The following is a 288,358-nucleotide window of genomic DNA, read 5'->3' as shown; positions in this document are numbered from 1 at the left end:
GAGTTCAAATACACATCAAGTCTACTTGCCCATGACTCTGAGCCTGATCCTGCACTCCATCAGCGTCTGAGTATTTCAGTCACTGAAGAAAGGAATAGAGTCTCTTTAAGAATTTAAATAGGTGAGTCAGATCATGCATGGAGATAATCTGTCACAATATTGTTTATATTTCACAGTACTTTCTTTTAAACTCCTTTATTTCCTCTTGTTTCCATTCTTTGTATCCTCTTATTAAGGAAAAGAGAGAGTAATTATTGCACAGAGGGGCTGTTCCAAAGCTTTCTACACATACCTATCTGACTGCTAGTTATAGAAAATCGTGATTAATTCTATTGGATTTTAAAATGTATTTATTCCCATGCCCTGTCCCTCGTTCTCAGATCGAAATATTGGATGCTTAAAAACAAAGGTGAGCGTATTCTTTTTGCAAACAAACAGAAAGAGCACAGTTTCTGCCCCGGCAGCAAAATCAAGCTAAATTGAGGTTTTGGTGATCCTGACATAGAGGGAGATTATCACCTCAGCTTCAGTGGAGTTGCACGGAGTGGGGCGTATCCTGTGCATTTATTAATTTTCCCTTTTTTCTGGCTCCCATCACGTTAAAGGGTCTCGACCACCTTCACACCTGAGAGGTACTTTGACTAATTTACATGATGATGGTTTCCTCTGTGAACACACAATAAAAACACTAACTACAGAGCAAACAAACCGCAAGGGAGGGGAAAGTCCTGTGTGCCGAGGATGCCGCGAAGCCGCGGAATCAAGATAATCTGGGCAGGTTATTGTTATGGTTATTTTTTTTTTCCCCTTCTCTTGGAGCTGGAGTTCCCTTAGCAAAGACCTGGAAGCAGCCTGAGTTTCCATGCAATAAAGCAGCAGTGAGAAAAGCTCAGAGTAATTAAGTGGCTGACGCACAGAAGAAGCCGTTACAAAGATTTGACTAAATTGCCCATTCATTAGTAGCACGGCATGGAAGGAGAATTACAAATAGACAATAGAGCCTGCAGTAATTCAATCTAACCTTGTACTTACAGAAAACAATGAGATAATGAACAGAAAAATTACCAGGCACATATTGCATTTTGTCGAAGGGAGGAAGAGGGAGGGGGATCGGATTGGGACTGGGGGGGATGGAGGGGTGGAAGTGGGGGGTGCCGGCGAGAGCGGCCTGGCACATGTAACACTAATGGCATCGCTCAAGCTGAGCAAACATTTCTCCAACACAATCATAGTTCTCAGTCTAAGGGCCTCTGGGGAGCTGAGATGAGGCTAGATCGTGAACAAAAAAATGTAATTTATAAGGCGTCTGTGGACTGGAATTTATCATCGGATCCGCTCGCCGCCGCTCAATTGATATGTAGTTGATTTCAAACAACACCCCCCAGGCGCCCACAGGGAACATTTTTTAGATTTTACGCTTGGATATATCTGTTTAACTCACCATTTACCAAAACAACGGCTGATGACAGCACAAACAAGTCACTCTGGAAAAAAAAAACCCACCACCGCAGACATACACAGACACGCGCACACCCCCCTGGATAGCACTAAACCACGAGGGTTAGGGCTTTGCAGGGGTTGTGGGGAGGGAGAAAGCAGAGGCAGAGGCTGAACTTGGGGTGTATTTTACAGGGAAGACATGGATGAATCTTCCACTCAATTTTTAAGCCCGTGTTGGAGCTCTCCACTGGTTCTTTTTTACATTTGCTTCGCCAGGCAAGTGTCACATTGGGCTCATCCCCTGGAGCAGGTGTTGGGGCTGGTAGCTCTGGAAGGGGGGTGTGGGGTCACCCTGGGGTTGGGGTTCAGTGTGTGTGGGAGTTTGCAAAGCACAGCAAAAGGTGTACACAGCATCCCTTGTCTTGATGGAAAGGTGTCCCAACATCTAAGTCCTGACCATTCCTGAGGTGTTCCTGGAGTCCTGGCACCAGTGAGACGAACTGGAGTGCACCAGTGGGAGCAGAGAGAAGAAAAGTCATCATCCCTGTATTTCAGTGCCACCAGAGACTCAAAAACAGCTTCCTCACTGTATAAGGGATCTCAGTGCCTGAGTTAATAAAGTGCTGATACTTCCCATCTTATGAGAGAACTTCTAAAATTCCCCTGGTTGAATTTTGCTATGAGTAACAAGAAATCTCCTCTGACCAAGCCAGTTCACATAATAAAATTCTGTTGCATTTACTCTCTAAAGAAGGAAAACCAGTGCTGACCTTAAACTATTTTTTGCAATTCCCTCCCAGCGCTGTGAGGAAGCCCTGGACTCAAGCTGTCCATTGTGTCAGGTATTGTATGGACACCAGCCTGGAGGTGAGCCTGAAATGTTCAAGGGCAAGTTGGACAGGGCTTGGAGCAACCTGGTCCACTGGAAGTTGTCCCTGCCCATGGAAGAGGGATGGAATGAAATGGTCTTAAATGACCTTTGCAGCCCAAAGCATTCTGTGATTCTGTGACACGCAGAGACCACAGGGAAACAAACAGACAAACAAAAAATAATTTTAAAAATAGTTTTATGGAGATGTCAGTGAAAGCTGTCTTGTGCCATAACACAAGCTGTCCCCAACAATATTTTACCTACTCCAGTATGTTCATTAATCAACTTTCAAAACAAGGGCCTCAGTAAGGTAAAGAACTAGTGTCAGCTGGAGATGGCATTTTGGCTGCTCTAGTGGGATAATTATTGAGGTTGGAAGAGCCTCTCCAGGGGCCACAGGCAACATGGGAATTAAACAGATGAGGTTACTGCTGTTATGGGGCTGGTCTTCCCACTGATGTCCAGTCTGCCTGTGGAGAGGTTTTGGAGGTGCTTTGGTGACAACTGGCAACTGCTGCCTGGTAAGGGACGGCGTAAGAGCTGGGATGTCCACCAGGAGAGAGGAGTGGCTGGGAGGAATCAGAGCTAATTCGGGGTGAGAAGGAGCTGAGATGGGAGAATGTGGGACCTACTGGAGGCAGATCCAGCAGCTGCCCAACATGGACTCCTCTACACAGGAACAGATCCACCGTGCAGCTCAACAATGTGCAGCCACTGGTCATTCTGACTTGTGGGCATCACCCCAGTGCAGTAAAAAAAGAAAACCAAACACCAAAAACCACCACTGCTGAACCCCCGGCCCGCCAAAAAAAAAAAAAAAGAACAAAAACCCCCCCCTAAACCGAACAAAAAACCCCTACAAAAAACCCAAACAAACAAAAATCCAAACACAAAACATACATAAACACAAAACCGACATAAAAACAAACAAACAAACAATAAAAATTGCTTTTTGAAAAGACCACAGGATAAACACTACAGCCTAAATCTACAAAGTCAGTGTCTTGTCTGGATGAATTTATTTCCAGCTTACTTCTTCTGGCTTCTTTCATGGCACCAGTTTGCTTCAAGAGGTCACACAAGCAGGGAAATTGGCCCCTCTTTGCTGGGTGGAAAATGGATCTTCCTGATCCATTTTGAAAAATGGTCTGTGTTGGATTAACCACAAAAATTCTTTCAAATAACCAAACCCAACGACTGCTACATGGTTCCTTACTACTGGTTGTAAATGATAGCAAGTTCACCTAAGCACTTTCTCACCTAAGACTCTTCCTCCACCCTCCTTGAAATTTATTTCACAAAATATTTTCTGACTTACATAAAATCTTTCCCTCCGCTCCAAAAAGCACGCAAAAGGGAAATGCCACAAATGGGGCACAAAAACCCTCTACAAGTGATGGCTGTGGGGGCAATCAGTATCATCTCACTACACAAACACTTTCTAAAACTACAGACAACAAATTGTTGCACAGGATTGGAAGGATTGTGGTTAGAGCTGCATAAAATGGTTTGGAATAAACATTACCCAGGGCAAATATCATGTACCATAATGAGTCAGACTTGAGCTTTTAGTAGGAAAAAAAACAAACCAAAACAACAAAAAAAGACAATGTCTCAAGCTTAGGAATTCTGTCTTGGGCTTGCTTTGGGGTTTTTCTCCCCTCAAAGTGATACATTTTCAAAAGATGTTCCTTACAGGTTTTTGTTGTGGTCTAAAAGAAAGGAGGTTTTTGGCTGGTTTTGTGGCAGCATGGTCTATCCTGGGTCTTAAGCTGAAGTTTGAGTCATCAGAAATCACTGGGTCTGGCACTGGGAAACTCTGGGTTGCTGTTCCCAGAGAAATGTACACAACACATGCAGCCTAAACTCCCTCCTCAAAGGCATGGCAGGATATGGTGTCAAACCTTCACTTCTGGGTCTGACTTTCTGAGATCGAGACGAGTGATAGCCCTCAGTTAATCCAATAGAAAGTACATGATTTCATGTAAAAATGGATGAATGCCCAGGGAATTTACCTGGTAAACTGATTAACCAGTAAAGAGATTTGTACTATACACAATTTTCAGAGAAACTGCATAGCAATACTACTTCTATGTTAATTTCTTAAAGGAGCCTCTATTACCTTACTATCCATGTGAGTCTATAAAAGTATCCCTGATACATTTTTTTCCTATTTCCTTGTTTCACCCAAAATTGATAGTAAAATAGAAATCTCCATGGTTGTGTCCAGTCTTTACAAGTTACACAAGCACAAGCAGGCTGGGGGCAGAGACCTTCTGAATATGGGAAGGCTGAAATTCTTGTCTTAGAGAACCTCAAGAGAGCCAACACAGCAGACCTTACAAATTCTTCCAAATACAGGAAACCTTTTAGCTAAGTTCATTCCCTCTCAGGTACTAAAGACTGTCAATCACAGGATGCAAATCCCCAAACCACCACATTTCATCAGTTCTGGTGCCAATGAGGTAGATGCTGTTAACCACCTCCAGAAGCCAAAGGGCAACAACTTGACTTCTAACCAGAGAGACTTCAGATCTAAAGATGAGGAAAGCCCAAACTTGCTGGTGATGAAGAATCAGTTGTTGGACTTTCAAATGTTCCCTTTTAGTGTGCTGAAAAGCTTTGTGCTAAAACTGTGGTCCCCAAACCCACAAACCCCACTTTGGTTAATGCAAGGCAACATTCTGCAGTTACACAGGGCTAGAGCTTGCAAGCTGACGTGGGGTGTTGGGGTATTGGGGTACCTCTGTTATGGCTTTTACTGGTGATGGCACAAAGGCAGATCTGGTAGATTGTGCACACTTTTGCTTTTGTTCTCTATAATGACTTGTATTATCTTTTTTTTTTTTGGTAGCAGGCCCAAAAAGAAACTTAAGCCCTTAAACAGGACAACCAAAGTCAGGTCTGAAGGTGGGTCATCACATTGGCCCAAGCCTACTCACCTTTACCAGAGAATTGCTGGGATGCCCTGTATGGGTTCCTGCCTGTGGTGCCCCATGTAGAACCAGACCCTTTAACCACCAGATTTCAACTGTGAGATCATGAGAGTGGACATTTGGTGGAGGAACTAGCAATGTCAGGTTAATGGTTGGAGCTAGAGGATGTTTGGGGTCGCTTAACACAAAATATTACACGGTTCTATGATCTTAAGGGTCTTTTCCAACCTGAATCATTCTATGATTCTGTGACTTCAGCAAATTTAGGAGTGTGCAGTATTAGCACCTTTGTTACCACCCGAGCTGGGGTTCAGATCACTTCTCTCTGCTGACCCTGATCTGGAGCTGGGAGGTAAAATGGCTTTTGTTATGACTTTCCCCTCTAAGTGAGGTAAATGGAAGCTCAGTGTTATGTCAGCCACGCCGTGCCAGCAGCGCAACTATTTTCACCACGGCAAAATGCCTTTTTTTTTTTCCTTTCCTCCTGGATTGCACAGTTCCTTTGACAGGGAAGGGTAAAGACCCTCAAGGGTTCTCAGAGAACATCAATATGTTTTGTATTTAATGTGCTGGCTCGGTTACAGCAAATTAAGGAGAGTGGGCCCGGTACAAGATAATGCAGCCTGCAGTTCCTCACTCCCTAGCCGAGTGGAATACACTGAAAATGATACTCCAGTGTGGAGAAATACTGCACATTACATCCCCCTGCAGTAACAGAAGAGACATTAGGCAAAGCCCTGACTCTTAATGGTACACATCAGGAAAACATCTGAGCTTGGGCCTTCAATCACAAACGCTGCAGGATTTAAAAATGAATAAACTTCACATTGTGATTCTCTTATTTATCCTTTATGCAAATTGTCCCTGGGAGGACACATTATGTTCGCTGCATGGCACGGCGCAGACCCACATTAAAGCGTGGAGGGCCACTCTTATGTAATGCACAACCCTCCCGGCCCCTCCGTGCGGTTTGTGGTGCAAAGAGAAACAAACACACAAAGGAAAAAAAAAAAAAAAGAAAAAGAAAAAGCCAGCCTCAACCCCCCAAACCTGGAAACGTGTTCTCCGTTGGTTGATGAAAATATCCCGATATTAAGGCAAAGAAGCAGTGCAGAAATATCCCGCTCTCTTTTCCTGGTTGTCAGCCTGTGACAGAAGGAGACGGCGAGACTGGGGTAAAAAAAAACCTCTTTGTAAACTAAAAAATACAGAAGCAAATATTTTAAAACCCTGAATCCCTCCAAGGTAGCTGAGAATTTTGCTTAGATTATTATAATGCATTAATCCACGTGGCCACAGCCCCAAGAAAGAAGCCAGCCTGTTAGCTAACCTTTCTGTTATCAGCTCCCCCTTCTCAATGGGACAGAGACACAACAGAGTTGATCGACATTATTTTTCCTGGGCAAAATCTCTTGCCCCCTTCAAGCTTTTCATTATTAGCACAAATCTTCCGCGGTGTCCTTGAGCAAGCATTCGCCAGATGACTGGATGGCAGAGAAGCAAACAGCCCTACACGTGAAAAAGGAATGGGAAGAGAGTTCAGGGACTTGGCCACAAAATTAACTGCTTGAAAAGACACAGGGAAGACCTGTTAAGTAGAGCTCCAAGGGCAGGCTACCAGGTGGGTCAAAACGCCATAATCACAAATCCATCCTCTTTAACATTATCTGAGCAATTTCCTAATATGCCTCCTGCCTACCCAGGAGACAGCAGAGCGGGCGAGGGGTCCTGTGTTTAAAGTCATCTCTGTGCTGTGTAATTGTGGCTGGCAAATAATCCAGGCTGAACAAACTCTTCATGTCAATGAAAATATACATCGACTGTGATCACCACCTCTGTAAGAACTGCTTCTGAATTCAGGGTTTGATTCAATCCTTTTTTTCTCCCTCCTAGTTGCACCCCAAGTGGGAAAGGTGCATGATGCAGATAGCAAAAAATGGGAGTGGGCATTGAGTCCCATCTCTGTCCATGACATGGTTTTGCTGCTGGTTGGACTCTTTTGTCACGTCTCCAGTACTGAAAACTGGTATCAAAGGCCAAATCACTGTGTCCTGTAAGAAAAACAGGAGTGAAAGCCAGAAGAGGTGGGAGTCTCCACCTTACCTGTCACTGTGAGGGTGGTGAGGCCCTGGCACAGGTTGCCCAGAGAAGCTGTGGCTGCCCCTGGATCCCTGGAAGTGTCCAAGGCCAAGTTGGATAGGGTTTGGAGCAACCTGTTGTAGTGGAAGGTGTCCCTGCCCATGGCAGGGGGTGGAACTGAATGAGATTTAAGATCTCTTACATCCAAAACCGTTCTATGATTCTATTATGGGGGTAGTTGCAGAGTTGCTAAACTCTCAGCCTGAGAGTTTAGCAAAATATTTGAGTTTTTCCATATAACACTGATTAACAATGAGTGCCAAAAAGCAGCCTGAAAACACATTTCTGAAATCCTACTTCCTGTAATTAGGATATTTCTAATTTTCCTCTTCTGCACAGTTTTTTTGGAACATTTTCAGCCCAGTCCAAGTATTTTAACAAAACTCACAGGAACCAGTGGTTGAAGGTGAGCTACAGACTCAAAAGCTACCACAGTAGGAGGAGTGGTTCTTTTGGAAAAGTGTCTCATTTCCTGAAGAAACCAGGCTAAAACCATCAGAGAATATTTAGATATACAATACTAGAATATTATTTCTGATGTGTCTCAGAACTACATCTGGTTGGAGACTGGATCCCCAGCCAGCTGGACCCTTGGTCTGAACCAGTATGGTTGCTCATGGAAAATAGTGTAAAAATCTGAATTTTGCAGATTGGAGCAAACTGGAAGACGTTGCAAGGATCAAACAAAAAGGGCTACCACATTCTGCTCTTGCCTGGTGTGACATTTGCTGTTACCTGTTGTGAGGAGAAAGGTGGTCAGAAATACAAATGGCAAAAAGAGAAAACAAAAGTAAGCATAAATTACCAGGAGGAATACAGAAGAGCAAAGACTAGACTATACCTTTGCTAATCCTAACCTGTTGTCAAATTAAAGAAAATAAGTATTTCATGCTTTCACAGTAATATTTTTAACTATGTTTCTTAAGGAAATGAGGCTGATCACTTTCGAAGCCGTTAACAAGTTTTAACTAAATATGACAAAAGGTTAGTGATCACAAATATATCAGATATATTGAATTACTTATTGTAATTTTTTTTTTTTTTGGAGAGGGAGAAGATAGCCAGTTAAAAAAAAACAAAAACAAAAACAAAACAAGAGGGCACCAAATCTTGGTCTTGTTCTTCTGAAATAAAGGCCCAAGATGAATTCAATGTTATTGTTAGACACAGAAGGGAAACATTAGGAAGGCAACTTCTGAGAAAATAGGTTTCAGAAGTCCTGCTGGCCAAGAACAAGGGTAAGTACAACCCAAGAAACTGCAAATAAAAATGGAAAATTTTGATCAGATGTAGTTTCTAACCATGTGGCACCTACACAGAACAGGCTGTACAGAGAGGTGATGGGTGCCTCATCCCTGGAATCATTAATGGGCTGGTTGCACAGGGCTTTTAGCGACTTAGTTGAATGTGTCACTGCTCATTGCAGGGGGAGTTGGACTAGATGACCTTTAAAGGTCCCTTCCTACCCCAAATATTTTATGATTCTATGATATATGATATAAACACCAACAACATTTGACAAGAGATGAGGGGCTGGTGTTCAAAATTCTCCAAAGGGAAAGAGACCTCAAAAAACATTTCACGGCATTTTTAATTTTTGGATGGTACTCAGATGCCTGAAGTGACTTAAATCAAGCTGGTGGGTTGATGCAGCAATTCCCCAGCAAGGGCAGGATTCCCTGAGCTTGGGCTGTGCCATGGAGCTGCCCAGCGTGGTGCAAATTTTGGAAGTACGAAGGAGCTGAGTGGTTCCTCAGGCATGACAAATTTTGTGCCTTTCTTCCCGCTTTCAAGGCGTTCCTAGGTTACAAGTTTCTCCAGTGTATTTGTGAATCAGAATTAGCTGCTGATGTGTTTTGCACTTCATAATTTAAAAAAAAAAAAAAAAAAAATTAGGAATCCAACTTGTCCTTATTTGTCACGCCTGGATTCCCTAAATCACACTGGATGCTCAAAGTCTGTCTGAGCTCAAGGGGAGACAGATAAGCTCATGGAAGGGAGTTAATTTACGCAGAGCAGTGGTTTGTAGCTCAGGTTGATCAAAAAATGGAAATTTTGGGGAGCCGGGAGAGGCAGCATCACATATACTGAATTAATATGTGTTGATATTTTAAAGATGAGAGATGCACTCAAACCCACTGGAAGTTGAGCTTCCACATCTCTCTGCTGTGGTGGGAAGTGGTGCAGGAGAAAGCTACATGCAGGAGACAACAACACCACCTGAATCTGAATCCAGTACACTTGGCCTTCCCTCTCTGGTGGATATTTCTGCTTCACCAAGTGTTCTTGTGCAAAAATAACTGCTGGTTTTCCTTCATGGGACTCCTCATAGTTTCTGTAGTAATTTTGTCCTGGTTTCAGCTGAGATAGAATTTGTTTTCCTCTTAGTAACTGATACAGTGCTGTGTTTTAGGTTCAGTGTGAGAATAATGATAACACACCGACGTTTTGGGTTTTGTCAAGTAGTGCTTACCTTAATCCAGGACTTTTCAGTGTCTCATGCTCTTCCAGTGAGGAGACATCCCAAAAGCTGGGAGAAAGGAGCCCCAGTGCCGATCTGTGGCCAGAAGAACTTTTACTGTACTCCTGAACAACTTCATTGGCAGTACAGTTGCTTACTCCCAAGCAGATAAGAGGAATAATTCAGCTTGCTGTTAATCCAGTAAAATTGTCATTAAAAATGTCTGGGGAGAAAAGGAGACCCATTCATTTATGAGTGAAACCTGAAAGAATTCAGGGTTTTCACCTTTTATTTTTTAATTACATAAAACAATGATTTTATTTTGGTTTTGCATCTACAGAATGGCACTTTCTGCTGTGCCCTTACAAGAATTAGTAAAATGATCTTCTTTCTCCTTCTGGTGACTTTGTCTGCTTGGATGACTCTGAGTTATCTGTAATTTAATTATATCCATGAGTGAAGCCTTAAGTGGTGGGGGAGAAAGTTCAAATATTACGTGGGTAATGCCAGACCTGAGCCTTGGTGTTTGCAGGGAGGATGACTGGACCTGTGGTGGGCTATACCTGTTCTAAAGGCAGTTCATTTCTATGAGTAGTAAACGTGATTTTGAAGGAATATTGTGCAATCAGCACTGATCCCTTCCTCAGCAACATCAGGTTCTTACCAAGCCACTGGGACCTCATCCCTTTGCCCTGCTTGTGTCCAGGAGTTTGTACAGCTGATAATGAAGAGGAAATCCTGGCCTGGCAATGCCAAGAAGAGAATCCATTCACTGGTCCCTGGGAGCCAGCACAGTACTGCATTTTTCAAGCAATGCTTTTAGTAGTCAAACATTACAGAGCTCTCTCTGGGTGGCTTTTGATTCCCATTTACGAACAAGCCACTCTGGCAAATTGGGTCCTATTGACCCATCTGAATGTTTCACTTACTCCATCCTGCTTAGACAAAGTCCCAGAAATGTTCTGTGAAATCATACTTGCGTGGTAAATATTTAACAAAGAGGATGCCTCCGGCCTTCCCCGCGCTCTCCATATATTCAAGATGACTGCGATGCTTTATTTTGGGAGTGGAAAGTCTGCTCTTCCACCCATCTCCTTTCCTCATTTCAGACTTCTGTTATGAACTAGCTCATCTTTCTTAAGGGGCCATTAATGATTTACTACTGGAGACTGCTGAGTCAAAGCTGGTACGTGGAGGGCTGCGGACGTGAAGGCTAGTGATGCAATTTAGCTTCCACCTCTTAGCTAAATGGAGCCTCCTTCTCTTAAGGAACTGATTCACAAATGGAGACGCTGATGCTGCTCCAGTAAAACCATTTCCCATCCTTCCTGCTTTTGTTTGTTTTATTTTGGTGGAGCAAGAGTGAGCCAGTGGTGCTGGATTCAAGTTTTCTTCAGGCGTGATTCTGGAGTGTGGTCGTGACTCACAGCTGCAGTGGAACCTGGGATGCAACCAGGAACTCTGAAGTGAAGCATGTGTGTGGACAAGACACTGAATGGGAGTTGCTTTAGCAAAGTTATCCCAGTGAAGATACAGTCTGAGAATAACTAGCTGGGCTGCAGTAAGTCAAGGTAAGAATATAACTCGTGTGCTGGTGAGATGCGCAAAGAATCATAGAATATCCTGAGTTGGAAGGGACCCACAAGGATCATCGAGTTCAACTCCTGGCACTGCACAGGACACCCCAACAATCCCATCCTGTCCCTCAGAGTGTTCTCCAAACACTCCTTGAGCTCTGGCAGCCTTGGGGCTGTGCCCACTGCCCTGGGGAGCCTGGTCAGTGCCCCACCACCCTCTGGGGGAAGAACCTTTTCCTAAAAGGCAAGTAGCAATTCTCTGTACCTTCGTGCAAAGGATGACAAAGAGTCTTCAAGCTCCAGAGCTGACCTAAGCTTATAACCTCCTAACTCTTCATTATTTAAAAATGTTTATTTGTTCCAGGTTTTAGCTGATAAATCAGTCAATTGGTAAAATCAGTGGGCCAAACCAGCAAGTAATTCAGGAATTGGGAGATTGTTATTTTGCTCTATTACTTATAGGCTGTCTCCAAGCAGCCTGAATTATGAGATAGATCCTGAGCAAGGGATGAGTGATGACTCTTACCCTAGAAAATGATCCCCTTTTGGTTTGGGTCTCTGCTAAGTAATTTCTCTGCTTCTGGATCAAAGCATCCTAGAATGGTTTGGGTCAGAAGAGACCTCAAAATCTCTTCTACTTCCAACTCCATGCCATGGGCTCCTGCCACCTTCCACTAGACTAGGTTGCTTCTAGCCCCATCCAGCTTGAACATGACCACTTCCAGGGATGGGGCATCCACAGCCTCCTTGGGCATCTTGTTCCAGGATATGCTGGATGTTAGAATGTGCTGCTAAGGACATTAAAGCAGCAGCAGCAGAAAGAAAGCAGGGAGCTGTGTAGCTGAGAAGCATTTGGGAGTTGAGCTTCCCCAGTCAGACACCCACTCTGACACTTGAACTGATTTGGAGAGAGCAACTGGACCACAATCAGGGCCCAAAAAGCCAGGAAGCTGTGCTACACAGAATGTCTCATTCTCTAAAATTGATTATCCCTCTACCACCATCAACTAGGCAAGACGGGCTCTATGAGACTGACTTGCTAGAGCACCCTCTGTGCCTAAACCTGCCAGTATCCACCACGGACAAGTATGCAGACAACTGGCAGAGAGACCTGGTCCTTGAAGCAACCAGCTGCTAAGTCAGGGCAGATGCAGCAGATCAAGGGGTGCTCCAGCCATGGCAGCAACAACAAAATGGGATTATTGCTTAATTCCATGATTAGCACGTGGCCCCAGCTATCATTGTCCAGCTGCATCCCAAGCCCTCATTTGTTTCAAGTTGTTTCAGGCAGGTTGTTGTCTCTGAATGCTTTTGATTTGATTCCTCTAGCCAGCCCTGTGCTCTTATGGGAAACAGTGGGAGATCATTCCATGCATGGGAAAGTGTCTTTGCTCAGGGCAAAATGTGCTGGTTGGTGAACCGAGCTGCATTGCCTTTGTGTCAGGATGATTTGAGGGCAATGTTGAAGCTTTAACAATGCAGAAAATAAATTCATATCTCTCTGTGCATCTTCCCATGCACATTTTTGTGAAAGGGGGAACTGCCAAACTCGAAACACAGAGGAGCAGGGGAGGTGTTATACAAAACTTCTGTCTGGGTGGAGAAGCATGATTGCTGTAACCCTCAGAGATGAGGCAGAGAGAACAGGGGTTCCCTGCACCAGAGGCCACCATGCACCAGTAGTTTTAACTGAAATGGAGGAGAAATAAATCATTTCTTTGTTGGCAGGGAGCAAAAATGCACAGCCTGAACCCCTGCTCAGCAGGAGCAGGGGAGGGAGGAGGGCAGCCCCCGGTAAAATGGCACAGGGATAAGGGCAGGACCAGCCTTCCCCCTCTGTGGTCCCTTGGCTTGGTAGTTTGGCAAGGACCTGCCTTGGGATGGTCAGTCAGGATCCCCCAAGTTCTCCCAGTGATTGCTTTCAGGAAACTGCTGTGACTTCTTCATCCATATCCTCAGCACCGTCAGGAAGCCATGGAGGACCACAGTGCAGCCTGCAACCATTTTAGGGTGACAGAAATGGGATCAAATGCTTATTGGTGACAAAAACAGGGCCAGGAAGTGGGGTACAGACCTCAGTGTCGTGTAAGAAGGCTGGAGAAGGAAAAGGGCACTGGTGTAGACACAAGCTGTATGACATCACTTGTCTTCCCTACTGGGAAGGGGGTCTGGCCCACTTTACTTACTGGCAAAAGCACAGTCATAAATCTCAGTGATGCTAAAATTATTTACACCCTCTGTTTACAGGGCCTTTAGACCTGGGCTATAAGAAGAAAGAAGAATCTCCCGAGATACATGGTCAAGTTTCTCTTCCTTTCTTTTTTTTTTTTTAACTTTTTTTTTTAAACACAAAGTGAATATACTCTGTAATGATTTTTTTTTTTTTAATATCCTAGTTGAATAGTAGGAGGAGAAACAGAGGGAGGTGTGCCTGTGTTTTTTTTTCAGCATGAGCTCCTAATTCCCCTCCATGGTAATGGGACTGGCACACATGCATCAAGGGGAGAAGAGACCCCTGAGGGTTCACAAAATATGCAGATGACTGGTTTTTAATGAATGCAAAATGTAAAACAAAAGAAGTATCACAGTCAAGCTGCTCATGCATAATAAAGTCACAGTGAAAAGGGAGCAAATAAATAGAGGAGTCTTCTTGGCTATAACCATCCTTAATATGCAATGGACAATTGGGAACAGCAGGCCTTCCGAAGCCCACATCATCAAATAGCAAGTACATTTTGGCAACATGAAACCATCTACAGCAGCATTTCTCAAGCTCCATCCCACCAAGTTATGGGAAAAATATTCAGGCCTCTCCCAATGTACATATTTCAGAGAAAGCAAGAAGGTGTCCCTGAGGAGGCTGGAGAGCTCTGGCAGGATATTACATTGAAGCAGTGGAGTCAAAGCTTGTGGTGAGGGCTGGATGCTCATTTCTGCTGGATCTGGGAGGGGTTTCACCAGGAATTCAGCAAGGCAGAGCCACAGACAGAGCAGCTGCACTGCGGGGCAGCACGAAATGAGGGAGTCGTCCCACCAAAGTCAATCCAATTTGTTCACTTGCTAATTTGATGGCATTCTGGGCAGCAGAATTAATTAGGCATAATTTGAGAAGTCCAGCATGGGAAGCTGCTTGGAAAGATGCTGCTCCCTCCTCCTTCTTCCCCTCAACAAGCACATCCCCTCCTTCGAGTGTCTGCACTGCACAAAGGGACTTCACTTTGCTGCTGCAGCTAAACACACACATGGTAGCAGCATCATTCATCCAGGTCCAGAAATCCAGGTCATGCCTCCCCCTCTTTTTGTGCCAGTCTCCAGATATCCCGTCCTTATTCCCCAGTTTGACCTGCTTTCTCCATTGGTACAACCTCAGATGCAGAGTCGAAGAATCACAGAATGGTTTGGTTTGGAGGGAACCTTGAAGATCACCCTGTTCAGCCTGGCCTCAGCTGGGAGAAATTCCCCTTCAGCCTGTGTATGGCACCTGTATCCAAGCACAGGGACATCCTAGTCCTTGGGCTGAGGTTTGGTTTGTTAGAGGAATGGGAATTTTTTACAATCCAGGTCCTAACTAGATGTGACTGTGAGAGGTAAGATATGTGTTCAAGTCTGCTCTACTCTTTGCCCTATCCCTAACTTGAGGAGTTGCAAGGCCACCTGAAAATCCTTTTAGCAAGACCTTCCTAGGGAGCATCAAAAGCTCAGATGAAGGGCAACATGACCAAGCTGCTCTACAATGCTTATCCTGTAAACAGGATCAGTGAAAACAGGAGTGAAGACACAAGGAAGGGTTACCACACTAAAATACAGCGCTGCAGAGCTGAACTCAGTAAACCTCGAAATAAAAAATTGAACCTCAAAGTAAAACCCCTAATAAAACAGTTTTCAGCACTTAGAAAAATCAGAGAAATTATAATATTTGTGCTCTGTACCAGGCAACTAGGGGAGAGATTAAAGAGAACACATGTATAAATGTCATTAGCATGCTAGCAGTGATATAAAAAAAACTCCCAACTTTTAAAATAAATGAGCTGCTACAAAATAAACTACCTTACAACAAAATGTACGTAGGGGATATACAAAGTAAATTAAAAAACAGATTAAAGCAACATCTGTATATTAACATCGTCATAAAACAACATAGTAGTAATAGCAGTGGCATGCAAAGGTATTATAAAATTATAATCTATCCAAGATGTTATGTCACCTTAATGAAACTGTACAGCCAATACATCTCAAGTATTATTCCTTTATGGTTCAAAAGCATCCTGTTCTGCAGTTCTGCAGTGCTGGGCCAGTAGACAACCAACCAACCAGCCAAGCAGACCAACCTCAGTCCTGGTGCAAGGGGCTCACCTGCTCACAGGCAAGTGACAGCCCACTATGCAGTCATTTGTCTCCAAGGCACTTTTTTGCCTTCACAAATTCAATCTTTCCCTTTTCTTAATGCTCCTAACTTGGGAGACACGGGAACATCTGTTTGTCTCTGAGTTTGCATCAGGCTTGCCCATGGCACATGCAGGATGCAGCAAAGTCCTGCTCCACAGGTAAGTTGTGGAGAGGAATTGTGCACAATTCCCATTCCTTCACAGAAATGCTTTTTCCACCATTTCGTGTTCTGACATACCCTCCCACCGATATATTGAGCTGAAGACTCATACCAATTGGTAAAAACTCACAACTTGCTGCCACTCCTGCCCCTTTCCTTGCCTTTCCCTGATGCCTTTGTTAGGAGGTGCAGAGTTATGGATTTTTGAATTAGAGAATTTTTCACCACCAGTGGCTGGTAAAGTCTGTTTCTCAGCACTTTTTGTTCAACTAAAAATGAGACACAATTATTTTAGAGGTCTTTTCCATCCTAAATGATTCTATGGCTCCATATTTTTGAGGGGAGTTCCCCATAGGAAGTGGAGGTAGAAAACATAGAGTGGGGTAAATAGGAATCTCTGACTTCCAGAGAGTAATGGGCAGACTTAGGCCAGATGCACATGACCCATTTGATCCCCATGATGGAAACATGCTTGCCTTGGCTCATTCCACCAAAAAGGAGGTGCTTACAGGAGACAGTTTGCTTTGTAGTGTGACCATCCAATCTCCATCTTTCCTTGACAGAGAGAGACCCTCAGGGCATGACATGGTCTCTCCAAGCTCAGTTCTCAGTCTCACACCAAGCCCTAACAATAACGGGGTTTACTGGCAGGGATTTATAAGGACACCTCAAAACCCCATCACTGCCATTTTGTTAACACTTACCATCAGCTAAATGCCATCTACAAGTTGCCACATGGGAGAGATTAGACTTACTCACTACCCATTTCTGTTATTTACCAGCTGAAGTACTGAAAAAGTTACATGAGTTCAAAAGAGCTCCCAAAATTTCACAGAAGAAAGATACACCGAGACCTATTACATATAAAAAAATACAACAATATATAAAAGCACACCAATACCTACTATTCTGAGTAACATTCTCTAGGGGACCCTGTTGGTGGCTGGATCTGTGGCAAGTGAGGACCCAGAGCTGAGGGGTTTTGGAGGCTGGAAGAGCATCCTCGGGTGGAGTCTCTGCGTTCACCCTGTTCCTATGTCCTCCCCAAGGCACCGAGTGTTGGTCACTGTTAGAGAGTGGTCTGGATTAATCTTTAGCTCTTTTGTTCTTGTGCTACAGCCTTACAAGCAGCACAGGGAGCCGGTAAGACAGAAAGAGATACTCATTCCTCACTTGCAACTTCCCATTAATTTTCCATTACACGGCGCTATGGCAGTAGAGGGCTGAAAACGTCTCGCTGGATTAGGACTAAAATCTCATAGATATTATTAGCATCACACAGCACAAGAATCTGCATTTGCTGCTATCACTAACTTAGCACATTAATGACTTATGTAGCAAGGCTAACGCTATAAGAATTATGCAATATGTATCATAATTGCTGAAGCAACTGTGTAAGGCTAATGAGAAAGCAAAGAGCCTGCCCATGTGATACGAGGATGGAAAATCCTGGTATCATGTGCCTACTGGTTTTATGAGCCTTGTTTCCTTTCCAGATGCTTACAGAGGATTTATAAAAAAAGAGGATGAGCAACTTTTACGCGGGCAGACAGTGATAGGACAAGGGGGAATGGTTTAAAACTAAAAGAGGAGAGATTTAGATTAGATATTAAGAGGAATTCTGTACTGTGAGGGTGGTGAGGCTTTGGCACAAGTTGCCCAGAGAAGCTATGCCAAGGCCAGGTTGGACAGGGAGTGGAGCAACCTGGTCTAGTGGAAGATGTCCCTGCCCATGGCAGAGGAGCAGAACAAGATGAGCTTTAAGGTCCCTTCCAACCCAAACCATTCCATGATACTATGCCTTCTCTTTCACTCACAGAAAAAATGGCTGGAGGAAGGAGAGGGAGCAAAAACAACTGCACAGTGGTAGGTGGGAGCAAGGGGTTGTATGTCTATTGAAAATATGCTTCTGCATGGGTCTCACAGCTCATTTTTCCTAAAATGTTCTCTACAAAAGTGGGTAGGTGTAAGAGAAATGTTCTGTCTTTGAGGATATGGGGTTTAATTTTAATTTCTTCTGTTGCCCTGTAGTCCTGTGTTTGCTTGGGGAACCTCCTCCTGAACCGCCTTTGGCTCAGCAACCAGCTGGAGTATCCAGGGTGGACATGGGAGAGCTGGGGGGGGACAAGAGTCCTTGAAGGCTTCCCAGAAGCAAGGAGAGCTCCTGTCCAGCTCATACATCGAGTTTAGCTGCCAAATTTGGAACGCTCTTACCACAAAATTTACTTCTGCTTCTGACGGTGCATTGAACTCACCTGGATGCCATGTCTGCAGACCTTGGTGAGGAGCGGAGTTGTGGCAATCCATACCCACAGTGGGAAGATCCTCACTGCAGCAGGATGCTCAGGCCTGGGAATATATTTGCCCCAGGCAGGCTGCTCTTTGCATTAGGCATGGAAAGTTGGAAAAGCAAAGCGCTACTGACTTACCAAGGGTTTTGAATCCAGGATGTCTCCTACTCAATAAGAAGTTGGTGGTGAGAAAACCTTGCAGTGGCTGTAACTTGGCTCACCCTCCTTCTGCTCTGCAGTGGTGCCTGCAAAAAAGAAAAAAGAATGCTTTTTTAAAGCCTCAGCAGTGTGACTGTTGTTAGTACCAGGCAAGAGAAATACAAAGAAACCACCTCTCACACTCACAAACCCATCAGTGATGGGTTCACCTCCTCCAGCCCCTCCTGCCTCTGCAAAGACATGCACAACCCTGAAGAACGTACCACTCTCACCCCAGCATCTCCCCCTTCATCCCAGAGATGTACAGCCACCTCTGTCATAAGACCTGCTCCACGTAAGACTCAGAGGTATGTTTTTGTGTAGTTCCCTGATAAAGGACAAACGGAGATCTCACCCAGCCCGGCTCCAGCTTTAACCACTTTCACCACACCCTGCTCATACTCCACCCACTGTGGGCTTTGTGACCATCCCTGAAGCAACTCTGCTGATTTTGTGGTTGTTTTGGTTGTTTGGTTTTTGGTTTGTGAGGGTTTTTTGTTTTGTTTTTTCTTTTTTTTTTTAAATGCAATACCTCCAGTGAAATGCAGAAGTTTTAATAAGAGAGACACGATCATTCAGCGGATTTTGCTGCAGTGGGAAGAAACCAAAAAGGAGGGGTAAAAAATGGGAACATTTGCAGCTCATGGCAAGGGAAATGAAATATTTAATAAGCAAAATACTGTATGTGCACGGAGGGCTCCCCCAGCCCCCCGCTTTCTTCCTTGGCAGAAATTAAACAACTTTTACACACCACGTAGTCTTCAGTACAGTATGATAATGATGTCCCTGATGCCCTCTTCATCTGATCAAACTTAATTGTCTGTGTCAGGCTGCCAATTAACAAAAGGATCTCCTAGAGTACCAACTTCCAGAGCTACCTTAAAGGTTAATTGAATCATGTAAGCCCAATGCTCTGGCGGACTCAACTTCAGGATCCTATTCTAACCAGGGGTCTGTAGGGGTAACAAATAAAGGAAAAGTTTAATTGCTAAACCAGCCAAATCTAACAGTCACATTAGGAAAGAAATGATCTTTCTCAGCTCTCCCTCCTTATCCTTTTTTTTTTTTTTTCCAGAGCTTTGAAATAATCTTGGGCTTTTTATATGTATCAGACACTTCCTAGATTTCGCTGTCAGGGGTAAATAGGAAGGACTAAATTTTGCTCTTCAACGTAGATGCAAACTGGGTCAAACCAGATACCCAGGTAGATCCAAAAGTGTGATTTATTCTTTTATTTACCCACTGTTTTCTGAAATGTTCCCCTACCAAATGCAAAGTGGCAGTGGGTGGAGGGTCACAGCACGAGGGCTGTGGGGATCCGGGAGCAACAAGCATTGCCATCGCTCAAAGCATCAAAACCAGCTAATGGGTATCCCTGTTTCCTCTCCATCTGTCTCCTTTTCCAAGGTATTTGTTATTACCCATTTCTTTTCGCTCCCCACTTTTTATAAACATGTTTTTAAAGTTGCCTGCCTTGCCACAAGAGACTAGTATGGCTGTCTCAAAGAAAGTGAACTGAAAATCAGTACCACAAGCAGGAAATATTCAATATAAAAAAACCCTTGTGCCGTGACTGGGTTGAGAACAGGGACCCCAAAGTCACAGACTGGAGACAGGGTCTCCCTTTCTTTTGGTGTAATTACCTTTTTTGGAATCCTGGTATGCTTGGGCCGAGTGTGGCATCATCTCTGTTTGCTTTGGTACCCCGGAGCTGGGGTTTTAGCCAGGCATCATGCCTTATTTGTCTAATCCCAAAACCATTATGGAGCCCTTTTGGACCTCAAAGCATGCAAAACCATGAAGTAAGTGGTGAGAAATAAAGGAGATTTTAAAGTAATTCCATGAGTAAGTGAACAGTCCGAGGACCAAGGTATCCGTCATTAAAGGGTTAAGAAATAATATGATAAAAAATGTCAAATAACAAACAAAAATACCTTGCTGGCGTGGAATGCATCCAATTACAGTGCTTGGTAGAGTTCACTTTCCTGGCACCCTGCTAAACCCCACTGGGTCTCCCCCAGAGAGGCAGGAGAGCGACTGCTACCCTTTTTTTCCATAGCCAAAATAAATGAGGTGAAGAAGGCAGCAGTGCCAGGGAAGGTCGAGGTGTTCTGGAACAGGGCTGGGGGGCCGTGCCTGTCCCTGCCTGCCATCCCTCTACTCACCTCACATGAGGGATTGGTTTCACCACTCCCTGTGTGGAGGAGTGACCTGTGAGGGGATTCAAGGATGCTCATGGACCACACTGCCCAACAGGCTCAGCGAAGAGGGGTTTCCTACAACTGCTCTGGGGCAATTCTCCCATTTCCCCCAAAACAGCTCAGCAGGATGACACACCTTGGCCACCCCCCTATGCCCCTTCATGTCCTGAACCACTGGCGAGCTAAGCCAAGTAAAACCTGCTGCATCCACTTGCAAATAAAAAAATGGGCTGCTCAGGAGGAGCAGACAAAATACTGCAGCCAAGAGCTCAGGTTGGAACTAGGTGATCTTTAAGGTCTCTCCCAACACAAACCATGCTATGATTCTGTGAATGCATTTTAAACTGCAAATTCTGGGAAACAGGGCTGTAAAGCTAACCAAGCTAACACACGTTATAACCACGTATGATAGGACCCTGTAGGTTTTTATGCAGAATTTATTCCCAAACTTCTTTTATTTGCAATTTGACCTCGCTATCCTTTCCTTCCCCCTCGCCCCCCCATTTAATTATATATCACTTTAATAGCCTGGGCTTGGCAAAAGTTTGCCCTTGCTTAGATATTATGGCACTCTTAACCTAACACTGCCTCTTCGCTCTTACAAAAAAAAACCCCAACAACAAAACTCAAAAATCGCTGTGTTCCTGTCATTTTATTCTGGTTTGCCTTTTCTGGGGGTACTCAGGCAGCCCCAGAGCTCGTCTCACAAGAGCTTTCTCTCTCTCCCCTCCCACGGCCACGGGCTGTGATGGTGGTTTGCACCGCACTGACATTGTCTTGCCTGTGAGCAAACAGCAGCAGACGCGGCCGCCCCTCTAACAAACTCCTGCAAACTGATCTATTATCAACGGCAGGGTCCTGCTGTAGCGCTGGCGGGCACAGTAATTAATTTCCATGCATATCATTGCCAGGATCGCTTACTGATCCGGGGAGCAAGATCAGAGATGTCACACCATAAATTGAGTCAGAGCCTTCACCTCTGTGTTCAGCGTGCAATTTTACATGCGCTTGACAAAGTAACAAACAGGGGGTAAAAAAGGCAGCAGTTCCCCAGGGTGATGGACGGGGGGAATTGGCCCAATAAATTGTTCCCTGTAAAAAGCAATGTTTTCCTCATTAAAAGGCAGTGAATTCTCTATTGCTTTTCATTAGTTGTGGCCTTGCTAGACGTGAGGTTTAATTGGCAGTGTGTTTACAGGACGCCGGCCCCAGAGGTGAAGGAGACAAAGAGGCTGAAAAGAGATTCTTATTTATTAAGGAGAGGTGACAGGCAGCCGCTTAATAAGTTTTTGTGTGGGTCCTGGAAGAAGTTGCACCATGAAGAATGGCTGTGCAGGTGTAACCCCTTCTGTGCCACTGCTTCGTCCCTTTTAACCACCAGAATTTAAATTTTGCACGCTTTCCCTTCTTGTGAGGGAAATAAGATAAACAGTACCTTTTAACAAACGATAAAATAGCAACGTAATAACAAAAATAAACTTGCTTTGGTTTCAAGGGCCCTGGTTGACTGCTCTGCTCTCACGTTCTTCTGAAATATTGAAGCATCCTTCCCCCTCTTGGTGTTTGTAAGAGAGGATGTACGGATATTACCATACTGCTTCTTATTTACAGGAGAGTACAGGTGCAGGGTCAGACCCTACACACCCCAGTAAAGTGGAAAAAAGCCTGTGGAACAGAAAAATATCCATATGCAGAAGGACAGAACATCTGTGCCTGTCCTCTGTGGGCAGCAGGGTCTGCAGAAAGACTGTCAGCACAAATCTAGGAATATTAAAAAAAAATAAAATTCACATATAGGAGAGGAAGGATTAAAGTAGCTCATACAGAGAATGCAAAAAGCCCAAGGTGCTCTGTATAAGCAGAATAGAGGCTCTTGACATTGATGTCCAGATTTTGCTGTAGCTCAGATCTGAATGGAAGAAAAAAGGGTCATACCTTGGCAAGCAATACTACCTGTGGCACTTTTCCCAGGAAAAATACGTGTTCTTCCTTCAAGGTTACATATACAGTGAAACAAACCCAACTTTTTGGCAAATTCCAGCTGTCTGCCTATCTTTAAAAATACAACACTGGAATACAAAACATGCAACATGGGAAACAAAAATTAATTTTAAAATGCCACAACTCCTTGAAAAAACATGTCAGAGTATCTTTCTGTCTGAAGGTGCTTGAATGTTCATCTCAGTTTAGCATTCAGAGAAACCCTCAGTTCCGCAGAGAGTGTGTTTTGATCCCAGCACCTGTCACCCCAAGGCGGTCTTGTCTTGCCTCCTAACAAACATATCACAGAATCACAGAAACATTTAGGTTGGAAAAGCCCCCTGAGATCATCAAGTCCAACCATTCCCCGGTGCTGCTAAACCTACCACTAACTCATGTCCCCAGGTGCCACATCCACATGGCTTTTAAATCCCTCCAGGGATAGGGACTCCACCACTGCCCTGGGCAGCCTGTGCCAAGGATGGACAACAATTTCCACGGAAAATTTTCCCTCATTTCCAGCCTGAACCTCCCCTGGCAAAACCTGGGGACATTTCCACTTATCATGTCCCTTGTTCCCTGGGAGCAGAGACCAATCCCCCCGTGCCCCAGCTCCCTCCTCCTTTCGGGGAGTTGCAGAGCCAGAAGGTCCCCCCCGAGCCTCCTTTTCCTCAGGATGAGCCCCCCCCGGCTCCCTCAGCTGCAAAACTGCAAAGTGAAAATAAGAGCTCCAGACAATATTGCAAATCAATGCTCCAACACTTATCTCCGTTTCATATTTTTCTCTAATCAACATGTTTAAGAGCAATACGGCCATCCTGGCACTCCACAGCTTGTTGTGATTACAAGAAATACTGGTGGAATGGGAGCTTTAAAATTAAGTAGCATGGAGTGTCCAGTAATTAATTTGATTTTTGCATCCATTCTTTATTTAATGCAACTTTAAAACTACGTTAGAAGCTGGAAATGGGCAGTGTAGCATGAAAATGAACTGGCCAGGTTCCAAGTGAGGCAGGGATTAGCATAACGTTAAATGTTGAGGATTGTCCTCATCGCTGAGCTTGGGAGGGCGGGGAGAAGGAAGAGACTTTCCGTGTGCTATCACAGCACAGTGGGAGATGAAAGCACGGTTCTGTGCCAGGTAAAAAGACCGTCTCAGCTCCAATCTCAAAAGAAGAGAAGGGAGAGAAGGAAGCAAATGCTGGGAGTTTGGGAGGAGACAGATGTCTGGATGGGAAGGCTGGAGCAACGAGTTTGAGTCCTGCTCTGGGGACCATCACTCCTGCACTTCGCTTCTCATGACTCATGTTGCGTTTGTGCCTCCACGAGTTGCTGGAATGGTCCCATTTCCCAGGATCAAACTGTTTAACCTGCATTTGGTGGAGATTCCTGCAGGAGCTGCAATGAATCTTTCCTGTTCTAATCCCTGTATTCACAGTCTTTCACGTCTCTCCATTTGCTTAATTCAGGTGAGTTGGCCCAACAGCAACGTCACTCCTGTGACTCCCATCATCTTGCATTTTTTTTGGCAGTACCACTTTTATATGCTGAAGCTGGAGTGTTGAGGAACTGGTTTTCCATGGAGCAATGCCAAAAACCAAACCAACAAACAAAAAACCCCACCAAATCCCCAAAACAACAACCACCAAACCAACCAGCCAAACAAAAAAGCAAAAAAAAAAAACCTCCACAAAAAAACAGCCAACCAAACCAAACCAAACCAAACCAAAAAAAAAACCAACAGAGAAAATCTGGCACAACCTGTTTCTCCAACCTTCTCCATTTCTCTTTCGAGGAAGTGGGGAGTAGAGCCTCCCTCACTGGAGATATTACAGAACAATCTGTACTCAACCCTGTGCAATGTGCTCTAGGATGACCCTGCTTGAGCAGGGAGTTTGGACCAGATGACCCTCTGTCATCCCTTCCAACCTGAACCATTCTGTGAAGTGCAGTGAGAGGAGACTAAATGATGGGAAAACCCAGTCTGGGTCTCAACAGAAAATGCATAAAAAATTAGAACTGCTTTAGTTGGGGTAAACATTTAGGTTGGAAAAGCCCTCTGAGATCATCAAGTCCAACCATTCCTCAGCACTGCTAAGCCCAACACTAACCCATGTCCCCAAGTGCCACATCCACACGGCTTTCAAAACCCTCCAGGAATGGAGACTCCACCACTGCCCTGAGCAGCTGTTCCAGGGATGGACAACAATTTACTTGGGGTAAAGGACAGCTGACAAAACTATGTAACTTCAGTAGCTACTGGCAGGTTGGGCAAAGCAAACCCCAGCATTGTTTGAGGAACACGTTTCTGCCACCTCTAGGAAAAAAAGTAAATCACAATGGATTTAAGTTTCTGAACAGAAGTTTGAGTCAGGAAGGAAATAATAAAAACTCACCTTGCACCATGAGAACAGAGCAAGGAACATAGAATCACCCAAATTCAAACCCAAGTAAGTTTTACTAAATCATAGAATCCTTTAGGTTGGAAAAGCCCCCTCAGATCATTGACTATAACCATTCCTCCAGCACTGCCAAGGTCACCACTAACCCTTGTCCCCAAGAGCCACATCCACAGGGCTTCTAAATCCCTCCAGGGATGGGGACTCCACCACTGCCCTGTACAGCCTGTTCCAATGCTTAACAAGCCCTTGGAGTAAAAAATCTTCCCTAATATCCAGTCTAAGCTTCCCCTGGCACAACCTGAGGCCATTTCCTCTTGTCCTACCCCTTGTTCCCTGGGAGAAGAGAACAAGCCCCACCTGGTTACAACTACCTTTCAGGTTGTCCTGATTTGGCAGCAATGAAAGGAACAGCTGGGGAACCAGGGCTGCAAAACTGTGCAAAACCAGCCTTGAGTGTTATCACCCACAGCCTTTCAGACCATCAGTCCTGGCCTTGATTCACTGACTGGGAATGGATGCTACTCCCCAGCTGCACCAGCAAAAATGTTTATTATTCACAGACTCCAGTCCCCAAGTAGGACATGAGGGCTCATACTCGCATGCAGAGTGAGAAGCTGGAGGGTTTAGGTGTACCCATGCTCAAAATTCACCAACAACAGTGCAGGAGACAAATATTTTTGCAAGAGAAACAAGAGTTACAACAATAAAACATCACTTTAGGAGTTTCTCCTAGAATTTGTGTTGGTTCTTTAAGGTAACCGTAGCTGGTCAGTTCCCAGTTCTCTGACACCTGTTCTCTGACACTCTGCATCTTTTTGGGGTATTGTCTTCTCCATTTCTTACCAGATGTGAAAGTCTTTTGGGCAGAGTCCAGCCTGGTCATTGCTGCAGCTGTTTCCTGATAAAGCACCCGTTCCTGGGAAGTTGGGTGCTGTCAGGTTTGGAGTGAAGGAAGTGCTCTTGCATGCTCTGTGCTATGATGGTTCGTGGGCAATCCCAGTTTCAGGCCCCAATCCCTCTGCCCTGGGGTTATTCACACACAGCAGTCACCATCACTGATGGACTGCCCCCTGCCTGCCTGGGCTAGCTGGCACTTGGGACTGTGCCTGTCCACCACAGATGCCTCTGCCACAGCCAAATCCATGGCTCAAGGATGAATGAACACCTTGCTAAGCCTTGTGGCCAAACATGGGGGCTACACAGCCCTGCAGTAACATCCCCTCCCTCTTGTCCCACCTTCCTTTACTAACGTTACCTCTTCACTCCTCGATTACATTAAATTCCTGGAGTCAAATTTCAGACTTACAGCTGATTTTTCTGTTTTAAAGCACAGCATTGTAGCACGAGCAGATTTAATGGCACAAGCCCTTGTGTACAGATTGCTGTGTCCTGCTCGGGGGTCCTGACCAACCTGGTTTAGTGAAAAGTGTCCCTGCCCAGGGCAGGGGTGTGGAATGAGATGTTCTTTAAGGTCCCCTCCAACTCAAACCCTTCTGTGATTCTATGTGTGGCTTTGCAAAGAGGCTGTTCATCAAATCCCAGATCAGCAAGAGATGACCTGTGGAGGGGAAGGCCACAAACAGGACCTAACCATGTGCAGTCCAGTTGTGTAGTGGTGAGCCCACACTGGCCATGTGCCTATGATGTCCACCACAAGCCCCACCTAACCCCATAATTACAGTCCCACTGCCAACCCTGCTCATGCTGAGGCCAGCAGCAGCTCACCTGAGCTGTTTGGGTTTCCTACTCCAATTTGTAAGAGTAAAACCTTAAAAGTACTGAGTACATAAAACAGGCCTCCCAACCCATTACTGCAACATGCCCAACTTTTATGCAGGCTTTTTCCGCAGCTCCCACACGACTGAACAGCCATTAATGTTAATGCTGATGTTTGTTAATGTTAATGTTAGTGGCTGTTACACTCCAAAAGCAGAAGCAAAGGCCCTGAGGAACAGCAACCCTTACAGCCACTTTTCTTTACAGAACATGCCCTGGCTTAAGGTCATCAAAACTCTTCAGGTCTTTCTAATTGCAGTGAGTGGGTTTCGAAACCAAGAGGAAAAGCCTGCGTTGCCAGATGGGGAACGTTCCTACTGTTGCACTGTCTCAAAGTCTGATGCACGTTGCAGTAGGTAGCAGGTGGTGAAGTGGAATCCTGGCAGAGGAAAATCTGTCAGCCTTTCAGCAGATTGTATCTTCTGAACACCTGGATGGAACCCCTGATAATTATCTTGTGGATTTTTCTTCTGGACACCTGGATGGAAGCCCTGATGAACATCTTGTGGACTTTTCTTCTGGATGCCTGGATGGACTCCTTATACACAGCTTGTGGATCTTTCATCTGGACAATTGGAGGCCTACTTAAAAGAAGAGACATTTGTGATCTTCTTGAATAATTAGGGTGTTTTGTCCCACTGTTTTTTCCCGGTGTCTCTTATGGACTTCTCGTGGACTTTTCTTCTGGACACCTGTGTGGAACTGCTGATTGACATCTTCTGGGCACCTGGATGGAACCTCTGATGGACAGCCTGTGGATCATCTAGTGGACACCAGGAGCCCTATTTAAAAAGGAGATATTCATGAGTTTTTTTGAATAACTAGTATTTTCTCCCAGCAGCAGGACAGTTGCTTGTTGGCTGATTTATGGGAGCCAAATTAAACACGTGACAACCCTGGTGCTGGATGCATGGGGCAGAGGTGCCAGCATATCAAATAGTTCTCTAAGTTATTTCTCCCAACATAAGGGGATCGTTATTTCTACTCTACTCTTGCCCAGTGATTTTTGCTCTGCTCTGCTTGGGTGATCTGTTCTCCAGATCTCACACTGCTTTCGGGTTTGACCAAATGGAGTGATAGAGGAAGGCAGGATTGCTCCTGGACCTGCAGCTGAGCCCCTTTGTCAGTGCCTTTGCAAAAATCTGACCCCAGGCAGAGCTTTGGAACAGCTTTCTAGCAAAACATGTCCCCAGAGCATTACTTTGCAAAGAATCCCATGGCTGCACCCAGTCTGACTGAAGGAAAGCAAAGCTCACCAGCACTACAGAGAATCTACCACTGCCCCTTTTATTCCTGTTTATTCATGGGATGTCCATTAATTAAATTAGGAGTAAAGCAAAGTTACTGCTGCCTGTGCACAGTCCCTCCTGCCCAGAGGTGGATACCAGTGCTTTCCTTGGGAGAGCTTAATAATCCAAGGGGAAGTCTATATTTACAGCTGGGGAAGAGGGAATTAGTGTCACCCCTCTCAACTTCCCAGCTCAGCCAGGACTGAGCTCATAAGAAGTCTCTGCTGCCTTCAAGCTCAGCTGTGCCTGTCGAGCACAGAAAGCCCCACCAAGGGTTTAAGAGGGAAATAAACAGATCCTCTTTATGGCGTTTACCAAACTGTCCCAACACTTACCAAAAACATCTCAAGTGTCAGCCAAAGGAGCTCCAGCAAGGATGGCTTGGATCTGGTGCCGTGGAACAGGAGCAGGATGTCAGGGTTTGGCTGCAGGCTCCACCCTGGGGCTTCGCCAAGAACATCTCCTCTGCATCTAGTCCTGGGTGAATGGAGCTAAAACTTTTCCATGTCTAAAGGAGAATATCCCATGCTTAACACTAAGATGCTGAGGGCTTCCTTGGCATTCGGGGAAATGCCTATTTTTTTTTTTCTTTTTTAATTTTTTTTTAAACTGATGGAGATCTTGGGACTTGGGGGCATGTCGTGGTGTCGATATGATTTTTTGGTTGTTTTTTTTGTTTGTTTGTTTTTTTGTTTTTGTTTTGGTTTTGGTTTTTTGGGTTTTTTTGTTTGTTTGTTGGTTGGTTTTTTGGTTTTGGTTTTTTTTTTTTTGGTTGGTTGTTTTTTTCCTCTACATACTTCCATTAACATTTAAGGAATTATTTTTTTTATTTTTTTTTTTTAACCAGAAGTTTTAACACAACAAGCAGTAGGATGGCTCTACACTGCCACCAGTAATGAAAGTTAGGCTTGCCAGCCAGGAAGGCAGTTTAACCCCTTGGTCACACCTTGCCTTTTAATTCCCTTTGAATAGGTCTGATACAGCTTTGATGGAAAATGCACCCGGTGCATGGTTCAGAAGGCTACAGAATTGAGAGCTATTAAATACTAAAAAGACAAGGTGAGAAACAATTTGCAAAATCTCCTCTTTTTATAGACTGCAGCTATTGAGAAAAATTGAGTAAATTCCCCAGCTACCAAGACTGCAGTCTGTTTCAAGATTCCATCAATTTTTTACGGTACAATCAATATTTATGAATCCCCAAAGAAATATTGCAAAGAGAAACATGGTGAAACATTTTCCATGCAGTTGCAAAGATGTAACGTGGGGACCTAAATAACTTTTAAAATAATCTCAATGACAATCAAAGTGCCTTACATAGCCAATATGGTTTAATGTCAGCGTTTATATTAGCTCTCTTCTAAAGAATAGATGGAAAAAGGGAAAAAAAAGTAAGGAAAATGTTTGCAGTTTAATCTCTCCTAAAGAAGACATTTTACTATAATAAGTATTCTGTAATTTGGTGCTTAAAAATTCAAAGGAAATGTCATATTGAAAGTTCTTTGATTTTTTTTTATGCATTAAAAATATTCACCATCATGCAAGCAATGGATTTTTCAGTCAGCTGGAAAAGAAAAAAAGATTTCTATAAAAACTAGGCAAACAAATCCACATTCCTTTAATGGCTACTTTAGGTTTAATATCTAAACTTATTTAAATAACTCTGAACCCTCCTGCTGAGAAATATTGAAAGTAATGGATTCCTTTGTGTGTAATCTCCATTTACATGTAGAGTTTAATTTCCCTCTGGGCAGAACCTGTGTAAAACTTGCCTTGAAATGTCCCTCTGTAAAAACACAATGTTTAGGGGAATGCCTTTTATTTTATTTAAAATTTATTTTGCACTTCAGAAAAGGCAAAAAGCCAACTCACCTCAGGGCTGCCAAAATGGAGACTACAGTATGAAGTTAAAAATCACTGATCACAGTAAAGGAGATCAATCTGCAACCTAGATGTCCCAAAATCCACCCAAAAGCAAGCTCATCCCTGCTGTGCTCATCACACCCATGACAGGGCTCTCCAGTGATGCTGGTACCTCCAGGAGGAACTTTTCTCCCAGGAATTCAGATGGAATTTGATTTTTAAGTGGAGCAATTCTAAATTTTAAGCTTCTCCCTTGGTGTTTCGATATCCTTTGGCTCACTCCGTCTTCTCAGTCCTGTCCCACCAGACATCATAAAAATTTTAGCTACAAATAGTCCACTGTGCACATTTTTATTTGGTTACCATCAGCTCTTTTTTTCTCTTTCTATTTTGTCCTTTTTTTCTGACTCAGAGGAGACAATACTGGGAGAGATCCCTCTTAATGAACCAGTAACTTAAAGTATTTAATTACCTAAACCAAAGCCTTAAAATTGATGTTAATATTTTATTTTTAAACATTAGCAAGGGTTAAAGTAAGGAAATCTGATGAATTTGCAAAAAGCTTTCAGTGAGGCTTATTTCCCCAAATTAATCAGGCAAGTTGCAGTCCCAGCTATTTATAAGTCTAGTTAAGTGTTGTTCCCTTGTGAGGTGCCTTTTTTTTATCTCCCTTCCATACTTACTGAGGTGTCTCAGTTATTCAGCCTCTTACCTAGATATCTCATCCAGGGGAATTTCAGTGGGAAGATCTGATATCTGATCTGTTTCTATATTTAATAGCATATTTCATCATGGGGGAATATTTTATTGAGCTATCTCCCCTGAAACTGTTTTTTTTTACAGTGAGCCACATTCAAAATAGCAATATTTTAAAACATGCTTTTGCTGGAAAATACATGAAAAAATATCTTTTATTCCTCGAGGAGGGTTAAGCAAGATCTACCATGGGGAAATGGTGAGGCAGCAGGAAAAAAAAGGCTTGTCCTCAGAAAACTTTGGAACATTATTTAATTAAAAAAAGTAGATTCTTCTGAAATTAAGGTACCTGAGGATGGGGATGATGATGAGAAACATCCACAGCAAGGAAGCTGCACCATGATGGAGATGGTGCTGTCTGCACCCACTTCTGAAAAACGCCATGAAGAGTTAAAAACTCCAATGTTCTTTGAAGCCACACAGCTCTCCAGTTTATAAAATACATATTTTTTAAAACACCACCCCTGCTGGGACAAAAAAAAAGAACCCCAACAATAAAGCTGCAGCCTGGTTTTGTGACAGAAGCCCCCCACTCCACCCAGGCAGCCAGGGATGACTTGGCCAATGTTTAATGAGTTTATGATGTTACATATCTCTTTATCTTTTAATCCATTTAATCAACAAAAATTTCCAACAACAACGACTGGGGGGAAAAAAAGAAAAAAAAGAGACGAAACAACAACAAAAAACAATGCCCCCAATTTGTGTTTTGTTCGACTGCGAGTAATATTCATGTCTGCATGAGGATGGCATGTAATTAACATGTCATAATCAAAATGACTAAGTTTGACACATTATAATCACTGCATGGAGATTATAGCATAGCCACAGGCGATCTGCACAGCCTATCTTAATATCATTTGCATAATGAAAGCATGGTGGCAGTAATAGCTTTTTTCTCTTGTTATCATAATTTCACCCAGGGCTGCAAAGGGCTTTGGTACTGTCAGATGTTGCCTGTTAAAAGTCATTGCGTGTTGAAGACTCCAGTCCAAGTGACCGAAGCATTTCCATGTGAGCCGTCTCCGAGTGGCTGCAGGAAAATACATTGAAATAGGTGGGGTTTTTTTTTGAAAATGTGTGTGCACTTTAATTTTGGGGTCCCGATGGAGGACCTATTTCTTACCTGTGAGGCTCCAGAAGAACTGGGCTGCATTTGCTGGGCAACCCCCAAATTTTCCATGTGTTGGGAATAACAGGGCACGCCAGCAGAGCACTTCCCTGAAATATCCATGGAGTCTACCCGGGTGGTGATGCTCCAGCCTGGCCACAGCACCTCCATGGAGGATGCTAGCAATGCTGTTCCACTCTGCCTGGATCAGAGGCAACCTGCCACAGCTCTCCAAAGTGATGCCAGGATGGAAGGTGATGGACAGGGAGTGGCTTGGTGACCTGGAAGATGAACTGGTGGTCACTGCTTCCACCTCCTTAGATGGTTCCTATGCAGGAATAAGAGATCAGCAGTGCAAAGAAATGTCTGCAAACCTGTGGGGAAAAAAGAGAAAAAACACCAGAAGGGAGGCTGAGAATTGACCCCAGGCCTGGCAGAGTTGCTCAGGTTGATGTCCCACTTCCCCACGGTGAAAGCAGAGGCATGTGGTGTGAGGGGCTGGCAAGGGACAACCTGGTGTCTCTTGGCTTGCAAAATGGCTGGCACAGCAAGAGGCATGTCAATTAAATTGCAGTCTCACTTTTGACTCAAGAAGGTCTCAGACCACATGCTGGCACCTCAAGGGAGAAGCAGTTCCTCGTGGGAAGCAGCTCGCAATCTTTACCTGTCCCCAAGTCATAGAATGGTTTGGGTTAGAAGGGATCTTTAAAGGCCATCTATTCCAGTCTCCCTGCAATGAGCAGAGACATCTTCCACTAGACCTGGTTGCTCAGAGCCCTGTCCACCTGACCCTGATGTTTCCAGGGATGCAGCATCCACCATATCTCAGGGGAACGAGACCCAGCTGATGGTCACAATTCCCCTTCTGCCTGTCCAAACCAAACTCCTAAGGACAAATACCCAACACAGGGAAGCTTTTGAGCTGGACCTTGGTCTGGATATGAACCTTGTGCTTCCAGTTTTACCTTTACTCTGAGTAAGGATGGTAGAGTTTGGTATTTTATCAGGGGCTCACTTGCACCAGTAATTCTGTATTTTGTAACTCACAGTATCAGGCTCTTCCATCATTTCTGTGTTGTTCCAGCCACTATACAGTTCAATCACATTAACACAAAATAATCCTCCTGCAGACGTTATAGCATTAGAAATTACAAATTTATCTTATAGCAAAGAGTGTTGGAGTAGTTTGCATAACATAACCAATGCAGTCCTCCTATACAGACCTCAGAAACATTCCTGCAGAATTTGGAAAGGACTAGAACAGACGAACTAAGTTATGTGTGCAGTCTCCAAGTGTCTGGGTAAAACAGTGTCATATATACAGAATTATCTGAAATTATTTTTGCATGGTGTGCTGGAATGATTATGTTAAGTCTTTTTGTGGTAACAGACTCAAGTTTCTTCCTTGTACCCTAGCAGAGATATTATGCTGGCTCTTTTTATTTACATGGGATTTTTACCATATCCACATACAAAGAATAAAACTGCTTTGTGAGGTAGTTTTTAAATTGTGATGGTTAAAGGACCAGCAGTTTTCCCTAATCTGAAATAACCCAACCAGATGTACAGATCTGTACATACTAAAGATACTTGTCCTTTCAAATACCAGCCTCGAGTATTTACCTGGGCGAAAAGACAGGACGTGCAATATTTCCTAAATACTAAGAGAAATTATCCCTTTATAGGTAGTAGATAAATAGATAGATAGTAGATAGATAGATAGATAGATAGATAATATATAATTTCAGAACCAAGCTGAATTGAAAAATAAAACATCCCTCATGGAAAAATCTGACAGCACGTTCTGTCCCGGCGTCCGCCCTATGAGATCAGCTCAGGCTGGTCACCACCTTCCGCCTCTTTTATCAGAGGCTGCAACCTTGCCTTGTGCTTTCTGGTGCCCATCCTGGTGTCTGAGTGCTCTGCAGACTCACGTGGAAGCAGCAGGATCCAGGATAAACCCCCTTTTTTCTGTGTCAGTCGTGCAGCTGCCTGCAGTGGCTGCCACGGGACGACAGTGGGAAGCACCGAGGGGTGCACAGGAGTTGCTGGCTGTGCCCCAAATGTGCTGTCCCCAAGTGTGCAGCCCCTTGATGCCTGCAAGAAATATGTGGGGTTTTTTTGTGGTCAGGTGTTCCCATAGCATCACCCCAGCTCATTAGGAGGGGACCCCAGGCCAGAGTTTTCCCAGCTGACAAACAGTGATCCTAAAGCAAGGATTGTCCTTGCAGAATAGGCTCAGTGAGCAGCTTGCTGATACACCTGTGGGTCTTCAGGATGCTGTAATCAAAAACTGCTTCTTCTCTGGTTGTGGACACCTGATTGAGACCACTGACTAGTTGATAAGAGTAAGAATTCTCAATATGATTTCCCATCTCATGGAACCCCATGACAAGCCTGCAGTGTCCTACAAAGACCAGTTCATCTCTACCTAGGCACCCCGGGTTTTTTTTCCAAATAAAAAAGTCTCTTGAATGAGAGAAATAGAAATTCTCACATTTCTCAGTAACATCTAATATAGAAGAGTGCCAGCTTATGTTCACCATATTGGTGGTTTCTATGCTACTTACAGAATATTTCTGTCCTGCTGATGTGTTGGACCTTTACAAATAGCTTATAAAATATTTATTTTCTCCCATAAAGGGGACAAGGAGCTTTTTCCAGCCTAATTTGAACAACCTGATCTAGTGGAAGGTGCACCTGCCCATGGCAGGAGGGTTGAAATGAGATGAGCTTTAAGGTCCCTTCTAACCCAAACCGTTTTGTGATTCTGTGGTTCTAATTCAAAATCTCTTCTGTCTCAGTGACTGTGCCCCAAAAAATACGCATTAGACAAAACCACCAAGAGACCCTGCTTGAATTGCATTCAGCTCCAATGCTCTGTCACCAGAAAACTGGTGTTTTAAACCAAAAACACCCTGGTCTGGAAAGCAGCTGGGTCAAGCTCATAGGCTGGTGTTCGAGTAAGTACCAGGACCTGGATGGGGCAGGATGGGACCAGGCAGACATCATCTTATAGGAAGGTTTGGTGAAGAGTGCCAGATTTGCCATCCATTAGGATCATCCTTGCCCTCTAATGAAAACACTGAGCTGTTTTCCCTTCCAGGTTGTCCCATTCCTGTGCCACATGAGCACCAGCAGGCAGCCAGAGGCCAGTGTCTCGCAATGCACATCCCGTGCTGACTGCACCAGTGATCAGAGAGGATGCCCTGGACTCTGAAAACCCCTCACAGGGCTGAGACACAGCGAATGAGGGTATTTTCCACCAGTTTGGCTTCTGGTGACAGAAATGGCAGCCTGGTGTGTTCCCTCCTGGGGCAGCCTCCTACTGGGCTGCTGCCACGCCTTCTTAAATTCCTGTTCTTAAGTCCAACTAAAGTCAAAGCCCATCTCACTGTCATAATTCCAGTAGTTCATGTGTCTTCTAATCACATGTTTTATGGTTAGTAAAAATGCCCCATGGGAGCTGATTAAAGGTTTATGAGAACCAAGAAAATCTGATAGGATTTGTTTTGAATCCGACCAGTTTTTAAGTTTCCTATCCATAAGCTTTTAAGTACTTACAAGCCATTATTTCTGTCTTTGATGCAGTAGCGTTGTTGTTTTTCCTCTCTTTTTTCCTTTTATTTTTTCCCTTTTTATTTTTTTTTTTTTAGTCAGCAGGAGGGGTAAAAAAAACCAACGACATAAATCTCAGAGCAGAGATTTTTGAAAATGATTATCAGATTTGGGTAAGACTTATCTTCCTCTTTAAAAAAAGCTTTTCACAATCACAATATAAATGCATTAACACAAAAGCAGTCTAAACTCACATTCAGAAAGACACAGCACTCTGATACAAGGCTTCTTTAGCTGGAAGTACCTGGAACATGAAAAGAGCTTAACTCTTTGCCTGCTGTGTCTTCACCCGGACCTTACCTTTCTTTATACCCAGAAATACAGAAAATTCAATATTTCAAGCCCTGTAAAGTTGCCTTGGTGGAAGGTCTTTGCTTGGCTATACAAAGGGTTTGCAATGCAGGAGTTACACTGGTTGCTGGTGCATTGAAGTTTGGGATGTCTTCCAAACTAGTTTCTTATTTCCCGTAATATTGAACAAGGCTTTTCTTGGCTTTTGACGGGAAACATGGAAACATCATCATTTCCTTCTGTCCCTGCAATTGGTCAGTGCAACCAGCTCTACGTTGTCCCTCCACCAAACCTATCTCAGGGCTGATGGTTGCCACAGCCTCAGAAGATGCTCTGATGCAGCTTATTTAGTTGCTCTTTAGTACTTCCACTTGCTGAATAACTGAGCCAAAACACATCACTACTGCAATCACACAGGGAGCACCTTTATGCTCCTTATTCTTTCCTTTTTCTTCTCCTCTCTCTGTAGACATTCAGGGTCTTGCTCTGTGTGATGCATTACTTATTTTTCTTGACAGCCTTGGATCCTTTCCTTCTGAGACCAAAGAAACACATTGAGTTCCTTCCAACCAAAGTTATTGTGTAATTTTAGGGTGGTGTGTAGGAGACAGACAGAATCAGACAGTTCATAGCAGCAACATGAGGGTCAGGATGTCTTAGTTATGCATCCAACCTCTTCTCTGAGCAGTTTGTGGTGAACCTCATTGCGTTTCACCTCATTTTTTTCACCTACAGAGAAAAATGAAAGAGTGCTTGATTAGAAATACTGGTGAATAAAAAGATTGCTGCTGCTGAAGTGACAGAATCTGAATCCACCTCTATTATACCTATATTCTGTGTTTCAATATGTGGTAAGTTAAAAGGCTTTTTGGCTAGTTCTGCTCTCACTAACATCAGTTGCAATTGACAGCACCCTCATGCTGCTCAGCACTGGAAGAAGCCACAAAAGAACAACAGGCAACAAAAGTATCCGTTGAAAAAAGTGTTTTGACAAAAAGAGAAGAAGATCTGCATAAATATTCAAAATCTTTTCTCGGGGTCTGCAGTACTCTTCCCCTCCACCCAGAGCTGTTAATTTGATGTCAGTTGTTAACAGCCAGATTTCTGGTGGGCATTGAGCAGGTCTTCAATCCCTGGTCCCATAAATTCTGTTTTGCCCCCATGAAATGTATGTACTCCCATCCTGCAGAACAGTCTGCAAAGTTCCACCACAGAGGAGGGCCATGACACTGCCTGTATGCTCTCCTTCCCCCTCCATCAGTCTTGGAGGGAAGGTTTAAAATGTATAGCAAAAAAACCCCAAACAAAACAACAAACAGAGAGGTAAAATATTTGATCACTTGACTGGCACTTATTTGGCAAATTAACGCCCCTCCCAAAAAGAAAAACCAAACCAAAACAAACCACCAAAATACTTAATCCAATAACATATAAAGTGCTTGAGAAAAAAACAAAAGGATGGTCTTACAGGTGGACCTGTGGAAATGTGATTTTCTGCAGAACACTGGGTAGAACACAGGCTCCTGTCGCTGTGTACAGATGTTTGGGGGGCTGGCAGCACCAGAGGAAGAGGCTGGGTTCAACCTGCGTCACTCCCAGCACTGAAGACACAGAAATATTTAAGCTGACGCACGTTCCACCCTGGCATTCAACAGAGAGCAATGCCAACTTCTGGAAAATAGAAGACCCCCAGGGCAGGCTAATAACAGCACTACTTAAGAATGTAAGACAATTATTACCTCCAACTGTGAGGGAGTCTGAGTAATTAAAAAGGGTTCTTTATTTTGATTAAAAAAGATTCCTTTTAGTCTGTTTGAATCTTCAGTAAAAGCCCCGAATGATATTATTAGATGCCAGAAAAGAGACTCTCCATTTGATGATAGATGCATAGCAAACTCATTTGAAAAATTCTCCTATTATCATGTTGTCCAAAATCAATTAATTTCTCTTTCTTCCACCCACATCACTTCCTGGAGAAAATGCAGGTCTAACCCAAAGCTTCCGAAACCTTCTTTGGATTAACAGAAATCCAAAATTAATTGGGTTTAATTACTATAAATTTCCTTCCCAATAAAATCTCAAGAATTTCCAATCATGCTGATTTATTTGAGTAATTAGAAAGCCATTCACAGATGTCACACTGTTAGGTAGTGTGGATAATGTGGGGTTTGCTTAACTGGATCCTGAGACCACAGCACTGTGAAGAATGACAAGCAAAAAAACTCCAGTAAAAAGCAGGAGATAAAGGGAAGGTGGATGGCACAACCTCAGGCAGTGCAGGGAATGCCAGTGGCTTCCCATGGGAAACTCCCTTCTGTCCATTGTGCCTCCTTGGAGCTGCTGCTCCAAAATAACTTGCCCTGGTCCTTACATTATGCACAAGTCAGTCCTGAGGGGCTTTGCAACCATCCTGATTTTGCAGAGGAGGAACCCAAAGGTCCTAAAGACGATGCAGCCAAACCAGGGTCACCCCAAAGGGGTGGTTTCAAAGGTAAAAGAAGAGCTGGAATGAGCTTTGGAAGAGGTTTGGGAAGGTGGTGCAGTCCCAGCAGACCCTGTGTCCCCATGGGCTCACTGCTTCCTGCAGAACCTGTAGAACAAATGGGATTGTGTTTTCTGGCAAAGTTATTTCGCAATGCAGGTGATCTGTACCTGTGTCAAGGTGAAAATTATCCCACCCACCTCCTGACATCGATGACTGGGCTGTTGGGAGCTGGACTGATCACCCTGTCCACTTGGTGGAGAAAAACAGACTAACAAGGGCAATTCTTCTGACCTCATGTGTGTCCTTACTCTGCCTGTGGAAAGGCTGAGTGATCAGGGTGAGTCTGGAAGAGACCCTTAATTTGGATTTTCTTCCCACTTCTTCACACTTTCAGCTAAGTGAACCCTCTTCTCATCTGTCAGACTGGCTCTTCCTCAGGAGAGAAAAGTCCGTAGATTTTCTTGACTGTCCTTTATGAGAGTCCTGAGAGTTCTGGGAATTTAAAAGTTTGTGGAGAGTAACACAGATTTCAGGTTCTCCTTCCCTTCAAGTGAAAACAGGGAGATTTGACACACTCTCCCACAAATGCAACACACTTGTTTCCATTAGAAAGGCAATTAGTGAATTTAAAAAAAGCATGTCAGGGTCACCAGACTTGAGGGAAATTATTTGATTTGATGCAGTAAATATAAATAGCAGTTTATAAGTGGAGGAAAACATATTTTTGAAGACTGATTTGTGAACTGAATCCAACAGCTTAAATCTGAACCTTGACAGTGAATTCCCCCCTTCCTCTATCCTCTCCCCCCAAATTATCTTGGGTTTATACATGCCAGTATTTGACTAATAACATAATATTTAAATACCACAGTAATCTTAGCATCGTAATCCTGACACTCACAGGTTGTCTTAAATAAGGGTCAGCTGAAGAACATGGTGTTGTCCAACCCCCCTGGGCTGTCAGACATCCTCAGCCACAAGAAAATCATCTTTACTTTTGGCTTGAGCCTTTAATGGCTCTGAAAGCTGCTGCTTTTGTCTAAATACATACATTGTGCAGCAGTTTAGGAAATAGGTGAAAAGGCTTTAATGGAGAGATTAGTGCTAGACATTGTGAAGCTGCAACTAGGTCATAAGAGATTTCAGAGGTCAGGAAATTTTTACAGGGCTTAAGTGTTTTGTAATGTAGTTTAGTTTGCCCCTGGACCAGGGCATAATGGATGGTTCAAAACTTGATTTGCATTGATTAAAAATAACCAGGCTGCTACTCTGGGCTGAGAGTCACTTGACAAACTCCAGCATGCACCAGCAACTGCTCTGGTTTCTGCAATCATTTTAATGGGCTGGGGTCAGGTGGGGCAGAAAAGGCATTTCTTGCAAAATGAAAGGCCACCAAAGTCAGTGAATCAGAAAGTCAGGCAGTTAACAAAACCAGAAGCTTTTTGTCCCTCTTGTGTAGTCATAGATTTCCTAGTCTTTGGTCAGATGGATTAGGGAACATCTCATTAAAAAATGATGTGACAACCATTTAAATAAGGTATTCATGGGGAAAGGAGGGGTTTAAGTGCAGAACGAGCCTTCCATGTAAAATCAATGCTGTTAAACTCCATTACTCTATCTTTCCTCCATGCCTAAATAACCACCTTTCCAGCCAGAGCATAAACAATGACCCAAACCAGCACCAGCAACAGGCAGGAAAAGAGCGAGTTCCTCTTTCAGAGGAAATATTCCGGGGGATTATTAAAAAAAATAACGTCTCAAAGATATCAGGTCTTTGTCCCTTTGTCCCTTCCACTGCTCTTTAACCTCCTCAGCCCAATTTTCCTATTTTCTACTCTCCTACATTTGTATAATTCAGCATAGACAATAAAAATAGCACATCTCAGGGTCTTGTTCGTTTCCAAAGGTAGGTCTCACTTTGGAGTGCTTTCTTAAAAAACTATCTATGAAGAACTGTGGATTGGATTTAAAAAAAAAAAAAAAAAAAGATAATCTTTTGCAACCAAAACTTGTAATGAGTCATGATTACTCTGAAGGAAGACTCAGTGCTGAGAAAACAGCTTTTATGCACCAAGGAGAGGCTGATCCTGGAGTATTGAGTACATCCTCCAGCCCTAAAACAGCAACTGATGGAGATCCAAAAATTGTTGTGAACAGTTTGAAACTGGAGAAAATTTCTGACAGAGACCAAGAGCTCCATGTGTTTAGCACATCCAGAGAAAGGGAGGAATTATTACCCTCCATCATGAGATGGAAAGCTTGCCCTTCCCAGGAGGGAAGTACAAGATACTAGACAAGATCTGTAAATCTGCCAGGAAAGGCACAACAAAAATCCATGTCTAGAAGCAAAAACCAGGAAAATCATAGCATGGCATTAAAAATCGTTGGTAATTCTAAAATTAATTAACAATGCATCAAGTAATAGCAGTGTACCAGGGGATATGGTGGATTTACCATTGATTGATGTCTTCCAGCCAAAAATGTGGTTGCTTCCCAGTAAAATATACTTCAGGCAGATGCAAGTTCTTGGCTCAACCAAGAAGGTCACTGGACCAAGGTACAGAGCAAACCAGACTGGCTGATCCAGTCTGGCCTTCATAAATCTCCAAAATCCTTCCACATGAAGATGCCCTGGAACGCAAAGGATACATAGACTAAGGTCAAAGTGTTGGGTCAGCCACGCTCATTTTTGTCCATGACTTTCCTCCCTCCTCCCAGCCGAGAGAAAGCAGTGGAAGCTGCAGCCATCAAGCTGAGGAGCAGTTTGGTTAAAAACACTGATAATGCACTTCCAGCTCTTTCTTCGGAAGATCATGCGGTTTTCTCGACGTGTGAGGCCAAAAAAGATGTGTGGCCCAGTGCACTCTTGACAAAAGCATAGATTCACTGAAGCTTACAATTAATATTTAATACCAACAAGTCTTCTGTGATGCTGTGCGGATGTAAATAAGTGGAGAGAATGTGATATTTACCCCACTATAAAACATTCATGAGAGCTAAGCTATTTACAAAAGCTAAATACGACACTGTATTTACTGTAGGTCACCTCCTAGGGTTAGAGATGAAAAGTTTTTGGTCTAATGGAAAGTAACATAATATGCCATAATAACACAACCACTGTCTCGTCTGCAAAGAAATATCTCCTGGCTCCCTCCTTCTATTGCAATTACAGGTGGGTAAAGCCACTACAGGGGGAAAGAAATAATAATAATAATAATGATAATACTAATAAAAAGAAAAACAGAAGGAAAAGGTGCCTTAAGGAGACTTGATACCTCAAGCCTTGAGGACACTTGATACCTTGGGCTTGTTACACTGTGTGCTCTCCGTGCTCGTTATCAAACATCGTCGTGTTCATGCAGGAACTCAGGTCAGCAGACAGGTATGTGGGACGACTTCACTTTAATTGAAGTTACACTATCCCAGGATTGCCAATTAGGTATCAAAGTGCTTTGACGTGATCTGGGGCTTTCCTTCTACTCCAGTGGAATTCAAATTCCCCCTGAAAAAGGTTCTTTTCTGGGTACCCAAACCTGCGATCGATGCGGATGGTTAAATGGGACTGTCAAAAATTTAAAATGCCAATACGCTGGGAGTGAATTCGCTGATGAAGGTCTCATGGCATTAGGCTCAGGATTTATAGGGCAGAATAGTTAGGAATTTGTTTTCACAAACTAACCCCCACAGCAGAGCCCTTCAGCAGTCAGCTGCATTATTCGCTCTGAGTCTCGGAAATCATCAAAGAATTGTCAAACCCAAAGCAGAGTCCTGATTTAGGAAGCATTTGGGTGAAGTTGTATTACAAAGACTCACAGTAAAACCCAAAACAAAACCTAAATTGACAGATTTATCTCAGAATCCTGGATTGTTGTATGGTTTGACATCCAAAAGCAAACTGAAAAATGATGTGAGTAATTTCTGAGGTGATAGTCATTTCTGGTGGAGCAGCAGTAAATGGAACAAGGTGGGGAAGGTTCAGCCTTTGGTGCATATGAGAAGAGAATGTGTATTATTGTGAGCCAGTTACAAATGGATCAACACCATCTACCTCAGTTTAGCTCAGGGCAGTGGTCACAACACAAAGGCTGCCAGAGCTCAAGGAGATTTTGGACAATGCTCACAGACACATGGTGGGATTCTTGAGGTTGTCCTGTTTAGGGCCAGGAGCTGTGGGTCCCTTTCAACTCGGGATGTTCTATGATTCTATGAGTATTTTCCAGCTGATGACTTAACAAGATACCAGTCTTCAGCCCTTTAAAGTTTTTCCAGGGAAGGAAAAATTAGGATGGCTGGATGGGTTGTTTGTTTAACATTAATTTAACAGATATTAAATGAGAGATAGGGTCAAATCTAAAAATAATAGAATCACAGATTCGTTTAGGTCGGAAAAAGCCTCCAAGATCATCAAGTCCAGTCTTTGACCAATCCCCACCTTGACAACCAGAGCAGAGCACTGAGTGCCATGTCCAGTCGTTCCTTGAACACCACCAGGGATGGGAACTTCATCATCATGACTCATGAATAACTCAGGTGGAAGGGACCTACGAGAACCATCTAGTCCAGCTGCCTACCAAACAAAGATAGAACTGTAAAGATGACTTCCTTGTGCATCAGAGAGGGTTTTGAGAAACCAGGCATTAAAAACGGAAGCAGTAGCTGACATCTCCCCTCCTTCTCACCTGCAGGACATCTCCAAGAAAAACGGGACTCCCCAGCACATACTTGCCAACAACCCTTTTAGTACAAATCCTATTCCCACATCTTCCCCAAGGCACACTGCTCTGATGGACAGAAGAACCCCAGTCTCACTACGGATACCACCAAGTGACACCTTCTCTCGCTGCTCCTGTGTGTGAACCTGCAGCCTTTCCACCTCCTCCACCTCCAGGAGACTGAAAAGGAAGTACACTCTGACTAATGTAACACAAGCAAAAAGTCAAAATCCTCACACCCTCGCCCCCTCCATCCCCAGTCTCCCATCTATGTCAACAAGTTTGAAGTGTCCATGTATTTTTGGTGATCCAGGAGCAAGTGACTTGCCCAAAGTAGCTGCACCCAGTTGGTGACAGAACCCCAAAGTGCTCTCCTCTTGCAGTCAGTAAGCTCTGCTCCCTACACAACCATCTGTAGATCAAACCAGTGCTGGAACCAGTGACAAGATAATGAATAGAAACTGTGGTCTTTAACTAAGGCCCGAGATCTATCTCTGGGGGATGCTCTTGGGAGTGAATCCTACTACTGGTATGCTCAGTGTGCATATTTGAGAATAGATGATCTATCGCTGTACCGTGCAACCCCTTTGTGATATCTACTTACTGAATTCCCACAGAGACTGACAAACTTTCTATGTGATTGATGAGACAGAATAAGTCAAAACAGGGAGGTCTGTGCAGTTTCAGAATTATTTGAGTTAAGATGGCTCACCCCATCACCTCAAAATTTTCCACAGAGGTTGGAAAATTACCCTTTGGTGTTCCTCAAGCCATGGGCAGAGGGGGATGCTGTGCAAGAGCAGGAGAGGTTCCACTCCTTTGCAGCCCAAAGGTGATGTGACTTTGGACTCAGCTACAGTCTTGGTGTTGTTTGGGGCCACTGGCAACATGCTCAGGCATCTCAATGCTCCATGGTGATGTAGGTCAGCTGGATGGAGTTCAGTGGGTCTCAGTGCATCTTCCAACCAAGAGAGGTTGTACAAATTGCAAAGGAGGTGGGAACAAAATTCTCAAACGCAGGTATCCACTGCCAGATGTGTTAAGACTACCCAAAACATCTCTAGTTGGGGTCCATCCAAGTGTGGTGACTGAGATAAGTTAGAGGGGAACTCCTAGGCCACGAAATCCATGAGAAACTATCTTTAAGAAGCCCAGTACCAGAGCAAATAAATCCCTAGTGCCAGGAGGGTCTGCGATTCCTACCTGAAAATCAGAGTGGTCTGTAAGTTTATCATTAAAAGGTATTTCCCGGAAGCAATGAACTTCAGGCAAACACATGCAGTTTCTCAAACCTATACTGATTGCAACAAGATTTTTAATAAAGAAATAAAAAGATTTTTAAACTAGTGAAGTGTCTCATTTCAATAATTTTTATTTCATCTCATGATATTATTTCATCTCTTCAGTAGAAAAGAAACCCCACCTATTTTAAATTTAGTTTGGTTTTTTTTTTTCAAATTAATAGTTGTCAGCTGACTTGTTCCCAACAGGTATCAAAATATTTGCCTTTATCCAATTTTTTATCCAAATTTGGTAAGACCTAAATATAGAAACCTTTCAGTTTTTAACGAAATGAAAAAACCCAAAACTTTTCTCTAACCTGCTTTACACACAAAGCAATTCCCCAAAACAGAGATGATCAAAACCACTGTCATTAAAAAGTTCTTGTCCCAAGGCCCTGATTTTGGATCTCATTCCTCCCAACTTGTTCTCTCAAAAACTGCTCTGAAGCACGTTTCTTTTGCATCGCTTCTTCCTACATTTCCAGCTGTAGTGTAGAGTACAGACAAGCACTGGTGCTGTCATCACTTACACGCTTTGTCTGGGGGCATTCAGAGTGCAAGTTGTTCACGAGGAAGGAGAAATGACCCCAAATGGAGTGGAAGAGGTGTTTGGCTGTAAGTGCTTTGAAATGCTTCTCCTAAGGCCAACCCAGAGAGTTTGTCTGATTGCAAATTCTCCGTCAGCTACAGAAAAATGACACCTCTCATTTATGAGAGGTGAGTAAATGGGATGCTGGCGAGGGTTTGCTCAGCATCTGCTCCAGTTGTAGACAGCCTTTACCTGGGAGTGGGTTCCTAACCTGGCATTTCTGCACATGAACCCCTGTCAAGACACCAAGACACATGAACACGGTGTTGTGGCGCCTCGTGCTTAAAAATAATTAGTGAAGAGGTGATGATAAATGCACAAAAACTGGCTGCAGAGTGTGGAGGGGGATTAAATGCTCTGCAGCCCAGAAAAACAGCCCATGAACTGGGGCTCTCCTGCCATGTGCAGTCTGCAGAGATGACGGGCAGGATTTACTCCCACCCTTTTCCTGTTCTGTGTCTTAACATGTCTCTGCAACATATGACCAAAGCTCTGCCACATGAGAGGGAATATTTCTCCATTGTCCCTGTCCATCAACACCATTAGTTCACAACTACCAAGTCATTCATGCAATGAAATGTCATGAGAGGAGACATGGATGGAGGAGAAGATGCCTCAAATTCTAGTCCCACCTCCAGGATATGGATAAACCTAATTTTTGTCTTCTCAACCCCACCTTCCTTGGTCTACTGCTGCATACAAGGCTAAAAAGGAAAGACACCCCCTTTAAAAGGCTGACAACTAGAACTATTGTTCTAGTTGTGAAATTGATAATGCAAAAAATGTTTAAATATCCTCCCTGCTGAGCTGTGCTGAGTAAGTCAGGTAATCACTAAGGGGTGCACAACCATTTTATGGGTCATCAAGTGATAAAGCTAATATGCTGCTTAAACTCCCTGGGAGAGAGGTCTCATTTGGTTGCATCAGGCCATTACGCAGGGTTGTAAAAAATGCAATTGTTTGATTTGCCTAAATACAGGTGAGATGTAATAAAACCCCTTATTTGCCATCCCTTGCTGTGTTATGGCAATCTCAAAGCAAGGACTGACCTTTTTATTTGCTTATGAAGCACTATTCTTTACCTATAGCACCGTAGAAATAAAACTGAAGTATTTGAATGCATGCACATAATCTATTAACAGTGTGACGGGGGGAATAAAAAGCAAGAGGCCTTTCCAGGATGAAGCAACACAGATCAGGAAACGTGATTTCCTCGAGTTCAGACCAGTATGTTCAGGCTCGGGGGAAGGGAGGAAGAGGAGAGGGGAGGATGGTGCTCTCTTGGTTAAAAGGAGAAGGGATCCGAGCATCCCAAACACCGGAGCAAAAAGGTCAAAGAGTGAGAAATAAAAGCGTTCGCTGGTGCGGTGGGGGAGAAAGAGAAAAAGAAAAGGACCCCGAGAGCATTACATCTTGATCAAGGAATGACTGATAATATTCCAGTGCACCATCTTTCAGGCCCCTCGTTTGATGACAAAGCACGGCCAACATCCCACATCCATTATCCGCTTCCCTCCCCGAGGCGAGCGCATCAATAACGCTCCCTGTGCCTATCGGAGCCGCGTCCCCCCGTCTGCGCCGCGGCCGCTGCCGAGGGCTGGTGGGCATTTCCATACAGCCCAAGCATCATTACAGCCCACCAATCCTTCACCACTCGTGCAGCAGATCCTGCTGCTACACAGGAGCTGCGGCTTTAACCAGTTCCTGTCCTCCAGGGATGCTCCGTCCATCCCAGTGGGGCAGCAGGGAGAGCAAAGGGGCTCTTGTGTCACCTAAGGTCTGTCTCTCTTCCCTGCCCACCTGATTACAGGTGATGAAAAAGCTCCTGGCATTTTGGCAAAATCACCCCTTTGTCTGGTTTTGTTTTGGTTTTGCTTATCCCCACCTTTTAGTTAATCAAACATGCTCATCCAAGAGTGGGAGCAGTTTGAATCTGAATGCAAATGCCTACAGACTTGTTGCCATAATTTGGTTGGATTAACAGCCTAGTTTGTTTGACCACCTGCTGCTATGCAGGAGCAGAGAAGGATCTTGGCACACCTGGTCCCACCAGCCTGATGGCCCACACCAAGGTGGGGGTTGCCTTGCCTGTGTTTTGATTTCCTCCCAAAAACCAGCAATGGGCTCCAAGACCCTCAAAAATCAGGACCAGGTCTGAGCTCCTCACCTACCAACTCTGGGTGAAGATGTAATGGTTTGGCTTGGGAAGGAGAAGAATTATACACTGCTCTGGGAGCCTGATGTGGATCTTGACAGCATTTCAGAGGGGTGCTCAAGCCTGCAAGAACAAAAAGTGGCAATTATTTTAAATAATTGACTATGGACTTTCCCCAAAGCTGCAGCTGAAGAAATCTGCAACCGAGGTGTTGTCAGTGTAATGGAGATGAGTAAGGTCCCAAGTGAGAGGAACAGATCCATGAGAGATATTAATCAAAGCTCTGACTAGTATGAGGCTGAAAAAAAGATACGAGTTACCTGCCTGGCTTTTCAGCAGCCTTGAGTGACTCCTGGCAGTTGCTTCTGCACCTCTGTTTTCCATTTCATAGAGTACTAAAATGGTTTGTGTTGGAAAAGACTTAAAACCTCATCTCATTCCAACACCTTCCACTAGACCAGGTATTTACTCTGTCCAAAAAAGTGCAGCTTAAGGTGTGGTGCATATCAGCAGGGAGAGAGGAGTCACCAGGCTGGAGCTGTAACAGAGGCAGCTCTTCCACATCTGCCATGCCCGCTCCAAAACTGATTATTCCCTGCCTACTGGAGCTGACAACAATCCCCATTCTACCCCTGCAGAAGCCAACTACCCCCTGCCCACTCTGCCTGTTCATCACAGGTGACCCAACATGACAGCTGATGGTGGAAAACAGAGCACACCTAAGAAAAGCAGCAGAAAGCTTTTCTTCAAATTACTGGTTCAAATCCCAGCAGGATCAGTGGTGGATTTGAAACTAGATCAGGTAACTTCCAGGCAGCTTCATGAGCTGCAGGAAAAGATTACTTAGTTCAAGTCCTTTAAAAATAAAAACTCAGCAAATCAGGAAAATTTCTGTCTCATATCAGAGTTCCTCATTCACTCCTAGGATAAATCGGAGAAATTCCAGGCAAATCAGCTGGTTACATCTGTAATGAACCTTTGACAGTGTTACAAAATATATAGGAATTTTTAAAGGTAGAGCATCCACTGTAATGAGAGAGAAATGAGAGGAAAAAAGTTCCTAAAAACACCCCACACCCACCAGGGTTTTGTTTTGCTCTTGGAGGAATGCTGGGGAGCTGGAGGCCGTTCCTCCTGCCTCCCTGACCACAGGTTTGCCCTGCCTACATGCTTCCATCAGAGCTAGGGCTCAACCTTCACACCATCAGCTCTACACACACCAAATCTTTCCCCTCTTGGCAGGAGAAGATAGAATATGTGGGACTGCCACCTGTGCTTAACATGGAGGGGTGAGGGCCAGGCACTCTCCAACCTGTCACCTGCACCAGGACAGGCTGGGAGGAGAAGGTCAGCTCCATCAAAGCATCCAGCAAAGTAAAGCCAGTTAATAGCAAACCTGTTTCTAATTGCCTGCTGCATTAGAGCTACACCTTTCACCACCTGAGACCACCGGGAACCCATTCAAAGCCTTGCTTCCCAGCTTATACATAAGCCCTTCATGTTTTATTATAACCCTGCCAATTTTTTACTTTCATTTATGTGCGGGAGAAAACAGCCCCTTCACCATCCTCAACGCACAAGGGGACTTTTTAAAGCCTTATTTCCACATACATTGCTTCCAGAAACCCCCCCTGGCAGACTCCCCCCCTCCTTGGATTCCTGCAGTCTGATGCTCGGTGCACAAATGGCTGTGTGTGATGTGCTGCCAGCACCCTCAGCAGCACGTTTTTCACCTTTTGTGCTCTGTGCTCAGGTGGGTGATGGAACCACCCCGGTGCTCTTCACATCCTGGTCGTGCTGCTGCTCAGTGCAGTCTGTTGTTTAAGTCCCCTACCTCCACGACTGCAGCAGCTGCCACAGCATGCAGGAGGTACTCCAAGGAGCTCCACGAGTGCTCCCTGTAAGAGCCAGCAGCTCTTACCTTGGCCTCCAGCTCATGCCTAAATCCACAGAACCACATGTGACACCGTGTGTGTGTGTGCTCCTTCCGTCCCATCCTGGCCAAATCCAATTTCCCTGCGATGTGACTCAAGCAACCAGTCAGAAAGGGGTTGGGATGCAAAGCACGGGGAGCAATTCAGCCCCACAACATTTCGACTCTTGACCATCCCAGAATCACAGAGACATTCAGGTTGGAAAAGCCCTCTGAGATCATCAAGTCCAACCATTCCCCAGTACTGTTAAACCTACCACTAACATGTGTCCCCAAGTGCCACATCTACACAGCTTTTAAACCCCTCCAGGGTGGAGACTCCACCAGTGCCCTGGGATGAACAACCCTTTCAGTGAAGAAGTTTTTCCCAACAGATAACCTAAACCTGCTCTGGCACAGCTTGAGGTCATTCCCTCAGAGTATGACCTTGGGGTTTTAAGTCTCGTGGGATGCACCATGAGCTGGCTGTGCTCTCCTCCAGTCCCCCAGTATCCCAACCTCTGGGCTACCCAAAAGCCCCATATTTCTCTTGTGGGATAGCAAGTCCTGGCCAGGCACGGGAGGGAATTGTATCCCCTCCCCAGACCAGGTCCCTGGCACTGAGCACCTCTCCCCTGCCTGATTCACCTTTCCCTTGACAGCCTACACCTCTGACAGTTAATTCCTCATCACTGAATTAATATTTCATGGCAGCAGTCAGCACCAGGACACCACCACGACAGCTGTTTCAGAAACACGGGTGGACCATCTAGGAAGCCTCATCACTAAATGGGTTAAGGTTATTTCCAGCATTGCAAGGCATTTTTTTTGGCATGGCTCAAGGTTATGGCAAGGCCACTCGCCAGCAGCGTCACCACCTTGCCCTTAGTTTTCAGGCAGACGTGGGAATTCACCAAATTACAGCCAACTCCAGCCATGCTCAGCGCTTAATCCTGGCTCAGCTGAGCCCCAGCCACCTTGTCTCTGCTTCTTTTTTTTTTTTTTCCTTTCTTTTTTTTTTTTTCTTTTCCCTGTTATTTAAATCATTTTGAGCAAGAAAGTAGGCCATGAAAAAAAGTGGTAGCATTGTTTTAATAATTAGCAATTACAATCTCTGCAATATTAATTGCATATTTCCATAGCAAACACCCCCCTGGAGGGGAAAAGTGAGCGGTGGTTAGAGACCGCCGAAGCCTAAAACTGGAATTCCTGGGAACAGGGAGGGGAAAAAAAGGGAGAGAGAATATGAACTTCTTACATTCAAGTAAATTACTACAGGGATTCCTCAGAAACCTTTAATTAGCCCTGCTCTGCTGTCGCATTGATTGGTCTGAAACTCATCAATTATTCAATGGCAGCAGCTCTTTCTCTCTCTTGCATTTTTTTTTTTTTTTTCCCCCCTTCTTTTCATCCTTTAGGTGGAAGAGCCTGTTCTTAACCTGCTGGGGCGTTTCTGTTTCCATGCCATTGAGCCACGGGCCAGGAAACTCGGCTGGATTTCCAGCCTCCAACCCAAACCCTTCAGGGACACGGTCTGATCTTCATGCTGGAGATTCTGTGCCCTTGCCTGGCTGGGCTTGTTTCTCCCCTGTGGGGCCAGCATAGTAAAAGGTGGCCCATGCTGGTTTTTAGGGATCACTCACAGTTTCCAGTTCAAGTTATTGCAGACAGGCCTCCAGAAGTGGGGTTTTGCAGAGGACAAGGTGCTCCTCACACCTGGCATCCCTGAGGTGTGGCTGCCACCAGAGGGATAGAAGGTGTCATGGCTCCTCCCAAGCGAGGGATGCACTTCCATGTGGGGAAAGCTGATTTAGGGAAATCAGAGAAATGAGATCCAGCAGACACTCCCTCTTCAGCTTCGAGGTGAAAACAGGGCTGACCTGGATTTGATTGCTGCCCAGTCAAACTTGGCCCGGGAAGATTAGAGTCCTGCATGCACAATTATTTGCAAGTCACTATTTTACTGGTTTGTGGCAGAATAACAGTGACATCTCTCCCAAATTGGCCACTTTCTCCAAAGAGCCACAGTTTCCACATGTTCATTTGCCTCACCCCTGGAAGTGGTCAAGGCCAGGCTGGACAGGGCTTTGGGCAACCTGATCTAATGAAGGCATCCTTATCCATGGCAGGGGGGTTGGAATTAAATGGTCTTTAAGGTCCCTTCCAACCCAAACCACTCTAGGATTCTGTGATTTTCCAAATGAGGCGCAGTCCCATCAGCACTCTGCCAGCACCACCTTGCTGGGCTCACTCATCCCATCAAGTAGCAGACCCCTGCTCAGCACCTTTTTGGGCACCACAGACCTCCCAGCATCACTGAGCCAGAGCAGCAGCTCTGCCACAGCACCAGGGCATCGCGGGTGAAGATGAACTTGCGACAATCACAGTCCATCCCTGGGCTGCCTTGCTCTATTTAAACTGCTGGGAGAACAGCCTTGCTCACCATGTGTGTACAGCTATCGGCCTGTGTGTTTATCAATCCTGTTTATCCAAGAGAATTCACTCTAAAATCTGGCTGCTGGAGACCCCTGCATATGATGCAGGTTCGCAGACTGCCCGGTGATGCTGATTCCTGCAGCCTGCTCACCTCACTGCTCAGGAAAGAGACAAACTCACTGGGAATACACCCACAGACCTAGGCAGGAGTTATGTTTTTAGAGGCTTCAGCCTAAACAAGAAGCCTTTCCTTCAGTTTGTAACTTTGAGAAATTCTGGTCAGCTATGCAAAATTTGGTTGATGCCAAATATTCTTTTTTTCCTTTAATAGATGATATTTTTAAGTTTAACCCATGCACACATTTTAAATGGGGTTGTGGGGTTTCTGCTGTTCCCAGGCTGAATGAATGTAGTTTTTTTGTCCCCTCTTCTTCCCACAGAACCATCTTTAGTCTCATGGGAAGATAAACTCATAGAATCCTAAACTGGTTGGGGTGGAAAGCATCTTAAAGATCATCCAGTTCCCACCTCTGTGCCGTGGGCAGGGACACCTTCCACTACACCAGGCTGCTCCAAGCTCCGTCCAACCCGGCCTTGAACATTCCAGGGATCCAGGGGCAGCCACAACTTCTCTGGGCAACAATTCAATTAGGTGAGTGACAATTTGAAAAGTCATTCTGGGCACTTCAGCTTGGAAATGGCTTCAGCTTTTCCACTGCTCTTGCAAATACAAGGAGCAGGGTCTGCTTGTCCAGAAGCAGCTGCCTGTTTTCCAGCCCACGGTGCTGCCCACCCTGCTTTGTCCGTGGGCAGCTTGTAGAGCTTGTAGAGCCACCCACAGAGTCAGTGCTTTGGATTTAGTGGTTTTCCCATTGATTTTCATTCCCCTGAAGTCCTTTACCTCGTCCTACAAGAAAGAAAGAGAGGGACTTTGTACAAGGGCATGTGGCGACGGGACAGGGGGGAATGTCAGAGGGCAGGGTTAGATGGGATATTGGGAAGGAATTCTTGGCTGACAGTGGTGAGACCCTGTCCAGGCTGCCCAGAGAAGCTGTGGCTGCCCCATCCCTATAAGTGTCCAAGGCCAGGTTGGATGCATGTGATATGAGAGAAAAAATTTAAATGCCAGACCTGGACAAACCCTCTGAGCTTGACAAACCTGTGCTTGTACCTCCCCAAAAAGCCGTATTTGAACTAACAGGGAGAGAAAATCGGGGAGAAAAAACCCTTTACCGTGGAGGCTGGTGGAGAGCTGAGCCACCCCAGTGTCCATCCTGCCCAGAGCACTCCATGTCCTCCACTGTCACATGGATCAAACTGAAAGGTACTCCTTTGTTTTTTAGCCCCTGCAAAATCTAGGACAAAAACACTCTGTTCAACCCACAGGAAAAGGGTTTTTATTTTTCTCCTAAAGATAAGAAAAATTAATTTAAAGGATTGTTTAATTTGACTGTGCTTGTTTTATTTTTTTTTTCCAAGACAGCCATAAGAACCAAGGGCTTCACATTTTCAAAGTAATTTTAGATCATTTCGAAATTCTATTCAGAAATTTAAATATCACATTTAGATTAACTTATAATGATGCCTTACTTCTAAATTTTCAAAGCATTTTGTTTCTAGACAAAACGTGTTTAATTTGATGTCATGTAGAAAATGCAATTTAGCAAATTTGTTCACCTTTTGACATGGGAATGATTTGTCTTCTCCTCCTCCAGCTTTCATTCACCTCTGATATGCTCCATAGGTTCTTTAGAGCTAATCTTGGTTTAGAATTTGCTGTTTAAAGTAGAGAAAGGAATTAGTAATTTAAGCTGACTACCAAAAAAAAAAAAAAAAACCAAAAAAATCGATTTATTACATTATCCAAAATCAGGACTTCTGGTGCCTCAGAGAAGTGTCATGGATGTGCCTGAAGACCCTGGGAACATTGGGATGGTCCCACCAGGTACCCCAAGGTCTCCCTGCTCACTGCTCTCCCGCTCAGGGTTAGCTGCAAAGAAGCCACTGATGAATACAGGCAAAAAAGAAATCCAAACCAAACAAAACCTGAACCCCTTGCCCCAAGAGGGGGATAAGAAATGATGTATTGACTATGAATTTCATTTATCTTCCCACCTTCCCCGGCTCGAGCAGCGGCAGCGGCGCCGCTCGCACTGCCTGTACACATATTAGCCTGTGTATTTCCCATCCTACTTATCCCCTGGAATTTATTCTAAAGCTCGCTTTTGGAAACCCATAAGTAGGACATAATTCGGAGGATTTGATATTCTGGTCGATGTTTTGTCGAGTAGTTATTCTGCAAGCCCTGGTGTTGCGGGGAAATGTGTCCTTAAGTACTTACAGAGAAAATGTAATGCGTATAAATATATGTAATTTTACTTTAAATTGTGTTACTTTGCAATGTGTAACTGTAATATGTAAAATCAGTCCTACAAATTAGTAACATTCAGAAACACAGAGGACATTTGGTTTGCCTACCTATGCTGGATAAGTATTTTAAACCTGTTTTACTCTAAAATAGGCGCAAATGTGTTCCCTTGTTTGAGGCAGCTTGAGCTCATGACAGACAGCCAGGCATGACAGTGACACACAGAACTGGCAGGAATGTTGCCAGTTAGAAACTTTTTTGCCGTGGATAATAGTTTCAATCCCCTTATCGAGATCACACACTCATCCCAGCACCTGCTGCAGCTGATGGGACATCAGAATTCCTCTGTATCCTGTGTTAAAATCCAATATATTACTGTTAAAAGTCATCAAAAAATATTCACACTGCAAGCGTTTTGAAAACCACTGGATTATTTTCTCTAGTTTTGAGGGTAGCAGAAGGAAAGAGGTGACAACTCTTTTCTGGCTGTCCATGTCCCATCACCCCCATCTGCCTTCTGAAAGCAAGGGAAGAAGAAGAAAAATTATAATTACACTTTTTCCTCATTTTCCAGTTTTTGTTTTGACACCACTTTAATTCAAAATATAGGTGGGAAGCATTATTGCTTTCTTAGCATAAAGAGGAATTTGCTCAAATTCCATTGAAGTCATGACACTGCTTGAGAATTTACCGAAGAGAATTGGTCAAAAAATTAACCAAACCCACACTTTACCCTTGACAGCGAATAAGTAATTAAAGAAAAGGAAAAAAAAAAAACAAAACACAAAAACGGCGCAACAAAAACAAAAAAACCCCAAACCTCTAAGGTGTCTTAAGAACAAGTATTATTTTAGGGGAAGTATTTGATTGGCTATTTATGGGATATGTACATATATTTTATATGGAATATTGAAAGACTTTGCCCCAAATCCAGTTTTGCCTTTGCTGTTGTAATTTTAATTTCCTATCTTAAAAAAAAAAAAAGAAAAAAAAAGCGAGAATTTTGCTCTTTAAATCCTTATCCCCTCATCAGAGAGGAAGGTGAAGATTTAATTGTTGCTAATTTTGTTAGTCCCCTGATCAAGCCACCACTGATCCCAACCCTTTCCACCCGCGTCACTACACTAAGATGTAACCCCATCCCAGGAGTGCGAGTTTACTCCCTGACTGCACGGAGGAAGGACTGTGTGGGCTACAGACCCACAAAACTTGGCCAAAGACACTTAGGAAAGTATAAAAAAGGGCTAAGAGTTAAAAAAAAATCAACCTTCTCTGACCCCAAGGAGACCCTTTTTCCCTGGGATCGGGCTTGGTGCTGCAACCTTTTACCGCAACGCCAAGAGGGACACCGAAACTCCACCTGCATCACAATTTTTTTCCCCTAAGCTGGTGGGTTTAAGGCTGGATCTGTACAGTACGTGAGAAAAGGCTTTCTGTGCTGTTTTTCCTCTTTTTAATTTTTTCTTTTTTTTCCCCCCAGTTCACTCCCTGTCACTAAAGTGAAAACACGTGTGCGCATCCCTGCCTTTAAGAGAACGTGGGTTACTTCTCCCCTCTCTCCTCCCTGCCCCCCCCAAAAAATTCAAGGAGAACATACAGTTCATGAAAATTTAATGCCATATGTAACAAAGCAAAATGAATATTTAATTGGGGCTTTTATGTGAAACCAGATAACAAAACCAGTTACACACAGAGGGAGGAAAAAAAATAAAATAAAATTAAGCCACTCTAATGTTTGATAAAAACTGGTACTGAAGCAGTTAAGCTATTGGCAACAAGCGGCTCCTAATAAACACTCAGCTAATTCTGTAGGAAAAGCACTAATTAGAAAAGCAATAATAATCGGTGTAATTGCTCTAAATTACCCTCCTCACAGAGAAGTGTGTTTGGATACTGCAACGCAGCTGCTCCTGCTCCATCCAGGCGCTCGCAGCCAAGGACGCTCTGCTTTTCTCTGCTGCCCTCTCCAGGACCAGGAAGGTGGAAGAGATGTCACCTCTCACATGCCGGGGAAAGACGGGGTTATCCCACACTCTGGGCATTCTTGAGTGTCCCAACCTGCTCTGGTGGCATCACCTGGATATCACTGGCTCCAAAAAATGCAATATGGGGCTCCAGAGCTGGGATTAAGGTGGATAAGGAGCTACAAGGAAGGGTGGTAGGTCCCTCTGGATGTCCAGTCTGCCCAAGTAGGGGAAAAAGACCCTAGTGGTTTGGGCACATTAGGTTGGTCAGGGTTTCATAGATGTTGCTTATAGCATTGTAGGGCTTGGAGCAAGAGCTGGACCCTCCTTGGGGATCACCTTCACCCCACATCATGTTGGCAAGGGGACCCACAAGCACGCAGAAGCACAGAAGGGATAGAATCCACAGCTCTTAAACACCAAAACACAGCAGAGAGCTCAGAGCTCAGACCTTGATGCAGAAACAGGGATATTAACTCTCCAGTGCAGGGGGTGCCTGGAGCAGAGGTCCATGGAGAGCTCATGTCCTCTTGGGGCACTCTGCAGGCACGTGAGGACTCTGTGAACACTGGTTGAATGGGGGGTCCTGAGCAACCTGATTTAGTGGGTGATATCCTTGCCCAAGGCAGGGGGGTTGGAACTAGATGACCTTTAAGGTCCCTTCCAACGCAAACCACTCTGTGATGATTCTGTGACGGAATCAGCACCTCCTCTGCCAGGGATTCCCACCTCACGGTCAGGAAGATGAGGGCGCCTGAAGATGCTGTGTTTGTCATTGTTCAGATTTGCAGTCAGATTTTTGGGCCTCAGGAGCCCCCAGACGCTCCCCCCATGCTGTACACAGAGCATGGAAATTGCTGGTGCAGCCATGCTCTCTTGTGTGATATTTTTGACTGTTGGGAAATTACTTTATGCTAACTTAAATAATAATGAACGGAATAACAAACTTCCTTTGATTGTATGTCTGCACCGGCTAGTAAGGCTGCACTAGGGTTGATAACTGGAGTTTTCAGGGCAGTAAATTAACTCCCTGTGCAGTAAAGCTCAGAGGGACTGGAGATGACCACTGTACAGCTGAGCCTTTGGCCCAACCACACCGGTTTCCTCCATCTGTGATGTTAAGATTCTTTTCCTCCAAAAGAACCAGATAAATTAATTGCAGACCAAGAAGCCCTGCAGTTAGTTACAAACCTACATACCTGCACAAGTCAAAACCATTCTTGACTTGGTGCTTTGATGACACAGGTGAAGACAAATAATCCCACAAGCGTCCCTCCTCCCCGGTCTCACCAGCTTTAATAACACAGATTAATTTAATCCAACAATACTTCAACTGTAACCCAGCAGCATGCAATTATTAGCTAATAAAATAGAAATGTTCACCTATTTGAGCGTTCTGTGACCTTCACCTGGGATCTTTGCCTTCCTTGGTGCCCGGTTGGAGACTGTGACCCCACCCCTGAGTGACCACAGCACAGCTTCCAGACAGGGCTGGCAAAAAAACATCCCAATGCAAAACTCTTGTTCACCAATCCCAGCCTGGCCAGCACCTGCAAAACAGCCCTGAAAACTTATTTTTGGCTGGTTTTGGCCTGAATGTGCATTTTGTGCTGCTAAAGGCCGCACATCCTGCTGCGCTCTCATAGACAGCTATGCTTATATTTCACAGGCCATCCTGGCAGCAGAATTTGGCTCTTACTATATAAAGTCAATTTTTTGACATTACATTGTTTAATGGTTAGAGTTTTCCCAAACACCTCTGCATCAGCTCTGTGTGATGGAACAGTTCACCCAGAGAAGCTGTGGCTGCCCCATCCCTGGAAACATCCAAGGCCAGGTTGGACAGGACTTGGAGCAACCTGGTCTGGTGGAAGGTGTCCCTGCACCCATGGCAGGGGCTGGAATGAGAGGATTTGAAGCTCCCCTCCAACCCAGACCATTTTGTGTTTACGTATGCAAAGTCCTTGATACATAAAAAGGTGGGTGGATGCCCTCAGGGCTGGGGTTTTCCAGGCTGGAGGCGGGGGTGGTGCAGCAAAGCCCTGGCAAGTCATCTAAAGTGGTCATGGAGTTCACCTTTGGACCTTGAATCTACAGATGTCAGACACACTAGGGGGACAACTGCAAAACCTTCTCCAAAACTGGAGTGGTATTTTGATTCATTTCACTTCCAACAACTCACACAGCTGTAGAAGTGATGATCTTTTTTTATTTTTTTTTTCCCTTTTAATTTAATTTCACTGATCTCGATGGAAGCATTACGGAGGAAATTATTCCAGGAACAAGGTAAAAAGGTCAGAGCCTGCGCTGAAATTTCCTCTTTAGCAGAAACCTAAACCATTGTTTTGGAGAGTCAAACCCCTCCTGATCTTGGTTTAATCCCCTCCCTTCCTTGGTGCTGCTCACAGTGCACTGCAGCCTCGGAGAGCGGACAGTCACGCTCCAAGTTTCCCTGTGTAATTACGTTCAAATCCTCGTTGCTTCCATGCATGCTTCAGTGTTATTTATATTGGTTTAACGATCCATTAAACAAATACTGTACTTTGGGAAGTGCTACTTTGCTTATGAACAATTACAGTTTCTCCAGCGTTCAGCGATGTTAACCGCAAGAAAGGGGATGATGGTGCAGAGCTGGCTTGGAGTAGGGGCTTGGAACTGCTTTTAGCAGCATCACCATAACCCTTTCTGGGTGTTTTTTTCTGTATTTAAAAAAAAAATATATTGAGGAATTTAAAAAACAAACAAACAAACAAACAAAACCAACCCAAACCTTTCTATAAGAGCACAGATTAATTGCAAAGTGATGGCACTCAAGAGGAGATTCCTACCTGGTAGGATTTACTCCGCTGGAGACCCATCCTACAAATACTTCCAGAATTTTGGTGCAGCAGACAGGTTCCAGGCCGTGAGGCACATCCCACGAGCTGACCTCACCTTCCTCATCACAGATACTTCATGTCCAGCTGTGCACATTGAAGCACATCCCACGGTGACCACGCATTTGGCTGAGAAGGGAAGATGTGATCCTGGACCCTGTGGCAAGCAGCCTGGCTCTCAGCTATGCTCAGCCCTGGAATTACCACAGGTTGGAGAGGAGCTCACAAATGCCCTCCCAGAAAACTGGAGCTGCCCTAGGACCTTGGGAATGGGGAGCATTGGGTTTGCCTAAAGAGGGGCTTTGAGGGCAAGAGGCACAATGGAGGAAATCCAAGTGCAAGGGAAGAGATGGGACTTAGGTCACTACCCTTCAGAGGAAGATTTCAGCTAGACCAGCTGAAACCAGCTAGACCTAGTGAGCTCTAACAGGAAGGGTGGTGCTTTGCAGGCCCATCATTCAGCCCATGATTAATTTAATTGATTTTTGAAAATTTTTCAATGGTCTTCAGTTGGGCAGCTGAGCTTATTTTATCCCTCCAGGCTGCTGCAGGCATTAGGTGAGCCCTGGCACAAGGGAGGAGGGTGGAAAGGAACCAGAAGGTATGGGTGGGGAGAGACCATCCCACGGCAAAGTAGTGCACGGGGAGGATTTGGGGACATCAGGGGGACCACAGGGACCTCCTGCTACCCTGGCAGCTTTCAGGGCTCTGAGGTCCCACGAGTGCTGGCAGCAGCTCACTCCTGCAGGAGCAGGAGGGTAGCTTTGTGTTCCAACTAATTAGGGTGGCTGGATCCACCTGAAACATGTGCCAGCTCTTTCATGTGCCCAGTCACCCTTTACTCCTTTCCAAAGTGGCCTGTTGTGTCTTATAAGTCAATAAGACTGGTCTTATTGTGCTTGGTCTGGCAGAGTGGAAAATTTAATTTTAAACTAATTAGTTCCTGAGTTGCCGAATATCCTCAAATTACCGGGCATCACCTTTCCCAAAGGGGAAGAACAACATAACTCACCTGTATCCAACATTTGACACTGCTGGAGTCAAGAGCATGGAAACAAAGGATCCCCAATTGCTCATTGTCTTGGCTCAAAGGTCAAGAGTCGTTTATGACAAAGCTCTAATTAATAGTTTATTACCCACAATTACCATAGTCTCTTTTGTTAGCATTTAATATTATTAGCTAAAGGTTTGCTTTGAATGCAGAATGAGATTATCTTTGAAATCAACTTGTTCAGCTTTCCTTGGTCTTCAAACAAGGCTGCCCTCTGGCTCGTCACTCCGTGTTCTTGGTCTTCACCTGACACCAAATCATTGACGTGCTGTTGCTCTGATTACTTGGTCACTGAAAGGTCACAGGGATATAAATACTCTTTTCCAATTATTCTCATAAATGGGCCAGTAACCACACAAAGACCATCCAGCTCTTCAGAGCTAACGGCAGCAGCAATTACCTTCCACATTTATGTTTTCAAGTTCATACAACACCTGTGCTACTCTGCTGGCATAGAATAATGGAATTGTTTGGGTTGGAAAAGGCCTCTAAGATCACCAGGTCCAACTGTTCCTTCTTGCACTGCCAAGGCCACCACTCATCCCTGTCTCCAGGTGCCACATCCACACAGCTTTTAAATCCCTCCAGGGGTGGGGACTCCACTCCTGCCCTGGGCAGCTGTGCCAGGGCTGGACAACCCTTTCCACAGAGAAATTTTTTTCCTGATAGTTTTCTATAAATGCAATAGTTTTCAAAAAATTAGGTTGGGTTTTGTTCCTTCTTGGGCTTTGTTTGTTTAGTTGGTTTGTTTGTTTGGGTTTTTTGTTTGTTTAGTTGGTTGGTTTTTTGTTTGGTTTGGGTTTTTTTTTTGGGGGGGGAGTGGGGTTTTTTTGTTCTTGTTGATTTGGGGTTTTTGTTTTGTTTGTTTGTTTGTTTTTGTTTTGTGGTGTTGTTGTTGTTGTTGGTTTGTGTTTCAGTTTTTGTTTGGGTTTTTTTGTTTGTTTTCTTTGAAAGGCACCAAGAGGAGAGCCCAGGCACCAGGGCGTGGACACGGGATTTGCTTTTGGGATGACAACAAGCTTCCACTCCCTGGTTGGTTTTGGAAGGGGCTTTGGGTTGAAGCAGCCCAACGTTTTCGTGGCACCAAAGCATCCTCTCTCCTGGCTGGTGACCTGAGCTGAAGGCAATGGTGGGGACATCCTGATGGGGATTTCTTGCTCCACCATCATCTTTTCTCATGTAACTCACGTAACTTCGTTTCACTTCTTGAAACAATATCTATTTGCATAGCACTGAACACGTCACAAGGTCCCAGTGACAACACTAATCTCTGCAGATGTACAGAAGATTTTTCCATTCTGTTGCAATTAAAAAAAGATAATATAACAAGGGGTATAATAGTTTAAGAGTTGAAATGGAAGTAAATTTTTTTTTTTTTCATTCAAGGGGAGCACTTAAAAGCATATTTTCCCCAAAAAGAATCAGATTCAAAATAGGAAAATATTTTAAATATAAAGAGTTATTTTGCTTTGAGTGTGTTCCTTTGAGACATTCCCTGAGGCCTTTGTTAAATTCTTCTCCTGTGACCCAAACAGTTTGGCAGAACAGATGCTAAAAATCACAGAATCGAGTTGTTCTTCAACAAGGGTTTCAGTTTAGGAAGCTACCCCAGGTTTCCTTCAATGCAATATGCCACAGATGGCCATGACCCTGGGACACATAGGAAAACCCACGTCCCTGCCTGTCCAGCAAACCCTAGAAAGACACTGGTATGGCCATAAAATGCCATTTGCACTCTACAGAGAGGTGCTTGCTCCAAATCATGGTCACTGGTCTCACCCCTTTCCCCAAGACATGCTTTGATACTAACCCTTCTCCTGCTTTTGAGTTCTTCTGTCCCTTGTAAAACAGCAGGGACAACCACAGGCACCCAGCCCTCTCCACCTGGATTTTGGGGACGCTGGTGCTTGGCAGAAGCCACTCTCCAAACTCACCAGGCACTTCATGCTGCTCACTGGGTGTTGGCATCCCCAAAAGTGGTACCTGAACCCTGTGTCACCTCTTCCTCTCCAGGAGGGCACAGAGATGATGTGAGTGAGCTCTCCCCAGGACAGAGGACATCAGCTGTCGCCTTATCAGAAAGGCCACATCACCAAACCAGCTCTGCATTTGGGAATTCCCTTGAGCCAGCTCACCCAGCCCGAGCTCTCCCATTCCCTGTTCTCTGCTGCCATCAGGTGGATATTTCGTTTTATTCAGCTAAAAGCTGCAGAATCCCAGTGTGTTTTCCCTGGGTTTAACTATCTTGGCCACGGGCAGTTGGTTTCCCCGACCTTTGGTCACACAGGCAAAGCCATGGGAGCAGGAAGACACAGAAAGATCCCTGATATTTTCCCCCTTCTCAGGAACAAGCTGATTTTGGACACCACAGAGAGCTGCCAATACCCGTCAGGCAGCATTGTTATGTCTTGTTCTGGTCTCTTAAGTCAGTGCTCTGGATCCAAAGCCCCCTGGGACATTGGATGGTTTGGGTTGGAAAAGACCTTAAAGATCATCCAGTTCCAGCCCCCTTGTTCCAATGGGATATCTCCCACTAGACCAGGTTGCTCCAAGCCCCATCCAACCTGGCCTTGGACACTTCCAGGGGTGGGGCAGCCACAGCTTCTCTGGGCAACCTGTGCCAGGGCCTCAGCATCCTTAACATTAAAAACTTATTCCCTATATCTACTCTGACACTCCTTCAGTTTAAAGCCATCACCCCTCATTCTGTCACAACAGACCCTGAAAAAAGGTCTCTGTCCATGATTCTTCTAAAACCCCTCCAGGTGAACACTCCCAGCTCTCCCAGACTGTATCCAGAGCAGAGGGGCTCCAGCCTTTGGAACATCTTTGTGGCTCCTCCAGACTTGTTCCAGCAGCTCCACATCCTTCTTGTGCTGAGGATCCCAGAGCTGGACAGAAGATTCCAGGTGGGATCTCACCAGAGTAGAGCAGAATTCCAGGAGTTGCTTGAAACTGCAGTGTTGGTAAAGGCTTTTGGAATGGTTTTTCACCTTTGTGGAAAATCACTATTTTTTGTGCCACAGCAGCAGCAACAAAAGCCCAGAGTATGATCTCAGCACTGAAATTTGGACAGAGCATTCTCATGCAGAAAAACTGGGGTAGGTTGATGCAGGAGCAAACCAACCTGATCCTGCTGAGACCCAGGACACTGCCAAGGTGTGGGGTGCTGCTGCAGTAGGATCCGAAGGGTCACCTGTAACCCAGGCCAGTGTGTTATTATGCCTCTGACCACCCACCTCTGGTGCTTTATTCCCAGATCTTCCATTGCATTTCAACCCCTTCCACCACTGAGAAAACCACCAAGAAGAGTTTGCCCTCTGATCCCATCTCTTGACAGGCTGAACCCCTGCTCCCTGGCTGGCCAGTAGATAGTGTTTTAACAGCTGCAGACCAAACAGAAGAGAAATATCAAGCTCACGTTGCAGCAGGTTAAGTGGTGGGGATCTTTCTTCAGGTGGCCCTACAAGATTCAGCAAGACTGAACATCCTCTACCAAACCTGACTTAAACTGGTGAGTGGGTTCAAGAGGCCATGAGAGTGGAGAGCCCAGACTAACAACAGCACAGACACAACTATGCCAACTCAAAAGCCACAGAAGACATTCTCAAGTTAGGCAGAAAACCCACAAAACAGCAAATAAGAATATCGAAGAAGGTATTTTAATTTTTCTCCACAGATTTTGATCATCTAGGAGTTGTCAAAAACTTCTCTTCCGATCTTAGCTAAAATAGGAGCTGGATGAGATTGTCCAGAGGAGCTGTGGCTGCTCCATCCCTGGAAGTGTCCAAGGCCAGGTTGGATAGGGCTTGGGGGAACGTGGGGTAGGTGTCCCTGCCCATGTCAGGGGGGTGGAACTGGATGTTTTTTAAGGTTCCTTGCAGCCCAAACCATTCCGTGATCCTCTGAAAGCAAAGCTCCCACTGTGAGGGAGCCAGATCCAATTCTTGGAGCACCAGCAGCACCTCTGCTGGTGCACAGGCAGAACGTGGCAAAGGCAACAGGAGAGAGAAAGAGAGAAACAGCCACAAAAAACAGGCTTCTGCTTGCCAGTTTCACAGAGTGCTCGTGGCCCCAAAGTCCTCTGCCAGCTCCTATTTTTCCTCTACCCCTAAAGTAAATAGGATGCTCAGGTGCCGACAAAAGACGATAGGCAGAAATCAAGGTTAAAAAAGCAATAATTCAGCCAACTAACTGCCATCACTGTTCCTCCCTATCTCTGCATTCTTGATAAACAAATTCATAACAAGATTTTACTGCTCTGTTCCCTGGAGCAGTCTATTAGTCTGTCGTTCAACATGCACTACCAGTCGAAGCCGAGCTCCCCACAACACAATATCCCTTAAGATCATCTCCTTTGCATTCGCTATGATGTAATTATGCTAATTATCCAGCCAGCTTTAATATCCCCATATTTTCCAGGAGGTTTACGATCAAACCTGTTCCCTTAATTTACTCTCCCTGCCACACGTACGTCTCTCTCTGCGGGCTCCTCAAGGCCACGGGGAGCTCAGACATAACTTCGTCCCCAGCCTGACAAGAATTTTAAAAATTACTCCTCCTAACTAGCGTTTAGCCAATGCCTGATGGCTTCTCCCATCAACAACCTTACACTGATAACGCCCGTTGCATTCCAAGGTTTTATCTTCCTTTTTTTTTTTTTTTTGTCCCCCGCTTGCAGTGGAGTAAATTCCCTGGGAAACCTTCACATATTTACCCTTCCACTTGATATGAGAGCCCTGCCTGTTAGAATAACATTTATCCATGCAAAAACCCCCAACCAAACAAACAAAAAAAAATCAACCCAACCAAAACCCTAGAAATTTTGGAGGCTGAATCCTTACAGCTAGTATAAAAAAAAGCATATTATAAAACAGAGGCAGCAACTCAGAAGCTGTCCTTTCAATGACTGGAATGAATTTCTTTAAGTAATATATATGAAAAATATAATTTGACATAAAAATCTCATTATCTTCCCTACTGCCTGAAATACAGCTTGGTTCAAGCCCTATCAGAGTGGATCATAGAAAGTCCTCCTCATTCAATGAATATTAGCTTACTTAGGAATATTTTCTTTCATGTTTATAAAGTTTCAGTGCAAGTGCTCAGTGGGATATGGGTTTCATTAGCTTTTCCATTTCAACTTTTGCTATGTGCTTTCTTTTCTTAGAAAAAAAAATAAAACCTGAATTTTCATGGCTTGAGGCTACCACAAAGTTTTCTCCCCATAAAATGTGATTTAAATAGCAAGAAATGTTGGCCATAATCAGAATAAAAACCCAAACATGACCCAGATGTCTTTTCTAGAGGTTTTTTTTTTGGTGTGCATCATTTCCATAAATTCCTGGTGTGTGTGGTGACCTTTAAGATGGTGTAATTCAAAAGTGTTTTCACTATTTTCTGGTTTTTTTATCTCACCTCCATTACCATTTAGCTGAATTACCTCATAGAATCACAGAATGGTTTATGTTGGAGGGGACCTTTAAAGGCCATCTCACTCCACCCCCCTGCCATGGGCAGGGGCACCTTCCACTAGACCAGGTTTCTCCAAGCCCTGTCCAACTTGGCCCTCAACACTTCCAAGGATGGAGCAGCCACAGCTTTTCTGGGCAACCTGTGCCAGTGTTTTACCACTCTCACTGTAAAAAAACTTCTTCCTTATATGTTATTATGTGGTAGAAATTATGTTCTTTGTAATATTTTACAGATTTATTCGTGGACTGTGCAGAGGGTTTGCTGTGTGTCTCCCTGCAACAACCCTAGCACAGCTCTGGAGGCATGGAAAGGATGAGGTGACTTCTGCAGAGCCTGGAGCAGCACCAGAGCTGCCCACAGCTCAGTGCATGGATGGATGAAAGTCCATCACACCTCTTCAATTTTCCTCTCAGCTACAGAAATACATCTCCAGCAGACTCCACACAGACAGGAGGGAATGGGCTAAACAGAGTGTTCCCTGAGCACAGCTGCTTTTCACTCATGCTGGATCTTATCCCCACCTAATCCCATCAGTTTCCATATGTCACTAATTCAAAGGGCAGGGGGTCAGTCCTCCACACCAAAACACAACCACGGAGCTGCTCAGCCCAACACTGCAGGTGCCCTCAGGGCTTTATGACAGGACGCTGCCTGGAGAAGATGTGGAAGATGCCAAGACCAATCTCTTGGCTGAACCAGACACAGACTTGGAGGGCAGGCTCTGAAGGAACCCTCCTTCCCTGAGAACTGAGCTGTGTCTGCCTTGAGGAGTCAGATTTCCTCCATCCTCCCACCACAGCCTAAGAAAGCAAATGAAGGACACAGATGCCCAACCCACAATCAGGCACAGGGACAAACAGGTCTTAGAAGAGCCTCCCTTCAGATACTGGTAGACATTGAAGACTTGCCTCCAGACTGCTTCAGTGGCCAGAATCATCAGAGCATCATTCTGCCTTCTTTGGAGCTTCACAGAGAAATAGCAAAGCTTGGGAATCATAAAATATCTTGAGTGGGAAGGCACCCACAAGGATCAGCCAGTCCAACTCCTGGCCCTGCACATCCCAGAAAGTGCACTTCCACTTCCCTGGGGAGCCTGTTCAACGTCCTCTGGGTGAAGAATCTTTTCCTAATAACCAACCTAAACCTCTCCTCACACAGTTCCATGCCATTCCCTTGGATCCTGTCGCTGGTCACCAGAGAGAAGAGATCAGTGCCTGCCTCTCTGCTTCCTGAGAGATTCCAGGAGAGTTCAGCCATGCAGTCTGAAACATCTCAGAAAGACCCTGGACATGAACCTATTCAAATGGAGAAGCATCCAGGCTTCCTGATCACATGGGGAATAAGCAGGCTGGATTTATTTACATTGGGCTAACCCCACACCACATGCCTTTAATTTCAAAATAGATCCCCTACCTTGGGGGGAAAAAAGCAAAACTGCACTCAATTCATCTCCTGGAGCGCTCAAGGACAAGCGGGAGGGGAGCTGCTGAGACAAGCAAATCCTGTTGTCTTTACACCAAACCCACAGGGAAATTGGGACTGCCTGACAGAGGAAAAGGTAATCTTTTTGATATAGCACACCGTGGTTGACAGACCAGAAAGCTTTGCATGAATGCCTTTTAAAGCAGCCCACAGCTTTAGGGCATGAATGTGAAATTTCTGTGTCTACCAGGACCATGCCAAGGCTGCTGAAGTTGCCTGTGTGAGCTACTCCAACCAGAAAAGATGGTGTTTGCTAACACTAACGTGGGGAGAAACAGGCTTTTGTTCCCAACCACCAAACGAGTCCTGCCACAGCACGAACAGTGACCAGGTTGTTGTGGGAAAGTCTGGCAGGAGAGTAAAGGGAGCACAGCTCCAGCTGGGAACACCTGAAGCAAAGTTAACAGATGAAACCTCAAGTGAAGAACAAAGACCATGTGCCCACGAGCGACAGACACCATCTGACCACGGTGGTTGGCGGGGACGTTGACTGCAGAATCGAGTTCAGCAGAGTGGAAACCATGCTCATGGGAAGTCAGGGATGCCTGCTAGGGAGTCATAACATGCTCAGAAAAACACCATTCTCACAGAAACAAGTGATTCCAGTCAAGCTTGGCATCTACCTGAGACCCCACAAACTTAACTGCAACCACTGTAGGGTGTCTTCTAAACATGTTTTTGTGGCTTCCCCCCTCCCAGATTCTAGCTTGATGAGACCTAGGGTTTTGCACCAACCATCCTGAGAGAGGAAGGTGTCACCTGTCACTGACACAGATCAAGAGATTTCTTGTCCAAGTTGCAAGATAATAAGGCTGGACAGTTAAATGATAACACAGCACGGACAGTTTTTGGAAGAGAAGACAGTTCTTTGTTAGGAGGTAGGGAGAGGAGTGAAAAACCTGAAGGGGTTCAGGAGTGGCCTGAATTTGTACAGCAGTTTTGGGAAATGCTCACATCCACACCAAAGTGACTGTGCCATATATAACAACAGCTGGAGGAACTTCAGAACTGAATGCCTACCCTATGTGGAATGACAGATCATTTTCACGCTACATGGGAAAGGAAAATTCGAAGTGAGAAACACTCAGCAGAAGGCTTGTCAGAAAAATTTAATTTTGAAATAGTTGGAGACACATGGGGTGACATCAGCTCAGGGAGGTTGCCTGGCTGCAATGATGACCAAGGGACCAAATTGTCTGCTTTGCTGTCATTCAACAGTCCCATGTAATCAACATTCTCCATGTAACATTTCAGCTCTGTCAGAAGTGCCTGACATTTTTTTTTCTTTTTCTCTCTTTCATCCAAATCTAACAAAACGTGGTTGCTTTTCTTGTGTAGTTAGAAAACCACCCAGTAGCACCTTTGTCCAACAAAGTCTTTCTTTACACTTTATTTTCCTTAAAACATTTTAATCAACAAAGGTACCCCCACTGTTTTCTTTTAGGGAGTAGTAATTTTCAAAGGACTGAGTTATTCTCAGTGAAACATTAAAGCCAATGTGCCAATTTGCTTTTGTTCCCTCAAAGTTCTTCACTGTTACAAGCACCAGGTTCTACATAAAACCCCACAAGCAGTGACAGAACGTGTGCCACTGGCCATTCTCACCAACCTTCTCTGAGAGGTGAGAAGTGCACAGACTGTTTATCAGATCGCTTTGGAAACACACATTGGGTTGATGCCCAAGGTGAAAGGAGTTTCTCTTACACAAGGAATCAAGGTCAGTGAAGGTAATTTGCAAAGCAGCTTTACCCTTACAACAGGCAAGGGTGGATTGTAGTAGAGTCACATCTGCAAATTCCAAAACTACTAGGAACAAAAATAGTCAGTCAACTGGTGTACAACTAGTTTCATAAATATCAACACCTGTTTCTCATTATTTTGCCTCTTTGAAGAAGATACTTTCCCATTTCAGCTGGTCAGACGGCCAAACCCATCTTGAGTTACAGTTTGGTCACAGCACCTCCACCACTGTCTCATTAACCAAGGACAAGAGAGACACCCTGATGGGTCCCACTGGGGTGAAACCAGACCAACTCCACAAGCCAAGGAAGGGGGACACAAAGCAAAACACCTCCATAGTCATAGACAAGTCACTTCAAAGCTTCCATGACTCAGAGCTGTGGGTTGCCAATGGTGGTACCCTGTCAAAAAAAAAGTACTGTGGCTAAGTGCAATCAGCCTAAGGTTGGAAGGTAGGAAGGTGTGGGTTTTAATGCTGGTGCTGCAGATGCATCCTCGGGTAATGTCAACCAACAAATTCCCCAGGAGCTCAAACTTATTTGAAAGTTCGAAGGGCTGACACACACGCGAGAAGCGCCCGGGGACTCCAGCAAAGCAAGGGCATAAAACACTGCCCACTGACTGCACTTATCTGCTTTCCATCTGTACACAGATACTGTTCATCACGGTCTGCCTCCCCTGGCACTCCTCCACACAAACTTCTAGCAGATGGTTTTCCCTCCCAGAGCTGTGGAGGTTTGACGCCCGCGCTGGGAGAATCTGATCCCTCTTCTGCATGACACAGCCCATACCAACACCTTTCAAGGGACTGACTCTGAGAAGGGAGATCTCTGCTTTTTTAACCTCTGAAATTACAGTGTTACCTCTGCCATATTTGGTATTTCATCCCTTTTTAATCTGCTCTTTTCTGACGCTCTGAGTGGGGGTTGGCTCGCCATGGAGCCCGCATTTTCTTGACCACACAGATAATGAGAACACAAAGTACTAAAGAGATCCCATGCTGCTGGGTGGAATGCGGGGTTTCATCGATGCCAGCCAGAGCACAGGACAGCAAAGCATATCAAAAGAGAAGGAATAGCTCCTGTACACTTCAGAAGGCACACCTTGGAAATCATTACTTTCAGAATTGGTTCAATCACAGCTGGGGAAAAAAGCCTTACAGACAGATGTCCATGGATGCAAATGCACCAATATTAGCATCCGATACGTGAATTTTAAGTTGAACTGGATCTGCCACTTAAACATCCTATGCCATGGGAAGAAGTCCACAAATTCCTCTCTTGCTCCTTCGTTGTTTTAATCCAGCTCCATGTTTCCTTAGGTAGATGACTTTCAATGATCAGGCCTAATATTAAATAAATATAAACGCATTTCAAAACCTGGCTGGTTTTTGACAGGGTCATAGCAAATTCAGGCTACCAGCAGCCTCTGCAGGCAGACTGGAGCTCAAGCCACAGACAAAAATTCATCTGTCTTTATTTTTTTTTAGACACCCAGTTGGACACAACAGTCCCAATGTTAGTAATCGGTATGGCCAATGCTACCTACTGCAGTGCTAATTAATGGGACATTAGTTCTTCCAAATGCAACCAGATCTTTTTGGCAGCACCAGATATGGGGGAGCGGGGGAAAGACAAGGGGAATCTTTGCTTGTCCCAGGCCAGAGGCTCGACTTCCCAGAATTCTGCCCATCCTCCTAATGTGAGGATAAATCATTATTTATGCTCAGGTAATTGTCTCAACCCCTTGGAGCAGCCTGGGGGAAGCACTGGGTACAAACAGATCCCAGAACTTTACAGTCACCCTTCAGTTGAGCTCAAGGGTTTTTGACACACGACAGGGGTGCATGTTGACACAGCAAACTGAAAATACAACACAGATTTGTGACCAAGAGTCCTATGGTTGATATTAAGTCTCTTCAAGCGTCACTTCATCAAAGCTTTGGTCCATCAGCCAGGCAAGTTTGAAGCCAGTGCTCTCAATCCAAACACAATTAAATTAATCAGGCAGTTATGTGCAGGCCAATTCCTTTCCTACCACCCCCACCCTGTTTTTAAGTAGAAAACTTCGAAGCTGGGTTTTTTTTTCTCCTCTCTTCTAATAGGACTTCCTGTTATTGGCAAATAAGTATTTTGGAAAAAAATCCTCTTTATTATTCTTCCTCAGGGCCTCAGAAGAGCATAGCATTTTCTCCACATTTTACAAGCATGGCTGCTGTTTGTCACGCAAAACTCCACTAACTTTGGAGTTAAGTGCTTTCAGAACAAAATCAGGAGACAAGGAAGTCTTGTAGAGTTTCAGTAAGTCAGGCTCTCTGCTAAATCCCTAAAAAAATAAAGCTCTCCCTGTCAAAAACCCTCCGCAAACCACCTTCAACCCACAGGATGAGACGCCCAAGTTGCTGAGGAGCACTTGAACACACCCAAGGGTTGTCCGAGCATTACAGAAAAAGCAAAAATGTCTTCTTCAGAATCAAAATCCACAGAGATACTGCGGTAAACCTCTTCCCATAGAGACTGTGGGCTTTTTATGACTATTTATTTCTAAGACAGCTTCTCCTCATGGCCAGGTAACTGCCAGGAGACAGGACAAGTGTCAGTTCTTTTGTCTTGAACTCAAGTTGCTCCAGAAGGGACTGTGCTGAGCCTTGGCTTTGGTAGCAACAGAGATGCAAATCTGGATTTGTCCTCCCATTAGCCCCATTTCCATTAAGCCTGCTCCTGTGCTCCAACCACTCCTTCAGTGCTGTAACAAAAGGAAAACTAGTTTTATGATCCCTAACTAGCAGATACATATCACAAGTGTTCAGATAGCTGCTAAGGGCACTTTTGTGACCACGTATCACTGCTGAAGCTGAACATCACCCACTCTCTCTTTTTTTTTTTTTTCAGCTCCACCACTTTTCCTGTTCTGCTTAACCTCAGTATTTCTCAGCCCTGGCTCTATGCCCATTTTAATTTCGTACGCTACACAAATCTCAAAGTCTGAGTACATTACGAAGATGTTTTCCCTCACATCAGTACTAACATCAGCGTTGCTAATAGCTGTGGTTTTTCCTCCCATTGGACTCTCAGACTTTTGAAGCTGTAAAAGAAGAGATGTGTACTTGTCTAGAAGGGGATTATTGTTTCTAAATTAGTGTTATCATTTCCAAGGCCTGACTACAAAAAGAGATGTTGGCGTATGATCACACACCTCAGTGCTGTAGATGTATCTCTTGTGCAGACCAGGATCCTGTTAGGAGTGTCCAGTCTGGAGGTGGACACTCTCCAGAGCAACCACAGTCCTTCCCATGCAGAGCCTACCTCAGTGCTTGACAGTCCTCCAGTCCTACTGAGGCTGCTTAGCTCCACATCCAAAACACAAGTTCATTTGTTCCCCACTACAAATGTATTTTTTTGCAGATGCTACTGCACCAAACCTAGTGCCCTTGGATTTTCAGCAGACCACTTACAAAAAAATGCATGGCAACTAATTTTGAAGTCCTTTCTCCACTGTTAGCCTGGGTAGTGATTATACATTCAACCCCAGCGTGGACCTTGCTGAGCTTTACCTATCTATGCTTGCAGGAGAGAGACCAGCCCCAAGTTCCATCTGCTTCTGCCAGCTTAAAACCAAGCACGTGAGGAAGCACAACACAGACACACAGCACAACCAACTCTGTCTGTGCACAACCTGTGTTCAGGTCACTTGGACCTGTACCTGAACCATCACCCCCTCTGACAGCACACTGTTCTTCACGTGGTACAACTCAGTGGTGTAATTCTTCCCCAAGCTCACAAACCTCAGCATTGCCTGCTGCTGTTTCAATGGCAAGATCAATGTGGTTCTCCTCAGAGCTTCAGTTTGATCAAATCTTGGTTTCTCTCCCCAGAAACCTGCCTCTGCTGCCTGAGGCTTTTTGTTTTTGACCACAGACTCCACCAGTGATTCCACAGGGAAAAGAAAAATACACCAACACACAAGTGTGAAAGCCCTGGGGAATCCATGCTGAATAACCCCCGCATGCATCTCACCAGCTTACACACACCTTTTTCTCAGCTTCACTTTGTGAATTCTACAGGTCAGCTCTTCAAGGACGTGCAACGCAGAGAGAAGAGACAGCACTTCAGAAGCGTTTCTAAATTCATTACGCATTAGTGTTATTTCAAAGCAGTTCATGCATCAAGACAATTCCAGTGTACCTGTGCAACTGTTTGGAATCTCTGAAGAGTTCTAAGGGTGCAGAAGATAACCCTGGGGGATCTGCCATTCCCTGGTTCAGGGCATGGCTCTACACCTTGACCTGCCTCTACTCCAGCTTCCTTGGAAACTGGGTGCACGTTGGAGGCTCTGGTCTCTCTGTGTAGTTACTCCTTGATCAGGTGACCATTTAAACTTCTCCTGAAGATTAAATGCGAACTGATGGAGAGCATCCAACTCTTTACACAACTGCAACTACTGGCAGTCCAAGTTTAATAATCTCCTACACTTAGTGCCACAACAGCTGTTCCTGGAATCTTACTTCAAAATGAAAAGGCAAGTAAACAACACTTTAGAATCTGCAGTCTCGGGTACATGTTGCTCATAAGCTCAATTAATTCATGAGGCATAAATTTTTTATGCTACCTTACTACAGCTTTAGACAAGCAAATAGAGCAGCAATTCTGCTTTTAACAGAAAAATCTAGAGTGACAGAAGCTTTCTTTGTTTTACCTTCCCTGTTGGGAAAACAGTAGGGTTGGAGCCTATTGACACTTCGGATCCTTTTCCAAAAGGAACAGGACAAGAAACTGGGCTTTATCGAATCCGTTCTGACTAGATCTTCTACACGGGGAAAAAGGATCAAGAGCATCAAGGTCTGACGTCTTTACATATCCGTTGTCATTCATTTTTCTTCTGCCAACTAACTAGATTTAATCCTGATTAGCTGTTGTTTCATTAACTGTAATGCAACATCAAAGACTGTTCTCAGCTTTGAAGCCTAGATTCTGGTTCTTGTAGCTGTGACAATCCAGGACTAGGAACTTACTCCACACACTGTGCTTTCCCAAGACAATAAACAACCTCACTTAGGGAAATTTTTACCCAAGAGGGAGGGAAAAAGAGGACCAACGTGACCAAAGGTTATTTTTAAATGGCCTCCTTTAACGCAGTTTATTGTGGGGTATTGGGTTTTTGTGGCCAGGTTTTGGTAGCAGGGGTGGCTTCTGGAGTGAGAAGCTGCTGGAAGCTTTTCCCCATGTCCAGTGGAACCAATTCCAGCTGCTCCAGGATGGACCCATGCTGGCCAAGGCCGAGGCAATCAGGACTGATAGTGGTACCTTTGGGATAACATATTTAAGAAGGAAAAAAAGGTTACTGTGCAGACATAATTGGGTCTCAATTGTAATTGAGAAAAGCAGGGTGAGAATATGTGAGAGGAGCAGGTCTGCAAACACCAAGGTCAGTGCAGGAGGGGCAGGGGGTGCTCCAGGCACTGGAGCTGAGGTTCGCCTGCAGCCCGTGCTGAGGCAGCTGTGCCCCTGCAGCACATGGAGAGCCATGGGGATGCAAACACCCACCTGGAAGAGCCCACACTGGAGCAGGTGGATGCCTGAAAGAAGGTTGTGTACCCATGGGAAGCCCATGCTGGAGCAGGGTCCTGGCAGGACCTGTGGCTCTGTGGAGAGAGGAGCCCACACAGGAGCAGCTTTGCTGGTAGGACTTGTGACCCAGTGAGGGATCCATGCTGGAGCAGCCTCTGCCTGGAGGATTAAACCTGTGGAAGGGTGACCCACAGGGGAGCAGTTTGTGCAGAACTGTTGCCCGGGGGATGGACTCCCCCTGAAGAAGTTCATAGTGAACCTCTCCCGTGGGAAGGACCCCAGGCTGGAGCAGGGGAAGGAGTTCAACTCCTCTCCCTGAGCAGTGTCAGGAACGTGTGATGAACCAACTGTATCCCCCAGTCCCATCTCCCTGTTCTGCTGGGGGGGAGGAGACCGAGCTTGGGAAGGAGGGAGGGGTGGGGGGAAGGTGTTTTTAAGATTTATTTTACTTCTCATTATGCTGCTCTGATTTTGTTGTTAATAAATTCAATTAATATCCCCAATTTGAGGCTATTTGACCAGTGTCAGTATTTGCTGAGTGATCTCTCCCTGTCCTTAACTCATATCTCAACCTTTCACTATATTTTCTCTCTGCTGTCTCACTGCAGAGGGCAGTGACAGAGCAGCTTTGGTGGGCATCTGGCATTCAGCCAGGGTCAGCCCACCACAGATGGTTATTCACTAGTCAAGTGAATATTTCATCAATATTTTCCTAGTAGTGATAAACTTTCAGACCAGTTGCAACTTAATTCCCTGAGCAGGTCCTTCTAGCAGGAGTTGCTAATACAGCTGGCATGTTACTTGCTATTTTTGTAATTCTTTTAATAAAGACAGTACCTTGCTGAAGCTTCAGTGTCCCCAAAATTAGGTTACAGTCAAGCTTGTTTTGGTAAAAGGAAGACTGCTTCATACTCAAGTAAAACACTGTGTGGGTGGAGTATAGTGAAATCCTGTATTTCACAATATTTTAACTCAAAACCCAGCTGCAGTAAAATTTCAGTTTGCAATGCTAAAAAAAGCTGTAACCACAATGAAGCGCGACAAGTTTGAAGGCTTAAAACAAAACACAGTTCACTGTGCCAACAGTTCAGAGCTGCAGATGATTATCAAACCCCCAAACTTCACACCCTCCCACTTCTACATGAAAAGTTGGACACATGAAAATAAGAAGCTTAGTGAAGTAGTTGTGATTTCTAGCATTAAGTGTGTTAATTAGTTCAAAGCTTTTATTCCTAAACACCTGAGCTGACTACTTCGATGGCACCCAAGAACCTTTCAAGGCAGATATTCATACTTGCTTTATGCATTTAAAACAGGCCCCTCAGCCAACAGCATGGGCTCTCTATCAGAGAGCAACTCAGAGCCCTAAATTCAGACTTTACCTCTCCCTCCTGATTTTACAGGGAGCCTGAAGTTAAATTATTTATGCTGCTTGCCTGCAATTATTCTCAAGAAGATTAAATACTGATTAAGTACAACGTCCTGAATAAGAACAAGAGAACATCAAAGCCCTCACTGTGGTCTAGATTTGTATGGCACCACCTGGAAGTACAAGGACTCTATGCAAAATGCTAAAGGAACAGCAGAGGATTCCTGTTGCAGAGTGCTCACCACCTAGGCAGGAATTATGCACAAAAAGAAGGGGGAAATGTGTACAGATGATGCCACTCTACTACCAAGTACCACAGTTTAAAGCTGAAAGAGTCCAGGCATTCAACATTGTTCTCGAAGCCTCGGTCCTTAAACAACTTCTAAATGAAATCAGGTTTTTCTTTGGCGGAGGAAGGGCTCTGAAAAGTCATCTCTGTGCCTCCGAGCTGCCAAAAGGCAATTAAAAAATAATTTTTAGGCTTGGATGTTTGCATCAACTACCTGATTTCTCATTACTTGGCTTTGGCAATACTATGAAAATCAAGCTCAGGCAGGGCCTAGTGATGAGAGAGATCTGAACTCAGGTTCACGGAATCCCAGTCTAAACTTAAGGCAACAGTTACATACAGAGTTTTTCCAGCTACAGGTAAGCAGCTGGCTACCCATATTTTAAACATCTCCGTTTGAGTACTCCCTGCTTGCTACGTGTTTTATTTTGCAAAACAGCCTCACTGAAAAATAATTCACTTTGGACATCCGTACTTTGACTGGCAAAACAGGAGAGGGTTGAAGCCACATTCCTTATGTACCACAGGCATTCTGCATTACGATGTTTGAGTGGGCACTGGTCAGGTTTTGAAGAAGAGCAGAACAGCAGTGGGATAAGAAACAGGAGTAGGTTAAAATTACTTAAGAACTGCCAAAGGCATTTAAATGAAATACTGGCAAGCAAACATTTTTAAGCACAGGTAAGTTCCCTTGTGCCACTAAGCTGTGGCTGAATCAGCAATGGCAGGAGAGAATATTTCAGTGGTTACAAACAAGTCAAAACCAGTGACTTCTACACAGACTGAGATGGTCTTGCACACAGGCAGACCCCCAGGTAACATCTGCAGGGTCCTTGTACAGTCCTTGGGAAGCACACACTGAAAGAAAAGGTACAGTCGAGGTTACTACAATGTTCAAGGCAAAGCAAGTAACTCCACCACAACTGAAAGAGCACATTCAGAAATCCACAGCAAGGAGACCACAGAATTAGGTCACCCAACTGATTCAAGCTGCAACCTGCTCATAAATACGAGTCTGACCCAGACAAGCCTCTCTTATCTAACTGTTTCACAGGTGAAAGCAAACATCTGAGTTAGTAGGATGCAATTTGCTTGTGGTAGGAAAAAGCAACTGCTTTAATAAACAGGAGTAGAAGTCTGTACGATCAAGCACCCACAAATCCAGAACCTCCACAACAGCTGTATGAAAAGTCATATTAACACCTAAACTCTAACCTTCTCAGCCACAACTTGGAGGACACTTGTACCATTTGTTTGGGTCGGTTAGGATGATTCCTAACCTTCAACAAAAAATACAGACGGCAATTAATAAAAAAACCCACTCAGCCATCATGAGAATTAAAACTTTTATTAGTGTATTCACATATTAGGCAAATGCAACACTCATGAAGCTTATTTCTTAGGTTCACAAGTTCTACCAATACATTAGTCTACTGGTAAAACTAGCACAAACTGGTAACTGCTTTGCCAATTTTTGAAAGGTGTCTGGCCCACTTTTTCAAGGCTTGATTTTTGGTATTGCTTCTATGTCATTATGGCATAAAAATATCCATCACTATCATCAATTTATTCAAGTGATTAAAAGCTGTAACACTGGCCACATTTTTGTTCTCAAAGCTAAGTTATCACTAGCTGCACTTACAAAGTACAGTACTAGTGTAATGGATGAAACAATGGGAAAAACAGACAAAGGCAATCCTGCTACTGCCACGATAACAAAAGAATGACAGACAGCTAGATCACAAGATTGTTAGTAAGATGTGTATTTTTCAAGTTCATAATAACCCTTCTATACAGTTTCCCATCCCATCCCCAGCCCAGACTTATTTGTAGAATATATTTCAGAATATTTTTTAATATGGTGCTGCTGTAGTGTCCAAAGGTTCACAATAACATGCACTGTCATGAAGAACCTAGAAAGTCCTCCTTCGCTGGTCATACCTCAGCAACCACTATCCTAGAGGTTTTGCAGAAGCAACTACTTTTAATAACAAGGCCCATTATGACATAATGAATGCATGTGATCTGGTGTGTAAGTAAGCTACACAAAGCCACTCAGATCAGAAATTTAAATTCTGTTACTGAAATATGTTAAGAAGCTGCATCTATTTAAAAACCTAAATAAAAGAGTCTAGTTTACCCTGGGAAAGGATTTTTCACAGGTATTTGGCTCCAGAAACTAAACCCCTTTATTTTTAGTGACATCTGTTCAATGAAGAGATACAGATGTGTAAGGGGTAAGCCAATAACCTTGTGTACTTAATCCAGTATCAAATGCTATGGTAAGTTCTCGCTCCATGAGAAAAACACCCACTGATTTCAATGATTTAAGGTACAAAGAGTCCCAAATTACAACACTGCCAGCAACAGTGCTGGCACTAGATGCATCAACTCAGGTGGGTAGGGAAAAGTAGACTCCCAGTGTAATGGATACTTGGAATTTACAATATGAATTCATTTTAGGCCCCATTAAGTGTATAAAGTGTCTTAAGATTTCACAGAGGAATCTCAAGACATTTCTTTCCCTTCCAATGGAGGGATTTTCTTTTTCTTTAAGAAGGCAGCAAAAAGTTAAGCTTTTCTACAAGGAAAGTCTGCTTTTTATGTTTAGGACTACTCAAAAACCTGCTTATATAAAAAAATATAAAAGAATAAGGGAGTAGAGTCTTGGAATCTTATGAGATATTTGCCCCAATCAAAAAACCAAACGACTATTTATGGGAATAAAATGTAGAACAGCACAATACTGTGATATTTGAGATCATGATACATTATCTGTACGTATACTTAGCTATTCATGTTATTGATAAACCATTAGGACACTCAATTATATACCCAATAAAAACACCATTAAAGAATCTTTAAAATTGTCGCTTCTTTCTGAAGAAGGCTTTTCTATACACTAAATTTTCATCTAGTATCAGAGTATAGGAAACAGAATCCACAAGGTGCTTTAACTGATGAGACCTCAAGTGCTGTTTTTCTTTTTTTTTCTTTCCTTTTTTTTTTTTTTAAACCTTTTTTTTTTTTTTTTTTACATTTTTTTAAAAACCTTTTTTGGATAGTAAACAGTTCATGGGGACCACACACAAATACTACGACAGAGGAGCTGTTATATTGAGTCTGTTGTTTGGACTCGATGTTTAGCCCACTGGTGAGGAAGGAGAAAGATTTAGGACATGCTGGAGCAGCGAACTGAAGGGGAGCCCATCTGAGTCAGTACTTTGTCCAGCCACTGTAGAGGTCCATTCAGATGAAGTTCAATCCAGCAAGGAGTGCTTGTTACCGTTTGGCGCCTAGAAAACAAAGAAATAGGGAAGTGGGAAGTCAGAAAGCAGCTGTGGCTGCCATAAAATTCTCCACCGTGTGATCGAGTATGTTTCCACACATATTTACTACACAGAAAGATAACAACCTGCAACCATTACCAAAACTGTTACTGAACTTTTTCAGTCTTTGAAGGAAAAAAAAATAAAAACAAAACCTCCAAAATTCCAAAACACTCCCACATCTGTAAGACACATCAATAATTACATGCTTGTCCTAATACATCAAGAACACTCCACTCTGGAGAATAACAGCAGTATTTGCTTCCAGGGCCACACCAAGAGCCTTACTTGTAAAAAGAAATTCAGACAGAATTGTCCAGCTGATGCAGTGTTCACATCACAGATACCTGTGTGCGGCTGTATCTCAACCTTCAGAGAGTCTGCATGCATAAATGGGTTTGAATTCTACAGACAACTACTGAGAAATATGGAATAGAAACCCTTGGTTCTGCGCTGTCAGCGTGGCCAAAGACCACAATGCTGTGGTGATTATAAGGTCTGGCTTTTTGGAGCAAATGGCACAATAAATGTATAAGAAAACTGGGAGATGTTGTCAGAAACACGACATCAAAACACGGTGTGTGGTTATCCTGTGCTAACTGATGGTATCTCAAAGGAACACCAAACCTTATCTCTGATTTCCTGTGATCTTACACTTCTACATGTGTTTTGTACTGTAACATCCTCACACAAACAATTTAAGCAAAAATTACATTTCCCTTGTCTTCTGCACTAACTTGCCTATAATTTTCCACATAGAAGCCCTTAATAAGACACCATGTAGCAAGACTCAGTAAAGCTGAAGGACTGACAACCATAAAAAACTTCATTCACTCTCCCATATATCCTTGTTTCACAGACCTGTTATTCAAAAATCTTCCTTCTCATCTCCAAAGTAAAGAAATCAGAACTGGACATAGTCTGCCTGAAAAATCCTGTTATTTCACTGTACCCACTCCAGGCATGGGAGTTTTCCCTAACTAGACTGGCAAGACTACTGTTGCTAAGCCAGTTTTTCCTAGTAATTCCAGCTATCCCAAGATTCAAAGGCAGCAGATTAGTCAGACACAAACCCAGCCCCTTCAGTTTTACTGTCAGCACTGCAGCCCTTCGCTTTGAGGAAAGCTGTTTATATAAACAGAGGAACTGAAAAGGCAGAAAGATTAAACCAGGGAGAAGATCGATTTCAAAAGTTTCACATTTTCTAGGAGAAGACAGCAGCTGAGGACTGTGCTCTCTCAGCACTCAACAAAACAGTTATCTTAGCCCCAAACGCCTATGTGCCAGAACAAAGTGATACAACAGAAAAACAACCTAAACCACAGGAAATATAATTCCATTTAGTCTTGAATCCTCTCCCAAAGAAGGAAGTTCATTATTCCACTGCTGTCAACTCCCCTATGATGTGTTTCACAACACACTTCCTCAAAATTTTATAACTGGTTCTCTCCAACAGCCCTGGCTTTGCACTACACTGGCAAAAATTGATAAAATAGTGACAGTCTCTGAGTAACCATCTCAAAGCTAAAAACTCAGCCTCTCCTACCCATGTATTTCCAGTTCATTTATCAATAATTACACCTCTACTGAACTTTCTTCAGAAGATGATGTTAGACCTGGACAGTTCCTGTGCTACTGTGAACATCTGAACTTCCACCATCCTCGATTCAAACCAACATTTAACAAGCCAAAAGCTGTAAGCTATTTTGCCTACCAAGCTTATAAAATGTATCAGCTTGCCATACCTGCACGTTTATGCACATATGCCTAAAGTGCAAGTAATGCTTTGGCTCTGACCAAGCCTGTTCTATGAGAAATGTTTTTTCATATAATAATGAAACACGGAAGTTTTAACAAGAATGATGGGTTTTTACAGTGCTTGCTGGTCCGTTTTGACAAGTCAGACTACATTCATTTAAATTCAAGGTTGTGTTTGCTGGAGCCACCTCTTCTAGCTTTAATCCCAACTCAGCATAATTCACAAGTTTTGTGCATCAATAATTTATTAGCATCATCTTAAACAGAGATGCAAAGAAACTAGTTCAGCATTATATTAGTAATCAGTTTCTGTGCTATTCTGGCAGTGTTTCCAGTGCAGCTTTTTCAATCCTATGGTGTATGAACAGTTTATAGGCTAATAACCAACATTCTCCCTCCTTTGAAACAACTTGACCAAAAGTTCTAACCCAGCACTTACACTCCATTCACTTCAAGCTGCCTCCATGTAATGTGACTGATTAAGCCTTTCTTCTGCTCAGATTAGAATGCTGTATTTAATTATGCCTAAGTGTATACATACTCCTTCAGAGCCAAACCCAATAGCTCTTTAAACCTGAGCCAGATTTTTTCTTGTGCACCTCTTCCTAACACAGAGGTACCAATTTATTCCATTACTCAAATTTCTCATTTCATCTAATTAGACTATTACAAAATTGGCTTCATTTAGCTGAGAAGCCTCCCCCCAACACTGACACTGATGTATACATGTATGTACTTCAAGAGGAGATAAAGCAATCAAACCTCCCAGATTCAGTGGAAACTATATGCCATTATTCAACTTCAGAAAGGCTATAGATTAAAAAAAAAAATCATTATGTATTGCATTAGGGTATTGATATGTCAGACCTCGTTCTTTCAGTGGACAATTTCCAGAGATGTTTAAGGGATTTGTTTAAAACCACATCTCTAGTGCTCCAAAATAACGAAATCTTTGAAACTGTTCTGTTAGAAGTCAATTACTTTTCTTCCTGAATTCCCATACTACATTAAAAACAGGCACTGTCCTCAACTACAGCTCTCAGTTTGTGCTAATAGAGAATACAATTGGAATCTATTCAAAAGCATCTAAAACGCTATTTTTTCCACTCAAAGGACTAATTTTAGAAGTTTTAGTACACACACACAGTCCTCTTACTCCTGCAAAGTTTTTTCCACTACAAGTTCCAAAATATTTGCCACCCCTTAAGTGCGTGCTCTCCAGTAATTTCATTCTGCAGGAGGCACTCCCCGTGACTCCAAGTCTTCCTGTTGGGTACCATCAAACCCCGTCCCGCACCACAACCTAAGGAACTCACACGACACCCAGAACAGACTGACTGCATGTTCAAATGTCAAAATGACTGTATGTCTAACAATCAGCAAATAATCCCACAGCACAAGCTGTGAAACTTCTAGGTCTTGTCAGGGATTTCACCATAACATGCAAGCCAGCAGGAGTGAGCAAGGGAACAGAACTTTGACGACATTCCTTGCTCAACAGTTGGCTTCAGTGCAGCACTAAAATCAGTTTATGGACTTCATAACTTAGCAGTTCCATAGATGAGGAGGAGAAAAAGGAAAATATGGGTTCAATCTGCAGACAGCATACCCACAATAGCACTGAGAAGCCTCTATGTATGGCTTTCAAGTCAGACAGAAATACTTTGTTAGTGAAAGAACAAAAATTATTAACTCTAAAAGCAAAGAGGTTTGCTTACTTACCTGTACTCAGCCCCCCATCCTTTAACAAAGCTCATTCTTATGGTACACATTCTAGTAAGCTGATAAACTGCTTCAAAGCCCTGATTCACAGACTGAGCCAGAAGAGCAGCGAATTCTTGGTTATTAAAGATTTTTAGATTGCATCCTATAAAGAAAAAAAAGTCAAAAAAAGGTGCAGTCAGTGAACATTTGTGTTTGCTCCACAGAAGCCCAAAACTATGCAGAAATTATGAAAAGGAAAGCAAATGTCATCCAGTGAATACCTTCACTGGGTATTTTCCCACGAGACCTTTGTGAGGCTACTAACCTGGTGGAATTTTGCACACAGTTGCAGGATGCCAGCCATATCTTTGATTACAGTTGGGGCTCTGAACAAAAATCGCACTATCACTTAGGCACTCAGCAAAAACTTCTCCACCAATGTAATAGAGACGCACTCCCCTCCCTGTAGCAAAAGTCACAGGTACTCTAGTTATGATATGACCCAAGCAGATTAGGAAACAAGGGAGTATTTTTTTTCAGAGAAGGCCAAGTTTTTTCCTCACAACAGAAACAGAAACCAATTATCCACAGGACTCACTGCTGTGCTGACAGCTGTAGCAGGAGCAGAACACAATTAACTTGCATTTTTCTCCCACGAATGCACAATATTTGGAGGAGAAGAAGAATAAATTTGGTCAAAAGCGGGACAGAATTTTCTACCCAGATGATGGCTTGTAACCAAATCCAAGCTCAGAAGCAGCGTTCATTAAAACAGAATTAAAACTTGTGCTAATATTAAAGCACTGTATGTGAAGCAGGACAGGCCACTGTGGCAAAAAAGGAAAACACCAGTATACCACTTCAACACTCTCTGCTTACATGCACCCACACCATTTCACAACCCACTGCATATCCCTGTGTTGCTTTATCAAAAACAACAGGACTTCATTTAACCCTATTACAAAAAGATAACCATAAGAAATTATATTGTCTGCTTTTAAATTCTTATTTTGTTCTCTTTCTGAGACTGGAAAACAGATCTGTATAGGTTATTTGTAGCAGAAGGTAAATAATGTGCAATTGATCTCCCAAAGAAAACTATTTATAATTAACAGATCCTTTAAAGGCCATGGTTTCCATTCCCCTTTTTTCTTTAAAACAATTCTTTAACAAAATGTGAGCTGCTCCATTAAAGAGTGAGAGCTCATTACATTTTTGGTTTTCCTCATCATTGATCATTTTGACCAGTCATCAGCACAGGCACAGTTTAGGTTTCTGCACATCTAAAATATTTTTAGACAAGCATTTGGATTTGGCATTTGGACTTGGCACATGGGGAGTCAAAAGGTTCTACTAAAGAGGTTGAAATTTTACTGAAAGTAAAGAACACAAAAGATTTTGTGAATGTTGCTAATAAAAGAATCCATGAAAAGAAAAAAAAGATAGTTTACCAAAGAACTTAAAGCCAAGACAGTGCATTGTGGAAAACAACATTCTTTGATTAACCATTACAAAGGAAATCTTACTCATGTCAGAACAGTGTGTTATTTCAATGGTGGCTTTTCCCATTTCAGAGAAGAATTCAAGAAGTACTACCAATATCCATTCTGCATTTTATAAACTAGAATAAACTAAGCAACATGTTAACATTTTGTATTTAAAGCTTCGATTTCAATTATAAGCAACTCTTACTATAAATGCTGCCCAGGACAGAGAGGTGCAACAGGGAGCCTGAAAGGCAAAAACCTGCCTCGTGGGATGCTTTGGTGCACCATCTTTTTCCACAAGGCAAGAACAACACGAGGAACAGAAATCTCACACAGCTGAGTGGCTTCCTCCTGTGCTGCCTGATGTCTGACAGCTTTGTGACTGCTGCTGCCACCAGGTTAGGGGCTACTGATTGAGGAAAGGCAGCTCCTTTCAGCTCCAGCCATCGCTACGTCTCCTCCCAATTCCAACTGGCTTCAGTAGCAGAAGCTGCTACATTTCTCCCTGATTTCAGAAGCTGTGAGCTCTGTGTCTTTCCACTCTTGTCCTTAGCTAGAGACGCCAAACTTTCCTTGGCAAGCCCTGAGAGGGAATGTTGATGTCTGGCAGCACAAGGGTGAAAGGAACCCAACACACATCCTACCTGGATCATTCCAGATAAATTAGCCGACAAAATGAAATTAGATAGTTAAAAGATCAGAGATCTTCACCTATATGTCGTCTTGTCATTTCCACCGTAGCATTTCTGTTTACATTGGAAAGCAGACCTAGACAAAATCGCTCAGAATTTGATGGATCTGTAAAGCCATCTACAGTCAGGGAAGGCTGGGACGCGTGGAAGGTTTCTCCCACTCTTTGATTCAATTCATAATATGCTATTGAACACCAAAATGCAGGCTCCGAGTAAGTAACTGGTTGCAAGTCTAAAACAAAAAAAAATAAATTTAAAAACCCCAAGCTTAACACAGAATTTGAGGCTGAAAGTAGAGCTATCTTCCCTGCTATTTGTCTCTCCCAGAAATGACAGCAGTAGTCTCCTCAAACTGCTTCTATTATGTTTTGCTTGCTGTCCTTTTTACCTACCCCAGTAAACCGAATGGAATTCAATCTTCCACACAAGGGAAGGAGGAGGGGGAGAAGGGGTGATCTAATCTGACCACAGCTCATTTAGTTCAGTACTTGCATTTTGCTCGGCAAAATGATTAAGCTAATGGTGCTCTGAGCGCCAGACGTTGAGACATTCCTGTTGCCTTTCTGTAACTTGCAAACATTTTGGCAGCGTAAAAGAAAAGATTAAACTATCAAACACTGAACAACAGAAAGGAGAAAATAATATGAAAATTCTGTTCTCTTGCATTATACTAAATCTTTATACTATCTTTTTATCTAAGGGTAGTTCTAAGCTCCTTCTACTCTCCCTTGCTAGAGCCCAGTATCTTCCCCGTGCATCTTCAACTTTTCCTGCGCTGCTTCCCCTTCTTACCTACCCTAAATACTTACTCAGCATTCTGAACAGCATTTTCCTGTCACATCCTGTCACCATTCCTTAAACAAACACAGGGCAATCTGATCTTCCTGAGGCATTTATACAGACACACAGCAATGGCACCTGATCAAAGCAGGTGGGCAACTAACGTGGGAGCAACAACTGTGCTGCAGTCAGAGGTGAAACAGTACATGAGAAGAGCAGCAGAAGGGAGACAGCAAGTCTGGACAGCATTATGGACAGGCAAATGTCCTGTAAACTACTTGTTTTATAAATGCTGTTCCTGCACACACAACATATCTCTCTCTCTTTGCTAGGAGCTCAAAAGTTACCAAAATAGAGCAGCTGTTAACAAGTTATTAACCCAGCTCTATTATATTTAACATCAGGAAGCCAACCCAACAGTCACCTCTTAATGCAACTCTTAATTTCTTAAAGTACATTTTCACTTTTAAAGTAATTATAACTATATAATGAAGAGTCATCACACACAGAGAAATAATTATAAGTATTTCCAGGCTTACCCAGACTGTGATTAACTGGAGAGAGAGTACTAGGAGACAGCTCTGCTGGAGATCCTGTTGAAGCAATACAGATAGTTCCAGAGCAAATGGATTTTGTTATTTCAGCTGGGTAGGCACAACCATTATCTACAGCACTTTTACATTGAAATTTTTCAGAATAAGAAACCTCAGAAATCCTACAATCAGTTTTCTGGAATATCACACACTTACTCTGAATTAAGATTTCATTCAATTTTCCAGATTTCTGGGAACCTACCCCTCCTCGTAAAGACTCAATTAACTTAGTGTTGTATTTGGCAGAGCTCTCCCTCCATGCACAAACTGTGAACATTATTTATGCACTTCTCCAGTGAGAAGGTAGTGAATTCCCAAATTCTGCGAAATAAAAGCTAAGAAAGAGTGGATGAGACAAGCAAGATATTGCCTTTCTGTTTTCATAGCAGAAGATTTATCTTGGAAATGAGAAGGCTTAGGGGTGACCTAATGTGGCCTTCCAGTAGTTGAAGGGAGCCTGCAAGAAAGATGGAGAGGGACTGTTTACAAGAGCAGGTAGTGACAGGACAAGGTGGAATGGCTTCAAACTGAAAGAGGAGAGATTTAGATTAGGTATTAGGAAAGAAAAAACACTTTACTGTGAGGGTGGTGAGGCCCTGGCACAGGTTGCCCAGAGAAGCTGTGGCTGCTCCTGGATCCCTGGAAGTGTCCAAGGCCAGGTTGGACGGGAGCAACTTGGTCCAGTGAAAGGTGTCCCTGCCCACGGCAGAGGGGTTGGAACAAGATGGTCTTTAAAGTCCCTTCCAACCTAAACCATTCTGTGATTTTATGATTCTGTGATCACCAGAAAAGAACAAGCTACATTTGTGCATTTGAGGCAATTATTCTTTTCCATAAGGAGGAAGTTAAAAACTCAGAAAAACATGAACCCTCCAACACAATTTGCACACTAAAATGCAAAATACAGAGAGGCTTTCACAGAAACATTCCCACAATGACTGCTTATGTCAGGCTGTTTTAATTAAGGTATCTATTGTCACATAGCGGGAAAATATTGCAGTTCTTACAGAAACTGGTGCAGTTGATTCCAACTAACTAAAAATGGTTGCTAGAATTAGCTAATCAAGCACACCCAAGTCTGCCGGCACACAGCAGGAGGTTCTGATCCAGCACATCAACTGTGCTTTGTCCAAGTCTAAGGTCAACTACATTCTGCAGAAACACTTTCACACAAAGGCTCAAATGCTTAATGTTTCTACAGCTTTTTCCACAGAGCTTTACCTACAAAAATTAATTTGAAACAAAGCAAAAGTGATAAGGTTGTCAGAGACAGGTTCTCAGAACACAGATTGTCTGCAACCTGTTTATTAGGCCAACAGGCGTTTTGCTTCAATGAAGCTGTTTACTAGGGAATAGTTGAAACCAATTAACTATTAAAATCTATTTTAAGGGTTTCTGGTGAAGATTTAATTAGAACTTGTATACTTCTGTTATGTAACAAATGTGATGTACTTCATCAGATTCAACTTCATCAACATTCGCTCAGAATGTTTTAAAAGCATTTCCCTAGCAAAAAACTATTTTGTTCATGAAAGACTGAAAGTGGTATTTTAAACAGGTTGTACAGAGGAAAACTGCCATCACCTTTTGGGCTGAATTCGTGCTCCTATGCAGAGGGATCACAGCTAGTAATCCAAAGCCTTGCAAGTAGTAAGAAATAAATGTTACCTGTATCCATGCTTTGGTTCAACTGCTGGTCACTTGTTTCTCCATCTTCACTGATATATCCTGGAGGAGGAGTTTCTGTAAAAAAAAGAAAAACACACCGACTGCTTGAAAGACTGGGAAAATTTCTGTAGACTAAACACTTGGTGTTTTTGTCATCACGACTTCACGAGCTCCACGATACTGGAACACTGAATCAGAATGTCACTTTGCTGTCCCTTTTTCCTTTCAGCAGGACTTCAAACGCACTACCTGCCTTATTTCTATGTAAAATGTATCTTCTCTTGTATGCCAGTCAATTGCTCAAATATATATAATTAACAGACAACCCTTGTTTGTTCCATTTAAGACAAGATACAGTCACTACAATGAGTAACAATTTTGTAATTGTGATCAACAGCTTTCATATGTAGTAGAATTACAAACGAAAAAAACCATCTGGTGGCTTCCACAAAAAAACAACGTGAGCTATCTTTATGTAGTATAACCATCAGATCAGATACCCTCCTACACCTTACTGAAATTGTTAAAGATTTATTTTTCAGTTCAGTCCCCAAATTCATCTTTCTTCAACAGCCAACAGTTGATTTCTCTCATTTATAATAACCCTATTAACTGCTTACACTGCACAAGCTCTATCATTATTATCACTACTACTTCTAAGCTCTGTTAAAACCATCAGCTATTCCTTCAAGTAGCTTTCTTTAAAGACAGTTACATAGACCAAGGTAAACTCAGTACCAACTCTGAAGCATTCTGATACCACAAACTGTGTCTAACTCCACAGGAATATCTTCAAAACCCAGGAGACTGTGCCTGTTCCTCTTCTCCATTCAAAATGCTCTTTGTAATCCAGATAATGAGTTAACCAACTGCCTTTCAGGAAATAATTTTCTTTGAACTGGGCAAATGTCTTTTCCTCCATATTAAAGGCAAACCCTGGATTTCTTCAGTGAAAGTGTTTGAAGCTAACTATCTCTACAATCATCTTAGAATTGTCTCTGAAACTTCCAGGGATTAAACACTTTTAATTACATTATTAACAAACAATAGAAATTTAAAGATAAAACCTTTTTGCTTAAGAAGTAAAATAAAATTATATCAAATATCATGACTAAGATGTACAGCAATACAGCAAGATCAGAAGGAAGTCAGCAAGAGGAAACTAGATTAAGTCAGTTGATTAAATTAAAATGAACTGAGTGAATTTAATCTTGGATTCATTCTGTAAAACGAGTGTGCTAAATATAGATGTGACAAAATTCAAGTGAGAAATTAAAAGGGCGATTAAGGGAAATCTTCACTAGAAAGAAGTGTGATAACAAAAATCATACCCGTTTTGAACATTTTTACAGAATCCATTGTGACAAAGTGGACTCCACCCTTGTCCAAATCATTTGCTGTAGTTAAGCCCACAGCCATGGTAAAAGGTCAATACCCATTTCCAGTCCAACCCACGCCTCCTGTTTCCAGTTGCTAGTCTAGGCTCTTTGGCACAGATTATTTTCCATGTCCACCTAGTACTAAGAATAGTTTAGGGTCAGAGGTTGAGCACCACCACAGCTGGAAATAAAAGCGCCGGTGTGGCATTAAAAATTTCCAGTAGAGCCTGAGTGCTGCCAGGAGTGTGGAAGACAATGCAGCTCAGCACATCCACAACCTGGAAGGGAACACACAGCTCCCAAAGGCCACCCTGTACTTTCGTCATTACCTGGGCCCAGCTGCAGCTGAAACCAACTTCTACCAACCTCTCTTGTAGACCAAGCACTGAGACAGCACTGGAGTGCAAAGCTACCACAGTCAGTCTGACCTGCCACTAAGGAAAAAGGTTCTCTGAAGGAGACTAAGGCACTCAAGACTTATCAAAGCCTGGCTAAGTGTTCAAGATTAAGTCAGTAAGGTCAAATAAAGCAAGATTCCATGATATGAACACAAGAGGAGGGTGACAGTGACAAAGAGAAGGAGGTAAGGTGTGGTTAGCTGCATAAACATTTGAAGATCATGTGAATACCCACAATCACCTTGAACAAACTCCCTGCATATAACTACTTTAGCTCGTTTCCATAGCACTGGATTTGCAGTGGCTTTCCAGTAAGTTGTTTACAAGTGCCATCAAAAGCCCTCAGATCAAGTCAAAAAAGTATACACAAGTTAAGAAAGCAACACCAACTTCTAGCACCTTAAATTGCTCTTTATAGGTGGCAAATGATGTAGCCCAAATTAAACAGAAGATATCAAATTAACTGATTTTTTTTTTTAATGCCAGTTCAATTCTTGGATATATCTGAAGAAAACACAAGCAACATTCTGTGTAACACATGCAGATACTATTTCTACACTGCACAAATTCGAGTTTCAAGGCAGTCATCTTATTCTTTCTGAGAATCCAGATGTGAATTTTCAGCTTGTTCATAACATGGATGCATTAAACATTTATGAGCAAACTGCAGTTTTACTTGATTTTGCACTCCAGGCAACTTCCTGAAGAGATAGGAAACAGGAAGCTGGGTCAGGAAACAAAGGTCACTGATTTCATGTTTCAGTAAGGATAACAGGGTTTTGGGTGCACTGTAGCACTTTAGCCTTGGAAATTTGTTTTGGAGTGGGAAAGGGGCAAAGAGAGGGAGGAGGAATTCTTATCAGTTCAATGTTGTTAGACTGTTCTTTCATACTAAAAAAACAAACTTGCATGCACACAACAGCAACAAAAAGGCAAAGCAGACCTTGACTGATAGTGAACTACAGATCGAGACATTTTTAAAGTCACTGCTTTGCAACTTAAAAGTTTTCTCCACATACTGCATGTGATGAGATTGAGCATCAGTTTATTACTCAATCCCCAATGCACAGTTTTGGCAACCCCTCTATGTTTGTGAAACAGGCTTAAAGCTTAAGATGAAGGTCTATTTTGTACTCGTTAGCATTCTGAATCTTGAATAAGCTACTGAAACCAAGTAAGCTATTGTGAAACCACAGCACTAGGGCTTCACACAGGATATCTCAGTTCTTTAGGGCATGGTGGTAATAACACCAAGGTTGTGGGTTTGATTCCTGTAGTGGCCATTCACTTAGGAGTTGGACTTGTTGATCCACGTGGGTCCCTTCCAACTCAGAATATTCTGTGATCATGTTCTGCAAACAGAAGTGTTTAGGTATTAACACATGCAATCAACTAAATCTAATTTACTGGAGCATATATCAATTAATTTGATTAGGAGGATGGAATGACCATCTTTGTTCCAATGGCATGATGCTAAATGTACTGTTTAGAGCGGGAGTTAAGAAAATACCTGGTATGTAATTGCTCTGTGGCTCAATTCCAGCTGGAAAGTTAGTGTTTTCAGGAATGGAATGGGTATAGTCATCGAGAGGTGGCAGCTCTGTTAGAATCTCAGTGTGCCGTGGCACTAGCACAGGAGGCAACACTGGAAAGGAAAAATTCAAAACATTAGTAAGACCCTCAAAATAAATGATTCTGTAAGGTAACAAGAAAAAAAAAATCTAAAACATCTCACAATTTCTTCAGCTGTTCTGAAATTTTGTGAATCTCACTACTGCTAATAGCACAATTACTGGAAGAGATGGATTCCTGAGGTGCTCCAAGTAAGACTGTTCCATACTAGCAAAGGTAAATCATCTCTGTTCTCCTGTTTGGTCTGGATCATACTTAGCCAGCTAGAAGCTACTAGAGGTCCTGGAAGTGTTTATCAGGACTATTCAACAGATTTGTAAAGATTTTTCAGTAACTTTACTATCAAAAACAATCTCACGTAGAGATGTCGCAACAGAAAGTCAGAAGCAGTCCTCCTACCTGGTGTCTCCACTCTCTGGTAGTGGTAAGGGTTTACACATACTTCATCCTTTTTAAGATTAAAAGCATATTCACAGTTTTCAATTGCTTTAAGTTCATGGTGGCTGTGGAGGTCTGGCCAGCGCCACAAGCGACAGTAAATGACGTGTGGCAATCCTTTGCGGTGGGACACCTGCAGACGGCCATCGAGGGATCTGGAGAGGAAAAATGTGGAGAAGTGTTTACAGACTGTCTCTTAATCACTCAAGCAACAGAGTACACACACAGGAGATGGGTAGTTTATCCTCAAATTCAGTGCACTGACACTGCTAGTGACATTTATAACTCTTGTTAAAAGGCTTCAAATGTGATAAAAGTGATCACACCAAGCAGTGTCTTAACTTATTTTTGAGCTGCTCAAATTATTGCCAGTGAATTTAGAGTTCATTAAAAGCCACTTCAAGTCCGACCAAGTATGACTGCTTCATATACTTTTTCACATGCTTCTTTATTTTAAATGCAGAAGACAGTTGTTAAAAATAAAATAAAAATCATACACTTAGTGGTCCCTTCCACTGCTAAACCTCAAGGCTTTGTTATGGCATGGATGCTTTATGGCTTTAAGCATAAGAATTCCCACAGGACTGCAAATAAGCCTATAAGCAGTCAGCTGCCCAAGTGATCCACATGGCAGTATAACTGTAATGCAAAAAGCATGAATGCACATCTTGTAAGGGCTGTACAGTTTATCTTCTTCACTTCATCTGCCGTGCTACCAGCTGAAAACGTTTTGCTAGTTTTAAGACAGACTGCATATGCTTACACAAATGCAGATGTTTATGATTGTTATGGGATGGGAGACAAACCTCAATACACAAATCAAGTAATGTGACATGAAAAAATAAAGACCCTGTTTAGAATTTGCCCACCATTAACTACTGAAGAATTTACAAACAATTCTTTAGTAGCTCGTATCTGAGCCAATTAGCAAGATTTAACTGAAAGCTTGTGGCATACAAAGCAGTTTAAACACTTTGTAAGATTAAGTCTAAAGAATTAAGTTTCCCAACTTTGTTAATATAAATACCAAATCACATTAGAGCTTGCATTTAACAAGTCTTCCCATTCTTTCAATAGCACTGGCGTGAAAAAAGAATACTGCAGAATTAGAGTTTCATTGGTCAAAACGTCAGCTAAGAACACTGGATTTCTACACTGGCAAGGAAATATTTTTAAATGCTGTACCATGAGAGGCCTAGGAAGCATTTTAGTCTATTTTACAGCTAAAGCATCCCCTTACAGACCCTCCAAAGCCAATCCCTCCCACAAGATTTTTATGATGCGAGAGAGGGCAGAATATTCACCTGGTTTGTTCAGAGAAGCTGTAAAGGCCTGTTGTATCCCACTGATCTATCGTGTTTGGTGTACTCAGTCCCCAAATTTCAGAGCAAGTGCTGTGCATAAATTGAAAACAAAAACAAAAAATTGATATGAATATGGAACATGGTTATTCAAAACACCATGATGTCAAACATGGAAAAATGTACAGAACACTTCCTTTCACATAGAAGATAGAGCACTGTTAGACTTGCATTTACACTCACATCTCATGCTATATTTTCTATATGAAGGAGGCTATCAAAATGGAACAAGTGATTCAAGGTAAATGATAAATGTTTTTAAAAGGTGAACAAGTTCTCAGGTTTTTAGTTGATACAGTTGCAATGTTCCTTAAAACAGGCAAAACTTCCTCAGCCTAGTTCTTTACGAAATTCAATTTTAAAAGGTAGTTTCTGGGTTGGTTTTTTTTTGTTTTTGTTTGTTTTTAAACATAAACTGCCCTAGGACTTCAAACAAAGGCCATGTGTATCCAAAACTGAACATCACAATCTAACATTCAGGTACCACCACTTACGCATTAATTTTATTCTCCATGAACACACTAATTTGCTGCTTTTCTCAAAACAGGAAAATTCAAACTCTGAAGAAAAACATGTTAGAGCTGATACTTCTGTTTTCTGTACTCTCCTTGATTAAATAGCTAAATATTCTTTCCCACAGTATACAAAATATGAGTGTTTAACATAGTTTTACAATGTAGTATTTTAAAAACTTTAAGTGCTAAATTAAGCAGGAAGGGAAGGAGAGATAACCAAGTCTTAACCAAACTGGTTTGAGAACAAGATCACAACAGTAAAGATAAAGGAACCTTTAGTTACAGACACAAATTAAAAGCAGCAGCAGAAAACAGCACAGGACTGTAAACAGGTAGCAGACTCTCAGAAGCATAAATTAAGCTCAATTCTATCATATACTTGCTCTGTGGCCACTAAAAATGGACAGTTTATTTTATATAAGTTACACACAACTAGGTCTTGCACCTCAGAAATTAAGAGAATTTGGTTCACAAGCACCTTAGATCTTTGCTTCCTGACTGGAGAGCCTGAAGCTCAACCGGCGGCTACATTACCTTTACAATTAACAGCCTCTGAAGAGCTGCAACAGAAAGAATCCACATTCACCAAAGTCCTGGTTTTAAATCTAGGTGTTGTGATTTAAATTTAAATTACTAAATTTAGCTGATGCGTTCACAAGTTTGGATTGAGTGCTTAAGGGAAGAGAAGTGAGGTAGGTGTTTTCATTTCTCCTCCTTACACAGGGAAAATTCATTAGTGTTATGAAACAAAGGAGCAGATAGCACAGCACTGGACTTAAAACCCACTTTCAAGGCTGACAAGCACCTCAGTTCCACAACGACTTTAATAGAACTCGAGTGTGGGCTACTGGTGAAGGGAATGAATAGGTCTTGCCCCCTTCTTGTCTGTACCACACACAGTTATTTCTAATGCCATCCCAGGGAGGCTGAAATGTCCATGCAATTGAGCAGCAAACCCAAACCAATAAACTCGTTACCTGACCACAGAACATATGTGGCTCAAAATACAAGTTTTGAGAGCTACTTTTCAGTCAAATCCCTTCTGTTCACCATAGAGCTACACGAGCACTACAAGGAGAAGCAAGACAGTAACTGTGGGCAGCAGCAGCCTGTTAAATAAAATACAGCCTTTACTGATTACAGACAAAAGTAAAATCTTGTACTAGATGATTTTGTCTAGCAGAGAGCAGCAGAGAGCCAGAGATGAAGGCCCATTCTGACACAGATCCAGCTCTTCAAAAAAGCCAACTACTACCCCAAACAAATTGCATCCATCTCTGACACAAGAAGCATCACAGCTTTCCAGAGCGAATGGGCAAAGAGGGATCCTGACCACCACAGCATCAGCAGAGCCTGCAGCCTCACTTTTTCACATTCCACATTCCATTTCACATGCCACCAGAAGGGGTGGGCTGCCAGCAGCTTCCTAAGGATAGAAACAGTTGCCCTGAAGATACACAGGCAGCCTGTGGGACACCAGGGAGCAGCATCCCTGCACTGTACTGTGTCCTTAAATATGCACCACTACTGCTGGTAAGACAGATCATCGTGTACATGCAATTAGAAGAACAAACAGCAGACACAAAGCCTGCTGCATGTTAATTGACACAGTCAGATCTGACAGCTCAGTACTTTGAGCAATGGATCCTTTATACAAGGCAGTGCTCCAAAGCTGACACTGTCACACAGATTACACGTTCCCAAAATTGTGGGGTGCATCACTGGTGCAAGCATGACATGCCACGCATTTGGTTCATAAGTCTTTTAAGATGATACAGGCAAAAGTAAAATTTCACAGCCCTTGACAAAGCACAATGAACAGGAACAGTATTTTATATTGCTAACCTCTTCTCTCTATATTCAAACTGTCAAAGCTGACAGCATATTCTACAACCTACAGAAAGACAAACAGTATCCTAAAGTGACTGTGTCACAGGGCCATAGCTTGGAAAGAAGCTCAGGACACCACAGAAGCAGGAGAGGCCAAGAGGTACAGAAAAGTGACCAGTTAGATCAAAACTGTTCCACTATTCAGCAGTTTACACGATATGCCATCTCCTAGGATGTATACCTGCTTAGAGCTGGGAGTACTATAAGTGTTTTACTGGCAGATCCACACTAGGACTACATTCCAGCAATCCACAATCAAACACTGAAGAGCCTGCAGAAAATCACTCTGTATTATCAATAAAGTCAGCTCAACACAGCTTTTACTGTTCACTGGAAGAAACATCTGAGGAAATAAAGTGGTTTGTTCACTCTCCTGCTCACATAAAAGATCCATTGCCTACAGGATGCAAGACTGTCCCCCCCTCCACGTCACCCAGGCAATAAATTAGGACTCTTAATATTCACACACACGCTCATCAAATCAAAATGAAATTCCTCACAGCCCTAAAAACCATACTTCACATACAGCACTTCCATGAAAGGCCACACTATGCTCATTCATACACAAGCAACTGCCTGATAGAGAGTAGGCACGCCTACTCATCCCAGAAAGGTGGTGCTGGAAAGGTGACTGAATTCTGAAGGATGTTTTAACCACCACTAAAACCATCTGAAAGGAAGACAGGAGGTACAGACTTTTTAGTAGTGCAGAATTACAGCCTCAAAATAAATAGGAGTCATTCACTCCTCAATCTACCTTTTTGAAGCATCCAAAACCTCTTGTGATGCAAAGAGTCCTTTCAGTGCCTTAGTCCATAAAGATTTTAGGACTAACATCTGTACTCATAAGTTAAGCCTTGTCTGGAATCATTCCCAATCCTTGGAACATGATTCTTGTCTGCTAGAAGGCAGCTAGGACATTCCCCAGCACCAGGCTGTGCCAATTAATGTTCTCCCACACAATTCCCAGGTTTGAGACCACTGGGACCACTCGCACCAGGCAGTTCAGATGCAGCCCCCTGTCCTGGTATCTAAGAGTTGAAGAGTATGGACAAGGCAGTCCTGAGCCAGTTGGACATGGTGCCTGGGAATGTTCCCAGGCACGTTTAATTTATTAGGAGGGAGGTAGCCAAGACATATCACCATTCCACCTTTAGTATGCAGTCTGCCCTCAAACTGCAGTCTAGAAGCACACTTCAGGCTTTGTATTTTACCAAATGGGGGGGTCGGTTTTGGACTCACTGTAAACTGAAGTGCTGATAAGCCGTCATTGTTTCCAAAATATAATTTGGCTCCTGTGTACAAGATGTATTTAAATCTTTCCTGTGTAGACAGGGCTTAAATATACTCCAAAATACAAGCTTAAAGCTAATATACTTCCTCTCACCAGAGCAGACGCTTGCATAACAAGGAGCATTTTCACCACTGTTCTCAAAACAATTTGGCTGTTGACAGAAACAAGTCAACATCTGGTCAACAATACAACGGCTACTTTTTTTATCTTTTCAACACGAGCTTAGAATAGCAAATCACCACAGTCTGTGGCCTCCAGCACTCCCAGAGCAGGCCTGCTTAAATTGTTACTTTTGCAGATCCCACGAAGTAAATGAATTTATTATAAGAGACTTCAGGGATATAAAGCATCAATTTGGCTCAGTTTCCCAGGTGATCTGAAGGTCTAACAACAGAAAACTATTTCCTAGAGAAAGGAGAAATGATGAAAAAAAAAATGCTTGCAAGGAATAACAACTACTCTTTGAGACCCAGCGATTTTTATGGAAAAATTAAAGTCTAGCAGGTATCTGATTAACCTGCTACACACTAAACTTAGTACAACTGGGGTTTGGGACTTTTTGGGACTGACCAGAGGACTGATGAGATGAAGAAAGCGTCACACAAGCTAATACTGAGTGGAATTGGAGCTACTTCCAGTGGAGCCTTTCCCTGAATGGAAAGGGTTGCAAGAGCTGGTGTTTCAACCTGACTTTTTATCTGCTTATAGCAGCATCTTAGATCATATTATACAATTCTGGCAGAGTGAATCTTTAATGTGGCTATCAGCATGCAACAGCACACAGTATGCCTTCACTTCTTCCATTTCATCACTTCCTTTAACAGGAAAATCTGAGTTCCAAAAAACCCACACTTTGAGCAAGAAATTACCTAAACAGCAAAGAGCTGTGGCAATGCTTCACAGTTTTCAGACAAAATGCCAAACTGTCTTTCTTCAGTAAGACAGAAAATAGTGACACACACAAGAAAAATGTGGACACAGGAAAAAAACTAAATATTAAAGATAACCCAGAAGTACTTGTATTCCCTTATCTACATGACATGGATCATGTCCTCAGTCAGCATCAACAGTACAAACTATCTTACTGGAGTAACAGTTATCTGTAAGCTTATTACAAAAACGGGACTATCAAGTCCTCATTCAACAGATGAATTACTGATCTGCCCATGAAGAATGAACACAGACAAACGTGGTTATTAGAACAAATGCTCATAAGGAAGCAATATAATTGCTTTAATGAAGGATATCCCTATTGGAGGAATTAACATCCACATTAAAGTCCCTAAGAACCAGATAAAAACTACATGGGATGAAGCAGTCTGAAGTGAGATGCTGTACTGACCTTCACAAGGCCAAAAGTACAGATAGGCATCGTATCATCTGGAACACACTGCCAAAAACAAACTCTTGTATTTGCGATATGATTCGATGGTAAAGGACACTTCAAGATAAGGCTGAACAGGGTAAGATGACCATCACCAAACAGCACATTGATGTCAGTCTGTGACAGCACAGCCTCATCTCAGTCAATGCAGAAAGACAGCTACACCTTGGCTTGCAGCTGCAGGAACTGTTAACTAGAAACTTCAGCAGTTGGAGATGCAGCTACACAGAACAATCCACAATCCCCTCACTGATGTCCAGATGCCAGCTACTAAAGCCTACTGGTACTCAACCTAGGCCGCTTAATTAGGATCAGTTTCTCAACACAGATAAAAGCCAGATGTACTGACTTGCAGATCTAAGCAAGCATGTGCAAATACTGTCCCAATATTCGTGGCCACAGCATCAACAAGCTGGTGCCTACGCACGGCACTGCGCTGCACACACCAAGACATCCCTGCACTTTCCATCCCTACACTTTCCCCACATGCCTTTACAAAACAGTAGATACAGCCAGGGATAAAGGTGGTAGGTCTTGTCAACAAGACTCATTTTTACAGAGATGCTGTTTTATTTGAGGTTGTAGCTGAAAGAACCTGAAGCCAGCACAGTTTAAACAGTACCCTATATGCACCAAAACTACCACACACTTCTTAGACTGGTCTCTGTATATCACTGGTTGTTGAATTTATTACCAATTTTTACTGAGAGAGAGAATGAACAAATAACTATCCTACCACTATATACAGCTTTGGCAATACTGTATGCTCAAGGTACTTTTTATACTAAATGAAGGGCTTGCAACAAGCACAGCATCAGATGAAAGCAGGCAGAACCCCTTCAAAGATATTTACACCAGAAACTCTATGCAGAAATGGTTAAATATTGCCACAATTCATAACTGCAGTTATACTTTCTTCCTCGAAGTCTTGCAAAGTGGAACAGCTCTAGAGGAGCTAAAAAGGTACTGAGAGTTGACAGCCTCCTCTTTACCTGAAGTGGTAGCACTAGAAATATGACAAATAAAACCTGAAATGCAAATAGCATTGTGCTAGTCAAAGACAGTATTCTAGAGAAAACATTACAGAATGGTCTTGGACATTTAATTTGCTTATTTGTGAAGTATTACATTAAGCCCCTAACTTCCTTCCTGAATCTTCAACATCTTTCAGAATCTGCAGCCACTAACAAGTTTGCCAAGTTCATGCTCAAGGCAATCTTTTCCATTTGTCTTTCTCCTGCACCTTATAATCATGAGCCTTTCCTCCACTAAATCTAATTTGTCTGCCTCTATTTTTTCTGAGGCATTTGTAGTGCTGGAGCTGTGGCTGAAATGAAAAATAATTTCAGCAATCTGTGACAGTTCTCCATTTTATCTGTTTTAAAGTGGTAGATAAGAATGAAAGATAAGTTTTCCAGTTCTAGAATTCTCACGCAAAGTCTTCCCTATTGCACTGAGCCTGACACCAGTTTTCATTTACGTTTTTACTCAAAGACTAAGCATCAAAAATGCAATAAAAACATAAAAGATGATCAGGTTTTTCACTTGAACTAGCGAAGTTACTTAGCACAAGCACACAAATATCTTTATACTAACCTAACACTTACCAGACTTACTACACTGACTTAGGCTCTGGTTCATCACTGGTGCACCCAGACTGAAGCTGCACTCCTGTGAAGACACTGCCCATTACGCTCCACTGATACAACCTCTGAGAAAAGGCTCAATGAGCTGACAGATGAAAGAACAGAATCCTTCCTCTCACACCAGTTATCTTCTCCTTGATGCAACTGAGGTTCAAGAGCAGCTAAGGTGACACACCAAACCTCTGGAGCTAGCTCAGAGAGGGTCTTCAAGGTCTCCAGTAATAGGAAAGACTGAACTGAAAGGCTTAGGTGTAATAGAGACAAAACAAAATCAGCAATTTAAAAAGTTCATTGGCTTACATGCAGTATTGTATTCAGCACAGAAAGTTCCTACCAAATCTACCTGACCATGGTTTCCTTAACTCTGGGTTTCAGATGAAAATATAAGTAGCTGCCCTTATATTCTGACTTGATGGTCCTTGCTATATACTAACAATTAGCATTTTACTCTACTACAGCCTAAAATGCCTACAAACCAGAGAGCACCTGTCTCTGCAAAAAGCCCCTCAGCTAGCTGTACAGACAGCTGCCTGAACAAAAGCTCTCTGTAAAATCCAGTTTGGCAGGCCTAAGTGTCTCAGCTACTGAAAGGTATGTTGCTCATGGTTTCTCTTCTCCATGCTGGGGGTGACAGGGGAAAGGTTACTTGCACTACGCTCACTGAGAAAACAAAGTGATCTGTAATAACAACACCAAGTTCCTTTCATGAGATATCTACCATACTCCTTCTTTGAATCATTTTGCATCCCTGCAGAACTGACCGATGTTTTCTCTTGCATCTCCATCATCCCAAATTACAGTGACAAAATGTCATCTGCTCACTTAAGTGCACACAGCCAGGCACACACATTCATCAAATGGAATGACTCGAAGCTACAGCAGTTCACTCCTGCTTGAGAATGACGTGAATTTACACAGAGGTCTTGATCTCATTTTCTTGCAACACAAAATGCAAAGATTCAGGAATTCAGTATGAAATAATGACTTCTCTTTCAAGCACCTGACAGAGGGATGAGCTAAAACTTAAGGAATATCACATAAAAAACACTAGTGTGAATTCTTCTTGAAAATTATTTACACAGATCTGCAGTGGCACTTGTCCTTAAGAGGAAATGGACAAGGTTCTTCCACGGAGACCATTCCGTGGTAGAAAATCAGGCTTTCTACTGTGGGGTAGAAACCCAGACCCCTAGAAAAGTTCTGTTAAAAGGTAGTATTAGCAACCAGAGTAAATAAATATTTACATAAGTAGAGGTGGACAGGCAGTTTGCCATCAGATTCTCCAATTCTTCAAAGGAGAAACAGAGCCTGATAAGTCTAGGAAAAAGAATGTAACGTAATGCCTAAGACAGCCCTGGACTCCCAGAAAAAGAGTTTTTGCAGAACTGAAAGCAGAGACTTCTCTCTCAGCACAAGCTCAACAAAACAATGGGAAAACTGTCAGCTGGACACTCAGCTCCTACAACTATGAGACCTTCCTCAAGTGTCTCCAGCCCCTCAGATGTACTTATTTAAGCAACTGGCTTTATAGTGATAATAAAAAAAATAAAATAAAAATAAAATAATAAAACTGGTTTTCCTTCTCCCCCAGAATTCAAAATCAGACTTTTATTCTTCAAGCACATGCAACACAGATTACTTGCTCAAAATGGTAACCATACCTTCTCTCCCTTCCTCCCTCCTCCCCACATACACATTCAGGACATACTACATCCAAGAAAAAGATATTTATGTATGTGCATATTTAGTGAAATATAAATCAGGAACCATTACACAACTTCTCATCTTTCAGAATGCTTTCACGAATAAAGTTTACATAGAACTTTATAAAGCATATTCAAAATCACTACATCAAATACAAAATGCAGCATCTGAACCGAGGAAAATGACTTAATAACCTTCCTTATAAATGGATGTATGCTAAAAAATTAACACATCAAAATAGCCAGAAAAGCAGGAGGCACAGGATACAATTAACCTCTCTAACACTGTGGGAAAAGAAAAAAGTCATTGAATAAATCCCATTTACTTCAGATTAAAACTTCAAGGATGTCCACAGGGGACACAAAAGTGGAACGTGATGTACAAAAGATACTCTGCTAGAGCCCAACATCTGAGCTTCCCAGTGCTCCTTTCAGGGCCAGTAGTTAGTTCCTTCCAGTTTTGCAGAGTGCCAGGGCAACAAGTCATCTTGATGAACAGTATATGCTTCTGTTGTCTTTTCTAAAGGCACACTTCTGGTCACACGTGCAACAAACTACCTACTAAGGTAAAAACTACAGATATAAGGCAGGCCTCCTCAAAGCACTTTATCCTCCTGCCCACTCCCAAATCCTGACATGCTAGCCCAGTGCTGCCACAAAAAATAAAGCAGCCAACAACAATCAGTGTTACCTTTATTTTTTTCTCAATGCTAGGAGATGTTGGAAGGATAGCACCTCCAAGTTCAAGAGCAATTTTCCCAGGATGCCACGGACACCAAGGTGAAATAAAATATTTATTTCTTTCCTTGTTGTCCATATGGTCTGTTCAGAGGCAGACCCTATATCAAGGAGTCTTTTTACTCTCTCTTCAACAGTCAGGTGGGGAGCAGACCTTGAAAAACTTCTGAATGGCAAGGTCGAGCGGCACAGAGATGGTGTTCAGGACTGGGAAACAAAAGACATGCAGCACAGCTCAGCCTTCCTCAAGACTCAGCAGGGAGCTGGCCACAAGTCTTATGCTCAGAGACCAAAGATGTGGAGCATGCAAAAGTAGCCTACGGAAATCATGAGCTAAGAGCTTCCTTGGGAAACTTGCCCAGCAGTTCCCTCCTCTCAAACAAACACCACAGCTTTCAGCAGCTCTGATCTCACAAATGCTGAAGCAGACTTACTGGAGATAAGAACCAAAGCACAGAAATACTCCCCCTAATCACATGCTCAAAAACAGCCACAAAAACAGTGACTTCTACATGCCCTGCATCTAGTGAAGATGACAAGTGCACAACAGCATTCTCAGTGGTAGCTCTCCAGAGGCTAACCAGGCATGGGGTGGAGGGAAACCCAGCAACAACGACACAAATAACCCCCCAAACCAAACCAACCAACCAACCCCAAAAAAAACCAACCAAAAAAAAAAAAAAAAGTAGTAAAAACCTATTATCACTTGGACCCACAACCTCTGAGGATGTGTATGTTTATGCTTTAAGATGGCATTCCTGAAATTGTAACTTGGAATTCCTGCTCTCATTCATTACAGTACTATATCTAATAAAGGTTTTCTGACTGCTGCAGTTTCTCATAGTATCTTTAGAAACTTAACTATTCTATGATAATAAACAGGCAGCAGGTTGAGATGACATCCAGGGCTCTGTACCATTCTGAACAGACCTTAAGAGACTCAGAAGTGTCCAAGGACACACTACCTGTGTATAAAGACACATCCATCACAAGACTGGCTGATACATCGACAACAAATTGGTTTGTTAATAGCAGAGAGAAATCTCAGATCATATTTTCAACAGGTATTAAAAAATGACCTTTATCTCAAGTTCTCTAAGCACTGTTAGTCACAGTAGGTGTGCTGAAAGCTGCTCCCACAAGCTCACAGGTACAGCTACCAAGCAAAGGCCAAGTCAAATAATTTCTGTTGACCGGTCCATCATCCTCCAAGTGGGTGAGTGGCTGATGCTGCCACTTGCGTGGGCTGTTCTGCAACTTGTGGACAGCTGAGAAAACACGTGATATTTTGATTAACTTTCTCAAACTACTGTGTCCACGGTTCTAGAAAAATATGTTAATTTGGCAAGAACAACAGTTACAGGTTCTTGTAACACTTTTTTTCAAACTGATGAATTACACACCCATTTCAAGAAACAAACATGCACAGGATATACAATGTGATTTGCTCAATGCAGGGAGGTCACTACACCCTGAGTGACCCTGCTGCAAGCCTGAGCAATGCACACCTGGCAGAAAACTGGTGAAGCAGAGAATACATCGACCTTGATCCACATCTCTGTGAAAACTCAGGGAAGCATCAAATATTACATTACTAAGGCATATGGTGTTTCCTACAAGGTATTTCAAAGGAAGTTAAAAGACTGACACTCAGAGGAAGCTTCCCCAAGCAACATACTGATGGAAGAGAACTGAATGGTACTTGTGCCATTCACTGTTTGCTAAATAAATACAAAATTAAGTCAATGATGTTACCAATACTCCAGCAGTGTCCTTATTTTATGAGGAATATTAAACAAAATCCACAACTAGCAAGGAAACCATAAAAAGGCTTGAAGAGTTTCACTGTTCCCACGCAAGAAACCAGTTTTTTATTTATAAAATGCACTTAGCATGTTTGCTGAGATATTAAATTGCCTTATGCACTTTTGCTAAGGCCAAATCAATAAACTAATTGCAAAGCTGCCTAACCAGAGGCCTCTGTCTCCTCAGGTCCAGAAGAGAATACAGGACCCCATATTAGTTAGATATACCAAGAGAAAAGCTGAGTATGCAGGACACCCCTAGAACAAAAAAATCAAAGTCTGCTTCCTGAGCTCAGGTAGAAAGGATGCGTTAAGAGCATGGCCCAGTCCTGAAGTCTTCGACATCTTGCTCATGATCCACACCCAGGACACGCACCTGAAGATGATACCAAGTGCTCTTGCCTCACATGCAATTGCTTAACAGTTAAAGTCCTTTCCCAGGACACCCAGCAGTTTCTTTTTCTCACTCCACCTACCAGGAATCAACCCTGATCTACCAACACCTTTTCTCTGCTGAGGTGGCACTTGCCCTGCTGCTCTCTCTTCCTCTTTGTCCTGTGGCAGCCAAAAAATGGGAGTTTCAAAGGCTCGAGGAACATTAACCAAGTAAATGGTTACATGGTTTCTTGCTGGCAGGAGAGCAGATTAAATCCTTCTTGGAATGCCTGTGGTTGTTGGCCTCAACATTGAAAGGCTCCCACGTGATGAACAAACACAGTGACACTGGACTCCAGTAAAAATGTCTTCTCATCATTGAATAGAGTATTACAGAATTTTTTACATGGCTCCCACCAATGCAGCTTGCAGCAGGTGCAGTCACTTTACTAGGTCTTCTGTTTTCCTTCTATATTGAATTGAAAAAGGCATTTTGATTATTAGCTTTGTGGAATTCATCAGTACGGGCATACTTAAACTCTTTCCCTGTTAAGTTTATATTCAAGTTGCCCCCCCTCCACGTAACAGAACGGGGTATTTAGGACAGAAAGACAGAAATGAATTATCAATGAGCTCTAGTGACTGAAGGCTGTACTGGTGTAGGCTTACATGAACACAGTAAGGTTCACAAGCCACTCTTAGAAAATGCAGGTGGAGTCCCTGAGATGAGCATTTGATTTATCTATTAAAAAGATTTTTTCTACCAAACACTTCAGAGTCAAACACCATTTCAAACATGACTTTCAGTCTCACAAAGCTGCAAGATTCTGCATCAGTTCATATCAGCCTTTCTTCATGTTCAAAACTGCAAAACTACAGCATGAATTAAAATTTTTTAAGTATCATAGAAACTGAAGTTGAAGTCTCCCACAAAACTAAGGGGAAGTGAAGACCTGTTCAGGGAGGTAACTCACTAATTCAACTAACCAGTAACTTGAAATTCTGCATTTAAGCAAAAGTCAAGGGTATGCTTCTTTTGCACCACATTTTTCTCTATCCGAGACCCAAGAAAACAGACCAAGCATCCAAAGAGATGGTCCATTTACCTACAGTTATGAGCAGAGATTTTAAGTGAAAATTTTCACCTCTTCATCTACTGAAACTTGCTTTTACATTTTGTAACAAAAAGCCACGACTTGGAGGATCTTTTTCTGAACAAATGCTGAAGTCAGACCACTGTGCAGCCCTTGTTCAAGGGGATTTCCCCAACTTCATTGTTCTTCTGCCAATTTCGAAGCATATGCAGCGAGATGTGAACCTACTCCAGCTCCTGATTGTTCTCTTGCATCCTGCCAGTCGGCTTCAAACAATGCATTGTGACAGAAGCCAAAGAAAGCTGCTCATGATGAGACTGTGGCATTGCACACAGCAAATTTTAGAAGTTTTCCACCAATCAGCGCAGCAGCCGAGTCAGAGTAAGTGAACAAAAATAAGGAGTAAACAAGGCATGGGAAATTACTTTTATTAAATTAGCAGGTGTAGATTACAAGAAGGATTAAATCAGTAGGGAGCCTATTAACCAGCTATTTGTGTTCAAAGCTGCAGCGGCAAAAGAACTGCAGTATCTTGTTTATCCCATAAATTCTTCCTGGACTAACAGCCTGAGCTACACATTCAGGAAGCTTTTCCTCTACAATTGGATGGGTTGTCATAGAACATTCACACTAGTAAAAACAGCACTCAGGTGATTTGTTGCAGTACCAAGAAAACTAAATTGGCTGACTTCTACAGTAGAGTACAATGGCTGGATATAAAGACATGAATTACCACAGCAAGCCAGGGAACACTTTTGCATTGACTGGGGCTGGGCACAGGCAGATTCCTTTATTGAAGAAAAAATAAATACTATTTATGAGATAATTTGGGGGTCAGTATTGACAATAAAGCATAGTCAACATATTTTTCTTGAGTTACTAATACATCTTCTTAATGGCAGCATGAACTGCCATATGCAGACATCACTCTTCCTAGTTAGAGCTTTCTACCAGGATTGACTGAGCAGGTAAGTCACTAAAGTAATCACAAGCAGCTATTTTTCATTTGCCTAAAACTCAACAGCCCCAGCATCAGTTGTTAACCTGACAATTAACTGCATGGAAAAAATGAAGCAAGCTTTAACACTTATTTTTGATTCTGACTCTTCCTGCTTCTTATCATTAAAGCAATCCTAACGAGAAGCAGCAGTAACTTGAACATAAAGAAATCTCACAAATTCCAACAGCTCATTTCAATTTGCTTTCACATCACTGATACTACAGCAGAAAAAAAAACCCTTAAAACTCACTCTGTAAATAAATAATATAGCCTACAGCAGTGAGGTGAAGGTGGCATTATCACCAACCTTAAAAAAAAAAAAATAATCACGATTTATAGACTGAAAAATTACAGCAAACTAAAAGTTTCTAAGGTTACCTGAGAAAAAACAGCAGAGCCAAGGCCAGAATCCACATCCCCTGAGCCTTTATCCAGTGCTCCGGTCAGTACACAAAATAATCCCCGGAATTCAACATTTTTTCCTCCTGACTCGAGAGACAAGCTCCTTTGAACTATACAGCATTTTGCTACTGGCCGAGTATCTTGCACATTGATATTTTTACACGTTGACCTAGCTCAAACGACACGCCAATACTTTCTGCTTGGCATACCAACTCTAACAAATTATGTGGGTAAGTCACATGGCTTCCTGAATTGCACGAGCTTAAAACTGGCAGCCCTAAGTATCTTTGTTTAATACTCTAAGACTTCCTTTTTCAGGATGACATCATTCTAAGATGCTGTAACCTGAGCTATGTCTACACTACAGCTTAACCTTAGCTACAGTGATTCAGTCCTTAACATCAGCCACAGCTGTGCCAAAACCCAAGTGAAGTTATGTTTTAGTTACATAATTAAACCTTTAGTTTATAATTAAACCTCACTCAATTACCCTGGAACACAACTGCTACTCTTAATTTCAATCGACAGGGACCTTAAAGCTCATCCAGTCAAACTCCCTGCCATGGGCAGGAACACCTTCCACTAGAACAGGTTGCTCCAAGCCCTGTCCAACCTGGCCATGGACACTTCCAGGGATGGGGCAGCCACAGCTTCTCTGGGCAACCTGTGCCAGAGCCTCACCACCCTCACAGACAGCAATTCCTTCCCAATATCCCATCTAACCCTGCCCTCTGGCAGTGGGAAGCCATTCTCCTTATCCTGTCCCTCCAGGCCCTTGCCCAAAGTCCCTCTCCAGCTCTTTTGGAGTTTCTTTATATACTAGAAGGGGCTCTAAGGTCTCCCCAGACACACTGGAGAATATCAGGAATAAAGCCTTATTGCTAAATGGCCAGTCAAGTAGTAAGTTGTAGTAGAGGAAAAGGATATCATGAGAGAAAAAAACCATTATCTTAAGCACATATTAATTCTGTATCCTATTCTATATATGATATACACTGACGCTATGGATCAAATAGGAGAAAGCAAAAAAAATTAGGCTACAACAGTATTTAATTTCTTGGCTTACTCTGCTTTGACCATTCACTGCCCTCTGTCACACCCCACCCATGATGGCTCCTCTCAATAAACAGGACCTGGAGACACTTTTGACCAGTTCACAAATGTTTTTACTAAGAAATGCTCAACACACTGTTTTCACAACAGGCTTCAAAAAGGCATTTATTTAAAGTCTCTTTCTGAAGAAAAGCACCACCAAGTTATCCAGCTCCTTCCCTGAGTAAGCATAAAAAAAAATGTATAATTCAGGAATACTAATACTAGACAAGCTGGTATTTCCTTTATTCCACCAGCATAAAGAAACTGAGAAATTTGTGAGGGACCACCAGTTATCTACATCCTAAGTTTAGTTTTTGATAAAACAGGTTGAATTGATTTTTAAAGTAGTGTTAAGGGAAATGCCTAGGAGTGCTTTTCAAACAGATGGAGGTTACACTACCAACACTGTCTTATTGACTGCTAAACTTGAGTTCAGAAATTAAATTTCAGCGACTTGAAGTCAAACCTCACATGAATTTTTATTTTCCCATTATATGTCCACACAGCATCTAAAGGTGTTCTGCAACCCAAAGTTTGAATGTGTCATTTTGCACACATGTAATTAGGGCCAGCATCCTTCTGTCTATAACCATATCCTTTAGTCTTTTACAGAGAACAGAGACAATATTTCAGTCCCACCATAATTATGGGACTGAAGAGCAAGGGCAGTTTGATCCTCCTCCTACACAGTTCCAGTGAGCACATCCAAAGTATTCCCAGCACCAGATATCACAGGGAGGATCGGGGTATTATGAAGCTAATCTTGGCCAACACTTCTCAACATCTCAGCTCTCTTGCCTTACTTCCAGGAAAGATCTCTTTGGCTTTGTTCTAAAGCATTATTTTTATTGAAATTCCAACAAGAGAAAAGCAGAGGGGCCTGTGCTTCATCCTCAATAATCCTGTCATCAGAAAAGGGAGTCAGTTTATCAACAAACAAATTACAAGCATGTTCCTCCTGTAATCTCAGCAATAAAAATAGTACTTCAGTGAATTCTGAAGTACTGTCTTAAATACACTTATTTTTGAAAGCTGAAGATGTTTAACTGTCTTGAAACATTTAGAGAACCAATTTACATCTAAGTGAATGCATCCAGACAGAGATATAGTATGTGGTTTGAGGACATTCTTCATATATAAAGCTATGATTAAACATCAATGTCCATCCCCCAACTTGAACAGAGAATTATCCCAGCTCTGCTACAAACTATCGGACAGTGCCAAGTTCTGTTTCTGGGAAAACAGACTTCACCTCTGTCTGGACAGCAATGTTATTTTAGGATCTACTATGCCAATCCAACTGCCTAGTGCTGTCCTCTTTGCTAACTCACTCATTGCTTTGCAGATGTTGGGAACTCTTCTAAAACAGTTTCCAGAGAAACTTTCCCTCCTCCCCACTTTAACTCTTGGAATCACCCATCTCCTATGGCTTTAACCCGAGAAGGAGCAAATTGATTCCTGTATTGCTATCCTCCAAAGTAACCTATTTTGGGGAAAGATATTACAGTTTGAAAACAATCTATTCCAGAAGCCACATCAGCTTGACAACATTGCTCTACTGGCGATCAAAAGCATTCTCAAAAGTAGGTTACTGCGTGCAGGTATGTGATCACTTTCCTGACAAATATTCCCAAGGAATTCAAGAAAACACATTAACTGATGGAACAAGTTCTATTCAATTAAAACTGTACTCTTTACACCTAAACTAGAAATTACTTTTTACCTGGGTATCTGAAGAAAAAGGCATCAAAAAGCTGCGATTTTAAAACATTTCTTTGCTGTCAAACAGCAGTGCCAACCAGTTGTCCCATCTTTGAACAGGATGTTTCTTTGCCCAGTAGAAGACATCAGAAATACAACAAAATTAAGATACACTGGATTTTTTTCCAGGACACCGTAAGCAAATATAAGAGAAGTAGTTAAATGTCAACAGTATTATTCACTTTGAAATCAAGAGCAGTCCTTTATGCTCAGAAGTTGCATGGAAAAGAAACTCTTGGATATTTAATTCACAAAAAATACCACCTAAACAATAAGTAAATCCAAAACCACTACAGCCTTCAGAAGCAGTCAATATATATGACATATATCATTATATTTTTACTTTCTTAAGGAAGAATCAGGATGTGATTGGTTCCATGATAGCAGTTTAAAAAATTACCAAGCTTCACTACTGGTTAAAGTGAAAAATATACAAGTATGGCTTTAAAATATTTGAAAGATTACTACTTCATCCTAACAAGCTCAAAGGAACACCAGTGTTAGTGAAGATGGTCAGTAATTCCAATCAACCACTTCCTTGCCTGCTTCACATTCCCAACACTCCCTCACAATCTTCCACATTCCCAAAACCATGGAACCCATTGTAGAGTTTTTTTCCTTTGACTCTAGATGGTACAAAAATTCAGAATTCATCTCATACTGGAAGTAGAAGCCAGGTGCCTTAGAAGTTTAACTGTGGACTAAAAATGCCACAGATCATCTACATTGCTGATGTCAGGATATGAGCCCCTCTCACTCTCTAAGTCAGAACTGGGAGGCTGCAGAAAAGGAAGAAAAGATACACTTCTGAAAACAATAGCACAGGGATGCTCTCCTCATCTTAAATGAGGAGGACAGAGAGCACATTTAAGACTACATTCTCTGCATACATACTGAACTGCAAGAAAAAGCATTTTTCAGATAATATCAAAACTAATGTCAAAGCAGGCTGCAAAGCAAGACCTTGGCAGGAGCATTAGCCTTCACTCTGCTATGGAAGCAACTGCTGCATTTCACCTCAGACTCTACAGCACCTGCACGGTACCAGCACCCCAGCAAACAATCTCTAAATTGGGATTGAAGAAAATTGATCTTAAAACCTTACTTCAGCCAGAAATCTGCCAGATGGCTTTTCATCAACAGTCAACACCACTTTGCTTTTGCAATGTAGTTTAATATGAAGCAGCAATAAAATTTACCTCCTGTGCAGAAACTCAGGTCCTCCCATTAAAGCTGAGATTCGAGTGTTAAGTATCCTTCCACACATACAGTATCAAAAGCAATAACTGTAATATAACTACTACTATTAAAGTCAACAAAAAATTATTGACATTAATAGTAGAGAGTTTAAGTTATCAATCAGGAAGGTGTTTGATGATGCATCAAACCCTTCTATACTACCGAGACGAGTACACAAACACACGGAAGAAGAAAACAGAGGTATACTGTTCGAGATTCATGCTTTAACCGCATCCTTCCTCACAACTAGGAATAGCCTTTGTCAGGGCACACACCAGAGCTATATTCAAAGCTAAAATAAATGAAAGCTAGAGATGCTGGGAGTGGTGGGAGGCACCTATTTACCCTCCTGCATAGACTGGAAGAAAAGAGAAGGTGCACCTATGCACTGAGCGGTTTCATGGCCCAGTTCAACACCGTATCCTGCAGATCGTGCCAGCAGTACTACAGGGACACTGCCTGCAGGGAGATGAGATAAAGTAGTGTTTTGAGGATGCAGTAACAGGTAAGGGAAAACGCAGGGAAAGATGGACTCTTCTGGGGAAGAGTCAATTGTTTTGACATGCTAGAAATGAGGATTACACCTGCCTGGGGAGTTCTCCATATAGGAAGGTCATCTCCATTATTACTTACCCTTCATATAAGATTAAAAACCTAATACAGTTGTCACATTACCCAAATACGGGCATGGAGGCAGAATTCAACCTGTGATACAGATGAACCCAGCTACAGCTCATCCCTCACCTTTTTTGCTTTTTTTCAACTTTAAAAACATAGGAGATACCACAGTCCAGGTCAACATTATCTTAAACCTAACCTGACTAAACTCTCTTATTAGTTGTACATTATCAAGCATTTCGCAAAAGCAACTGTTTTATGGTCTTATTCAAAAGCAGCAAAAATTAAGCATGAAGCATATCTATATTCTTTCTAACACAAAAAAACCACGCAGCTGATCACACCAAAATACTGGCACGCTGAAACTAGTTATTTGTGTTTCCCCACTTTGGATTCCAACACTCTGTGCTGTCACCAGTGAAACAACTTTTTAAATAATAAAGACAGTTGGTTATTCACCACATGGCATGGCTTGATTTGTAAAATGCTTGGATTTTAGCCATCACTAGTCACAGAGTATTTACGGACCGGGCTTTGAGGAACCTTGTCTAGTGAAGATATTCCTGCACATGACATCTAGTGAAGACATCCCTGCAAGGGGGTTGTAACTAGATGATCCTTGAGGTTCCTTCCAACCCAAACCATTCCAGGATCCTATGATCCAACACGAAAACTGCTCCACTGGAAGAAGGATGTTCGTGCTCTTGTTTCTCTTCTTGTGCCTATGTCAAAACTGCAAGGGAAAGCATGAAGGCAGGATCTTAAATGCCACCAAATTCATCATGTATTTCAGAAAAGTGAACTCATGTGCCAACATTTAGTTTCAGAATACACAGGGATTATGTGATTAGAATCCCACTGGTTTGCTGGGAGGATTCAGCAAGATAACTACAAATTACTTAGAGGGCTAGTGTCAAAAGGACCTCTGTACTTATTTAGCCTCTGCTCTAGATTACTGACCCACTTATGAAGAGCTAAGCACCCCTGCTGCGCAATGCCAACACCCACTCCATCTGTTTGCTTCTGCTTTCTCAGAACCTCTATTAGTCTCATAAGTTGTGTTAATTACCACATGAGCAGCTTCCGTGTAGTACACACAGGATCAGCCTCCCTTAGTGTGTAGTCACCTTGACAAACCACACAGAAGCAGCACAACCCTAACTCAGCAGGATTATGGATGACATACAGTAAGAAATGCAGATTCCTGAAGAGGTGATTTAATACAACTTCTGTTCAAACTGCTCTCAGTTTTGAGAAAAGCTTACAGAAGTTTAATTGCTTAAGGTTTCAATGATAAAAAAGCATAATAGAGTTTAATGCTGCATCAAACCCTGGAAACCTTCAAGGGAACCAGAAACTTGCGAAACCACAACTGAAACTTCTGTAGAGGGAATAATGTGAGAGTGGCAGAGAAGCATCCCACAACACTTGTCAGTATCTACACCAGATTAAACAGCATTAATGAGTAAAACTAAAGCTGGCTAAAAAAACCCAACACACACAAAACCCCTCCCCAAGCAGAACAACATTAGGAAAGCTAGCCCAGCTGTCACATCAGAACTGCATCTCAGCAGCTTGGCACCACAAACTTCCTGCTGACTAGGAAGGAAAAAAGTTTCAAATTCAGCATTTTATTATTTATCCCTGCTGATCTGCAGATCTTTAAGACATTCATTAAAGTGGGACTCAAGCAGTGGTTTTATTAACTTACTAAATCCAAGAACAAGAATCTTCAAGAAGTCATTACAGTACTGAGTTGACATTTGTTACTTCTTGGGAACCCAGACTACTGCTGTCAAATTGAAATAATATCAACAGTTCAAAAGCCAACTATGAAACTCAAAAATCCTCTATAGCACTGCTGGCAACCCTGGTATCATCTCACCCTTAATACCAAAGGCATTTCTTAGTTTAAAATTCAACCTTCTATAATAGCCAACATCACTTGAAGAGCTCTTCCTGGTTTACTCAAGGAGAGTAAAACCCAGGTCCAGTCCTTATTACAGCTGACTGGAGGATAGATGAGAACAGTACATCACAGCCCAGCAAGAACTGCTGGTCACAGAGTATAGCACAGCTTCTTACTCCATTTTAAGGCATTATTTACTATGTCTCCTTTAACACAAAAGGCCATGTAGGCATACTACTGCTTAAAAATAGTGATCTATTAGCCTATTGTCTGGATCTTCTAAAAAAATTCAATGTAGACAACCATCCTTCTGAAGCAGCAATACTTACTGTCCCAGTATCCCTGTGGGAGAGCTCTAGAAAGTCTAAGAGCTCTAGAATCTAGAGGCACACTTTGTATCGAGTGAATCTCTGTGAGGCAGATTTAAGTGCTGTCATATGAAACACCTTCCAGTCAAGCACTTCATCTTTGTCATGGTAAAGAGTTGCTAAATACACAGAGTCATTTCAATAAATATATATCCCTACAGGTTCAAATCTTAGTCTGCTGATATACACTAAGACAAGAAAGCACTAATATTTTATTATTGGTTGTTTTTCACCTGGCAAAAGGAAGAAAGAAGAAGGGAAACCCAGAGGATTTTGGGACTACGCTAGAGAAGAAAATACAAGCAGAAGGCAGCATTAGAAACAAAAGGTGAAAAGAACAGAATTGAAGAAGCCATTCATTCAGAGCATACTCATGCCTTTCTCAGACAGCTGTGTCAAATCTAAAAGAGAATGCTGAAACGATTATCAGATAACAGCTATAACACATTTGATATACGGAAATCATTACTGACACCAGTCAGATCTGGTTTGCCCTATGATTAGTACAAAGTATAAAAGTAGCTGGGATGAATGTGCTCATACAGAAATACAGCTCATAAACCAGACACAGTTTGTCTCCCCTAGAAATCATTTAAGTGTCAAGTGGCTAAGTGCCCAGAATACTCCTGGTGCCACCAGATCCTCCCACTTTTTCATAGAAAAACACACCTGTGAAGTGACTTGATATTTCTGTCACACATAACGAGCTTGCTTGGGCACCTCAGTGGGATTTCTGTGCAACATGAATCGAGAGCAGACTGCATTATACTTACAAACATCACCCTTGCTCTCACACAGCAGTTGCTATGAATTAAGCTGAGAAAGTCAAAGAGGTAAAATACAAGTAGTTCACCTAAATGTTTATACATACAGAAGCAGAAGAGCAATTCTAGAAATACCCCAGGTTATTAAACAAAAAGCATTTTCATTAAACAATTACAGTAATTACAGTAAATAAACTGGTCTTCAGACAACCTGCCTCCAAAGATAAAATTCCCCTTCAAAAGGGAGAATGGAGGCAGCTTGTACAATTTAAATGAAACTACCAGATACAACTGAAAGTAATTAGATGACTGAAGTGTTGACCAAGGAAAAACTAGTCTTTTTTTTTTTTTAAGTGAAAGTGTTCATTCAGGTATGCCCCCCCTACCCGATTATCGATAAGGTTATTAAATAACAGCATAAGGCAGTGTTACAAACTAAGAGCTGTGTTAGGCAGCACTAGAACACACACAAACAGAAATCTACATAGTAATGAAAAGTGAAATGAAAGAAATTGTGACTTCACAAAAAATGTGATTCAGTTATAAGCAAGCACTATAAAAATCCAATATAGGTTTTAAATAACTTTTAAAGAATCAAAAGCATGCAACTGATATTTTAGTGATTTGTTCACAGATAGCCTAAACATACATTTAGTCATTTCTTAAGTGCTTGTAACAATTTCAAACACAACAGCACTTACCTTGGTATTGTCACACATTTTGTATTGCAATTCTGAGTGGTAATTGCCTTCTCAAGCTCATCCAGCTGTCCAGTTTTCTTCAGCTTCTTGACCAAGCTTTTCACTGCTTTTTCACACCACTTTTCTTCCTGACCATTCTGCTCACCACCACCGGCCCCTCCAGAGCCACCAGCAGACTTTTTCCACCCCAGAAGTCTCTTCACAACTGGTGGAGTGAATGGCAGTATGGATGACATGACTTTCACCAGACAGAACACTCAGCACGCAATAAATTAGAGAGCTCCGTCCAGTCCCTAAAAACACAAACCAAAACAAGACGCGTTAGAACTGAGGTTTCACATGAAAAAAACACCTCCCTCGTTACCAAATGGCATAGGGCACTGCATCCCAAAACAAGTCAGATAAATGGTTCAGAAGCAGTATCATCATGGTTAGGAGGTATTTCATGTTTGTATTAGGAGGTATTTCATATTTCAAAGTTCAAGTTTGCTACAGACTCTTCAAAAGTTAATGCAGACTAAGGTTACTGTTGGATCAGACATGCAATTTTTCCTGAAGTCTTTCCTGACTAAAGCAAACTTGAGCAAATACACAAGGTAACTTGACTCTAGCTTTGCACCTGGGCTGGCTGGTTTTAGTCATTTATTAATATTTTCCACAAGTCACTGACAAATTGCATACACATACATGCGTGTTTCACCCAGCTCCAAGTTAATTTAGCAAGCGAAATTGTGTTCCGAACATCATTTAGTCACTATGGCTTGAGAGAACTCTTCCAACAGCCAGCCATCTCTCAAACCTTTCTTTTCCCATTTTGTTTGTCATGTTTTAAATAACTACCAATTTTTGTTCCACAGCGGATGCCAATTTCAAACTCACTAATAAGTCTGGTGATAAACTTATTCCCATCTAGAGTCCAGTGACCTATAATAATGAATTTTCTCAACTGGCAGCACTTGAAATCTTCATGTCTTTCAAAATTCAACAAACGACAGATAAAATCTTAGTTGGCAGGCACCTGAGTAGTAGAACTTTTCAACTTTGATAGCTTTTCATTCAGTGTAACTACCTGATCATGATATTTATATAAAATGAAATATTAAAACGAATGCTGAAACTTGAGCTATGTTTAGCATTCACTGCAATATGCACTTCAAATCGTTTAGAAGAGAAATGATAGCCATTTGTTTTTGCAGCTTCCATTAGGCCAGTTTTAGATCTTAAAATGTAATACCTAAAACCAACAGGCAGACAGCTGTTAGAAATTGCTTGAGGACATTAATGTTCCTATGGATAGAAGCTGAAGTCAAAAATGATCTTATTTCCAGGCAGTAAATGGGTATTTGAACTCTGGAAAGTTACCTTATTTCCAAGTGAGTTCAGTCAGCTGAAAACACCTTGTGTTAGCTAAAAGTTAACATCACCTTCACGCTCCTCGAGTTGAGCTTTGAAGGCAGCTTACGCGCCTCTCCAACCCGTACAGGCACCCTCCCCACATCTATCCAGTATATACCAACTTCACCTTACTGAAGTTTCCCATCTCCAAACCAGCATGATTTGGGACACTTCAGCCTACAGCGTTCCTGGCTAATTTATGCCTTGTCACATCTTTGCAGCTTCAGGGAGGACCAAGCCAACAAACACTAGATTATATTCTACAGGTAACTTTAAATCATAACTTCTCAACTTCCACAAAACAGAGCATTCAGTAGGGCATGACATTCAGTTTCAAAGAAATTATACCTCCATAAATCAGCTTCTAAAGATATGGCTGAAGCAAGAAATGTAATTTTCTGGGGTCAAGGAGACAGAGGTTCCAATTAACAGGGACTCAAGATCAACACTGGTAACTTTATGCAAATACTCTATCCTAAATCACAGAATGGTTTGGGTTGGAAGGGACCATTAGAAAACACTTTGTTCCAACCCCCCGCCATGGGCAGGGGCACTTTCCACTAGAACAGGTTGATCAAAGCAAAATCCAACCTGGCCTTGAACACTTCCAGGGATGGGGCACAGCTTCTCCAGGGAACCTGTGCCAGGGCCTTGCCACCCTCAAAGAGAAGAGCTTCTTCCTTACATCCAATCTAAATTGACCCTCAGTTCCAAACTCTTGCTCCATGTCTTGTCAGTATAGGCCTCGGTAAAAAGTCAAAGCGTTTATTTTCACACAAGACTATAAAGAACTTTTGTTCTTCCAATAATGTTACAATACTACAGAATTTGTCCCCAGTATTTCAAACTGCAGGTTTTGCTACCTGTAAAAGCATTGCACTGGAGCCCTGGCTACAGCAGACAAGAAAAATAAACTCAATAGCTAACATTTTTTAATTAAACACTGACTAGGACAGTAGAGGTACAGTTTCATAAGGAGTCAAGCCAACACAACACCTACTTGCCACAGAAAGTCTACTTCTCCTTCCTTTTTTTCCCATGGTACCACCACCACCACCTCAGCACCAGTGCTAATGTCCTCAGCCAAGTAAAGTAAAACAGTTTAATTTTGTGGGGTTTGCTGAGTTAGTTCTCTTTCAAGTTAAGGAGTTGCTCACACATGGTACTGAAGTACCCTAGGTGATGTCAGATAAGTTACAGGAGTGTGGAAGGACTCCAGTCCCAGCCTTCAACTGCAGTGCTGGTGTTGACTGCACCACTGGAAATGTGCTTTAATTTAGACCATTTATTCTGGTGACAAAACCAAATTAAGCAGCCTGACACGTTCTGAACTGTGCAAGGGCCTGGCAGTGAAACACATCAGACCCCTAATAAGCACCCTGAGTAGCTCCAGAGATGAAATAGGAGGCTTGCGTGGCCCCTGCTGGTTTAAGGAACACGGCTGGTTTCTAAAACAGGGAGCAGCAGCCACTCAGCTTTATAAAAAAAGGCTTCAGCCTTCGAGCAAGGACAACACCGGATGCTTCACAGGCACACACACGAAACCCAAAGACCAAACCAAAAAGGACAGGCTTTAAAGATCAAATTCTAAAACAGCAGCAACTGATGGTGTAATACCTGAACATTAAATTCAGTGCTGACAGATGTAGGCAACCAACTATCACTGCTGATCCACTCACCAGTTATTCTCCTTTTTACAGAGCTCACTGACACTTGAGTATTTCCTGTGCTTTAGCTTCAAATCTGACACCTTTCAGTGCCACAGAATACTCCTTTGATTGTCAGCCTCAAGAAACACACACTTCAGGAGGGTCTCATTTACCACCAAGGTGGTAAGTGGCCTGTCTTTCAGAGCCTATTGTTCCAAACCCTCCAAACATTCTCAGATTAAATATGTAATATTCCCTCTTACTTGCAATATGGTTTTTTTCCTTTGATCTAATTTTTCAGCTTTACAATACTCCTTGTGATGAGGTGTCCAATTCTGCAGTATTTTCTCTCTTACAACTGATTCTTATATATATATATATATATATAAAATTTTCTGTATTCTCTGGTGCCTTTTTTTTTAAACCAAGATTTGCCTTTCTGCTTCAAATGCACATTAAATGATTTAAGTCTTGGAGCAGGAAAGAATTTAGAAATTCTACACATTTCAGTTTTTCTTTATATTTGAACTCTCATACTATTTTGACATACTCAGAGGCAAAAAACCCCAAATCCTTCTTTTCTCATTTCCAAACGACTGCAAGCTCAGACCCAACTAACCCGAAGTTTCCAGATGCTATATTTAATTGTATCTAGTTGCCTTACAGATGTGTGTTCATCCAGCTTCTGCAGATGTCAGAAAGCAAAAGCAGATCTGCCACCTCCGTGAAAATTACCTTTAAAAAAAAAAAAATAACAAAACACAAAGGCACACATTTAAAGAGCCCTTTATAACAATGATTTTTCTGCAGCTTAGCAGCTATTTAACAAAAACACAACATACACAGCTGCAGACTAAGAGTCTGGGAGGCTTAAACTAACTTCTTCCTTCTAGCTATTGTTTTGCCATGTCAGGGATTTGCCAGGAGTATCAGTAAGAATTTCACCAAGTTATTCCAGTAATGGCCCTGTATCTTTCAAAGGGTGAGTAGAGAGAATGTGACACAAGTAGGACAGGACTTCACTCAGCTTAATACTTCAGCTGATTGTGATGAGTACTCACAGGACAGTATTTCAGCTAGTTTATTTATGAAAAAAAAAAAAATATAGCAGTCTGCTCCAAGACTAGACCAGACAGTGCAAACTGTAAGGCATGGTTAGGTTGAATCATGGGCAATTTGGATAAATGCAGATTTTGCAAAGAAAAAGCAGTAATGGTGCATCCAGCCTAGTGCTCCTTCTCCAAAGGTGGCAAAAAGATAAGCTAATCAAGCAAAGCATGTGAACCTGGCTGTTTTCTGTACTCTCTTCATAATTCTTCAGCGCCTCAAACTGTTACAACACAAAATTAAAGGCTACATTCCTACTTATTCCCTTCAGCAGCCATTTATGGACTTGCTGCCCACAAATCCACCAAACAACTTTTTGAACGTGCCTTCACAACCTCTTGTGGCACGCTGCACTAGTATTGAACTGCCCACTGTCAAAAGAACTACTTTCAGTAATTTAATTTATTCTCTCCCTACTTTCAGAAAGTGACTCTTGTTCTACCATTGCAAGTTTGCTGAAGAACTGTTTGTGTTCATCTGGTCTGCAAGCTTCATGATTCTGTACACTTGAATCACGTCCCTCCCTCAGACAGAGGGCTCTCAGACTTTTGTCTCAAGGAAAGTACCCGAACACAGCTAACACAGTTTGGGACACTCCTCTGGACAGATGTCAAGCCTGAAACCTTTACTACTCCAGTTAAATCACAAGTACTTGAGGACTCTGCATAAGGACTGATCTAAAGACCACAGAAAAAAACTGTATCAGTCTAAGGTTATCTTTGCACTTATCTGTTTGGTCATATCATCCTAAATCTCTCAACATAATAATTTAAATAAAAAGTGCAAAGACAGAAGCTTACACCCCATGAGGAACTGGAGGTAGAAGGCAGGGTGCCTGTCTCTGCTGCTGAACATCTAGCAGGAGCTCAAATAAAAATGAGGAGCCCTGGACCTGTGTTGGGTTATGACTGTACCCACCCAGACAGTCTCAGAGACACCTTGTTTAGACTAATGGGTTTAGGAGTTACTGTTAAAGCTCATGTTTGACCAGCAAATCCCATTTCAACTCATCAACTGTAACTTTTACCTTCAGATATAGTAATACAGAGAGTTTCAATCTCATAAAGAACAGTTCCCTCATACACCATCACTGTTGACAGTAGCCTCTTGTTAAAAACATTGCCCTATTTTTTTTGCCTGGGACACATTCTTCATCCACTAAAAAAAAAAAAAAGGAAATATAAGATGCTTTTCCCCAAAATGCACCCCAAAAACAAGATTTGCCAATGCTGCAAGAAACATTTCCACATGGCTAAAATGGCATAAGATTAAATATGTAATACCCGCTCTTGCAATACGGTTTTTTTGCAATTTCTTCGTAGTTAACAGCCAACCACCTCAAAAAACTGAGCTCCCATTTACAGTCTTTGCTTTTAAGGACCTCAGCTGTGCTTTGCCATCACTTACCCTTTGCATTGCCTCCCCTTGGCTCACTCTCTTCTACTCAGGCCCAGTGCCACAGCCCAAATCTCGATCTTTTTAAATTCTTGTGTGCTATTTCCAACTTCCTCTACAACACACCAGCACTCAGGGACTCTCTGGGTAACTGCAGGGAGATTTTCAAGATCCTTTTCCAAGCTCAACTGTAGTTGAACTAGTAGTACCAAGGCAACAGTGCATTCCACAGCACAGAAGTTCCATTTTATCCCTTTCCATCCCAAATCCATCTCTGGATTTTGCCTTCAAACTGCAGCTTTGAATGCTCAAGGGGTTCTTACCATTGCCCAGAGGTACAAGAGTTTATTTTGATTGCTGGAACATAGGGAGTATGTGCTGTAATTCCCAACAGATTAATACTGGAAAAGCTACAAACTGCCCAGTTTTGGTGGTATTTGTTTCATCTCTGCCCTCGCAGCACATCTCTGCTCCCTGATGCACACATGTTTCTATGGCTGGTCAAATAGTGTCATAGTTGGCAACTTCTAAAGTCATAGTTTGAGTCATGTCTGCTATTATTCCACTTTACTGTGGTTCTCTGGAACAAGTATTAAATATTAAGCCCATGATCCCAGCAATAACTAAGCATAAAAGATGAAGAAAACCTTAAGGGCAGCATGCTAGCAGACTAAAATCTTCAAGGGAAATTTTCCTTTCCTGAGTGTCTGGAACATACTATAAACACACTGGTGCTACCAAAAATATCAAGTGATTTCTGGCTAATTTATTCTAAAGCCTTATGCAACATATTTCATATCAGTCTGCTTATTCATCCAAACTCGAAATAAAGAAATCTGATCTTTCCTGGTTTTACTAGAAGCATTCTGGCTTAGAGGAATTTCATTTGCAAGAGCTCTTCTGGAATAAAGAGGACAGAAGTTAAGCTCCCGAGGAAAGAAGATCGAGGAAAATAATTTGTGGTATTTGAGAGAAAGTCTACAAGCTCATTTCCTCCCTATTTTAGTCCCATTTTTGAAACTTTTTTTTTCAAAGGTAATGTTTTTTTCATTAATCCTGGAACCTGGACAAGATTCTTTATCAATTTCACCAAGTGCATAATGTGCACCTGAATTCTGTATGAACTTCAAACCAAAATCAAAGCCAGTCTTCTCCCTTTCAGACAGAACACATTCAAGCTTAAATCTCTCAGTGGAGCAGACGATAGAAGACACTTCACTTCTTCTATTTGCACCCACAACTCCTCCCAAAGCTGCCTTCTGAGGTTCCCTACAAGTGAATATTAGGCACCTGGTTTTGTGATACCTTTCTGAAGAACAACCACAAAAGACAGTGAGAAGGTGCTCAACCTCACCTCCTCACACTCAGGTCAGAGGAGTGTTTGGGGTTTTGTTTTGGGGGAAAAGCAATCGAGCCCTACTGGGCAGTGCCCTCAGATTCACCTCCCAGTTCAGTTTCCAGCCAATTAGCCCAGCAGTGGGGGGAGTGGTTCTGGAGAGTTCCCACCCCAAGGGGCTCTGCCCAGCTCACGGCCCAGAGCTCCGAGGAGTGACACCAAGGTCCTGGTTCAGCTTTGACAGGAGCTGATGAAGCTCAAAGCACGCTGCTGTGACCTGAGAGCACAGGAGCAAAGAAAATGCTTCCTCCAGGCCAACTTCAGATGGAGAATTTGAAACATGCCTATATACAGGCTTGATTTATACACTAATTTTTAAGTTTACCATGCTATAGTATTGCAATGCATATTGAAACTACACATAACTGTATTACCTTTATATAGCTCACTGAAAACAGAATTTTGAAAGCAGACTATTCCCCCCGTTGCTCACTCCATGAAGCTCGATTTTAAATCAAATGAGAAAACTCAAAACTTCTCATGCACAGAACTAAACAAGCACAACCATGATGTTATGAAAGCTTGAGAGGTCGGATTTTTCTTCAGTTAGTAAGGGCTGCCTCAAATTACAGCCAAATGTGGTAATGAAAAGGTATATTGCTATTAAAAAATTAGCACTTCGTGTAACCCATGAACTCGTGGCACACTAAAACTGCACATAACTCAGGATATGAGAAGGAAGAGTTGTTAATTTTACTGACCTTTGATTAAACTACTAATAGGACCGATGTATTTTACCAACTCTCCTAGAATGGAAAAGGAGGAAAGTTACCACAGCTGCAGTCAGCCCATCCACCTGCCTCTGCAAACTTCTTTCACTTATTTAGTATTATAAACAAGGTCAGAGTATTGCTCCTTAAAACTAAAAGGCCAGAACAGCCCCACAAAGGTAGGGAATAAGCACTCCAAACCATGGCAGCTTAAGCCCTTCCCACCTCATTAATTTTGAGTAAAATTTTCCATGTGTAACAGGCAAGTGTCACCTTCATTATTTTAGAAAATAAAAACTCCTGGGCTAAATTTGACAGGAATATTCACAGAACTGCTTACCAGTTACCTAGGTACCTGTTTCAGTTCAGAGCTTAGCAGCTACTCCACCAAACAACTGCATTTAACAATTACTTAATGCAAGTTCACTTTCAACTTCAGTCTAATGTCCCGCACACAGCCCAGCCCCACACCCCCGAGTGCCAGCCCCGCACCCCCCGATAAGCGCAGTTCAATTATGTTTCGTGTCTGATGTTAAGCTCATATTGCTACAGTGTAATTAATTGTAGCTTGAGCCCCAGACTAAACTGATAGAAGACCCAGGAGCTGCTCTGCCGCAGTCTCCGCTTGGTCTAACTTTGCATTTACGACTGTAAAACACAAATAACCAGAATAAAAAGTCATCTGGAACGAAGGTTTACTGTTTGCAACGGAGTTTCTGTTACTGGAAGTGGAGAGGAACGTTTAGGAAGGTTTTCTGCAGTAGCCAATTTCTTCTAGCCCAGAGAGTATTGAACACAGGGCTGCCTGTACTCTCCATTCTATTACAAAAACCTAATCCCATCGCATGACCTGCAGCAATTCAGTTTAACAAATCAACAATTACAAATATTTTGGCAAAGTAAGCTTAGGTATTGTTTGCCTCTCGGCACAGTTCACAACCAGTTTATGGCTTTATGATAAAAGTCATTAAATCCAATCTGAAAAGCAGAATTTACAGCTCACTTAGCAAGTCAGGCCCATAAATGGATGCTTTCAATTACAGGGCATTTACATGTACAACCATTAAGGCAGCACTGAATACATTTGAAAACTCTGGAATACTTTTTATAATAATTAAAACTTTGAGTACTGTTCTTTGTACAAACTAAACTTAGGAATTTGCTTCAGTCTCAAGCAGAGCTCAGGTTCATTGTTATCCAGAACCTACTACAGAGCCTGTTCTCCCAGTACTTTTGTGGGAAAGGGATTAGAGAGATGGAAACAAGGTTTGTTTTTTAAAGTTGCTCTCAGGAGCAGGGATTTTTTTTTTTGAGCTCCAATAAACTCAATTATATCAACTAGTGCTCAACACTTCTGAAAGATCAAATGGAAGAGGAAGGAGGACCCAGGAGAGCCTTTCATTTGGAGATCAGCTGTGCAATTAATTTTGCTGGTGAACCTAGCTGCCAGGTGGAGGAAATGCAGTGATCAGCTCAGAGAACAATTTTTTAATCTCACTTTTTCAACTCTGGTGTCCCTTTTACCATCAATCAGGACCTCAGTGAAAGCTGATGAATTCCTCTTCAGGATTCTATCACACAAGTCCAGCTTCTTCCTCAAAGAAAACTGGATCTTCAAACACTGCCATTTGTGTGGGTCAGGTTACACCGACAGCCACCAAAACAACTGCAGAACAACAACCAACTGCCAGGTTACCCTATTTAACATCCCAATACGACGTCCAATACGTGCTCAGACTCATCTTTAACCTTAAACCACCTTAAACGAGACCCTCCCTTTCCGCTTTTTAAAGGCATTTGTAACTAGTATTACCTTTCATCACTCCCTAATCTTCGTTCTCGAAGCCCAGCCGTGATCTTTCATCACAACAGTGCTAATCAGAGGGGGACGAAGGGACTGCAGACGCACCTCCCTTAGTTACATTCTCACCCCCCTGGGATTCATCAGAGCTTGTAAACGTTACAAGTTTTAAGGCTGCGACTCAGAACAAGCACACAAATAACCCCCTCACGCACCAACAGTGCCATAAAAGCATAGGAAAGTCCAAACAGCAACCCTGTCCTGAGAGGAGCCTTCCACCTCAACTAGGAGGTGTTTCTTTCTCAGCCTGGAGAGCGGAGCAAGGACTAATCAGTCTCTCACTACGGTCCAGCCCCCACAGAAGTAATGTCATGAATCAGCCTGAAAGTACAGCTCTCCAGGCTAAGAGAGGAGCACTTGAGAAAAGACGAACCTGCTGTTACCTGCGGTCTCCTAACAAGCTGTTATTACAAACCTCTTGCTACAGATGGAATCTAACTCGTTTATAACCATGGGCTGTGATAACATGAGCTCTACACACAATACACACGAGGTGCAGCGTTTTCAGAGGCACTTGTCTTGGTAAACCCAGTAAACAAAACTTTTTCTTAGTGCCATCCCACTTGCAAAGCGTTTGAAAAGGGCACAACACACGTGTTGGGCTTTTCTCAGTCAAAAATTGTGACAGACAACCAAAAAGACACGAGACCTGAATCCCATTCAGGCTGCAGTCTGAATCCCAGCTGTTCAACAGCTCTCCCAGACCATCACAAGGGCTCTTCGCTCACTCACATCACACACTTTTCCCCCTTCTTTTATTTTCCCACAGCAAAGACTAAAGGACCACACTGGGCTGCACTTTTCCTCTTCCCTTGCACCCCCCAAAGAAAGGAAAAATAAAAACTACAAACAGGAACTCCACAGGAACACCACCAACCACTCGCATTTATCACGACACGACTTCCCCCAGGTAGACGAAACGCTTAGCGGGTTATGTTTGTTTACAAACAACACCCAGGGAATGGGGGCTGCCACAGTTCCTCCGGGCAACCCGTGCCAGGGCCTCGCCACCCTCCCAGCCAGGAATTCCCCCCCAGAATCCGTCCTAACGCTGTCCTCCGGCAGCACACAGGTGAATAAACCCACCGACCGCAGCTCGCGCCCCGTGTGCGCCCCACGGACCAGGAGAGGGGCGGACAAAAGGGGTGAGATGAAGCCTCGCCATCCCAAAGCACAACTCGCTCCCAGCTTTCCACACCCCCAACCCCGACCCCCCGCACCCCTCACGGGCACCCAGGGGTGCCCCGAGCCGGAGGCGACGATCCTCGTGGGTCCCTCTGTACTCGGGATATTCCGCGAGCCCCTGCAAGGAAAACGCACCTGGCACGGAGGGAGCGGAGGGAGGAAGGCAAGGAACAGGGCGTGCTGGGGGGAGAGAAGGAGCAGCACAACTTCTTTACCTCCCTCCCTCCCACACACACCCCGAGGGGCACAGCCTGGTTCTCCCCACCAACCCCGGGGCGGCTTATCCAGCCGGGAACAGGATAACCCATCCCTGTCCCCTCCGCAACAAAGGGGCTGTGGGCGCGGGGAGGCGCCCCCGGCCCCGCCGGCACCAGGCCCGCACGGTACCCCGAGGCCCGCGCAGCCCGCGGGGCAGCGACCCCCGACCCGCCACGCACCAGGACGCACCGGGAACCGCCGAGATCCGCCGAGATCCGACTGGAAGTGCTGCTGCCCCGCCGTGTCCTGCGCTCCCGCTGCCACTAGCCGGGCACCGCGGGGCCGCCGCCTCTCCCCTCAGTTCTACCCTCCTGCGCCCGCCCCCCGGCACGCCCCGCCCCCACCGTGAGGCGGAGAGCGCGTCCATTGGCCGCTCCTCCCGTGACTTCAAAATCCGCGTGGCCATTGGTCCGCGCGGACGATTGGCGGTCTGGAAGACCAATGGAAGACCGGCAGCGTTAAAAAAAAAAAAGATAAGGGAAGAAGGGGAGAAGAAACAGGCGCGAGGCGGGGGAGGTGGGGCGGGTCCGAGCGCTGATTGGTGGATCCGGCGGTCACTCACGCCAACCGCGGGCGGTTGATCGGAGAGGGTGAGGGTTTGGGTGAGTGGTAGGCGCGCAATCGCACTACGAAGCGAGTCCGTCTTCTTCCGCGGGGTGCCAGCTGAGGCAAAGTAGTGCGCTGCTTCCCGGCGGGAATTCCCCCTGGACACGAGCCCAGGTGTGCCCGGATGGGCGGGAGGCCAATGGCCCCGGGGCTGTCCCAGCTGTGATGTGGCAGCAGGGCCAGGGCAGTGCCCTCCCTGTGCTGGCACTGCTGAGGCCCCTCCAGTGCTGGGGCAGTTCTGGGCCCTCAGACAAGAGAGACATTGAGGGGCTGGAGCGTGTGCAGGGAAGGGAACGGAGCTGGGGAAGGGTCTGGAGCAGCAGGAGCGGCTGAGGGAGCTGGGGGGGCTCATCCTGGAGAAAAGGAGGCTCAGGGGGGACCTTCTGGCTCTGCAACTCCCTGACAGGAGGGGGGAGCTGGGGAGGATGGGGCTCTGCTGCCAGGGAACAAGGGACAGGATGAGAGGAAACGGCCTCAAGTTGTGCCAGAGGAGGTTTAAATTGGATTTTGGGAAAATTCCTTCACTGAAAGGGTTGTCCATCCCTGGCACAGCTGCCCAGGGCAGTGTTAGAGTCCTCATCCCTGGAGGGATTTAAAAACCATGTGGATGTGGCACTCGGGGACATGGGTTAGTGGTGGCTTTGGCAGTGCTGGGGAATGGTTGGACTCGATGGTCTTGGAGGGCTTTTCCAACCTGAGCTATTCTGTTATTCCAAACAGATTTAAACTACCCAGTTCTTCCTCTCCTGCCGTGGCACAGCAGCTCCAGGCCTGACGGTCCCAAGGTGGGACATGGACAGAAGGGAGCCCAAAGCCTTCCGAGCCTCCTTCTGCTGCCTGCAACCACCCCTGTACTCAGCGACACTTAACAGAGTGGTTTCCCCCCATATGTTTTTATTTTCTTATAGCTCCTGCCTTCAGTAGACTCATCAAAGCTTTAACCACCTGTGGTGTGGTAATGATGTAGCACAACCAAATCCCTGTGCCTCAGTAGATGCCCAGGCTCACCACACGTGAATTGGAGCTGTTACCTGTGACTGCACAGCCAGGGACCCCTCAGCAAGTGAAACCCAGCACTGTTTTATCTGCAGGGATCCTTGCAGGGATGCCCAGCAGATTCCCTGGGACTGTTCAAGTCTGGAGAAGAGAAGGTTGAGTGGAGACCTCATTGCACCTTCCAATACCTGAAGGGGAATACAGGGAAACAGGAGAGGGACTCCTTGTCGGAAACTGTAGTGACAGGACAAGGAGTAATGGGTACAAACTGAAAGAGGGGGAATTTAGGTTAGATATTAGGGAGAAATTCTTCTCTGTGAGGGTGGTGAGGCCCTGGCACAGGTTGCCCAGAGAAGCTGTGGCTGCCCCATCCCTGGAAGTGTCCAAGGCCAGGTTGGACAGGGATTAGAGCAACCTGGTGTAGTGGAAGGTGTCCCTGCCCATGGCAGAGGGATTGGGACTGGATGATCTTTATGGTAGCTTCCAACCCCTTAAAATTCCATGATTCTGTGAGTGGGAAGCCACGGGATGAGAGTTTAAGGGGCTTTTTTTGGATGAAGAGGTCAATTCCTGCTTTACTATAAGTCTCTTCAAGGCATTCTGTTTTCCTGCTTATGCTTTTTTGATACTTTTCCTTATTCTATGTCATTTATCTCGACTTCAGGCCACTTTTACACCTGAGGTCACGTCTCACCACCGTAGCAGTTGTCTCTCCAGAGACATTCTCCTGTTCCAGACTGAAAGGGTTCCTGAACTCAGTGATGTAGGTGTTGTGATTCAGTGTCTTGGGCACGGATCCCATCTCAACAGGGCTCGTATTCCCAGGAGCCAGGTGAGACACCCCTCCCATCATTTGGCCCTTCTGACAAAAGGGTAGATATGGACTTGTGGAAATCTCCCTTTTGCCTTTTGTCTGTGCTTGGATTTTCTCAGCTTCTTGAAGCAGGCATGTGGCTGAATGAGTTTTTTTGATTGCATTTTCCCCGCTTTTCCATCATTTTGAGATTCAAGCAAAGAAGTGAAATGGAGAAGATTCCTACTGCAGACAAAGCAGAGCATCTGACAGATTACCATCATGTTTTTGAAAGATAAGGTGTCCCAGGCATGTTGTACCTGGAAACAGACACAGGCTATTCAGCCAGTGCAGCACTTGCTTTGTGGAGGTTCCACTGCATTGAGAGAATTTTTTCTTCCATGAACAGCAAGTTAATTAAGCTCAGTTTTCATATAGTTTTGCGTCAGACATTCCCTTCACCTCTCCTCTGAAACAGTTTCATGGCTCCCTCTCCTTTTTTATCTCCAAGGTTCCTGGTACCTCCAAATCTCCTTTCGGTGCCCCCAAACTGCTTTGTATTGGCTTTCTGTCTGGAGCAGCACATGCTGTGCCTGGTTCAGGGATGTGTGTGCTCTGGCTGGCCAGCTGCCTGCTGATTCCCTGCTGCCAAGGAAGCCAAGCAGTGCTGATAAGGGCTGGGCTTTCTCTGCCTTTCTCCCGGGCAGAAACATGGCAACACGTTTCTTTTCTAATGCAGCTGCTGTTTGCCATGAAATTCGAAAGACTGTGTATTTCCAGGGGCTCTACTTCTCCCCTAGGTGTGGTTGAAACAGGTCAACAGGCTGACAAGCTTAGACTGCACAACGGTGACACAAAAAGCACCAATTTATGTGTAAACCTCCTTTCTCTAGGAGGAAATTGCAAGCAGCAGGAGAAGAAAAGCAAAGGGAATAAGGTGGCATCAGGGCTGCAAATCACAGAGCTCAGAAGTGGTGGCTGTAGAGAAGGCAGGCAGGATGTGTAACTGCTATAGAAGCAGTTCTAAGATGCACACTTGCACTAATTTAGGTTGGATATAAAAAATAAGGTTTTTTTATTATGGGGGTAGTGAAGCACTGGCACAGGTTGCCCAGACAGGTGGTGAATGCCCCATCCCTGGTAACACTCAAGATGAGGTTGGACAGGGCTTTCAGAAGCTTGATCTCATTGAAGACATCTCTTCCTTTGGCAGGGAGGTTGGACTGGAGGACCTTTAAAGGTCCCTTCCAACCCAAACCATTGTATAATTCTGTGAAATAGTACTTGATTTAGTAAAAACAAACTGAAAAATTTCAACCTGGGTACCAAAGCTGGATATTGCTAGGTTGTATGAACTAATCAGAGAACCACAGAATGGTTTGGGTTGGAAGGGACCTTAAAGACCATTCAGTTCCAACCCTCCTGCCATGGGCAGGGACACCTTCCACTACACCAGGTTGCTCTAATCCCTGTCCAACCTGGCCTTGGACACTTCCAGGAATGGGGCAGCCACAGCTTCTCTGGGCAACCTGTACCAGGGTCTCACCACCCTCACAGAGAAGAATTTCTCCCTAATATCTAACCTAAATCTTCCCTCTTTTAGTTTAAAACCATTCCCCTTTGTCCTATCACTATCAGCTGTGCAAAAAATTGCTCTCCATTTCTTTTATAAGCTCCCTTTAGGTATTGAAAGCCTTCAGCAAGGTCTCCCTGGATCCTTCTCTTCTCCAGCTGAACCCCCCCAGCTCTCCCAGCCTGGCTCCAGAGCAGAGGGGCTCCAGCCCTTGGAGCATCTCCGTGGCCTCCTCTGGACTCGCTCCAGGTCCATGTCTCTCTCAAACCATGGAGTTCAGCACATTTTGGACATCAGCAGTTAGGTGCAAATGGTTGACAGGCCCATTTGGATTTGAACCTGCAGAGGGGGAGCAGGAGCATCTCCCCCAAGATCTCCCAATGTGTCTGAGAGGATCAGCATCCTCACAAAGGACATCCATGTGCAGACTGGAACAGCTCAGTGGTGGTTCACGGTCATCTGTCTGCTAGAAAGAGCAAGGGCAATTGAGCAACTTGATCTGGTGGAATGTGTCCCTGCCCATGGAACGAGGTGACCTTCAAGGTTCCTTCAAACCCAAACCATTCTGTGTTTCTCTGAAATAATCTAAGAACAAAAAAAATATGCCGAAGCATTAGCTGGCTGTGCTATGCAACAGAGAATACGTGTTGACTTCCCAAAGCCTGTGACCAAATCCTGTAAGAGGTAAAAGAAGTACAACACCAATATCAGATAACTTCAAAGACACCTAGGATTTCTAAATGGCCTGACACTATCAGATATGACTGTGTGGAGTGGAGATAAGTGTGGAGAGCAATGCCAGGAAGACAGGGAGTTGTGATGCAAAAAGGTCAGCCAGCATGTTTAAGACAGGAAATATTGTATGACTGGGGGAACTCTCATCAAAGTCTGCAGCTTCCTCACAAGTGGAGGTGGCAGGGCAGCACTGATCTCTGCTCTCTGGTGACCAGTGACAAGACCCAAGGGAATGCCTGGAGCTGTGTCAGGGTGGGTTTAGGTTGGATCTCAGGGAAAGATTTCCTCCCCGAGAGTGTGGTTGGGCACTGACCAGGCTCCCCAGGGCAGTGGTCACGGCCCCAAGGCTGCCAGAGCTCAAGGAGTGTTGGGACAATGCTCTCAGGTTCAGGGTGGGATTGTTGGGGTGTCCTGGACAGGGCCAGGGGTTGGACTCAATGATCCCTGTGGGTCCCTTCCCACTCAGGATTTGCTATATACTTCTATGTGTAAAAATGACCACAAATCCAAGGAAAACCACTGTTAAATGCTCCCAGATTTCTCAGCTCACTCTGTTGAAGCACTATCATGTACTTCAGTAACTGCTTTGCCTCTTGCCTCACTGGTTGCAGTGCTGCTTCCCTGCTTACTTTAAATGCCACTTGAGCATGTTATTTTCTCTCTAAACTTATGAAAGTAGCTTTCCTCCTGCACAAATCTGCCAAAGATTGTGAAAGAGGGGATGGTGCTGGGTCTGGAAGCTGGGAAAGGGATGGATTCCCTTTCCCTCTGCATTATTTCATGGCCAAACGTGGAAACAGCCTCTCCGTGCCATTGCAGGACTGCTGTGGGGGGAATGGCCCAACACTGGCAAAAGCCTCCCCTGTTTTTGATACAAGCATGAAAAAACTCCTGGAGGACTGAGACTGTGTCTCCCTCAGAGGGTTAAATACGGATTTAAACCCTTTTTCCTTGTATCTCATCAAGGTTGTACATAGCTCCACACCATATTGGCTCTTGTAGCAGCACAAAGAGGGCTAAAAACAAAACCACACTCTGCTTATCCCATCCCATCACGAGGAACATGTCAGTTGATTTTGAAGGGAACCAATGTCTGGTGTACTGTCCAAACAGGCATTGCATTGAAGTGACCAGAGGAGAGCATTAGCATCATAAATTAAAAGAAAGCCATTGCATGAGGCATAAAAATCGCCATAATGAACAGGAACTTTACTCAGTCATATCAGCATAGATTAAATACTCACAAAACTCATCAAACTTTAAAAAAAGTGCTGCAACTTAAGGCTGGAAATAGTGGCAAAATACATTAGAAAATGCATTGCACATTTCTATTATTCTATTCGTCTTTTCAATGATGAAACTATTCATTATTTCAATAATGAAATTAATAATCTCTGAAGCCTTGAAACTCAAATCTGCTGATTGCCTCTTCTTAAATGCAGAAGTATGTTTCCAGTATTACACAAATCACTGTCACTTGAGACTGGGCTGTTAGGAGATTTCAAAACAAAGAAAAAAAAAAAAGAAAAAAAAAAAGAAAAAAAAAAGGGAATCAGTTCCACAGTGAATAAAATATTGAGAAAAAATAGAATTTGACAGTCCCTGATGTAAGCCTGCTGTGTCTGTCCTATCCCCCCGGCAAAACAGGCTTAAGAAATAACTACTATTCAAAATAATGTTCTAAAAGCAAGGTTCTGCCTTTCTGACCCATCACAGCATGAACTGGTTGGTGTTTGTGTTATAAAGTACATTACATTTATCAGAGGGAATGGAGTTAGACAGTAATCCTTAGAAGTGACATCCTCCTTAAGACGTTCACAGCACAATGTATCTGCTGTGTATCTGCTCACGTTCTTCATTTACGCTGTATAATCCTGATCAGTAAATTATTTAACTACCTTATCTTAATTCCCAGTGCCTATGTGCACATAAACCCAGTTGCCCTGACTAACTTAAAGCAGAATGATTTGAGAGACAACTTTGGCACTGTCAGACACTTGAGTTTTTAATTCCTTTGCTGCATTGACTTGCTTGAGTTTGCGCTGAAATGGACAGGGAACTTTCCTGCACTGAAACTGGCCCTTCTTTCCCCAGTTGTACTGTTTTTTATAGCTTAGAAACATTTCATGTTGCCAGAATTTCCGTTTTTAACTCAGATTATCTCTCTATCCTTTCTTATTATTCCAAATACTGCACCATTCATCTTCCTACATCCTTTATTTTGGATTTGTTGATTAGAAACACATTTGTGCTAACCCCAAATAAGCCATCATTAAAGTGAAATAGGCTTGTTTACAAAGAGATTTACACAAGTTTGTCTTTATTGACTTAAATAAACAAGTGTAATTTGTGAGTAGGCCTGGGGGACAATAGCTTTGATTCTAAATTAGTAGTAGGCCTTGGTCCAAGAAGGATTTGAGTACGTGTTTAAATCTATGAAGTGAGCAAGCCAGTGGAATCAGTCATAGGAACAAAATTCAGCATAAATGCAAACATGATATGATTAAATTTTTGATCATCCTTATTTCCTTTTTCTATTTGCTTTTTCCAGCAAGCTGAAATTAATTCATTACAATGAAATCCACAAAATAATTAAGAAGAAAATAGTTTGTGCCTCCGTAGGAAGGATCAAAATAAACCAATTTATGCTATGATCAGTTATTGCAATACAGTCTGTTTCTGCTTTACACTGTGTAAGATGCACTATGCTAATTAAGCATATGTTTGTATAGATTAGTCTCAATGAGATTTACCCCAGTTTTCTACACCATCTGTGCAAGATTGGTAGATGAGTTGGAAGTGATCTCTGTATATATTGTCTGTACTAGTTGAAGAAGTGTTTAGGACACTTAGAGGTAGAAGTTTTCTTTTTGTTATTATTGGTCTAGCAAACCTTTAGTTACAGATTTTGAGCATTGTCCTTGTGCTTTCGAAAACTAGTGATTTAAGGCAATATCAATTTAGAAGTTATGATTCAAAGTTATCATTTTAAAAGACCAAATAAATCAAGGAAGAATTTAAAGAACCTGACAAATCCTTTCCTGCTTAGTTTTATTTAGAGATATGAAACATGCATTACTGCTATGGAGGTGAAGATACCACCAAGTATAAATGTTGCCATAATGAAAAGTTAGGCCTTAAAAATAATCTGGGACTTTATCACTGCAAAACTGTCATGTTGTTTATTTTAGCTCTTGGCATTTATCATGATGAATAACTGATGCATGAAAAAAAAAAAAGTCTGTCTCCTAACAGTGCTTGAAGCCAACTGATGGCTTTTTCTGTGTAATCCCCAGGGAAGCCTGTGTTAGAGCCTGTACCCCTGGCACTCCATGTTACCAGGGGCTGATTCCCTCGACTGGGGGGACAGAGGAAGGAGCTCTTTGCCCTGGAAATCCCTGGTGTGATGCTGTGACAGAGGGTGTTGGGAAGAACACGAGGAGCTATCCCTGCCTATGCTCTTCGGTGTAAGAGTTTTGTCCTGGTTTTGTCCTCACCCAGTTCAGGATCAAGTTGGTGCAAGAAGGTGTTGCTGGGCGCATATCCTCTCTCAGTACAGCAAAACTCACTCTGCAAAAGTAAATTTTGCCCCGTTTTACGCTTAGGAAGCGTTTTTCTGGCAACACAGACAAGCTCTCACCAAGAAATGGGAGGTCCTGGTGCCATGTTTCCGGTTGAAAAATCGACATTTTACCAGTCTTCAATTTATGACTAAGACAGACCATTACAACCACCTACTGCACGTTGCTCACTTCAAAGGCCAAATAATTTCCCCCAAGGGATCCCTTTTTGGGTCTGTGGCCCTTGCAGCTCTGATCTTTTGCAGAAAAGGCAGCAAACCTGGGGTGAGAAGTTGGTGTGGTGCAAATGAGGGCCTCTCTCTTTTGTCTTCATGCCATTAGATCTCATTATATCTTTTTTATCGGTTTAGGTTTGTTACACTGATGTCTTCTCATAGAAATCTTTGTCACATGTAAGTATTTGGCGACCGAGAGAGAGTCACACCTCAGTGGGTTGGGTTTTTTTTTTAAGTACACAAGCTAAACCGAGTTTCTTTGGTCTTTCCCTGTAAGGAGGGTTTTCAAACTTCCACGTTTATCCAAAATCCACTATACAACTTGCTTTTTAAAGTATGGACACTGAAACTGTGAACAGTCCTTTAATTAATTTACAGTGTTACACTTCTCTGCCTTCATTCAGTTGTCTTCTGTTTATGCATTCGTATCATTTATGCCCATTTCCTCTCTGGGCCTCTGTCTGAAACTGGGAATAGATACAGTGACCTGTAAATCTGTTTTAAAGCCACTGCTTTCCAAAATGCAGCCCCTGCTCTTCAAGTTGAGATGTGCAGCCCTGATTCCTTCAGACAGGTGTCTTAAAACCACCAATCTGAGCGACTACATTTGCTGCACTGTGCAGAGTGGCCTGTAAAAGTAATTTGTCAATATTTATGAAACATGGCAATAGGAAAAGACTCCCAGCTTCCAGCCACCAGCAACAACACCTTCTGAATTTTCAGACCTTCACGCTTGCAGGTGAGGAAAGGTCAGACAAAAATGAGACCTCAGATTCTTAGAGTGGTCTGCTAGTGGAAATGGAAATGGAGAGCTATGTCTTCTGGTAGATGTGACCAAAGCGAACCAGAAACTGCAGTCTGGCTGAATTACCTTCTTTATGCAAGTTTGACATGGCTGCAGGCAAACAGATTACAGATCATATAGTTTTAAGCACCAGGGATAAGGAAATCACAACACAGCGGCTGCAAAAGTCAGATTCAGAATTAATCAGCCTGTTGATATGTGTCACAGCAAGGAATGGGGCCAGAACAAGCTACAAAAGATGAAAACCTTGGAAAACATGCAAGGTGCACACCATGGACAATAAATAGGAGCAGCACCTGAAATAGAAGCAGTAGTCTGCAAAGAGCAAGAAACAAATGAATAAGGCTAACACCCAATAATCATGTGTTCATTCCAAGATAAATCGCTTTCCAAGCCTGCACAAAGAACAATCTGCAGCAATTCGTAGTGTACAGCAACTGGAGACAAACAGTAACAGCCTTCAGAAGGAGCATCTTGCTCCCTATCCTCTGGCTTTAAGATTAAAGTAAAAAAAATCCAACCAACCAACCAAAAATGAAAACCATTTGCACCTCAAGCATGTCAAGGCAAGAGGTGTTCCAAGGAACAACCTCCTTTGCAGAATGAATGCAAGTGTCCTTTCACAAACTTAAAAGCTAAATTAAGAATTTAAGTGAGGATTTAAAGCAGGTTTTTGCAGTTATTTTCACTTAAGGACCCACCTTGTCCTCTGTGTATAGTTTCAATCTTTGCTGTGTTGAGTGTAGCCACTCAACTGTTCTCCTTAGATAACAGAGGGAATGTTTGTGCTTTTGCAGCACAGAGGCTCAAAATTTAGCCCAAGCAGTCCTTGTGGGTGACTTTATCACAATGCAAAGCTTTGGAGGACCTTGAGTTGAGTGCAACTGTTGTTGTTCAATTTTGTGTGTGAAGTTCAGCTGACCACTGGCCTGACAGTGAGGAAAAAAAGCCCTGCTGAAGTGAAAGAAAACAGAAGAGTCATCTGGAAAGCCCCTTCCAGGATGTGTCTATAATTTAATCAGAGCTGAAAGCCTCTTGACTGAGCTCGGTAGCTCAGGGTTTGCGGGTACTGTAACCAGAGTTCAGGTGCTGTAACCAGAGTTCAGGGCTGGCTGCTTACCCAGGCCCTGGGTGGATTTTGCAATGGACCAAACTCGGTGTTACAGGTGACTACGCTGTTTGGGGAGGAAGAGAGTCGGGGAATGTCAGTCTGAACTCTGTCCCCTCTTAAGAAACACAGAGGAGACATGCCTCGAGCGGGTTTAGAGTCCAGGAGTCATTCTGCCCCATAAAAGTGCCCAGCACAAACCCTAATGACTCTGCTGATGGGCACTGGCAGCTGTGGTGCTCCACATGTGAACTGCCCTCTCCTGGAAATGCTCAGAGAAGTGACAGCCGGTGTACTCGGGCTTCTTTCTGATTGTCCTTTCCTGATTGCTGTCTTCTCATCCTCCAGCCGATGTTCCTGCTACTTCTCCTGTAGCTGATCCAGAGGAAAAGCTTCTGTAGTCCCTCACCTACCACGTGTCAGTGCCAGACAGCTGATTGTCAGCCTACCCGCGGGACTGTCTACACCCAGAGATGTGCTGTCAAATGCACAGAGTTAACAGAGTGATAGGGAAGAATGTTTTCCCCGTGAATCCTCTCTCAGTCATGATCTCAGAGGCTATTTGTGTCAGTGGCAGGTACAACATTTTCAGATGAAGACGCGATTTGATGAATGAACTCTGCTTCTTAAGATGCTCTAGGTTGCCTTTTTTTTCCAGTCCATCCCTTTCATCACCTTAGGCTTAAATAAATTCCCCAGGGAACATGCAGTTCTGCAGTTACAGGTAGTTTGCACTTATTTAACAGCTAATATCAGTAGATAATGGCTCCTACTGCTAGATAAAGTCAGAAGAAAATCTGTGACAATTTACATTTGCATACATTTAAAAATTAGGGCTAGTAGCTTGGAAAAAAAACCCTTCTATTTTTAACAGAACATCAGTTTCTCTTATTACCTTGCTTCTCAGCAAAAGGGTGAGTAGCAGCACCATTTACAGTTCCAGACAGGTAAGATTGTTCCCATTAATGAATCCTGCCATTCCCCTCTCCTGTCTTTTTGCCCCTTTTCTGAGCATGATGACTTAATGGTGTCTGGTATGGCTCAAATCACGACCCAGCTGGTCTCATCTGGATCCACTGGCGAGGCTGTCAGGTCACTTATGAAATGCTTCGCCTGGAAGATCTCCCTGCTCTGAGCGGGAGCTGCATCGCCACGGCCACTGTCTGAGGCAAGACCAACCCTGGAGAGGGGAGGTCAGGGAAACAGGGCCAACCTCCTTCCCATGAAAGAATATTTGTAGCACGGTTTTGTCTGTTTTATATATATGTATATATAAAAAGGCATTTGGGGGATTTAGAGGCTAGATCTGTGCTGGCTTTTGAGGCTGCCTTGAGGCTACCTCCAACACCAAACCCTTACAGACAGATGGTTGGGTGCACTTCACCAAATGTTAGAAGTTAGACGTCAGAGTCCAAGTTACTCACCCTAAACTGTCTAGAGGAGAGTTCATGCCTGTTTAGGGTTGTTTTAGAGTGGGATGAATAACCCACCAGGAGTTCCTATCATTCTGCACTGACTATAAAGGAAGCCTCTCAACTTTTGGATCCCTCAGGATGCTTCAAATCTGCAAGCCTGGCTCCAGACACGCAGCAGAGTATGAAGGGTCCAAACCCATGGGGTCTAAACCAGGAACTGGGCCTAAACCTGACCACAGCAGCACGACTTTCCCCCTCCTGCAGCACCGTGAGCAGGTCAGCAGTGCCTGCTGTGTGTCCCACACCAAGGGGCCGCAGCCAGAGGCTCTGGCTGGTGTGGAATGAGCAACACCCAGAGAGTACCAGACTTTCTGCTTTCAAAACAGGGTGGGCATGTGAAAAGCGCTGCTGCAAATTGTCCCTGGCCTGACCTAAATCCCAAACCATGCCCAAGACTTGTCTGGAAAAGTGCAACTGGCCCAGGGCCCAGCCTTTGCCAGGGACTCCAGCAACCAGAGAGCATGGGCAAGGGAGCTCTGCGTGCTGGGCTTTCCCATTTGCATCTACGTGGTCCTGGGATCAGACTGAGCTGCCCCAAGGCCTTGGCATGCTTTCCTGCTGCAGAGCAGGCCTGACATCCTTCTTGGAGTAACTTGGAACTATCCTTTGTAGCATAGTACATACTAGGCAACAAGCTGGGGCACAGAGTGGGAGTTTTGGGGTTTTCTGAAGGTTTCATGTTGGGTTTGTTTGGTTGGTTTGTTTGGGATTTTTTTTTTTTTAATTTAACTTTTTTTAGTGTACTGGGAAAAAACCAGTTCCAAACATCTTCAAGACAATCACAAGATCAAACCTCAGCTCTCCAAAGGCAGACAGGTACACTGTCGTGATAAACTCAAGAATTAAAATACATTTCTGTTGACTGTGAGGATGTCTATCTGGCATGAGAATCTCTGGTGTAACACCATAGTGCCCAGCTTAGCTGGGAAAACTGTATGACAAGCTCAGACAGGGATTGATCCGGGAGCTCTGGAATTCCCTTCCTTGCTGCTCTTACACAACATCACTGCTTGCCAACTGTTGCCTTTGCCTACTGTTCTTCATCCTTCATATTGTACATTTGCATTACAGTGTGTACTGGAAGAGAAGACTAGGAACCTCAGCAAAATTTTTTTCGCCTTTTGATATTTTATTTCTTTCTGTTTACCCAGCTTAACATCTAGATGTAGGTATTCTCCTATGGGACTGCCAAGGGGTCCTACGAGGGGATTTAAGATTTACTTCTGGTTGTATCCAAAGTAACCCCTGTGTTTGCTGCCCTTGTGTCACTGGGCAACCACCCATATTTGTCAGCTTTCTTCCTGACACTTCTCCATCCTGCACGAGATGAAGGAGCTGGTGTGTGACTGCAGCTTGCACAGACCCCCTCCTTCACAGAGAACCAGTAATTGTTAAATAAATTATATGCTTTAGTGTCCGCATGTTAATAACTCGAAATCCCACCTCCAACTACCAGGTTTAGAAATTGATTAGGGAGGATTAGACCTCACCTAATGCCTAATCATTGTCTGTTCCTAGCTGGCCTTTTATTTCCACACCGCAACACAAAGGCTCTAATCAAACATCTCACAACGCATGGAAAATGCCGAGCGAGTTAAAAATCAGTCGAGTGAGAGCAGGTAACAGCTAGAAACCAGACATGACTGACACATCAACCAGTGTGGTTACGGCTCTGGGCAGCACCCAAACACTCCCTTCACACCCTGACCATTTATTTAGACTGATTAAAACCCAAAAGGGCTGGAGGTAGATCTCCGCCAGACTGGTTTCTGGTTTGGGTTTGGTTTTTTATTTCAGACGAAATCTGTTTCTTTTTTTTTTTTTTTTTTTTTTTTATTTCCCCATACAACTCTTGGGTTTGTCCTTGCTTTACGTAGGAAAATAGTTATACCTTTTCCAGCCACACTAGTGGGCGGGTTGGTGAGTGCCACCGTTCAAGAGCAGCCCTCACAGCTGATCTCTGAGCACAACTCCTTGCTCCCTGCCTTGATATGAGGCTCAGTTGCCACGATGTGGCAGCAAACACGAAGCGACATCCCAAAGCAGTCCGGGGGCTGAATTTCAGTGAGCGGAATCACAGGATATGATGCCTTACCCCTTGACCATGCAAGCTGAAATGATCACCTACTCCACCTGACTGAGCGTTCTCTTCGCACAGCACCCAGAAAGAATCACCTCTTCCCCTCACAAAGACAAGGGCAGGCAGGCAGCACCTTGTGAAGTTCCCCAAGTACTTATAACACCAAGGGAAATGGATTAATGAGAACCAGTAGTGTCTAGAAAACTCTTCCAAAAAAAAACCCTGAAGGACCAAGCCCTTCCCTGCCATGGGGTTGCATAGCCTTCCTGAACACCATCAGCTGGTTATCCAGCTGAGGTTTAACTCTTCTTTCTTGAAGCACCAGGACTCTCTGCTTTCCCCTCCCTTCAGAACATCCACACCCCCAGCAGCTGCTCTTGGCCAGGCAGGGCCAGAGGGACCCAGCAAGAGGTCACAGGGGTTAGAGTTCATCTCTGGTAGCACCGATCCAAGCAAGATCTGTCCAGTCTGTGTATTGCAACAAGAAAAGGATGTGTAGCTGTGAAGACCACAGAGATGCTCCAAGGGCTGGAGCCCCTCTGCTCTGGAGCCAGGCTGGGAGAGCTGGGGGTGTTCGCCTGGAGAAGAGAAGGATCCAGGGAGACCTGAGAGCCCCTTCCAGTGCCTGAAGGGGCTCCAGGAGAGCTGGAGAGGGAGCTGGGACAAGGGATGGAGGGACAGGACAAGGGGGAATGGCTTCCCACTGGCAGAGGGCAGGGTTAGGTGGGATACTGGGAGGGAATTCCTCTCTGTGAGGGTGGTGAGGCCTTGGCACAGGTTGCCCAGAGAAACTGTGGCTGCCTCTGGATCCCTGGAAGTGTCCAAGGCCAGGTTGGATGGGGCTTGGAGCAACCATGTCTAGTGAAAGGTATCCCTCCCTGCCCATGGCAGGGGTTTTGGGGTGAGATGATTTTTAAGGTCCCTTCCAACCCAAACCACTCTGTGATTCTACACATTTGTTAAAATTAAAAAACAAACAAACAAAAAAACCCCCAAAAAAACCCACAAAAACAAAACAAACAGACAAACAACAAACAAAAAAAAAATCCCATATTTCAAGTGGTTTCCTGTTGCTGGTGTCTTTTCTTTCAATAAAATTAATTATAATTTGTTTGAGGTTTATTATTACAGCACCCCTCTGAGGTGTGAAGAGTTGATAGCCCTGTGAAACCTGAGAAGAGTTGGTGACATTGGTTTGCCTACAGTGCTTGCTATCAGAAAATAGGAGATTATGCTGGGGGGAGAAGAAAGGAGCAAATATTTGTCAGAGAACTGAAATTACACCCTGAAGAGCAACATAGATGCAAATCAAAGTGTGATGATCAAGAAATACCCAAGGATTTAGCAATTCTGGATTAGAAAGAGGATTTCAGCCGTGTATTTCAAATCTCTAATCTCGAGTGAGCAAGTAATCTAAATCCACCTAATAACAGTGAAATGAAATTATAGCTTAGTTGAGTAATTACTCCTTTTTTTTCCTTCATATCGTTCAGAATAAGTATCTTTCATGAGCTTTCATTGAATCATTAATTTGCATTGCAATGATTTTAACTGTTGAGTTTTAAATATCTGTTTTGTTGGCTGATCAAAACCAAACTTGGTCTCTATTTTTAGTTTTCAGTGTTGAAAAAAAAACAACCCACTGTACATCCTGTGGCTGATGTAACCTGAACTGCTTCCTTGCAAGACCTCTATCTGTGAATTTACCCCCTTGGCTGCTTCAGGAAATTACAGGTGGCACTAAATGTTGAAGTAGACGGACACGGATGGGTTGTAGTAGAGGCTGTATCCAGTCACCTTTCTAGTGGGCACCCTGAAGTCTGATCTAACACAGTCCAGAGATGCTGTTAAAGCAGTTTCAGCGAGGCAGCACATGGGAATTCCAGCTGAGGACCAATATAACACAGTAAAAGCTGGGAGATGCTATGCTAGCAGCTGAGCACAAGACTGAGCTTGCTTATGCCTGGGCACGAACTTAGAAAAAGTGCTGGAGGAGGGGAATCAAGGCATATCTTAACATGCCCCATCCCTGGCAGTGTCCAGGCCTGGTTGGACAGGGCTTGGAGCACCCTGATCTATTGGAAGGTGTCCTTGACCATGGCAGAGGGATTGGAACAAGATGATCTCTAAGGTCACTTCCAACCCAAACTATTCTGTGATTCCTAGAAGAGGGACCCAAAGAAAATGGAAGCATCTGTGGCTGAGTGCACAGAGAGAGGCAGTGACCAGAGAGACCCAGGTCTGAGCTTTGCTAAGGAGCGAAGTAGCCTGAGTCTACACTTACTCCATTCTGGTACGTGCTGTGGTTTGCCTCAGAAGTGATTTCAGTCTTAGGGAAATAAAAATAAATCATAACCCCAAGGAGTGGTGGCTCAAAGAGTGTGGTGGTGGTGTGATGCCCCTGTGGCCATGCCTGCTGGGGAATCATAGGATGGTTTGGGTTGGAAGGGACTCAAACATAATTTACTTCCAACCTCCCTGCCATGGGCAGGGACACCTATCACTAGACCAGGTTGCTCCAAGCCTTGTCCAACCTGGCCACCACTTCCAGAGATGGGGCAGCCACAGCTTCTCTGGGCAACCTGTGCCAGGGCCTCAGCATCCTCACAGCCAAGAATTTTTTCCTAATATCCAAGCTAACATTACCCTCTGTTAGTTTACAACCATTCCCTCTTGTCCTGTCGCTACATACTCCTGTAAAAAGTCTCTCTACATCAAAATCTAACCCTGCAGTAAGCTAGCACACCCATCCTCCTGTGAGCATGAAACCTCTGGGTAAACCACAGCTTGCTGAGACAAAGACAGATGTTCACATTTTCACCTGTGATCATCCATTCCTCCCTGTGCCCTCCAACCTGATCCCTCTCCAGCTGCACCCAGGGTGCAGAGCTTGCCTGGAGCCCATGGGAGCACAGTTATGTCAAACACTACCTAGATCTTCCTCCCACTTCCACATCTCCCAGCTGGCTCAAAAAGTTGTGGCCTATGATTTTCTAACCAACATAACATAGTCTTGGCTGTTCTTGTAGCCAAGGAGGGGTAGTTTTTGGAGACAGGAGTAAGTGGGAGTTAAAAATACTGAAGGAAAAACATGGGCAAACAGCATGGATGAGATGAGCAGAACTGGGAGATAACATAGATAAAAGTTTGGTGATCAGGCCCTGACACAAGCCAAACTTTTGCCTCAAAATCTGCTTCACCAGGACAGCAGTATATTCTCCTGGAGGAGCCAGAGCCTGGGTGTTTCAACCTCTCCACACAGAAAACAGCTTTTAAGGCCATGTCCAGGAAGGCAGCAGAAAGTTAGGGCTAACACACTTCAGCAGCTGCTGCATTACCTCTCCTGTCACAGAAGTTTCCAGCACAGAGACCATCTCACCAGATGTCTGATGACTCTCAACACCAAGCAGGGGAAAACGCTGCCTACTTGTTCACTTCTCCCCGTGAAAATGACTTCCCCATCAGCCTCCTGCTTCTGACTGATCCACAGGTGGCTTTTTTTTTTAGCTGTCAGACTTTTTTTCTCCTCTCTACCTTTGCAGGAGATGAAAATTCAGCTGCTGGATGAATGCCTACCTGCAAGTTGAAGAAAGTGCATGGCAAGAAGGGGGAATGTGCTTGTGCCCTCCTCGTTCTTGCAAGGAAGGAAAGCAAGACAAGCAAACCTGTACTTCAAAAAGAAAAATTAGACAACAGCAAGATTCTTTTTCCCAAGATTGCATTTTGCCTCAGCTGTATCTCGGGTGTGAGGATGAGTATTAGTAGCAGGGACCTTTGAGGGCTTCAGGACACAGCTTGGGCTTGACCAGAGCACAAGCAACACTCAGCAACAGACTCAGGGGCCACTCTCAGGGCAACCAGAGCGCTGCCAAATCAGGCAGCCGAATCCCTTTTTAGGTGTCCACATCCAAAATCCAAGCCCTGAATATTCATTTTCAGCCACTGCTGATGCTTGTCATCATCTGTCAGGCCCTGACCAAACCACCCAAGTCCCTGCAGTGGCACCATTCCCCACCATCCCCTCTACGCTCACTCGTGGTTTATCGAGCCTGGGTTTCCTCTGCCATCCTGTGGCCTGCTCACTCTACACCATGAGCCTGCTGCTGCTTTTTGCCTTTAGTGACTCTGAAAAATACATATTTTGCCTACAGTTTACCATCCAGCAATTTTCTACGCTCTGAGAGGACTTCCATCTATGTTGCATGGTACAGTGAACACTCTTGTCACAGCTGAGATATGCTGGCGGCTTCCAGTCTGTAAGATCTGGACAACTAGCCTTCAACTTGGATTTTTTTAGAGAAACATTAGCTTCTGCAGAGGCAGGCTAGGTCACAAAGATGTCCTTCTCCCCTCACTGCCTGTCCCCTCTTTTGTCTTTGGTTTGATACCAGAGTCCTCTCCTTTGCAGAAGTGGCAATGCTGGTATCACACAAAGGGCCTATCACACAGTCTGTCAGGGCCTCTCCAAGGCTGGAGAACTCATAGGCCTATTTCTTAGCTGGTTAAAATAAATATATTTTTCTCCCAAGACATAATAGTTTCCACTGAGAATGCCAGTGTCCCCCATAACTGTCCTTCCTTGGATTATAAGAGAGCTATGCAAGGACATTGCTATTCATCTACCATGTGTTTTACCTTCTCACTAATCAAAACCATCCCTGTTTTTCCTCTCAGAAGCTGACACGGGCTCCCATCCCAGCCTGTCTTTGAAGTTACAGATTCTGACTTTCACTGTCTTTTCCCTCCAGCCCCTCATTTTGAAGCAAGGGATCATCCAAGGGACACAATGTGTGTTCACTCGAGAGCCCTCCAGCTCTGCTCCAGAGCACGAGCAGGCAAGAATAATGAACCAATATTCACCCTTCATCTCCAAGGCAAAGGCTTGCAAACCCATCCAGTTCCAGCCTGGGAAGCAGGGCACATGCCATCAGCTCTCAGGGAGACAGGCAGGCAGCAGTGCCCACCCCAGGGCAGAATAAATCCCAGCAACAGATCTGTCCTCTTGGAAAAATAGATATACAGGGATTTCCTGGGACAAAAATACTAATATTCCAGGAGTTCAACTAGATGATCCTTATGGATCTCTTCCAGCTCAGGATATTCTATGACTCCAACGCTCGTCAGGAGCTCACAGCCTGGGGGAAAGTCACTTTGGGAAAGAAACTGCAGCTTTCTGGCGCCCAGGGTGTCTTTCTAAAAGCTTTTCCTCCAGCTCAGCTAGAAGTTATGGTTTGACACAGAATCCCTGTCTTGGCAGATGACTTCATGAGCCATCAAAGCTGTCAAAACTCCCTCTGTAGTCAATTGTGTGTTTTATTCTGCCTTAGATGTTTGTCATAGGACAGGATGGGTTATTCCTTGGCCAAACCTCTCATTGCCACACACAGAAGGAACCTGGCTGCCAACGCTAGAGGTAGTCCAAGGCACCCTACACAGAGGAATTCTATGTTTTATGGCACGGAAGGTTGAACAGATGATCACAGTGAGGGGAAGGTCATAAAACATCAGTCACACACAAGGGTTATGACTCAATCTTGCTCCCTGGACGTGGAAGGAAGCAAAGCCAGTCCTTCAAATTTCAAGGTTCTGGTGAATTTACGACATAAATTATTCATTGCCCTAAACAAAGACATTCTCTTATCTACCTCATCTCTACTTGCTGGAGCAATAAATATGGCTGCAATTAATTCTGGTGCAGAAGAGCCAATAAAATGAATTCTCTCCCATAAACCTTTCCTTCAGCATCCTATTCTAAGGGCACTAATGAAAACACATTGCCAGAATCTTTTTTCAGACGCACCATGATGAATTATGAAGGTGCTGGAGGACATGGAAATGCAGATCCTTCTCAGGCCTTGCTCCTGCAATGGCAGAGACAACAGCAGCTCTGTCCTCTTGCCTTGACTGAGCTCAAGGCTTGCAGGGGCAGGGAGGGACACTTTCCACTGTCCCAGGTTGCTCCAATCCCATCCAACCTGGCCTTCAACACTTCCAGGGATCCAGGGGCAGCCACAGCTTCTCTGGGCAACCTGTGCCAGGGCCTCACCACCCTCACAGGGGGGAAGATCTTCCCAATATCCCATCTAACCCTGCCCTCTGCCAGTGGGAAGCCATTCCCCCTTGTCCTGTCCCTCCATCCCTTGTCCCCAGTCCCTCTCCAGCTCTCCTGGAGCCCCTTTAGACACTGGAAAGGACTCTCTGGAACCTTCTCTTGTCCAGGCTGAACACATTCAGCTCTCCCAACATGTCTCCAGAGCAGAGGGACTCCAGCCCTTGGACCATCTTCAGGGCCTCCTCTGGACTCGCTCCAACAGATTAAGGCCACAGCAAGACACATCTCTCCTTACAGTCAGAATTCCCCATCTCTGCCTGAGCAAGCAGCTCCTTGGGCGCCAACAGGGATGAGCACATAACCTGCTCTCCCAACACTGAAACGAGCTCCCCAATCCCTCCCTCCTCTTCTCCATTCACAAATCCCTCCACATCCTCGGGGCAATTACAGCCGTAGCTGGGAAGCAGCATCCCAAACAACACAGCTAATACATGTTCTCACACCAGGCTGCCTCGTCAGGGCCCAGCAGAGTCCCAGATTAAGTGATAATCCTCGCCGCAGCCCACGAGCGTGGATCAAGTCGCCGTTTCCATTTTACAAACAGAGGAGAGAAGGCAGAAAGATTAGCTGCCTTCCCTCAAGGAGCCCAGACCTCAGTCCTGGACTCAAATGAAACTAGTTTCTGTCTAAGAAGGGAGATGAGTCAGGTTACAGCCATGAACTGGAAATCACGGAGTGCCTGGTGCAGGCTGGAGGGAGAGAACACGTGGTAGTTTACTAAATGTAAGGAGGCTTAGGTCCCCAGCTTTGTTTGGGGCCAGTACTCTAGTTTTTCTGGATAAACTGATTTTTCAAGCCAAAAAGTAGCCTTTCAAAACATTTCCACTAACCCTTTGCAGGATACTGGTATCCTCTCTCTCTCTTCTGGGCTGGAAGAACACAGGGAAAACCACATTCAGCCCACAGCATGGCATGAAGATGGTACAGATCTCACCCTCCTCTCCCCAGGAACGTAGGATTAACTGAGCACAGCCCAATGCCCCTTTTAAACTATTTGGGCTGAACCTGTGGACCTTCGGCTGGTGGTGTCCCTTTTATTAGCCCTTCATTCAGCACACCCATGGCTGTGGGTACACACACAGCTTCCTTCCTCTCTGCTCTGCTCATCCATACAGGGAATTTGGCCTTTAGTGACATGGTGTATCCCATCCTGGGTGTTTAAACATGTTGGGATCTTCAGTGGTGACCAGTGAAAGCTTTGAATGCTGGGTGCAAAGGACCAGGAGGCTGAGAACCAAAGGGACAGGGCATGAAAAGGGCACTCAGGATATACATCCTCCATTACCTGACACTGCAGGGCAAGCAGCACCCCAAAAGTGTAATTATTTCACTAATTCCAAATGTTTGCCTGGAGAGAGATTGCTCTCCCCTTGACTACAGAAGAAGCATAGCAACGAAGCAGGGACAACAGTGTCCCTGCTGTGGGTGTCTGACCCAGATGAGATGAATCCCTTTCCTTTGTCCACTCTGTTGCTGCCACCTAGGCAGAATATGCTCCCACTGTGCAGAAGCACCCAGCACCTTCTAGTTTCCAGCGTGACATTCTTCTAAGCCTGGTAGTGTCTTGAAAATCCAATTTATAATAAATTTTGCAAGTGCAACCTCCTGCCTAATTGATTTAGAGAAAACAAAGGGTCGGTGGCGCCCTCCAACACCCTGTCAGCATCCTCCTGCTCAAATTTTAGCTGCTTCATATCAGGAGCCCGTTGTAAAGGGTCTGTGGTGCTTGCCAACATCCCCCTAACATCCTCTAGTCCCACTTTGCTGCTGCTGGGCACAGAGACACTCACCCCATGCCTTCCTGTGCGGGCTCTCACATCCGAGCATCCTTCCCACATCTCTGGTCCTCAAGGCCTCTCTAAGCCCTACCTGCTCCCACATGCTCAGATGTCCATTCTCCTCCCCTGAAGGCCCATCGAGCACCCCCCTCCCCCGTGTGGAAGGAGCATATGGCAGGGCAGATGGGGTGTTAATGCAGCAGCTGGCGCAGGATTCCGCGTGGCGGATGCGCGCTGGCTGCAAACAAGGAGCCCACGTGTGTGAGGTGGACACACCCCACACTTTGGACATCCCTGCCTGATTTGGGGGGTTGGTGGCAGTGGCTACGACCCCTCCCCGCTGCTGGGGTTTGCTCTCATGCTACTCGTCGGGGCACCAGGGAGGGAGTTTCGTTCCTTGTTGGCATCTGGAGTCATCTTCGTGTTTCGTTCTCCCTCATTCTTGCATGTTTTCTTCAGAGCATCACCAGGTGGGACATGGGCATTTATCTCTGGTGGTTTTTTGGTTTTCTGTTTTGGGTTGAGTTTGGTTTGTTTTTTTCTTTTTTTTGGGGGGGGGGGGGCGGGACATTGTTGTCAGCCTTCCACCCTCAGAGACAAACCACTACCACAGACACCTCCTAAAATAAAGCACGATCCCCTGAACCAGCCACAGCCATGCATGTCCCTGATGTGGCTCCTGCTGCTCTCACCAGCTCATCTCAGCATGGTCTCCTCTGAAAAAAAGCCTTTCTTTTTCCACCTTACCCCAAATTTCTTCCTCACCAGCTGGATGGTAATCTGCATAGCGGCCAGCTGAATCAGACAGGGATGCTGGAGACAAGGAGATCGGGTTTCCTCCCTCCTAACATGTAATTTAACAGACTGATGAAGCCATTGCCAAGGTTGACCACTCCCCAGGGATGATTTGCACCCATGCAAGGACCACGTGTAGGGGGTAGGCTGGCAGCACACACACAGGTACCTGTGTGCTGCAAAAGGGCACCATCAGTAAATCTCTGGCCCTCCCTGTCCCTCAGTTTCCCCCCCAAAATTATATTGTCTTCTATGTAAAATTTGGTGAGGATAACAGCTAAATGCATATTAGATGTATGTAGGTCTGTGTATGCATTTACACATAGATTAGGGTTGTAAAATCTATCTGAAAGTAGATACATCATATATTATCCATCTTGGCTGTTTCTGCTCCAGGGGAAAAGGATCCCAAGTGCTTGGAGCTGCAATAACCTCTGTCCTGAGCTAAGCTGATTGAACACAAGCAGGAAAGTGGGCAGCTGTATGAGCAGCACAGCTGCACGTGGTGACTACGCTCAGCTCACAGAACCACGGAATCATTTAGGTGGGAAAAGCCCTCTAAGATCACCAAGTCCCACCATTCCCCCAGCACTGCCAAGGCCACCAGTAATCCGTGTCTCCAAGTGTCACATCCACATGGTTTTAAGTCCCTCCAGGGATGAGAACTCCACCACTGCCCTGGGCAGCTGTGCCACAGCTGGACAACCCTTTCCACTAAGAGTTTTTCCCTCATATCCAACCTAAACCTGCCCTGGCACGACTTGGGGCTATTTTCTCTTGTCACGTGGGAGCAGAGCCTGACCCCCACCTGGCTCCCCCCTCCTGTCAGGGTATTGCAGAGCCAGAAGGTCCCCCCTGAGCCTCCTTTTCTCCAGGATGAGCCCCCCCAGCTCCCTTAGCTGCTCCTGCTGCTCCAGACCCTTCCCCAGCTCCGTTCCCTTCCCTGCACACGCTCCAACCCCTCAATGTCTCTCTTGTCTGATGGGCCCAGAACTGGACACAGCACTCAAGGTGCAACCTCACTGTCTCCCTCTCCCACTCCCTCGTGGGAGATTTTCTCCCCCCTCCCACAGAGCTTCCACTCACTCTTCGCTCTACTCATCCAGCTCCTGTCTTTAAATCTTGGTGTGTCACAGCCTGGCTCTTTCAGCCCTGCAGCAACACTCAGAACAAATTGCTGCTCACCTTCACTTCTGATCCAAGGACCATGTCTCAGAAAGTTTGTGACAACTTGGTATTTCCAACTGATTTTTCAATGAATATGTCATCCAAAATCCTCCAAAAACATCCCATAAAAGCTGCTTAAATGAGAAGCCCGTTTCTGAGAACTCAGGGGTGAAGCCTTAAATATTTCCTAAATGATGCAAAAACCCCAGACAACGTTGCAGAAGTTGGTCCCACCGAGACAACCCTGTCCTGTTTGCTATGGAAACTGAGTTAACAGCTACACCTTAAAGACAGGCAGGTTCCCTACGAGGATTTGCCGGAGGTTACCCAAGAGCAGAGGAGAGTTTTAGCTGACAGACAGGGTCTGTCCTTAAAACCTCAGCCCCTGCCTGGTTTGGCTTTGCATCTCCTGCCTGCAAATTGGCTGCCTGAATTTCAGATGACCCCTGAGGCTCGAGGCACTGCATGAACTATTAGGAAGCCTGATCGGATTTGTGACATCTCAGTCAGTGTCATCTCTGCAGAAAGAAAGAAATAAAGCAAAACTTTGGGGGTTGCAGCTCGGCACTGCTGTTTGGCTTCTTCTTTGGTTATTTGCATTTATGGTTTCTAGCCTCAATTCCTAAGGAAATGAGCTTTATACAGTTGCATGAGATTTATATTTGTCATCTCTACTTGACTGAACTGGGCAAAATTATTAGTGGTACCATGAGGGGAAGCAGGAAATATCAGCTGAGGCCACACTGGGTATCAGAGGGTCCAGTCCTGGTTTACCCCCTTGGGAATAATCTCCAAAAAAATCAGGGTTCTCATGAGGCCACCGATAGCTGTGGCATGTTCCCAGCCTCACTGGCCTAATTATTTGGCTGTGGTTAACTAAGGGTAAAAAATTCTTACAATCATAGAAATATTTAGGTTGGAAAAGACCCTTAAGGTCATCGAGTCCATCCATTAAACTCCCTCTGGATGTGGCTGAGGTTTGTATTTCCTCTGCCTGGCAGGTAGATGTGGCTAGGGGTGATGGGAGCTGGTGGGGGATTGTGCATGCCCTGGGGCAACTGAGACCCCAAAACAGCTACAGGTGTGGGTACCAACCCTCTAATGTCATGGTGCTGATAACACCAAGATTGTGGGTTCGATCCCTTTGGGCCATTCACATAAGAGCTGAACTCGACGATCCTTGTAGGTCCTTTCCAGCTCAGGTGTGTTCTGTGTAATTTCCAAGTCCCCAGCATCGCTTCAGTGGCAGAGCTGCCACCAGACCACCACACGAGGGCAGTCCAAGTTTGAGTGTGCCGGGAGCTGCACAAAGCAGGTGCACAGACATCGGGGGAAAAAACCCCCCCACAATTGTACTTAAATATTATATTTTTCCCTAAACAATATTTCATGCCGGGGTTGGGGGCGTCACCAGGGGCTGCTCCTCAGCCCATGCACCCCTGTGGTGACAGCCCAGATGCCACATGAAGGGTCACCCAGGGGGGCCACCACAAAATGGTCCATCAGCCACCTCACCATCATTTGATCGCAGAATCATTTGGGTTGGAAAAGACCCCACGGATCATCAAGTCCAAACATTAACCTGGTGCTGTAACTTCTGCAGCCCCACAGCAGCGTTAAGGACACACGAGCCGCTCAGTGCTTCAGGTAACAGTTTATTTTCTCCAGGGTGTAAGATGTGCAGCAGGTACGTGTACAGGACCGCTGTTTTCTTAGACAAGAGGAGTCGCAACCAAACAAGAGACTGAAACAAAGAAACCTAACAGTATCCTGCCCTACAGCAAATAGTGCAAGTCATGTAAAACATCAGTTCAACACAGGAAAACAAGGGGGGAAAAAAAAAAAAAAGGTATTTCCAAGCCACAGGTATTTCTCTCCTTCTGGAGGAGATCCCAAAGGTGGGGCTGGGAGGTGGGAAGGGGCTCAGTTCAGTTGGGCTCGGACTGTGTGGGGTTCTACAAGAAGGGGTTTTTCACTCTTTTTTTCCCTTTTTATTTTTGACTTGGAAAGAAACTCAGGCGCGGATCAGGAGGTGCACACTGTCAGAGGCACCAAAAGGCAGACCCTAAAACCCAGCTGTGGGTGACCTGCTGCCAAACACAACGTCTTCCTAGAACGAGATGGTTTCAGGGTCTTGCTTCACTCACTTATCTTAAAACTTTCCTCTGCAACCACAAAATCCTTCAGTTTCAGGGCACTGAGACTGTAAGCAAAGCACTAATCCCTCCAAAATGGGTGAGAAAGGATGGGGGGGCATCACAGGTGCCAGGGGGCTGCAGGCAGAGCACGAGCAGAGCAGAGATGGGGCAGCATTTGTAGCACCACTGGTGTCACTGGAGTCCTGCTGAGGCCACATATTCAAGTCTAAAACATTTTAGGCTCTCCTTTTATTTTTTTTTTTCTGCAGGTGACTGGCAGATGGAAAAGCCTCTCACTCCCCCGAACTGCAGGCTCGCTCTTTCCTTTTTAAAATACATTTCTTTTAATTTTTTATTTTTTTTGGCATGCAATTTCTTCTGCACAACTGCAGGAAGAGTTTTTGGCAATCCTCAGCAAAGGGTCTTGAGCCAAGGGCAAGGAGCTGCCCATCCAGCTCCCAGCTACTTGCACTCAGGATATGCTCCTTTGGCAGCAACCCTGGTGCAAGCAACACTGCATGTGCAGCATCACCCCCTGCACTGGTTCCCCCTCCATGGCCTGGATGCTCCAGCAGATAACAGCAGCTGTTCAGGGGCAAGCGTGTGGCCATATGTTGCTGCTAACAAGCATTTACTGGAGCTGGTTCCTTTCTGTGATTCCCATGTGTCTGATTAACTCACAGCTCCTCCGAGCAATTTTCAGATTTTTCACTCTCCCCCTTGCAAATCTCCCTCTATTTTTTTGTTTGGTTTGGTTTGGTTTGGTTTTTGTTTTGTTGCTGTTTTGGCTTTATAAGCAAACCAGAATATGAGCATAAAATGGGGTGAAAAGGGGCAAGATTTGGAAAAAAAGAGTATATTTAAATAGCTAAAAAGTCATTAATCTAATTTTGTAATTTTTTTATACTCAGAAACACACTGTTTCTGGGATGACCCTGCCATGGTTGTGCAGACTCCAAGCACAGATGAGATGCTCAATGACCAACCACCTGCCCTGGGAGGGGGATTGACATTTCCATCTTCTCAAGACACATTTTTGGATCTGCCTGCAGATCTGGACCCCTACCTGAGCATCTGATGCTGTGGGGTCCTTCTCAGGAGTGTGAAGGAAGGAAAATAACCTGTGGCTGTAAGAACTTGGGATGTTTTTTACTGGGATTGCAGCAGGGTGTACAACCCATGGGCCTGAATCCCTGGTCCCCAGGCTTGGGAGGATGGGCTTGGATCCTTATTTACCACTGCATTCCCAGTTAAAACAAACTGGGGAGAAATCCAGCTGACTGACCTGGGTCCCTGGGCTGTGCCAGCATCCCATCCTCTTGGGAAATGTTTTTCCATAGGCTGCCCCATCAGCTGAGTGGAGAGGAGGGTGCTGTGGTGATGAGAACATCCCTTATCTCACTGAGCTATGGGAAAGGAAAGCACCCTGGTAGGTAGCAGAGACAAGTGCTGTCAAAGGTGATTCATCCCACCCTTGGGAGGTCCAGCGTGGGTGGGGTGAATCACCCTCCCTCAGTACCTGCCTCCCTCCAGAGCCAGGACAGCTCCAGAGGAAGGCTGGAGATCACGTTGCAGGTTAGGACATCCAAAACTAAAAAGTGTCAACATGTAGGTGTCTCAATATGCACAGGGCACTTGTTACTTCACTTCCAAATGGGTGAGTGACGTGGGATTAGTCCCACATTCCTACCTGGCACTTGTTTTCCAGCTTTGCACCTCCTTCAGAAAATAGCAAGGAAATTCTGCAACTCCTGAGTGGCCACATGAATTATAGGGCTCATGTTTGCATCAGCTGTGCTCACAGAATCATTAAAGGATTTGGGTTGGAAGGGACCTTTAAAGGTCATCTAGTTCAATTCCCTGCCATGGGCAGGGACATCTTCCACTAAAACAGGTTGCTCCAAGCCCCATCCAACCTTGTCCTCAATATTTCCAGTGATGGGGCAGTCACCAACTCTCCGGGCAACTTGTTCCAGTGTTCTGCCACCCTCATTGTAAAAAATTTCTATCTCGTCTGAATCTCCCCTCTTTCAGCTTAAAACCATTTCCCCTTGTTCTATTGCAACAGTCCTGCTAAAAACATTTGTCCCAATCTTTCTTCTAAACCCCCTTTAGGCACTGGAAGGGGCTCTCAGGTTTCCCTGGATCCTTCTCTTCTCCAGGTGAACTCCCCCAGCTCTCCCAGCCTGGCTCCAGAGCAGAGGGGCTCCAGCCCTTGAAGCATCTCTGTGGCCTCCTCTGGACTCACTCCAGCAGCTCCAGGACCTCTGCTGTTGCTCCCCAGGGCTGGAGGCAGCTCTGCAGGGGGATCTCACCTGAGGGGGCAGAGGGGCAGAATCCCCCCCTCCCCTGCTGCCCACGCTGTGGGATCAGCCCAGTGCTCATCAGTCCCTGCTGCAGCCAGGCCTCTGGAGCCTGGTGAGATGAATAAGAAGCCACCACACCCTGAGCTGGGACAGAGCCCCGAGACCCTCTAGCCCAAAGCTGCTGTTCAGCACACCCATCCTGGCTGTGAAAAGGAAGCAGAGCCCCAGGAAGGCACCTCCACGCTTAGCTGGGCTCACATGTGGATACCTGTGGCCTGGACTCACCACACAACATCAAAATGGGAAGAAATAGGGTTTTCTCTAATCCTCCCTCTCCCCCCCAAAACACAATCACTGCCAGCACTCAGGTCCCTCCAACCCTACCCAACCCAGCGCCAACGCGGGAAAATCAACCTTAACTCCGCAATCATCACCAGCATCACAACGCCCACGGCCCCTCGGGGTGGAGCCTGTACCGGCTCGATGCTTCACTCAGAAGTGATTGTTTCGGCTTTCCAAAAGGTGCCTTTGGAAAGCACAGACTTGTGTGCCGGGCAAACATCCAAAAAGCTGAGGCCACGCGGGTCAGCAACTGCAGCGGCTTTGCCTTCTCACCGTGGCCACAGGCAAGAGAATCAAGTCCTGCTAATAATTTAAAAGCATCAATTAATACAGTTTAATAAATACATAAAAGGATTTAGTCTCTCTTTTTTTTTTTCCCATCCACTTTTTAGCACTGATCAAAGTTAAGGGTGATTGTCCCGTGAGTAACTAAGGCAAATTTCTTTGTGTGTTTGTGTGTGTGTGTGTGTGTTTCTCTCTACTTTTTTGTTTTGATTTTTTTCCGTTGTTTTGTACATAAAGCAATCACATAAAAATAGTTATAAATAGAAAAATTGCAAAGGTTTATCCCCACTTAGACAAATAGGAAAAAAAAAAAAAAAAGAAAAAAAAGAACCCAACCAACCTAACAAACAAACCAAGACAGAAAAAACACCTTGCTTCAAGTCCTTGCAGATTATACAGTACTCAGCATCTTTGGATATTTACAATGACTCCGAATAGTAGACAAAAAAACACCTGAAGGAACCAGTCATCTGCAAATGTTGCTTGTTGTAAGAACTTGATATGGATTAAAAAGAAAAAGTTCGTTGCAGTTTTAAGAAGATTTTTTTCTTCTTCTCTTTTTCTCTCCGCTGACTTTTGTTGCACGTGGAGTCTCTGTGGATTTCTTTTGTGGAGGAGGAAGTGAGTGTTGGGCAGTTCCTTGGGATCATTCTGCTACGGGTGGTCTCAGAGCAGATGTCCTTCAAACCCTCATGGGGGCAGAACTCAGATCCCATGTATCCCCCTCCATGCTCTGGTGGTGAGATTCTCATCCAGCCACCACTTCACTGATGGACAAACCAAAAAATTCATGAACCCGCGGTCCTCTCATTCCCTTTGATTTTGCTGACGTCGAAAGGTAACAGTAAAAAGAGAAATAAAAAAGCCCCAGTTTGTACCATTTACATATTCAAGTGCTGGTTTCATGTAAAACCAGCTTCCTGGGACACTCAATGCAAGACATGTCAGCCAAGGCTGAAACTGGGGTCCCACCACATCTCCCTCCCATGGCTCATCTAAGAGGAGCCATGGGAGGGAGATGGTCACCAAAACCCTTTATCCATCAGAGTAGCTCATGGTTTCAGAGCTGAAGGAGGCTGACAGGGCAATTCCAGCCAATCTGCTGCTCTTTTGGCCTCAAAAGAACCCTTAGATGGAGTGGCCAAGATGGGGTCTGCAGGGATGCTGGGGAGACACCCCAAACCTGTTGGTCACCTTCAGCTTGGAGCACCCTAAATATGTTACCCTCTTATCTTCTGAGCTAACAAAGAGTGAAGAAATAGCATTTCTGCTTGCTGGCAAGTAGACAATATAACCACCAAGACACCTTTAGTGAACTTCTTTTTCACAAAGATCCCTTGAGACAAGCAGCAGGGATATTTCCACACTCAATTTTTTCCCATCAACATTGCACGTTCGGGGACACGTGAGTGTGTTTTGTAAATTTTTGTCATCAAAACATATATATATAGGAATTCAAGGGAACTAAGGACAGAACCCCAGACTTTTCAGAATGGTCAGTGGCGGCGAATTCTGACTCTTTGGTTTGAAACGACTTTTTCAATTTGAAATTCCCACGTGGTTCATTTTCGCAAAGCAAGGGTTTAATGAAAGCTCAATATTGAAACATTTCTGATTCTTCCAAAACTTTTCCTTCACCTTTCAAGCACTGAAGTTAAAATACTCAAATAGGCTTTGGTTCTCCTTTTGAAAGTTTGAAATAGCTAAAGAACCAAAATAAGTAAATCCCCCTTTTACACCCAGCTTTGCAGCTGGGTGATTTTTTATCTCCTTTTTTTTTTTTTTTTTTTAATATGTTTTTAGGGTCCCAACTCATGCTGCAGATCAAGGGCTTTCGCCAGCCCTGTAAATCTGATATACTGCTGAGAAAGTCAAAGGCCAGGATCCTCCCTCTCCCAGCGTGGCTGCTTGACCCTCCCCTTTATCCCTTGTAGGATAAATATCGCTGCCAGACGTGGGAATTAATTAAAAAAAACAAAAAAACCAAACCGAACCAACCAACCAACCAAAAACAAAACCAAAAAAAGAATAAAAAAAAAAATATCGAAAAGAGAAAAGTCCTTTTGACCAAAAGGGCCAAGGAATGTAACAGAACAAAACCAAGTCTGGACGGCTTGTTGGTGTCCAGTGGGCTCTGCAGGTGGAAAATGGGGAGTATTTCCCCCAGAAGAGCCATCTCAAAGTGATGGCTGTGCCCTGGACTAAGGCAAGTGACATTTTTGGGAGCGTTGAAGAGAGCAGCAGTCCTGGCCTGGCCTTCCCAGATGGAGCCATGAGTGGTGGGTGGCTGGGTGGGACAGTGAGTGCCTGATGGCCCCAAAGCCAAGTGCATCCAGAGTCTAAAGTGCCAGTGGCCAGGGGACACAGCACCTGCCCACTCCTTGCTCTCCCCAGGGACAACCCAGTGCCCCAAGCCCCATGGCAGCAAGGGGACAAAGAGTTAATTGGGAGTCCAGTGATGCAAAAGGGCAGGTGGGGGCCCCGAGGAAGCTGGTTGCCTTGCTGGGAAGGGAGCAGGCGCATGGTGGGACCGGGAGCGGGTTTAGTTGCTTGCCTCTGAGATGGGAGCCACGTGGCCCAGCCCTGCCAGGCCACTGAAGCCTGTGCTCCAAGGGTCGGGGAGCGGGAAGAAGGGCTGGGCAGCGAGGTTTTCATTGTGGCCCAGGGCGAAGGCGAAGATCCCCGCGTTCCTCTCCATGTCCATCTGGGCCCGCCTGAAGAGCTTCCTCTGGGTCTCCTCGAACTGGCTCTCCAGCTCCTGCAGGCTGAAGGAGGCCTTGGCCCCGCTCAAGAAGTGCTTGGGGCTGGGGCCGGGAAGGCACATGGCCGTGCTGCCGAGGTGGCCGCTCATCTCCTCCAGCGTGGGCGGCATCACGAAGCCGCTCTCCACGGGCGGGCCGCCGGGGGCGAAGAGCAGGCCGGCCGCCCGCCACGCCGCCGGCTTGCGGCCGCGCCGGGGCCGCGCGATCCGCAGCTCTGCCGCTTGATGTGCGGTGCAGGTGGTCGGAGCGGGTGAAGCTCTTGTAGCAGAACTCGCACTGGTAGGGCCGGATGCCCGTGTGGATGCGCATGTGGTTCTTCAGGTCGTAGTTGTGCACGAACTTGGCGTTGCAGTGGATGCACAGGTACGGCCGCTCCCCCGTGTGCTTCCGCATGTGGATCTTGAGCTTGTCCTGCCTGTGAGAGGAAAAAAAGGCACTTGGTCAGGGCGGCGTGGGCTGGAAGGGGTGGGGTTGGGGTTGCTCTTTGGGTCAGGAGAGGAAAGGTGGGAAGCCTGTCTTGGGGCTTCCCCCAGTGCGTGGATGCTCTTGCAGGTTGATCTTTTGCATTCACCTTCTCTTTCCTGGGCACATAAACATCACACACACACGTCAGGAGTTTGCAGCCCATCTCAGAGAGATCAAAACCAGCTTAAATTGGAGGAAAAAAGCCCTCTGGAATAAACCCCAAAAGTAGGGAAACATAAAATCATTAAGGCTGGAGAAGACCCCTGAGATCATCAAGTCCAACCATTCCCCCATCACTGCCAAGGCCACCACTCCCCCTTGTCCCCAGGTGCCACATCCACACGGCCTTTAAACCCCTCCAGGGATGGGGACTGCACCACTGCCCTGGGCAGCTGTGTCAGGGCTGGACAACCCTTTCAGTGAAGGAATTTTCCGTAGTATCCAATCTAAACCTCCCCTGGTGCAACCTGAGGCCGTTTCCCCTTCCCTGGGGAGCAGAGCCTGACCCTCACCTGGCTCCCCCCCTCCTGTCAGAGAGTTACAGAGGGCGAGTATCTAAACATGGGAATATATCTATCTGTGCATATCTAAATTAGGGAATAGCTAATATAGCACAGCCCTATTCCTGCTTGCAAGTAGAGAAATTTGTTCAGATTCAAGAGTCTGGCACCGTGGGCTGAAAATACTGCTTAATTTAAGTCCCTCTTGGATTTTCCTTTCATTTTATCCTTGCACTGACCACACGGTGTCTCAGGAGGCTTTCATTTGGAGCAGGAGCATCACAGAGGGTGGTGCTGGCAGAGGTGCAGCTCCCAGGCACTCAATCCTTCGCTGCCATGGTCTCCAAGGCCAGCACACGTCCAGCCTCACTCAACAGTATGGAGAAGGTTTTCAGATCTAGCCATGGAACAGCATAATATCCATCCCAATGGTACTTATTTACAAATATATATATATATATAATATATTTTATTTTTTTTAAGGCAAATATCTAAAAGCAAAAATATTTTCTCACGCTGGCAGTCCAATCACTGTTTCCTCCCCCCTGCAATAAACGTTTCCTTCTGCAGTCAAAAAAAAATCACATCTAAAGCGTATGATTATAAAACTGTAAAGCTGTCTGCAGCTGAACTGAGCTGAGCACTGCTCAGCTAGGTTGCACCAGTGGAGTTCAAGTTAAGAGCAAAGTATGAAAATTCATATTGTTTTACAAAATGCTTTTTGGTATGAACCCTCCAAAGTGCTAATACTGGGGTTATATGTAGAACACATGGAGTCATGTCATTATTATACATAAAACCTATATATCATAGATATCTCATATAAAACTGTATTACATATTTTAGATAAATATTAAACAGTATATAATACTATTTATTATGGTTTAAAAATATAATTGCATTATAAATTATATGATACATAACATAAGTACATGTTACGATATTTTGATTTATGTAATATAAAAACCACCCCTGAAAAAAATGTATGTATTCTGCCAGGTCAAGCCCTCAAAACATGCAAGGTGCTACCTTTGCACTAATTTTTGCCACCCTGCCTGTGTGCACACTGAAGTAGCTTTTGGTGACATGCCTGGCAGCACACTGGTGTCAGCCAGTCCATGAGGAGTGCAGCCCTGGTCTGGCCACCCCTGTACACCAATCCCTCAGGATCAAGGATACAGAGAAGTATCCCTAGGAGGAGAGCCACTTCTTCACCGGATGATGCTTTACTGACTTTGGGAAACTGGTCCCAGCCTTGTCCTGCACCTACAGATTTTTAGGGAGACAGGAAAAAAAAAGCATCTCCCCGTCCCTGCGCCAAGCTCAGGGTCAGACCCTGACTTCCCACTCTGACATTTTTAAAGCTGCTGTTTTCCCAAGATTTTTCACAAGGGTGCATTTCCCCCGAAAGGGCTCAGCGGAAGACAAAGCAGCACGGAAAATTTCACCCCGAGCAGATAAAACGTGGCGAACTCGCACACACGGATGAAGGCAGGGGGCTCGTACTGCGAGGTGGTGGGAAGCGTTAATAAAAAGCAGAGCCACCAGCCCCACCTATAATTTAATTTAAACCTCTATATGTAATGTTTAACCTAGCGGGATCGCTTTTCCTAATAAACACGCCGCGTGCCAGGACTGCATAATGTAAACACAGGCAAAGCTCTTTTCAGGCTGTTTCCCATCTCCGGCAGCAGACAGGGAGAAACCCAATCCCCCCACGCCCCGGGGGGATGTAAGAGAAGGTTTATGGCTCTACCTGGAGCAGCTCAGAGGCTGGGGGCGGGGTGGGATGCTCCGGTTGTGGTGGAGCACCCCGGGGAGGATGTGGCGTGGGGGACACAGGCTTTGTGAGCCGGGAGCTGGGCTCACAGGCTCTCCGACGGAGATCCACACTCCGTGTGTGTGAATAACCTTAATGCAATTGCATTAGGAGAGCGATTAGGGCTCTGCGAGCTGTCACAACACAAATAATAGGAACAAATAATGTTAACCTTTCCGGCTGGAACAGTTTCTCCTTGAGCACTCTGAGGCTGTCTTGGTGGAAAAGCTGAAATATTTGCAGTTTTCTCCAGCGTTCTAGCAGGGTGAAACAGCAGACTAGAGGCTGAGCAGCCTTTGTTTAAGGAAAAAAATTAATGAGCTATTAAATGAAGTCCTGCTTCCTGAGATCAGATGTCCCTGGGCAGTGGGAGTGGCACATCCAGGTGCATGGGGGGTCCTCACATCCTACTGATGTGGAGGGGAAGGGATCTGATGGGGAGGTTGGTGGACTCCCCACCCAGGAAAATATATTTTCTCTATTTTCCCCAGTAGATTTGCTCCTACGCAATTCTTTAAAAGGCAGAAATAACGCAAAGGACTGATTCACTCAGAAATCCCATTTGGGAACCTCTGCTTCCCTGCATCTCATTCCCAGGGGACCCCAAAAGGGACCATCTGGGCTTGCATCTCCCCAGTGAAGGCACTGTGGGGCACAAGTCTGATGCTTTCAGGAAGCACGAGATTCCCCCCTGAGAGCAAAACACTAATGTAAGTGGCAGCATTGAGGAAATCTCGACAGAAATCTCTTCCTACATCTCAATCACTCCACTTTGCTTAAAAACACACTTTTTCCTAAAGGAGAGTTCTCACATCAGAGTAATGCTGCAAATGGCTAAAAAAACCCACCTCAAACAAAACCAAATAGCTGTTTGCTATTCAAAATCCTTCCAAACACATTTAAAAACAAACCAATGTTTTGAGATTTCCACTTTGCCCAGAGTGTTAGAGAAGGAAAAATCCCTCCTGCGCTCAGCTCAGTGTCAGGTGACCCACACAAACAACTTAGTTTTCATCAGTGATGATGGGAGACTGCACCACTGGGTCAGTCCCAATTTTGTCATTTTTTTTCTGGGTTAAAGTCCCACTACACCTGAGCTCTGTATTTAGAAGCTGTTGAGCATATGGGGGATGTCAAAGCTGTTGGGTTTCACCCTGTGTTAGCGATGGGCCATGGTAGACCAGCTCTGCATGGAGCTTTTAACCTCCATGGTGCTGATTTAAGCTGCCTGGATTAGGGGTCAGGATGCCTGAACTCTCACCTGAACCCTCCTACTAACCTTCGAAGTGAACCAGTACCAGCATTTCTCTGTGCCTCGGTTTCCCCAAACTAAGCCCAACGATGCTGCCCTTGCATGTAAAGGACTTTGGGAGCCCTCTGGAAGGGCTTGGCCCTATTATGTCCCTTGTAGGGAAAGTGTCAGTGATGGGTCAAGACAAGCTATTTCCTCATCAGCAATCAGTACCACATGCAGGAGAGTAACACGGGCTGGCCAGGTGGTCCCTCCAGCCTGGGATGCCACCACAACCACCGGGGTGAACCACCTGTCTGGAAGTAACAACCCAGTGTTAACCTGGGGATGCAGCACCAGCAGGAGCCGGATCCGAATTCCTGCAGGCAGGAATTATCACCGTGCAGTGGCCCTTCCCCTAAAAATAGCAGGGTGAGCCAGGCTCACGTCGCATGTGCCCGCCCGAGGCATGATGCTCCCCGCATCATAATGCGGTGTCTGCTGCGTTAATGGAGGGGAGCATGGAAATTTATTTTCAGGTCAAATCCTCATCATCTGCATATCTTCCATTCGAATATTATCATAGGACAGGAGAAGAAAAGGCAGGCTGAATGCAGGAGCACCCCAGGTGTCTGGCCATTGTCAGGAGCTCGCCTCTGCCTACTGCGCAGATTATTTTCCTCTGGTTTTCCCGCCCCAGCTTAATAGGGCTCTCTCTCACACGCAGCCAGGAGCTGAAATACCATGCTCTTGTCAGAAAGCTTTATTATTATGGTAAAGATTGTCCTCATTAGATATTAATTATACTCAGCAAAAGCAGGTCCAGGAATCTATTTGTCTCTGCTCGCTGATTAAATTTGCCCAGCTTTGCAGGGAAGGGTTTCAAGCTGGAGCATTAGATTTGTACAGCCTGCTCCAATTGATGCCCAGAGAAGTTGTGGCTGCCCCATCCCTGCAAGTGTCCAAGGCCAGGTTGGATGGGACTCTGATAAACCTGGTCTAGTGGAAGGTGTCCCTGCCCATGGCAGGGAGGTTGGAACGAGATGGTCTTTAAGGTGCCTTCCAACCCAAACCATTCTAGGATTCTATGAGTCTAACTGTTCCCCCAGCACTACCAAGTCCACCAAGCCATGTCCCCAGGTGCCACAACAACACATTTTTTAAATCCCCCCAGGGATGAAGACTCCACCACTGCCCTGGGCAGCCTGTGCCAATGCTTGACAACCCCTTCTATGATGAAATTTTTCCCAGTATCCAATCTAAACCTCCCCTCGTGCAACCTGAGGCAGTTTCCCCTTGTCCTGTTGCCTGTTATTCTGGAGAAGAGACTGACCCCCACCGCACTGTAACATATAATAATTTGGACTGCTCCAGCCTCAGAAAACCCAGATACTGTCATGTCCAAACATGTGCAACTCGGTTGTGGTCTACACTGGTGCCAAAATGTGCAAACCCAAACTAATTACATCCTGTGGCTAAACGGCCCTCCCAACTCAATGCATCTCCCAGCACACTAGAGATGAAGCCTCCTTGGCTGCTTGACCATCTGTTTTCCAGCTCACTCTGGTCCCACTGTGGTGAACTATTGTGGGGTTGAAAATATCCTGTTACTTATTTAAGCTTTTGTCCAGTGAGGGGATGGATCCAGTCAGTTGTGGATGTCATCCACAACCCACAAAAATCAGTAGGTTCATTTTTCTTCCTCCACCCTCCTCACTCTCCTCCCTTACTCCTTTTTTTTTTCTTTTTTTTTTTTTTTCCCTGAAGGGATAGAAACCATGCTCTGCTTTCTTTCCTACTTTTTTACGGGTTGAAAAAGAAAAGAGTAGCTCAGGAATCAGCCACGGGTCATGACGTGGCCCCTCCAACCACCACCATCCCCCTTCCCACACATGGCAGAGGTACCCAATGCACACCTGGTAAAGCGAACTTCACAGATATTGCACATATAGGGCTTCTCCCCCGTGTGGGTCCTCATGTGCCTGGGCAGCTTGCCGGCTCCCATGATGACTTTGTTGCAGATGGGGCACTGCTGGGACGCCTTGGGCTTTATTTTCCTCTCTTCCTCCAGGGGCCATGGAGGAAAAACTCCTCCGAACTGGGTAGCGCTTAAGAAATTCAGATAAGCGCTATAGTCAGTCTCTGCCTTAATATGCCCTAAGGGAGCTGCTGCGGTGTTGGCAAACATGTCCTTGAAGAAGTCATTAGGGAAAGGAGGCGGAGGCAGGTCTTCCTTCTCTTCCTCTTCCTTGATCTTCCTCTTTTTGATCACCAGATCCAAGGGGCCGTTGTCTACTTGTGGTTCCTCCAGCTGGGAGAAGGAGCTAAAGTCTCCGTTCCATAGATGGGGGAAGAAGCTGGGGGCGAAGGGAGAGAGAGCTGGCCTTCTTTCCGGGATGTTTGCCTTAGGGTACAGGTTTTCACTTAACAAGGACTCGATGGAGAAGTCTCGTATCATGCCCAGGTGTCCAGAGGAGTTACTGGCTGGGAAGTGATTTGGAAAATCTTTAGGTGCTTCTGGATATGCTTCTTCAGTAAGATCAGACTCAGAAGGGCTTTGGTGGCAGCTTACTTCTTGTACATCGGTTAGGTTCTCCTGATTGACGAAATCTTCCACTTCCTCCTCCTCCTCTTCCTCCTCATCTTCGTCTTCATCTTCGTCATCATCTTCGTCCTCTTTGTCGTCTTCCTCTTCGGCCTCTCTGTCGGGCTCCATGATTTCAAGGCATACATTGATAATGCTCTGGATCTCCAGCATCTTGGCAGCGCTGAGGATGTGCTTGACGTTTGAGGTGGTGATGGTGAGCGTTGAGGTGTAGGCGAACTCGAGGATGGCAGAAAGTGCTTCAGGCTTGACAAAGTCAATCTCGTAAACATAGGGCTGGTCTGTTAAAGTGCCGGTAGTGAAGAGTTTTTTGAAGTACTTGCTGCAGGCAGCCAGGACGGAGCGGTGGGTGCGGTACTCCTGGTCCTGCACGATGAGGATGACATCGCAGAGGAGCCCGTCGTGCCGCTGCTCGTTCAGACCACACAACACCTCGCTGCTGTGGTTCGGGAATGGGATCCCGATAAGATCTTCAATGCCATTGGCCATATTCTCATTTAGTGCCCTAGGACAAAGCACAGGCAGCGGAGTGTTAGCAGGAGATTCCCAAACAGTGAAGCCAAAATGATGCTGCCTTCTCTGTGTCCTTCTCTCCCCCACCTCACTTGGACCCCTGTAATCACCTCCCACTTGCACGGCCCCACTGTGTCTCCATGCCACCTTCAACTCCTTCCAGGTCCTCTGTGATCTAAACTCTGCTTCCCTCCACATCTTTTCATCTCCTTCTTTGTCTCCATCCTCCTCTACTCGATTCCCACTCCATTCACCTTTTCATAACCACCACAAGTTCCCTCTTCTCTTTCACATCCCTCTCTCAGGAACCTTGTGCAATGACTCCCTCCCATCGGGTTTCTTCTACATCCTCCCAGAGACAACATTGTTCCAGGCACATGTTGGATTTGCCCTGCCAGGAGCTATGTGGGGAAAGTGTGATGCTGTATTGCTTCACACTGCCAAGTCCCAGCACCCACACAGCTTAAATAAGGAGAGCCAGGGAGTGCCCATCCCATCTACACCATTGTTCTTGGGACTGGTACAACTGGATGTCCCATATAGGAGGGTCATGGCTACTTGCTGCAGTAGGAGAGTGATCCTAATGGACAAGCAGGTATCCAATTCTGCTACTTCATGCCCGGAATTTATCCCACGTCACCTCAGCATGTGGACAACCCACACAGGAATGTCTTGCTGAGGGATCTGGGAGTGGGGAGGCAAGCAAGGATTTATGTCACACTGTACCTAAATGCTCAGAGGAAGAAAAAGAGGGAGCAAGGACCTGGCCAGACACAGATTGCTGTCTGCCATCTTCTCCCATGAGCTGAGCTTGCTTCATTCCCAGTCCTGCTTGGACTTGTCAGCATGGTATCAAATGCCCTGTGCATCTGGCAGACATCTTCCCCTGCTAGAGCAGTTTTAGCTTCAAAGGAAAACTCGGAAGCAAAAAGCCCACACCCAAGAGGAAAACCTGATTTCTTTTTGCCATTTTTTAATCTGTAAGATGTTTCCTCTTTCACATGGCTCCAGCAGCCCTTGCACATGAGAAATCCCAGGAAAGGAGAGTGATTTCCTCCAGCAGGCGACGAATACATTAATCCCCTCACACACAGAATACATCAAACAGACAGAATAACTTTGAATACACTAACCCTTTGGAAACCCCCAGGACACAGAGCATGTGTTCAAGCAGTGTCACCTCTACCAGCCCCAGCTCGTGGCCCTGCTGCAGGTAGACACCCAGTTCAGAGCCGAGCAGTTCATCCCTGAGAGAACTCAGGGTACCTGTAAGTGAAACTGCAGCCCCCCTCCACCCCCTTTCACACAGCTGAGACCATCAGGTTCCCAATCCCACCCCCTGCACCTCTGTCAGGTTCCCAATTCCACCCCACACCACCTCGGCATCTCTCCTGGGATCTATTGCCATGTCCTGGGTGTCCCTCCCTGCTCAGTGTCTGGCTGCACTCACTCCAAACCTCCTTCTCACCAGCTGTGGGACCTGGACTACCTCATGGTGAGGGGCTGGCTCCCACCCTCCCACCTCCCACCAGCCCTCAGGGGTGGAAAGAGCCTGGCCTGATGGAGGTTGTCCACAGAAATCCACACTTCACCTTGTCCAGGAAGCCAGCGACCCTTGGCGAAGCCCGAGGGGCCCCTAGAGGGGATCAGACTCAGCAGCGAACATTCCCGTGGGAAAAGGAATGCTGTCTCCCTTCTCCTCCCTCCGCAGGGCCATCCTCCAGCTGAGAACTCACAGATATCTGCCCATACCTAACCAGCACTGCCAAAAACTCGCATGTGGGAGCCGGTGAGCAAAGGCCTTGGGAAGACGGTGCAACCCAGACGGAGCACACCTGGGGAGAGGTGATGGACCACAAGCCTGGTGGGAGCCACACGGGGAGCAGGCACAGCTGTCCCTGACCAGTGAAGCCTCCCAGGGGGCTGGCACCATGGGAAGGCCTCTGCAGCCACCTCCCCATGCCCAGAGTTGGGGAGAGGAACCGGGAATTACAGCCCCCCGAGCCCCCTCAGCCTCAGCCACTGGCACTTTTGGTGGAAGGAAGATGCTCCAGTCCCGCGTCCCGTGGTGTGCCCATTACCTCCACTCTAATTACCTCTGTTGTCTGAAACAAATTGATTCATTACAGTGTGCTGTGCTTAACCACATTAACCAGCTACACTCCTTTACGAGCCCCACCAGCCCCGTATCAAATCCCCCTTGAAAATCGCTGATAAATGACAGCAAACCCAATGTGTTCTCCAAGTGGAGTGTGAGATAATAAATAACCCCTGAGCCAGGGAGGAAAAGACAACTTCCTTTTTTAGGGCTTTGTATCTCGAATAATAAGCATGAGCAATTAAATTTCTATTGCTGTTTTCATCTTCTACTCATTTATTTTTGTTTGGAAGGAGCATTAGTGTTAAAGGAGCTCCTTGCATGAAGGAACATGTCTTCCTACAAGCCTATTTTGATCTTTTACTGCCAGTTCACCCCAAGTGCCAAAGATCAGAAAATCAGAATATCAGACTACCTTGAGAAATGTTTTTATAGAGGTTTTTTTCTGGGCACTAAACTTCGTTATCCCTAATTAGTGAATTGTTCACTACACAGCAAGAAAAAATTGAATTGGGAGATCGAGGGGGTATGTCATTTATATATATTTATATACATTTTATATATATAAAATATATAAAAAATGATGTTGCTTTTGATGGAAATTGATTGGTTTTCCTTTCTTTTCCCTTCCTGGTCCTCTTGAGAAGTGGTTCTGTTAACCACAGTGCTTAGGCAAGCCGATAACTTTACAGGATGCTGGCAAAATTGAAGGTGATTCATGTCATTTAAACGGGGGGGGGGGGGGGGAGGGAGGCAGAGAGAGAGAAGCAGCCCGCTCATTTGCATACATTTGCATTTTTTAAACTCGCAGGGTGGTTTGACAGCTCTGGAGCTCAGTGAGCTTGAGAAATGACCTTATGGTTCCCATGCCCCCGGGGAGGCTGATGGCCAGAGGCTGGAAGTGTGCTGAGCCTGACGTTTTCCTTCCTCCCCCTCCCTCCTCTCCCTGCTCCTGCACTCCCCCCTTCCCCTCCCCAAGCCAAGGGTGGGGTCCTCAATAATAACAGGCATAAAAATAGCATCTGATGGTGACAAATGTCACCAGTGCACGCACACACAGACACACACACACATGCAAAAGCTGAGCAGATGACATGGAGTTAAAGAGAAAAATCCCATTTTATAATAGAAAATTACAGCATTGTTAAAATAAACTGGAGGGAGATGGTGGAAAGGGTGGAGGGCACCTAAAATAAATGTATTCTGCGAATGACATCGCAAAACATTGCATTTATGGTCATGTTTAAAACTCATTCATTACTTTCTTGCCAGGAAAAGCACGATTTATAAAAAAAAAAAAATTATGCTGGGAGATGCTATTCGGGTGTCAGACTGCTTCTCCCCACATTCTGCCAACAGATTTAGTCACTTGAGGCTGCAACAGGAAAAAAAAGGGGGCAGGGGAAGCTAAGCTTCGTACTCTTTATGGATGAAAAAACCCAAATACAAGCCGGGGACCACAGAAATATTATAAACCACCTGCAACGTGCACTCCCTGGGTGACCCAAAACTCATCCAGGCGCTCCTCTGCTCATAAACCCCTTCTATTTTTTTAAAAAGTTTTTTTTAAATCTTTTTACTTCAAGCTCCTCCGGTATAATACGGCACCTGCAAGCCAGTAATGTAAAATTGAAATACCAGAGAGAGAGGCGAAAAACTCATTTAGCATCGTGGTAAATTAAAAAACCCCAGAAGTATACTCAATAGATTCTACAGATATGTGCATTGAAAATAGATGAAACAAACTAATATTGCCTATATTCATTTGTATGGGTGGAAATGGAGGATGCAGCTCGGAGGAGCCCTGGGGAAGACGGGACAGGATACTGCCCCTGGATCTCAGTGTTGCTCAATGCCAGGAGCAGGAGACCCGTGACCTGTGAGGGCTCCTCACCAGCACTTCCCTTTCCCATCTCCTTCCTCATCCCCAGGGACAAAGACCTGGGAAGCTGAGCCCTTGGAGGAGACAGCCCAGGTTTGTGCAAGGTGTGGCTCCTGGTTCAGGGCTGTGGCAGGGATGGGGATGCCCCCTTTTCCCAACTGCTCCGTCCGTGAGGATAACGCTTCACAACCTGAGTCCTAGCTGGGAAATGGCAATTTTGGCCTTTAATTCTATGCTGGCGTGTAACATAATTGCCATAATGTGCAGCATTTCAATATTTCAGTATTTTAATACTCTAACATTTTAATATATTAATATCACAACACATTAATATTTTATTGTTTGTATATTGTACATATTTAAAAATTTACATTAGTGTTGTACATATTTATATTTTATGTGGGTTTATTTAATATTTTGATATCTGTATAGAGATTTTTGGAGCAACTCACCCTGAAATGTGCATTGATTGGACTTCTCTTTGCTATGATTTTCCCCTCAGGAAGCTGCTGGTTCCTGGCTACCCTTCTTTTTGGTGTGCCTATAGTCAGTCTCCATGGGATTGCCACCCCAAAGACAGGGGGGTGCCCCAGGGTAAGCTGGGGATGTAAACAAACTGCCTCCCCATGCTGGGCTCATTCTGCATTCAGCACAGCGGGGGAAGGAGCCTGAGGCTCTGGCTGATCTCTGCCTGCTACTGGTGTCAAAATGTCATTTTTCCAGGCAAAACAAGGTGTCTCTAGTTCTTCTCTTCACCCCCTCTGTACATGAAGTGGGCTTTGGGGTGCAAGCCCAGGGATAAATCTGGGGTTGGACATCCCTGGACACTGCTCCCCCATCCCATCCAGATCCTGCCCCCCACTCCCGGTCAGTCCTTGCTGACACAAAACCCCTGGAGGAATTTGAGCTTTACATCTGAAGCATGAGCCCAACCAGTAAAGCATCCCAGAGGTGGCAAAACCAAGATTCCGGATGCTGAGTATCCCAGGCCACCCCAGCCTGCTGCCTGCGTCAGGAGAGGGAGTCAGAGAATCACAGAATGAATCCCAGAATGGTTTGAGTTGGCCTTAAAGCCCATTTCATTCCAAATCTCTGTCATAGGCAGGGACACCTTCCACTAGACCAGGCTGCTTAGGGTCCCATCCAACCTGGCCTCGAACACTTCCAGGGATGGGAGAGTCATCAGGAGATCTCATCATCTTTCCCCATCCTGATTTGTTTTCTACCACCACCTCCCCTGCCCAGGGCACTGAGCAACCTGAGGAACAGATGCTTTGGCTCTGCTGCTTTGCTACCTGCTCCTCTTTCCCAATCCCTGCTCCAGGCTGCAGGAACAGAGGCAGCAGCCAGGGTGGGCTGGCTGCTCTCCCTCTGCATCCACCCGTGGTTCTGTCTGTGTAGATCTGCCTGCTGCATCCATCAGCCCATAAATATATGTGGGTTATTGCCCCCCCCAGTTTTATTTGTGCCTCTTCGTAATGAGGCAATTAAGATGTGCATGTGAGATCACCCTAATCTGTCAAAATATTACAGCTACTTTCTATGGAATACTCTGGCCAGTGATGGATACCTCCTGCTTCTGTTATTTGGTGGAAAAACACTGGCACAGGTTTCCCAGAGAAGCTGTGGCTGCCCCATCCCTGGAAGTGTCCAAGGCCAGGTTGGATGGGGCTTGGAGCAACCTGGTCTAGTGGAAGATGTCCCTGCCTATGGAAGAAGGTTTAAACTAGACGATCTTTGAAGGTTTAAACTAGACAGTCTTTAAAGGTCCCTTCCAACCTAAACCATTCAATGATTTTGTTTTAGGGGCATAGGGATGTTGGGGTTCTGTTCCTGCATCCACTGATTGCTCCATGACCTTGAGCAAGTCCCTTGTGCAAACATCCCTGAACAAAGCCACCCACATCGACACCCTACTCAAAGTTGGCCCCACAGGAACAACACCACTGCCTCAGCCAAGCACTTCACTCCAATCTGGAAGACCAAGAACGACTTGGGATCCCTAAAAGCCTATTTGAAGGCAGGCAGAGAGCCGTTTTTTGTTGGTTTTCTGTTTGTGGTTGTTTTTTTTTTTAATTTAAAAAAAAAAATAAAAATAGGAAGGTGAAAAATCTAAAATAGGCAAGTATTTCCTCAAGCACACCAGCCCTCTGAACATCTTGTCTCCAGGAGAACATGTTATTAAGCCACCCACCCCAGTACCAAGCGTTTCTCCCCTCCGGCGGGAAGGTGGGGCAGAGCACTCCTCACCTTTCAATCACTTCCCGGCGAGGTGCCTGAAACGATGAGGAAAACGTGGCAACACCAACCGCTGCCTCCCTCGCAAGGAAGTGATTGGGTTTTTAGAGGACAGGAGCCACTCTGCAGACCCAAAGATGGTGCTGTGGGAGGGGAACCGCCTCGTAGCAATAGCACCAGGTTTTTACTGCCGGGCTGGGCACCCGCCCCAGCCTCCCGTAACCGGGGCCAGCCTTCCCCTTGGGACCAGCCTCGCTCGGGAAACACGGGGTTGAGCTGGGAAAGTTGGGGGTGTTTGGCTTTTAAGAGGTACACAACCAGATCATCCACTCAAAACTGAGGATCTTGCCAAAAAACTCATGGATTTCGCTTAGGTCTGGACAAAGGAGAAAAGGGCTGAGGTTTCTAAAGTGATGCTTTGGGGAGGAAGGATGCAGAGAAGGTCACATCTGCCATGGAAGATGCTTGTTTGCAGCAAGGATAGGGAGGAAACCCCATAGGTGGCTGCAGAGGTGGCATCACCCCACATATCTCCTGGCAAGGGAACACCTCTGTAAGTGGAACAGGTCAGTACAATTTAAGGGGATGATCCGTAGGACACCAATGCAAAGGCCAACCAGAGCCCCAGCAATGCTGGCACAGATGGAGACCTCCCACTGGTGCTGGGAGAAGAGGAATGGTCAGGGAGTCATGGAGGGGACAGCCCAACCCGTTTTGGCCAGGCCCCACAGAGCCAAGGATGTGTGAGATGGAAGAGCCCCAGAAGTTGAGCATGGTTTGATCACATAATTAAATTTTTTAGGCTTCAGGGATTGAGATCACACAGGTGACCTTCACCCTGGTATTTCTCCATTACCTACCGGACTCTTCAATATTCATACTAATCTCTGAACAAAATCCTTGGGCATACAAGGATTCATCCATGTCAACATCTGGCTGGCAAGTTGAGACCATGTGAACTATGTATATTTGCACATACTATATAAAACTGAATTTTTTTTTAACTATTAATTTCCTATAAGCTGGCCACCAAAAAGCCATCTTCACTTAAGTCCCATGAGGGAATCCAAAAGAGAAGGTGTTCTAGAACCACCTCCACAGCTTCCAGTGATCCCAACAACTTCATATTTCACCCCTTCTCTTCCCAGTTTCCAAAATCCATGCAGAAGTTTATCCAGCCAAGAAGACCTGGGGCACATCAGTACTGGAGATCTGCTGGATGTCTCTGCTACAGCATTACTTGTGAAGGACTATTTGCTTAAGGAGGTAAATAGTGATTACAGGTGCCACTCATTTGCTCGTCAAGGTGTGGAAGCCTAAGTCTCTCCTGTGCCCTTTGTGAATCCATCCTGGTGAATTTTTAAAGACTGCTTATACAGCACAGCAAATATTATGCATCTCCCAACAAATCCATCCCTGCAGGTTAACTCCAGCCTCCCAGAGCCTACATGAAGCACTCCGTACCTCAACAACTTAGTTTATGTACAGATACGATCTGGCAAAATCGCAAATTATGAATCAGATCATCCCTCAGTGACCTGAACAGTTGGATGCTACTGGTTGTACTGGGGATTTGCTGCTGCTCCATGACCACCAGGATCCAACCCCAGTTCATGGGGTATTTTAAGTTAAGGCCATATCTTCTGTCCTCAGTTCCTCTATGGGCTTGTTGCTCAGGCTGAGCTCTCGATTGACATGTGGTGATGAACAGGTTGAGTTCATGGCAGGGGGTTGGAACTACATGATCTTTAAGGTCCCCTCCAACCCAAACCATTCTGTGATTTCTATGATCGCATCACCAGGACCATGCCCCAGGGCTCTCCTATTTCCTTTGAAACAGTTCTTGGCCCCCAGATAAATGCCAACAGGAGCCCTGGCAGGGCCAGAATAGAGTTCAATGCCTCCTATAATTGAAGGGCCACGTTTTCACTTCAGTTTTCTCTTTCCGGCTCGTTTAAATTACCCAGCACACCTCCCAGTTCCACAGTTTATATAAAGCTCCAAAAACCAGCAGCTCTGGGTCACTTCTGGGTGGCAGCTTGATGAAGTCTGCATGCTGCATGACAAGTGCCATCTGATGCGCCGAGCAGGTTTTGGCAAAGGGGGATCCTTGGTGATAAATGGTCAAATAAACATAAACAATTAGCAGAGCTACATCAAAGGCACCGCCTGGCTCCAGATGGTGTTTTGAGGGCTTCATCTACACACAGAGCAGGGGCAAATTAATTAACCACAGGCAGGCAGGTACCAGACAGGAGACTTTATAGATGGTCACACCTGACCACAGTCTTTTCTTTCAGCCTTATCCCCCCACCCTTATTCAAGCAGCTCCTTGGAGGTCTGGAGCTTGAGGGGTTGCTCTGGGCACCATCTCCCTTCTACTCCTCTCTGCTGAGGTTTCAGAAGATGCTGTAAGGCTGGAGATGCTCAATATCCTTTTTTTTTTTTTTCCTTGAAACCCTCAGAGGTCCCTGTCTACATGACTCTGCATAACCTTGATGCTCTCCTGACCACACTCCAGATGATGTTGCTGGTGAGTATCTCCCCTCCATATGTATCTACATGCACGCACACACACACACATACACATATACCTCAAACATGTGTGGGAAGGGGGAATATGTTAAATGAAACAGATCAGTTTCCAGTCGTCTTCTGCAACCACCCCACTCTCATGCAAACTCATTCTCACTTTAAGTGACACAATCCCCCTCCCACGCCACCAAAAGGAGGGAAAAAAAAAAAGAGAGAAGGAGGAAACTCCCCAGATTTCCCCAGACATCCATATGAGAGCTGGCCTGGCTGAGCATCAGCTTGCTGGTCCCTCCAGCAGCTCTGGCATGAGATGGATGAGGGGCCATGAGGTATGTGACATCACTGGTGGCTTTTCTGCCCATGTGTTTGCAGCTGCTCTCCTCCACCACCTTCCCCTTGTGCAAGATGCCCAGATCCTGCTGTAGGGAGTGATACAGGATAACTATATATATATATATATATATATATATATATATATATATATATATATATATGATATATCCCTATGGACACACAACATTGCAACTCAATGAGCACGTCAGTGGTGGGTACCTCCTTCCAGCACGGCCCTAAAAATATCCAAAAAAGCCATTTCCTTCCATTCTGAGCTCCCCTGGGAGAACAGGCCAGCCCCTTCCCTCGCTCCCGTCCTGTTCTTCTTCAGAGCCAGAAAAAGGAAAAGAAATTAAAAAAAGGCTCCTATTGAACGGCGCGCACACACTGGGTGGGTTCACTTCCTGACGCAAAAAAAAAAACAACGAAAAAACAACGAAAAACACCAAAAACCAACCAAAAAATACAACCAACCACGGCGGAAAAATGTGCCCAGCTTAACCATGGAAAACTGGTTTGGCTGCCGTCCTTCTGGAGTGGACGGGATTGCAAGGGACTTGGATGCGGATCCGGGTGAGGCTGTCACCAGCCTGCGCGAAAACACCGCTCCAAAATAAAACACCTTTTTTTTTCTTTTTTTTTTTGAGGGCTCCAGAAAAGCACAGAGCGAAGGACGGGGATTCAGCCTCCCCCTCCTCTCCTCTCCTCTCCTCTCCCCTCGCCCCCAGAGAGAAAGCCACCGGCGGGAGGACTTTGGGAATAGAAATAAAAGGGTCAGAGCGCTCGCACAGTAAATGAGAAGCAGATGTGTGCCTGCTCGCCAGCCTGAGTCACCGCGGGAGGGTGGGGAAGGGGGGGTTATCGCTATTTTGGTGCTGGGTGTGGGGTACAGAAAACAATGTGAGGAGAAGGCGGTGCAGTGTTTGAGCAGGCTTAATATCGGCTTGGGAGCAGGTACAGGCAGGCTCCAGGAGCGGTGGGGTGGGAGGCTCAGCTTGGCGGTGGCATTGGCAGCAGCTGCGCTCCATCCCCTGCCTGGGCAGGACTGCTCCTCCAGACCCTCCCCAGCCTTCGCCACAGCATCTCAGGGCACCCCCAGTGGCACACATCCCTGTTAGGGCGGGTTTCTTGCCGGTCCCCATTATATCTCCCAGTATCATCCATCCAGGAGGAGCCCCCAACCATCCCCATGCATTGGCCAAGACATGAGGCGTCTCCAGACTCACACCAGCTTTGTCCTACCTCTCACAAGGCCACCTCAGGAGCCAGCACCTCTCCAAAGCCCAGCTTGCTCTGGGCCAAGCCCCATAACACAAGCTCAGCCTCACCTTTCAGTTCCCACCGTGCCCGGTGCTGCTGACACCATGTTGCCATTCATTAGGCTCATAATCCCACAGGTATTTAGGAGAGAGGTACCTCAGATTGGTCTATTTAACTCTGGCATAACCCAAAATATTATATTCCTGCTTGACTCTCGTGAGAGCCTTTGCAGCCTCATTGATTTGTAATTGCCATTTCAGTCCTGGAGCTCTAAGCACACGAGCCCCCGTCTGGGGCAATGTCTGGGCCAGAACAGCTCCCACACAGACAGGAGGTGGCTTTTGGATAGACATGTTCATGGATGGTGCCTCTGCAGAGCATCTCATCCTGCAAACCCAGCCTGCAAAGACACAGCCCTTCCAGCACCACCACCCCATTATCTGTACCACGGGCAGAAGGCTAGTCCTGGGCTTGGCCCGTGCTGCAGCAGTCAACCCCAACACAGGATGAAAATTCAAGACCCTGTTGCACAGAAGAGACCAAATCCACCCAGATTTTACCCGAGAGTGTCTCCTCCAAGTGACCTACAGCCCGTGCCCCGTAGAAGAGGGGAGTTAGGCAGAATGGGTGAATGTTGTGTCTCCCCACCCTTTGCTGTGCTGAGGGGGACTTTCATGGATGCTCCACCCCTGGAAGCAAGGGGTAATGGCTTTGAACTACATCAGACTAGACAAAAGGAAGAAATTTTTTCATGATAAAGGTTGTGAGACGCTGCCACACGTTGCCCATACAGGTGGTGGATGCCACATCCCTGGAAACATTTAAGGTCAGGTTGGATGGGGCCCTGAGCCCTGGAAGGTGAAAGGTGTCCCTGACCACAGCAGGGTGTTGGAATGAGATGACCTTCAAAAGTCACTTCCAACCCAGACTATTTGATGATTCTGTGCTTTCATGACCATTTTTTCTGCAAGCCAACATTTCTCTGAATCATATGTCCTGACCATGATGAAACCCCAGCGAGATGCCATCACGTCTCCAACCCTTGAGCTGGGCCTTTCTCGTGGAATTACTGCCAGGTTTCAGCACAGGATGGTCAGGGAAGGGGGATGAGAGTTTCATCCAGATTTTTTATATGTAAACCAACCAGCTAATGAGCTCTCTGAAGACCACAGGTAATATATGAGCATAACCTTATAGTGTGGCCCAAGCACTGAATATCCAGAGGCAACTCCCTGTCTTCCGGGGATGATTTAATCCAGCTCTCAAGGTTGCAGAGCAATTTAACTGAAGATCAGGGGTCAGATTCAGATTTCACTCGTGCCTCAGCTCCTTCTGTGTGAGAAGTCCCTGGTTTCTCTGCCAACCTGCTCATAAGCTAAACAGCAGCTGAGTCCTCAGCTCAGCCCTGATCCTGCAAAGCCTCACCCGCCTGAGCAATCCGTGCGATCCGGTGGGGCCCACCCATGCCCAGCTTGGTAAATATAGTCAAAGCTGGTGGAGAACCAAGAGAAAAAAAAAATATTGAACTCTCCCTGGAAGAAGAAAAAGAAAAATATCTACTGCTTAGATGTTTCAGCTCAAACACATGGAAAAAAGAATAATATTGAAAATCAATAGGATTAACTTTTCGACCAATGCTTCTGCAGGCAACCAGGGGGTCTGAGGGAGCAGGTCCCCCAGCAAAGCAAGTCCTACATCCCAGCTGACTCCATGCACATGCCAACTCACAGTCTGATCTGATTTAAACCAGCTGAGTTGTAAATGAGGCTTATAATGGAATTGGCAAATGACCCTTCCATACAGCATCACAAACCGACAGCACTCAAAAATAACCAGGGGTCGAGTCAGGACTCAGCTCTCAGCCCAGGGTGAGTGCAGGATCTGGGGGGCATCACACCTCAGGCTACAGAAACAGTTCAAGCAAGCAGGGAGAACCTCCAGCCTGTCCCCTATTTAGAGGGATGACCCTTCCAAAAAAAAAAAAAAAAAAACAAACAAAAAGAAATAGGGAAAAGGAGGAGAAAATGCAGCCCTGCCATGCAGAGATAGACAGTCTCTCCTGTTTGTGTTGGCCTATCCTGAACTCCAGGCAGCTTCCAACTGGAACCCAGAAATGCTGATGGTGTTTGGAGTCTGTCTGCATCCCTCCCATGACGTGAAGAGGCATTCAGGATGATGGGCTAGGATGCTGGTAATTTTTTTTCCCCTAACAACTATATTTACTGTTACATTTTGAACTCCCCATGCTGTCATTACAATGTCAGATGAAATTACATGTGTGATAACCATAACATCAACGCATGCACAAGTTCACAAAGGCTTTACAAGGAAATATTTTTAAGGGAAGAGGGAAACTGCTCACATGCCTGCACTCAAAGGGGATGTCCAAAGGAGTCTCTGAATTACAGGGCACTGGCTACAGACTGAACTTGGCCTTGCTGGAACTGAACAGACGGATTTTACACTTTTTTGGGGCTCTGTTGGGCAAAATGTATTTTTATTTGTCCTGCTGTAATTCTGGATTGACTTCAGGGATTTAACTGATGCTATTCTGGACTTGCACCAGCGCGAAGAGGATGAGGATGCTGCACTGGTCTGCAGGACAGAATTGCAGAGTGTTCTGAATTCCACTGAGCTTCTGTGCTGGAACTACCACGACAATCACAGAATCCCAGAATGCTCTGGGTTGGAAGGGACCTAAAAGCTCAACCAGTTCCGTCCCTACCACGGGCAGGGACACCTTCCGCTAAATCAGGTTGCTCCAAGCCCCATCCAACCTGGCCTTGAACATTTCTAGGGATGGGATGGGGAAGCACAGCTGGTTTGTAACTTACAGGAAGACCTATGTGGGCCCAAGAGCTAGAACAGAGACAGCTACACCACTGCAAAAGCATCTTATGTCAAGGTGGCTGATTCCCTTTCACATATATGCCCCTAAACAGCACTTCAAGTCTGAGGACAGATGCTCTTTCCCAATCCAAGATGTGCTAGAGTCATAAGAAAGGAATCCCAGCTTCTCATCCACTACCAGGCCAGAGGAAACTGCTCCATGCAGCTCAGCCAGCCTTCGAGGTTGTCACAAAAATCCCAATTTCCGCTGGGAAAAAGCAGCAATCAGATTTCTTCCAACTGCAGTGGGCAGCTGGGTGAAGGGAACTCGGCTGGTGCTCCTGTAGTATGGTTCCAGCAGCACAGTCACAGAGGCAGCAACCTCCAGGGGAGAGGCATCATCTCCCACTGGCAGAGCTGGATGCATAAGGCAACATCTGTACAGCTCTGATGGCATCTCCTTAGGGGAAAGTGATACAAGTATAACTAGACCAGTCTAGTTAAAGTGCTACAACTTCCTGACAAACCTACAGGATGCTACAGACCAACCTGGCAGCGCAGTGTGGCAAATGGAGCCAGGCTGAGAGAGAGAGGGTTGTTCAGCCTGGAGAAGAGAAGGTTCCAGGGAGACCTGAGAGCCCCTTCCAGTGTCTAAAGGAGCTCCAGAAGAGCTGGAGAGGGACTGGGGACAAGAGTCTGGAGTGACAGGACAGGGGGGAATGGCTTTACATTGATAGAGGGCTGGGTAAATTTGAATATTTGGAAGAAGTTCTTGGCTGGGAGAGTGGTGAGGGCCTGGCACAGGTTGCCTGGAGAAGCTGTGGCTGCCCCATCCCTGGAAGTGTCCAAAGCCAGGGTGGACAGGGCTTGGAGTAATCTAGTGTAGTGGAAGGTGTCCCTGTCCATGGCAGGGGGCTTGGAATCAGATCATCTTTAAGGTCCCTCCAACTCAAACTGCTCAATGATATCCACACCTATGGATGCTTTAGCTCTTACACCAAAGAAAAAAAGAAATGCAAACATCTAACACAACAGCAACCCCAAGGATTTGAGGGGTGGGAGAGGGCACGTGCATAGAGAACACACGGCTGCCTCCCCATACTCTTCCCAGGGAACAGGCTTGATCCACCTCCTGAATGAAGGACTGGGGGATGCTCTGGGGGGTGTGTGTGTTTGGGCAGTGACCTGAAGATCACCAGCAGACATGCAGAATCACTCACAGTATCCTAGGACCTACTTTTTGTCTTGGGTGGGAAAACATCAGCACGTCACCCCACCTTCCCCACCATTTCCCTGTCTGCATTTTGCATTTCCTTTCACAGCACAAACATGCCAGCCTTTGGTTTAAATGCATTACAGTGACTTCTCTCTCAAGGAGAGGAAAATTCACCAATTAAGGAGCTACAACAAAAGCAGACACTTGGAAACATCTACCTCTCCATCCACCCACCTCGCCTCCCTCCTCTGGGCCTTTCTAATCCACATTATGCTGTTTCAAACGTGCAACACATGAACAAAATACCCCTTTGAAGTGCATTAATTTCTCTTCCCCTTTTGCCCGCGGAGACGCACGGCAAAAAGGGGTGTAAATGCAATCTCTTGCATTTCACAGGGGTTTATACATATATATATATTTTATTTTTTTTTTTTCTTCATTCAGCCCTTCCTAGGCATGGGCAGGACCCCAGCAGCTTGCCAACAACGCACTTCAAAGCCGCACACCAGCTCTGGATGAAACACCACCACTGCAGCATGCCGGGGACTTTCCTCTTCCAAGCCGGTACTTCAAAATATTTATAAATGCACTTAAGCCCCGCTCTGACCACTGCCTCTATTTGCAAACCCTGCCCTGAGATTCATGTCAGGTCGCGGGGAGTTCCGCTCGCATTGTTGGCATACCTGAGGAGAGGCAGAGGGACTCGCTCCCTGCACACAGAACAAAGCCCCGAGTTATTGCAGAGCTTTGCCCTCCACCGAGTGCAATTATGGTTAGAGAAAACCCTTGTTTATAGCAGAATCCTTCCAGTCGGGGAAAAAGAGATTTAATTATAAGGTAATGGTGCTGTGGGCGTGTGTGCGAGCAGAGCGCAGATGTGGCCACGAGCAGGGCTGCTCCCCCTGCCCAGGTGGTTGCTGAATGGCTCCAGCTTTTGTGGATGGTGAAAACAGGGTTTTGGAGTCTTCCTCCACGGCTGCTGAAGGTTGAGCACTGAATCAGGGGATGCAAAGCATGAAGAATTAAAAAAAAATAATAATAAAAAAAAAAAGCCAGGAGAGACACCTGCATCACCTGACTAGGAGTAACAGGAGAGGAGATGGATGGCCAAAATACCCAAACCTTTCCCCTTTCCCTGAATTATGGCCTTAGAGACAGGTTTGCTCAGGTAGGTCATGAGAATCCTGGAATGATTTGGGTTGGAGGAACCACAAAGTTCATCTTGTTCCACCTCCCTGCCATGGGCAGGGACACCTTCTACTAGAACAGGTTGCTCCAAGCCCTGTCCAACCTGACCTTGGACACTTCCAGGGATCTAGGGCAGCCACAGCTTCTCTGGGCAACCTGTGCCAGGCCCTCACCACCCTCCTAGCCAAGAATTTCTTCCCAACGTCCAATCTAACCCTGCCCTCTGTCAGTTTTAAGCCATTCCCCCTCATCCTATCACTATCTGCCTGCGTAAAAAGTTACCTTCCATCTTTTTTGTAAGTTCCCTGTAAGTACAGAAAGGCTGAGGTTTGGTTCGAGCTGGGTTTGGTTTCCACTCCCCCTTCCAAATGGTATTCCAGAATCAGAGCTCAGTGTGAGCTGTTGGCACTGTAGACATAGAGATGGGTTCTAGGACTTCATAAGCCCAAGAGCTCAATCAGACCCTTATAAAAAACACCTTTAGACAAAAAGGTACATTCCAATGACATTCAGAGCTCCTTGATGCTGCCTATGCCAAAGTACATGCTCATCAACTGCGTGCAGCAGAGAATATTTTTCTAGCCCTGTCTTTTCTTCCACTTATTTTAAGGAACAGAGTGTGGTTTCCCCTCCTGTGTTTCTCATATTTTGCTTAAAAATAAAATTTGAACCTATATCAAACCAAACAGCTTCTTGCCCAAGGTGGTAAGAAAAAGAAAAAAAAAAAGAAAAGGCTCTTCTATGGTGAACCCGTCAGGGAAAGGGAATATAAATCCCCCTGCGGATTTATTCCACCAGAAGCACCCAGCCCCCAAAAACCAGTGCAAAATTTGCAGTAGATCCTTCCTACCATGGCACATGACTTCTTGGAAACATATAAAGCATCTAATAGAGCGTGGTCTGATTTATACTTGGAGCAGGGCATCTTTAATGGCAGCAGGAGTGCGGGTGTAAATCTCCAGGCATGGAAAAATCAGACGCATCGCCCCAGTCCTCTGGATTCGCTCTGCTCTGAATGCCACTGAATAAAAATGAGGCTTTATGGTAAAAAAGAGGGACATGTCCTTCTGCTGGATAGGAGAAATTTCTAAGGGCACAGTGCTATAAATAATCATTCAAGCCAGTTTGCAAGTGTCTCATGTAACCCGTGATAAGCCATAGAACAGGTATTGAGAATACCACAAAAATGATCAGAGGGCTGGAGCCCCTCTGCTCTGGAGACAGGCTGGGAGGGCTGGGGGTGTTCAAAAGAGAAGAGAAGGCTCCAGGGAGACCTTAGAGCCCCTTCCAGTGCCTAAAGGGGCTCCAAGAAAGTCAGAGAGGGACTTTGGACAAGGGCATGGAGTGACAGGACAAGAGTTGCTTCCCATTGACAGGGGATTCCACTTAGACAGAATGAAGAAATTGCTTATGCTGAAGGTTGTGAGGCCCTGGCCCAGGTTGCCCAGAGAAGCTGTGGCTGCCTCATCCCTGAAAGTGTCCAAGGCCAGGTTAGAGGGGGCTTGGAGCAACCTGGGATAGTGGAAGGTGTCCCTGCCTGGGGTGGGGGATTGGACTCGATTTAAAGCCCCCTTCCAGTCCAAACCACTCTGTGATCCTATGAAGACTCAGTGGGTTGAATCAGAAGTGGAGCTGTGATGCCCCCTCAGCAATCACACCTTTCCAAAACTGTTAGCCTGCCCTGTTCACATGCACAACCCGACACCTACAGATCCTCCTGGATGTACACAAACCCCCTGCCATCCCACACTGCACATGGAGGGACTATGCACCCTAAAGCAGCCTCCTCTCCCTGCCCTTTCCACTGGTGGATCACGGGGACAGTTGATGTACGAAAAGGGACAATGCCATGCTCACTCCTCCACCCTGCAGACAACCCATCCCTAAGATCTCATGCCCATCCTGACTCCAGAACAACACAAAGAAATATGAATATCCTTGGGAGTAAGCAGGGATAGGTGGCAGTGAAGCATATGGGTGCCTCCAAAATCCAGTTCAGTAATTTCTCTTTATTGCAAACTACTGCTCTTCAGACAGTGTCTGTCCTGTCTGCAGAGCAGAAACCCACCCATAGCAGGCCTGCTCAAGTGCTAAATGACCTTCTTTATCCTTTGACCTTCATCAAGGGCAGGTTGCATCTCTGCTCTTTAGGTACATTTGAGGGTGAAGACATTGGATAAAAACCTATGAGAGAACAAAGAGGAGGCTGCTTGTGAAAACACACACTGAAATGAGAAAACAAAATAAACAGCCAGTCCTAAAAGAGAAAACTCCTGCCATAAAGCAGATTTTGAGAGGAAAAAAAAAAAAAAGAAATGGTCATGCACTGCCCTGCTTTGCTAAACAGGCAGATGGGACTTGTATTTCTCTTCTGAAATTTTAATGGAGGGATATGATTCTGCTGCAAGCATATTTTATATGCCTGGCGATTAAAGAAGAAGCGAAGGGTAAAATTTATAGGTTTGTGAAACACAGAGGATAGCTTTCTGGCTGCAATGTTTCATTATTTTCTTGTTATTCCTTTTATTCTTCCTTTTGCTCCTAGGCTTGATGGATGGGCAGCAGTGGAAACAGAAATCTTCCTGTTATACTCACAGGGCAGGTACTGAATCAGCAACCATGGTGGCTACACAAGCTGCACCTCTCTGAACAAGCCTGAGACAAAAAAGAAGTGTTTCAGTGTATCCCTCAGTCCCTACAGCACTTTCCAGCTCCTACAGCCACCTCACCTCTCTCTGGTTAACAGGTTTCACTCTTTCAAAGAAGAAGGTTGAGCCTTCCTTGGTTCTTGATGTAGATGGGAATATGACTTGGCCAAGCTCTTGCCCCACCTGATCCTCCAGGCCCTGCATTTTCAGGGACAATCTGCTCCTCACCCTTTGAGCTCTGCCAAGACCCTGGCACTTCCCACCCATCCCACCTCAGGAGGAAGCAAGAACCACCCGTGTTTGCCTAGAGAGCCACCCTGTAGGCAAAGGCCTGGTGGTCCTGGTGGCCAAGAAGGTAGCCAAGAGTCAGTGGCATGGCCTTGCAGTGAAGATGGCCAAACACACACTCAGTAGAATTAACAAAAGTACTGCACAGAGGTCAAGGGGAGTGATCTCTCTGCTCTACTCATCACTTGTGAGACCACAGATGGAGCACTGTGTCTAACCTGGGGTCTCCAGGCAGACATTGTCACTGTGGAGACACACAGAGGGGATGAGGGAGCAGGAGCACGTGAAGTGAGAAGAGAGGTTTGTTCAGCCCAGAGATGAGGGTGTGAAGGGGGAATGTCACTTTTTCATCTAACTACCTAATGATTAATTACAGAGAAGAAGGGAGTCAGACTCTTCTCAGCGTACAAGAAGCAATGGACAGAAGTTACAGCAAAGCAAGTTTAGATCAGATGTAAGGAGAACATTTTCAGTAAGAGGCTGGTCAAGCCTTGAACCACGAAGCCAGAGGGATGTTGGGATCTGTGTCCTTGGAGATACTCAAAACTCAACCACACAAAGGCATGAGCCTTGAATCAGGAGTTTTCAAAGGTCCCTGCCACCAAAACCATTCCCTGAATCCATGCTCTGGTTGTGCAGATATGGAGTCAAGGCACAGAGGAGATGAAATAATACAACCACAGGTATGCAAGGGACCTCTACCTGAGGTAGAGGCCATGTCTCCAGAGAGCAACCTAGAGCCTTACCCTCATTGCTTTTGAGTAAATTAAACCCATCACTACAGTCGTGTCTGCGTGTGCTGGGGTTTCTGGGGTCATCTGCTCCCCTGGTAGAAACTTGTGCTTCTCCTCCTGCAAAATTCTTTCGGTTTTTAATTTTTTTCCAACTTCAGGGCCAATTCAGCAACTCGTCTTTGTGCTAAGACTGTCAGTGAAAGTGTCAACTGCGCGGCTGGTTTCTGTGATGTGGAATCATGCCCACCAAGACTTGGACCAGGACTATGCAGCCCATTTCAAATAAGCCACCAACCAGCCCACACTTGGCAAAAGACTGAAGACAGTATCAGCCATGCCTGCATGACTCCTGGCTTTGGGCCATTTTTCTCCAGCCCTCTGAGCAGCCACGATATAAATCTTGCTGTCCTTTCACTGGTCTTTGCTGTGACAACACAATCACTTGGCTGCCCATGCCAGCCCCCATTGGGTGTTTGTCAGGGATGCGTCAGTGGAAAAATGAACTCTGTACCCTGGAGAGCAAGGAGAGCAGTTCTTCATGAAACCAACCACTGCTGCCCTTTCTCAGCTCACACATTTGCTGCAGGAGGAATTTGAGTCCTTGTCAAATCACTCTGAATATTTACCTCCACCAGGAGCAAATCCGTATTCCTCCCTCCAGGTGAATAAGCAGGAAAACCTTGCCCAGATAAATGCAGGGTAAGGGTTTGGCTTCCTCTCCAATGCCAGCACTCCCATGCCTAAATATCTCCATTAAATATGTGTGTGCATGTGTACACATCCTTTATTCAGAGCTATATTTGCTCTTTAGAAAGAAGACTACTTGTCCCACTGAAGCCAGAAAGGAGGAAGAAATTCTTTACACTGAGGGTGGTGAGGCCCTGGCACAGGCTGACCAGAGAAGCTGTGGCTGCCCCATCCCTGGAAGTGTTCAAGGCCAGGCTGGATAGGACTATAAGCAACCTGGTCTAGTGGAAGGTGTCCCTGCCCATGGCAGGGGGTTGGACTGGATGAGATTTAAAGGTCTCTTCCAAACCATTCTGTGATAAGTCAGCTGAGTCCTCCTATACACCCCAGCAAAGCTACAGCTCCTGTCAAAACAAAGAAAACCATTCCCCGCATTGGTAAAATTTAGGCTCTGTAGCAACTTTTATATACTAGTTAAATGATCTTTTTTTTTCACTGGCTGAAACTCCTTCAATTGAATTACTCCAGACTCTGGTGATGGGACCCCACTGCGTGTTGGAGAGTGTGGGAACACGCAGTCCCAACAACCACCCATGGGGAGACCATGGGGCCAACAGAGAAATCAGCGGGGCTGGACACAATGTGGATTCAGCTCAGGAAGCTCACACAGTTATAAGACTATTAGCACAGGAGGGTGGAGACCTGCTTGTGTCCGGAGAGAAGGAAGAGAGCCCATCCCCTGCTGAAAGCTGTGGGTGGACGTATTGCACTTGGCCAGCCAGAACATTAAGGCAGGTCCCCTAATTTAACACTTCCCAATGGGAGTGAGATGAAAAGAGCAATTCAGGGGGGTTGAGAGAGCCCAGGTAAAACACCATCTGGAGAAAACAGGGTGGGCAGGAAAGGCTCCTCGCAGAGGGGAGCGGGAGGGAGGCTTGGTGGGGGAAGAGGAGGATGCTGGCTGCACCAGCCACCGAGCGCTTCAAACACGGGGTGCAGATAAGTGGGATCACGGAGCAGGGTGGGAGGAGGTGAAGGAAGCAGGCAGGAGAGAAGATTACAGGAGTGCAAGGAACAACAAAGAGGAGGAAAACGGAGAAGAAAAAATTATGCGGGGCCTCGAAGGTCAGAAGAGTCAACTTCAAAAGGATTCCTTAAAGACGTAAAGTAAATGCCTTCATATTCAATTATTTAGTCTCCACACAAATCTAAGTAGTATACAGTGGATTTTTGATTTTTTTTTTACCTTCCAACACTCTATTTGGCACAAAGGGAAGATAAAGTGGAGGGACGATGAGAGAAGTCTGGGACTCTCTGTTTTCCTAACAGACCAGACAGGGCTTGAGTCTGCACGACCCCCTTGCAAAGGATACGAAGTGAACAGAGGAGGCTTTTCAGGAGAAGAAGGGTGGGAATGAACAGGACTTCTCCTTTCTGGAACTGAAAAACGTTACAAAAATTACCTGTTCAGCCCAAAACAAAATGTTTTCCCAATTTCTGTGTGTCTATTTAATCAAAAACACATCAAATGTTGAGTTAAACAAATCACGCTGCCTCTGAAAGTCAGGACTTCCACTCTGCAGACGCTGAAATGAAAGCTTCCCTTTTTCACAATTCCTCCATTAATCTGGCAAAACTGTAGTTCTTTTGTCACCAAAAATTCTGTACTAAAACACGTTTAGCTGAATTATCGCTCCCCACTGTACTTAAGGAAGCTAAAGTGAAGTACAAAGCCAAAAGAGCCGACTCCTCTATCCTGGGGCGTTCAACCCATCAGCAGAGTTAAAATCACTGACAAGCTATGGCAAGCTAATGGCAGTAAAATGGTACCCAACAGGAGGTTTGAAGCCAGCACAGTGAACTCTACAATAAGTTCCAGTCCATTAAACACCGGGCTTAAGTAAAATATTACAGCAGGTCATGTTTTAAAGCGGGCAAGAATAGGTGAGGGAATCACCGAGGACCCATGAGGATCCTCTTGGAGGAGAACAGAAACTCTGCCGTAGCCTTTTCCATCTTGCTGCCCTTATCACCGTCACTTTCCTGCTGACTGCATGTGCTTCCTTCCGCCCCACGCAATTTTTTCCATGTGCTCCTCCAGCAGTGGATGGCAGCAGGGAATTGAGCCACTGAGGCAAGGCCATGGTGCTGTTACATGAAGCATCTGCAGGGCTACCATGGTGCCCAACATGGTGATGACGACCAACCACATCAGAAAAAACACAAGAAGAAAGTGCCTTGGTGAAGGCCTTGTAACAGGTCAGTAGCGGAGCCAAGAGTGGAAATCATGTCCTCCTGTTTCTGCCCACCTGGATCCCAAGTGTTTAGTACTTTTCTCTGTTCAGCTTTGACCTTATGAGTTCCCTTAACCTTCTCTTGGCAGTTTCCTAATGGGCAAATAAATCTCTGGAGAGTATCTTAAATTCTTTTTTATCACAGACTGTATCAGTGTGATAATAAGATCAGCCTTCAGACTCCCCATTAAGTCACAGAAGGTGTGGTCATCAGTCATGCTTTTCCCAGACTTAATTGCCAGACAGACACTTTAAGTGGAAAGTCCATCTAATGAGCCCAATCATTAAAACATCCCTGGTTCCTATTTGAGATGGAAAATTATATTACTCTAATAAGGGGGTTGCATCTTTGCCCCCCTATTCAATCATGTGGCACGGAGAAAGGTGAGACTTCTCTGTGAGTTTGCCTTGAATGTGTTTCATTTAAACACGGCCCACTACTTCAGGCAAGAAAAAGTAATTCACTGAATTAAAAACCCTTCACTGAAGGAAAACTGGGTGGTTGGAGAAGAAGGTGGAGTCCTGGAAGTGAGCAAAGGGGTCACCATTGATGGTGGGGTCATCACTGACACCACGGATGCTCCTGAGGGCTGGTCAGGTGGAGATGGTGGAAGAGTCACCCATGGTGGCCATGCCAGGGTTGAGAAGATGTGCAGACACCAAGTGACATATGGGACATATGAAGTGGGGTCTTCAGTGGGACATCTCTTTCCTACACTGTTCGCAAGAAAAGGCTCTATTTGGAGAAAGAATTGGTTTTATTGTCCAGTATAACCTGCACCAGGTGGGAGAAGCAGTTGGGTAGTTGCCAGGAGGTTGGAAAACTGAAGAAGAGCAGCTCACAAATTCAAAAGCCTTTTCATGGGGCAACTCCAGCCCAAGTCCCTAAAATAGGGCTCAGGCTACAAGTCTTCACTGATGGGGTAATTCTCTCCTGCCCTGTCTGATCCTAACAGAAATACTCATCTTTCTCACCTCTGCACCTCCTACTGCTACTCATCACAGAAAGCTCCATCCCATCCAGGCCAGCTCCTCCTAGGAGCTCAGCCTAGGTAAAATCAGCCTAAGCCCCTGCTGGCCTCCAGTTGTGCCAGATGCCAATGTGCCCATCGAGCTGCCCCAGTTGGCCCACTCCCACCCCAAAGCACCAGCGGTGAGAGCTCCTCCGCAGGGAATCCCGGCGGGAAGCCCAGGCAAGCCCGGGTTACGAGCTCCACATCCAGCGGCGGCTCTGCCAGGTGCTCGGAGCGCCGGCTCGGAGCGATCCCCTAATAAAAACAACGAAGCACGGAAGGGCGTGTTGCTTTTGGGTAATAATACATCTTAGAACTGCACGGTGAGGCAAAGACAACGCCGCACCCTAAGCCACCCGAAGGGTGTGGGCATTATACAATGATTCGCCCACACCCAGAACCTCCGACGACAATTAACATCCAGCGCCGCCTAAGAATCAGTAAATACCATATCTCAAACCAGGAAACGTCGACATTTTCCATGTGCATTAAAAAACACACAAAAAAAAACAAAACAAAAAAAAAACAACCAAAGCCACAAACCAAAGATGTGTCTCAACACGAACATCACCCTGGGCAGACCCAGATCGCTGCGCGCGGTGAATATTTTCTGCCCTTCGTCTGGAAGAAGCCAGAGCAAAGTCAATGGCCATCACACTTCAAGCTATATTAAGCATGAATTTTGGAGTTTTCATCATGAATTTTGGAGTTTTCATCATGAATTCTGGAGTTTTCATCATGAATTTTGGAGTTTTCATCATGAATTTTGGAGTTTTCATCATGAATTTTGGAGTTTTCATCATTTCCCTTTCAAAAAAAAACCCCAAACAAAAGAAGAAACAAAAAAAAAAAACCAAAAAACCCTAAACCCAAACCAACAACAAACAAACCAACAGACAGAGATGATGGAAGTATTTAAATGCATAATTACGTTTCGATAACGACGAAATCATGCGAGGCACTTTATAAATAATAAAACGAGATCTCATCACACCCAAGCTTATTTTCAAAGCTGTAAATCTACTTCTGGTACAGTCGCCGGGAAAAGATTTTACTATTGAGTAATAATGGAAACAAAATAGCACTTACTAAAGGGAAATGGGAGCAAGAACCCATCAGATATTGAAAGACAACAGAGAAAATCAGCTTGTTATTAGGAGATAGGAGTAGAAGTAATGCAGTTTTGTTGGTTGAGATAGCAGCAGCGAGATGTGTTGGTTATTAACAGAGGTGGCACTCTTTTTTTTCCCTAAACCACAGTGCAGTTGTTGTGATGCTCATGAAAACACCAATTAAAGATGCAGCTCTGGGCTTGCACCCCCAGCCACCAATGCATCTTAGAGGAAAAACAAACAAACAAAAAAAAAGCACCAAAATGAAAGTGTCTCCAGAGCTATTCCTAAAAATTTCTCAGGTCAGGAAATTCAAGTTGCTTTTCCAAGAAAAATTCACCTGTCCATTTGGGGGGGGAAGAGAAGAAAAAGAAAAAGAAGAGATGATGATTATCATAATAATATTTTCTGGGCAATCCCAGGAAAAAGGCAAAGCTGACACTTCCAGGAAGGACAAAGCTTATAGAGTTATCATATACCTGCCTAAAAAAGGGAGGCTCAAAGCCCTCCCAAGGGACAGGTGGGGATCCCAGGGAGGAATGTTTGTTGCAGTATTAATGAGGGAGGAGACAGGATATCCCACCAGGGACAAATGAAATATATATCCCTGACTGGAACAGCGGAGACAGTTTGGACAGCTCAAGAACAGGAGGCTCACGCTGGACGTGGCTACTTCCCTTCAGGGCAGCCAAGTGGGGAAGATCAGGAGTTGTTTTCATGGATAAAGAAGTCCTGTTTGAATTTCTGAATCCTGATGGTGGACAGCAGAAGGGATGGATTTTAATTCTCCAGCTGTAGAACTGAGTAACAGGAGGGAAGCTCAGTCCTACCAGTGCATGTGCAAGCAAGGAAATAAAAATATCCAATATTATTGTTTGCTGATGTTAGCTCGGAGCATCTTCAGATCTGACTAAACTTCTACTGGGCAAGTTTTTATTATTATTGTATTGTATTATGTATTTTATTGTATTGTATTACTATTGTATTTTATTGTATTTATTTATTTTATTGTATTGTATTACTATTACTACAATGACTATTATTACTATTACTATTAATTGTAGTGACCATCTACAATGCACCAGTGTCTTATAGCTACAAGTGGGATGCTCATTCCCTTGCAGACACTCTGTAAGTGAGAACAAAGAAGAAGCAGTTCATTTCTAAATGCTTGTGCTCCGAATAAAAATTGTGAGGGGGAAAAAAGAGATTACCTGTTTTGTGCAGATAAGGAACAGAGAGATCTGGTGATTTGCAAAGGCAGTGGATGAAGCCCTTGGCAGAGTCAAAATTCGGTGTTAGCTTTTCCAAATCCCAGCTCAGCCCTTTATCTAGACCATCAGCCTGAACCAGCTGTCACCTAAGGCTCAGCTTTATCCCAAGGCTAGAGGAAGCCTAGAGCTCAGAGGGGCTCCAGGTCAGGGCCACCACATGGGCTTTAATGGGGACAAACCTTTTAGATGGGCTGTTGCAATAAGACAAGGGGTAAAGGTCTTAAAAGAGGAGAGATTTAGGTTTGATATAAGGAAGAAGTTTTTCACAATGACAGTGGTGAGGCCCTGGCACAGGTTGCCCAGAGAAGCTGTGGTTGCCCCTGAATCTCTGGAAGTGTCCAAGGCCAGGTTGGATGGGGCTTGGAGCAACCTGGGTTAGTGGAAGGTGTCCCTGCCCACGGCAGGGGAGGTTGGAATGAGATGATCTTTAAGGTTCTTCCAACTCAAACCATTCTGTGAATCCCATATGCCAGGTGGTTGCCACATGCTGAACCTTGTGCCCACACCTCATGGTTGCAGCCCAGCAGCCAACTGGCTCAGCCCAGCACTGTCAGGCACTGTTCTGGCCTCTGGCAAAGCCAGAGGATGTTGGGTTGCACCAGGCCAGTGTAAATCATCCAAAAAGAGCTGTGATGGCAGGATTTGGGTTGGTAGCACCACTCAGCAGTCCCACAGTTCAGCTGGGATTTTCACTGAAAAAACCACAAAATTATCTGGGCATGAAGGAAGAGTGAGATTCCAGGGAGGAACAGAGGAGAGCTCCCAAGGGAAAAACAGGGATAGTCAGAGAAATTGGGAATGACACCCTGTTGCATTCTTCACCCAGCTTGGCAGGGCACTGGGGAAAGGACAGGACAGGGAGGGTTTTGCAGGCGACAAGGGACACTCAGAAAAAGCACCACCAGCAACAAAGTGAGGCTTTTCAAAATATAAACAGTTTTGGGGAACAAACACGGTCGGCGTGCAAGCTAAAAATAAGCAGCAGCAAGTGAGAAAAGGATTAAAGGAACCCGAAAGAAATAGCAAGCAGCAAATTGCAGGGAATTGTTCAGCGAACAATAAAAGGCTCCTCGCCATCTCCCCGCAACAGGCAGATGGCACTGGGAGAAAGCAGCCCCCGAACAAATGATGGCTGCAAAAGGGGCGATGGAGGGGGGGAGAAAATTTCAGACCTGGCAGATTTGTTAAGTGGTAATTTTCCCTCTGTCTGTGCAGAAGACAAAGGGGAGGGAAAGCTCCCCAAGACAGGGATTGTATTTCACTCCGCGGTCGAGAAGGCTTTCGAGTGTCTGCAGATAGCGGCGAGAAATGGTCCTAAAAAGATTAGAGCTCTTAAGGTAGGGCAAAATACTATATCCAGACAACACACTCGAGTTTTAATGACAGTGGGGAGAGAATTGAGTGAAGCATTGTCTGCTGCCTCTAGGAAACTGAAAACTTAATATGAAGCCGCACAGACTCAAGCCGGACTTTTCTCATGGAAAGGCTTTACTCCTGCCCTTTAAGCATCACTTTTTATCCTTGACATATATTTTCCATCCATCGCTTTCCTGCAACCAACACAAATTTAGGAAGGGTCTTCTGTGTTTTTAGAGTGACTTGGGTAGCTCGTCTTTGAGCATCTCCTTGGCTGGAATGTATTTCTTCTTGATGTATCCCTCTTGTCAGGCTATTATCCATGCTTATGGATACCCACATGGGGGGCTAAGAAGGAAAGTGGCTTCCTACAGATGCACAGGGAACATGCTGGAAAAGAAACTCACCGAGCATTCCCCATGTCTCAATCCCCAGCCCATCCCCACCTCAGTGATTCCCACATGGGCCAATTCCCACAGGCCAATTCCCACTGGGTGCAAACCACCAGAGCTTCCATACAGCACATTTTACACTCAGAGCGAGACCAAGCATCACATCCAGTCTTAAATCATAGAATCACAGAATTGTTTAGGGTGGGAAAGCCGTCCAAGATCAAGCCTAACTGTTAACCCAGCACTTCCAAGGCCACCACTAGGATCAGGAATTTTGCGCCTCCCCCAAAAACGAGGCTGATTGCTATGGACTCCACAGCGGCCAGGGTTCCCCATGGGGGTCACCAGGACTCCCCCTGCACCACTTGGCCTGGGACAAGGACAAAACAGGGCACTGGTTTGCTGCCAGCCCCACGGTTGCATCTGCCAGGGCAGGGGGGACATCGCTCCTGTGCTGCCCCCACCAACCCCATCACTGGTGGGTGACACTGAGGCGGCTCTGCCACCCCCATCTCAGCTCCTGCATCCCCAAACCAGGGACTTTTGGCTGCAGGGAGACCCCTCCCCTGACCTTGCCCGGGGCTCTGTTACTAAGAATAAAGCACAGAGGGCTGTGCTGTGCTGGCGCGCGGTGGGATAATTGCAGGGAAGCGGCTGCTGTAGCCCAGCGACCGCAGTAATTGGGTACAGGCCATCCTGCAGCCAGGTTTCCCGTGCTATTATCCCCTTATTAATAGAAACCAAATCTACCTTTGCAGAGGCAGCACCACGAGCCTGGAATTATGCGGTGCAGGGCTGCAGGGGAGGCATGTGCGGCATCTCCGCATCAGCCTCAGTCCTTCGCCACCCAAGGGACGGACCCACAGGATGCTCCCGCCCAGGTTGTGTCAAAATCCCAGCCAAAGTCCCCTGTGGTCATTGGAAAGGTGAATGTTAGACTCAGCCACAAGACAATTGCCTTCACAGAGGCAGGCGGGCGAGATTTGGTCTATTAACTAATTAATCCCAGCAGCATCCCTTCAAGGTATGGCAGGGAGTATTAATTTCGTCTCCCAGGGAGGAAAGCTGAAGGTCAAAAAGGCTTGAATTTCCCCCTGCCAACCCGGATGGGGTGCAGTGGGGGGCCAGAAGCTGAGCATCGCTGGATTTAGGGCTGGAAAATAATGTGTAGGCTCTCAGCTGGGATGTCCCTGCCTGGGTGCCACAGGATGTCGAATGCAAAAGATAAAGGTAAAAGTGAGAGCATAATTTTAAGGATAATCAACCCACAGTGCCAGAGCTCTCTTTGCTGGACTGTGTGAAAGCAAAGCGCTGATTTCTGAGAAACCCAAGGACAAGGTGTTAGTCCCTGCAGGGGCTCCCAGGACAGGACTTACATGTCAATATGGTAATGTGGCTTTCTATGGCCAGGACTAACACAGGTCCCTCTCCCCACCCCTGTCTTATTCAAGGCTAACTTCCTCTCTGAAGCTCAACTTGGAAACAGTTCTGGATAAAATGTGCCCCTGATCGTGACTTTTTACGTGTTTTGGAAAGCAGGTAATGAGCTGTGAGTCAGTATTAAAGCTGGAAAGTAGATTAAAAGTAGATTAAGTGCCTCTATCCAAAATGCAGTCGACAATACAGACAATAGGATCTGGCTTGGTACATTACTTGCAGCTTTAGGAAGGTCTTCAGGACTATTTGAATCTCATCTCAAATTTGGGATTTGCTTTGAAACTTGTGAAAGGTCTGGAGCAGCAGGAGCAGCTGAGGGAGCTGGGGAGGCTCAGCCTGGAAAAAAGGAGGCTCAGGGGGGACCTTCTCACTCTCTGCAACTCCGTGACAGGAGGTGAGAGGGGGTCAGGCTTTGCTCCCAGGGAACAAGGGACAGGATGGGAGGAAGTGGCCTTGAGTTGCAGAAAGAGAGACTTAGATTGGGTATTAGGGAAAACTTCCTCACTGAAAGGGTTGTGCAGCCCTGGCACAGCTGCCCAGGGCAGTGGTGGAGTCCCCACCCCTGGAGGGATTTAAAAGCCCTGTGGATGTGGCACTTGGGGACATGGGTTAGTGGTGACCTTGGCAGTGCTGGGGGAACTGTTGGACTTGATGGTCTGGGGGGCTTTTCCAGCCTAAATGATTCTGTGATTGCACAGTGATGCTCACTTCCCCATCCATGGTAGGCAAAGCCCAGCAGACCGTCTCCTACGGTAACAGTCTTAACCATCAATGTTAATACACGCAAGATGGACAAGAAAGAATTATCAGCCCAGGGTATTTCCATGCTTCCCTGTTTCTCTCCACCTCTTCTTCACCCAGCTTTTAGCGTTTCCCATTTCAGCAATTAACCCCAGCCTTTCTGAAGATGAATCCTACAGGCTTGAAACCAAGCCCTCGCAGAGCCAAATCAGCACAGATGTGCCAGAGAGTGATGCAGATGGTTTTTCCTGCCCCTGAAACTCGAGACTTTGCTTCTGCTCAGCTCTGCTGTGTTTTGCAGACTGAGGACGTCAGGAGCACGTCCCTTCCCCATATGGCAAGCGAGGAGTCATCCTGGAAAGATTAAAGGAGAGAGAGGAGACCTGCGTTGCCTCCTGCATTTTTCAGCCCTTCTCCAGTGCTTTGTGAAAGGCTGGTGCTGTTAAAAGCAACTACATAAGAGATTGAAAGAGTCAGGGAAAATAAATAATACATAAATGTTGAAGTGTGTTGCCAAGGCCACCTCCAGGATGGATCTGCACCTTCCGGACAGCTGCCTGCTCCTGGCCTGGAGAGATGTCACTGGGAGTGAAATGGAGCTCCCGGGCAAGACGTTGCTTCAGAGTGATGTATCAAAAAACCTTGCAGGTGACAGAAACTGTAATTGCTGTGTTTAAACTTTCCTGGACCATTTCAGCCCTGAGAAACCCAGCTCTGCTGCTGATTTCAGCAGAACAGGGAGGGATGCGTCCCTACCAGGGGAGGGGATGGGATTGCTAGGGACAACTCTCCCCTGCTTCCTGAGCCTCCTGCCATCTTGTACCCCTGGGGCCTCATGGATGCTCTGCCTTCCATGAGGATTTGAGCAATGTTCTCCATCATCCCCAAAAGCAGTCCAAACCAGGTGCAGAGACCCAGCAGCCTGAAAACAACCAGGTGTTAGACCCAGTGTAAGATACCACAGATGGCTTCTTGGGGTCCAGGGCAGCAAGGACCTGGGCAGGAGCAGAGCGCTGTCCCAAGGGTACAGATCCATCCTGAAGCTGGCCTTGGCAATCTAGGCCTTGTGCCCAGAGGCTGCAGAGACCCCAGGGCAGCTACACTGCATCCCACCAGCTCCATTCCCACATCCTTGTTTCAACAGCAGCTTGGCCACCTTCACCTCTTGTTTTTCTCAGCAAACCCCCAAGAGCTCTATGGCTCCACAGCAGTAAGAGAGAGCATATTTCTCTCTTCAAACACATGATATGAATGTAAAATAAAAGGTACATGGTGTGGCTGGATGCGGCCATGACTGTGATGTGAGCTGCCCTGACTCAGGACACGGAGAGCTGACTGTGCCAGTAGTGGCAGCAGCCCATTGTAAGGGAACCTCTCCCCAGTCTGTCCTTTCCATGGGTTAGGAGGTAGGACATCACCCCTGGAGCAGGATGCCTGTGCCCCATCAGGGATACAGAAGCATCCAGCCCTGATGCAGAAGGACACCTGGTGCACAGGGTGCTAGGAGGTGATGGTGAGGAGTGCAGTCCTTGGGGTGGCTGTTTCCAACCTTGCTGTGATGGACAAGTCCAGACACACCCCTGCCTCATTGCTGTTGCCTGGAAAACACATTAAATATCCCCAGCAAAGCACTCTGCTACCCACTAAACCCCCTCTGTTCTCCTCTGCCTGCTGCGGGGGCTCAGGAGACACAGCACACAGATGAGCACACAGGGATGCTGCAGGGGTTCCTAAAATTAGATGCACACAGTCTAATGCCTCTGCAAAAAAACCCCCCATATCTGCTAGGATCACAACTGGTTACAAAGACTGAAGATGTTGTTTGAGAAATATTACTTATAGCTGTTTACATGTATTTGCCTTATGAGTTTTCTGTAGTGGGAGGTGACAAAGAGACTGGGAAAAGTGGGGGAAAACACTCTTCTTGTTTAGCATGAAAAAACAGGTAACAATGATGAGGCAATAATTGATTCATCCGATAGTTTATTAACTGGAGTTGGGGTGTGCAAGTGACAGGTTCTGCAGCCAGCCTTTCATGTGACACGTTATTAAAGGCTCTTTTTCTGGCTCCGAAAGGCAGTGGCTGGCAGATCAAAGGTCAGACATTTCAAGAAGTAAATTGGTTTAATGTGGCTGCAGATAGCCTCACAAAAACCTAATAAATATGCAGTGAAATGTAAGGAGGGAAAATTGTGGACAAGAGAGACAATTACTTTGAAACCAGGATAAGAGCAGCGCAGGCTCAAATTAATCAGCGTTCGGGCTCCTTCTCTCTGCCTCAGGATTTAGTATTCAGAGCAGGAGCCCGGCTGATGGTGGGATGCACTGCGGGGAGCACTGGCACCCCACACCAAAAGCTGCTGGGGGAAGATGCTCAGCCCCGAGCCACAGCTGGGATGGTAGTGTGAGCCCTTCCACAGGTACACAGGGAAGCCACCTGACACCCACAGCAAAGGATGTTCGTGAGCACTGCGGGATTTTTTGGTGCCTGGCGAACAGATTATCACTCCATGGCTGAATATTCTCCTATGAAGACAGGTTGAGAGAGGTGGGGGTGTTCACCTGGAGAAGAGAAGGCCCCAGGAAGACCTGAGAGCCCCTTCCAGTGCCTAAAGGGGCTCCAGGAGAGCTGGAGAGGGACTGGGGACAAGGGATGGAGGGACAGGACAAGGGGAATGGCTTCACACTGCCAGAGGGGATATTGGGAAGGAATTGTTGGCTGTGAGGATAGCAAGACCCTGGCCCAGGTTGCCCAGAGAAGCTGTGGCTTCCCCATCAAAGGAAGTGTTCAAGGCCAGGTTGGACAGGGCTTGGAGCAACCTGGAATAGTGGAAGGTGTCCCTGCCCATGGTAGAGGAGGTTGGAAGTAGGTGATCTTTATGGTCCCTTCCAACCCAAACCATTCTGTGGTTTTATGCCTCTATTTTATGATTTGTGGGGAGCCTTTGGTGTGTCCCAGTAGGCTCATGGCAGCACTGGGCCACCAGCAGAAAACAACTGATGGTCCAAACCCCAGTAAAAAATAAACACAGAAGGGTTTAATTATAAGAACTGATGCTTTAAACTCATCCCATTTTTCGCTTGATTTCGTGATGTTTTCAGAAGCATCCCTCACTTATTTTTAAACTCCAGACAGTGATATCTGAATAATCTGGGGGATTTTGTTTGCATTTCTTGAAATGCACTAACTCAGATAACCTCCAAACACTCACAAGGCAGGATTTCTTCACTAAAAAGTCACTCCTTTTAATTAAAGGTGAGAAAACAGCCATTCTAGTTCTCTAATCTGGAAAGGGACATTCTGCATGAAAACAAAGCACAATATTCCCAGTACAACTGGAAACAGGAGCAGAGGAAACAAATCCATTAAATAAAAATGCCTGGTACCCCTCAGAGAAGAAGATAATGGGCACAACCTCTTTGTATTCCTTTTGGAGGCCACACTCCCCAGCTGGTGTGGTTTACTATGGCCCCACCAGACAGACTGAGAAGGACTATGCAGCAGAGTCTGTCCATCAGTCTGTCTGATTTAGCAATGCCAAGCTTTGCCTGTTCATTCTCATGGGGACTTCCTGCAAGCATTTAAAGATTGGGACCCAAGGGCTAAACTGTTGCATAGAAACACAGAACCATTAAGGTTGGAAATGTCCTCTAAGACCATCAAGTCCAACCATTCTTCAGCATTGCCAAAGCCACCACTAACCATGTCCCCAAGTGCCACATCCACATGGTTTTTAAATCCCTCCATCAGTGCCCTGGGCAGCTGTGCCAGGGCTGGGCAACTCTTTCAGTAAAGAAATTTTCCCTAATACACAATCTAAGTCTGTCCTTGTGCAACTCAAGGCCGTTTCCTCTCATCCTGTCCCTTGTTTCCTGGGAGTAGAACCTGACTCCCCCCGGCTCCCCTCTCCTGTCAGGGACTTGCAGAGAGTGAGAAGGTCCCCCCCGAGCCTCCTTTTTTCCAGGCTGAGCCTCTCCAGCTCTCTCAGCCACTCCTGGTGCTCCAGACCCTTCCCCAGCTCCATCTTCTTTCTCAAGCATCACCAGCCACATCATCCCATAGGCTGGACCACCACGGATGAACGAGATCCCATCTCCCTGTTGGTGGCTGTATCCCTCTGTCCGGAATGGAGCTGCATCCAGAACTGCCCTGACAGTTCCCTGGTGAGGAAACCTCATGGGAAGCCTTGGGGATGAGGCAGACAGGGACAGCTGGCCATGGGACAGTTCAAGGAGTACCCAGACTTCAAGGGTCACCCCCATGGAGAACTGACAGGACATGGACCTCTGCACCTGCAACCCACACAGGCAGGTCTTGCCCTGAGTTATCTGTGCTTGTGTTGCTCTGCCATAAATCAGGAGCCCTGACACGGTAATTTGTATCTGGGGAACCTGGAGCAATTACAAAATCAGCCCAAACACCATTTGTTTCACAAGATTTTGCCCTTAGTTAGCACTGTCGCTCTACTTTAATTGCACTGTAATTAATTGCAACAAAACTGTTTGGAAAGTGCATATGCACAGTGGAAAGGCTGGAATATTGCAACCTGACTCCTCTGTTGCAGCCACAAAATCTGCATAAAATCTGTCATCCTCTGTCCATACCACACTCGGCATTCATTTTACCCCCCTCCAACTCCTCTCAAAGCCAGACCAAGACTCATGGAAGGCAACTACTGACTAATTTTACATCCAGGTAAATTAAGGCTCAGAGAAGCTAATCTCTTTAATTTCTCTTCAGATAAGACTAAGAGGGCAGAGGTTGCCAGAAGTCAACAAAGTCTGGGCCTGGTTGTAAATCACAACCTTGCAATACTCAGAGGTTCTTGTGTTCCCTTGCAGCTCCCAAAACCACCTAGCACCTCAGTGAGGCTGAGACCTGCCTCCTGTCCATGGAGAAGGTTGCCTCATCCATAGATTCAACATGAAACAACACCTCCCTAAAGACAGAAAGCAGTGAGATTCAGAACTGATGATGTCCTATCCCTGGAAGTGTCCAAGGCCAGGTTGGACTTGCAACGAGCTGGTCTAGTAGAAGATGTCCCTGCCCATGGCAGGGGGTGGAACGAGAGGAGCTTTAAGGTCCCTTCCAACCCAAATAATTCTAGAGCCCCATCTAAGCCAGCATTCACTCTCTCAGCACAGACTATAAGCAATCCCTGGGCAGCCTTCCAGAAAAATAAGAAGCCACCAAATGTATCCAGGGCTGCCTCCAGTTTCATTCCCTGAGCGATTATTTCTGTTCAGGGAAGGCAGCTGTACCAGAAGTCTGCATCCCTGCAAGGCTGGGGAAAAGGTCTGGAAGGGACACTGGGGACAAGAGAGAGGGATGACTCATGTGGCTCATCTCCTTTCACACACCCCCGGCGAGTGGCTGGGGCAATGACTTGACAGCAGTGCAGAAAGGGAAATTTCCCATTTCGTAATTGCTCAACACTGATAATAAAAACTCCTTTTTTTTCAGCTAAATACCTTGCAGAAAAAAAGATGCACTTAATTGTTTTTTGTCTTTGATGTTCTGATGTTTTCTTTTTCTCTTCTCTTCTCTTCTCTTCTCTTCTCTTCTCTTCTCTTCTCTTCTCTTCTCTTCTCTTCTCTTCTCTTCTCTTCTCTTCTCTTCTCTTCTCTTCTCTTCTCTTCTCTTCTCTTCTCTTCTCTTCTCTTCTCTTCTCTTCTCTTCTCTTCTCTTCTCTTCTCTTCTCTTCTCTCTTCTCTTCCCCTTTTCTTCCTCTTCTCTTCCCCTTCTTTTTCCTCTTCTCTTCCTCTTCTCTTCCCTTTCTTTTTCCTCTCTCTCCTCTCTTTCCTCTCTTTCCTCTCTTTTCTTTCCTTCCTCTCTCCTCTTCCCTTTCTCCTGTCCTGTCCTCTCCTCTCCTTTCCTCTCCTCTCCTCCAGCTTCCTCACAGGATCCTTCTCATCTCCACCATGCTGGTAGTGGATGGAACAACTTGCCCCAAACCACAGGACAGCAGTGACAGAGAACATGAACAGGACAGATCAGCAGTTGGTCACCATCTGTTCCAGGAGGCATATCCCACTTCTGGATGGCTCCCCAGCAGCCCAGGGCCATGGCCATATGGTGCAGAAAGGACCCAAATTTGCATCAAGGTGCCAGTCCCAGCACATGGGTCTGTCTATCCACCTTTCCAACTGCCTACCTGGCACTATGGTGTGACACAGCATAAGGAAACCCCATGAAAGAGGTGAGAATGTACGTGCTTGGAGGAGTTCATGGCAGACAGGAGCCAGCCATGGACTGGGCAGGCAGCAGCAGGGGGTCCAAAAGCAGCAGCAAAACGATTGGGACTATTCCAACAGCAGTAACTCTGGAAGATCCAACTGATCTAGGAGACCTCCCAGGCACATGCCTAGAGAGCCTGGGGTTTGGCAGAGGATCTGCTCCATCAGCTTCAACTCACCTTGGCAAAAGGTGCCCAGATACCATGGTGACGGGCTCAGTGGGGATAAACAGTGAACATGGGTGTGTGTTGTTTGCATAGTTAGGAAGCTGGCTGGTCTCCATCCCTCCACCCTGCCTCCTCCCAGCGGTGCCAGGATCTCAATCCAAAGTGGTCTCCTTCCTCCTCCTGGGCTGGCTCATCCGTGGGCAACAATGGAGGCACTTCCCAAACTGGTTCCCTGCTGGGCAGGGCAGGGTGGGGGATGGCAGTGCTGGGCTCCTGCCTCTCCCCGAGAGGTGGAAGTCGTTTGATGGTCCCCACATCCACATGTCTGCCTGAACCCATATGGAGACGGTGCAGAGCCTTCATGGTGCGGACATTCCCTCTTCCTCCTCCTCTTCCTCCTCCTCCTCCTTCTCCTCCTCTTCTGCAGCTGCCAAGAACATCGAGCCCCTCACAAGAACAACAGCTGGGATGTGGCATCCTTTCCCCTCCCCAAAAAAGCCCTCACGACCGCCACACACCCATTCCTTGGGTGCAAGGACATCTTTCTGAGGAATAAGGGAGAAAGCAACCCAACAGTAGCGAGAAATAAATCTGTAATTAAGGCAAGCTGCTCACATGAGCGATACTCGAAAATTATGCAGACCTGTGAGCAACATTGCCATCAGGCACGCAGCTCCTCTCAGGCTTCCAGTAAGGAATAAAAAAGCTCTGACTAATATAAAGAGGCCTCCAAATCATTCTTGGCAGAAGCATCCCAGCCTCGGATCCCCTCCCTCTATTCATCGCTAAAGCTCTCTCAGGCAAAGGAAAATAAACCTTGAAACTGCCTCACTGACCTGACCTGCAGCGGGGTGCAGCTGGGTGCTGGCTGCCCCTTCTCCAACATTATACACCAAAATAATAGTGTATTTTATATATACATTATATTTATTTCCACGCTGTACGTAAATTTATGATATATATAACATTTACATACAAATAGATACATTATACGGGTGCATATATGTATAAATATATGATATCTTATCTTTATATAAAACACATTTTTACATGTAAGTATATATATAAAAAAATAATACATATATTAATGGGAATAAGAACACGCAGAGGAGACTCAGCTTGATTCTACAATCCCATCTCCATGCTGCCAGGAAAGCACGGGCATGGGCAGGGGTAGGCAGGAGCCCTCCCATCACTGCCTGCTTTTCCAGATCATATTCACACACTCAATAATGTCACGTTTCTCTGCGGTCTCAGATCCTTCACCTTTTCTAATTACTGCCATGTTTATAAAGCCATTCCAGCGGGGACACTTAAAGGGAATAAGACTAGGACTATGAACTGGGCAGGAAAGACTTCAGTTTTGAAACTATTTTAATAACTTGTTATTTAATTAAGGGCAATAGCTCTGAAATTATGTCAGTGAAACTTGCTACTTATTTATTAATTAGAGGAGGAATTTCAAAGGAGGCTACGGGATTTAGGTGCTGGACAGCCCCGGGCTCACTGGAAAATCCCAGGTTTCTCCAGCTAATGCTTGCTCAGTGCTCAAACACGCAGGGTCTGACTCCTCATTGCCTGGCACCTGAAGTAAACAGTGTCAAGCACAGGCAAAAAGTGGGTGTTAAACGCTGCCTGTTCCAGAGCAGGGTTTTGAAAAGTCCTTGCTGCAGTGGTGGGAGAGATGGAAGGCACTGGAAGACCAGAGAGAAGACAGAGCATCTCCTCTACCTTTCCAGGAGTTATTTGCTGGGCTGTCTTGGTGTGGATACCCAGGACATGTACTGAGAAGCCTGCAAAAGCTTTGTTCTTTGGTGTAAGGTGCTGGAGATGGTGAAGGCAGCAAGTGTTGGCCATGTCCAGGGCATCACTCTCTGAAAACAGGTCTCGGATAGACACAGCAACTTCCAAGTCGTCCCAGGAGGAGAAACCTCTATCCAATTCCACTACCACCAAGCAGAGAAGAGGGGAAAGTCCCACTCGGTCTCACTCCCCCAAATATTGTACCTGAGTGAACCGGAAGATGGCTGCCACGTCCCCTTTTTGAGGGCAGAATAAGCTGCAGGTCCCCGCATGACCGCGTCAAGTATTTCCGTCCACCCGACGCGCTCCGGAAAGCAGTGCCAGGATGGCCAAGCACCAGTTCCTTCTCTGCTAAGCACATTCCTCCCCTCCTGTTTTCATTCAGCCCAACCTTAAACAAAACCACGGCTGTTGTTTTTATCAGCGGCGCAGCTCTGGGAATTACCTACGTGGGGTCAGGGGAGCCGGAGACGAGATTTGTGCCGCTGGAACAGCGTTTAATCTCGAGAAGGAGCTGTTAAAAATATTAGAGCTTAACTAGGTACAACATATTGTCCTGCTGCATCCCATTTGCTGGTAAAGAAGCAAAAGGTTCGCAAGATAGATGAAATTTAAAACTCAAGATACGGGGTCTCCAGATAAAGGTTCTCCGTCTTTCCCATGCAATCCCACGGGCAGCAACAGAGCAGGTCAGCTTGAGCTGGGCTTAACCCTGCACTGAGCAGCAGCCTCCTCCCAACAGTGCTTCCCAGAGTGTCTTTAATCACAATTTCTCTGCTAGCATTAAATCTGCTGAGATGTTTTTAACTGTTTAAGAGGGAGGCGGGACTTTTTCTGCAAGTTTTCTGCAAAGGACAACTGAAACAGAAACTACTTCAAAAGCAGTATTAACAAATATTAAAAATATATAACAGAATATAATAGACATTATTTTCTACTGTTATCCACATATATTTCTATCTATTCTACATTTCCATCTACTTATACTAATATATATACTTACATTAATATATATTTCTATTCTATCCTATTCTATTCTAAATATTGATCAACCGCCTCATCAGATCCCTTCTGCCTACCCAGCAGGACGTGTTGGTTAAATGTGTTTTCGCACTGGTATTTCCTATCTAGAACAAATAAACACATAACTAAGCTGGACTTCGAAAAAAAAAATAAAAAAAATCTGCAAACTGAGGGGTTGTATCACACAGGTGTTGATATACAGCCAAAATCTCTGGGCTTGGTAACGATTCAAGACACCGAGCAAGGAAATCAGACAGAGAATCACAGGGTTTGAGTTCAAACAGCAATTAAAAATGGGTGTAAATGGCGATACGTTAGCACAGACGATCGCTGCGACGCGCCGAAGATTCCCAGCGCGGAACACGATCAGCCTCCGAGCAACAAACCCAGGTGCCTCCCCCTCCCCTCAGTATCCTGCAGAAGCCCTGAAAGGAAGGGGGGAGAGAGGGAAACAACTAAAAATCAGGTATTTGGGAAGGCGAAGGTGCAGCATCTGACTCACCTTCCCGCTCCAGGTGCCGACCCTCGTCCTGCCCTCGCCTGGTGCGGCTGCACGGGGGAATCCGGCAGCGTCGCTCCCCGGGCGTCTGCAGCCGAGCCGAGGCTGTCATTGATTTGTGTGCGGAAAGTTAAGCCTTTCTAGGAGCGGTTGGGAGAATTCACTCCCACCACTCCCTCTAAACCAAAAGTATTTGGCACCGAGCCCTCCCCGTCCACCTGTACTATTAAACAACGCGCGGGACACGGGCCGATTTTCACCGGATCTTTTCATGTTTCCTTTTTTAAACAGGCACACGGAGTTCTTCAGAAAGCAGAACTTAACGGGGTTTGTTGTGGGTTTGATTTTTTTTTTTTTTTTTTTTTAAAAACCTGATTTTTCTCAAAGCAGATTTATCTCATTCTTTTTTGCTCTCCACTCAGTGGGACAAACTCTTCCCTGGTCCAAGTGGTAACCCCTGATTTGCCCCCACAGAGGTGACTCTGTGGGTGACTTTCCTATGACCTGCTCCATTTCCCCTGCAAACCATGCACCCTCCTGAGGCAAGGTAAATCTGGGAAGGGGGACGAAAAACCCCTCTTTGAAAAGAACTGTGTATACCTTAACTAAAAAATCAGGTTTGCACCTGATTGCTTCTTCTTGGCGAGCAAGAAGATGGAGGCAAAGTATCTTCAAAGGGGGGGGTTGCTTGTCCAATTCAACACACGAATGACTGAAAAACCTTCCCAAGTGCCCAGTGTGTGGCTTCAAAGCTCCACCCCCAGGACCCAGATCTGGAAGCCAACTCCTGGCCACCTCAGCTGCACGAAGGCGGCCAAGAATCCCGTCCCACACACATCTCCTGTGGTGCCTGACCTCAAGGACGTCCCCAGAAGAGGACTCACCCCTCAAGAGCCTGTCTCAGCAGAGCGTGCTGTCCCCAATGGCATGAACAGCCTCACCTGGCTAAGCCCAGCTTGCCGGCATGCTCACAACCCTAAAGGATTGGCCATCGTGTTGGGCGATAAATAACAGGTCTCTCCTCTCCTCCTTGTGGGGTGCCCTAGGGAACAGCTTGTTCTTGAGGTTCTGCCCCAAATTAAGCGGCCCCGTCAAGTAAAACACTGCATTTAATAAAGCACAAGTCCCTTTCTGTCTGATATTATGACGAGGAAATATATATTTTTTGTTAACACAGTAAATCCGACGAGAGTAGCTGGACACCGAGCTCCACATTACAAGCCTTTCTGCCGGTTTTCCTTTAAAGAAGCACATTAAAAAAAAAAACCCAAATCACAACCAAAATTGTTTATACAAGGGAAATCTTTCTGAAGCACGAGGCAGAACCAAGTGTAAGATAGCCTGAGGCAACTTGGCGCTCCCAGAAGGGCTTGGAAGAGCTCCGTGCTCAGCACACGGTTACTTTTGAAACTTTTATTACACACTTTCTTGGTCTGTAGAAAAAAAAAAAAAAAGATGGTGCTTCCATCCCCACACCCAAACCACTATCTGCAGCTCCTCTGACTACTGGGTTTCTAAGGAGTGTCTGGGTAAATCAGTAAATGAAGTCGGTGTGAACAATATGTCTGGATCCAGATAAGGGTAAAGCAAAACTTGGGCAGCATCCAGTGACTGTCAAGTCAGCGTGGAGAGGAACATCAGTTGCCACCCACTGCTTTTCCTGGTACTCCCATAGCCGGCATCCCCCGTGGGATGGGAGCTCCCGTGCAACCACCCACCTGCACCCCAGCCAAGCTCCTCAAGCAGAAAGGCAAACTATTCACTTCCCACAAAACCTACTTTCCCCCTGCCCCCCCCATCAAAAAGATTTGCCTCCATCAATCCACCACTGTGTGCCAATGTGTTGAAGAAAAAATTAAGTGCATCCCATGCTAGCAAAGCACGTTGTTCATGGTGCTGCTTCCCAAGATGGTTCATAATTGGTGTGTATAGAAATGTCCTCAGCACCATGGGGGCTGGAACTTGTCCAGAGAAGGAATGGAGCTAGGGAAGGGTCTGGAACACCAGGAGCAGCTGAGGGAGCTGGAGAGGCTCAGCCTGGAGAAAAGGAGGCTCAGGGGGGACCTTCTGGCTCTGCAACTCCCTGACAGGAGGGGGGGCAGTCAGGCTCTGCTCCCAGGAAATAAAGATGAGAGGGAACAGCCTCAAGTTACGCCAGGGGAGGTTCAGGTTGGATATTAGGAAAAATTCCTTCACGGAAAGTGCTGTTAGACATTGGCACAGGCTGCCCAGGGCAGTGTTGGAGTCCCCATCCCTGGAGGGATTTAAAAGCCCTGTGGATGTGGCACTTGGGGACATGGGTTAGTGGTGGCCTTGGCAGTGCTGGGGTACAGCTGGACTTGATGATCTTGGAGGGCTTTTTCAACTGAAACTATTCCAACCCCAAGTTCTTGCAAGCCAAACCCAATATTTTCACACAGAAGAATACCTGAGTGTGGACCATGACAAGTGAGGCATCTCAGTGACAACTTTTGAGTCCAAGACCACTGCAGGTCAGTACGTCCCCACTGAACCTTGGAAATTATTTTCCATTTTCCATTTTTCATTTGCATTATTTTCCATTTTCCAAATTAGCTCCCTTTTTTTTGTGATCACCATTAACGGAGGGTTGAACAGTTCTCCTTAACTATAAAGGAGGAGAGACCAAACTACTTCTAATAGGGTGTGAACTAAGAACAGGAGAAAGAAGAGAAGAAAGGGTTGTGCCAAACCCACCTTGGTTCACAAGGACAACAGGAAACACCCAGTAAAAAATATAATAGAAAAGGTTGTAATGACTGCCTATCCCAGGTGAGGAAACCTCTAATTACAGGTATATTGAATTGAAAGCCTTCCAGAAGAAAGAGAACTTGAAGGATGCTTGTCTAATCTGAAAAATAAATGATCATCAGATGTAAAGATTTTCTTGGGCAAAATAAATTTTTACACAATTTGGGGGTTTTCTGTTTAGTTTGTGCATTTTCACAATATTTTCCTTTCGTATCTCAGATTTTCAGGCTGGGGAGCCCAATAACTGGCTTCAGTGAATACAGCAATCTGTAGAGCCAGAGGAAGATATTTTTTGCAACAAAATTTGCTGCATCAGTCACATTTTTCAAAGGAAAATAATTTTCTTCCTCAAACATCCCTATTTCATTGCCAAAGGGCGTGGGGGGGTTGGGAGGGGGGGAGGAGAACACGACTATTTTTTCACAGGTTAATTTTGGTAAAGAAATAAACCCCAGTAAAATACTCCCCCCCCCCCCCAGATCCCACAGAAACTGCTTGCAAATGGGGAAACTTGGGAGTGCCTGGAGAGGTTCCCTCCAAGCTGTGTAACCCACACACCCTCAAGTGTTTCCGTTTGTGATGCTGTGTACCCCCATTAACTTCAGCAGGGCTCTCCTGGCAATAAAGTTAAGCCTCACTTAAGTGCTTCCAAATGCTGGCCTTATTTTCAAGGTGGTAGAGTAAGGGGAAGGAAGAGATGTGAGCCCACAACCTTGACAAACACCTTCACCGCCGGGGTTCCAGCAGGGCAGGAGGAAATAGGATAGGGACACGACCCGTCTTGTTTAAGGTCTCTGTGCTCATGGCTCAGGGACAAGCTGCTGGTTTTCCACTTTTAAAAGGCAACTGTGGACATTGGGAAAGGGTAAATGGGTGAGATTTCCTTGCTAGTAGCCCCACACTCTGCAGAGAAGGAGCAGTTTCCAGCAAGAACTGAATTACCAGTCACTTCATGCCACAGACTGGGCAGATTCACTGGTCCGGGCTGTGCCTGCACACAAAGCTGCTGCCACCACAATGTTCTTAAGTGCTTTGCTTAAACAATCTCAGCGATTGCATACTTGAAACCTTAATGGTTATAATCCAGATTGATCCTAAGGGATTGCCAGTGCTTTGTTATGGATAGCAGAACTCAGTGAGGCTCCAGTGTCTTCCATGGAAATATGGTCAATTACGCTACCCTGAGATTTCCTTGAGGAATGAAAGCACAGTGTAATTTCAATTTCTGCCAAGGAACAGGGCTGAATAGAGCCAAGATGACACTGGATGGATGTACATACACACACCGCATGTGCAACTATATGGAAGGCTAGTTTTCTACATCGTATGGCTGGGAAGTTCTTGGGGGAAGAGAATGGTTTGGGTTGGGAGGGACTTTAAAGATCCTCTTGTTCCAACCCCCCTGTCATGGGCAGGGACATCTTCCACTAGACCAGGTCACTTTACTTTAATGCTTTGGTCCCCCCTTCCTCTTTATTGGGAAAGACTTTCGAGTCTGCTTCAGCTTGTGTTTGCACAGGGCTGGGACTGGGTGAGGGCAAGTAAAAATAGATGATGACAGAATGAAGCCTCAACACAAATGGGTGCTCATATTAAAGGGCACAATGTGGACCAAAGACCCTCTTTGCAGAGCTTGATGAGTTGGTGCAGATTTGGAACCACTCCCACCCCAGGGCAGATGAAGTTGGGTGAGATGAAGCTCCTCAAAGAGGTTCAGACCACAGGGGGCTTCTGACCATCCACTTTACATGTCTCACTGATCCTGATGCCAAAACACCTTTCCAGCACTCCAGAACAAATCTGAGATGGCTGGTAAAAAAAACAAAAGTGGCACAAACACAACCCGCTGTGGGGTGGAAGAGAGGTGGTGGAGACCAAAGACACAGGCCCTACTGATGCTGCAGGGCACCAACCTGCAATCCACTTTAAACCTCCTTGCACAATTCACAGCCCCAGTGCCATTGCTACGTGCAGTTTTTTAAACACTTTCCCTCGTAATCTCTTGACGGGTTATTTTTGCTTTGGTCTCACACAAAGTGAGCCACGGCTCCTTGCTGGGACCACTCACAGGATCCCACCCACGGATGGGCTAAGGACAGCCAAGTAAATTGCCCATCACAACCAGCCTCTGTGTACTGATAAACCGCTGCCCAGACCACTTGCTATCTTTCCCAATCCGGAAAGTTATCCTTATCCAGCAATAAGAAATTTTGCAGAAGCCCCCTGATGGAGGTGGAAACAATTTTTTTTGCTTTCAAAAGCTGTGGATCAGGCCACAGCCCGCTCCTTGCAGAGCATCACATTAATAGTGAGAGGCAAATGAACCATTTTACTTCTCTTAGCTGGGGGAAAAAAAAAAAAAAAAAAAGGCGACTGACCTGATTTACCTTTCTGATAATGTATTTTAAAAAAAATGCTCCCAAGCTCGGGGCTCGGCCAGCTGAGATTTCAGACGAAATGAGACTGTTTATGTCACGACCGCAACCTCCTGAAAAATGCCCCTTTGGATGGGAAAGCTCACAAGACCCTCAGGTATAATGATCTCAGCTGTATCAATAACCACATTTCGGCAGATTCATTATCTGCTCGCCGGCCTGCCCGGCCGCGCGGCGAAAGCGCCGCGGCACGACGGAGCGAGAAAGGAAAACATTGAATTCAGCCCTTCTTCCCACAGAAAAAAAAAAAAAAAAATGACATTGTGGGTCATTCTTTTCCCTGGCAAAAGCCAAGCTTTTATTTCCGCCGCTTTCACGCCGTGCTCAGGAGGGAGGACCTGAGCTACACACAATATTGAGCACAACCAATCAATCTCCCTTTAGTGGGTGCAAGAGTATTTTCCTTCACAGCTCTCGTCTTTGCTCCCTAAGCATCCTCGTCCCTGGCTGTCCCAAACTTTACAGCAGAACTTTTTTTTTTCTTTTTTTGTTTTTTTTTTTTTGGCTGTTTCTCACAATGTTCACTCCGTTATTCAACAATTCAACGTCCATCACTCCGTTATTCAAGATTTCAACATCCATGTTAAACCTACCCACGGATTTCAGACCACACTTCATAGGAAATTTATGCTACAAAACAAAGGTTTATTTCGTAGTGGTATTTTCAGGCAACAGGGACTGTTATGATCATGTATTTTGCCCTCCAGCTTCATACAAAATAAAATACTTCACCCAGTAATTTCCACAGCAAGGCTCTCATTCTTGACTGCCCTCCAGCATTTAGAAGCAGAGGTAATCTTGGATAGAAGATTTCAAATCAAGGGGGTCTTGCCCTGATCCTTTGGCAAGTGTTTTCAGAATTTTATTAGTCTCATTATAAAGAAATTGCATTCTTTTCCCTCCCCCCCCCTCTTTTTTTTGCCTGGACATGCTTAGCTCTAGTTTCTGAGCATCTCATCCCACCAAGTCTTTTTCTGCTAAAGAAAACAGTTCGGTTCTCTTCCCAAAGTGGAGACTTGAAGGCTACAGTCCTATGACCAAGAATAAGAGCTGTGAGCATCTCCCTTCCACAGCATCTCACTGCTGGGGTACACACCTTTGCTACCCATGGACGTGGCACAGAGAGATGGACCAGGGGTGGAAAAAAAAAAAAGATCTGGGAAGGTGGATGGAGGTTTGCAGAGATTAAAAGCCAGACTCTGTGGTCTCTCTTGCACCTCAGGGCTCCACAACCCCAAGGTTCCCTTCTCTCCATGCTACAGAAAGTCAGAGGGGAAAATGCCAGCAGTGAACGATAATCAAGAGGAGTTGGTACAGCCCCACCTTCTACTAAGGAGGAGAGAGAAAAAAGTCATCTCCTCACCTCCTCCCAGACTGAATGGGCTGGAGCCAACCGTGAGGACAACATATCACAGAATCCCAGAATGGTTTGGGTTGGAAGGGACCTTAAAGATCATCCAGCCCCACCCCCTGCCATGGGTAGGGACACCTTCCACTAGATCAGGTTGCTCCAAACCCCATCCAACCTGGCCTTCAACACTTCCAGGGATCCAGGGGCAGCCACAGCTTCTCTGGGAAACCTGTGCCAGGGCCTCATCACCCTCACAGGCAGCAATTCCTTCCCAATATCCCATCGAACCCTACCCTCTGACACTGGGAAGCCATTCCCCTCATCCTGTCCCTCCATCCCTTGTCCCCAGTCCCTCTCCAGCTCTCCTGGAGCCCCTTTAGGCACTGGAAGGGGCTCTCAGGTCTCCCTGGAGCCTTTTCTTCTCCAGGTGAACACCCCCAGCTCTCCCAGCCTGGCTCCAGAGCAGAGGGGCTCCAGCTCTCAGAGCATCTCCGTGGCCTCCTCTGGACTCGCTCCAGCAGCTCCATGTCCTTCTGTTGAGGACACCAGAGCTGGATGTAGCCCTGCAGGTGGAACCTCACCAGAGCAGAGCAGAAGGAGCCCCTGGAAGAGCTCTGCCCCACAATCGAGTGCATTTGCCCTCCCCTGCCCAAGCCTTGGAATTTATTATTGCAGTGACACAGAGCAGGGGAAAGGGGAGAGAAGGAAAAGGGCAAAGAAAAGATGTCAGAAAGAAACAGTAGGTCTGTTCTAGGTCAGGAGAGAAAGCGAGCAGCCACAAACTGCTAGGAGAGATGAGGGCTTGTACATCCATGGATTATTAATCTAAAATTAGCATGGCAGCACGGAGGTAGTGGGTTAACAGATAGGCTGACATGTAGAATGGTCATAACTTAAAAAAATCTGAAAGTTTTGAGGGTAAATCTCATTCTTTGTGGAAGGGCTGAGGGTTCTGATGGTTTTGGAAACCAAATGGATAGACAATGGTGCAGCTAATTCATAATTCCTCCTTAATGAATGCAAAGTGATGGAGGGCAGGGACAGGAATTTCTGCTCCTCAGGCACCTCTCAGGGTCCTAAACTGCATCATACCAAGGAAGGGCTTTCCTACCAATAGAGGCAGGATTCTGGAGTCCTCTACTCTGTGCAGAGTCACAGAGGAAAGCATGTTCTGCTGCATATGGAAAGGGACGGCAAATAATCCTGGCAATATTATAATGCCTTTGTATAAATCAGGAGCGCAGCCTCAGATGGGGAGAAAAGTAATGATGCAGAAAAGGCAAGAAGTGTTCAATCAATATTTCTGCTCCGCATCTGGAAAGAAGCAGGATGAGATGCTTGTATCACATGAGGAGGATGAAGTACTTTCCAGTCCATTAGTAACCAAGGAGGTTGTTAAACAGCATCTACTAGCGATAAACAATTTTAAATCAGCAGGCCTGGATAGCTTGCTCCCAAGAGCCCTCCAACAGCTGGCTGAGAAGCTCTCTGGCCCACTGACGTTAATTTTTAATAAATCTTGGAATACCAGGGAAGATCCAGACGGCTGGAAGCATGCAAATACTGCACTGATCTGCAAAAGGGGGAAGTGGGATGGCCTGATGAACAGGTTGGCTTGCCTGCCACCAGTCACGAGTAAAATAATGGGAACCCTCATGAGAGTCACCCAGAAGAGGAATTAAAGGATGGGAATTCAGCTAAGGCTCGTCAGAGAGGTTCTGCAGCAAACACACCATGTCAAACAAAGCTGATTTTGTTCTTTGAGGAGATTACAAGTTTGGTTAATAAAGATAATTGCTTGGAGATAATACACATAGGCTTTTGTACAGCATTTGATTTACTACAGCGTGGCATGTCGATTATAAAATGAAAGGTGTATTATGAGAATAAAGCACATGTGCAGGGGATTCAGAGGTGATCTCAACAAATAGCTGTCAGAGGGGAATCAGGCTGTTTCCAGGGGGATTTCACAAGGCTCAATCCCAGCCCCGATATCCAGCATTTTCTTATCTGGAAGCAAATATAAATAATAAATCAGCTACGTGCTACACAAACAGGAGAGGCCAAGCCACCTGAGTAGAGCAGAGACAATGGCAGCCAAGCATCTGGCTGGGGTCATCACTCCACCTCCGAGGGTAGGAAGAAGGGGACAGTCAGTGAAAAAAAATGGGGTGGGATGCTCAGAACTGGGGAGGTGATGCTGAAGCAGGTGGTGGAAAAGGAAAAAATCCTTGGACTGGTTATCAGGAGGTAAATTGGAGCCTGGGATGAGAAAGGTCAGGATGCATGACTCCATACTGCAGGACTCTGCAGCATCTGGGGTTGGGTATTACCCAGGACAGGACATGTTACCCAGACCAGCCCTTTCCACACTTAATTCTGATACTGACCTTTGCAACCTCAAGGAAATAACTAAAGTTCAAACCAGCTTTTACTAACAGGAACATCCCATCCATTCATATCCCTGAGCCTTAGCTTCTCCTTAGGAAAACACAACACTTAATGCGTGGGCAAACACCTCAGTGACACCCCAAAGGGAAGCACAGAGGCACCAGGCATGGAGGGAGCATTCCTGTGGGCAGCCCCACAGACTTGGAAACGTAGGCCTTGTCCACTGCTCCAAACCCAGAAGCCTAGCAGCTGAAAGAAAAGGTTTTTAGAAACCTTTATGCTCAAGCAACCCTCCATGAAGCCACTTCATAGTTACACCACTATTATTTACACTATCCCTAGCAACGTCTTAAGCAACATCTCTTCTACCTGAAGAGGTACTACCTTTTTTCCTGAGGTATCATCAGTTCAACTCAGTTTTATTTTGGTTTATTTTTACTCTCCCGTCCTAGAAAACCAGAAGCTATTCATATTCACATGGGGCACATGGTGTGTGGGAAAAGCTTCTCGTCCTGGGCATGGCCAGCCAACATACATCCCTTGCTTGGGTGGATGCTGGAGAGATGTGGGGCTCAGCAAATTCACAGGAGGCTGCATTTCTCTGTGTTCAGAGCAGAAGAGGGCCCTGCGGGAGAGAGGAGGGTGCACACCCATCAGCTCATTTGTACTCCTTACTCTCAAACCCCAAGGGCAGGTCCATGTCTTTGGTCTTCAGGGCACCACAGGAGAAAGAAACAGGTCCCTCAGTGATTTGGACACACCATCCCATGTCACAGGAACAGGGTTCACTTGCCCAGCCTTCACTTGTGTCTTTTGCTGGGTCTGGAAGGACAGTCTGGTACTTGCTCCCTGCGGCTTCTGCTGCTGCCTTGGAAGGGACCAGACCTGCTCAATCACGCAAAAGATGAGGGGAAACCTCTCCAGTTCAAAAACCAGGAAAGCCCTGATCAATGCCATGACCCCAGCAGGCACATAAAGGTTAGATAACTTTGAGACCTCACAGTGGTCACTGGAGCAGCAAGGACGGGTGTGTAGGGTTTCACACAGGACTGACTCTGTGGCATCTCCCAGGGAGGACCACAGTGGGCCCCTGAAGAGTGATCTGGGAGGTTTGCTCCCTAATCCCAGCCTGAGTCAAAGTCAAAGGATTACTCAGCTTCAGATGCACCAATGTAGCAGAACTGGGCAACACTCTCTGTGAAGCAGCCTTGCAAAAAAAAAGTAGGAAATTTTTGTCCTCGTGTCTTTTTGTCCTCCTGAATCACACTCAAGGAAGAATTTAGCCTCCAACCTATTTTTTTTTCCTATCTGTCAGGATTTGCAGAGGGCTTCTAAACACTGTACGTGTCCCAAACTTTCAGAGTTCCCTGTGGGAGTTGGAGATAAAGTCTGGTTAAGGGCACCCCACTTTGCTGGCCTCACGTTTCCACTTGACTTTGCCACTAACCAGTGATGGAGAACTTGATGCTCACAATGTTCCTTAAGGGCTCCTGTGACTGTCCTTCCTCCAGGGAGAGAATGGGATCAACCACTGAAATCCCAGATGTTTAATCCAAACAGGCCCCACCTATCAACACCTGAGCAGAGGATTAGAATGCATTGTTATTGCTGAAGGGGAATTCGAGAGATAAGTCATTAAATCAAAAGTCTTACCTAATGCTAGACATAATAAAATGTTTCAACTTCGGGGGGAAAAAAAGAAAAAAAAAAAGCGAGTTCGTCTTGAAATCACTGAATCCCAAAAACCAGTTTTGGCGAGGTGATCCACGCCAGGGGTGAAGCCTTCTTCAAGAATGCTGCAGCCACCTTGTCAGGCTGCCCAGATGCAAGGTAAAAAATAGGTCTTCATGCAAAAAAGACCATCTGGGGTCTCATCTGCAAATGCTGCCGGGAAGATGCACCAGTTACCAGCCAAAGTCCTTGGAGCCGGGATTACCTTCCCTGCTGTGGCTCCTACTACCCAACCTGCCAGCGGCTCACCGTAGACTTCATCTCCCCAGAGAGCCACCAGTTTTGGGTTGCATCTTCTATTGCATCTGAATTTATTTGCCCCATCCCTGGAAACATTCAAGGCCAGGCTGGATTTGGCTTGAAGCAACCTGGTCTAGTGGAAGGTGTCCCTGCCCACGGCAGGGGGCTGGAGTGAGATGGTCTTTAAGGTCCCTTCCAACCCCAATCATTCTGTGATTCTATAATTCCATGCACTAGCAGGGGGACAGGATTGCCACAGCATCACTCCTCAGTGTGCCTTTAAATGTCTGTGCCTGGCAAAAAAGTCCTCAGTGGGTGAGAGCCCTGCCAGGGAATGCCCCCCCTGCTCACTGCCCTGCCTACCTCCCACCTACTCTTCCTCCCTGGCTCTGCACCCATGAGGAGCACAGCACAATCACAAATACTCCATCCCTCCAAAAAAGATATTACCTCCACTCCCACCTTCCCCCTCAGCTCCAACCCAGCTCCCTGGGCCAGCATGTTTTTCCTCCACCACAATTAACGCTTGACGGGGTAGAACATCCCCCCCTCCCTGCTCCAGTCAAGCCCAAGAGACAGCACAGCCAGAGTAAATTACTTAGAGGAGAGGAGGGGAAAAAAATAAAATTAAATAACCACGGCAGACAAAGGCTTCTTGTCTTAAAACTCTTACTCAGCCAGCACACCAGGCAGGCTGGCTCAGGGATGCTGCATAAGCAGGAGCTGTGTCGGGGTTGGTCTGTGCACCCCGTTGCAGCCCCCTCCCAAATTCAGCAACAGGGACCCTGAATGTTCACCCAGGCACCCTGCTTTAAGCAGATGATTTCACATTTAGGCAGCTGCGTAAAACCTGAAAGGTTTTACTCTGACTGCTCCGGCGGAACTTGATTTTTTTTTCAACAGGTTGAAACTGTAATTGCATATTTTTAACCCCCTATTAAAAAAAAAAAAAAAAGAGGAGGAGAAGAAGTAAAACAGACTCATTTATCAAGTGCAGCCAAACACTAGGCTGGACTCAGTGAAATGAAAATGAGTTGGTGACACTGTGTATAATGGCGTTCCAGTTTGTTCTCCTAAATAATTCCTATTTTAATGAGTCCCTTTTGCTCCAGCACTAGTTTGTAGCCCTCACACTTTCTCAGGTCCTTCTGTGCTTTAATTTGATTTTTAAAAATTCCCAGTGCAGTATTTTTATTAACAAAAAAAGAAAAAGAAAAGCAGGCTTGCTTCTCTCCTGGCTTACATGAGAGCAGGTAATGAATCTCTGAGCACAGGAGTCATCTCAGCTCTTATCTCCATGGCCTTGCTGTTTCCAAACCTACTTATTTAAAAAACTCCCCCATCACGAGTTAATGAGAACAGAGAAAGCCAGTAAAGAAACAAAAAGGCAATCAGGAGCTTTACAGAAGAAGGGGAGCACCATGATTTCCACCTGATCTTCTCCTGCTGGGACAGGTCTTTAGGTCAAGGTACTGCAAATGAGAGGAAGTCGCTTCAGGGAGTGTAATCATGAGAGATTGAAAAGCTGTTCTGCAGTGCTTGGTCTTGCTAAGGGCTCCTCCACAGGGATCATACTCAGCTTGCCATGGCAGTGATGGGAGCCCAGGCCTTGCAACCACCGTGCTGGTGGCCTGCCCAGGTTAGCTGGGAGTAACTTGCACCCAAGTATCAGCTGCCCCAGGCTAAGGAGGTGGTCCTGGCTGCGGTGGGTCCCTGGGGAAGGGCAGTGGGAATCCAATCCCACGGCAAACCCGTGTGGATCAGGGCTGGCCCCCACCAGCCACACCACAGCTGGGGGCTGAGGGCACTTCCAGGCCATTCCAACACGAATTCTGACCCACTCAAACACCGTGTCACACCTGCACAACCTACTCCTGGAGATTCCTCGAGCTAGAAGGTGTGTGGGTGCACTGAAAACTCTGTAGAAAGCTCAGTAAAAGAGTGGGAACTGAAAGCTGTGGTAGCACCTCCCCTTGCCCACCTCTGAGCCCCATCACCAGAGGCTCTTGCTCATGGTGAGGACAGTGTGGTGACCCCTCAGGTGACTCCACTCCTCTCTGTGACACCCACTAAATCCATGTCCCAGAGCAGGCATAATCCCAGCTGAAGGATGGAGCAGGGATGACTGGAACAGTCAGGAGGAGGGAATTAGAGATGCATTGGAGTTCCACATGTCCCCGCCCCGTGTGAGCCTAATGAGCCTCATTAACAGGAAGCACTTTGTTCTGCAGCTGGGTGGGATAGAGTGGAAGGGACAGACAAGGAATCCTGACCCTTTGGGAAAGGAGTCACTCAAGAAGAGCCCTGGAAGGATGACAGGCTCTGGAGGTGCTTGCAGCCTAAGCCAGGTCAGGATTGGGGTGACACCGATGAAGGGGAGATATCAAGGATGAGGTGATCCAATCGGTCCATCCCCTTTCAGATTCCCTCCCCAACACTCCAGGGCCATGGTAGAAAAGAGACACCAAACACTTAAGCAAGAGGTCTGAAAAGCAGCACCTCCAGTCTCCCCAGTTTCACTGGGGGACAGGATAGAGAGGGAGAGTTTACAGCCAGGGCTACCCAAAAGGGAGGCTTGGCTTAAAAACCTGCAAAGCCTCAGCAAACCCAGTTAACAACAGCCTAACCAGACTCAGCAGCAGCTGTAGCCTTCAGACCCAGGAAACAAACATTAAAGGTTTATACACCAATTTATTTCTAACCATTTAACAAATCAGTGTTTCCCTCCCATCCCCCTTCCCCTGAGTAACAGTCACGGCAGCTCAGAATTAGTGTTACTCCTGGTTTCCAAAGCCTTGGAGATGCACTTGACCTTCATTATTGCACTGCTTTAATTTCCAGCCTCCCTTTTCTAACCCTCCCCGATGGAGTTCTGCCAGACTTTCTCCCTCCCTGGAGACCATCCTTGTTGGTATTTTGCTTGGGTTTTAATCACCTTACACTTTGATGCCTACACTTCAATCTTTCACAGCCTTCCTCGGAGCTGTGCCATCTCACCAGCCTTTTTGGGAGTACCAGATGGACCAGCCAGATTCCTCTTAGGAAATATCTACTCTTTTCTTGGTTTCTTCCCTACCCTGGGAAAAGCTTCAAAGCCGCTCTCCCTGCTGGCAGGATTCCTGGGAGAAAAGCTCCGTGGACAAGGCCAGCAATCACAAAGTCCCAGAATGGTTTGGGTTGGAAGAGACCTTAAAGCTCATCTTACTCCACCATCTGCCATGGGCAGGGGCACCTTCCACTATCCCAGGTTGCTCCAAGCCCTGTACAACCTGGCCTACAACACTTCCAGGGATCCAGGGGCAGCCACAGCTTCTCTGGGTAACCTGTGCCACCCTTATAGTGAAGAATTTCCTCATAATCCCTAATATAAACCTCTCCTCTGTCAGTGTGAAGTCATTCTCTCTTGTCCTGTCCCTCCAGGCCCTTGTCCAAAGTCCCTCTCCAGCAATCTCGGAGCCCCTTGAGGCACTGGAAGGGGCTCTAAGGTCTCCTTGGAGCCTTCTCTTCTCCTGGCTAAACAACCCCCACCCTCTGAAGAGCCCAAGAAGTTGGGCATTATGGCTTTAGGTCACACCCAGGGTTCACCACTTGCCCTAAACGGCCCAACACTGATGCATCAAACTCCTGGAAGGTGCTCTCTCAACTCCAACAAGCTCAAGATTGTTTTAACCCCCTGGGAAGAGTAACCCTGCTTCCAAATCTTATTTTTAGCTCTCGTTTTCCTTGCTAAACCCAAACAACATCCAAGCCTTATCTGAGTGTTAATTTTCCAGCTTTGGAGGCATCCCCTGGCACTCAGTTTCACAGACTCAACCCGATGGGAAAGCATTTACTCATGGACACGGCTGCTTCCTTAAACAGACCTTGTGTTGTGAGATAGGGAGATCAAAAACACCCAGTGTACTTTCCCTGGCCACTCATTAGCTTTGAGATCCCCTTTTCCTTGCCTCTGCTTGGCTCTAAGCCTCCCCCACAGCTTTTTCCAGACTCTCTCTCGGTGATTTTTTCCTCTGGCTGGTAATTGTTCTCATTGCCCTTGGCTCACAGATGGTCCTTGGAGAGCTCACTGCTGATGTGGTGCCAGCTCTCCTCCATTCCAGCTGCTAAAGGGCATTAGCAGACAAGCTACCACTCACCAGAGACCTTTCCTGTGCTCCATCTGCCCTTCCACACCTGGGCCATTTCTGGAAAAGGGTTTGCTCACCAGAGCAGCCACAGCTGGGCAATGTCTGTCACATCACAGCATCCAGATCACCCTCCATCCACTCTAATCCCCTCCCACAAAGACTTCCAGTTCTATCTCAATCTCCCTACCCACCCTTCCTCCTTGACGTCCCTCCTGCCGTGCAGCTGAGTCATTTCCCCTTTCCCAAACCTCTCCTTCAAGCTTTCCCATTCCCTTTGGATTGTGAGAGTCTCCGCAGCGCCAGCCCAGCAAACAGAGGGGATCCTCTGTGCTCACAGAGAAGCCCCTGGGCTGAAATTCTTTATGCAGAGGGCGGTAAAACACCAGCACAGGTTGCCCAGAGAAGCTGTGCCTGCCCCATCCCTGGAAGGGTCCAAGGTGAGACTGGATGAGGCTTAGAGCAACCTGGGATAGTGGAAGGTGCCCCTGTCTGTGGCAGGGGGTTGGACTCGATGGCCTTCAAGGGTTCCTTCCAACCCAAATTATTCCGTGTTTCTGTGATTCCAGCCCCTGAGCTCCAGCCCCACTCCACAGGGACAACCTGGACTGCCACCCAGGCAGGATGGATGCGAGTGAAAGAAAACAAGGGATGGGGGAGAAAACACAGCAGAGCAGAGAGGAGGTGAAAGGAGGTCTTATTTTTCACCAAGCCAAGTTGTTTTTGGAGGCACAGACACTGGGTTCATTCATGAAGCAGCTAAGTGCAGGGTTTTCAACGGAAACAATGAATTAACAAGGATGAGCAGCAACAGGATAAATGACCTTTTTCCTGCCTCTCAAAGTGTCCTGTTTCTTTCCTAACCAAGCAGCCAACAGCTCATTTAGCTTCAAGGCACTCAGCCCCAGCGGCCTGGTGCCTCCAGGGAAGTCCAAGGGATTTCCACAGAGCCACCTCCTGCTTGTGGTACCCACTCAAACCCATGGCTGCAGAGAACCCCACGTGGCACTGGGGATGTGAGGCATAGGTATTGCCATCCAGCAAGGTGACAGCCCCACGGACAAAGCCAAGGCATCATGGAACAAAGTGGAAGTTTAGGCTGGACATCAGAGGGTGGTCAGTCACTGGAACAGGCTCCTCAGGGATGTGATTACAGCCCCAAGCCTGATAGAGTTCAAGGAGTGTCTGAAGGATGCTCTTAGGTTTAGGTAGTTCTGCGAGGAGCAGGGAGTTGGACTCAGTGATCCTTATGAGTCTCCTCCAATTAAGAATCACAGAATTATTTAGGCCTTCTGAGGTCATCAAGTCCAACCATTCACAAAACACTGTCAGGGCCACCACTAATCCATGTCCCCAAGTGCCACATCCACATGCCTTTTTAAATCCCTCCAGGGATGGGGACTCCACCACTGCCCTGGGCAGCCTGTGCCAATGTGTAACAGCACCTTCTGTGAAGGAAGTTTCCCTGCTACCCAATCTAAACCTCCCCTGGTGCAACTTGAGGCCATTTCCTCTCCTCCTGTCCCTTGTTCCCTGGGAGCAGAGCCCGATCCCTGCCTTGTCTCCACTCTCCTGTCAGAGCCAGAAGGTCCCTCCCGAGCCTCCTTTTCTCCAGGATGAATCCCCCCCCCAGCTCCCTCAGATGCTCCTGCTGCTCCAGACCCTTCCCCAGCTCCCTTTCCATCTCTGGACATGCAATCTGAGACATTCTAGGGTTCTATGATCAATGCCTTGAACAGCAGCCAAGTGGGACCCAACCAAACCCATTCATGGAAAAAAATGTTCCAGTTCACTGTGAACCCAGTGCCTTTCACCAGTGTGCAATTTCGTCTCAAAGACACAGAAAGAAAGTGGTCTGACTTTCAGTTCCTGCTGTCTCAGAATCTATCAGAGGGATATACTACCTTGCGCCAACGTAACGGATTAGAGCAGAAGATGAAATGCTGTTCCATTATCTATTTATTAAAAGCACCACTTGAACTGCTTTTATTCGGTGTACGTCTCCTAGTAAAGAGGTACTCCTTGACTGTGTAAATCAGCGAGCAATTGTGTTTTAACAGCCGTTAGAATGGCATTTCCCCACGCTTTTAGACGGACTATCAGACAGAAAACCACTTCCAAAACTCACTTATCGTAACAGGCGCGATCACAGAGCTCTTTACTGCTCCTCTACCACCAAGACAAATACAAAATGGGCTTGTAAAACTCACAAAGCAGAGATCGTTCCCATTCCTGCTGCATGAATATCCCTAATGACAGGTCAAAATAAATAATTTTGTTAGCAGAGGAGAACTGTGCAGCTCCCACTGACGGATGGGACTTCTGGTAGGCGACGAAACACAGGCTGCAGTTCCCAACCCACCTGTCCTGTGGGAATCAGCTCTCACAGAGCCAGAAAGGATGAAGCCACTCCAAAACCACACAAGGGGAAGAAATGATGCCAAACTTTCCATAAAATATTTCAGGTGTCAATATAGCAACATATGTGAACTGCACAACAAAAGGCAGGCTGTCAGATTCTCTCTGCTCCACCAGAACAAACTGAGCTTTTGCTGTGTTGGGGATATTTTTCCATGCCAAGAAGTGTTCCCCCTTACTTTTCCCAGGCTCCGCTGCTTTGGCATTCCAATTTTTTTTACAGAGTGTTTTGATAAAGAAACCTGGAGCAAATTTCAGATCTACTGAGGAGAGTGGAAAGCGATGTATCCACATGCATGGGTAAGGATACCTATGGTCTGGAAATTATGTGAGTGGATGGATGGATGGATGGATGGATGGATGGATGGATGGATGGATGGATGGATGGATGGATGATGGATGGATGGATGGATGGAGGATGGACCCCAACCACTCTGCTGCTGTCAGAACGATCTCAGTACTTTGTGGCAAACTCACTGCTGGAGTTGATGTCCTTGTTCCCTCCTTTCCTGTGGCCAACTGCACTTTATCACTTGCTGCAGATAAACTGGACCACTGTCCTGCTGAAGAAAGCCCAGGGCCCAGCTGTGTCACCTGTAAAGACACCCATCCTTGGGTGGCTGGTTATCCAACCCCATGCACCCCAAGCTTCTGGCTGCCCTTACACGAGTTAAATTCTGACAGGGCTGACAAACCTAAAAGATCATTTCAAACCACAATTCCTTCAAATTCAGCTTGCTTCAGCCTGTGACCTCCTTGGCAGGATCCCCCTTCAGCACAGCAGCCCCAAACAGGAGCTGACAGTGCTCTGCAACCTTTTGAACCAGCACTCAGGTCCCTTGGGTACCGAGGGGAGGATTTCTCTTAACGGCATGCAAGCTCCTTGGCTCTGACAGCCCTGCTCTTGGGCTGCCTGGGAGGGGACCAGCATCCCACTGCCTCCATTCCGTGGTGTGAAAGGTCACTGGGGAAGGTGCACTTGTCACCAGGAATAAACCATTACACAGAAGTTGTGTCACATCTTCTTTCTGGGAGGATGGAGACAGCTGAAGTCAGAGAAAATCTTTCCTGATGCCAGTGGGGTTTGGATCTGTCCCGGAGCAGTGAGCAGAAACGCCAAGTAGCAAGGAGTAAAACCTCTCCTAAATGACATGGGTTATCAGCTGGCGTGGAGTGAGCCTCAGGAGACACCCAGGGTAGGTGTCCCTTCACACCGAGGTGCCAACCAGTCCAATCTGACTGTCTCCTTAACAGAAGTCACCCCATTACCATAAAGTTTGGACAGTGCCAGCTTCCCAGTCAGGCTAAATAAATCCCTTCCCTTTGCTTCCCCTGACAGCACATCTTATCCAGAGCTATTCTGAGACAAGAGTCACCAGTGGACCTGAAAGAACTGGTTTTGAGGGCTCCAGCTCAGGAGAGCGTGTATGACCCCTGTGCTTCTGAGGTGTTAAAATTTCCCAGATGAACCTCATAGTCCACATTTTCCAACCTCTATACATCAGAATAATGTTAGAGAAAATTTTATTTCTCTCTGCAATGGGTAGCCAACCAGAAACAGGACTACAGCAAGGGTGGCACACACAGAAGAGAAGAAAACATCATCTGATCTTCTGGGAGGGAGAAACCAGGGCCAGCCAGCAGCAATGCCTACCTGCTTACCTGGCTCAGCTACGTCCTAGGAAACCAAGCACGGACCAGAGACTCCCTGCATGAGATGTTTTGTAGGGGAAAAGATCATATCCTCCCATGAAGGCTTGAAGCCCAGGAGAAAGCAGCACAGCCCAGCACAGGGTTGGGAGGAAACAGCACCATGAGCCAAACAGCCACCAAATTTGTGCAGCTGCACCTCAAAAAGGAGACCTAGACCAAGCTTTTCCTCCTGGCTCTGCTGCTGCACATGTTTTGGAGCGGCTCCTTCCCCCAGCTCAAGGCTAAGAGGTTGTCCAGGGGGTCACCAAGCCAGACGTGGCTGCACTGGATGATCAGCAGGACCAGCCTCTGAGCTCTCAGCAGTGGCAGGCAGGGGCTGACACAGGCAGGGGTGTCACCACTAAAGGGCTGGCAAGCCCACACCCGGCCCCTCTGCTCCTCCCTGGAATGTGGGTCAAGCCACAAGGTGACAGTCAGTGATGGCAGAGCCGCCCCTGCCCACCGAGGTGCTTCCAGAACTGTATCAAAAACTAAAGCAAGGCAATAAAAATTAAAAGAGAAGTAATATGGATCATAAAACCCAAGCACAAGACTAAAAAGTCCCCGGGCACTGACGTGTCGTTAAGTCAGGGCATAAACCTCCCCTCACAGTGCTGCCAAGCCCCTTTCCATGAGGAATTATCCTGGTTTATGATTACTGTTTTATCAAAGACGGGCCAGGCTTTTGCTGCCTGGCTCTCTGGGGTTAAGGAAAAAGGTGGTGGAAAGGTTGGGAACTGGTGTGCCACCCTTGTACACCACCTTTTGTGCCTCATCTGCCAACTGGGTTTTGTGACTGAGACCATCAGTGCCTTGAACTAACGACTGCACACACCCTGCTCATGAAGGATGCAGTGGAGAAATGCTAAACAGACCCATAGAACCACGGAATGGTTTGGGTTGGAAACGAACTATTAAAGGCCATCTAATCCAGCCCCCTTTCCATGGGCAGGGACATCTTCCACCAGACCAGGTTGTTCTGAGCCCTGTCCAACCTGGCCCTGAACACTTCCAGGGGTGGGACATCCATCACATTTCTGATAACTGATAACTAAAATAACTGGGCTCAGCCTAACAGAGCTGCTGGTCTGAGCTCTGAGGACAGAAAACATTGTTTTGCTAAAAGTTCTCCATCCCCCAGTCTTGCAGTGACTGATAACTCACAGGCATCCTCCTCCATCCCAATATCCCGCTCTTCTCCCACTATGGAAGGTCCCACTGAAACAGCAGCTGCAGCACCAGGAGGTTGAGGGGTGGCAGGGGAGTCCAATTTTAATTCACTTGGACACAAAGCTGAGGTTTTAATCGTCCCTGGAGCTGGCAGGAGATTCACTGCCCCCCCCCACTTCCCATCATCTCCATCCCCCACCACTCCGGCCCCAGTGACCCATTAACATCCCCTTCTTCTTGTAAATATTGCCTGAGCACTCCTGCCTGCCCTCCTGCCCTCAATTAATCGTGGCCTGGGGGAGAAGCAGGTAAGAAAGCACTCAAATTTAACTGATCTCCACAGATGGCAGAAGTGCAACTCAATGTGACAAACGCAGGCAGCAGGGATGGGCAAGGGCAAGGTAAGGGGGACAACAAAGCCCTTCGTGCCCAAACACCCTTGTGGATGCCCAGATATCCTCACCTCCCATCGCTTCATGGGATTTGAAGGAAGTTTGCATGTCACAAGGTTTGATTCTCAGGGGGAAACCCTGCTCTGAAGCAGGTTATCATTCCAAACTGAATCCCATGCTCCCAGAGCCATTAGGCCAACGGGGTGGATGTCCCATTAGCCAGTCATCTCATGACACAAGGCAGAAGCCCACACAAGCTCTGCAGCTCCCAAATCCCATGGGAGCCTTGGAGACCACTGCATTAGGAACCACTGCACCTCAGAAGCAAACTGATGGCAAGAAGCCCTCTGGAAAGAAGGCCAGGTTGGACGGGGGCCTGGAGCAACCTGGTCTAGTGGAAGGTGCCCCCATCCATGGAATAGGGGTTGGAACTGGATGGCCTTTAAGGTCCCTTCCAACCCAAACCATTCTATGACTGTACAATAAGTATCTCAGGCTTCAAACAGTACCTTCAGCATCCATGGGGATACCAGAAACAACAGATACCTTCAGCACGGGAACGAGCTCCCAGCTCCTGCTGCAAGGAGCAGCAGGTCACCCACAGAGCAGTCTCAGCTGTACCCAAAGGTGGTTTTGCTGGAACAAAAGCAAAGGCCACAGAAACAGGTTGATTTTTTTTCTTTTTTCCCCTAAGGTATGACTAAACTCCATGAGCTGGTAGTGCCTCAGCATCCTGCAAGCATCCTGCAAGCAACGCTTTCAACATGAAGGAACAAAAGGCTGTGACAGGGAGGGGAATGGTGGGAAACCTTAAGGGCTCCCAAGCTTCATTTGAGACCTGGTGTTTGCAGCACAGGCTGTATTTCATCCTTTCATAAGTAACTCTTACCAGGAAACATTACAAAAAAGGGGGCATTTCAAGGCAGAAAAGTTGGTCTACAAACGTCATTTTATTATTTTTTTTTTAAACCCTTTGTTAGCAACTCTTCTGGGGAGCGAATCCAGCAGAGGCAATACAGTGCAACATGCACTCCTAAATTAGTTTCCAGGCACTTGGGATGCTTTATTATTCATTTCCTCCAAATATTAGGCAATGCCTTTCGCCCCTTTCAAAGTCTGTACGAGGGGTCTTTGATGCATTGTGGGACTTGAAAGTTTCAGGTCTAAAGAAGCATTTCTTTTAAGTCCTCCCTTTTATCAAGCATATTCTGTTCTGTTCGCTGTAATGCACACAATGGCATGAGAGTCTTGACCTGCTTCATGTCTGATGAGCCGAAATCTCAGATGCATGGGATAAAACAGCCATTCCCGGCAACACAGCTTAAACACTTAGGGCTCTATTCAGGCAAATATTACCCAGGGGTCTACCACGCCGCTGAAAAGCTGCAGAAATTGGCTCCGTAGACGGCTGACCAATTCAGTGGTGAGGAACGACCCCGCTACATTAACTCCCCTTTTCATTTCACCCCGGGCCAGCCGGGGTCTGGAGGCAACCGCAGCAGGAGGCGAGAGCCGGCTGAAGCCAGATTCGTTTTCTTTTTATAAAGTACTTTTTTGTGTGCGTGTGTGACCATGAATGTCATTATGAGGATCTGCAAAAGGAGGAGAGTAATGGCATCAGGGCAGAGGCGCAGGAACCAGCGAGGTTTCTGTCCTACGGTGACGCCGCGGCGCTGTCGCCTCTCCCGGAGAAGTAAAACTCGTAGTCCTTGAGACACTGCAAATGTCTCAGATAACCAGGTCTCTGCCTCTGCTGAAGGTATGTGGGACTTCACACCACATGGTCTCCTCCATGTGTCAATCAGAATTAATACCACTTGTTCCACAATAACTTATCTTGTTTACAGGGGGAGGTTTTCCCCTCTTTTTTCTGTTCACTGCAAGCTCACTCAGAGATGGCTCCTGCCCAATAATATACTGGATCCAGGAGAGGGATGTGAAGTGAAACCTATCCTTGCAAAAGCAAGCCCATCTCAGTACAAAATTCAGTGGTTTTGTCCTTTAGACAATCACACCAACATGTTTTTACGGAAGTACCAGGTGGCTATTTTAGGATTTTAATCTCCTCTTATCAATCTCCTCTTGACAGGTTAGAACTGGGAAAGATTTTTTTAAAGGGTGATCTTGAAACGACTGGGTAGAATTTAATGTATGGGCTGGAGAGCTCCTAAATGGGCTGAAGCTGCTGAAATTTGCCTTGCATGTTTTATACCCTAGGAGCAAAAGATGTGTCTAGAACAACTCAGCAAAAGAGTGTTCAGACCACGTGGGAAGATATTTGTAAGAGAGACTGGTCCTTTTTTTATGACTCTGCTTGTCTGCCCCAGTGCTACATCTTGCTACGCAATCCCAGTCTGTCATCCTAAACCCAGTCTTGATAATCCCAAAATTTCACTGGGAAGACCATTTCTTATGCCATATAAAAAGGAAGAAGTCAATTTTTCATGAGTAAAACCTAGCTATGTCTTTCCTGATACTGGCAAAACATCCAGCAGCACCTCCAGAGCCTGTAGAAATGGGAATATGTGCATCTGCTCCAAAAGCAAATCTGATCCACAAGGACACAATCTCCCAACACGTCCTTCTCCTCCAGGATGCTGCAGACTCAGAGAGATGAGCACAAGACTGATTTTGAAAGGATGCTGAGCATCTCTCCCATTGCTGGCATGGCAGCAGCAGCAACAGGTACCAAAAATAATATGATAAAGACCAGACAGGGCTCTGAGCAACCTGATCTAGTTGAAGATGCGCCTGCTTATTGCAGTGGGGGTGGACTAGATGCCTCTTAAAGGTCACTTCCAACCCAAACTATTCTATTCTATTCTATTCTATTCTATTCTATTCTATTCTATTCTATTCTATTCTATTCTATTCTGTTCTGTTCTGTTCTGTTCTGTTCTGTTCTGTTCTGTTCTGTTCTGTTCTGTTCTCAGCTTTCACATTACCTCCCTGATTAGGAGGGTTTTTAGGAGCCCTCTTAAGCATCCCTATTAAAATGCAATCAGGACATATGGGGTTTGTGCCCTGTGTGTGAGTGCTGCAGTGCTGGTCTGCCGGAGGGGAGCTGACAAGTCATTATTGTGTGTCCTACAAATCCTCTGAGCCAACAAGGAAACTCCAACAATGTGATGATTTATCAGTTTGCAGGTTGCAATTCTTTCAATCGAGATAACAATTCTACTCCTCTGTGGTAAATGAGAGTTTTTGTTTGGGGGCTCTGGCAGGAGCGGAGCCAGCACATGGACGGGACTCATCGCTCATGAGTCAGCAGAAAGATGCTGATGGGAGCGTCTGCACAAATTTTAAGGAGCCTGAAATGGCTCCTTTGAGAGGATGAGACAGAAGAAAAGGAGGAAAACTGCAGGAGAAACGAAATCTATTTGTAAACCCCAGGCAGAGCTGACACGAGGCAGCCAGCACAGGAGTGGAAAGATGATAATGGAGCATGATGGATAGTTCACAGGATTATTAGATACCCTCCAACTCAAATATGCTGAGGAGACAATTATTTAACGCTAAAGACAGTGCAAACGGATGTTTAATAAGCTGAATCACTTCAGGATTGCTGGAGCTCAAGGGACCAAACCCCTGTTGGTGTAAATCAGGAAAGCCAGCATGATAAAATATCCTGTGCTCCAGATACACACTGGTCCTCCATCTCTGCCAGGAGAGCAGGGGCTGGGTGCAATGAGGGGAAATGCAGTGAATTTAGGAGCAGATGGGTGCAAGGGGTCCCTGGGGTGGGGGGCCACAGTCCACCAACCCCAGGGTGGTGATGGCACTCAGTTCTGCAGCTGGTGGCCTTCCAGGCTGCCCTGTTTACAGACAAGGGGGTTGATTCTCCCAGGGAGATAGTCTGGGTTTCTTTTCTAGCTAATTGCAGAGAGGCAGCAGGGAAGCAGTGGGAGGTGTGGGAGCCAGAGAGGAATTTGGTTTTTCCTCCAGGCACTGAATAGCACCTGTTTTGGAATCAGAGACCATTTCTGGAAACAAAGCATCACTTCTCGGGTTCTTCTGATGAGGGGTTGTGGGGGGACAGCAGAGTGTCAGCACGCTCCCTGACTGCCTTGCCAGGAGTTGACCAGCCAGAGGAGAGTGACAGGCTTCTGCTCATCCTAGCGTGCTGCCCAAACTAGACCAGATTTAACGTGGGATAAAAACATCTGCACTAACTACAAAGGGCCTCTATCTTTTTAAATGTCTGAAGATTGCTTCCTGAAACCATATTGTGTCACCGTCTCCCTTCTAAACTCATGCTTACACTATAGGAGCTGAGGTGTGTCTTAAAATCTGGATCTCCCTGTGATACACCCAACATCAGCACTGCTCCTTCATGTCCACACAGTCCGGGCTACAGCACAGACCCAAGAGATATAAGGAAGAAGTTCTTTATGAAGAGAGTGATGAGGCCCTGGCACAGGTTGCCCAGAGAAGCTGTGGCTGCCCCATCCCTGGAAGTGTTGAAGGCCAGGTTGCACAGGACTTGGAGCAACCTGGAAAGTGTCCCTGCCCATGGAAGGGGTTTGGACTAGATAAGCTTTAAAGGTCCCTTCCAACCCAAACCGTGGTGCTACAATTCTGTGACAACCCAGCAGTGAGATGCTCCTCAGTGTCCATAAAACGTGTGCAGCATGGGCCCGGAGGGGAGATGTGGGGATTCAGCCCCTGACAGATGGGAACCTGTGGGGGACTCACAGCATGGCTCTGCTGAGGGTTTGGCCATTGCAAACCAGGCAGTTGCTCATGAGAAGATGAGCCTCCTACCTGGCACGGTGCAAAATACCCTCGGTTCAGCAACATCAACTCGGGATCTGGCTCTGGCACATCTGAACCAGCTCAGATGATTAAAAAAAGGATTTTCCTTTCTTCCTCTTCAAGACCTCCAGGAAGGCATCCAATTCACAGCCTCCTGCGCGACAGCTGCAGAAAACAGGTCTGGAGAGGACCTTGAAATGTCACCCCAGAATCGCAGCCCCGTGACTGGGTCTGCGCCGGGGCCAAGCACAACAACAGCCAAAAGCACTCCAAGTATTAACAAATATTGTTGCTCGGCGCACTCCCGCGCAGCTGCCAGCGTTATGTGCCGCCTGCTCCCTCCAGCACTGCAGCACTCAGCACACACACACGTTCATGAGAGCATCTTCTATGGATTTACAGGAAGAGCAATTAGAGTTTCGGTCGCTGATGACAGCAGAGAATCGCGGTGGTGGCGGCGGCAAAGATGCTTTGTGCTGATCCATCAACGCAACAAACCACCTCCTCTGCCGCAGGAAATCAATAACTGAAGGGCAGGATCAGACACCCAAGAGCCCAGAAAGATGTCAAGACAACCCCAGTTTGTGTCCTGCTTGCCAGGAGCCACCAGCCCTCCCCACAAAGCTCACACACATGAGTACTCACCAGGACCCTTGGTTTTCTTTCAAGGCGACGCTCCCTTCGCTCCTCTGACCATCTCCTGAGGAACAACGGAGAGAGGAAAAAACAAAACAAAACCCACCATCAGATCCAGGACTGAGCGTCTGGTTAAGAAAGGCCAGCTCTGGAGACACCTTCTACTGGCACAATGAGGAAACACCAAGGCAGGCCTGCTCCTGCTCTGCTACCACACGTGTTTCCACGGTCAGTTCATCTGCTCATCACCCTCCCCTGTATCACAAGATCACCTAGCAACACCGTGCCATGGAGGTGCAAACCCACCCCATCCTCCCACTGTATCACATCTCCTGTGACAGCTGGGAGATGAACACTCCGGAAACGGATCACATCCAGGCAGCTTTGGCTGCTTCGCCCATCCCACCCCCCAGCTAAACACTATGCTTTGGTCCCTGTGGGATTATCAGCTTCCTGGGGCTTTCTGCAACCACAGTTCAGTTGTCAGTGGTACCTCAGTGGTACCCACGATGGTACCTGCAGGGGTGTCTGCAATAAACCCACATCCCAGAGGTACTGGGGCACAGGGGGGAAAGGTGTATGACCACTGTCCTCCCAGCTCTGCCCATAAAAGTCTCCCATCCCTCCTAGCTTGGGAAAAACTTTGGAGAAAGCTCCTGGCCACCACTTGCACTTGCAAATGATGGAGACAGTGTCTCTGAACAGGCTGGCATTTCCAAACAGGAGGCTGACACCTCCACGTAGGAGGTGTTAGGTGAGTGGAACTGTCACCAGCACGTGCCAGAGATGACAAAACACACTGATGGTTGATAACACAGGTTACCTACAGGGTGGTTGTTGAGGGATGAGGTGGCCCGGCAGCTTGCCTGGAGGTGGGCAGGGCTCAGGGTTGATGAATGAGATCAGCAGGAGGGTGTTTTGGGGGACCTGACTCCATTTCAGCACAACCTCAAGGACTGAGACCCCCACCAGCAGGCAGCCATCATAGTAACAGGGTCCTGAGTACACCTAGTACAGTTTGTGGGGGTCTCCTCCTGGGTAAGAGCAGAGAGGAAGACCACCATGGCACATATTATGAGAGTGCACAGCTGGAAACTGCTTGTGTGGTTCAGCAGTCAGGTGGAGATGCAGTATTTGCATGCCAAAGTGATGATCTGGGGTATTCTCCCTAAAATGGCACCATCAGCTCACACCTTGTCCTTAAAACCTGGGTTTGCACCTGAGTTTTGGCCAGGGCCAAGGGATTGCCATCAACCCATGGAAGCTGCAAGGGAAAAGGGATCTCTGTGCCAAAGCTTAGTGGTGTGCAAAGCAAGGAAACAGGTAGTCGTGTGTAGTCTCTCAATTTCCTTCCTTCTCCAAGCAGCCCTTGCAATGGGTTTACTACGACAGGGTCCACCAGTCCTATTTCCCATTACCCATGACACAGGGAAGCAACTGGGATCCCTCTCCCATCCACTCATTACTTTCAGATGGAGCCACTGACCTTAAGTCAGCCTTCATGAGATTCTCACTCTCATGATTTTCATGGGAAGGTGCCCACAACATTTTTCAAGCGGGGCTGACACCTGGGTGACTGTCCCAGGATGGAGGAACCGAGGGGTTCTGAACACCCTACCCAATCTACTGAACTGGTAAAATAATTGCTGCGCATGCACACCCCAGGAACGGAGGAAAACCACGAAGGGTAACCTTTGTGGTGGCCTCTAATTTTCCTTCTCATGCTCCTACGAGCACCAGTCTGAGGACATTTAGGCAGTAGGCAACGCGTGGAGAGCAGGTGCAGCACAGAGTGGCTGCAGGCCAGCACCAGGGCCAGGATCAGCCCCAGGAAAGGGATTTCCCTCCAGCTAATGAGTCCATCTGCTTTCAAGAGCATCCAGCTGCTCTGACCTTGTGCACTCCAGCACGACCTCCTTCCTTAGCCCCAGCCCTGTTCAGATCATTAGATGACAAGGAACTGCCACTGCTGAGGACTAATGGCTCGTTTGCCACTCAGCAGCCACAAGTGATCAGCAAGGGGGCAAAGAGCTTAGTGCAGGCCACTGTCAGCATGTCCATGTGGGTCAGTACCGTTGTCTTTGTTTAGGACAAAATTCCTGGAGAATGCTGCAAAATTCCTGCAATGCCCTGGCTTCCCTCCAGAGCTCATCAGCTTTGCTAAGGCTGATGCACAACCCCCTCCCAGCATCAGGGCAGGGGTTGGCATTCTGTTTCCCAGGAGCAGTGCTGGGCTTCAGCTTTAACTTCTAGCTAAATTCTCCTTCTCTCTACAGGTCCTTCACTGCAGCTGCTCCCCACGGCAAGGGTGACTCAGGGACACAACAGCTTGCAAAGCAACACCTTGTTGTAGACAGGTGAGGGATGGTGTCTTCTCACAAGCGACAGAAAGAGAGAAAACAGCCTCAAGTTGCACCAGGACAAGTTTAGATTGGATATGAGGAGAAATCTCGTCACAGAAAGGGTTGCCAAGCCCTACACAGGCTGTCTGGGGCAGTGGTAGAGCCACTATCCCTGGAGATATTTAAAAGTCATGTAGATGTGCCACCTGAGGATACAGGTTAGTGGTGGCCCTGGTCATGCTGGGGGAACAGTTGGGCTTGATGATCTTAAAGATGTTTTCCAACCTAAATGATTCTGTGATTCTATGATTTCACCTAAAAGAAAATAAATCACTGTTTGAGGTTCAGGAGAATCCTCACGGGGCAATAAATGGGAGTTTCTGGGCTAAGAAAAGGCTGCACCTCAATCACAGTTTCATTAACCCACGGCCATGAAGAACAGAGGCTGTGAACAACCACAGTCATGGTCCACCCTCTGAGCCAGCGAACAGGGACCCAAGGAGGATGCCCTGGTGCCCTTGCAGCAGTTTCCAAATTAGGATGGATATTGCTGAGAGCAGCCCAGGCTTCATTCTCCCGTTCCCAGAACACACGTGCAATGAAAAGCTGTAGATCACAGGCTTTCCTGTGGCTTCCCCCTCAGCCACAAGGCCCCTTTTAGCTTCTTGGGGTGGTTTGCAGATGAATCAAACACACCCTCCTGGATATGACATTGAAGTCTAATTACCCTCCTTGAGTACATCACTAACATGCCACATCAGCTCACTCGGGTCTATTCCTCTCACCACGTGCCTCTGGAAGTGGAGCTTCTGCCTGTCTTTAGAACACTGACCCCTCCATCCCCCAGCTGGGGTGGGCTGCAGAGCTGGAAAGGACAGTTCCCAAACAAACTGGTGACAGGCCATGCTGGTCCTGCTCTTGAGATCAACTCCACATGAAGAAACAGACTTTATCACAGAATCACAGAAGAGTTTGGGTCGGAAGGGACCTTTAAAGACCATCCAGTCCAACTCCCCTGCCATCAGCAGGGACATCTTTGACTAGATCAGGTTGCTCAGAACCCTGGCCAGCCTGACTTTGAACATTTCCAGGGCTGGGGCTTCTCTGAGAAACCTGTGCCAATGTACCACACTCACTGCAAAAAACTTCTTCCTAACAGGTAATCTAATTGATGAATTTAAAACCATCACCCCTTGTCCTATTGCAACAGATTCTACTAAAAAGTTTGCCCCCTTTAGGCACTGGAAGGGGCTCTCAGGTCTCCCTGGAGCCTTTTCTTCTCCCCCTGAACACCCTCATCTCTCCCAGCGTGGCTCCAGAGCAGAGGGGCTCCAGCCCTTGGAGCATCTCCATGTGCTCCTCTGGACTCGCTCCAGCAGCTCCACGTCTTTCCCATGCTGAGGAAACCCAGAACTCTCTCCAAGGTGTCCAAACTGGGAACACCCCTGCCCTCAACAGAACAAGCACTCACACACTCCCAGTGGACTCCCAAGGATTCCATCCGTGCTCTAGCCCTGACCAACCAGCAGCTGGAATTTAGCTCACCTGAAGCACAGGGTAGCCCTGGACTGACAGCCAGCAGGATGGACCATGGGTATGCCCTTCCCTGGGTCAGTGCCAAGGGGTGATTCCTCAGGGACAGCCTGATGAACCTGTACCAGACCCTGCCATGCTGGGTAGGATTCAGCTCCAGATTAAGGCATCTCAGCTGGGGTGCCCACGCGCAAATCCTGGATTTAGCTGGCATGTTGGATTCCCCAAGCTATCCAAGACCCATGTGTGGCACTTCCAGATATGATCCTGGACCTCTTGATTCACAGATGGAGACTAAGCAATGTGTCTTAAGGTAAAAACAGACACCTATGTTCAGCAGATGAATCGTGACCTACACGTGTGGTGGCTGTCCCAGCTCTTACTGCAGTCCATGGGGATGCAATCAGCATGATCTGGGGTGTTTGGTGAGCCATTTAGTTACTCAAACATCAGTATCTATTTTGGGGTGTGAAACACCCTCCAGACTCCACTGATCAAACATCCACCGACTTGAACAGGAGATTAGCACCGAGTTAATATTTTTATCTCCCACTGCAGCCCACCTCCAGCTCCTGGTCCAAGTTTCAACAGTTCCAAAATAAAACCCATTTGCATTGGATGAGGATGCCCTCCAGCTCTGCAGTCTCAGGCCCCTGCTGTGATGAGCAGCACAATCTTGGCACATCAACACTCCCAGGATGGTTCCAGTGTTTGTGTGCCTCCCGCATAATAGCACTGAAATAAATAAATTTGACAAAGAAAGGAAAAGGAACAACTGATATGCAAACCCATGTCATGAATCATTCACCAAGTCTGCTCTCCAGTTTTCCAATAATCTTGGAGGTTGCTTCCAAAGTGCTGTTTGCAAACCCTCTGTTAATCTGGGAAGCAGATGCTGCCATAGGCTGTGTTACAGTATCTTTAATAAATCCCCAACAAATATTACTTTAAAATGCCCAGGACTTTTTCAGCCAGTTGTTTTTACATCTTCTTGGCATATCTGAAAACCTAACACCATAAAAACCCCCTTTGCTGTGATTCAGCTTAAACAAACAAGCCTAAACCCAGGGAAGAGCTCATCTCATATCTCCCCTCACGCCTAGGTAACCCCAAACTCCTCCCAGAGGATTCTTATCATTTCCTTCATATGCTCTCAAAAGTCTTTCACCTCACCAGACACAAAAGTAGATCAAGAAGGTGCCAGAGTTATTTTCTAGCAGCGTTAATAATAGCAAGCAAAATCTGGAGCTACAGACAAACACTGTGATGCTGTCAGGCAAAAATGAGGGTGAACCCTGTCTTCAGTGAAAACCAGGACAGAACAATGAGGTGCTGCCTTCCCAACCCAGCCTGAGCACCTGAAGTGTTCTGACAGCAGTGAAATGACAGACTGGCCCCTTTGCCACCTAAAAAACTAAGCTACAGCTTCCTTTAGTGACACTCACCAGTCAGTGGGCAGAGCAGGGTGGCCCAATCCCTTCTGGAGGTAGTGCAACCACAGAGCCTGTCCATGGTGGAACACCAGAGCACACTGCACCAGGTGTGGAAAACCCCAAGATACACCACTTTCTGGGGATAATTCTCCTTCCAGCCATTATTGAAATGCGTTGTGGGAAAGAGACACCCAGGGTCACATACCCCTCACACACCTGAGAAAAATGCCAGTTAGCTAGGCTGGGCTAGTTATCTAAAGTCCGTCAACAAAAGAGAGAAGCCCTAGCAAGATCCACCTGATCTCAGTTATATATCTACCTCAGGAGAAGGGACACCACACCACTGAAATTGTCCTTACTGCTCACCATGAATGGTGAGGGCAGCCCAGGCAGCAAGGAAAGAGGTGGTACCATCCACATACCCAAATGTGGACAGATGAATCCCACCTCACCAGAAAACACTCCACGCATCTGAAAATCCCATCTCTGCCAGTTAACAGAACAACCTGACAGCCAGAGCTTAACTGAAAGCCTCCAGCAGGGTAGTGCCCTGGAGATAACCCACTGGAATCACAGGAACCAAGTCACCCACACCCCTGCAGAAAATCCCACCTGGCAGATGTACTTTGAAAAGGCATTTCTATCACACCTTGACACACGTGGACATTTCATTGCCTAGGAGAGTGTTTTGGATGATTGCGATGATGTTTTTTTGCTGCCAGGGACTGTGTCTTCCATCAAAAAATGCCCTGAGACAGATCACCCCTCCCAGCCTGGGAAGAACTGAGTGTTGTGGATCATGCTCAGGAGGAGGAGTGGCCTGGCTACATCTTTGGGCTGACATCCTTTCCAATCTCCAGTGCTCAGTTTTGCCCTTCCTGAGTGATAATGGAAACAACAATGTCGGCTGTGGTTGGAAAGGCCTTGGAATCTACAGGTGAGAAGTGGAAGGTAAAACAGTGCTGCACTCTTCTAGCAGTGGAGAAGGAAAGTAAAGGGGGGAAGCCCCCACATAATAAATAATGTTCTATAAATTACATTAAATGAATGCATTAGAAATCCAATCCTCCAAGAAGCAGCTGCTTCATTCTCTGCTGTTGATAGCATCAATATAAGAGAGGAAATTACCACCTTGTGTTCTGCAACACATCACACCGACTTTCCTTTACAAACTCTAATGCTCCTGATTGCAGTGTCAAATTAAAATTTACCATAAAATGCAGAATCTCATAAACTTTACAACCTCAATCACGTTCACCCAGTGTTTTTTCACCCAAATCAAATGCACAACAACGTGCTGCTGACAGCAGATGGGAGAGCAGACCAGGGCACCACAGCTGAGATCTGCCTGTGCTGGTCAGCCCAGTTCAAAAGAAAAGAAGTCAGGTTGGAAAACAAGCTGGGAAACGCCCCTCTTGGAAGAACCCTCAGGTCTCTGTGAGTCAGCTCATCCAAAAGGATGAAGGGTAGCCAGAACCATGATTTATATAATGGTGGTGGTAAAGCACTGGCACAGGTTGTCCAGACAGGCTGGGCATCCCTGGAAGTCTTTAAGGCCAGGTTGGACGGGGCTTGAAGCAACCTGCTCTCATAGAAGGTGCCCCTGCCCATGGCAGGGAGGTTGAACTACATGGCCTTCAAGGTCCCTTTCAGCCCAAACCATTCTATGAATCTGCAATCAAATACAACACAACCTTGGATGCAGCAGCTCTGGTGCCCCAAACGAGCTGCCCCCGAGGTGAGAGCAGCACCCTGTGATGCTGAGCCAACCTCCTTGCACTGGGACATGCTTAAAATGCAGCTGGTTTTTAAGCCCTTTTGCATACTAACCCAAAACCCCAAGTCATTTCCCCAATCCTGGGTTTCCACCAGAAATTTGGAGCCATGCAGCTCTCACAGCGGAGATGGTGTGAGCTTTTAATGAAGGGAAGGAGAATGCAGCTACGCCCGTGCCATGAGCTGACCACTTGCTCTTGCAGGCATGTGTTCCACTCATGGATTGACAAGGGAAAACTAATTAGGCTCCTAAATTTGCTTCCTACATAAATCTAAGTCCTTTCACTTCTCATTGAAGTGTTGTCACTGTGACAGAAAGCCCATTTCTCTGAATGGGTACAAAGGGTTTTGGTTAAAGCAGAATAAAAATATGCATATTTCAAGATGCACTTCCCTGGGAGCCATAAAACACCCCTCAATGCCTGCAGTCTGCACTCACCCTGCAAGCTCTGGCTTAACACTCTACCCAGATCTACCCCCAGCTCAAAATTACAGGATATATTCGGGGAGGAAAGTCATTTTTTGCAATCAGCCGCTTGCCATTGTGACTGACTGAAACTGCGATGAGATGGATGCTTGAAGAAGCAGCAAGGGTTAAACCTTGGAAGAGTACAGGCAGGACTTGGGGATGAAGTAGTTGATCAAAGGGTGGCTCAGAAGTTATTTAAAAATAAACCAGAAAGTAGAACTTCCCGGCGGTTGCTGCTGTAATTACAATGCAGACAACGGAGCCGTGGTGCTGTTAAGGTTACTGGATTTTCCTAGCAGCTGTGTTTAATTTACTTAAAACATGCAAAGCCATCAGGTCAGATCCCATTAGCAGAATCTCTCCAGAGCGCTGCAAGACATGGCCAGCCCAGCACCACAGAAATGCTGAGGCAAAAAACACAAGTGCAAAATGCCCCCGAAGAAGTAAGAGGGATTCGTGCCATGGCCAACACCACCCCTCACCCACAGAAGATGCCCAGTGGTCAGTCCCTCCTGCTGACCCAAGGACCTGTCCCTGTCCCTTTCCTCCCATCACAAGCCACCTTTTGCTGTGGTCTCCTAAGATCACCAGAGACAGAGATCAGCACAAATACCTTGATTGGTTGTGAGGAGAAGGGTCCTAGAAAATTTGGGATCAAGAATTTAGGAAAGTCCTTTGCGTGTGTTTTGCTACAACACAGTTCTCTGTGTGTGTCCTGCAACCAGCTTATGAAGACACACAATGTCCCACCTGGATCCCTCTACCCTCCAAGCATCCCCCTGGCTTTCATGTTGCATTAGAGAGAAGACAAACTTGTCTTGAATCACACTCAGAGTCCATATCAGAGATGGGAGCTTGGTGAGTTTGTGGGTCAGGATTCCATCTTTGGAGCTTTGTTCACATGGAAATAATTCATCAGGAGTCTTTCCAAAACACAACCTTCTTGTCAGGAAAAGTCTTCTAGAGATCTTTTTCTGTTTTGTTTTCTTTTGTGCTGTTTTGTTTTTCACCCTTTTAACACTGGCTCAGCCCTCTCTCCACCAAAGGGAACATCAGGGTTTCATCCACTACTCGTGGTTTCTACCAGCTCGATTCTATTTCTAAAATTAGCATCCTGAGAGATGTAATTGCTAGAACAAAAGGTGTTAGGTCACGTTTTGGTCCCTGCACATCATGCTAAGTGCATCTGCAGCCACCTAGAACCACCTCAGCGTCAGCCACAAACTGAAGCTCAAACGTGTCCTGCTCCACTGAGCCCTACTCAGCAGAGTGATGCAGTTTTGATGGGTGTTGATGCCAAAAACAAGAGAACTGAAGACAAGGAGAGAGGAGAAAATGCCATGGGCTCCCTTCTGCACATGGCCCAGACACACAGAATGGGAAAATAAAATAAAATAAAATAAAATAAAATAAAATAAAATAAAATAAATAAAATAAAATAAAATAAAATACAAGAGAATGTATTGCCCATAGAAGCTGTGGCTGCCCCATCCCTGGAAGTGCCCAAGGTCAGGTTGGATGGGGCTTGAAGTAACCTGGGATAGTGGAAAGTGTCCCTGCCCACGGCAGAGGGTCTGGAATTAGAAGATCTTTAAGGTCTCTCCCAACCCAAACTATTCTGTGATTCTGTGACTCTATGAACACAGTAGAATAGAATAAAACAGAATAAAACAAAGTAAAACAAAAATAAATATAATAAAACAATTAAAAGTCAAACACCATAAATAGTAGAAAATAATGTGTTATTTTTTGTTTATGGGAATTCTGAAAACATATGGCCAAGATGCATGACCATTGTTGACGAGGACCAGTACTTCTCACCATCAGAACCCTTCCTGAAATCAGCAGCTCCCGGCACTGTGTGCAAGGAACCCCAGCCTGGAGTCCCTGGAAGAGCTTAAGATCATCCTTCCAGCACAAAACTCCAATGCAGGCTCATCCTTCATGGCTTAGAAAGGTGTGAGACTTATTTGTATAATAAATGACAAGGCAGGAATATAGATTTCTGTCAGATCACCCGCTCCCTTCCCTTTGAAAGAAATCTGTTTATTCTGAGAGAATCGTCTCTTCCCCAGATAAATGGTGTTTGTAGTCAGTTTAGCTCGCTGAGATACGCATTCTTTTGCATGCCTGTAATGAATTTTCACAGCTAGAGCCCTAATCCAGTCTAGTCATGGAGGGTTTATCAGGACCTCTTATTTTATTTCTACCGGTAAATGGGAATTGCTTTCCTTATCACTATCTAGGAGCACCTGACTGATTTTTGCTTCATATTTCCTATCCCACTGGAATTCAGGATGTGGTTTTTATCTGATGCTGTACAGTTGTTGCTCATGTTAGCTGCCTTTTCATTTTAATTTGCTGGATTTATTGCTCTTTCTTCCCCCCCGCCGCCCCGCAAGAGATTTTACTTTAAGATCTGAGTCCCTCCTTGCTCCCTTCCATCCTCCTGATCACATTTCTTGGGTGATCCTCAGGAAGACAGAATCAAGGCTTGTCTTGCCTTCATCTGCTTGATGCTTTTGAGCAATCTGGTCTGCTGGAAGGTGTCCCTGCCCATGGCAGCGGGATGGAATGAGGTGAGCTTAGAGTTCCCTTCCAACCCAAACCATTCTATGATGCTTTCCCTCGGGAGACGACTCAACCACTGGGCTTGTCCACCCATCCATCCCACATTTCACCACTGGGAAAGCACGAAACTATACAATAACAAGCAGAAATTATCCCTAACTTAGAGTTTAAAAGCAAACAAATCCATGAGAGCAAGGCCTTGCTGATGTGATGGTTGTGGCTGCTGCAACCAGGGGGCAGGTACATAGCTCTCAACTCTGGAAAAGTGAACCCACTGCTGCTGGAAAGGCACAAGAAGACCTATAAATCCTGCAGATAACAACGTGATGGATCAGTAGTGGCAAGACATTAACCTTCACTCTTGAGGAGACACCCAAATGATAACACCTGTAGCCAGGCCACTCCAGAGTTATCAGTCTTGTCACTCATGAAGATAAATCTATCTGACCTAAACCATCATCCTACGCCCCTCTGGCTTCCTCACTCAAAATCCCTGTGGATACCAGCAGGGATCAGGAAAATCACACCTAATAATCAATTGAGTGTGTGCAACAATGCTCACATGGAAACCATTTCCTTGAGTATGTTAAAATAATCCCTCAGAGCAGGGAAAAAAACAAGGTGGGCTTGAAGGCTGGTCTGCAGGGAAAGTGCTACATGTCAGTGACAACCATGGAAGGACAGAAAACAGTTACCAAAGTCTCAAGGAGCTGTCATGTACAGAAAAATGTAAGTTAATTAAAGCCACTTAAACAAATACATCTGGGACAGGGGCATGGGATGCAGGGAGGGAGAATGAAGTGATGTTAAAAGCTCAGACACATGGTGAATCCCAGACAGGACGCAAGGAAACCTAATTGGCAAAACCCAGATGAGCCCCTTGCCGTGGAGCTGTGCTGGAGAGGGCAGTGAGAGCATTTTTCCACAGCCCCACAGGGATTCCCAGGCTCAGGGGGTCTGCCCCTCCTCTGGAAAACACCATTGAGACTCCATTGATCCTCTCCTAGACCAAACAGTGCTGGCTTGGGATTATAGATCCAATACTTGCCTTCCTGTTGTCTTCCCTCCTGTCCCTACCATAACATTCAACTGAAACAAGAACCTCAGGCAAAGCATGCATGTGGCTAAGTGTAATGATGTAAATCCACCCCAAACACAACACCAGGGCCAACATCAGCTCCACCTTCACCTCCTCTGAGCACAGTCTCCCCTGAGCCTCCAGAGGTGACTTGCCTCCTATCATGCTCAGAAGTTGAGTATAGGTTATTCACACCAGCCACTGCTGATATAAAAGCCAAACAAGAAAAATTTGAATAGGCTCTGTGTATTTTTATTGCAATCAGCTCCCAAAGAAACCTAAACTGTTAGCTCTTTATAAATTCCTTTGAGCATTGGTTCAAAAGTGGAACCAAAATAACCTGCATGAGTTTGGGTCATCATGGAGAGCCTGTATCTGCCAAAGCAGATGCTCAGCTGGCCCATTGAGATATTCCTGGTTGGAAAGCAGCACTGGCCAGGCTCAAACGGGAAGGGAAACAGGAAGCAGACCCATCTGCACACCATCAAATTCCTGCTGAGGGATGACAGCATGCAAGACTGCTGCCTGCAAGAGGAAGTCTTGCCATGGCATCAGCCCGGCCCAGTTAGAGCCCAGGCAGCACTGAAACACAGATGGAGCGAGGAGGACCCAGGCTTCCAAAGCATCTTAGCCAGCTTCCCATCCTCCTTTACATGCTGGAATGGGAGTGACGCAGCAAACCCAACACCAACCCAGTGTGCTCCTCCAGCAAAGCCAGGAGGCTGCTGGAGTCTGGTTACCTTGATTATCAGGGAGCCGGTGCAGTGAAGGACCTGGATCACAGGGCACAGCGTCTGAGATCTCATTCCTCACCCCTGAGCTCATCTTCTAACTCCAAACCAGGCTTTGCTACAGATCTTTCATTCCAACCCTGGGTAAGACCAACTCATCACAAGTCTCTTCAAGGAGACCTTAGAGCCCCTTTCAAGGGCCTAAAGGAGCTCCAGGAAAGCTGGAGAGGGACTTGGGACAAGGGATGGAGGGACAAGGGGGAATGGCTTCATACTGACAGAAGGCAGGGCTAGATGGGATATTGGGAAGGAACTCCTGTCTGTGAGAGTGGGGAGGCCCTGGCACAGGTTACCCAGAGAGCTGTGGCTGCCCCTGGATCACTGGAAGTGTCCAAAGCCAGGGTGGATGGGGTTTGGAGCAACCTGGGCTGGTGGAAGGTGTCCCTGCTCATGACAGGATGGTGGAACTGGATGGTCACTTCCAACCCAAACCATTCTGTGCTTCTATGGCTATGCAGACAGCATTAGAGCCTGGTCTCTTGAAATATGGCCCAGTACAGCATTCCCCTCTCTGCCCGCAGCTCTGGGCAGGCAGCCAAGGCCCCCCACCCATGCCCCCAACCCCTTCCCTCCCCAGAGTGACTTCCTTAATGCAGTCCAGCTGCCTGCCCCCACCCGCCAAGGGCTGACAGATTTGTGCTGTCCCCTTAGGGTGGGGTAGGTACATTTATTTCCTCTTTGGAAAAAAAAAAAAGAAAAGAAAAAAGGAAAAAAAATATGAAATTAACCTTTTCCTCTCCTCGCAAATGGACGAGAAGCTTCCCTGCCACAGAAATAGTTGCAGGACTAAGATATCTGTTCCCACAGCTGCACCAATGCTATTCTGGTTCAGCTAAAATTAAAGAGCTGAAGTTGTACGTGGGCCTTCATGAAACTGTCATGGGGACCACAAGATTAGAGGACCAGATGGTGACCTGGAAGACTGAGGTCTACTCTCAGCTGTGCCAAGGGATTCTCATATGTGTCAGAGCATGTCTGTCCACCCCTGTTTAACAGAATCCTAAAATGATTTCTGTTGGAAGGGACTAAAGATCATCTGGTTTCAAGCCCCTGCCATGGACAGGGACACTTTCCACTATCCCAGGTTGCTCCAAGCTCCATCCAACCTGGCCTTGGACACTTCCAGGGATGGGGCAGCCACAGCTTTTCCATGCCAGTGCCTCACCACCCTTATCATAAAGAATTTCTTCATCATATCTACTTTGGGTCTCCCTGCTTTTAATTTAAAATCATCACCCTTTGTCCTATCACTACAGACCCTACTAAAAAAGTCTGTCTATATCTTTCTTCTAAGCCCCCTTTAAGTACTGAAAAACCAACAAGTCTTGCCCTATCACCTCCAGCGCCCGTTCAAATGCCAGCTAGAGATCCAACAGCACTGAAAAAAAATCAGGAAAGTACAGGATAACCCCAGCATCCCTGCCACCATCCCCTCTCCCACCACGAGCAGGTCCTCTGCCAGCAACTGTGCCAGCTATTGTTGGGCACATAAAGCCTGGTCCACGGGGCCTGCTGTCAGCATGCAGCTCATTACTCTGCAAAGGGCTTTGAAATGCTTGGAATATGAAAGGTGCTCCATCAGACCAAATTCAGCTCCGTTTGCTATTACAATACAGTGCTTTTCTTTTGTCTGTGCCTTTTGATGATGTGCAATTGTTCCCCTCAGTCAGTATTTTGGAGTCATTAGTTGGAATTAGTAAAGTTCCCGGCTGCCGGACTTTTCCAACGCTCTGTTCTCGGGCTACAAAGAGTCGGCGAGGAGTTGTCCTGCTTTCACTGAGCTGGAGGCACAGCGGGGAGCATCCTGGGGGGAGCAGGCAGTCTGCTCAACTCCACTTTCCCCCTGCAGGCACCGGGAAACGCGTGTGCCAACAAGATGCTGCGGGTGGTCGCGGGGGCGCCGGTGCCTCCTGGCCAGTGGGGAACCTGAGACCCTCTCATTTGGTACCTCTGGCGGGACCAGGTGAAGGGCTCCACCTCATCGTGTCCACATTTAGGCAGCACATCCCACAAAGTTCGGGTTTCTCTCCCAGGAATCCCCCACTCCCCATTTAAAGGCACCAGCACTGAAGAAGTCACCTTCCTGAGGGTGACAGGGACCTCTGCTTGGCATCCTCCACAGTGAAAACACGTGGATGTGCCTGACCTTGTCCTCTAATTTTTGCTCATGTTATGCCTTTCCAGCTACATCAGAAGGCCTCCTAGTGTCAAGAAACTTTTTCCTGAAGGCCTTTATACATGGAACATACACCTCTGTGGGCAACCTGTGCCCATGTCTCATCACTAACAATTTGTTCCTTCTACCCTTTCTGAATCTCCCCTCTTGGTGCAAAACCATTTTCCTGTGTACTGTTGCTCCAAAGTCCCTCTCCAGCTCTCTTGGAGGCCCTTTAAGCACTGGAAGGGGCTCTAAAGTCTCCCCAGAGTCTTGTCTTCTCCAGGCTGAACAGCCCCAGCTCTCCCAGCCTGTCCACTGATCATTTTTGTGTTTGCCTCTGATAGAGGATTCATTCCTGTTCACCAACAAGCAGTTCCAGCAGATAAGTGAAGTGATGAAGCTCCATGGGCTATGCCCATCTGATGTTGCTATCTGGCCCCAGCTCACACCTGTGACCAAGGTGCAGACCCTTCCTCATCCAGCCATCCCACCACATTCTTCTGGATGCAGTATGGGTATCCGGCCACTAGAACCCCAAAACAAAACCAGGGACAAACCAACCTTATGGGTATCCTTCGGGAGAAGAGCTCAGCACCAAACACAGCTCCTTTAGCAGTTGTTCGTCTTTCACAAGGGATTGTACTTCCATCCCCCAAGGATTTCCCTGAAAATCATCTCACAGATCATCCCACCTAACACTCACAACAGCGTTTCCATTGCGACACAACCAAATGCAGACAATTCACACCTCTCACCTTGCATTTTTTAATGTAATACAGTACAATAAAGCAGCCTGCCCAGATTCCAGCCTAATCTAAAAACAACTTTATGGCTTCTAATTTTAGCACTAATCTTCCTTTGCTATGGTTGTGTGATTTCTAATTATTTTATCCCCAAGCCTTGCTTTGATGGATAGTTGTACCTTTTCCAATGCCAAGTGACTTGTAAAGTACCTTTAAAAAATACGCTGATCTTTTCAGACTCATTTCCAGTTCCTACACAAATAATATTCTCATATATGGCTTCACTGCAGAAATATTATTATTATTAAAATAATAATAATAATAAAAGCAATACAATTCAAAAAGGAGAGCTCCATTTCTTAGGACTATCCCAATCTGCCCCTGCAAACGAAATGTTTTCTCTCAGAAGTTGTTATAGAGCATAAATCCGTTATCGAGACACGGATCTCTCAATAATTCAGTGCCTTTGGCTTGGCAAAGCTCCCAGAACAGTTTGCCTTTATCTAATCCCTATCTTCAGGTTACAACACGTGGAAGAGCATTTGGCCACACCAAAAACCTCGTGGGGGATGGTGCGAGGGACGACACGAAGTGGTGGCAGAGACACGTTTGCTTCGACGCTCCCCAGGAGTGCCACCTGCCCAAATCCCCCGAGCTTGCAAATATCAGCCTTCAGCTGAAGATGCATTGCAGGGGTTCAGGATGAGCTTCAACCCCAAGGTCCTCGACAGGTAGGCGTTTTCTCTCCTACCACACTCACCTGAAGCAACCCCTTGATCCTCCTAATCGCTGACCTAGATCAAACCTGGATCTGATACCGTTAAATTCACGCAAAAAAATATATACTGTGAAAGGGGATGCTGCCTGAAGAATGACTCAGGATGCTGAGCCTGCCTGGCTCTGCCACGGGATTGCACGTCCCTGTAGGACCTGCCACCAGCAGCCAGCACTCAAACAGGGGATGCAGACACAGGACTGGTGGATGTTTGTTGGGTTATTTCCTTCCCCAGGATTTATACTGCGCTCCGGTCAATTGGAAAACATCCACTTGACCTGAGACCTTTTTGTTTTAGTTACTCTCCAAGCTTTGACAGCAGCAGTTTAAACACAAAGCATATGAGTTTCAGCACCGAGGAAGCACCCCATCCCTACAAATACTGAGTGGATGGGGAGGAGTATCATACTGCAGCCCTGAGGGTGAACACATTTCTTGTTTCTCATTCTTCGTTTTCCCCTCCTTCACTTTCTGAGCCTGTTTCACCATCCACGTCTTCTCCCTCCCCATTGGAAATCTGAGTTTAGCTCCCCACCACAATATTCAAGAGAAGGATACAGGTTGTGGTTTGTTTTAATTCCCTGCACAATGCTGTGTATGGAGTATTTGAAATGGAGATTGTCAAAACAGGAAACAACCCAGTCAAAGTCCTCAGGCCTGGATCCTGAAATGTCACCATACAGAGCTGCAAGGAATGGAGAAAAGCCCTCTGTTCCCACACGGAGAGAGGATGCTCTGGGAGAGCAGCCAGTGACACACCATCTGCCCTCATGCCATCCTGATCTTGGGAGCTGGGCTTTAACCTCTGCTGAAATCAGTGCAAAGCTTGTTTTTATTAACTGGGGGGGGAAACCTAGCAGACGGGGTTAAAAATTATAACCCTCTGTTGACTGATACTTTTATTGACATAGAGAATTTCATATGGAATATCAACATGTTCAGGAAACCAACCCTACAGGAAATCTTTCACTCTTAGTGCTGCAGAGTAACTTCCACAGCATCCTGCTGGCTTCCTCCTTACTCCTCTCAAAACTCACCCCTGAGATCCTCGCCTCTAGAGCTCATGCTCTGAGTTTGAGTGGGTCTTGCTGGGATAGAAAAAATGAATCTTGGGTCAAATCCTGCCTGTGCACCTCAGGGAAAGCACGAGGCTGACACTGCACCTCCATGGGGATGCGGAGCAGAACAGTGTTTGGTCCTAGGTTCTTTGATTTCCACCTATCCTTGGAGCAAAGACTGAAAGTTTCTCAAAGGCACAACAGTGATGTCAGCTTTGGAGGAGAGAATGCAGCTACTGTAAACCAAGATAAGTAAGATTTTCACAACTTATTTTTCTGCAGAAAACAGATGCTGGATCTATTTTTAAAAGCAGGCTCCTGAACCTGTAGGTTTTGAGCACTTCTTAGAAGTCTGACCTGAACAAGCATCCTTGCCAATGAATATTGCTATTGCAAGCCTTCGATTGCTCCTGATGGGAGTGAAAACTTTTTGTTGTGCTTGTTTCTTTGCTTTTACAGCTTTCTGCGAGTTAACTTCAGGAGAGCTTTCCAAGCAGAAGAGCTGGGGACCATTACCAGAATGGTGAACCAGCAGTTCTGGTTTCCCAGAAACATGGTGGATGCCCTATCCCTGGAAACATTCAGGTCAGGTTGGATGGGGTTTGGAGTAACCTGGTCCAGTGGAAGGTGTCTCCCTGCCTATGGTAGGGGAGTTGGACTAGATGGCCTTTAAATTCCCTTTCAACCCAAACCATTCTGACTCCTCCTCTGGAAACAAAGCAGATATACTCTTTTATTTCTGAGGGATCAGTGGTATTATTGTAGTGTCAAGATACTAATCTAGAGTGACAACCTTCAGTAGGAAAAAAAAACCAACAAAGATTCATGGGATAAACAACTAGAAATGTCATTTCAGATGGTCTGCATAACCCAGAACATCAAATTTCACCCATCATCCAGGCAGAGAATTAGAATAATTACCTAGGGCCTGGTCCTGAAAGGTGCTGAGTGCAGTCAAGTGGTCTCCACTCATAGAGTTCAATATCTCAGGGGCTCTCAGCAGGATCAGTCTTGGAGCCTGGGCAAAATAAGACAGGTTGGTCTTAGTCCAGTATTTATTAAAAAACCCCTACACAACCCATAATTTAAAAAAAAAAAACAAAACCAAAAACATTCCAGCTCCATGTGCCAGCCCCATTGTCCTGTACAGGGAACTAACTCAGGGGTCATGCAGACCACGGCTGAGGAGATGCTCTCCAACCCATAGGCATCCTCTGCAGATCCAGGATGGATGCCTTCAGCACATAGGAGAAAAATTACACCGGGATGGATGTGCCCATGGAGCTTCAATCCACATCCAGGAACACCTCGATGACGTTCCTGGGGAGCACTGAGTTATCCAAGACACCACACCTGGACACGTTACGCCGCCAACACCATCCCGGAGCTCACACACCTCCCTGGCACAAGGCAAAGCCCAGGGTTGCCTTGGCAAGTCTACGGGAAGCGATAAACCTGGAGATAAGAGGAGTTATCTGTGTTTCCAGGGAGGAGGGCGAGGAACACCCCTCGGAGCTCCCTGCCCGGCTGGCAGTGACGCGCGGCACGACAGCCCCGGGCGGGTACGGCCGTGCCAAGTGCAGGGTGAAGGCAGGGAAGAGGATGATGACGGGGACAGGATGACTCCTCCACACAGCCCTTTGTTTTGGGAGGTCCCCTGAGATGCTTGGCTCACAGCGGCCAAGTCCTCCTTCTTTCCCTAAAAGGGGAACGGATGAGGGGAGGAAAACAATGCTCTCTCCTCAGCTGCCTAATGGAAGAACAAAAGCACAGTGATCCCTTCCAAAATTGTCTTTTGAGGAACAGACCATTTGAGCCCGAAGGCCCAGTATTTCTGGTTTATTTATTTCTGGATGAACTCCAGCCTGCCGGAGTCTTTCTGTCCTTCCTCTGGGCTCTTGCAAAACCCGCCCAAAGCCACAGGGATCATGCAGGGCTTGCACAGACCCCAAATCCCATAGAGGATTTAACACCTAGCACCTTATAGAGATGATGAAGCCAAAGGTGAGGTTCCTCCACCAGACTCCACCACAAGCATGCCTCAGTCACAGGGTGGACAGGGCTTTGAGCAACTTGGTCTAGTGAAAGGTGTCCCTGCCCATGGCAGAAGGTGAAACTGGATCATCTTTAGGGTCCCTCCCAACCCAAACCATTCTATTGATAGCCCTGGTCCAGCAGGATGCATTTGGCAGGGAAGGTCTGCTCCAGTCTGATCCCACTGAAAACTGTAACCAAAACCCACTAAAGCCAAAACCAGTACAAAACCAGCATCAGATCTTTCCTTGCCCAGCAGCAGTGTCTGCTAGGGAGCAGAAGGGGATTTCTGCTGTGCTGACTGCTCATGGAAAGTCCCTGACTGGCCCACAACTGTGGAAAAAACGGAAAATAGAACTTTAATACCAAGTTGGTGGTAGGCTGTCTATTTTTCTCTCCTGTGACTGGTTACCATGGATAAATTTCTGAGGTCGACCACGCAATTGTTCGCTGCACTGCTCCTATTAAACAGAGGATGATCAAATCATCCCATTTGTACCGTACTTTAATTTCCAGAAATTCTTTGTTCGTTTGTTTGCTTAAATTATTTCTCTCATTTGAAGAAACAATGCAGCCTTACAAAGCGAGGGCCCAAATCTCTCGAGCCACCCTGCTGTGGTTCATTACTTCTACACCAGTTAACAAGGCCAGTAATTTCCCTAAGGTTTAATAGCAAATCCTCTTTCCAGAATGCAGAGAGACAGGACATTTTAACAAACTCAGTGCTGTATCCCAGTGATGCCATAGGTGAGGGATATCCTAGGCAAGGCACAGGTCTTCCTCAGGGTTAGTATACAGAAGCAGGTAACATAAATGACACTTTTTTTCACCAGAGGCTACTCCTTCAGCTGGGGCAGGGGACCTGGGAGTCAGAGCTCAGGTCATCAGCTCCACTTGGAAATGGGTTCCCGAAGCATTCCAGTCCGCATCCCAAAATACAGAGTGGTTTATTGCATTATGCTGGGATCAAGTAGATGACACTGGAGTGGCAGATCCAAGATGTACCTGGGCTGGGTATGTTGGAAGAGGCACACAACCCATTTCATTAATGACATGGATAGCAAAGTACACAGAACACCTGCCCACTACCTGACCATAAACTGCCCTTCTCACCAGTTTTGTCAACATCTTTCTATGCCCAAATCAGAAGAAAATATTAAAATTTGAAATAAAAGACAGAGAAGAGCTTGTGGAAAACAGGTAAATACATAAAACATACACACATATATATTGGAATCACAGAATCAGAATAATTTGGGTTGGAAAGGGCCTTTAAATTAAAAAACCAAACTGAAAGAAACCCAGCTGGAGGTGGTGATCTAGTCCAAATCCCTTGCAATGAGCTGGGACATCTTAAATACACATCTTCAACATGTTTTATACATATAAAAAACTGCCCAGTAAACCTCTATTGAGATGCACACGCAGGTGAAAAGCTGGGTGAGAGGCTGGCAGTGCTGCCTTGAGTCACAAGGGTATTTACCCTACAAGAGCCTCTGCAGCTCCCTAATACTATTTATACAACAGGATTTGTCAGGCAACAACTACAGATGTTCACAGGGAGTCTCCTTACTTATCCACTGATAACACCATGTGCCTGGGACAGCTGAACAAATCGTACCACGTAAATAATAAACACACGGGGCCCGGTTAATCAGAAGGAGGGTGGTGAGGAATCCGGAGATTCCCACAGACTCCCTGCCTCGGGGAAGGAAACAAGAAAATGCCCTGACCTAAGCAGGGGTGAGTCCCGCATACCCACAGATCACAGGGAGATCACAGGAGCTGTTTGCAGATCACTTACCGAACATGAATAATTCAGGCAGAAGCGGCTGGGAGTGTGAGAACAGATAGACGGGGGCTCTCACTGCTGCTGCTGCTGCTGCAGCTTTGGCAGGTTTTATTTTATTGAGCGAGGCCAAGAAAACACGAGCCCCAGCAAAAAACCCTTAGTTCAGTGTTGCCAGTGCCGTGACTTCACTGACAATCTCGTGATATATGGTCTTTCACCAGACCCCCAGCTGACTATGAATGCCATTTCCCTTTCTCCTCGAGCCATTTCTGTGATGATTTGGCTGGGTAGGTAGGGCAAAAAGATGTGCTTTTTTTGAAAAGCCCTCAGTACCCACCTGAAGTCCAGTGAATAATTACACGAATCACAGAATCACGGAATGGTTTGAGTTGGAAGGGACATTAAAGACCATCCAGTTCCACGCCACGGGCAGGGACACCTTCCACTAGGCCAGATTGCTCCAAGCCCCATCCAACCTGGCCTTGGACACTTCCAGGGATCCAGAGGCAGCCACAGCTTCTCTGGGCAACCTGGGCCAGGGCCTCCCCACCCTCACAGACAGCAATTCCTTCCCAGTATCCCATCTAACCCTGCCCTGTGGCAGTGGGAAGCCATTCCCCTCATCCTGTCCCTCCATCCCTTGTCCCAAGTCCCTCTTCAGCTCTCCTGGAGCTCCTTTAGGCCCTGGAAGAGGCTCTCAGATCTCCCTGGATCCTCTTCTTCTCCAGCTGAACAACCCCAGCTCTCCCAGCCTGGCTCCAGAGCAGAGGGGCTCCAGCTGTTGGAGCATCTCTGTGGCCTCCTCTGGACCTGCCACAGCAGGCCCATGTCTTTCCCATGCTGAGGACCCCAGATCTGGATGCAGACCACAAACCATCCACCAACAGAGGAAATTAAAAAAAAAACCAAACAAAAACGGTTTCCTTTTAGTGTTCACATCACCTATCAACTTCCAGGCCTCCTCCCACCCCCAGGATCTTCTCTGAGAAAACACACAGCACCCAGAGACCAGTTTACGGCCTTCAGGCTCCTCTGCCCCTGCAAAAACTCATGACCCAGTGGAGTTCAGGCCTCTAGGAAAACGGGCTGGGGGGGAGAAAGGTCATAAGGAGGAGGATGGAAAAGAGAAGAAATCAAAAGGTGGGGGAAAATTTAAAAAAAAAAAAAAGGGATATGGGATGTTTTCTAATCCTTGTGCCAAAAGGAAAACACAAGTAGGGTTGCTTCTGTGGGGATATATTAACAGCTCATAAACATGTTATCAGGAGGACTGGAAGCCAGGAAGATAACTTAAAAAAAAAAAAAACACACCAAAAAAAACCCCAAAGAAACAAAAAAAAACCCCAACCAACCAAAAAGCCCAATGATAACCAACAACCAAAAAAACCCCCACAACAACAACAAAAAACAGCAACAAAGGAAAGAAAAAGAGAAAGAAAAAGTCATAAACAAACAAACAAAAACCCACGTAAGACACATGAGAAAAGACAGAGATGGTAAAGCCAGGTGGTGGAAGTCAAACAGGTGCAACCTGCAGAAATCTAAAATTCACTCCCTTGAAAGGACACTGAATTGTGTGCATTGCCAAAGGGAAGAGCCTTGTAGTTCAGGATGGATACCATGTGGAGTCAAAACAGGGAATTGAGGCTCAGGACCAGCTGGTGAATCTGGGAACATCTCAGCCCCTGAGAACCAGAGGTGTCAAAGAGGGATTTGACAGAGAGGCCCCCACTCCAGTAGGATTTCCAGGATTTCCCTCCAGTGGAGAGACATGCTCCAATGCTGGTGACACGCTCTGGGGTTGGGGAACCCTCTGGGAATTCCTGTCCTGCATCTACCCGTGCATTTCCTGGCTTCAATTCACTCCTCTGCACTGCACCACTGGCAGCACTGGGTCTGACCCCAAAACAGCACACCCAGCTCTTCTCCAGCCCAGCTGGAAGGAAACTGCTGTGCATATACACCAGGTTAGAGTCCCCTGGCATAACACCTATTTCTCGATATTGCAGAGATATATCTGATTCAAGACTCAAAGAGACAGTAAAAGACATTCACCCAAGATCACAACACAAAAGTCCCAATAAATCTGGTTCTCAGTGCAAACCAGATGAGAAGCACCCAGGCTGAGGTAGGTGTGACCTCTGACGCTACCAGAAAACAAATCCACACTTTCAAGTTTCCTTCAAAATAAAAATATTGACTCTGTCCACACTTTCTCCCACTTTTAAACTACTTAAGCTTAATCTTCTGAATTAAAAACTAAATTTAAACACCCTTCAGCACCACTGCTGGTAGCACTCTTGACCCAGAAAGCTCAGTTTGGAAGTGCTGTCTCAACGTTGACTCTGACAGATGCTCTACTACCCACATCAAGAAGATTTCTGTTTGGTCTTTAGCATAAATGGACTATCTCTGGTAGGAAACCTGTTTCTTGCCTTCATAGACCAAGCACAGCTCACATCTCTGCATTAGCCCAAAATAATTGCTTGGCCACACACCTCACTGGGTCCCCAAGGCTTTGACTTCTCCAGCCTTGTGTTTACACACCATGCAGAAAAATTAACTAATCAATATACGTCTGACAGGTGTTCTTTGAAAGGGATACCAGGTCTCCAAAACACAAGATGATGAAAGGAGTAATCCAGATTAGACTGACCAGAAAAGCAAGGATTGTAGCATGACAGTAGAGAGCACAGCTTTAAGTCTTTCTCTTGATATATATATATGGCTTTATTTGCATATCAAACTATATGACAATTAGCTGTACATAAATCTATGATGAAATTATGCTGTGCAGCTCCCCAAAGCGAAGAAAAGCCAGGGCTGGGCTGCATAATCACCCTTAACTCTGCCCCTCCAGGTGTTCCCACTCCAGCTCACTCCTAATGACCATGTACTCCCAAAGAACAACTGTACAATGGGAATCTTTTGTAATCATACAGATGTATATGCAACATTTCCTTATATTGTAAGCTACTTTGTGTGTGGTGGGATCTCTGCATCTCCCACAGCCTATTCAGGACCACAACTTCTTCATTCTCCTTCAGCTACTTACATTTGATCCTGGAGAAAAGGAGGCTCAGTGGGACCTTCTTAGGCTCTCCAACCCCCGACAGGATATTGTAGCTAAGTGGAGGTCAGTCTCTTCTCACAGGGAACAAGGACAGGGCAAGAGGAAAAGGCCTCAAATTGCACCAGGGGCGGTTTAAGTTGTATATTGAGAGAATTTTCTTCACCAAAAGGATTGTCCAGCCCTGGCACAGCTGCCCAGGGCAGTGGTGGAGTCCCCATCCCTGGAGGGATTTAAAAGCCTTGTGGATGTGGCACTTGGGGACATGGGTTAGTGGTGGCCTTGGCAGTCCTGGGGAACAGTTGGACTTGATGATCTTGGAGGGCTTTTCCAACCTAAACGACCCTGTGATTCTGCCCCTTGTTCTAAGACTTGTCTGCAGGGCAAGCCTTGGCTCCGTTGAGGCTTTGTGCAACCCTGCAGAACAGCTGGGATCCTGTTTGAAGACCTGTAGGCAACACTGGGATGCAAACAATAACAGAGATGCATGCTCTTATTTTAAATATCAACAGGAAGGGATGCAATAGCCTGGTCCTGGAGCAGCACCACTTACGTCAAGCGTGCCCTGGAAGGGGTGTGCACTTGTAGTCAAACCAGCCACCTCAATGAGGTCTTTGTGCTCTGCCAGTTATCTGCAGAAGGCTTCATGCAAAGCTGGAGCCTACAGGCCCATCTGCAGTCACAGCTCACACCGGCTCCATCCAGCATAGCCTGAAAATTGGGCCAGCCCATGCAGGCAGGGAAAGGTCTGGAGAGAAGGGATTTCAGACACCTTCCACCAGACCAGGTTGCTCCAAGCCACGTCCAACCTGGCCTTGGACACTTCCAGGGATCCAGGGGCAGCCACAGCTCCTTTGGGCAACCTGTGCCAGGGCCTCACCACCCTCACAGCCAAGAATTTCTTCCTTCTATCTAGTCTGAATCTCCCCTCTTAATTTAAACCCTCTGTCCTGTCACAACGGGTCCTACTAAAAACTGTGTCCCCATCTTTCTCACAAGCCCCTTTTGACTACCAAAAGGCCACAGTAAGGTCTCCCTGGAGCCTTCTCTTCTCCAGGCTGAACACCTTAGATCTCCCAGATTGTTTCCAGACCAGAGGGGTTCCAGCCCTCTGGTCCACCAAAAAAACCTGCATTCCTTGGGACCATTTCTTCAGGCTCAACTGAGGTAGCAAGTTTGACTAATTTGAGTGATGAGGCCCATATTCAGAGATAAAATATTAATATGGGAATGAATCAAAAGCAGCTTGGCTGGCTGGGCTCCTGTTTTGAATTCGTTACATACATGGAAAAAGAAAAAATAATAATAATAAAAAAAGAACGAATAAAAAAAAAAAAGAGGTTTTATCTCTTCAGATAGGTATGAAAAGGTATAAATTCCTGACCGACTGCAGCACTTGGCCTTGCTGTGCTGGTAATTGGAACCAGTGTGCTCTGCTTCCCAGACATCCCATTCACAGGAGCGAGAAGGAAGCATTCAATTTTTTCAATAGGGAATTTCATTGCTGGAAAACAATCCACCTTCCTCGCATCCGAAGAAAAGCCAGAGGGCGAGTTCTGTCCTCAACCACAGTTCCATCTCAGTGCCAGCCCCACCCAGAGCAGGAGGAAAGGCTGCCACACTGACTGCTCACGCCATCCCAAAGCCATGAGATCGCCTTCAACACTTCAAGCTCAATCCTTTTTTTCCCCTTCTTCGAAACACACTGAGGTTTTTTCCCTTTTCCTTTGGGACTGTTCAGGGGTCCATTTTGCAACTTTTCTTTCCACAACCATATGGGCTAAACAAGCCTAGATTTTGTCACAATAGTTTTCCTTAGATTTTTAGCTTTCCTCCCAGTCCCAGACCTGAGACTACATGGAAAGCACCTAGGTCTATCCAAGGACCATGCTAACATCAAGGGGATATCTGTGAGACATCCTCAGAGGCAGAGCACACTTTAAGTGGGTTTTTTAATGAGCCCAGGACAACCCCAGCCATATGGGACTGAGCAAAAATCATGTTACACCAACAGCTTTTTTTTTTATAAATAGCATTTAAAAACTCATTTTTCATTACTAAAGCTGCTGCCTTAGTGCAGAGTTGAATAAGGCTTCGAGGCCACAAAAACCCATCAGACACTCCAGCAGGACTCAAGAAAGCCAAGCAGCAGGCAGAGGGACTGAGCAGTGCAATGGCAGATGAAATGCAGCATCAGTCAACATAAAACCAATGCAAAACACCCCTGACAGTGGCCACTATAAGGATCAAGTTTCAAGATTTAATAGACTCAGAAGCAATCATCCAGTGCTCCTGTATCCATAGCAAAAAATTTAAAAATCAAACTTACTTCTTCTTGTAAAACTTACTTGGAAAGTTATTTTTCTCCTCGCTATTTATGTATTTTAATGCACGAAAAAATAGTTACCACCATACAGTCTTATTTCTTCAAGCACTTATAGAAAAGCTGAAATACCAGCCTTCTTCACCTGCTTTCTGAGCCACCCCTAACTCCTGCCACCATGCAGTCTTGGTGCCTTTCTGTGTCATGTCACATCCAGGGCCAAAGGGTTGAAGGAGAAAGCAATCACAGGCAATGCATGAAGGAGTTCCTCAGAAACACATCAAACTCCATCTTCATGCATTGTTTCTCCCTAAAATCCCTAGGAAAAGGTTATCACAGAGCCATTCTTAACCAATAAATAGAAAGAGTCTTCTAACCCCCAGTGTGGCACTGTTGGAGTACAATTAGTTGTAATTAGGATACTTTTAGTTGCCTTGTGATCCCTTGAAAAAGAGAATTTTCCAAGCAGACTGGTGTCTGACTGGGAGGGCAGACCTGGATCAATGGCACAAGGGGCAGGAGATGGGCAAAGCTGAAGGCAGCAGCATGAGTAGGATAAGGAAAGTTTAGCACAAAATCAGTATGGCATCACAAGGAATGCTGGATATTTTGAGACATTTTGGGCAATGGAGGAGGCACTTGCTGTTTCTCCACCTCAGTAAGAGACTGGAATTAAGATACCAGCGTAGAGTTCCCCCAAGTCTATGCTGAGTTAGGCATGGGATGCCTTACCCAGGCCTGAAGGAAGACATAAAGGCTAAAGCATCAAAGCACTGAAAGAATCCTCAAGAAGCCTTCTGGTTCACCCCCCATCCAAAGCAGGCATCCCCAAGGACACACAGGAGATGTTTGTCCAGCTCAGGGCTGCCAAGGATGGATCCACAGCACTGATAGGTCTCTGGTGTTCCACCAGCCTTTTCTTCAGTGGATTTGGTATTCATATAAAGACCCGTCCCTGGATCCTACCAGCTCCTCAAAAAACCAAGAAGGCCAGGCAACACTTATCTCTGCTGGACTTCATCCTGGCCTTGACAAACAAGGCTTGGACCTTCCTGTTGGACTCAGACTCCAAGTCCTAATCCAGACCTGAACACCAGTTCTTACTGTTCTCCTATAGGTCCAAGGATCACGCTAAACCCCAACAAATTTTGGAGCAAATTAAATGCAAGCTTCTATTTTTTCAAGCCAGGATCACCTTTGTTGAGCTGCCACTGAAGCTTTTCTTAGAAGTCATTAACTATGATGGCCAAAACACAATTCCACCTTGCTCCTCCCCTGCCTCTTCAAGGGCAGGAGACTTGAGGTACTGCCTCACTGATTGTCTTACTGTTCCACAAAGTGCCTCCTCTCCAGAAAACTGAGCACTGAGAGCCATCAGAGAGCACCCCAGACAAAGAGACCAGAGACTGTTTCTGGGATTATTAGAGGCAAGCAGAAAGAAGTGTCCCACAGGGTCTTTGTGGCACTTAATGTTGACAGCTCAAAATAATGGATAGAACAAAACAGAGCAAAGATGACTTAAATTAGGCAGCTCCCGGGAAGTGGTGTTCACTCAGGCTTTCCAAAGGAGAATCACCATTTCTTAGAAATGCTAACACTCACATCAGTGTGCACTCCCCCTCTGCAGCAAATACACACATCCCTTTTTAGGTGCTCTGCAGAGCATTTACTCAATTTGCCAGTGGCCACCGCACCCCTTCCATTAGGAGATGGAAAAGGTATGTGAGTGAGCAATATCAGCTGCAGCTCATCAATCCTTCCACAAAAACAGCCTTTAATTTCTATCCATTGCCATGAGTTCAGGGACCTGTAGGAAGGGATTTACACATCCACATTCCAGCAATCACTACACAGCTCCTCCAAAGCCACCCAGAGGAGAGGGGAGTCACTCCTACTCCAGGGGATTGATCCACTCAGAATGACAAAGGCTCTGAAGAAGTTCCATGCCAGTCCCAGCTCTGTGGGATCCATATGGGCCTCATTTTAAGTAGCAGGCATCTGCCATCTACACTGTCATGGTTTGAGAGCCCCAAAATCCAATTCTCTCAAACCATGACATACACATACCACCTCTCTCTCTCTCTCTTTGATAGGGCAGCAATCAGACAGCCACAGAATCAATTAGGTTGGAAAAGACCTCCAAGATCAGAGTCCAACCTGTGCCCGATCCCCACCTTGTCCCCCAGCCCAGCGCACCGAGTGCCATGTCCAGTCATTCCTTGGACACCTCCAGGGTGGGAACTCCACCACCTCCCTGGGCAGTCCATTCCAATATTTAATCACCATTTCTGTGATAAAATTCCACCTAATGTCCAACCTGAACTTCCCCTGGTGCAGCTTGAGACTATGTCCTCTCATCCTGTGGGAGCAGAACCTTACCCCCACCTGGCTCCACCCTCCTGCCAGGGAGCTGTAGGGAGTGAGAAGGTCCCCCCCGAGCCTCCTATTTTCCAGGCTAAACAACCTCAACTCCCTCAACCACTCCTCACAGGACTTACTTTCAACGGCCAAGACACTCTCAGTCTGCCCAAGAAAGCATGAGAGGGATGGAGACAGACACACATGGTTAATTACCTGGCTGCCCGGCTTCAATAGATTTGCTTACCCTGTGGCAGCAATCTGTCTTCCCAGGCACAGTTCTTGGGTTTTATGACCTGAAACACCATCTAAAGCAGCTCCTGAACATCTGAGCATGCAGCCCAGCCAACCCTGCACTCATCCTGCAGTGGATAAAAGCCTGTTTAAAGTGGGCCCGTGTGCACGGAGCACTCTGCAAGCACCTTCACGGTGATGGGGGCCTCACACACCTTTCTTGCAAAAGAAAGGAAGGAAAGAGAGAAAGGAAGAAGAGAAATGAAGAATACAAAAGAAGGAGAGAAAGGAAGGAGAGAAAGGAAGGGGAAGGAGAAGAAGGAGGGGAAGGAAAGACAGGGTGGAGAGGAAGGAGAGGGCAGAAGGAAGGGGAGGAGAAGGCAGAAGGAAGAAGATGAGGAGGAGAAGGAAAAAAGGAGAGGAGAAGAAGGAAAGGGAGGAGAGGAGGAGAAAAAAAGGAAGCAGAGGAGGATGAGGAGAAGGAGAGAAAGGAAAATAAAGAAATGAGAGGCGGAGAAGGAAGAAACAGGTCTCTGAATTCATTCTGGAGCAATGCCTGAATCCATCCAACATGAAATGAGGCCACAGTACTGTTTTCCTCCCAGGCAGTCAGCAAAGCAGCTCACCTCCATCTTCTGTTTGGCACAGAAAACCAGCATGGAAAACCCCAGAGAGGGGAAGCACAGATGTGTTATGGGAGAGAGATGCTGCAGAAATGCAAACCAGACACTCTCTAACGGGAATGTGCCAGGCAGCAGGGAAGGAGAAAAGCAACCTGCACCCATCTCTTTCTTTCAGTCCTATTTGTGGAAAAGATGACTCAGGAAAACTGGAAAGGAAACCCCGGGTGGTGTGAAAGTGGGACAAGACACCATTTGTTCTCGAGCCTCACAGCTGGAAAGGGCATAACCTGCCCTTGCTGGGCTGCAAGGAGCAGTATGGTCCAGAGAGGGCTTGTAGGAGAGGAGAAAGCTGCCTCCTGGGTTTTCTGTGCTGGGATTCACCCAGCACACACAGACAAACACACACACCCCACTGCCCAGCTGGAGGACCAGGGGCTTCACCTTGGTCCCACCCCTGCTCATGAGCTCCCAAGAAAAGTCACATCTGGAAACATCATTCACTATACACTGCATAAAAAGACCAACCACAGGTCAAGACATGGGCATGAATCACCTCTGCAAGGCATATCAAATGCTGAATATGCTTGTGATACTGGAGGTATCACATTTCATCTATTTCTTACTGTAATTACAGCACAGCAGTCCTCACTGTGGATTCAGAGTGATATTTCAGAGCTGATGCTCATGAGCCTAAGATTTAAAGGTGAGTAAACCCTCAGTTTGACTTTGTGCTTCACCAGAAAGAATGAAAGAAAAAGAGAAAATAAGATAAAAATAAACAAAAATAATACTAAGAAAAAAAAAAGGGAAAAGGGAAAAACATGGGGAAAAGTAATAAAGAACGTGAAAAGAAAGAAAAGAGAAAAAATATGGAAAAATAAGGCAAGGGAGAAAGAATGAGAAGAAGGGGATGAGAAAAGGGGTGTAAGAAAAGCGAGTAAGGAAAGGAGGGGGAGAAAAAGGGAGGCAGAAAAATGAGGAAAGAAAAAGGGGGAAAAAAGGAGGGAAGAAAAGAGGAGAAGAAAAAGGGGGAAGAAAGGGGAGAAAGGAAAGGGGGAAGAAAATGGGGGAAAAAAAGGAAGGAAGAAAAAGAAGAAAGGAAAGGGGGAAGAAAAAAGGGAAAAAAACAGGAAAATGAAAGAAAAAGGGTGGGGAAAAGAAAGGAAAGACTAGGAGAAAAAAAAAAGAAAAAGAGAGGAGAAAAGAAAAAAGGAAAAGAGAAAGCCACCAAGCAAGAAAATCTAGAGAACTGATAGTTTTACAATACTAAAAGAAAACACTCAAGTCATTTTTTAAAAAGTGCGAGTCCTTCCTAATAAGATGCCCAACAGTTTGTGAATTATCCAGCCATAAAACTTCCACTTGCATGTGACATTTGCTGGTAGGAATAAATCAGGGCTCAGAAAAGAGGAGCTGCTTTGGAGTTCAGTGGGTATTATCCTAATTCTAAACGTATTAGCAGTGGTCTGAAAGCAGGACATTGTCATCCAGACAGACGGACAATGTTCATAACCAATGGTAATTTGTAGGAGGCATAATTTGCTACTACCAAAATAGCACAGCATGTGGGTTTTTTTGCCCTTTTTAGTCTATAGCTGTGTCGTTTCTTTTGGCTTGTTGAAAGAAATCTGCTCTGAACACGGGGAGGAAGAGCTCGGACCTTCAGCAGCTCATAGAAAACAGGTGGTCAGGCACCAGGGGAAACACAGCCTTTTGGAAAAAAGCTAATAAAATAAGCAGATGATTACAGAAAATGGAGATGGAACCGACTCCTCTTTCAAAAACAGAAAGTCCCAGACAAACTAAGTTTAGAGTGAGCAAATGCTGATTGAAAACACACCCTGCCACCGCCGCCTCTCTGAGCTTTACCAACACGCGGAGTTTTCACCTAAAAAAAGAAAATAAAAATTATTTAGGAAACAAATAACGGGCTGACCATGCCCAAGCCACAAAGCTCAGCTTCCCCTGGCTAACCTGGCTGCTGGCTTAACATCAAGCAGGCTGGGGGCTCAGGAAAGCCAGGTTAAAATAGACTTGCTGTCTCAAGGCTTCATCCCTGCCATCATCATCTCCCCATCGGACAACAGCGCGCAGCACTTACATGAGGGTTGAATTTTGGTTAAGTTCCAATCCTTTTGACTTTCCACGGGGAGAATGTTAGGAGGTACCTCTCCTGCATGCTCCAGGGCCACCCTCTTAAACTGTCGGTTATTTCATGGTGGAGTTTCACCAAAAACAAATAGAACAGAAGGGACAAAATATAAAGCAAAAAAAAAAAAAACAAACTCACCCCAGAAAAATAAATGCCTGTATCCCTAACAGAGCAGCAGGGTGGAGCCAGTACACCCTTATATTTAGCTGCAGGCAAAGCCTTAAAGTTGTAGTGCATTTATTTTCCATGAATCACATAAATGTACAAGATCAAAACCTCCCCAAACTTTTGCTATTTACCCTGCTCTGCCTCTCATGGGGCACACCGGGATTGTTATCACTGTTTTATTTTTATTTTCTGAACTCAGGAGCTTTGGGATGGATCAACAAGCTCAGCTGAAGTTACCTCAAGCTCAAGTAAGTGCAGTTTCCCACAACCCTGGGAAAATAAATTATCAATTTTTTTATTTTTTTTTTACAACAGTGGAAAAAGGTAGTTAATGGGCTTAAATCAGACCTCATCACATTTAGAAAATGCTTCAGGGCTCAGTTCTGGCCTCAAAAAAAAAAAAAAAAAAAAAAAATCACTCCTCTCTCTACCTGACCCAGCAAAGCAAGGCTGGGAGGCAGCCAAGGTCAAAGCCCATCTGCAGAGGGCACGATTTGCTGGGACATCCAACACAAACAGGCACGGAGAAGAAGGGAAAACAGGAGCTACGGAGAGGCGATAGGATCTGCCTCCAAGCCCTCTCGAGGCTACATCCAGCCTGAACCACCCCACTGCCTCCCTCTTGGCCTTACAACTCACTTTCATGCCCTGCCAGCCCCCCCGGGCGCTCCGGCAGATGCCGTGCGTGGAACTGCAGCCTCCTCTGCCAAAGAGTGGGGGCAGCAGAAGGCTCGGCCAGCTCGTAAAAATGAGCATCTGCACTTTGCCACTCGCACAGCTGCACCGTGACAGCAGGGTCTGGAGACAGGGATGTTGTGGGGGAGAGGGAAATGAGTCCTTCACGCTACTGCAGGAGCTGCCACTGATCTGTCAGGGAGCCTTCCTCAAGCTTCAGGGAAAGAACTTGGAGGACTGAATAGGAAATTTCATCTTTCTCAGCATTTTCCCTTAAACTGTCCAGCAAAGCCAAATGAGGGAGAATGTCTGAAAACTCTCAAGAGAAGAAATCAACTGTCTGCTTCCCAAGCAAGTACCTACAGAACTCGTTTGCAGAGTCATCCTCTAATTTTTATTTTACTCCATTGAAAGGATTGTTCCCTCAGCCATCCTAACACTTGAGAGGAGGACAACCCACAACCCCTGCCACGAGGATCCACATGCTTCAAATGGCAACCAGCACTGGGCCTACCTTGCCTTGGACACTAAAACATAAAAGCAGCAACCAAGCCCAAGCTCTCCCATGAAATACTGCCTCCTCTTCCAGCAATGCTCCCTGTCACTGATGCTTCAGCAATATTGACCCTGAAGTTTATTTTTTTTCATGTATTTTAAGAAAATTTTGAAAATGTTTCTTCTCATACAGTCTGAGTAGGGACTGCCATCCTTCTCACAACTCTCACTGGGCGACAGGGAGGTCCCTTGAAGAAAAGCAAGATGCTGCTTGGCTTGTTCCCTGTCAGCATCATTCCTTACATGATATCACTAGACAGGGGTGAAAAGCCCTTTTTCCCCTCCACCTGTGATTTCCAGCTGAGAGGCGATTTGGGATCTCCCCTTCTCCTGCACAGGGCCCTGCAACAGGACCTGACACTCACCCAGTTGTAAAGAAGGAGCATCACCATGGGCTTAAGACCATTATATCAGCCTTTGGAATTGTGTAGACCAACCCATCCTCTGGAACAGGTTGCCCAGAGAAATGGAGGGTTCCACCCCTGAAAACATTCAAAGCCAGGTTGGATGGGGCTCTGAGTAACCTGATCTTGCTGAAGATGCCCCTGCCCATGGCAGGGAAGGTTAAACTTAGATGGTCTTTAAGGTCCCTTCCAACCCAAACTATTCCATGATTCTCCTCCAGAGCACTCCAGAACTGTTTTTGGGAGCTCCTTAACACAAGATGAAAGATCATAGAACAGTTTGGCTCAGGAGGAACCCTAAAGATGATCCAGTTCTACCCCACTGCCACGGGCATTGCCCAGATGTTCCAAAGTCACCTTCCACTAGACCAGGTTGCTCAAAGCTCCATCCAACCTGGCCTTGAACACTTCCAGGGATCCAGAGGCAGCCACAGCTTCTCTGGGCAACCTGCAAGCACGAGTGGGTTCAGCTTTATCACCAGGTTGCACCACTCCACAATGGCAGCCAAGACATGGCCTGTCAGACAGATACACCAGACCTGATCAGGAGTTGGTAATTAACTCATGACGCACACGGCAGAGCAGCTTTTCTTGCTGCACATCCCATCTCTGGAAGGACATCACAAGGAAAAAACCTTATTGTGTCAATGTACAGGCATTTGGAGGCAACTCAAAAACAGATCTCTTGACTGAAAGAGATATTTTTGTTTGTTTGTTTTGAACCATTGGTTGCCATTGCAGGACCTCACATCGGGCATTTGTCCTGCTATACAATTTGCATGCCAGATGCTCTTTGGTCTTGCTAATTGTTGAGACAAAGTGGATACTGAATGAGGGCCTTTGAGGCTGGCAGGGGCTGCAAATACAGTCAGTGTTGAGCTAATCCTGCTCACAACGAATGAAAACAGCGAGTGCACATTACACAAAATGCTCTCCTGTATTTTTAATAATAACACAAAAACAAAAAGCGCTAGAACAATGGTGCACACCCTCAAAAATCCCTTCTCTGTTAAGGTCAAACTCCTTGCTGACCTCGAGCTTGCAGGAAGACCAGCATAGCAGTGAATTCCAAAGAGAGGCAAAAACCACCTCGCTGGGTCCATTGGTCGCTTTATTCATGCTCATGCATGTCAGCCAGACCATGGCAGTGGGGCTGGACTTTGAAGGTCCCTTCCAACCCAAACCATTCTGTGCTCCTGTGATTGTGTCCAAATGTGCACACACACGTGCAGAGGTTGCTCTCCAGAGTAGGACACTGCAGCCTTAAATCACAGTGCTCGACACAGTGCAGGCCATTGTCTCCAGCTTCCTCTATCCCCCTCAATATTTATGTTACAGCCACCCAGATCCATTTTTTGCTGACTATGCCCTTGCCTGCCCTCTGTAGAATTTCATTAATCCTGCTTTGCTGGCTGGGGGGACAAACACTCTCTTATTGCTATTTTATTCCTCCCCTCTCCCCCCTCGGCTTCAAAACACTTTCAGGGATCTCCTCCTGGTATCCACACATAACCTCCCTCAGTATTATCCGGGTTGAGACAACATTCTGGGGCCAAATGCTGCTGTTAAATCTTAAGTCCTGCAAACCAGCACTGTTGGAGAACACCGAGCATTTGGGACCTGATTGCTGAGGAGCAGGAGCACAACCCAGGACCAGAAGGGATCTCACCATCATCACCACAGTGCAAACCTCTCCCAGGGAAGATGTAGCCCTTGAAGGTAGCAGGGTGAGGAGCCAGAGCTGCCAAAATGGAATTCAAGTCCTGTAGTCACCCTGGGGAAAGGCAGTTATTGAGGAAAGACCAGGACAAACCTCAGCATCCTCCCCATCGAGCACCACCTTGCCTTGCACAGCACTGGCTGGATTGTTTTTCCCAGCACAGGAGCTCTGGGGTGATGCCTAGATGTTCCAGTCGGGAAGCCACCCAAGCTCCACCTGCCTCATTTCCCCCCAAAATCCACCATCAAGCAGAGAGAAGCACCAAGGAGTTTTTAAAAAAAAAAGTCTTGGAAAGAGTAACGTGCTCAACTGTTATTTACCTGGGTGGGAGTTAAGCACTTCATGCCATCAGTCCTCTCAGAAATTCCATCTTAACTGCTACAATGAAAAGGAAATATTTTTCTACTCAGGGGTTATTAGATGTTGCCATAGTGGCATGCGTGGGTGTGCACTTCGATATTAGCTAAAGGCCCAGATCTGCAAAGATGCACATAAATCACTTTACTCCCATGAAAACAGCAAGAACAGTCATAAAATGACCCGAGCACTGAGATCAGACCCACCCAGACAACTTCAGTGTGAGCTACTGAGGTGTGAAAGAGGGAGAAAGAAAAAGAGACAACACATAAAATTTTTATTCCACCTCATGGTCAGTTTGTTTCTGCATCAAGTATGTTTTTCCTGCGTTGATATAACACTTACTAAACTCTACTTGACTCCTTGCTCCTGCGATGGAAGGATGCACAGATGCTGGCTGGGGCTCCCTGTGCTTGCCCTGGTGCCCCCCTCTCCCCTTGGGGCAGCAGCAGGGATCTGAGCTGTCACCCCAACAATCATGGTGCCTTTCTCTTTCCTTTGTCTCTTCTCCCACCTTCCCTGGGTAGACAAAAAAGCAGCCACACAGTTGTAAAACAAATCAGCGAGTGATGTGCAAGCAAGAGCTGAGCCTGTTTGTGGCTACCAGGTGTTTAAGGAATGGAAATCTGGGAGGCACAAACACGTTATTAGCATGGGATGGAGTGGTTAGGGAGGGCAGAGAGGAGGCGACACCCTTGCCGAGGCTTTGTTGAGCAATTTGAAGGCTGCCCAGCCTCACCTCTCACCCTTGGGCAGCAGGAAAAGGCAGCTGACCCTCACTGCTCTGTCACTGCACCCTGTTCTAGGGGAAGGTGTCCCTGCCCATGGCAGGGGGGGAACTGGATGAGCTTTAAAGTCCCTCCCAACACAAAGGTAGGAAAGGTAGGATTCCAGGATGGTTGGAGAAGACACCTCACTGCAGGGAGGGGGTCATCAGTGCCTATTTGCTCTGTGTCACTGCCCAACTTCCACTGCAGCTCTGACGACCTCTGGCTTGGTCCATGTGCCCACCAGTATGGACCTGAGCTGAAATGGGTCTGCAGACACACGGACAAAAGGATGCCCTTCCACCCATTAGCACTTACAGAAGAGCTCCATGTCAGCTGTGGGGGACAGCCAAGCCCCACACAGCACACAAGATTTGTCACAGGCACATGGTATATCAGTTGGTAAAAAATCCCTCAATATAAAGTAAATGTGTTAAAAAAAAAAAAAAAGAATGCTGAACCACAGTTGAACCCAAAGCATGTCAGGCCAGCTCCCTGCTGCAGCTGCTTCTGGCACCAACAGCCCTCAAAATAAAAGCTTCTGAGTCTTATATTTTTCTTTCTTGTACAAAGTGATGCTGGCTTATCTACCCCCTTCCACCCTACAAGCAGACAAGTAACACCTTACACGCATTGCCTCTGACTGCCTTCACAGCTCCTCCATGTGCTCTTTATGCAGGAACAATTAAGCTTTCCTCAACTTTTCCATTAACCCAAGCAGCCCTTAGTCATGTCTAACGAACTCAGAAGTCTCTGTGTTTTTTAATTTGACTCAAGGCTCATGTCTGCCCTGCTCAGACACATGCAAAAGGCTCAATCCCTCGGTGCCTCACAGTCAAACATCAGCGTGGCTGCTCCTTGTCCCTGCTCTGCAGAAGCTGAATGACTACATGAGATGCCAGACAGCTCAGAATCGGGTCCAGGATTCATTCTAGGAGTGTCTGGCTGCACAGAGATTGCAGGCACCCCTAGGATTAATTTGTTTAAAAGCATCCACCCATCTGCAGTTGGGTGGTAACCACACCACACGGCTCTGCCATCACCAGATTCACTGGTGTCTCGTATCACTGCAGATGTTTCCTCACTCAGGTCATTAGGGTCTCTGGTAGAATATTTATTCTGAAGAAACCTAGGAGTTTCAAATTATTCCTAGCCCTTCATCAGATTCGACCCTCAGCCACCACATGGTGCAAGAATTACTGACGGGAGATATGTGGACAGAGAAAGAGCCAGGTCTCAGGTCTGTTTCCCTGGAAGTCAGGCTGAAAAATGGTATACGCAGACATGGCCTCAATCAATCAATCGATCCATCATGCAATCAATGCAAGAACGGAAAAGTACAGTTCATACATGCTTTGGGAGATTCAGAATCATAGAATCACAGACTGGTTTGGGTTGGAAGGGACCTGAAAGACCATTTAGTTCCAAACCCCCTGCCATTCCTTAGTCCATTCCCTTCGTCGACTAAGAAACCAAGACAACCATCAGGAAAAAAGGTTAGTCTAGACCAAACAAGGTAAAGCCACCAAGCTGAGTGGTAGAAGCATTTGGTAAAGGGCAGGGGAGGAGTTTCACCCTTTCTTTCACTGTCTCAGGCTACCTGCAGACTCAGGGAGGTGCTGCTATGCCTGGATTCACAATTTTGCAGTCGCAATGGTTAGGGATTCATTTAGTGCTTGAATTTGTAAACTAGAAAGCTTAATAAAAAAAAACACATGCAAGTCTCTGCATCTACAATTTTCAGTACGTCACCTGCCCAGGGCATCATCTCCACTTAGTTTCAAAGGAAGGCATGATGATAGGAAGTTATGAAGATCATAAAAGTCTTCATGAAAACGAGTGACCTCATCAAATGAGAGCAAGTAAGTGACACCACTGCAAGAAGAGCTGCAACATGAGCCTGACACCTGACCATTCCAGGTAGAAACTCCTTCCTGAGAACCTCAAGTCAGCTCCATCCCAACACCTTGCCTAGTATGACCCTCACAGTATGAACTACCAGGCCAGATCTTAAAAGGATTTGCTCCTTCAAGCATTGAACACAATGCCCATGAGGATGCTTTACAGAAGCAGGCACTGTAGGTTGTCTTAGACAATCCCATCTCCAGCCAGCAGAGCAAAATCCAGGCCTTCATTAATGACCTGCAGCTATATGGGAAACATCAGGGTATTAACTAGAATAACTCAGGAAGAGATGGCCAAAAAGAGGTGAGCAGCAGGTGTTGCACCACACAACCTGCTGAAACACAGCATCTGGAGAGAACAGCCTGAATTTACCCCCTTTCTCTGCCTTACCCCACTCTGAACCTCTCTCCCTTTGTCTCTCTCCAGTCTGCAGTATGTAGTGACTGTAATTATGGTTCACCTCGCTGCCATGCAGCCACACCACCTCCAGGTACTTAACTTCTTTTAATCTTGCTTCATGTTCCAGTCCCTGCAGCCCACTCGTGATGTCTGCTACTCTTCTTCCAACACCCTCAATTCATCAATAGCCATGTCAGGCTTTGACCTCCAATTTTCTAACTGCTTGGTTAAACCACTCTGCCACTGGCCCTGCTCCTGCCTTTGTTAAAAACGAGGGGGGAGCCTCATTTGCTTTCTTATTTGATCATCACTTCACTTCTGTGGTGTGCGCTCTGCTTCCCTGTCTCAAAAACCCATCAACCAGCCCCGTTCCAGACTGACATTGGGGCTGTTGTTACCTTTAATGAGAGGAAATTATGGTTAATGCTTAATTTTAATTTTTCCCCCTCCTTTAATTTTTTTTTTTTTAATGGCTTTCCCAGCAAAAGCAGCTTTGGCAGAGCGCTGCCACCTGAATGCTAATGAACGCCGAAGGGACCTGACGTGTCTGCCTCCCTGCCAGACATCAAATTGATTTTCAAATTGCTTTGATGACATAAGGTGGTTTCACAGTTTGGACCTGTGTGATTACCTGAGCATTTATCTCAGTGGGCTCTTCCACTTGCCTGCTTTAAAATAACCCAGGCTGCTGGATTGGACCTTTGTGATGGAGGTTATCATCCCCTGGGCTGCTGCCAGATCACGGGAGTCCAGTCTGAATTTGGATTATTTGGATAAGGCTCCTGGCTGAGCCTCTGCAAACAAGAGTGTGGAGGCCAGTTTGCAGTTCAATATCAATGACATCTTTAGCTTTCCACTTTTGGAGGACAAAAACAACCTCCAAAGAGGCAGTGTCTGCACCATCCTTGGAAACATTCATGGAGGGGGCTCTGAGCAACCCAATCTAGTGGAAGATGTCCCTGCTCATCACAAGGGGGTTGGATAGATGGCCTTGAAAAGTCCTTTCCAAACCAAACCATTTTATAATTCCAAAATATAGATGGTTCAGTGTCAGGAAAGAGTTTTGGATGTCTAATGAAAATAAAAAATCAATTTGACTTGGGGAATTTTGCCTGCTGTGCATGGGCTGGGACAGCATGTGGCTTACTGGTTTATGTTCTCTCCTTGGCCAAAAGCATGGGAATTCAGAAGGAAGGGCAATCAGAGAGCTAAAGGATGTACTGAGAAGCCAGGAGGTCCCTACGGAGAAATTTCAGAGCTCAGACACACTTGTCCCTCCTTCCAAACACTCACCCTCTGAGTGGGTGCTGGATGGGAAGAAGGTGCAGCTGACAGAAGGAAAACGTGATTTAGTGGCAGCTGAGACTCTCTTCCATGAGCAAAAACCTAAGCCCAGAAGGGAGGGGAACACCACTTGCCAAAGGGAAACCTGAGCATCACATCGCTCCAGGCACCAGTTTTAGATCCATGGGAAAAAGCAGTGAACCAAGGTGGCCAAAAATACGACCCCGCACCTTTTATAGCACAGGTGAACACCCAGTATTTCATTGAACTTCAACCCACTGTATGGTGAGTAAAAAACAGGTCACCAGCTTTGCCAGAGGGATGTGAGATGGCCACTGTGCCAAGCTGGTATGAGGGCTCAACTGAAATAAAAGACATAAACTGCTGCAGGCTGAACTCAGCCTCCAAATCAACATGGATCAGAGACTGGGATAAGGGGGAGTGAAGGGAAACACAAACCACTCACATTAACCTGTGGGTAACATAAGCAGTGGCCCCAAAGATAGTATTTCTTTTATTCCCACGGACGGCTCTGTCTCGGTACGTGCAACAGCTGGAATGCAAAGGGCTGGAGTGCAATTTATGGAGTGCTTTGTGATGCCAAGGGACGAGCAGAACAGCAGGATAGTATTTATTATCAGTATTTTACATTAAAAGGAGCACGGCTCATTGGTAGTTTACATTTCTGGGGCACCTTTCATCTCAAAAGATAACAGAAGCATCCTGGCTAATAAGGGGGGGGGGGGGAGGTTAAGTCAAAGCCTTGCCCCACTGGCTGTACCCAGGCAAATAAATATATATAAATAAATATATATATATATTAGGGACCAGAGCAATTCAAATCACCACGTTTAAGTGCAGCCACTTACAGAATCACAAAATCAACCTTCTCCCCAGACCTCTGAGTGAACCCTTGCAGTGCCCACCCAAAGAAATAATCAGCATTTAGCAGCATTTCTCTCCCTGCTTTGTATCACCATGTGGGCACTCCCCACTTGCACCATATAAAGAAAAAAAATAAAACACAGGCAGCCTAAATAGACTTTGGACAAGGAATGGAGGGACAGGACAAGGGGGAATGGCTTCCCACTGCCACAGGGCAGGGTTAGATGGGATATTGGGAAGGAATTCTTCTCTGTGAGGGTGGTGAGGCCCTGGCACAGGTTGCCCAGAGAAGCTGTGGCTGCCCCTGGATCCCTGGAAGTGTCCAAGGCCAGGCTGGATGGGGCTTGGAGCAACTTGGGCTAGTGGAAGGTGTCCCTGCCCATGGCAGGGGGCTGGAATGAGATGATTTCTAAGATGATCTTTTGATCCCTTCCAACTCAAACCCTTCTAGGATTCTACAGTATCTCTTCCCATTGTGTCAAGCAGAGACATCACCAACAGTAGTCACTTACAAACCCTAGTGCATCAGGGACTTGCACAGAATAGCCCAAGGGTGACAACTCAGCCTTTTTTTAGGATTAGGGCCACAGCAGCTAAAGCAAAAGAAAAACCACCATGCAGAGCAGGTATAGTTTTACCTATCAGGCCACACAAATCCCTTCCAGATCCCGTCCAAACTCTGCTGCTGACAGAGAAAATGAATTTTGCCTTGCACCCTGTGGCAAAGAGAGCTACAAGTTGCCTTTTTCAGACACAATTGTTTACAGCATGAGTAACACAAAACGTTTTTCCCCCACATACGGGCAACCATCTGAAGGCCCTGCTACACCAACACTTAGGCAGCACCAAGCAAATGTTTGGTGACATTTCCCTATTGCCATCTCATTAAATGAGCTCTAAAAAAACCAATAAATACTGCTCTGGTGCTATTTTAACAGCAGAAATATCCACTGGCAGAGACTGAAGCGAGTCAGGTAAAAGTAACAGGAGAAGAGAAAATATAAAATTGAGCATCCCCCCTCTCCTCCAGTGAAGAGCAATGCCTTCCTGTTAGCAATTAAAGAAACAAAAGCTACGAGGATGCTGCCACCCCTCTGCACGCAGCTCTTCCCAAGCCTCTGATGTGGATGACAGCTACTGGATCCACACTGTGCAAAATGTTCCTCCAGAGGTCTGAGACCTCCGTCTCGCACGTTGTGGCGCTGACAGCTCCGAGTCACCAGCGGGAGCTGGGACTCTCCAGCAATTCCAGTGGGATCGCTCACCACCCCCCCCCCCCACGCTTCCCAACCACCCCTGACTTGCTTTTGGGATGAATTTGGAAGCTTTGCCTGGTAATTAGGGAAGTCAAATTGTCCGGCCCTGACCTCCAATCTGCTCAGCCCCTCCATTTGATGATGTTGCCCTTGCAAAAAGGCTGCCAGTATTTTGGCAGGAACGGGCTGCTGAGCAACTGATAACACGACAGAGAATTACATCCCTGGAGACTGCAAAGGGATGGTTTGAATAGGGGAAAAAGGCACAAAGGATTTCATGCTCTGGTTTGGAAATTCAGCAGCTTTTTCAGAGTAATTTGTGGACAACCCTGTGATTTTTATTTTATTTTTTTTCGATCTCATCTCTTTCCTTCCTACTGAATATCACATGGTTTCCTCCAGAACCCAGTATAAAACTAGTAGAGACTCACTCCAAAGCAAAACTCTTCTCTTACCAGTTCTTCAAACCCAGGGGAACGATTACAGTAGAAAGGAGCTGAAGACAGAAATGAGCTGGGGGCTGATCCTCAAAGATCAATTAAGCCTCTGGCATCCCTCATTTTGATGATGCTCCTCCCTGGGCTCCAGCAGGCAGCATGATGCATCTCCTGCCCAAAATGCTAAGGAAAGAACACACATTACTGCCTGCAAAGAGGGCACATCAAGATCAATGGCTTGTTGCAGTACCCAGTGTGGGAACAGTCTCGCTCCACCTCCAGACGGGTGGTAACAAGCCCTACAAAGCAAAACATCTTCCACCACCGAGCTGTCTGTTGAGTTTAATCTCCAAAAAAGAGGAACTGCCCGGAAAAAAACCAACAGAGTTTGCTTTCAGGTAGGTAGGAGGATGGTGGTAGGAGAGTGCAGCAGCTTAGAACTGTAAAATCATAGAATGGTTTGTGTTGGAAGGGACCACCTAGTTCAACGCCCCTGCCATGGGCAGGGAACCTTGTACTAGACCAGGTTGCTCCAAGACTCATCCAGCCTGGCCTTGAACACTCCCAGAGACGGGGCATCCACCACCTGTCTGTGCTTGGTGGGCTCAGCTGGGATAATGCTCCATAAGCTGTGGTGCCACCTCCCCGAAGTGTCTCATCACCTTCTCCAGCCCCGCAGTGGCCTCTCAGTAACTCCTGCCATTGGGTTATTCAGGGCCCCACCTGCTCACCTGTGGAGCCCAGGGCGGCCAGGGAGGGCTGGGATGCTGTTTTGGGCACCACAGGCCTCCTTACAGCCCCACCATGAAATCCTGTCTTTAGGATCACCAGATGTTAAGGGGTTGTTCTACCTATTCCTGCAAGGGTTTTCCATCAGTTGCTGTCACAATTTCCAAACCAGGGCATTCCGGGAGCTGGAAGGGGTGAATAAATTAATTTTTTTTTTATCCAATGACATCTCCTACTTGTGCTAAAAGTGAGAAAAAAAATAGCTTGAGTCAATGAGAAACAGATTTGGGGGGGAAGGGAAAGGGGTTCGGCAAGATGGAAAAAGTTTGCTACCCCTACATGTTTTGTTTGAATCAAAACAAAATGTACTAGTTCGCTACCAAGTCTTGTTTAACCTTTCCTCCTTCTAACTGTTAACTGTAATTTCCAAACAAAAAATTAAAAAGCTTCATTGAGAAGATGTCAAAATGTTTTGGCATTTCCAAAATGACACATTTCATTTTGTCATCTCACATGAAATGCCTGGACATTAAAAATAAATTAACTCTCCCTGGGGATTTTCAACATGTCCACTTGCCAAATTCAATTTAAGCTTGTGCATAGTTCAGGCTTTCCCAAATTCAACTTTTGAATTCACAGAATCACAGAATGGTTTGGACTGGGAGGGACCTTTAAGACAATCCAAGTTCCAAACCCCCTGTCAGGGGCAGGGACACCTTCCACTAGACCAGGTTGCTCCAAGCCCCATCCAACCTGGCCTTGGACACTTCCAGGGATAGGGCAGCCACAACTTCTCCGGGTAACCTGTGCCAGGGCCTCACCACCCTCACAGCATAAAATTTCTTCCTAATATCCAATCTAAATCTACTTTAATTAACTTACATTGGAAGTTCAGTATAGTTTTGGTCCAGACTGTGATGCTGATACCCTCAGATGGATGATCCACCTCTGTACATTCCCAAAGCTTGATCTCCAGCCAACATCTCAAGCCTGGAAGTATTTACACCTCATGAAAATATTATATATGAAGAGAATGGGTTAGCCTGTGACCTGAAAACAGCCTCTCAAATTATTTTAACATGTGTTTCACTTCTAATATACTGCTGTCATTCATGGGGATTAATGGCTTTTATTAACCACCTGATCTGAAGGCATGGGAGAAAACTGTCTCTCCGTGCACAGCTCAGAGGGAACATTATTTATCTGCTAATGCTAACACATAATAAAAACAATTTCCGAGTAGATCTCACCTCCCATACACAGACAACCATGTCACACCATGAATGATTTGCAAGGCTTTGGAGGCAAGACAAAACCAGACAGCAATGACAACCAAAGGCATCGTCTCACAACCCCTCTTCATATGAGTAACACTTGTGCAGATAAGCAAATCCATTGACCAAAAGCCTTGGTGAAGATTTTTGGGGACACACGGGTGGTCACACCCATTCTTGCTTTTCCATAGGCTGGTGGTGGGACTCAGCAGAGACCCCAGACTGGCTGCAGTGCTCACCAGGAACTTGGGCTGTCCAACACGGCTGTATGAAGCTGCATCCTGCTTCTAGAAGATGTCACATAGAATCACAAAACAGTTTGGGTTGGAAGGGGCCTTAAAGATCATCTAGTTCCACCCCCAACTACCATGGGGATGCTACCTACTAGGTCAGGTTGTTCAGGGCTGTGTCCAACCTGGCCTTGGACACTTCCAGAGATGGGGCAGCCACAGCCTCTCTGGGCAACCTGTGCCAGGGCCTCACCACCCTCACAAGCAAGAGTTTCTTGCTAACATCTATTCTAAATCTCTCCTCATTTAGTTTCAAACCACTCCCCCTTGTCATACTCAGTGGTTCCCATCCAGCTTGGACAGACAATGGCTAAAGGAAAACTTGCACCGTTAGGCTTTAATCCATCAGCACTCTGGTGTGACCTTGTTGAGTGACTGATGGACTAAAGTGCTTCTGAGTCAGTCCAGCCAGGGGAACCTGCCCCCAGGCATTGCCAACAAGGTACCTACTTTGTCCAACATTATTTATCTGATTTCTATCTGAGTATAGAGTCCCCTGTCATCAGTAACACCTTGTCCCCATTTTGCTGTGGGGGCTCTGGACGGGTTGCTTTTCCTGTTTTTACCTCTTAACATTGTAATTTACTCAAACTGAAAGCACTTAGCACCAAGGATAAACCTGAGAACCAGACAGATAACCAACCTACAAGAGACTTCGCTCTCCTTCTGTAAAGTCTAACCCAAGATATCCTTGCACTCTCCACCAAGACCCTGAACAGGGCTATGGGAGGTCTGAAGCGCCGACTCTCCTCCAAGCACAAGCCTCACATTGAACTGCACACTAAAGAATAACTCATATGTTTATACACCTTGCTTGCACAGCACGGTGCTTGTAGGCTAGAGGCTCAAGTTCCTTCTTCTGATTCACTCCTTGAGCGAGTCAAACTGTTTATTTGAACTCGAATCCACATGAGGTGCAGAACAGCTCAGGCTTCAGCTCAGTGCCGGCTGCACTCCCATTGTCTGCCATATAAAAGCAGGTATCCTGGCATGGACACAGGAGGCACGAAATACAGAAGAGGACAAAACACTGCTTTTGTAAGACACCTGCAGAAAAAAGAGAATTAATGCAACAGCAAAAGAAGGGGGAAAAAAAAAAAAAAGGAGATCTATATTTTGCTTTTCTTCCCTGTTGTCCTTTCTCTGGATCCCTTTACCTCTCGCCTTTTTGAGGTTAGGGACAGAAGAAGCAGCCTCTTCGCATTCAGCCTTTCCTCCATTCTCCACACTTCTGTATTTAATCCATGCCCTTCTGCAGATTTTTAACTTTCGACGCCTGAAGCTCAGCCAAAACCTCTTATTAGCAGAAGTTGGCTCTTCACCTGCTGAACTACAAAAAAAATTAAAAAGCAATCTTATGAGAAATACAGAGCTCCTGGGAACCCTAGAATGATATGTGTTGGAAGGGGCTTTAAAGATCATCTAGTTCTACCCACTCTGCCATGAGCAGAAACACCAGACCAGGTTGCTCCAAGCCCCATCCAATCTGGCCTTGGACACTTCCAGGGATCCAGGGGCAGACACAGCTTCTCTGGGCAGCCTGTGCCAGGGCCTCACCACCCTCACGGCCAAGAATATCCCATCTAACCCTGCCCTCTGACAATTTAAGGCTATTAATACAGCCATTAATTTAAGGCTGCTCATTTTCTCTGGACTCCTAAACTGAAAACCTGTCGGTACAAAGTCAGACCTGCGCTTTTCATCAGCAGGAATCCTCCAGCTGGAAATCAAGGCAGTGAAGGAAATCCTGTTGAGCCTGCCAGGTGTGTGAGTACTGGACCAAAGCACTAAGGTGGCGCATCCAAGACTTGATGCACATGCACTCTTCCAAGCAAGGTGCATTAAAGGTTCCCTGACTCTTTTCTTCAAGAACAAGTCCAGACCTTGTTGATTGGCACAGCAAATAGTTTCAGTAACTATTTCGCTCATATAGGAGTTCTCTGTCATTGCAGGTGAGTGGAGTATCCACTGCATGAGGTATTTTTTCCCACCAACACCACATTCAGAAACATCCCACACATGAGCAGCAACTCACAGAAAGGAGCAATGGCAAGGAAGAGCTCCAGGCTTTGGGAAAGGAGTTCCTGGACACACGTTTTGATGTTTGAGGTATAAAATAAATGTATTTCCTTGCAAGCAGTATCTGATGAGCTCTGCTCAAGATCACATCCAAGGAGCAACAGCCCCTGGAGTATAGTAGAGAATAAATGGGCTCTAACAGGGTATTTGGCTGCTACATTAGTATTAATCCCCTCAGCAGCTAAACTGTAGGAGGCTCGTGAAACCTCTGCCTTTTCCCCACTGTATCAGTGAAAGGTCTTCAGCAATTTCCACCCAAGCAACTGTGCTTTGTGAATAACGGGACCATTCATGGAGTATAATTTTATGACCTCATTCAGGCAATTTTAGCCAAATTGTGTTTTCTCTTTTGAAGTACAGCCTTTGGTGAGGCGAGATTGTTCGCAGCCACAGAAGCAACAAAAATACACATTTTTTATTTCCACAATCTGGGGGGTTTTGTGTAATATATTTCCAGAATACCTGTTGTCCATCAGAACAATGCTTCTCCTCTGACAGAGCCTATAAGCATCACTCAAAGACCATGGTATCTCACAAAAGTTCAGTGGAAAACAAGAGGAAAAACTCCCTGGGTAGGTATCTGAAGTTTTCCCATCTGAGGATGGGAGTGGATTAACTGAAAGGAAATTAAATAAGCTCTAAGGTCTCAGCTCACTGCTGGTACCAGCAGATGCAAATCCCAACACAGAGCCAAAGCCACATCCACAACATCTCTCTGAAGGCAGCATGATTATCACTGTAGGAAACAACATCACAGAATGGTTTGGGTTGGAAGGGACCTTAAGGTTCATCTCATTCCACCCCCATGGGCAGGGACACCTTCCACTAGCCAAGGTTGCTCCAAGCCCCATCCAGCCTGGCCTTGGACATTTCCAGGGATGGGGCAGCCACAGTTTCTCTGGGCAACCTGGGCCAATGTTTGAGTGCACATCAGGATGTAGGGAAGAGTTCTTCAATCTCTTGGGGCAAAATAGTCACCAGAATTAAGGTGGGACAGCACTAAGGCGGTTTGGTGAAGAAGAAAACCAAGAAACAGCTATCCTGGATCTACGTCCCATTGCTTTCCCAGTTTTCCTCTACATCTGCATCCCTTTGCCTGTTTCATCTCACAAGGTGAGCTCTCCAAATGCTGCATCCTGCAGTTCTCTGAGCCTCAAGTCCTACCTGCTGCCAGGACCTACCTACAGTGAAGAGGCTGGCCTCCCATCTTCTATCTCCTTTCCACCCCAAAAATTTAATATGAGGTTTTGCTTCATGCCAAGATCTGTATCCGAAGTAATCCTGTTCCACTTATCACAAACACTGTCATAACCAAAGCATAAGAAAGAAGAGAGAAACAGAGATGGAGATAGAGAGAGAGATCCCCCTCCTGGCATGTATCTGAGACAGGAACCACTCGTGTGCCTGTAGACCAGCAGGAAGGTATCCACCAGCTGAAGAAGGGACACCAAAATGACAGCATGGTAGGTTTTTAAGGACAAAACAGGGGGAAACCATGGCCATGATACAAGCAGCTACTTTCCAACCTACTTAAGGCAGATTAAAACACAGGAACAGCTTCTTGGCTGGCCCCTGCCTGCAGTAGACCAGCAATAGAATTTGAACAAAAAGCCTGGTTGCGTTCCAGGCCTGATGCATTTAGGGAAGTTGCATGTTGTCCCTGAAAGACCCTACCACCCCAGGCACAGCACACACTCTCACAGACACCCTTTGGCTCTCACAGTTACTAAATTTACTAGAAAAACTAAACAAAGCTGTAATTCCCAGCAATAAAATCCTTTTCTGATGGCATCACTGCAGACCCCACTCGTGGATTAATCCAGAGGCTGCCCATTACCTATTAATTAGAGGACATTATTACGCAAATAATGAAAATGGATTAAACCCTCACTTATTAATCTAGTACAGTCTCTTCCTTGCTGTTCTCGAATACACCCCAGGCAAGCAGCTACAATTTTTGAATCATAAAAGTGACAATCTATGGGCTGACACTTCTTTAAAGGATATCTTGAACATCAAAATAAAACAAAGTAAAACTGCCTTGTCCCCTGAGTGCACCAGCAATAATCAGTTGTTAACCCAATCTCCCCCAGCCTTCTGGGTTGAGGGAGATGGGACGTTTCCTTCCCAGAAATCTCATCCCAGGGGATCCCAGGATGCTTCTCCCCATCAAGCATATCTGGGCACCCACAGTCCTGGCCCGATGTATTTCTGGCCTTCACCCAAAGCAGCCTTATGGGAAATACAGAGCCCCTGGGAATCACAGAACCATAGAATCTTCTGGGTTGGAAGGGACCTTTAAAGGTCATCTAGTTCAAACTCCCTTGCCATGGGCAGGGACATCCTTAACTAGATCAGGTTCAGAGCTGGTCTTGAGTATTTTCAGGGGTGGGGCATGCACCACCTCTCTGGGCAACATTGGGAGGCACCATTTCATCCCTCTTCTTTCTCCTCCCAACAGCCACCTATCCATGCTCCCTAACAGCAGCCTGTACTGCAGGGAGCAGATGGTACCTCCTAAACCACACCCTCCTCCTGAGGTGCAGCATCTCCCCTGGCTGCCAGGTGGTTTTTACTCCCACAGACCCGCAGCACAGCTCCGAGACAGCTTTTGAGAGCCACGCTCGCTGTCACTGTGGCAAAACGCCCTTTGGTTCACATTTTTGCCCCTTGCACTTCTTTTTTCTAGCATAGAGGGACCTCTCTTTTCCCCGGGCTGTGTGTGTGCAGAGCCAGGGCACGGCAGGCAGGGCTGGGAGTGCTGTGCACCACCGATGTCATCGGCTGCCCAACGTGAGGGACGGAGGCTGGACGCCTTGTTTTGCAGCTCTTGACATGACTCAGAACGGCCTGGGAATTACATCTGGAATAAGTGATTAAAAAAACCCTGACTACTCCTCCATTACCGTGCAGGGATAATGCTCCCAGCAGAGCCATCAGAGCTGCACCCTCACAAATGACAGCAAAATTAGGGATGCTGCCCGGCGAGGATGAATTACACCAGAGGTACTGAGAGCTCCTGCTCCTCCAGACTGTCCCTTGGGTATGTGGAGATAGGAATAAGGGCTTGGAAAACCCACTGTTTGGAGGGGAATCACCCAGCCTGCATTCAGTGGTGCTCTGAACACCAGTACACAGTCACCTCCTGCAAAAAGCCCTTCTCCAAGAGGCCAATCTCCTCCTGGCCTGCATTTGCAGGCAGTAGCTGTTTGGAAAAACCTTCACAGGCATGGCAGACATTTTGAGATGGAGGTGCCCAGACCCTCAATCATATTTTATATCTGTCTCAAGCATTAAAATATGCAGCTTGGGTTTTCTTGGTAGGGAGGGAATCCTGGTGGGAGGAAGGAAACAGGATGATTTCAGAGGAATAAATGAAGAGCAGAGGAAGGCTTTGAAAGGGAAGGGAGGAGGCCTTTTGACTAAAAGTAAAAAAAAAAACAAACCAGCAAAAATAACTTGCTCAGATGGTGTCCTGGGGATTTGGGCCCTAAAATTTCAGCTACCTTCACCTACAAAGGAGCAAAGAAGCCAAAGCATCAGACAGACCTGAAAGATCTACCCCTGTGATCACTAGTCCACAGGCATCATCTGGCTTTACAAATAACTATCACAAGGACTAGATGGCAAATTCCCTTCTATTTTTCTGGAAAGCTCCACACTGTTGCAGCCCCATCTTTCCAGGTGCCCCATAAAACCTCACAGAGCTTGGGAGAAAAGCATCATTTCTGATCTCTCAGTTGTGAAAAAGAGCACAGGAATTCAATTACCAGATAAACACACTTAAGCCTATGTGCTTGGGTAGTCCCCAGATGGGATTAACTCACAGGCTTCATAGCTGAGGACCAGGTGCACGGGGATTCCAGCCCTTATTTAGGTACCCACCAAAATCAGTTTAATGTATCTCATCTAGAGTGGCTTGGTCAAGGTCGTGCATGGAGCCCGAGCAGAACTCACACCATGGAAGTCACCAGAAATTCATTGTGAAGAGCCCATAGAGGATTAAAAAGGGAAAATAAAACCACTCTCCCTCTCAGATCTGATTCAATTTGCATTAATCCAACCCTGTTCTGTTCTAAGACCCCAGCCCATCCAAGCAGCTGGATCTCAAGCCTTGCCCTTTGCTCATTAGCAGAAATTAGCACCACAGCAAACATTCAGCTCCAGTCTCCCACCAGATGGGACTGAGCTGTGTGCTCCTCCCTTGTGCTGCCCATTCCAAGTCCCCTCTTTCTGGAGCCACTCCCACCTGCCGCCAACTACATCGTACACGATCATCCCACCTCCTGACTGATTAATAATCATTAAGGCTGAAAAAGCCCTCCAAGACCATCAGAGCTACCCTCTGACTGATCCCCATCTTGTCACCCAGCCCAGAGCACTGAGTGCCATGTCCAGTTTTTCCTGTGTTACCTCCAGGGATGGGGACTCCACCACCTCCCTGGGCAGCCCCTTCCAGTGCTTAACAGCCCTCTCCATGAAGATGGACACTCCTTGGCTATAGTTAGGTGAACTGGATGGCCAGCAGTCTAAGGTTCCCCATCTCTTTTTCACTGCCCCAAAACTCTATTCGTCGGCCTCTTTCATGGCAGGTGATTATCCCACCCACCCCAATCCGCCACTGCGTTCTATAAAGTTTGAAAAGATCAAAATAACAATCTCTGAGGCCCAGAGGAAAATCCAAGCCAGCCCTTGTTTTGAACTTCGTGTGTATTTTGCACAAGTTTTATGAGGCAACGATCTAAAAGCCTGGATGGTTGATGCAAGTCAGGGTCATTTCACTGCAGACTTTAACATCTTCCCCCTCCTTACAGAGGGAGACATCAGAAGAACCACAGCTACTGGCTTTGGGCACTGGCTGAAGCTGTGTCACTACAATTACCCATCCATACTACAGAGAGGTCCACAGACCTTGCCAAGAGGGCATATTATCATGCTAGGCCAGCCACTACTGCTTTACTTGCAACATCAAAGACAATCCCTGCCCTGGAAAAGCAAGGAGGTGCTCCACCAACACAGCAGTGGAAACACAAAACCTGGAGGGACCTGTTGTGGTCACAAAGGGAGGTAGTGGCCAAAGGAGGGAGACACCCAGGTGTGCCCCCAGGGGTACCCCACCTCCTGGGATGCATTTCAGTCCTCAACATCAGCTTTTTGCTACCTGTCCTTACCTTACTTCCCCCCACAGGCTGACTTGTCTGTAGATACCTGTCATGCAGCAAGTGTGGGGGATCAGCAGCATTCCCATCTGCACATAAGAGCTGACTGATGCCAGGATCCAGGAGGCATCACAGAGGGGTTTGAGTTTGGAGCAACATTTGAAGATCATCTAATTCAAACCCCTGCCATGAAAAGGGACATCTTCAATGAGATCCCCACCTATCCTGGTCTGGAATGTTGCCAGGGATGGAGCATCCATCACCTCTCTAGGCAACCTGTGCCAGTGTTTTACCAGCCTTATTGTAAAAACCTTCCTCCTTGTATCTAGTTTAAATGGACCATCTTTCAGTTTAAAATCCATACCCCTCGTGATATTGCAACAGGCCCTGCTAGGACTGTCCCCATCTTTCTCATAGCCCCTTTAGGAAAGAGAAGGGGCTCTAAGGTCTCCGTGGAGCCTTCTCTTCTCCAGACTGAACAACCCCAACTCTCTCAGCCTTTCCTCGTGGGAGAGGTGTTCTATCTTATCTACAGTCCCCTGCAAGCCAAGGTGATCTCAGTAAACTCCAGCATGTGGCAGAGGGACACATAACAGTCTGTGCTGTGGGACAGTGGTCCAACATGAGCAAAAAAGTGTGTGCAAGTGTGCTTGTGAGTACTTTTGTGATTCTGTGGGCACATATTGTGCAACCACCTCCTCCCAGACTCATACGTGCATCTTCCCATCTCCTCCAACACCAAGCACAGTCCTGCCTGGATGCAAATCCACACCAACTCCAACACCTTCATGGCCCAACGCTGTCCTTCTGCCCACTTGGGCACCACAGAATGGGAAATGGCCTCGAAATAATGACTATAATTACAGCTTTGTCGGTCTTAAACGTAGCAGAGAAAGACAGTCCTCCTCTTCACGACATTCCCAGTATGACATATCACAACAAACAGCCCAAGGGAAATCTGTGGAGCTGGACATAAATGTTTTAATGTGCTCATGATAAAGTTTCTCAGTACTTACTGTCCACTGCCAAGAAACTGGGCTGCTCACTTGCATCACTACCCAGGCATGCATCCTCACCTGTTGTACACCAGGAGTCCTGCAAAATCCACCTCCTCTCAGGAGTATTTATGACTTCACACTAAAAGAAGGTTACGTTCCTTTTCTGTTCCATTTAAAATAAAATAAAAAATTAGAGAGTGGACAGACAGCTACGAATTTCTGAGGTTTGACAGCCCATAATCAGAGATGAACTCGCCTGAAATAGAAGGAAACAACCAGGAAACAAGCCCCTGAACTGTTTCACATTCATTTTTAGCAAGCAAACCAGGTGAGCGCAGCAACTGCTATTTACCCTCTGAGTCACGGGAAACAGCACCCAAAACAGATGCCTTGCCCCCAAAAAAAATTATACAGACGATTTGAGACAAGTCTCAGGGCTTGCAAGTTCTCTGTGAAATCCAGGCTTGGGACAAAGAGGAGCTCCAGGGCTGAGGTCAGGCTGCTGCTGGAACACCTGCACTTAGCAACGCATCATTGACCGAATTCTGCCCAGGGCATCAAAGCCCCACAGACGTCACCGGCTGCACAGTCTGGCCCAGTAACCCGTAATTTCTCTGTAATCAGAAGCAACAGGGTGAGAGTTTTAGTGGCCATACATAATTCATGTCTCCTGGCACGGCTGGGAAAGCGGGAGATGAACACACCACAGCCGGCAGCAAGGGCCACAAACGGCAAGGAATGGGACACCCCCATCACCAAAGACGAGCTCCAAGCGCCCTGCAGCACCCCAAAGGAAACTGGGAGAGTATCCTCCCCTCTCTTCCTGCTCCCCTGCAGCGTATCCCAGCTTTTTCCCCGCATTGCCCACGCAGCAGTAACACATGGATAGTGTCACTGAGGCTGGTACCTACGTGCTCGTGGGTGTCTGCTGCTCCTCAGCATGGACGAGGGCTGAGCATCTTGGTCCCACACAGCCCCCCTCCGTCATGGAGTATGAAAAAAGCCAGTTGAGTAGTTGATCAGCTGTAAGCACCGTTCAGTACTCCAACTATGACATGCCCCACACCCTCAAGGTCTCTGTGGTAGTTTGAGAATACCCTATGGAGTTGCTCCCTTGCAGCCTATAGCTGCTACTTATTTTCCCACTCCTATTGCCAGTCCACCATCGGCCTCATCATGATCATCACAGCGTGTTTCCTGCTATTTGACCTCCAGTAGGCACCCCCAGACACCAGATTCAGCCCTCACCCCTGCTGTGACCCCCCGCCCATCCCCACACCCAGGGAAGCTGATTTTATTCCACTTTTACATTTATTCTTCCCCAGCCCACTCTGATCTTTCCCTTGCTCCACTCTTGGTTTTGGACATCCCTGGAAACCCCTGAGAGCAAAACCTATACCAAGTTTTATACTATTCCAAAACACTCTTCTCCCTAAAACTATAAAAAACTCACTCTACCAAGGGCAATCACACCCTTCAGCTCCCACAGCTTTCCAGAAAGAGATTTCCTCACCTGGCCACCCATGGGTGAGTTTCACACCAGGGCCAAAGCTCTACCAGGTCCCTTCCACATGCAGAGTCTCAACTCCACTGTCACAGGAGCTAAACTGGAAGCACCTACCAGGGACTCCTTCCTCTGTTTTATGTCAAAAAGACACAGGACTGAGAACAGAAATAATACAGGTCCATCCATCCAGGACACCGACCATGATGCCACCAGGTCACACTTGGTGAAGCAGAAGCTGCTGGTTCCTGTGAGCCAAGGATGCTTGTTGTGGCAGCTGCAACCCAAGCACCAGCAGCAGGAACCTTCTGCTGGAAAAGGGCAGCCAATACAACTTCCCAGAAATGGGGGTTAGGTCCTGCTGCAGCCAAAATATCTGTGTTTCTCTGGGACGAGGGCTCTCCACCTGGCACGCAGTCTCCACTGATCTCCAGTGATCACATAAATATCAGCCCTGATTGAACTGCACAGGGCATGACATTTACCACCAGGATGTAACCTTTGCATACATCTCCTTCAAGTGATTAGTGCTGAGCACACCCCGTGCCATTTAGCCATCACTGCTGAATGATGATCAGATTAAGTCATGACAGAGCTGACGAAAAATGTGTGAACAGAGTACGTGGAGAGCACCAGCCAGCGCTTCCCAGCCCGACCACGAGCCAAGGGCAGCGGGAGGAGCAAGGAAAGCATCAAGATTTGAGGTTACCTAAGCAGAGCAGAACAGGCAGTCAACATTGAGTGACATTTGCCACTGCAAATCCTGGCAGTAAAGTAAGAGAAAGCTCTTCTGACAAGCACCTCGGGCTGTAAACCTCAGCACATCTGGGGAAGGTCAGCAGCCAGCACGTGGAAGAGATGAGGGCATAAGGCAAAAATTGGGAACCATTGGAAAATCTCTGCAAGAATTGGTTTCCTACAGAAAACAGGATCTCTACCGACAGCCCTCTTCGCACAGAGAGCTTAAAGTGCTGCTCAGCAGATCTGTTTTCACAAATTTCACTCAAAAATTGAGGTCTGGTCTTGGAGAGGAAGACTAATGTATCTCAAGCCTTGCTAAGGCTACACCTATCTGCTCAGAGAACAGGAAATGAGACCCTTCCCAGGCCACCAACAGCATCACTTACTTTCTCCCTTTCTTGTTCTGAACCTGTGCAACCCGACAGTTATCACACAACTTCTTCAATCCCCCTCCCACCTACCCAAGGTGCAGCAAGGGGTGAGCCCCACACACTGACTGGGGTGCAAGACCCTGGAATGATCTTGGTCAGACCACGTGTCATTCCTCATGTCATTTGCATACATCATTGATTGGGACCCAAGGAGAGGGAGAGGATTTCAGAGGGGAAAAAGACAGTGACAGCTCCTCAGCTTGAATAATCTTCACTGCCACTGTCACCAGCCACAGGGCCACCACTAGCTCTCCCTTTACATGTTCTTCCTTGGCCCCAAGACCAGGCAGACACAAAAACTTCTGGTTCCCCAGCAAAGACGGGAGCTTTGGGAAGTGCACCATGAAGCAACACCTCCAAAAGACCTGTGTCCTTCACCCCACTCCATGTCCTGGGATACCAGCACCCAACATACACAAAATACAGCCCCAAGTCCAGAAAAACAGTCTGTTACCTAAACCCTCCATCCCCTCCCCACACACAGAGCAGATCACAGACATCACTCTCCAGGGTATGTTTGGTATTGGGCTATAGGGGGTTAAACTTTATGTGCTCAAACCCAACATTTTTAAACCCAAAAAAGGAGGTGGAGGGGTGGGAACATGTGCCATACCCCAAGCTCTGCACTCCTATATTCAGGGAGATCTCACCTGAATTCTTATACAAACCTACCCAAGCCCCCAAGAAAATTAAAACAAAAACTAAGGAAGCGAAAATAAAACCTGATAAAATTAAAATTAAATCTAATGAAAAAAAAAAAGAATTAAAATAAAACCTAAGAAAATTAAAACAAAAACTACCTCCTGCAATCTGACGGTCCCTGGATCAGTTGCAGTACATCCTCGGGAGTTTTTGGGGAGGACACCTCCACACCAGGAAATAATCAACCGTGTCAAAATGACTGCACCCCATCTTCTGCCTGCAAGAGCTCCGGCTGGTGGGATTTTTTTTCCTACAGCAGTTTGACTCAGAGGTCTGGCCAGACTCGCAGCTCTCAAATTCGTTTAATAAATCATCTCCTAACCCCGCCCAGAAGCAAAAGGCAAATCTGTGTCTCCCAGGCACCTCCTCATTGGACTAACGTGCCTCTTGCTAATGACCCTGCGAGGAATAGCACGGCTCAAGTGACGTGTTTATGAAGATAAATATTTTAACTTCACAGTTAGCGCTGTAAACTCGTTCCAGACGGAGAGTCTCTTAAGTTGGTTCCAGGAGAAAATGCCTCGATAATTAATTTTTCTCCTTTTTTTTTATTTTTTTTTAAATTTTTTTAAGGCTATGAAATATTAATTGCAGCGAAACACGTAGCAGTGTCTTGCAGGTGCAATTAGTAGCTGCCAGTGGATGAAAAAAAAAAAAAAACCTGGCTGGTGAAGCCCAGGGAAGGGATGAGAGTGATTTCTCCCCTCGGCAGAGGGAATGCAGCGCTCTGCCCTATCTAATCTCACTATAGCAACGGGAAGACCTTGGCAACCCTGATCTTTACAGTTATTAAGATGGGAGCGGGAAGAGTCGGGAGCACAGTGCCGAGGGATGCTCAGCCAAGAGGCTGACTGCCGAGGAAATAAAGCATCCTCTCTCACTCGGAGGGGGGTGAAGGGTCTGCCAAGCTCTTGGAGGGGTGGAGACATGAGCCCAAGGCTGGCTCCCCAAAACTTTCTTGTGGTGGCTTTTTATGCCAAAGGGGAGACATGCATTTCCCCACCACACCCTGGAGAAGGCTCTGCTGCTCCTGTAGCAGAGGAGGCCACGGAGATGCTCCGAGGGCTGGAGCCCCTCTGCTCTGGAGCCAGGCTGGGAGAGCTGGGGTGGTTCAGCTTGGAGAAGAGAAGGTTGCAGGGAGACCTGAGACCCCTTCCAGCGCCAAAAAGGGACTTATAAGAAAGACGGGGACAAACTTTTCAGCAAGGCCAATTGCAAAAGAACAAGGGGTGATGGTTTTAAACTTAGAAAGGGTAGGTTTAGACTAAACAGAAGAATGTATTTTTTTATGCTGAGGGTGGTGAGGCACTGGCACAGGTTACCCAGAGAAGTCATGGACACCCCATTCCTGGAAACATTCAAGGTCAGGCTGGATGGGGCTCCGTGCAACCTGATCTAGTTGAAGATGTCCCTCCTCACAGCAGGGGATTGGAGTAGATGATCTCCCAACTCAAACAATTCTATAATTCCCCGATTCCCCGAAAGTTCCGAGAAGATGCTGCTCTCAGGATGAGCAGCCAGATGCTCTCCCTCAGCCCCCAGATTCAGCCACGAGGACGTGCCCAGACAGGATGGGGACAAGGAGGCTCCCCCATAACTGCCACCCTGCCTGGGGCTGGCACAGACCTGCCCCACTGCCACCTCGGCACTGCCTCCAGAGATTGCTCGCTCTTGGCTCCCGCCAGGATGATTCACCCTCAAATGCAAAGGCATGAAGTGCTCAGATCAGTTTATTGCAAAATACTACATCTTGGAGACTGCCTGGCCCAGAGCCACTTCAGTCCTGGGCTCCCAGACTGCAGGGACAGCCCCAGGGTTAACCTGGATGCCCCTCTAGCTCCTGGCCATAGCTTGGTCACACCTGGACAGAGCAGAGAGCTGTAAGACTTCTCCCCTATCCAAGAGGAGCAGTTCACTAAGACCTCAAGTCCTGCACCACCCTTTAAAAGGGTTGCTAGGCTCTGCAAAGCCAGACCCTGCAGCTCACAGACCAGCCCTGAACATCGCCCACCCACTCTGTTCCATCATCTCGTCATGACAGACACCCACCAGAACAGGCTACTGACTCAGGAGGACTGGTTGGGGGCTCTCCAAGGACAAATTGCTCCTACTACCATCCACACTGCTAGCAGAATAATAATAATAATCCACAATAAACTTTGAGGTATCGTGAGTCAG

General features: G+C 45.8%; 2 protein-coding genes and 3 long non-coding RNA genes across 9 annotated transcripts; 2 read left to right on the top strand and 3 right to left on the bottom strand.

Annotated features, from left to right (window-relative positions):
- Positions 1-76,828: 76,828 nt before the first annotated feature.
- SMAD2 (SMAD family member 2) lies at positions 76,829-126,322 on the bottom strand. Of its 3 annotated transcripts, none has more exons than XM_032675706.1 (11): positions 126,165-126,311; positions 115,020-115,312; positions 92,662-92,751; positions 91,319-91,512; positions 90,798-90,932; positions 87,511-87,585; positions 85,789-85,842; positions 84,489-84,701; positions 82,616-82,753; positions 82,309-82,453; positions 76,829-78,795 (listed from the first exon to the last, which is right to left on the bottom strand). In XM_032675706.1, the coding sequence occupies exons 2-11, from the start codon at positions 115,253-115,255 to the stop codon at positions 78,672-78,674; spliced, it is 1,404 nt and encodes a 467-aa protein (XP_032531597.1). In that variant the 5' UTR covers positions 115,256-115,312; positions 126,165-126,311; the 3' UTR covers positions 76,829-78,671. The 3 variants fall into 3 exon arrangements, with proteins under 3 accessions (XP_032531597.1, XP_032531598.1, XP_032531599.1); XM_032675707.1 differs by having other exon boundaries at positions 126,155-126,305; XM_032675708.1 differs by lacking the exon at positions 92,662-92,751 and having other exon boundaries at positions 126,165-126,322.
- A 1,756-nt stretch (positions 126,323-128,078) lies between these two features.
- LOC116781145 lies at positions 128,079-135,601 on the top strand. Of its 2 annotated transcripts, none has more exons than XR_004354776.1 (2): positions 128,079-128,409; positions 133,975-135,601. It is a non-coding gene; the product is annotated as an uncharacterized LOC116781145 (long non-coding RNA). The 2 variants fall into 2 exon arrangements; XR_004354777.1 differs by lacking the exon at positions 133,975-135,601 and adding an exon at positions 133,230-133,329.
- Positions 135,602-154,957: 19,356 nt separating this feature from the next.
- Positions 154,958-272,341, bottom strand: ZBTB7C (zinc finger and BTB domain containing 7C). Its single transcript, XM_032676720.1, is given in 7 exon segments — positions 154,958-157,835; positions 157,838-157,858; positions 157,861-158,042; positions 163,559-164,752; positions 230,158-230,212; positions 247,797-247,893; positions 272,292-272,341. Coding segments are annotated over 6 exon segments (1,932 nt in total). The 5' UTR covers positions 247,849-247,893; positions 272,292-272,341; the 3' UTR covers positions 154,958-157,407.
- On the top strand, positions 177,232-184,187 carry LOC116781122. 2 transcript variants are annotated; one of them, XR_004354768.1, is made up of 3 exons: positions 177,232-177,297; positions 179,596-179,715; positions 182,885-184,187. It is a non-coding gene; the product is annotated as an uncharacterized LOC116781122 (long non-coding RNA). The 2 variants fall into 2 exon arrangements; XR_004354767.1 differs by lacking the exon at positions 177,232-177,297 and adding an exon at positions 177,822-178,011.
- A 3,099-nt stretch (positions 272,342-275,440) lies between the features above and the next one.
- LOC116781121 lies at positions 275,441-282,910 on the bottom strand. Its single transcript, XR_004354766.1, has 3 exons — positions 282,821-282,910; positions 275,724-275,896; positions 275,441-275,613 (listed from the first exon to the last, which is right to left on the bottom strand). It is a non-coding gene; the product is annotated as an uncharacterized LOC116781121 (long non-coding RNA).
- Between the last annotated feature and the right edge of the window lie 5,448 nt (positions 282,911-288,358).

Source organism: Chiroxiphia lanceolata, chromosome Z, assembly GCF_009829145.1.
Source record: "Chiroxiphia lanceolata isolate bChiLan1 chromosome Z, bChiLan1.pri, whole genome shotgun sequence".
NCBI lineage: Eukaryota > Metazoa > Chordata > Aves > Passeriformes > Pipridae > Chiroxiphia > Chiroxiphia lanceolata.
This window is presented reverse-complemented; position numbering and strand designations above follow the sequence as displayed.

Excerpts from the sequence above, each read along its gene's own strand:
- SMAD2 (XM_032675706.1), bottom strand. The coding sequence starts at position 115,255 with ATGTCATCCATACTGCCATTCACTCCACCAGTTGTGAAGAGACTTCTG. Across the intron at positions 91,513-92,661 it reads AGCTTCTCTGAACAAACCAG|ATCCCTCGATGGCCGTCTGC; the intron begins GTGAATATTCTG and ends TTTCCTCTCCAG. Across the intron at positions 84,702-85,788 it reads TCCAGTTAATCACAGTCTGG|ACTTGCAACCAGTTACTTAC; the intron begins GTAAGCCTGGAA and ends TTTTTGTTTTAG.